This window comes from Mesocricetus auratus, unplaced genomic scaffold (assembly GCF_017639785.1).
Source record: "Mesocricetus auratus isolate SY011 unplaced genomic scaffold, BCM_Maur_2.0 Super-Scaffold_100011, whole genome shotgun sequence".
Taxonomy (NCBI): domain Eukaryota; kingdom Metazoa; phylum Chordata; class Mammalia; order Rodentia; family Cricetidae; genus Mesocricetus; species Mesocricetus auratus.
This window is the reverse complement of record NW_024429195.1, coordinates 48,289,595-48,513,140: the sequence shown is the minus strand read 5'-3', so window position 1 is coordinate 48,513,140 and position 223,546 is coordinate 48,289,595. Positions and strand designations below refer to the sequence as shown.

At 39.8% G+C, this 223,546-nt stretch overlaps 2 protein-coding genes and 1 long non-coding RNA gene across 11 annotated transcripts; all 3 read right to left on the bottom strand.

The window, feature by feature from the left end:
• Positions 1-32,255: 32,255 nt before the first annotated feature.
• On the bottom strand, positions 32,256-100,500 carry Mon2 (MON2 homolog, regulator of endosome-to-Golgi trafficking). 5 transcript variants are annotated; one of them, XM_040754787.1, is made up of 36 exons: positions 100,013-100,500; positions 92,134-92,197; positions 84,944-85,071; positions 84,391-84,522; positions 80,391-80,520; positions 78,858-78,952; positions 77,996-78,121; positions 76,667-76,861; positions 73,465-73,589; positions 72,907-73,043; positions 71,593-71,746; positions 69,798-70,024; positions 67,802-67,883; positions 66,848-67,032; positions 65,652-65,764; positions 64,882-64,986; positions 64,482-64,562; positions 64,331-64,404; positions 64,157-64,247; positions 60,521-60,622; positions 59,610-59,612; positions 59,315-59,425; positions 56,586-56,761; positions 54,901-55,063; positions 53,282-53,575; positions 52,267-52,465; positions 51,179-51,804; positions 48,919-49,062; positions 48,306-48,323; positions 47,896-48,024; positions 46,928-47,118; positions 45,760-45,820; positions 44,761-44,884; positions 41,393-41,600; positions 40,355-40,437; positions 32,256-36,595 (listed from the first exon to the last, which is right to left on the bottom strand). In XM_040754787.1, exons 1-36 carry the CDS (start codon positions 100,121-100,123, stop codon positions 36,432-36,434), a joined length of 5,151 nt encoding a protein of 1,716 aa, XP_040610721.1. In that variant the 5' UTR covers positions 100,124-100,500; the 3' UTR covers positions 32,256-36,431. The 5 variants fall into 5 exon arrangements, with proteins under 5 accessions (XP_040610721.1, XP_040610723.1, XP_040610722.1 ...); XM_040754789.1 differs by lacking the exon at positions 48,306-48,323; XM_040754788.1 differs by lacking the exon at positions 59,610-59,612.
• A 3,926-nt stretch (positions 100,501-104,426) lies between these two features.
• LOC121143266 lies at positions 104,427-110,932 on the bottom strand. Its single transcript, XR_005880464.1, has 3 exons — positions 109,422-110,932; positions 108,620-108,772; positions 104,427-104,597 (listed from the first exon to the last, which is right to left on the bottom strand). It is a non-coding gene; the product is annotated as an uncharacterized LOC121143266 (long non-coding RNA).
• An 8,893-nt stretch (positions 110,933-119,825) lies between these two features.
• Usp15 (ubiquitin specific peptidase 15) lies at positions 119,826-203,973 on the bottom strand. 5 transcript variants are annotated; one of them, XM_040754782.1, is made up of 23 exons: positions 203,824-203,973; positions 185,499-185,626; positions 182,511-182,641; positions 177,754-177,880; positions 173,258-173,403; positions 168,543-168,604; positions 159,922-160,005; positions 153,119-153,263; positions 137,206-137,379; positions 136,110-136,268; positions 135,802-136,026; positions 134,194-134,277; positions 134,009-134,103; positions 133,555-133,746; positions 132,027-132,142; positions 131,585-131,857; positions 131,073-131,143; positions 130,646-130,761; positions 129,868-130,017; positions 129,045-129,148; positions 126,515-126,603; positions 122,504-122,692; positions 121,651-121,785 (listed from the first exon to the last, which is right to left on the bottom strand). In XM_040754782.1, the coding sequence occupies exons 1-22, from the start codon at positions 203,910-203,912 to the stop codon at positions 122,528-122,530; spliced, it is 2,925 nt and encodes a 974-aa protein (XP_040610716.1). In that variant the 5' UTR covers positions 203,913-203,973; the 3' UTR covers positions 121,651-121,785; positions 122,504-122,527. The 5 variants fall into 5 exon arrangements, with proteins under 5 accessions (XP_040610715.1, XP_040610717.1, XP_040610718.1 ...); XM_040754781.1 differs by lacking the exon at positions 122,504-122,692 and having other exon boundaries at positions 119,826-121,785; XM_040754783.1 differs by lacking the exons at positions 122,504-122,692; positions 159,922-160,005 and having other exon boundaries at positions 119,826-121,785.
• Positions 203,974-223,546: the final 19,573 nt, after the last annotated feature.

The window sequence follows — 223,546 nt, the reverse complement described above, 5'->3', positions numbered from 1 at the left end:
GGCAGAGGCAGGCAGATTTTTTTGAGTTTTCTGTTCTACAGAAAGAGTTCCAAGACAGCGAAAGCTCCATGGAGAAACCCCATCTTGAAAAACCAAAAAAGAAAAATTAACAGTATGGTTGGCTCCATGCTTACAAAAGAAATGAGTATTTTCATTGGTATTGCATATTAAAATACAATGGAGATTCACACACATTTATGGAAGAAACAACTATGCTGTTTCTCTGGGAAATCGTTTCACAGTGTGTCTTTTTCTGGAATACCATCTGCCAGACCCACCCAAGGATTACTTAGTTATTAGGCTATGGGCTAGCAAACTTCTTCCGTAATGGGCCTATTAATATTTTGGGATTTGGGGAAGCCATTTGGACTGTCACAAATAGATCAGCAATCACTACTCAAGGCTGTCATGAAGTTCTGAATGTCACCTGTGAGATAAACGAAGAAAGTCACTTATGAACATTGATGACCCTAATGCTGAGGAAGAGCCGAGCAGATCCATAATCGTTTATCTTGTTCTACTGAGTTATAAACAAGGCAACTTGTAAATGTTGCTAGCTTGTATTCTTAAGACTTCCACAGAGTTATGATTTTACAATATTTCTTCAGCACTAACACAACTTCAGTCATCTAATGTACCAGCACGTGTATAAATCTTTTTCTAACTTGGAGTGAATAAGGTTAACTCTTTGTTTGCCACATTTCGGCTATAGAGCAAAAAGTGTGTACGTATTTTACTATTAATTATGCCCTGTGCCTTACCCTTGATTTATGGGTTTTAAAAATTCTCTTCCTAGGTAAAAGTTAACTGCCTTCTACAAATGAATAAGTGTTCTCTTTTAGTCAGAACAGACTATATGATTTCAGCCATTTCAGTTGGGGGGATAGTATTCAATGACCTGCTGTATGATCTATCCTGAAGGTTTCCTGTGTTTTATAGGGATGGATATGTTCTATTGTGTAAAGTCTTCGATAGATTTATTAGGTTTGGCTTAGCCTATTGTTAAAGTTTTCTGTGTTAGTGAACCTTCTACCTGCTTGTTTTATCCATGATTGGAAGTGGGATGTTAAATTACTCTTCAATTGTCTTCTTACTTGGCTTTCCTGTAAGATTTTATGTGTTTTTGGGGTTTGAGCCCTGTCAACTATGCGTATGTTCATAATAGTTTTCCTTGTGAACTGATCTCTGAGTCCCTATAAACATGTCCTTTGGCCGTGCGGTGGTGGCGTGCACCTTTAATCCCAGCACTCGGGAGGCAGAGGCAGGCAGGCCTCTGAGTTCGAGACCAGCCTGGTCTACAAGAGCTAATTCCAGGACAGTCTCCAAAGCTACACAGAGAAACCCTGCCTCAAAAAAAACCTAAATAAATGAATCCTTTGTCCTCAGTAAAATGTTTTGTCTAACGGCTGTTTCAGCCTCTAGCTGTACACGGCACTGCTGCTTGTCCCTCCTTGTTCCTCTCCCAGCCCTCTGGCACTGTTATTTCCACTTCCAGCTTCGCTGTATTTCTTATCCTGAGTGTGCCTTGCAAGGGAACTCTAGTTTTATGGTGGTTTTTTGTTTTTTTAATTCATGGTACCAATCTCTGCCTTGGAAAAGTATTATGCATGTTTATGACTTCCCTGCAAGCATGTATGTGCACCACATGTGTCCGGTGCCCTCGGAGGTCAGGGGAGGGCATTACATCCCCTGGAACCAGAGTTATGGATGTTTGGGAACTTCCATGTGGGTGCTGGGAGCCGAAGAGCAACAAGTGCTCTGGAGTCCTGGACCAACTCTCCTAACCCAATCTCTGCCATTCTGTTGGAATGTTTAGTCTGGGGAAGTTTAATGTAATTACTGATGAGATAGGATTTTCTGGGGGCTTTGGATGTGAGTTGGTTCTAGAAGTACCTACTTAGTATGCATATCCTGGGATCACCTCTCATATAAATGAGTTTATGTCCTCCATTTGAATATTTGTTTTCTAAGTACTTCTTGTTCCTTTATTTTTCTATTACTGCCTTGTTTGTAAGATAATTTTACTACATCATTTAAATTCTTTGTTTCTTTCTTGCTTGAATTATCCTCTGTAGTTCCCTGGAAGAGGGAGTACCATTCACATCTTAAACACTATAACTTTAATTACTAGACACTTAATTTCATTAATGTGAAAATTTTTGCCCGAATAATGTACTTCCATTCTTCTCCTTCTTTGTGGTGTTGTTGTCATGCAAATTACATATCTCTATAATTATATCAAGATTTGAATAACTACTTATGCAATTACCATTTAAATTATGTAGGGGAATCCTTGTTTACTTCTTCATTGGGCTTTGCCCTAGTGTCCTTTAATAACTCTTGTAAGACAAATCACATGAGCAAGTCTAACATTACTGGGCGAAATCCTGGAGACTTAAATAAAAGACAAGACATCTGGTCATTTGTGCTGAGAGAATACGTGTGTGTGTGTGTGTGTGTGTGTGTGTGTGTGTGTGTCTGTCTGTCTGTCTGTCTGTCTGTCTGTGTGTTTATTGCAAGGAGGGAGCAGCCTTATATACAGACTTATAGCACAGTGGAGAAACCCCAGGTGTAAGAGTTTGTGTTTTCATAATTAGAGGTTGATGCCAGTGGGGCAAGGCTGGGGCTGTAGCCAGGATTAGAAAACAGGATGCACCTGTGGTTATTGACTGACAAGCAACTCACAGAGACTCCGTGAGACCTGGGGTCCAACAAAACAGATACACCAATTGTTTGAGAATGTCTTATTTTTCCTTCTTTGAAGGTAAGGGGTTTCACAAAGTAATCCAGGCTCGTCTTGAACTTGTGATCTTCCTGCCTCAACCTCCTCCATGTCCATCTTCTCCTTTGTTTTCAAGAGTTTTGCTAAATGTTGAATTATTGATGAGCAGATTTTTCCCTTTCATCATGTTTACTATTCATCTTTGTCTCCATGACTTCTGATGCATTTGTTGTTAGTCTTGTGTGGGTGTCTTGTGTGTGGTGCTTTTACAAGATTGAGTAGGTGTGGGTCCCTTTCCTGTACCCTGCAGAGAATTCACTGGACTTCGTGAGTGTGTGAAGTTTTCCATCACATTTGGGACATTTAATGCTGTGGTTAGCAACCTACAATTCTGGCTTAGCCTTCTCTCCCTGGTTATGTGGAGCCTGGAGATCAACCAGAGATGTTGTGCCAAGCTTGCCTTTGCTGGGAGCATACATTTGCCTGGTACACTCTTGAGAACATGTAAACCTCCAGTAACATGTCGATGCTTTTTCAAAGCCATGGATGAATAACTCATTCACAGAGTCAAACTTTCTCAGGGTTTTTATCAGACTTTTTATCCTCCTCTATGACTTTCTCGGGTAGCTGTGATAAACAGTCATTGAGGCTTATTTTTGAGAAATGCCCCACCATCAGAGCTGTGCACACAAAGGTCAAGTAAAACAAAACCCAAGAAACAGGACTATCTCCGAATGCCAGAGAGGCCGTTGGGTAAGGCATCTCTGGGATAGTTTTGCAGAGAGCTGCCGAGCTATTCTGCCTCTCCAGTGACCAGTCATCTGCTAATCCAAGCAGCAGTGGTCATGAGACTGCTGGTGTCCCAGGCTGACAGCAATCTGGAGAGGAGAGTAAGGAATCTGTCAAGCTCAAAATGCCATCAAGCCCCCTGATCCGCTGAGATTCGGTTATTCTTCTTAGACACACATCCCCAGCACGGTTGCAAGCCTTTGATTTTATTTCCAGATGCCGAGGTCCCTATTCTTTGCTGGAGTGAGTGAATGGTTTTTCAGAGGTCTGTGCTACCACCCTACAAGCACCACTCCAAATGAGAAAAATGGAAGACTGTGCCACTATAGTGTTGTGGGTAGCGTGCTTGCCTAACGAGTGTGAAGCCCAGGGTTAAATCCCAGAACCACATGAACAAGGTTGGACTAGAAAACCAGCTGAACACTCAGTAAAATGTAATGGGTCATCCTAGTGGGAGCCTGGAAGACAGGGGAGCTGAGAGGTAGGCAGACTATGGAGACCAGCTACACAGGTTGTTGGCAACTCGGCCACGAGCCCATTCTTGTGATGTTTTAGCAGAGTATGGCTGCTTTCTCTGACCTTGTCCTGAGGATTTTCCTGAGGCTAAATTTAAGAAGAAAATGGACTAATTTCTTTGGCAGAGGAGATCTCAAGTCAGTCTAAGGTTGTCTCTGTCACGTGTCTGTTAGCAGTCACATGTATCATGCAGGCCTACAATGAGAATAAAAGAGCAATTGGGGCAGAAAGAAATGTGAACTGTGCAGTTTGAAGGGGGAAAGAGCTCAATGTTGGAGCCCAGGCTTGTGATGAAAGAGATAATAACATTGATTAGGTAGATGGCTGACCCTCTCTAGAATGGAAGTTCATAACTTGTGCTTCTCAAAAGCAACAGCAAATCAAAGATGGTACAAATGTGATTCAGGGGCACCAGGATTCATCCCAAACTGGTGGCCCAACTTGGCAGTGTAGTCCTCATGGTGCTGGCATTAGCCCAAAGTCCTCTAAAGTTTAGAGTCATGCGGGATATAGGAGGAAATAGATTGTGGACTCTTCTCTGGTTATGAAGAGCCACTGAGGCTGGGAGTGTGGTAGGGAAGCCTCTGCCTGGAGGCCATGACCCCAAGATATTAGAGGTACCAGAGCCATGGAATATCTGCCATGGAGAGCTACTCAGAGTGGAACCAGCCCTAAAGAGAAGTATGTTGAAGGCAGAAAAGTCAGAAGGGAAGCCATCTAAGCCCTATGACATTGGGCATGACGAGACAGGATTTGCAGTTGGCCTTGCTGGGTTTCTGTCTTTGGTTCAGTTTTTCCTCAACCATGCCCCCTATTTCTCCATGTTGGAATGGCAATGTATATTCTGTTGGAATGGCAATTATATTCTGTGCCAGTGTACATTAGAAGTATGTAATTTGCTTTTCCATTTTACAGGAGGTTACAATTCAGAGACTGGCCAAGTCTCAGAAGAGACTTTGGACTTCTAAACCCTTGATTGAGACTTTGAAAGACAATGGGGACTTGGAAGCATTTTGCTAGGCTACAAGCCTATGGGATCCAGGGGGTGAAATGTGGTGGCTTGAATAAGAACAGCCCCTATAGGTCATAGTGGTTGAATGTTTGTTCCCAGTTGGTGTCCCTGTTTCAGGAGATGAATCTCCTTCTCTCTAGGGAGGCTTTTATATATGTTCATGGTGTATTGTTCAGGCTGGTCTCAACCTCCTGAGCTTAAGTGGTCCTTCTGCCTCACGAGCAGCAGGAACTGCACAGTGTCCTAGGTTTTCCTATAAAAGATTCTTGGTACTCAGCCAGACACCTATGCCAGCAACTCTGTCCCACATACCAGAAAGAGCTAGTGCCACGTTCAGTTAGGAGGCCTTGGCCTGAGCAGAAGTACTGGGGGCAAACCTCAGAGGTACTACCTGTAGTGCCTTTACCTTCTATGAATATCCCAGCAAAAACCGAGGAACTAGATAAGGTTTAGCTGACCAGTGGCTGAAAGGGGCAGATCTTGCATGTCTGGAAGACTGAATGAAATTATGTATAAATTCTCTTGAAGCATGTTTAAAACAGCTCCTACAGTCTTGAGCACTGGTCCGTGATAAAAGGAAATGTACAAGGTAAATCTTTCACCAGGGTGCCCAGCTGCTCTCGTTATCCGGAACCTGAAGTGTCAGAGCAGTCATCAGCACAGTGGTGTCGATATTATGGCTTTTGACATCTGTCTTTATGGGCTCCTTCGACCTGAAATAAGAAGGCCATTTCACACACTAACAGCTGTTTTTTGATGATCTACTTGACCTCTGCCTCTGGGCTCAGTAGAAGAGAGAGAAGCTGGTATTTCTCATAACAGAACAAAAGTTACAAGTATTTCAATGTAAAGGAATCTCAATCCAATGACTAATAGCCAACATTCAGTCATTAATAGTTAATCTTTGTCCCTGTTTCTAGCCCCTGGCTGAACATTAAAATCACCTGTGAGCTTAAAGATTGAGTTTGGGCTGGGGCTTGTAGTATCTCAGTTAGTTCAGTTGCACAAAACGTGGGTTCGATTCCCAGCACTTCATAAACTGGGTACGGTGGGGTGGTGCTGGCCTGTAATTGCAGACCTCAGAGCCAAGAGGATCAGAAACTCAAGATCATCCTGGGCTGCATTGTGAGTTTGAGGCCACTCTTGGCTGCATATGAGGATGTTTCAAAAGTACAAAAGGAAGTAAATAAGCAGACAGGTCCTTTGGCCAGATCATAGTAGGGAAGGGCCCACCCATCGGTACTTTGTGGTCACTTTCCAGATGCTGTAACGTAAGACTCACTGTGTATGGACAAGAAGGACAAGACTCTAAGTTTATCTGGCAGACAAAATACAAGAGAACCGATTCCTGTTGAATTTGAACTACAGATAAAGAATTTTTTTCAGTACATACTAAAACTAAGAATCTATCTGCTATCTAAAGGTGAAGTTTGATGGGTTTCCTTATCTTACTTGGAAACTATAAAAGACAAACCTGAAGATGAAATAAAGCTCTCTGAACCGATGTCTGTGTGGTGAGTTCTTGTCTCACAAAACAAGACCATGTAGAAAATAACAAAGAGACATTGTGCCAAGCCAGTGCCACTGGGGGGAGGGAGCAGGCACTTCTTAGCTATGGAAGATGAAGGAGAGCAATGCTCAGGAGTCTACATTAGTTCTCCGGGACACACCACCATATTACCACACCCTGATGTTTCAAATATCAGAAGTTAACTCTCCACACTTCTAGAGCTAAGGTCAACAGCGAGTGTGGCTCTGGCCTCCATCAGGCCTTTCTGTGTCCCAGAGTCTCTCTCTCTCTCTCTCTCTCTCTCTCTCTCTCTCTCTCTCTCTCTCTCTCTCTCTCTCTCTCTGTCTCTCTCTCTCTCCTGCCTACATGTGTTCACATGTATGCACAGGTATACACACATGTGCATGTGAAAGCCAGACAACAACCTTGGGTGATGATCTACAGACACCATTCTCCTTGATGTTTGAGATGGGGTCTCTCATAGGCATGGACCCTGCAAGGTTGGCAAGGATGCCTGCACCTCCCCAGTGCTGGAATTACAATGTGTATGCACATGCCCAGCTTTTCTTTTTCCTTCCTTCCTTCCTTCCTCTTTCTCTCTTTTTTTTCTTTTAATATTTGTTTTTTAAGACCAGGTTTCTCTGTAGTCCTGGCTGTACTGGAACTCACTCTGTGGACCAGGCTGGCCTTGAACTCAGAGATTCACCAGCCTCTGCCTCCTGAGTACTGGGATAAAAGGCGTGCACCACCACCTCCCAGTGTTTTTAATGTGAATTCTGGTATTGATCTTAGGTCCTCACACAGTGGGAAGGCGAGAGCCCTTCCGTGCTTCTGCTGCAGCGAGATTTCTGGTGTCCTTTGTCCCTATTAGGAAAACACAACTAAACGCCAGCGTGGTGAGACTGTGACCAGGAGCGCGAGTGGGGACAGCTCCATCTTTTTATCAGGGCGGGGCTGGGGGTGGGAGGTTGACAGACATGGACGAGCACAAGGAGACAGGCCCCAGATACCCTAGGCTGCAGGAGGCTTCCAGAACACGCAGGCCCACGCAGGGAAAGGGAAGCTGGCTCAGAGCTCTCCCTCCAGGGATGGTGTGCGCCCACTACATTACAGATCCCTAAACCTCTGGTGAAGGCTGCTGGGGAGGGGCCTGATCGCTTAGATTTAGGCTATCCAGAGCATAACACTTTGTCTTCTGAGCATTTACAGTGTGTCAGGCAAGGGGGTGGGGGGATGGGGGATGGAAAAAGCCACCAACTACCGCTGCTGAGCGCAGCCACCAACCACTGTCTTTTCCCGGAGAGGTGGCAACTGAGCTGTGCCCACTGCCTAGTGGGTGCCCAGATTTCCCTCGCCTTTGTCCAGGGTGCATCCCCGCGTCAGTGTCCCCTGAGTTCCCCCACCAACCCTCTGACCGATACCCCTCGCTGCCATTCCACTGTGGGCGAAAGGTTTCCTTAATAAGAGTGTAAATAAAAGCCAGGCTGAAAAATGAGTTTTCCATCTCGGCAATCACCGGCCTAACCTCGGCTGTAAATAAGCCTGGCGAAGGCTCGCAGATGGAGTCTCCGCACTTGAGGGATCTGGGCATCTCGGAGCAGCACGCACTGGGGGCGATGAAGACGAAAGCTGAGAGCCTGGGGACACTGCACAGAGTCCAGCCCAGCGTTCTGTAAGAGCAAATGCTAAGGGACCCTCTTCCCCCACTCTATGTGACACCCCGCCCCCCCTCCCCGAGAGCAGTTGCAGGAATCACCCTAGTGTGCGATGTCCTCCCGAGGGGTGTACCCGCCAGGCCTCCCTAATTTATGGTCATTGGTATCCTAGCTTTAACGTGATTTATCTGACTGCAGAGAAGATGGTAAAAACCTCCACAACTGGTTGGGCATCCAAGCGTTGTGCATTTCTGATTGGCCTTATTAATTTAGAATTCAGCCAGGAAGCAGCCTCTTGGCAGAGTCAAGGAAATCAACTTGGTAACAGCCTCATTGGTGAGTCCTCTGGGATTCGCAGGGGTCTAGCTTTTGTGAAATGGAAGAAATAATGGATTGCTGTAAGAGGACCCGGGAGTTGGACTGAATGGGCTAGCATGCTGATTGAATCGGATTGAGCTTGAGAAGGAGGCTGAAGATTTTTTGCTTTAACTGGGACTGATTCCCAGTTCGTATTTATACAGAGCAAAGACATCAGTTCCTGCCAGATAGGAGGGAGGATGGTGCTTTTCTTGTTTGTTTCGAACGTTTGCACCTGGGTGAGACATCCAACACACAACTTAGAAAGGAACAATTTTATGTGAGAAAAATACTTTATTTGTGTTTTTGTCAGACCTCATAGTTACGGAATCTACAAATCATTGGTTAAGCATACCAATACACCACACTTCACAAGGTGCAGTAATTGTCATTGAAATGTCACCATTGAGTGATGCAACTTAGTCTGGTGAATAAGGGGCTATGTAAAAATATTCAAAAGGGGAAGGATTATTGTGTTTATTGGAAAGTATTTTTATGTGCACAAGCTACAAATTTGGTAGAGATGGCTATATAATTTAAATACACCATATTCATGTATCGTCCTCATCTGTCTGTAGGATTCCAATGTAGACATATAGCACTAGGCAACCTCTAGATATAAGCATTAACATAGCCACAAAAGAAAGGGAGGGAGGGAGGGGGGATTTGATTGATTGGGAGAGGGGCAGGTTGGTGTCACACAGGCAGCGGCACAGGCACAGTCATTTCCTTTATTTATAGCTCTAACCAGAAAAACGGACTGGGAGCATCTGAGTTCCAATTTCTTTTGCTGCCGGAACCGATGAGTGGTTGCCTTAAACATCATTGAGCCAGAAGGTTGTGCATTCCATTCATTGCCAGGTTATGGAAGCTTTGAAGCAGGTCTGGAAGGCCATGGGTAATTGTCCTGCCACTCATCAAGGTGGGCAAGTGCAATCTTGCTGGTGGAATTGACTCAGTAGGGGAGACGGCTGCCTGTCAGTGCTGACCGGCATCATCAAATGCTGTCCGAGTGGAAATGAAGGTGACCCGTGTAGTCTTCTCGTGGAAAGCAAGGAGGAGCAGAAGGCGTTACCTCCCAGAGCAACAAAAATGGATATGGAGTTGGGGACAGAGACCTGTTTGGACCACCAGACACATTATATGCTCTGGGCACAGATGTCCTATGTCCAGTGTCCTAGGTGTGTGCCCCCTGAGGTAAGTAGACAACGCAGCACTTAGAAATGTGTATACGCCAGGAAGGTTTCCCCCGTGTGTTGGTCTCTGCACTGGTTTGTGAAGGATGAGGCGTTGACAAAGACAGAACAAGTCATGCTCCCAGGGATGGAACTTGAGCATGGAGAGGACTGGAAGGGAGACGAAGATACCGAGATAGACCAAGATGATGGTATCCCAGGTTACCCAACTTGGTGGGTCTCACCAGTCAACCACTTTCTGTAGAGATGCACCAGATGTCATCTTTATCTTTCTAAAGAAAGTTACAGAAACCCTTGTGTGTTTCCTTAGGCACATTTAATACTAATGACTGCTGGGCAAACTTAAGCCATAAACGACTTTGAAAATCCTAACACCACATTTAGCCATAAGTCATTCTCAGTCACCAGGACAATATGGCACAGAAACAAATCACATCACAGAGGACTGTGGTCTCTCCAGCACCGCAACTTGACCTCTTGCGCTGTCTCGCTCTAACTGTAGATAGTCTGATAGCTCCACAGCATCCAGCCCAACTGACCCTGCAGGAAACGCATCCGTCATCACAACAAAACTCACTTCAGCACATCTGCTTTCACCTGCTCTCTGGGTGGCTTCTTCCCAGGATGCTCTATGGATGGTTTTCTTTCTTCATCGCATCCTTAGCCTCCCCATCTCCTCCTCCTTCCTCTGGAGAAGCCTACACAACTGTTAAAGAGCAACCCCAATCGGCTCTTTTGTCTTCACGTAGTCTCTCTGTGGCAGCTCTAATTTGCTCTCTTGTGGAGAACACCCATCTCCTCGGGGGTGGACTCTAGCCCATTCTAGCTGCCATTTCCAAGACCATGGCTGTCTCACCCCAGGCCTTTATGTGATGTGCTCCCTTCCATTTGGGGCTGTCATAGTCAATGCCCCTCTGTCAGCTGTGCACTCGAGCCAGTGGGAAGCCCTAACTGCCTGTAACAGCAGTTCTGGGTGACCCTGACAGCCGCTGGGTTCTCTACTCAATTTGGAAATGCTACAGAAACTCTCTCCTCGATATTGCAGTGAAGGAAGGCGAAGTCTACTAAGGTTCGAGGAAAGTAGCACAGAGATGCTAACGGGAGTGGTGCAGTGATGGGAGTATGCAGAAGTGTGGTGATGGAGAGTGCCGTGGCGAACGGGAGAGAGCTTCTAAGCATCGGCAAGGATCAGGGGACACTCAGTCCTGCTGACGCCTGCACTGGGGTGTGAAGGATGAGAGGAACTTATGGCGTGGCTGATTCTGCTGGTCCCATGCGGGAAACAAAGCTTTTAAAAAGGTCAGCGATAGAGGGGAGGGGACAGGCAAGAAGGAATCTCTGAAGGCAACAGAAGGGAGAATGGACAAAGGGGAAGTTGGACATGAAAAGGGTAAAAAGAGGAAGGCACTCATTGTCTCTGTTACTGTAAGCTTCACCAGAGCCTCAGATAACCAGACTCTGAGAGGACAAGTGTCAGTGTCATAACAAGACCCCCGGATAACCAGACTCTGAGAGGCCAAGTGTCAGTCATACCAACAATGGACGCTCCAGGAAATGGGACTCCTGAAAATGTTCATGGTGAACAGCACTGACCAACAGCTCAGGAGGTACTGCATTGTGTCATGCGAATTAGATAATGGTGGCACAGCATTGGTAGAGACCCGGAGTGGCCCAGCCTGAATCCCCTCTTTCCTTAGCTAGCAAAAGGATTACGGAATGATTTACTGTGGTACACTGTTCTTGCTGGTTTCAATCCTCTTGAGCTGTTGTGATAGTTTGGATAGGAATGGCCCTTATAGACTGATGTGTTTGAGTGCTTGGCCCATAAAGAACGGCACTGTTAAGTGGTGTGGTCTTGTTGCAGTAGGTGTGGTCTTGTCGAAGAAAGGGTGTCACTGTAGGGGTGGGCTTTGAGGTCTCATATGCTCAAGCTACTCCTAATGTGACACACAGTCTCCTTCTGCTACTTGTGGAACAAGATGTAGAACTCTCAACTCCTTCTCCAGCACCATGTCTGCCTACACACTGCCATGTTCCACTATGATAATGGACTAAACCTCTGAAACTGTAAGCCAGCCCCAATTACTTTTTTCTTTATGAGTTTCCATGGAAACCCTAAGACAGCTATGTTCCTTATTTTTCTAGTATTCACTCTACAGTCCATTACTCAAAAAAGTCTGTCAACTCACTGTGACATGACAAAATCTTAGGGGTTTTCAATGTTAGATATATTACAGCAATGTCCATCTCCAGTGGCTTCTCCAGGGACACTTTGTTTAGGAGAGTCACTCACAGACCTTACTGCCTCCCATTGGTACACAGTGTCTTCCTTCTTTAAATGATAACCCCCTTTTTTCCACCACCAGAGTTACTATCTTCAGACTTGTTAAACTCCAACTCAGAAACATTCTGTTGATTCTCCAGAAAGGACATGGTAACTCATAGACAGCCTCTGCCCAGCAATGTAAAAGGGCCTAAGGTTTAATAGTGCCCTCACTGTTGTCCATTTGTTTCATATGTATATAATTTGCTTTCTTTAGCTCTTTCTTTGATTGGGCATAGGTATACCTTATAATTATGGCACATTCATGGTGGAGTCTGATCTAGACAATAATGAGAAACACTGTAGGCTCTTAAGCAGCAGAGTGGTATACTAGCTGGTTCGATGTCAACTAGACACAAGCTAGAATCATCAGAGAGGAGGGAGCCTCAACTGAGAAAATGCTTACATAAAATCAGGCTGTAGGCAAGCCTATAGGCATTTTCTTAGTGATTGATGGAGGAGGGCCCAGTGCATTGTGGGCAGTGCCTCTCCTGGCCTGGTGGCCCTGGGTTCTATAAGAAAACAGACTGAGCATGCCAGTAAGCATCACTCCTCCATAGCCTCTGCACCGACTCCTGCCTCCAGGTCTCTGCCCTGCTTGAGTTCCCATCCTGACTTCTTTGAGCTTCAGTGCAGAAGCATAAGCTGAATAAACCCTTTCCTCCCCGAGTTGCTTTGGTCATGGTGTTTCATCACAGCAATAGAAACCCTAAGACAAAAGGCTTTCACTCAAGCACACTCAGCATCAAGGCTACCAAGTCTACAGTCAAATAAACATAAGACAGCCACACAGGGGAGTCATGATGGGTCAGGGTTTACAGGTTGGGCACACACATAATTATACATCAGTACCAGGACTCTGAAAGGGGGGCAGGCTGTAGAGTGCTAGACACGTGTCTGCTTAAGCTACTTGTGGCCATGGAATAGTACTTGGCAAAAGCTACTACAGGAGGAAAGCTTATTTTGGTTCAGAGTTTGAGGATACACGTTGAGGGAAGGCTTGGTGGCAGTAGGGAGAGGTTGCTGCTGGGTGACATCCATGTGGAGGACACAGTGATGATAATGATACTTACCCTGCTTTCCATGTCTTATCTAGTACAGGTCCCCACCCCATAATGCCATCTACAACTAACCCCACCTGCAAAATTCCTCAAGGCCATGCCTAGAGTTTTATCTCCTTTAGTAATTCGAGGTCCTCTAATTTTACAGAATTAACTCTCAGGCATCTAACTCCGGTAAACAGGGAGAAAGAGGAGTGGCTGTCAGGGTTGCTTTCTAACAAGTTCACCAGCAAATACTGGAGGGAAAGTCAAGAAACCCAGCTTAACAGCTGTGGCGATCATATGTTTAGAATTAGATACTTTAATTCCTCCCAGCCATTTGTAATGAGGAAACATCCAGACCCAGTAGAAGGGATACCCAGAGCATGATAGACTGTTAGAGCACTAAGACATCCCATTTATTTTTTCTTCCTTTTTAAAATTAAAATTAGAAACAAGCTTGCTTCACATGTTAATCCCAGCTCCCTCTCCCTCCCCCTCCCCCACCCTCCCCACCAGGCTCCCAGTCCCCCACCCAATCTCCACTCTGATCCCCAGGGAGGGTGAGGCCCTCCATGGAGGATCTCCAGACATCCCTTTTAAAAGATTTAATTCATTCAGATACAAAGTCATCCAATTAAACTTGTAGGAACATTAGGTTGGAATGGCATCAAGTCCTGTTTTGCATACCTGGATCGTGTCAAGGACGAGGAAAAACTTGAAACTAGAGTGTTTCTTTTTCATGCTCTGGAAGTATCTATGTAACTCCAAGGAAGATATCATTATGCTCTCTGGAGAGTCATGGGTTAACCTCCAGGAGGAAGATTTTTTGTTCTTCGTGTCTTTGAGCTAGAGTTTTCAGGGCAGCACCTATAATACACTGCTTATGTGCTCTGCCAAGGGAATAGTAGCTGCTTATTACACCAGAGAGCATACTCACGCTGCCCCCATGCTTCCTGTCTGCATTTGCCCACTATGCAATAGAAGTTCTTCATTATCTGAATATATGAATATATACATATTCATCTGACTATCTTGAGGTGGGTATCAGTTTGGAAAGGCCATAGATACTGAGAGTGCTGACATACCCAGGATACTTTGCTCTGTTCTAGACTCTGCCAAGAAGTCTTAGTGTGTCAACTATTTACACAAACAGAGAATCTTCCATTGCACTCCCAAGAACAGGTACCAACGTGGAAACCGGCGGTAATAAAGTCAACCAGATGGGATGGGCACTTCCTGCCAGCTTTCTCGCCACGGTTTCTGTTCTTCCTGTCTCTGACCCCATCTCCCATTTCCCCCTTTTTGCTCATCAGCAGTCTCCATTCAAGATCCTCCCGAGAGACTGCAATGGTGTGCTCAGGAGAAAGCAGTCAGGAACTGCCGAGTTTTCTTTGGACTGACTCAGGCTAAAGCTTAGCCTCGCTCAGAGAGGAGGGGCAGAACTGGAAAGAAAGCAGAGTGAGGAAGTTGGGGATAATAAGGAAGCAGGATTTCCTGGTTTCATTCTGTTGCTGTGAAAAATCGTGGACTAAAAGCAAGTTAGGAAAGGAAAGAGTTTATTTGCCTTATGCTTTGAGGTCACAGTCCATCATCACTGAGGAAAGTCAAGGCAGGAACTTAAAGGAAGTCTTCTTGTTATCCCATGCAGCATGGCCTCTGACTAAGGAACTCAGTTGACAGCCAAAGTACAAGAACCACTTGCTGGTTATCGTGAAGGCTTACACTCGGCCATTTTATGTACTCCAGGATCTCCTGCCTAGGGAAAGGTGCTACCCACAGTAGGATGAACCCTCCTACACCAAACACCAATCAAGACAAATACCCCCACAAAATGCCCAGGGGCCAATCTGATCTAGGCTGTCAAGCTGACTGTTAAAGCTAATCAGAACAAAGGGAATCCTAGCAAGCCAACTATAAAGATGGAAGAGAAATGTAGGTGATACAGAGACCCAGAAAGAAACCCCTCCTGTTTAAGGAGTATCTCTGATGAAGACGGAGATCAGGATGAAGCGAACAGCACTGTAACATGCAGGTAGCCCTGAGCTCATCTTCTGCTTGGTTTTGCTTGGTAGCTTCAGTTAAAAATGCCTCTCTTGGAATGGAAAGAGGAGGTACAATTTAAGTTCACCAATTTTAGCTTTTCATCATTACACACTTTATTAGCTTTCTATTGCTGTTGCTACAAAATGGGTAAATGAGTAAATGCAACAAACTGTAACAACATAAGCTGTATTTTCTTATAGTTCTTGGGGGGGAGAGTTCAGAGGTTAAAAATAGAAAACCAAGGACTCTCTTGATGTCTGAAGATAGAATCTGCTTCCTTATCTTTTCTAATTCTAGAACTGCTTGCTAATTTCCTCTTCATACCCAGCAATGGAGGTGGAATCCTCAGACCTACCTGCTTTTGTTTCTGTATCAGATCTCCTCCATTGACTCTTCAACCCTAGCTTCTACCATATTGGACCACTGGATCATCTAGAATCCAAGTTTTTATCTATCATCTATCTCTCTATCAATATCTATCATCTACCTACCTACTGTATGTAACTATCATCTAGTTAATATGTGTGGGCATTTTGCATGCATGAAGATTTGTGCACATGCCTGTGGAGTCCAGAAGGAGGGCATCAGGTCCCCTGGAAATGGAGTCAAAGACCAGTATAAACTGCCATATGGGTCCTGGGAACCAAACCTGGGTCCTCTGGAAAGAGTGGCAGCCAGCGATTGCTGAGCTGTCACTACAGTTTCAGATAATTCTTAAGAAGGAAAATTTTAAAGTCAACCTTAATTCCACGTATGGTGTTTGTGTATGCGCATGTGTGTGAATTCATTGCTCTTATTTAATGTGAATATCTGTATGCGTGTGAGTCACAGACCATGTATGGAAGTTAGAGGACAATTTACAGTGGTTTGGGTTCTAGGAATCACACACTGATCCACCTTACAAGCTCCATATACAATGTTAATTTCCCTTTGCCATGCCGTCTAACTTTGTGGACTTTTAGGATTTGGATATCACTGGGCACTCATATTCTATGGACCACAAATACTGTGTTACCCATAGGAATCGCATGCTGCCCATCCTTTGCCTCGTGTGCTGGTTAGCTTTGGTTGTCTTGATGCAGGTGAAGGCCATCTGGAAAGAGAGCCTCAACCGAGAAAATGCCTCCATCAGACTGACTTGTAGGCCAGTCTCTGGGAGCATTTTCTTGACCGATTCCTGGAGGACAGACCCATTCCACTGTGGGTAGTGCCACCTTTGGGCCAGGTGGTCCTGGGCTGTGTAAGAAAGCAGGCTGAGCGAGCCCCGGGGAGCGAGCCAATATGCAGCGTTCCTCCGTGGTGTCTGCTTCCTTTCCTTGCTAAAAGTTCCTACCTCAGATTTCTGCTTGACTTCCCTCCATGATGGACTACAAGCTGAAGAAAACCCTCCCATCCCCAAGTTGCTTTTGGTTGTAGTGTTTCCCATGGCAACAGAAGACTAATCTGATGTTTAGTGTTCTTGAAAACCAAGATCTCTGAATGTCAGATGGTTTTCCTTTTAACGGGTGTGCTGGAAACAGAAGCAACAGTCCTAACCTGTCTTCCTGTTCAGATAAGTATGTGGGAACCCAAGAATGTTGGGGTTGTCTCTTCAACAGAGGAGATGTATACCAGTTTTCCACCCAGAAGGCTGGGAGTGGATGTAGTTCATAGCCTGGCAAGCTGTGCTGCCTATAGGGCCAGGCCATGCTTGAATTCTCCAGACTGTTATGTTTATCCCAGGCTATTCTTCCCTAGACCTCTACCTTGAGCATTATTTCTCAGTCAACAGAATCCTTTCTTAGAGGAGATGTCACACGCACTTCATAGCTTGGGACCTCTATGAAGACCTAGACCACACCAGATCTGCCCGTAGGCCCTTAAGCTATAGAACCCATGGAAAAGTTCATGTACTTTGCAAAAGAGTTTCCATATAGTTACACCTTAAGCTTTGAGATAATTGTCACCAGAAAATGTTTTTTCCAAAGTTGTACTGTACTTAAATGCGTCTAAAATAAACTGTCCAGGGTCAGACTCTAGAAGTTTGAACCAACAACAACTACTGAGTCAAACCAGATTTTCTCCTTGGCTTTCATGGATCATTTCTCTGTGTGTGTTTGAATTCATTGCTCTTATTTAGTGTTTGCAGAGACCCTCCCCACCCCCTACACACATACACCCTAAGCAAGTAAGAGATTCATTGTTTTTGACTAAAAAAATACCCTCGCACAATAAAAAATACCATACATTTCAGAAAAGACTAGAGTCCCAGCCAAAGGGGCCACTGCATACCATCAGCATGCCACCAGACCCTACCCTCTTCCCACCAGCCTACAGAATGACTCCATATCCTGGCCATGGAAGCTGTGGAACAGTTTATACACTACAGTCCCAGGGGCTCAACCATTTGTTCTGATCAGTTTAATGTTGACTGTAGAACATGCAAAATTATTCTTGGCCACTTTGACACTCAAAGTGTGCCACACAATTATTGCAGCCACTGCTACCAAGCAAGTGGAGACTCATGTCACCATACTGGCTAGACTTCAGTCAGCAAGAAATGACTTGGGTTGGCTGGCTTTTGTTTTGTCTTTTTACAAAGTTTGACATCAAAACTAAGCAAGATTGAATTAAAATTATGAAAGAGTAACTTTCAGACAAAATAATTTCTGGCCATTGTTTTTTGAGTTGTCTATGATTATTGCTTTAAACTGGAAACAAGAGTCACTCCCCTGACTACAGAAAACCCCACTCTTAAAATAAGAGTAGAAATGTGATTTCAGGAATCAGTATGGTAAACACTTTGTGCTCGCTTGGGGACAGAGAAGAAAACAAAGAGATTAAGAGAAATTTATGGGATGTATATGAAAAATGCTTTTAGATAACTTCAATGAGCAAGCATCTAGAAAACACATTCTCTGTGTAAGACCTTGGGTGGGGGCATCCACATATGTTATCTGTGGTTCCCAGAGTCATCATTCATTGCAAGTATTACAAACAAGACAATTAAGGATAAAGACAACTGATAGTACATAACTGTTAAAGGTCAGAGGGTCATGACCCCTACGCTACCCACGGCTATACAAAGTAACTCGCCAATCATCCCAATGCCTGTAAGGTAAGCAGCAGAATTTCCATTGTTGAAGACTTAAGGTCACCTACTTAGCCACCAACGCCCTCAACAGCATTGATGATGTCAACCTTACCATTGGTGAATTGACTGGAGTTCCCAGACTGACTCAGCAGGATGGAAGTCTGAGTTGACTTCTTGCTGCAGTGTCCTATCTCTTCCAAAAGGTAGCCCCAGGGCTGGCAAGATGATTCAGTGAGTAAAGGCGCTTGTCACCAAGCCTGCTCATCTGAATATGATCCTACAAGTTGTCCTCTGAGCATGCGTGCCTCCTCTGACCAAGTATGAATAAATACACGTACTTCAAAACAAAACAAAAGGTAGCCACAGATTATTTAGTAAGAAATGAGGAAATGAAGCAAAAACAAATGAAAACGAAACAAAGATGGAAGAACTGAAACTGAGAAAAGAAAAAGATACAAAGTGGTTAATGGGAAATCACTCAATCTTGTACAAAAGGTGTCCAACAAAAGACACACACACCCCCTCCACCAACACTGCTGCAAAGCTTGGGACCTCTGACTTCCACTGCTTACTTACTTAGCTCCTCTGGGTTACATTCTCAGGAGAGATATGCCTTTGAACTCAAATGAGCATTTGATCAAACCAATTGAAAACGCTAATTAAAAACAAACAAGTCAAAACCAACAATAGCCTAAATGTTCTCGGAATTTCCTTTTGTGAATTAGATTCACTTACTAATAAAATCATTCCTAAAGTTACAGTCTCTTTTCTAGTAGGCTTTGCAAGCTCTTAGTTTATGGGAAGATGTGTGCGATGGAATTTAGTTTTCCTGAGAACTTGGTGGAGTTCTTAAAGTCTAGGAGCATGTGTCACGGCAGCAAGACAATGGTCTAACCCTCATACACAACCTTTCCTGAGTTATGGCAGGTCAGTATTTTCCCAGACCTGCACAGGGCACAGTTAAGCTGCTGTTGGAACCAGTCCTTCCGAATAAGTGCTTTCTCAAATTTATCTTCCCTCTGTACGTATCTAATATATTTAGGGGTCGCACAGCAATACTTAACAACACTAGTGTGTGTGTGTGTGTGTGTGTGTGTGTGTGAGAGAGAGAGAGAGAGAGAGAGAGAGAGAGAGAGAGAGAGTGTGTTCACTCACTCACAGAATTCTGGTGCACATTCATTTTTGTAAGACAAAAGAACTCAGGTAAATGTGCTTGTCTGTTTGGGCTTCCTTTTCTTCAAAATGCTTCATTCAAGATATCTTTCAACATCGCTGTGGGTATTCATTCTACTTATTCAGGTTAGGAACAGATACAGATTATGGAGGTGACAAGACAAACTAGATTCTCAAGTTTCTCGGAGGTTCTCCACCACGGACAGGAGCCAGCAGCTAGCAGAGTCTCCCACTTTGCAATATAACCCTTAGACAGGGCTACTTAGTAGAAAAAGAACAGGATGTCATGGCTTGGGTACCAACTTCCAGGGGCCTTACTCATAGACTCAGGTACTTCAAATACCAACCGGAAAGTTTCTGTCCCTGCTCTAGCATTTTTCTGATTTGTGACCTAGTTCCTCAGGGAATGTTTGTGAAACAAACAAGGTAACATGATAGTAAGACACCAAGAAGTGTCTGGAGCATTTGGTTAGGCCAAGAGGTGTTGGAGAGCATAGGGCAGGGAGGGATGCTCGAAACCACAGATAAAGATAAGTGCCGCAGACAGATGAAAAGGAAGCTGATGTTTCAGTTGGGATGCATAATCACAAGATTTGGAGGAAGCAGCTAGTCTTTATGCACCGTGTGCCACTGTGTATATGTGGTGTGTGTGGATGTATATGTCTGTGTATAGTGTCACTGTGTGGTGAATGTGTGTGTAACTGTGTGTATATATGTACAGTGTAAGTATGCATATGTCACTGTGTATATGTGTGTATGTGTGTGTCAGTGCATGTGTGTTTGGGGCGAGTAGGCCGAGTGAAGGAGAGGAGACTGAGAGTCTACCAGAAAACCTGAACTCTAAAGTAGGTCTTAGCAAAGCATCCGGCAGACCGACTATGGGAGACGGCCTGCTTTTGAATGGCCTAAAAGCTAGGAACATTTTTGTTTTAAAATAGAAAAAGAGATGAAGAAGCAAGGAACTATGGAGGTGAAGACAGAAACAAAGTAGAAAACTTCATCCACAAAGCCCCAGGTCTTTGATGTCTAGCGCTGTTGAAGTTACTGACCTCTGCTCTAAATCTTTCAGATGTGTGTGTTTCATAGAACAGCAACCGGAATGTGTAACTCTGGCTGATCTCGAACTCAGAGATCCGTCTGCCTCTGCCTCCTGAGTGCTGGGATTAAAGGCGTGCACCACCACCGCCCAGCTGGATGTCTATTATTTCAAACACCATTCACAGAGCTTCCCCAGAAGTACAGCACCATGCTCATCTCATCTTGACCCAACCCTCCTAGCTTTTCTATTTCCACACCCCAAGTTTCAGAAGAGACCAGCCTACATTTCTTTCTGGGAATCTAGAAATCTTCACTTAGCCTACCTCAACTGTATTTCATCTTCAGGTCTCAACAGTGTCACCGTGCACAAACCATGTACACGAAGGCTACTGTTTCCCTCACACTGGGGGGAAGATACCTAAGACCTAACTGACATACCGTCATAGTCACCTTTATTTATCCAATAGACCATTACTTTGAGAGAAAGGGACTATGACTTTTATTACAGCCAACAAGCTAAATGTAAATAAAAACAACTATACTCATTGGGGGAAAAGTGTCTTATGGCAAAAATGATAGACCGTGAGCCCAAAAAAAAAAAAAAAAAAAGTCTAGGTCACTTAGGAACCTGCATACTAACTTTAAGAGTAACATGCTGTTCCAGGGTTCCATGATTTCCTGGGTGCAGCCAGGGGGTGGGGTGGTGGTGGTGGACCTTCTGATTTTTGGAACCCTGTCCAAGGCCTGAATCAAGTAGAACGCCTACAAGTGAGCAGAGCTGTTCAGATTCCCTGGAACACAGCGTCCACAAGGGAAGAGGTCATGTTTAGTCTAGGAAATGAGTCAGTTCCTCCACAGCGGACCCCACAGGTTCGCGCAGGCCCAATAGAGGATGTTGGCAAGTATGTTGCTTCGAATCAGAAATGTCTCCCACAGGTTCATGTTTGGGGAACTTGGACCTCGATTGGTGATGGTGTTTGGGGAGCATCAGGGACATGGGACGTAGCTTTTGAAAGCTCTCCCACCTCCTGTTCTGAAGTACCCGTTTCCTGCCTGCTGCATCGTGAACAGGCGGCTGCTCCACGCTCCTGCCACTATGAACGCAGCAGCAGCAGAGCCAGGCCTTCCTGCCACAAGGGAACAGGAACAGGCCATCTGAACTGTGAGCCTTTTCAGATAAGACACCTGGGGAAAGAAACTAATACTGTGGACGTTTGGAACTGGTTCATTGGAGGGCCTAGAGAGATGGGACAGTGGTTACAGGCACTGGCTGTTTTTGCAGAGGACTTGAGTTTGGTGCCAGTCACCCACACAGAAGCTTACAACCAGCTCTAAATCCAATCCCAAGGAATCCGATGCCCTTTCCTGGTCTCTGCAGGCACTACACATACACATAGAGCAGGCAAGACACCCACCAATCAGCATTTTACCCGAGTCCATCAATGAAGAGGCCTAGCTCTATTACTTCGTTAGCTGGTGTAGCTGTTAGTATCTGATAATTTCTGCATTGCTAAACTGGAACTATTCAATTCTCCTGCAGGGATTCAGCTACTCTGAGGTATAGTTTGTGGAAAGGCAGGGATAGATACGGCAATTGGACCTTTCACACTGCTTTCCAGCCTAGAAAAGGCTCATAAGCAACTCTCCACTGCCGGTACCATTGATACAATCCGACACTTCGGAAGCCTCAGTGCTTTCTTGAATCCCAACACTAGTCAGTGCGTCCTTGCCTCCTTGAGTGCTTAGCACTCAGAATGGTGTCTGGCTGTGTGGTCTTCGGATGTTCCATATGGGTAGAAATTCTCCATAAGACAGTCCAACAACGACCCAGCTACAACTCCAAGAAGCTCCTAAAGGGTTCTTGTGAACTTACAGATATCCCTGGCTGTGCCATCCACTTTGTAAGAATAAGCTTTTTGCTGTTTTGAAATAGATTATGTAATCCAAGAGGGACTATATAGCAGTGTTGAGACTATGGCCAACAAACTTTCAAAACAAAGATCCAATTGTTAACAAAATAAATGGATTTTATCTCAAATGCAATCTCAATACCAACATATTCTGAATGGAGGGCCCTTCAGAAGGCACCCGAATAGTACTTGGGCTTGAAAAAAAACACAAGTAGGCCAGAGATATAATTTATAGAAAAATGTGTTCTCATTAGCATAGAAATATTATAACAAAGACTTAAAAAATTCACCATCCTTCTCTACTGCCCAGAATAGACTAGGTACTGAGTGAACGCAATGAATCTACTGGGACTGTAATTATTCACTTGCTTAAAGTGAAATGGGTGCACTTCTCTAATCCAAGCACTCAGGAGGGCACTAGCAGGTGGATCTGTGAGTTCCAGGCCAGCCTGGTCTACTTGGTGAAATCCTGTCTCAAAAACAAAACAGAGAAATGCAATTAGGATTTTTATTTTGATAATTCACCCAGTCTTATTTAACAATATGTAAGTTTGTTTAAAAAAAGAAAAAGGAAAAGAAATTGCCAGGTGGTGCACACTTTAATCCCAGCACTCAGGAGGCAAAGACAGGAAGATATATGAGTTTGAGGCCAGTCTATTCTCCAAAGAGTTCCAGGACAGCCAAGCCAGGGCTACAGAGAAACCCTGTCTCAAAAAAAACCAAAGAAGTATGATAATCTTTTCTGCCATCTATCACCATATTATTATACCAGTATTATGTGTTATTACTGTGCCTATTACTTGTTCCAACAATCTTCTGAACTTTAAAATATACTATGCAGATCAAAACAGCACCCTCTGAATATCTAGGTTAACTTATTGGAATTATGTTCAAAGTGAACAAATTACTCAGGCCTTCTCATTACTTGGCCAGAGAGCCGTTAGTCATTTTCATCTATTACAGAAAACACTAGAGTAACTTTATCCAAGTGGTCCATGCTGCCTTGTGAACACTGGGCACACTGGCATCCTAAGTTACCCTGACTTCCATAGTACCATATCCTCAGTTACAGTTCAGCTAAGGACTTGACAACCAGCTCAGAGTGAGTGTCTATTTCCAGAAAATGTTTGAATAGAGCAGCAATTTTATAGACTAATGTGTATATTACACACACACACACACACACACACAATACAGGCTTGCTTAACCAGTCACCAGGCACTACAGCTATTCCTAGGATTTCAGAAGCTACAGTGACTAATCTAAATGATAACACCTCTCTGTAGCTTTTCCCATACTAGTGTCAGTCAAGATCACTATCTTTTACCTATCCATACCCTGATTCTTAATTATTACACTTGTCAAGTCTTCCCTTGGGGGCAGCAACCCGGGTACACAACCACTTTACTTCCCCATGACTCCTAAGTGAGGGGCCCCACAAAAAACATTGAAGGAATTTTTGTTAATCATACAACTTAACTTTTTTTTTGTGATTGCTGACACCAATGTCTTTTTTAGATTTGAGAGTCATAGAAGTCTCCTTTTGGATATCATTTACATGATATAATTCACTTTTGAAGACGGTCATCCACTGGCTGCGGAAATTGTAGCAGGGACCCATTGTCGGGTGAGAAAGTCTAGAACCTCCCATGCATGCAGTGGGTACAACAGTAGGAGGAAAGTGTCGTTATGAAATCACAGCTTCTGCATCTATGTTCTACTTCAGAGCTATTTTCTGTCCTTAGGTCTCTGGCAAGAATGCTTTGGGGGCTATTCTCTAACACAAAGCTGTCTTCCCTACCAGCCAAAAAGTATTTTAAAATGCCTGATACATGGCTTTGCCATATATAGAATTAATTATCAGGGACATGGGGCATGAAGGCAAACTCTAATAATCTTTTCTACATAGTACATCCAGAACATTCTAACATTCCTCTACTTGCAATTGAAGGTGGCATTTAGTCAAACCTCATTGCGACACCCTATCCTTCCCCTGGCTCAGTACTTGAGAAGGGCACTCACAACACTGTCTTATCCTTCCTGTCGATGGCTTTGGAAACTACACATTAAACACTTGACAGTAGACCTTTAATAGAAAAGTTAATTGCATTAGTAAATGCCATCAATAAAACTGCAAAGCTGTAGTTTTGTTAGGTAAATCCACCCTGTTGGAAAGCTGTCAACAGTGAAAACAGTCAGCTGGTAACTATCACTGGCACACAGACAACTCAAAAGCAAAAAGCTGATTGGCTTCCCGAACCAAAGGAGATGTAACTATGGGAGTCGTTTCCCTTACGGCAGCAAACAGAAACATATGGAAGCAGTTAGAGCCAACAATACAAGCATGTTCTCTGTGGGCAGGACAGTTTTAGACAAAACTTACTTTAAAAGCACAAGATGAGCTACAAAGAGGTCAATGAGTTCAAGTTCAGTGTTACCAACAGAACTTAATATTTTGGAGGTACAGATCAACATCTGTGGGTTCACCATAAAAATGTTAAGATAGTGGGGCTGGATGATTTGCTCATTTGCTCAAATGAAGTTTTGGGAAACAAAATTGTAGTACAATTAAAATTTTATTATTAAATTCCCCCATGAATCAAGATTTTCCATAGTATACTTTCAGGCTTTCATCACTGGGGGAAAAAAAAATAAAAGTCCTGAACTTACTTTGCTCTATCAAGAAAAGCAAGCTTTGAAGTCAGCATTATAGTCTTGCCTGAATGTTGAGATGCATGATTCTTTACTATCTTTCCTATGATGAGGCTGCTCCATCCTGACGAAATTATATTAAGCTCATCTCCAAGGCTTAAAACTAAGCTTTACCAAGGCATTACATCACGTTTTACAGAAGCACCAAACTCTCATGGAAAGGGACAAGAGATGGAGCTGCTTTCAATTTTTTTTCTTCCACGTCTCTCTCTCTCTCTTTTTGTAGCAGAGAATTGTTTTGTAAAAGCATCTAAGTGCTACAGAAAATTTACTATATTGTATTAAAACTATTATGCACAAGTCAGGCCAGTTTGAAAAGCAGAACTAAAACTTACCGTCATAACTCCTCCCCTCGGAGAAAATAAGATTTTGAATACAAGTATCTTCCACATAGACTGCAGTGTAGTTTTCATTTTAATTACCCCAAACTACACTTTCTCCACGAAACTTGTATTTTCCTAATAGAAGTCACGAATCGAACTCTGTGCCACTAGATATCAAACTCAAATCTCTCGGAAGCCATACTTGCAGCTCTGATCTGTGCTCCTCTAATAAAATGCAGATATAAAGAACCACATTAACATAAAAGTCTAAGGACATCCCTCCCCCACACCCCCAAACCCGTATGGCTGTTTGAGCTTCTAGAGTTAAACTAAAAGAAGAAGAAAAAAAACCAAACAACACAGCACACGGTAAAAAAAATAATTTATTGTTCTGCTTTATACATTTCTAAAAAGTGCATTTAACTAATAACGCCAGCCCTCTTTTAAGCAGTTAGAGACAATTACAAATGGAAACTCCGCGTTGCTTTTAGGGTTACATTTTAAACCAAACTCGTCAACTTAGCGGCCGTCATTAAAATAACCCAGATCAGAGCATGCTAATACACAAAAGTTTGGGATGCCGGCGTTTACCGTCGACCGCGACAGCAGCTGTGCACCGCACAAGGGCACGTCCACCGCGACCCACACTCAACAACGGAACAAAACGGTCACCAGCTGCAATGTGGCACTAGCGGAGATCAGCCGAGGCGGAAAGTTGCGCCCGCGGCTGGCACGCTCGCACTCCTCCTCCTGCGGGAGCCACCCCTGGGGCTTCCTTGTCCCCCGGGCGTGGACGGCGTGGCAGGCGGCCCACGCGTCGACCCCCGCAGGAACGCGGGCGGCTAACGGTCCCCGCGGCCCGGAACACAAAGGGGGGGGGATCCCCGGCCATTGTCCTCGGCGGCGGCGGCAGCGCTGAGCATCACCAGCACTAGCAAGGCAGTAGCTTGCGCAGTTATCTCCACAGCGGGCAATGTCACAACCCGACCAACAGCACAAACTACTACCTCAGCCAGGGCCATGGTGTGGGTGCCGGCGGCGCCTCGTCCCGTCCTCCTCCTCATTGCCGCAGCGGGCCGGCTGCTCGACCCGCACCCGCACCCGCACGCCCAGCGGCCAAGGGCGGCGGCTCCCGGGGCCGGCCGCGCCCGCACACCCGCCCGCCCGCCCGCCCGCTCGCGCCGAGGGACGCCGGGCTTCCGAGCGCTCCGCCGCGCCCTCCCCGCCCCTGCCCCGCCGCATCGCACCCCGGAAGTCCCCGCACGCCCCCCGTGCACCCTGCGGGGGGAGACCCCCGGGAACCGGAGTGCGCGGCGATCCGTCCCCGGCTCGCGCCTGGCCCCGCGCTCCTGCTCCACTGCGTCCGGGCGAACCATAGAGATCCCTTAAAGAGGCGGGCGCGCGGCTCCCACCACGTGACCGCCCGCCTCCCCCGCCGCCATCTTACATCCGGGGCCCCGCGCCGGCTCTCCGCCCCGCCCTCCTCCTCCCGCTGGGCCTCGCGGCTCCCGGTTCTCCGGTGGCGGTGGCGGCCGGGGACCCCGGGGACCGCGAGGCTCGCTCGGGCCAGTGTGCTCCGGGACCTCGGTCCAGCCTCCGTCCTCTCACCCGGCCCAGCGGGGCTCCCGAGTGCGGGGCTCGGCCGTAAAGATGGCGGCGGCCGCGCGGCCTGCACACGTCGCGCCGGGCCGGCGGGGAAAGTTTCCGGCGCCTCCTCCTCTCTTCCCTGCGGCCGCAGCCGGCACCGCCGCTGACACCGCCCGGCGCCGAAACTGGCGGGAAAGCCGCGCGCGGCTCAGTGCGCAGGCTCCCTCCTGGGGCTGGGGCGGCTGCCTTCTCCCCATGTTGAGCCCAAAATTGGAAGAGGGCCGAGTGCCACGGGGAGTCACCTCCGCGTGGCCGGGTGACTTCTGCCCTTGCTTCTCTTTTGCAGGTCTTTCCTTTTCTTCTTTGTGAGATCAAGTACAGATGTCTAGCTAAAGAAACTGGAATTCCACGTGAACGAATGCCCCCATGTTTTGCATATGTAGATTCTATCCTATACACGAAAAGGGAGTTGATGAATTTTACATATAAATTCACATTTATCTGGCTATCTGCTTTATGGTATTTGGCAATCCTGTTAGTCGTAAAGTTGCCGAAGATCCACACAGTATACACATTACAGAAATAAAGAATAGAGAAGTATGTTCAGTTGCAACGTAGGAACTTTCTCTAGACTGATACTTTTACAGCAGCATGGAGTGCTAATGTCTGGAGCAGAATTTGGCCACAACGCATATAAACACCTATATTTAATTCCTTTTTTGAGACCCACCCCCACGCAATCCAGCACAACAGGTCCCGAAGCCCATAATTATCACACATTAACTTCCACTACAAGGTAATCAGGACCCAGATTCCTTGAAGTACAAATGTACAAATTTAGCAACCCACCTACAAGTTTCGTAATAAATGTACATATTCAAATTAGACGCCTGGGTTTGCTACTGACAGATCTCGGTATTATACTAATCTTAGAATTTTAAAGTCACCGCAAATGGTAACGAGTTATTTCCAATTAATACTTTTATATTTGTGTGCATGTGTAACACACTTGTAATTGAATGCTAACTTATTGCCTGAACACTGATACCTATAGGAAACTCACACCATCTTTTCTTTGTAATGACCGGGTTTCTGTGGAACTACTCCACTGCTAATGCACTGCACAGCTAATTGTGTTATCTTGCATCATATGAGTTTGTTGGTCATTGCAGCGGATTTTAAAAAGCAAAACAAAAAGCCAAAACGGGCATCAAGTGTGCATTTGATTTCTAGTTAAATTCGGGTCCAGCTGCTGCACGACTTATCACTTATTTCTGACAATCTGACATCAATATAATGTACACATTGTGCTCTCACCACCAATATTCCCCATCATTAATATCCAAATATGTACAATCTACCTAACCCCCTTTTTGTTTTGAGACATTTTCTCACTATCTAGTCCTGGTTTGCTTGGAACTTGGCAACTGTTTGCGTCGGCCTCTGAAGTGCTAGGGTGACAGGTGTGCGCCACCATACTTGGCTGGAAGCATCCTTTCAAATATGAACGCACGCTTTGCCATCACCTCAGCAGGAAAACTAACACTTTTGGTTTCCCTGTGCTCTATCTCCTACATTCTACATATAACTATAGACTTATCTGCTTAGTTTTGGTTAGAAGGTAAAGCTGTGTCAATCCAAATATTTTTGGCTTTTAAGGAGTTTAATGACTAGGTTTCGGTTCCCTAGCCAACCCTTGTCCTGTCCCCCCCACCCATTGTTACTAATTCTACCAACACACACATACCTGTGCATAGTGCTGGCAGGAGGGTTCAACACTGAGAAATTGGCAGTAGGCATTGGCCTTGGGGAGGACCCAAATTTGGGCAGTTAATGCTGGCTGGCTGACAGTCACCTCTAACTCCAGCTCCAGGGCACCTGAAGCCTTCTGCTGTTCTCCTTAGCCACCTGCCCCATGTGCACACACACCATACCCCTCCCATATACACAAAAGTACAGTTTCTTACATCCTTCCCTATATCTTCCCCCACCACATCCTTTAGTTATTTTACACAGTCTTCCCAGCCATTAGGACTCACTTTAAAGCCTATACTCATGACCAAGCCTTTTCATTTCTTTTTGGACTTCTTTTTGACTATTAATAGCAATATCAACTAGAACCACAGGAGATGCAGTAATCTCATGTTGTACTGTATCTTTGCACACTTAGCTGTATTCCCTGCAAACGCTGAAGGGTAGAGATAAACTCAGGTGTTACAGTCAGCATTATTTGTGATATAAGGTTTTCTCATCTAGATATACCCCTTCCCCCCCCTTGTCACATGACAAGGACACACTTACAGGTTCATACCTGATGGCCATACAGTCAAGGACAAGAAAGACGCTACTCTTGTCCCTGCCCCTTTCTTGAACAATGTGTATCAAGTGTGTTTTATTTCTATCACAACTTAAAACTTGCCACAGGCAGGCATAGTGCTTTCGAACATTCCTTGTAAGATTATATCAAATAACTCTATACATTAATCATCACTATTAATCCCATTTCATAGACAAGAACACCAAACAGGCTGATTAGCTTGCTCAGGTCACATACTCGGCAAACAACAGGAACTGAATTTAGGAAGACCCTTTAACCACTGTGCTATTGCTGATATACACAGCCTCTCAACAATCCAGGTACTTCAAACAGATGGTTTTTTTCTTTTTCTAGGTACAATGTTTTAAACTTGGACCAGTATAAAAATCCCAGGCAGCTTATACAGAGAAAGTTCTTATACAATTTCTCCTCAATATTTGTAGTTCTTTATAATATTCATATATATATATATTCCAAATGCAGTCACAGAAACAGCAATTGCCTCAAAATATTTTCAGTTTATTTCAGTGATATTAATACAATGAAACTTTTTTTTTTTTTTTTACCAGCAACCCTACTGTAGCTAAAAGAACAGATCTTGAAGTAAGCCATGCTGGCTTAGGTTTGTCACTCTAGAAAGTGACCTCTGAACTTTGCTTTCCTTGAGTAAAGTGAGTATAACCCTAACTTCCTCTGAGGACTGAAGAAAGAGGAACCCTGGTTCCTCAGGTACTCTACAATGGCCGTTTTTGAACCAGGAACTATAAAAGTTATTGGACCTGAAAGCAGTACACATTAAATAAGATGGGAATTCCAAGCAGGAATTTCAATTTAGGTCTTTTCCCTCCCTGCCTTGAAACAGTATTTCAAGTGAGATTCCTGGGTTCCAGTGAGATTCCCGTTTCAGCCTCTGGAAGGATCAGAGGCCAGTAACATTTGTAAGTTGTTAAAGAAAATCTGAACAGAATTTCTTGGAGCTGTGGAGGGATGGTTGAGTGCTGATAAATATAGGCAGTGTCAAAACAGCTGCCCCAAATTAACAACAACACACTTCAAGTTTAAAAGGGCCTAAGCCAGACTGAGGAGTTGATTAATTTACTTAGCAGGTACAAAGCCTTAATTAGTTCAGTTCTGCTCCCCCAAATGCCCCTAAATCTAATCTACATGACAACTGTGCTTTTAAGTTGACCTAGAATTCTTACTCAAATTTTGAATCTACTTTATTTCAACTATGGACAGATACCTCATGTCTTTCCAACTGTACATTCATTTTTCCCATTTTATTTATCAATAGCTTTAACCAGTTCCTCAAAAACATTCTCCCTTTATTTCATCTTATAACTTTTTCCAAATTGATTATTTACATAATAGCATGCAAAATCACCAGTCTCAAATGACTGGGGGAATCAATGATGTTCTAAAGCTAACGGGGGAGGGAAAGAAGCACAAAGTGCACTAAGAGAGAAATGGATCAGCCATCAGATCTGAAACAAACTTATCAAGGAAGTTAGGATTGAGGTTAACTCATAGGACTGGGACGACATGTGTAAGATCATCTTAGTGGTTACAGGAAGCAAACTGAGGATCCTCGGATTCAGAGTTTTAACTATGTAGCTCTGAAGAAACACCTACCCTAGATCACAAAAATTTGGCTTTGAAGCTAGGAAACTTCCCTGGTATATTACATAACCCACACAGCTCAGCAACACAGAGATTGTAAGAAGAGGATACAACAAACAGTGGTGTGGTATTACGATTCAAGAATCGTGTTGGGAGCTAAGAAAGGAGTCTTGCAAAATTAGATAAAATATCCAGTCTGACATAAACACCATATGGTAACTGACTTGAGACAGGAATTGGATGCTATGTGTTAAAATTATGACATAGAGGGAGTAAATGCTGGAAAGAAAATACAATTTGCAGTAGGTCTAAATCTTAGTATTTTACTTTCTTAAATAACTACAGTAAGACTGTAATGGTAGCTCTTTCTTCCACTTACTAAAACTTCACAGTAAGTAATACTGCTATACAGGGGCTTTGCAAATAATGGCATGACTTAAGAGATCTTCCATGGCTACACAATTTACTGAATTTTAGTTTAAAATGAAGCTTAACGTAACAATATTTGTAGCAATTGCAAATGACCTAAAAAAATCCAGTAATCGCCCCCCCCCCCCCCCCTTTTGAGACAGGGCTTCTCTGTGTAGCTTTGGAGCTTCTCCTGGCACTCATGCGGTAGACCAGACTGGCCTTGAACTCGAAGATCACTTGCCTGTGCCTTACAAGTGCTTCCCGGCAATTTCCCCTTTTCTTACACAAGGTCTAATCATCCTCAACAGGGTAATAATGTTTCCAGGTGTCTCTTTGTCACCGTAAGCAACAACGGGCAAAAGAATACTCCAGGAGTACTCAGAAATAAGAAAATTTCCATCACATTGTTGTAGATACTTATTTAATTTTATGTGCTTGGGTATTTTTGCCTGCATTTGTATGACTGTTTACCACTGGAGTACATAGTGGTCGTGGAAACCTCAGGAGGGTGTCAGATCCCCTGGAATTGGAGTTAGAAGGTTGTGAGCCACCATTTGGGTGCTAGGAATTAAACCAGGGTCCTCAGACAGAGCAGCCAGTACTCTTAAGTGCTGAGCCATCTCTCCATCACCCAAATTACTGTTTTGTGATAGAAAAATGGAAACAGATGAAACAGAAGTAATATGCTGCCTGGAATATTTCCTGAAAGCAAGCTGTGTGAATATCAGTAAGTAGTACTGAGATGATATAAACCTATCAGCATTCAAAGTGTTTACCTCCCAAAACAAAGGCTCTTCCCTCCAAAGGCAGAACAACCCTCTCCCAAGAACACAACAAAAAGACCTACACGTTTTTAATACTCCTCTTTAAGAAAAGTGGCATCATTCTGCTCTTCACAGCACAGCAAAGACATAACTGTTCCAAGTTTAGCTACTGAATCCATTTATTATATCGATCCCATTCTGTCTTGGTGACAGAATCATAGAAATACAGTAGGCGATAGTCGTAAACTGCTTTACACTGTTCTGTCATTTTAAGATGGCAGGGAACTTCACCTCAGCAAAAAGGCAACAGGGGCCAGCGTGGAAGGCACTTCTATAATCACACTTCATGGGACGTGGTCACCAGTGTTTCTATTACTCTTACTTTCACACTGAAAGAGGAGGGAAGTGTGAATGGGCAGGTAATAGGAAGAGGAGTGAAGAGATAAAAACGAGGAGAAAGGAAGGTAAACATATAACTTAAATGGGAGGGAATGACAGCGATGCCCAAGAAAAGGGCAAGAACAGTAGTTACTCTTTGGATGTAACAGTGCATCATCGAACATGAATGAGTGCCAAGGATGTCCTCATGAAGCCATGTCCACACTCAGCCTGAGCACTTCTCTGAAGAGCCAGTGGCTTACGATCATGTTTTAGAGATACAAGCGGCCGCTTTGGGGAGCTGCTTAAAGGTAATTGGGAGGCAGACTCTCAGCTTGTCACTGCAAGCTCATGTAGAGAGTACTCATAGTCACAGCACTAACTCTGCTCACTTGCCTTGCTTTCTGAGCAAGGGCCTCCGTGTGTCATGCCAGCTGCCCCAGAAGTCTTGTGTGAACCCCCCTACCTCTGCCTTACTGGCCTCACAGGCATGAGCCCCTACACCCAGCTTATCCACACGGCTCCCCAAAACCAACACTGCTTATACAGTAAAAAAGACTGGATTTAATCCAACTCTTCTAAAATGGCTGGCATGTAAATTAATGACAACTTTCCCATTTACAAAAACATTAAAATGAAAGCACTGCTCTACTCTCCATACATACAAAATTTTAATTCAAATGACCATGAAGTAGCAAAACTATTTATCTACTATATGTAAGTCAGTCATACAATGCCCTGTAATACCCGTGCTTCTCACAAATAAAAACAAAACAAAACAAAACAAAACATAGTTCGGTTTAATAAAGACAGCCTTGTAGCCCTAAGCACTGCAAATTGTCATCTTTTGACAATTCAGGGTATCTCCAAAATGCCAAATCTAGTAAGTTGGGACATTTTAGGTTGCTAGTAGTGCTTCTGAAGAGACCATTCTTGTCTACTTTTGTGGCAGTTTTCTAGAGAAATCTATAACCCACAGTAGCCTGAACCCAGGCACAAATCTATTTTGGGTCTTGATTTCCAGTTAAGTTCATTGGAGATCACAGGCAGGTATTTCCTGAAAGTGTCCTCTTCTTTAGTGGCACTTAGCCAACTCTCAGAGATCGGGCTACACATGGATTATGTACATCTGAGGAGTGTACACAACAGTGCCTTCTCTTGACCCACTGTCATGAGCATTTTGTTAAATGGATGCATTTCTGATGTTTCCTAGCACCTTTTAAATGTTATTGGCTGCTACTTAAAGTGAATGTTATTCACTAGGATAACATACACTAAATTGTACACTGTTTTCTTCTGATGCTTTTTATAATTTAAAGAATGCAGCAGGTGTTCGCTCAACAACCATATGGGGGAAACAGGTGAGAACATAAATGTTAATAAAAAGATAAAAGCATTTCTTTTTTAGTCAGACTTAATTTTTTCCTTTTGGCACATAATAGGTTTTTAATAAATGTTATGTAAAATGCATATAGTAAAACTAACAAAATTTGAAGTTAATCATAAAGAAATAAGACTACAAAACTGCCCTTTCTTCCTTGGTAGTGGTTGCACTAGTAGAATCTAAAAGGTGATCTATGCAAGTAAACAATTACATGAAGACCTCTATGATCATCCAGTTGTTGGCACAGCCTGTGTTCAGCAATCTCTAACAGATGGTCAGTGGCAAAAACTCTGATATTTAAAACTCATGGCACTGGGGTTGGGGATTGGTTGGGGGGGGGCAATGATGGAGACTGAACCTAGTGCTTCATGGTTGGAATCTAGTAACTCCAAGAAGCCCAGTTCTTGTAGTGACTTACAGAACAAGGACAATGTCTTGACCATTGTCCAGGATCAGCACATATAAGAAAATGTAGCTGAGAAGAATGTGTGGTCCAGAGGCATTCATTACAGAAGTAACTCCTTGGGAGTTCAGAGAAATTTGGGGAAGAAGCCTGTCAATTAGTCCACTGAGGGAGTGGCTCACTTGCTTGACATTGGGACTGTCATTAATTAATGTACATTGACACTCAACACATTTTTATGTTTTGAACTATACAACATGACATTGGCATTGAAGCTAATAATGTATTAGCTCAAGTTCATATAACTGTATGCTGTAGACCCTGACTTACAGATAACCTTCACTGGAGATTAATCATTCAGATTGCAGTTGATCTGCTATTAGCACACTTTTACTTTATATAAACTCATGGCAATACTTTGAAAATGTTGTCACCCTTGTTATTAATGTTGCCACCCTTGTTATTTTGATACTTTATCCGTGATACCTCTATTTTTAAATCCACAAGTAGATATACCAAAATATAAAAAATACACGGCTTGAGTCATTTTTTTACACCTTTAAGAAAACACTGACAGCACAGTCTATGAAATGCCATGTTTTACCTTAACCTTAGATGAAATAATAAAATAGAAATTCATTGATTCATGTGAATAAAAATAATATTCTTCAAAATAGGCCTTACCATACGTATACACAATATAGTGCAAATTAAATCATTACATAATTAAAATAGCCTCAAAATTGTATAACATTGATCACACAACTTAAATGTCACTTTATAGTTATGATTATTCTGGAGAGCCCAAAATTTATAAACCTTGTTAAAGTCAAAAGCTTTCTAGTACATTAAAATAATATCAGCCCCATTATCATTTCTTATTATTAGCAACGTTGTCATCATTTTTCATGTTTTCAGAATCTGTGAAATGAAATTTTAGCGTGGGAGAAAAATATTACAGCAGCATAATTAAATAAAGAATGCATCCAGCGAGGTCACAGTCAGTTTTGTAAGAGACAGGTCATAGACTGTCACAGCGTGAGCGCTTCACTCTACCCCAGTAAGCTTGCTGCACTGGGAAACACTGGCTCCCTCTGGTTGCTTGCCTGCCTGTGACACGTGGTTTATACTGTGGGCTAGCCCAGTGTTGTTTTGTCTTGAGAGGAACTCAGAAAGGGAAACACAGAAATGAACAAGACCTCACAGGCAAAGTTTCATGAAACCTCAAGTCATCTTGCCTTGGTGATTCAAAGACAGTGACAAATGTCACAGGAAAAGTCAGTAGAAATATAAAATACGAAGTCTTTAAAACTCAGACAGCAAATATAAAAACAGACACATGAAAGCTGAGAGAGGCTTAAAGAAATGAGGTATGATTTTGGGGTCATCGTGCTACAATGGTATCTCAGTGTATTCTGTTACAACCTGTGCTTCCAAGGTGTGAAGTCAGCAGATCCTAACTCCCACTTCTTCCCATGATCCTCTGGACACCAACAATAGACATAAAAAGCATGACGCTAACTGTGTGGTTACATAATAAGCTTATCTGCCCCATAAGAAGGCAAATCAGAAGTAAAAATGTAAGCAAACAATTTTGTATTAATAATAAATACAGCTTCAAGCATTTAACATCAATATTTTTAAACTTTAAATAAATGCAACTATTTTATACAGAACTGTACCATTTATTATACACACAGTATATCAGTTCCCTTTGTGTTCACAAAGGCTGGCTGTAGATAATATGGAATGTTACAGTACCACCTTGCATAAAATTTTAGTACAATTCTGTACTTGAAAAAGGGTGCAAAACACCAGCCTTAAAAATCTGAATGGGAAATATTTTTTCTTGCTTTTAAAAAAGCACATCATTGACACGCACACCACACACTGTACATAAGCTCACTTGTAAAAATCACCAACTGAAGATACGGTAGCAGGTATGATGTCGAGCTCACTATCCCTCCCATCGATATCACCTTTATAAGGCTCCATGCAATTCCTCCAGGAGCCTTGGTTGATACGTATGCTTCTATATGAATTACTGAACACAGGTAATTACACTTTCATTTAAAGAAGGCAAACATGAGCTGCCAAGAATGACTTCGGTAGAGGGCGTCCTTCCATAGAGGACCTGGGATGCTGTCTTTCTCCATCTGCATGACTAGCTGGTCATGACTCTCCGTTTTGAACTTTGGATGCTGGTGGCTGCATGAAATCCTTAAAGGGAACCAGTGCCTCCTTAAGAGCACAACAGACTTCTGAGGATGAGCACGTGATACATTCTACCAAAGTCGGGTATAAGGCGATTACCTGTGCCCAGGTATTTCCATCAACTGGAATACAAAAGGAATAAACCTCTCAGCAGAGTGGATATAAACAGCAGTCACCCAATTCACAGAGACACAAAACACTGTAACACAAATGCTTCTGCAAGCATCTTTTAATTTTTAAATTTGTAAGATTTCCTGACATAAGAATATGGAAAAGAAGAGATGATACAGTATTGTGTACTTAGAAATTAGGTAAGAAAGAAGATAAGGGGCTAGAGAGATGGCTTCATGGTTAAGAGCACTGGCTGCTCTTGCAGAGGTCCAGGGTTTGGTTCCCAGCACCCACATGGCTGCTAATAGCCATTTCTAACTTCAGCACCAGGGGAATCCAATGCCCTCTTCTGACCTCCTCAGGCACCAGGCACAAAAGTTGTACATATATATACACACAGACAAAACACTCATATACATAAAACAAAAATAAGTGAAATCTTTAAAAAGAGAGAAAGAAATGATCAATGTATAGACTCATCAATACCAACAAATTGAAAAAAGCATATTTTAAATGATGCTTCAATTTGTGAAAACTCTGGGATTAATTTGATACACTGTTAACGTCCAATCATTATTTTCTGTCTAGTTAGTTGCCAGAAAATATAGTGTGCATGTCAAGAACAGTTAGAAAATGCTTTTCTTCCATTGCCTACTCAAATACCAATTCTAACTTCAAAGCACTGCACAGGCATCATCGTCTTCCCCAGTGCTTGCTGACCTCGAATGTGCATTAAGAGTCTGCTTTCCTCACCACATCTACCAAGTGGACACTTCTCAGCAGGAGGGCAAGAGTGACCCAGCTTATTCAACAACCTGCTTGCTTATACTGAGATCACATGTGACATTTACGCTTTGTTGTTTGCGGGATTTTCCCCGGTACTTGTGACTTGGACACATGAACAAGTGTTGTACCATTAATTTTTTTCACCTTTTAGTCTGAGACAGTGTCTCAGCAGGCTGGCCCCCCCATCTTATTCTCTGGCAAGTACTTAGAGTGTTCAGTCTCCACATAAAATCTGCTGACAGGTGTCGTTTTGTTGCATGGAGCAAGTCTCCAGTCTTGAAGAACACTATGAAACACTATGAAAATGTATAAGCACTCCCTTTATGGGGGGAGGAGGCTGGTCTTAAAACAGGGTTTCCCTGTGTAGTCCTGGTTGTCCTGGAACCAGCTCTGAAGACCAGGCTGGCCTCAAACTCAGAGATCCGCCTGCCTCTGCCTCCTGAGTGCTGGGATTAAAGGCGTGCACCACCACACCTAGCTCAACACACTTTTTATAATTATTCTGTCCTTTATTGGTGTCAACATTTTCCCCCTGAAATAAGGTAGTACTTGGTACCCTGGTCAAGTCAGTATCAATTCTTCATCTCAGTTCTCCTGATGTGAAGTAAGGAAATAAGCTTAACATTGTCTCTCTCAACTTCTAAAGCAAGTCCCTGGTTAAAATAAACTTGGCAGCCATCACATATCTATCTCCTCTTAAAGAGCAATAACTCATAAGAATTCACTAACGGCTTAGAGTAAAAGCATACTCAAATTTACAGAATCCAGGGTTTCCATTTGTGTACGTACTACTCACTGCTCACCTTACACATGAGTGTGATCCCCAGGACCCATGGTGGAAGAAGGGAACCAACTCCCAGCAGTTGTCACCTGACCTGCACAGGTAGGGATGGCACTGTACACCTCTCCTCTACACACGTGATAAACAAAATGTAATAAAAGAAGCATTCACACCATGTACTTGTTTAGCGTGGTGTGGGGATGACTTAAAAGAAGTCGGAGAATGAACTGAAAACGCTGAGCACCACTTCTCCAGTTGTCATCTGAGACACTTCTACCAAAGCAAGGAGGAGCAGACAAATGGAGACTAGCGACACTGACCAATAACAGCTACATCATGACACTGATTCTTGGCTAATAAGAGGAGATACATCCAAGATGACACCTGGCATAACAGTTGGGGAATCTACTCAGGTTCTCACAGTATGGCCTAAAGCCTGCCACAATCTGAGGGACTTTTAACAGGAAGCCAGGTGTACAGTACATATCAGTAACCAGGAGAAAAGATTAGTAATTCAAGGTTATCCTTGGCTACAAACGTACAGTTCAAGGACAGCCTCAGTTACATGAGATTGTTTCAAAACCCCCAAAGTATAAAAATATTAAAGATATGTATGTATTGACACAGAAGAATATATTTGTTAAATGAGAAAATAGAAAATTAAAAAAAAAAGCTGGGTGGTGGCAGTACACACCTTTAATCCCAGCACTTGGGAAATAGAGGCAGGCGGATTTCTGTATGTTCAAAGCCAGCCTGGTCTACAGAGCAAGTTCCAGGACAGCCAGGGCTACACAGACAAACCCTGTCTCAAAAACAAAACAAAAGGTGGTTATAAACAGGGAGTACTGTTATTTATTTGCATAGAAAACTCATGGTTATTGGGGTATGTATTTTTGTATTTACATGATAAACTAGAAAGAAGCACAAATTAATAAAAACCAAGTGTAGTAACAATACACATCCACATTTTAACATTCATTTAGTGTGTGCATCACAACTGGCACTTGGAGGTCAGAGGGCAGCTTGTGGAAGTTGATTTTTCTCCTATATGTGGTTTCTGTTACTGAACTCAAGTTCTCTCAGGGTTGGTGGCAAATGCCCTCACCCAGTTCAGCACCTCAGCACCTGCTGCTTTTATATTTGTAATTTATGTGTATTTATATTGCCTACTCAAAAATTTGCCATCAAGTAAAATAATAAAAACAAAATCCCTTCAGACAAAAACAAGTCTCCAAATGCTTCGTTTCCAGCAACAAAACTACAGGAAGACAATGATAAAAAGTTTAAACAGACATGAAGCCTGTTGGCTCTTCACCTGGTAGCCAGCCAAGCCTGAGAGAGACTGGCTATGTGCAGTCCAACACAGTTCTGCTAGGCCGGGCGGCATTCCTATTTTTCCTTTCTTAAAGAAGCTTATTATACTTTTCTAATACATCATTGTAATTTACGGTTACATCAAATTAAAAATCCACTTCAAAGTTCAGGGCATAATTCCAACTTTAAAATGTGCACGTGTGTGTGCAGGCACACATGGAGGCCAGAGAGCAGCGCTCAGATGTGTGCGGGCGCACATACATGTGTGGAGGCAGGCAGCGCTCAGGTGTGTGCAGGTGCACGTGTGCAGGCGGACAGCGCTCAGATGTGTGCAGGCGCACATACATGTGTGGAGGCGGACAGCGCTCAGATGTGTGCGGGCGCACATACATGTGTGGAGGCGGACAGCACTCAGATGTGTGCGGGCGCACATACATGTGTGGAGGCAGGCAGCGCTCAGGTGTGTGCAGGTGCACATACATGTGTGGAGGCAGACACAGATGTGTGTGGACGTGCAGGTATGTGTGCAGACAAACAGCGCTCAGATGTTCCTTGGCACCATTCACTTAAGATAGTCTGTAAAGTTTTGTTTGTCCGCTTTATCGCTGCGTCTGAGTTCTGGAGCTAAACTCAGGTTGTCAGGCTAGGCCATCTTGCTGGACTCCCACACTTTTTAAAAATAGGTCATTTAAATAAAGACCAAACACTGCAAATGAATTCTACTGAACTGACATTGTAATGGACTTGAGTTTTGTCATCACAAGACCTGGAGGACAGAAAGCAGGGTGGTGTTCTCATTTCAAAGTGCAGCTGACTTAACAACATAAAGTACACGAACCGGAAGGTGTCTGGGCATGTCTCATACGACAATCATGTTTTCAGCACTTACCATTCTCAGGCTGAGTTTTCTTAAGCGAATCAATGAGAGTACTGACTGCTTTTAAAACAAATATGATTTCTGTTACTTGTTGCCTAAAATAGATAAGACATGATTCCCCTTAGAATTTTAAAGGATATACTGTATATTTCTTCCTCACAAAGTTTGTACGAATAGATGTATTTTGGAAAAATATTGAATACAATAAAAGATAATGTTAAATTCTTATAAAAAAGAAAATCATCAAATATATATAAAGAACAAATACATGTAAATACCTGTATTCCCAGATACAAATCTCATTTGTAGTTACTCTTCCCAAAATTATCAATGAAAGGGGAGGAAGGAAGTTAACTCTTGAAAAAATCTACATTTATAAGACAGCCCTGCAACTATTTACAATTAAAATACTTTATAACACACACTTTAAAAATTTCTCTACAACAAGATTTGTTTTCTAGCTAACAGTAATAGGAACCTGCCAAAGATTAAATGAAAAAGATACTTTTAATAACTGATACATATTTTATAATGCTGCTAAAAGTACACTCAAAATTACAATGATACTCAAGTGTTTTTCACTTACTTATGAATATTTTTATAAGACAACATGAGACATGCCGGAAACTAGTTCTGAGATGGCCTGTCTAGTGATGTTTAACAATAAAGAATGAGCACATAATAAGAATAAAGGGTCCAAAATAACTCCGTGGGTTTTCCCGTTCCACAACAGGAACAACTGTTTGCTCTATGGACCCTCTACTACAGGTCAGATCTGTAATCCCACAGACAGCCAGTCCTTCCCAGTACTGGACTACTTCAAGCCTTTCTTTCCTTTTTAATTTGAGACAGGATTCCCCAGTCTGATGTTAAACCTGTAACTGAAGACCACCTTGAACTTCTGATCCTGCTGCCTCAGTTTCTTGACTGCTGAGATTAGAGGCCTCACTATTAAGACTCTGTTTACATAGTTCTGGGGACGGAACCTGGTCGAGTACTCAACCAACTAACTGAACTACCGGTGTGTTTCCTCCTCTATTAACCACGTACCTTGGCAGAGGGCACTTTCCACTTAGCCTTTCATCCTCTATGTAGCGATGCAGGACATCCTGAGACCTCTTTAAGAGCACAGACAGTGCCATTCGTGAAATGTAGCCTTCTTGGGGTGTGGTGACTTTGTTGCTGAAGGAAAACTGCAGCAACGTTTCAAAACACATTTTAGAAAATTCTTCTCTCAAACGGATGTCAATCTCTGCTTCTGTGAAATGAACAGTATGTGACTGTTAATAAAGTGTTCAAACAATACATACTAATAAGGAGTCTAGCAAGCTAGGGATAGAAATATGCCCTCAAAAAGATGAAAAGCATTGAACAACCTATAGTTAATAATAGTGAAAAACCAATGATTTTCCCTCCTGGAATGTGAAAACTAAGGCTGTCTATAATCCACAGTTTCTTCCCGTGTGTGTGTGTGTGTGTGTGTGTGTGTGTGTGTGTGTGTGTGTGTGTGTGTGTGTGTGTGTGTATACACACGCTATAGTGTGCACACACAAGTCAGAAGACAACCTGTATGCGTCAGTTCTCTCACCATGTGGGTTCTGGTGACTCAACTCTGGTTTTCAGGCTGGGAGGCAAACACCTGTTGGTCAACAGTTTTCTAACCTTTTTACTGTTTGGAAATACTGTAAAATGAGTCACAAGGGCAAGGAATGTTCCCAGGACCAGCAGGAGAATGAAGTTCAAGGTCATTCTAATTTAAGTAGAAGTTTGAAGCCAGACATTTGAAGCTATGTATTTTTTTGAGGCCACCCTGGGGTACCTGGAGCCACTTAAACAACAACAAAACCTCACCAAACTTCTCAAGAGTTTACTGTAAATCAAAAGTCACAACCAATTGCCTTTTCTTTTATAATCTTTTCTCCTTTCCTAGCATCTGATTTTCTGGAACATGACCTGTTCTGGTCTAGACTACTTCTCTAACCATGCTGTCTAGCCTTAACCTGAAAGCAGTCTTTAGTCACCACCATGTTCCTTCCTTCCATTTTCTTGGCTTACTCTTGTTTTCATGAAGATACTCTGCAGTGGTTTCCCAAGAAAGGACGAGGAAAGCGCATCTCTGTTGACCTCTGAAGGTGTCACTATTTGTTGTGGCACTCAGGTGTGGCCCCCAGCACTTGCAGCTGCTCCAGAGCAGTGGAGAAAAATGTGAAGTCTCTTCTCTCCCATCCCATCTGACGTAAAAACTCCTGGGAATACGACATCCTTTCTGCTCAAGTACAAGAATTACTATTCTGTATCAGGCTTGTCCAGCTGTGTAGTGGCATCTTGCTTTGTCAGTGAAAAGAAGCCGCTACACAGCTGTGCCGAGGGTTGCACCTCCATGGTGAGAACTCTTCATTTCTAGCACCCATAGCAAGTCTTTAGGAAGCGTGCAGTTCCTGCAGAGAACTTCTAGGCTATTTAAAAAGACTTTGCCTCTGAAGTTTTTTAGTATCTTCTTTTTATTAATAAGTATGCTGATATTTTCTGATACGCCTTACTCTAAAGGTCTTTTTACCTTTCACTGTTCTGGGTACTGAATGATCATTTCTAATGTGAAGATACGCCTTCAGAAATGTCCTTATCTGTATTTCTCTGCTCCCTCTTGGAAGACGCAGTATCACATGTTAGACACTCCCGCCTCGTTTCTCTTTTTGATCACAGCGCATATTTTTCTACTGGCATCTGCTCTTATCTTCTTGGCCACCACTGTGACATTAGAACACTTGGCCCCAGCTGGAAGCACTGTTTAGGGAGGCTGAGGAGACGGAGCCTTGATGAAGGAAGTGTGTCACTAGGGAGGACATCCCAGTATAACTCGCTCTCCCTCCCTCCTGTCTCTCACATGTGGCATGAGTCTTAATTTATCTCACCCCCCCACCCTACTCTACTCTACAGTTTCCTGTCTGTCTGGGCTTCTTAGCTTGCCACTCCAGCTGCCACGCCTGCTTGCTGTCACACTTCCCTATCATGATGGTGAGGGACTCTTTCCCCTCTTGAATCTTAAACACAGATAAACTCAGTTTCTTTTATTTACTCTTGGCTCTGGTCTTTCCTTTTGGGGTCTGTGAACTTTGGCTGTCAGGTCATGCATGGAATGTCCTTGTGTGTGCTACAGAAAAGCTCTGAGTAAGGTTGAGGGATGTGTTCTGCAGAGTCCCTGGAAGGGTGTGTAGGTGCCCTACAGTGTGGCACATCTTCACAGCAGTGAAGACCAGAGCACACCTGACACTCGGCGCTTCCTGAACTGGAAATATTTACACCTCATCTTAATTTACTTTATTAAAGTAGCTAGCATTTTAAATAGAAGTATGATATAAAAATTAAGTCCACATAATTTTTTCTCTGAAATTCCCATGCTGATTAACTTAAAGGCCTTTTTTTTTAATTGTTGGATAAGTGGGGGGAAAAGTTTAGTTTGTTTTGTAGGCAGTGTGAGAGCCATCTAGAGGCCAGACTTTACAAATGTCTTAAAATATCACAGATTATTCATGGGTGTGGTAAATGCTGGGATTAAGGATATGTACTGAAAATTTTTATAACTTCTAAACAATCTCACAGAAAAAAAATCACATAACAATGTCACAATTACATCTGAGATCTGAATACATCTTTTTTTTTTTTGGTTTTTACGAGACAGGGTTTCTCTGTATTGTTTTGGAGGCTGTCGGTCCAGCCCGGCCTCGAACTCACAGAGATCCGCCTGCCTCTGCCTCCCAAGTGCTGGGATTAAAGGTGTGCACCACCACCGCCCGGCCAGAATACATCTTTTAATAAAGAGAAATAATAACAAAGCACAATTTGGGTAGCAGCTTAAATTAAGGTGTGATAACATAATGAAGGGAACATGTTCTTATTTAGTCTCTAGTCTTAGGACTATGGGAGTTTTTTCAATCAGACTAAATACATCTTTCTTTAAAACTCTGGTAGCTATCCTCAGAAATGTTTTGAGGAATGCTATAACTTCCTATCATAATGTTTGTACACAAAAGGCATTCAATAAGTGTTTGTTCCTTTAAAAAAATGTTAAGGTATTCCCCCCCATAAAGAACCAACATATTAAGTGGCAGAATGTTCTTTGATAATATTCTTTGACATATTCTTTACAATAATCCACAACTGGACAAAACTAGTAACCTTTGTCAACTCATATAACTTCATTAGATTCCAGCAGTGCCACATAATTTATTTAATCAGATCTTACAAATACGAACACACCTACATTTTCTCTCATAAAGCTTAAGGCTCTACATCACACCCCTAGAAATGACCTCCCCATTCCTCAGCTTATACTTAAACGGGAGGTTAAACACGCCTTCTCAGCCTCTTCCAGTGCACTGTGTGCTTCTTACCACTGTGACAACTTTGAGACAACACACCTGTGAATGAGGAGGACTGGGAGTGTATGGAGCCCCTGTTGAGCATGGTCATCATCTGGCCCACAAAGGCTCTAGGGATAAGATTGGCGTATGGGAGTATCTCTGCACTGATAAGCTGGACCACCTAAAACACAAGGAAAGTCAGATACATCTGTCCTCGAAAGAGACCAGCTCAAGTACAATTTCTAGAGTTAAAGTTAAATTTTATATTTAAAAAAAGTAAAGAGTCTTCCCTGATGAACTAAGCTCTGTTACTATACATGACCACTGACACTCAGGTTTACTATACTACAATTTTATATGTTGATCTTCATCCCAACTGTGAGCATACAGAAAAACTGAAATTCACCCATGCTAAAGTTAGATATCCAAATTAAGGTTAAGCTTACTTCTTATATCAGAAATTATAAACTATGAGAAACTCAAGTTACACTCATTTTTGTCAAATACATTATCCTGACAGCTTATTTTATCCTTGAAAGGAAAAACTCATCCAAGGCTTAAAACAGCAATGACACAGATGTGACACTTAGATCTATGGCAAAGCCTACACTTCCATGAAATAATGTATTTGATTTACTTAAAAGTTAAGCCATCTCACTTAAAAGACAATAGATCCCAAATCGTCACCAATCCAAACTTCGAAGCTAAAAACTTCACGGAGGCAAGACGGCTCAATTGGTACAGAACCCACTAAGAGTGGAAGTCTCCTCAGAGTTGTCCTCTGACCACACAGCACAACAGGGAGACAGACGGAGGCATGCATGCATCACATATGTATGTTCCCTTCCCCACTAAAAAGGGAGACAGACGGAGGCATGCATGCATCACATATGTATGTTCCCTTCCCCACTAAAAAGGGAGACAGACGGAGGCATGCATGCATCACATATGTATGTTCCCTTCCCCACTAAAAAGAAAAAATTTAAAGTCTCTAAATTCCATTTATAATGCTCAAATATAGTAAAAGAGAGAGAGAATTTTTCTAAGTTTGCTTACTTCAACATCAATACTTTCATTTCTTTGAAATTCTTGAATAGAAAGATTATCTGGAGGTATGCTAAGAAAGAAAAAAAATATTTTTAAAGGTAAAACATTTCTTGAACAAACAAAACAGATAAACAGTATTTAAATGATAAAACATTAGGTCTTCCTCCTCAGGTTGAGACATTATGGTACACTTAAAAGAATACACTTTTAAATTCAAGTAGTTAGTGTAAATGATTTGTTAAAACCCTTGGACCAGTCTTGAACTGAACAGTTGCACAACTAAATTTCTCTTGGTACAATGTATAAAAAAGAAAGATTTACAGATAATACCATTGAGAGTACATCTGAATTGATTTACATTGACCATGACATGAAAGACCCTCAGCCAAGCCCATTGTTAACTTGTAATACAATGCACTCAATCCTTTACAGAAAATAGAAGGGACTACCCATAAGGAGGCCTGATTTAGATTTTCTAAAACCAAGTTATTACCAAAGAACAAAGGAGTTAATAGTTCCGAAAGAACCAAGGTGGAGTCTAGACTTTCTGATTTATGAGTAGCAAGAAGGTCTAAATTAACAGAACTCTGAAATATTAACCGTCTGAGAGCAACTGAAAACAGAATGACAGTCACAACAGCTAGACTCAGCCAGGGTCTCGCAGAGCTTCGTCTGCATTACTCCTGTGTGTCCTCACTGCAACCCCATGAAGCAAGCAACCCCAGTCACCAGAGGGGAACACCGAGGCCTAAAAACACATCTGCCACCACACCTCAAGTCAATGGCAAGGCTGCAATTTGAACTGCTTTAGCTGACATTTAAGCCTATATTACTTTCTTTTATATTGCACGCATAAAACAGGACCGATGCATTTAGATTTAGTGGTATCCTGTACAGTTTCACACTATAGCTAGACGGTTAGCAGGCCTTCCGACACCACACACTAAGCACCATGTCCTCGGCATCAGGCACAGGGTTTTCCACCACAGTGACCTGTAAACACCCTTCCTCCTCTAGCTGCTTCCTGTCAGTTACTAGGGAAGAGCAGTGAGAAAGTAGGAGACATATGAATGCCTGTCCAGCGTGCACAGTCGGTAACTGTCAACCCAGATCTCACAGCTATGACCAACAGTCTTCTGTCTTTTTAAAACTTTTCCTTTTACATCCATGAACTGACCTTTTAGTAAAGAGGAAGTCTTCAAGAGTGCTGGCTAATTCTGGCCACATGCTGTCAAATTTCCCAGATGAAGCATGCTGTCGGGCGACAGGCAGCCCGATGGAAAGGACTTTGAGGAGAGATGCTACTGCCAGTTTCCATGTGCTTTCAGAAGGGCAGGAATACTTCAAACTGAGAGGAACCCTTAGAGTCTGAGGAGAAAGACAGTTAAGATTGGTTAAGATACACATAGCTGCATTCAGAACAAAACTGAAGAAACAACATCGCAGCATCTTCACTGGCAAGAAAAATAAGATTGGTCGATTCTCAGACATAGTCCCCAAAGCCCACTTCCTAGAAAGATATAGCCCATTTTATGCTAAGAATGACCAGTACCACTGACTTAACTTCAGCTCTGGAAGCTACATGTGTTTTTCAAATGGGACACACAGTCTCACTAATGTAGCTCAGGTTGGACTCAACCTGTCTGTCCCTTGTCTCAGTTTGAGTGCTGGGTTACATATGTGCTGCAACCATGCTGTGTTAACACCATCTCCATCTATCCTGACCTGGTTCTCCCAGCAGAAAGGCATTTTGTTCATATGGCTCGCCCGTCCAAAAGAGTGTAGAACTGTGAATACTTCACCAGTGGTTAGGAGAGAGCTCCTGAAATACCATTACTTTCAAGTTTCATACCTAAGATTCCTTGAGTTTTATATTCTACTCAAATATTTTAATGTACCTTTTATAATACTGCAATAAAATATCCATGCAAGGATATGAAACTTGAAGAAGCCTAGGTTTAGATTTGTCCTTCAAATACAAGAAATATAATGAACAAGACTAATCTTGAAACGCTAAATACAATTCATGCATCTGAGGTCACTATAAGTAATGTGTTTTCATTTACTCCAATATATTGCCTAAAGAGAAATTTCAATATTTTTATAACAGCAAATAAAATTATAGAGATAAGAAAAGATAATTACCTTAATAATGTTCTGGAGGACTTTCTCATTCACCACTGCTTTATGACAGGCTGTTTTTTGGTACAAATCGACAACTACTTCCAAAGATCTTTCAGCAAATGGTACATAGTTCAGGGCTACCCATTCCGCCTAGAAAGTAATATTTTCACGTGGAGTTAAAAGTAATAGGACTGAAGGAAATGATATTGGTTTTGAAAAGATAGTTCCTTTTCCTTACAAGCTCAGGCCTTGGTTCTAGATCAGATCATATTACATGCAAAGTTTTAAAAACACATGTACTTCATAAAAAGTTTCAGCCAGGCAGAAGTTACAACTACTGGGGAAACACAGAGAGCACTCTGTCAAGACTGGGAACATGGGCTTTCACTTGGTGCCAGAAGGTTAGGACAGTTTTAGGAAATTTAACTCACCGGTGCAAATAGTTGGATCTATTGTGATTCCATTGTGATGCAAGACAAATAGAATGAGAAAAATGAATACATATTAAAACTCCTTCCGGACTAAATATATTATAATTTTTATATTGATGAAGAAAATCAACATGTACATGCATTCAAAAGTTTACTTTTGTTCTAAGTCAAAACCATGATATAAGCTGCCAACTAAGGCTATGAAAATTTATGTAAGAATCCAACTATAAATTTCACACCAGCAACGGACAACTTATTTAGTACACACAGATTTCTTCATCGTATACTGTAGATAACTATGTTAAGGTAGGATTAGGATCTGAAATTTACAGGCCATTTTGTAGAAGAATGGGGTAGCCAAGAGAAAGGTACAGGGAAACTTTCATGTTTGAAGAAAGCAGAGACGTGAAAGGGCAAACTTTCAGGAGAGGAGAGTCAGGAACAAGAAGGAAGGGTCACAGACAGTTTCTCGGATAATGAACATACCTACTCTGTAACAGACAATTGAGGAGAAATGGAAACTCCCTTTCTTAGGTAAGCAAAGTTTGCCTTAATTGGGGCTCATGTATAAGCCATAACTCATTACAGAATAAACACGATCTGTGTAAACTACCTGATTATATTTTGCATTTGCAATGTGCTTTGTTTCCAGCTGTCCATACTGTGGAGGTTTACATGAGAACTCGACAAATGCCAATAACTGGTCAAATATAGCTGGGTACATTATCTGCATGTTTTCTGGTCCCACGCAGATGGCCTGTAAAGCAATATGTGAGCATTAGGATGCAGAGTGTGGACTGTAGAACGTTTCTTCCTGTGTACTTATTTGCTCATACAAACATAGTATCTTAAGAGTAATATTATCTCAGGCAGTATGTCATCTTTTCACACTTGGAGTTCAAGCCATTTAAACAATTACTAAGTAAAAGTCAGCCTGGAGGTGTTTAGTCAGATTAAAATGACTTTAATAAAGTGTGATTTGTTCTTTACGGAGAAGGAAAAGGGCCAGCATGTTAGGACAAGCTCCAGGTATTGCTGGGGTGCAGTATCTGAGATGTGCCCCATGGCACCTATGAGATCAGCATCAGGTCAAGATGAAGCTGACTTCAGTGTAAGTGCTATTTATCGGTTCCTGAACACAACTGATTACTGCCCGCGCATGTCTATACATTCACAGGTGTTATGGTTGAAAAAAAAATTTTGTGTCACTTTTTAAAAGATTTATTTAAGTTTTGGAAAACATTCCTAATAACCACAATGAATAACTATATTTGTTCTTTTTCTGCTAAAGTGGAGTTACTAAAAAATAAAATTTCAAGTTTTACCTTGAAAAAGGAAGGAGGCTTAGCATGTTCTTTATTTTCTTCTATGTATGTGTAACAAACCTGAATATGGAGTTATGAGAGTTCAAGAATCTGGGAACTCTCCAAATGAGTCTTTTTTTATTTTGGTAAAAAAACTTTTTATTCAATTTAGGGAAATACACAAACAATGTATTTGTGTAATTTAATCAGAGAGGAAAGTGTGATGAACTATATTTTTTCTTTGAAAATTTTTAAAACTTAATTTTGATTTCAGTTGTGAGTTGTGGAGATTCATGCCCCTCAAACAATCTTTGAAAGTCAGATTGTCTTAAATTTTGAGTTTGTCCACCATTTGTCTCTTGTGCAGTACAACTAAGGTTACACAAATAAGGAACTATTCTTAGCTCTCGGGTACCATGGTCCTTAGCAGAAACAGCAGCTGCATTTTCATCATCCCAGCCAGGTACAAAGCCACCAGTTACCTAGAAACAGGCCTGACAAATGGCTCACAGATGAGCCAGACAGTGGCACGGGCTCCCTCTCGTCTCAGCCACTTTGCTGAGATGGCTGACCACTTCCTTGGCCCTTTCTGTCCGTGTTTGTTTCCTGAGGTAGAGTTCCATACTGTAGCTAAGGCTGGGCTTAAACACGTGGACTTCCCTGACTCAGACTTCCTCGTGCCAGAGTCACAGATGACTGTGTTCAGCTTTTCGTTTTTCCTTTAACACATTTACTTCATTACATGTGTAAGTGTGCACATATACCTGTACCATGGCACGTGTGTGGAGAGTGGAACAACTTTTGGGATGTGTGTCTTCTGCCAGGTGGGTACCAGGGACCACTGTCAGGCTTGGAGGCAAGCTCCTTCACCTGCTTAGCCGCCTGTTATCCTCATTTAGGATTCTGATAGTTATGAATTGTATCAACTTGCTTGATAATCTAAAAAACACTTGATATGGTCGTGCTTCTCAATCTGAATTTATTCAATGTTTTTATGTTTATGTTTTATTTTTATGTTTAAATCTGTGTTTTACTGTTGTAGAAAACAATACACAGCTAAAAATACACACTTTAAAATTGAAGTAAGAAAAATACTTTTACATGCTTACCCTTGTTTCTTAGTACAGGCTACCAATAATTTCACAATTAATGTTATACTGCATTTTTTAAAAATGAGCACTGATTGGTGTTTTGCCTGCATGTATGTCTGTGTCAGGTACCCAGAACTGGGGTCAGAGACAGTTGTAGACTGCCACATGGGTGCTGGGAGTTGAATCTGGGTCCTCTGGAAGGTTCTTAACCCCATGCCATCTCTCCAGCTGCAGAATTAACTCTACTTAAAGTGGAATCAGAGTCGCCTTCCTAACGACTGAAAACAGACCTGAATTACTGTTTTTTGAAAATATCAGAAAAAGTTTTAAAAATCCTGACAATCTTAAATTTATCCCAAAGTATACATACACAGCAATCTCAAAAATTCCGAATTTATCTCATAAAGCTTACTGCAAAATAAAAATATCCAGAAAACCATATTCATTATTATTTATGCAGCCATTAAGGTTACATTACCTTTTGGAGAACATCTAAAGCTGTGAGTACAGCTTCCTGTAAACTTGTTAGGACTGCTTCAGTATAAGATGGAAGGATGAAGGGGGACGCATCTGAACTTATTGGGACTGAAACAGCACTGTGCAATATGACTCCCAACTTGTGTAAATCATCCATGTTGAAGCCAGCTTTTATGTGCTGGTAGAGAGCTGGGAAAATCTGAATTAAAGCTGTGAGAAAAGGCTGGCTGGGAATAAAGGTTAGCTTATCAAAAGTAATTGGTGGCTTTGTGCTTTCAGAACCAATTCTATACCAGGCATTCCAGGCAGCCCACCAGAGGCTCAAATCTTCCAGCTCATCAGTCACTACGGGCGGCTCAGAACTGTATCTACCAAGCTTGTCTCCAATGGAATCTGTTCTTACAAATGGCCTGTTGAGGCCTGGGCCTGAAATGCTTCCTATAAGGACAGGCACAGGCATATTAACCACAGGCGGTGTCTCGGGCTTCTCTGTGTCTCTGATAGGAGACACAATCTGCAAGATTTCCTGGAAGCTCTTCAGAGCCGCCAAGGACACTTCATTGTTTTTGCTGAGTGCAGCTGACTGAATGTGGTCAAGAAGAACGTCCCAAGCTCTTGAAAAGTCTCCTGTGTCAAGAAAAGGGGAGGGGTAGCCAATTAACATAAAAATGACCATTCTCTTAGACTCTTTGGGGCATATTTGCTTTATTTTCTGCTTAGATTGACATCAAATTCAACAGAATGTAATTAGGTTCTAAGGTACTGAAACCATGAACTAGGGGCTGGCAAGATGGCTCAGAAAAAAAGGCATTTGCCACTCAAGCCTCACACTGACTTCCATCCCCAGAACCACAAAGCCTGCTGGGTAGCTCATCACTATACCCTTGAAGGCTTGTCCAAAAAATATAGACATTATTCTTCCCTCAATGAAATGAACATGAATCCACCACACATAAAGGCTATGATTAAGACTGATTATTCTTGGGAGGTAGTACTATATATCAAGTCCAAAAGAATTTTCTATGTGTGTTCCAAATCTGTTTTAACATAACTGACTTATGTAACCGGAACAAGAAAACATTTATATACCTAATGGCTGCAGCAAGTATCTCCTGGTATTGAAGATTCTCGCCACTCCAGCCAACGTCAAGACCCATGTCTCAGCCCACTGTTTTTCTGCTGTGTCTCTTGAGTGATGAATTAAAATATTTCCACCCCCAGATTCAATCTTCTCTTTGTCTGCAGTTGTAGAAGACTCTCGAACTCGGTCCAATAGATGAAAGAGTACCTAGATATTTATTGAAGGTCATAAAAAGGTCATTGGTGACATAGCTTAAGTAATGGCAAAGAAACTAGAAGTTATAAAAATATGTAGCGATTTTATGAATCTACATCAATTAGAGGAAACTAAAACAGGCAACCATGTATTCTTAAACCTATTCTGTAGGTCACAGAATACGAAAAAGTAAAACTAACTGGACACAACATCAGCAGAACATCTATGGATACTACTTGAGACAAGGATGCAGGTCCAAGCAAAAAATATTATGGAGTTGTCGAGATTGAGCTTAGGCTAATGATCAAAGTGTTGGAAAATCAACCAGCAAGCAAAAGTTAGTTGGCACTTAGTGAATGTCTGTGCTTAAAAGAACAAATGGGATGGGGGTAGGGGTGGGGCACCGAACAGAGGAGCAGAGCACGCCTGCTTTATGAAGCAGAAAACGTCAAAGGGAAGAAACAATGTTAGACACCAAGTCCTGGGTTCAATTCCCAGCACAGCAACAAGAAAGACAGGAAGGACAGAGGAGAAGACAGAAGTGGAAGGAGGATGAAAGCTGTTACATGCTGCTGTAAGGAACTGGTGATGTTGCTTCATCAGGGAGAACAGAGTGGAGGAGGGAATGGAGGCAGAAATCTCTAGTCTCGGTGTGTGCCTCAATGCCCAGGCACACACACACACACACACACACACACACACACACACACACACAGTAAAAGTGATGACAAAGGCATGGGAATGATTTAAAGGATTTAAAAAGCCAACACATATAATATAAAAGCACATGTCAACTAAAAGCCACCAGTCCAAAGCACCTCCCAGTACCTTCCAGATGACCGTGTGCCAGGTGGAATGCTGCAGTAAGGTCCCATGTGCACCAATTGTAGAAAACAGTGTCTGCCCTGCACTCTTCCTCACAGCGGGGCGAGGGTCCACACAAAGTTCACCCAGTTTTGCATAAAGACACAGCCACAAGCAATCGAACGGTGGTGCAGGGTGGAATGGCCGATTTAGAGACACTCCTTTCTCTTCCGCCTGCTTCTGCTGGGCTGCCTCTTCTTTATTTAACTCTTTTTCGATAGTTTCCCCTCTTTGGAAAAAATAATCTGAAATATTCCACTAAAAGAAAAGTATAAAATATATAACTTTATCCACAAATTTTGTTTAAAACTTCAGAATTGACTCAACTAATAGACTCATTAGTTTCTCTAATTACAAGAAAATGTGGCTAATTATTTTGTCTTAGCATTAACTTTTATTGTCCTGTACTTTCTAATATATAGGATAATGAATTTCAATGTGTTGATATAACATAGCACCTAGTCATTATAATTGTCAACTATAAAACAATATACTACCACCACAACAAAATAATTCCTTAGTGTCATTTAATGTTTTATAATTTCATACAAAAAGAACAGCTGCTATCTTAGCATATATATAAGACTTTATTCTCTGGGATAATGAAGTATGTGAATTAATGATAATGGCCAATGATGGAAACACAGCGGCTCCAACCCTGTGAACATCAATATGAAGTAAAGGAGGGGATAGATGTCTAGCGATAACTATGCCCTGAATTAACCAGCTTCTCTTTGGCAACAAGTTTGCATGTGACAGATCACACTGTCTTCCATGGTCACGGTTTTCACAGAAAAGCACTACTTACCTAATTTGGTAAGAACTGAAAGTTTAATTTTATGGCACTTCTGAGTTATACTAAACATTTAGGAGACTCTAAACAACTGCCTTCAAATAGTACTTAACTTATTTATGAGAGAAATTTAAGTTCAGCTTTATAAACTTTCTGAATCTTAACATACAGGTAAGAGAGTCCAAACAATATCCTTAGATAAATTACAAATATTGGGTGCAGTTCTCTTCATGTGTGCGACTTTGCAATACCTTAACATACTACCTCTATACTCATGAGATAGATATATATATGACTCAAATGTCAATAATTCAATAGCCAACAAGAGCTAGACACAACTAAAGCACACATACACCTGTCTTAAGAGCTTTCCATTATAATATGGTGTCTGTCTCCTTTGTCTAACAGTGGTGTTGACAGAATACAAGTCTATGTAAGTTGTAAACAAAGCAGGGTTACTAAATAGTCTCTCGACAATGTATGTTATTTAAGATGATGACATCTGCACACTAATGTCACATCTTGAGTCTCCTTTATAATGATTTACTATGTTATCTCCCTAAGTCTTCTCCTCATAAACTTTAAAGCTCACTATATCAAACTTGTTTCAAATGTCCTGCTACTGATGGTGCGCTTTCTAGATTATTTAATTGCCCATGGAGAATATGCCTGTTACTTAAAAGCCAGTATAAAATTTCAGAGTCCAGACCACACTTGCAAGCATTCACTACTCACTGCATAATAGTAATTTAAAAAATGGCATCATCATAAGAAAAGTGTTTATACTTACCAATAAGCCTATTGAGGTTAAACTAATATTAAGTTCTTGGTTATGAAGCCCAAAGCTCCCTGCAACATCTACAACTATCTGTAGGCAAGAACATGGCATTGTTGGTAGAAAATCTGTTACAACCAACTGAAGACACTGGAAGGCAGTTCTTATTAATGATTCTCTGAAAACGCAAAAGACACAGAAAATGCACATTTAAAAGAAAGGTGTAAGAAAACACACCTTCCAATAATTTCAACCAAGCAACTTTTATTTCAGAATTTGAACAAGGATGTCCTTCCTGGCTGCAATCCCAGTGCAGTGCTCCTCCATGGTTTCTACTCTAGATCCCACCTTGACTTCATAATGGACGGTGATTGACTGGGATGTGTAAGTCAAAGAAAGCCTTTACTCCTCAGGTTACTTTTGGTCACAGTGTTTATCACAGCAATAGAAAATAAACTAGAACAAATGGTAAATAATGTAAGGGAAATCTATTAACTACTACCTATCAAGCTTTTGATATGTTAGAGTTTCTAAGTATGAACTCATGTTAATTTCATCCTTACAGCCTATATCCTATGATATAAACTACATTGAGTTGAGAAAAATCAACTTCACCTTGATGCAATTTGGTCTTTTCTACTTTAATCATTCCAATATGTTATACTATTTAAGGAAATTTACCCTTACAAATAATTTAATTTTCTCAATAGTTTTATATAAAACTCAATGATAACCACACATGGCAGTGCACGCCTTTAATCACAGCAGTTGGGAGGCAGAGCCCAGTTTGTCTCCAGCATGAGTTCCAGGACAGCCAGGGCTACACGGAGAGACAAATCCTGTCTCCAAAACAAATCTCTTGTTAGTAAGAGAAGACTTGTGATACTGGAGAATTCAGACAAACAAATCTGGTACCTGCTAAATTGCTCCTCTGGTGTTCCATCCTAAATTAGGACCTTGCATCCCTTCAAACGAGCTCTTCCTTCTGTACTCATTTGTTTAATGGCATCATATTCACAAGTTTACCTAAATCAGAGACCTGAGGGCATTCTAGATTGCCATTTCTCCCTTTGCCCACAGAGCCAACCTGTTGAACACCTCAAATAACTCCTTAAGAAAGCGCTTGTCACTTATTCTACACTTGCTACCCTCTTCTTGTGCTCTTGTCACAGTGGTATCTGTCAAAGCATATTTGACTATATCACCCCCCTGTATAAAATCCTAAAGTGCCCCTCAAATACACTCAAGGTAAATGCAAATAGCTTTTAAAGGCACATGAAGTCATTTCTAATTCTGGCTCCACCCCCTACCATTGGAGCTTTGTTTTGTGGTAAAGTACTCTTGTATTCTAAGATAGTGGCATTTGTGTACTCAGAACTACTAACAAGTACAGTATTTGGGATACATTACACACAGAACAAATAGTCATTTTAAAGCAATTTCTTAAGACTTCTTAATATGTGAGGTCCTTTAACTCTATTATAAAAGGTTAGGTTATTTCTATTATAAGATCTTACATCTAATATAAATGTCAGAAAATAGCCAACCTTCTATCCTTTTAAAACTAAAACAATACTTGAGAGTGCCGAGAGCAAACTGGGAGTTGATTATGATAAATCCAGGACATGAGCAGAAAGGCATAAATTAAAATTTTTCACTATAGGACTTTCTCATGTTGGGGTTCCATTTCAAACACTTACCCTTGATCATTTCTGATTGCTCCCATGACTCCAAGAACTAATGGCCACCCAGGCCCAAGACTGTCCCCCTGGCTCTGCAGAATCTGCAACACACATTCTAATTGCTTGAGTCGAATATCTGGGTGGTTAATAGTGGACATCTCCTTTAGTGGGTTCAACAAGAGCAGCTGCAGCCTCTAAAAGAGAACAAGAGCTAACTAGGAAAAGCAGCCCAAAACAGGAGTGTTGTTACAGTTGCCCACCCCCTTTATCTCTTGGCAATGCCATCTCTATGCGCCTAATTGGTCTAGAAATCTTGGGCTCAAGTGACCTTGTGCCTCAGTGTCCTAAGTGCTGGGACTACAGAGTGTGCCAGGTTTCTTCTGTTCCTTGTGAGAGTTCTACTCACCTCCAATCACAATATTTTAGTAAACACAAAGTTTTCTATTAAAAGAACAGACTATGATTTCTCCAGCAGTAATCTTTTAGAAATTTGTCTCTTATCCCTACTTCTAAGTAAAGTAAAGGGGAAAAGCAAACCAAGCTTCAGTATGTAAAATTTCAGGGTAAAAGTGGAGTGACCTTACTTCCTAGACTCACTAGTGATGGACATCACTAAAAGAAATACATCTTAGCCAGGCGGTGGTGGCACACGCCTTTAATCCCAGCATTTGGGAGGCAGAGGCAGGAGGATTTCTGTGAGTTAGAGACCAGCCTGGTCTACAAGAGCTAGTTCCAGGACAGCCTACAAAGCCACAGAGAAACCCTGTCTGGAAAAACAAGCAAAAACAACAACAACAAAAAACAAACACACAAACAAAATACATCTTTAGCAGTATTTTAAGAAAAAAATTTCCAATATCTAGTATTATCTTTCATTTACTTTATTAATATATGGTACGTATTTAAATGTAAAATTCTCAAGTATGATATAATAAGTATAATAGTTTGAAATTATATGCTTTAATAAAAATTATTGGTAAGCCCAAATTTTGTTGGGAAAAAAAGCACTGTGTTTAATTCCTTTCAGCATCTGAAAAGCATTTTATTTTCCTGTTCTTCTCTCCAATTTTTATTTTATGTGGTTAATTTATCCAACAAATATTAAGTTTTCACTGTGTGAATCACAGTGAGCAAACACTGAGGATAATAAAGTGAATAGAAAAAGATCCTAAAATGATTTTATTACTGCTTATTTACTATGTATGAGTGTGTGCCACCTCACGTATGTGGAGGTCAGGACAACTGTGGGAGTCAGCTCACTCCTTGCACCGTGTAGGTCCTGGGGATTGAACTCAGAATTGATGTCAGTCACCTTCACCCCCTGAGCTGTTTTGTCAGACATGGATAGTTTATATATTTCTAAGTCTCAAATCAGAGCCAGGTTTGGTAGCATATGTCCGTAGTTTCACCACTCAGGAGGCAGATGCAGCAGGACTGACAGGTTGAGCCTAGCGGGACTCTATTATAGCAAGACCCTATCTTCAAGCATCACGAGGAGTGGATGCAGCTGAGTGTTGGAGCACTAACAGCCCAGCATGTACAAAGCTGTGGTCCTGTCCCTAGCAGCAAAAGAAGAAACAAAACAAACCCTTCAAGCTGTAACAGAGACAAAAGGACTCGCTGAACTGCCAGCTCCACAAGAGCAGAGGTCTTCCTGTGCTGCCAATCATCCTGTTCTAATGGCTACAGCCAATAATGGCATGCCCAATTCACTGTGGAATACACTCACAAGACATAAGAAGGGGAGCGCTAATGGCTGTTAGTCTTGAAACAATGAAACTTCAGTAGAAAAAGGACAAACTATGTACAAAAGAGAATTCTGAACATACTAAGTCACTAATGGTTTAAAAATAGAATGCTTTACTGGAACTGGGGATACACTTAGTGGGTAAAAGCCTTGCCAACCAGGCATGAGGACCTGAGTTCAGATCCCCAGAACCACATAAAAAGGCAGGCAGGCCCAGCAACCATCTGTATCTACCACTGATGGGGTGGATAGGGCAGGGCGGCTGCCATGGAAAGCTCCAGACTTACTGAACTGTCTCAAAATTGAACAGTGCTAGAGAAAGACATCCAGTGGCCACTACTGGCCTCTGCGACTGACACACAGGAGCACACACACACACACACACTCCCTCCCTCCCTCCCTCCCTCCCTCCCTCTCCCCTCCCCCCTCCCCCCCCTCTCTCTTACACCCAAAAGCCAGTGTGAGAGTAGTGAGAGAAACGGGTCATAGATGGCCAGGATTAGATAGCAGAGGAGGCCCTAGACAGAAACCTCAGTGCCGCCTGAAGAGGGCAGCCTGCAGACCAGAGGACAACGCCAGGGGATTTGTGCACTCCGTTCAGCACCACTGAAATGTTTCTATGAAGCCCATCCTAAAACTGTTAGCATTAATAAGCAGTCCACAGCCTACAAGTAAAATAGAATCTTGATTGCTAAGGGATTCTGTTTTAGATACTGGCTTGGTGGCATACTCCATAAGATCCCAGGACTTGGGAGGTGAGGACAGGAAGCCCAAGAAATCAAGGTCATCCTTGCTGTAAAGGAAGGCCAGCCTGGGTACGTAAGACCCTGTCTCACAAAAGATTTATACTATGGTATCATGAAACAACACTGACATGAAAAGATTTATACTAGAGCATCATGAGATGGCACTGATAGAAAAGAAGATCTATACTAGGGTACCATGAGATGATACTGACATGAAACTCCACCTGTGAGTGATGGCCAAGTGCTCTTTTTACCTGGTTCTGGGAGAGTGGCGGCTCGTGGTTAAATGTCAGCCCTGCTTTAATGAGGGATGTCAGGGCTTCTGCTCCCCATTCCCTCATTCGAGAGTTTGGATGCTGGCACACCTGAAGAAACACGTGTTCAGTAAAATTACTATATTTAATTGTAAACATAAGGTAAGAAACATGCATTAACCTGAGGACAGAGAAAACAATACTGTATTACAGCTTTTGGGTTTTTGTTTTTGTTTTTTACAACTTAAAAATATACATTTAGTAAAGAGTAAGAGAAAACTTTCTGGAAGCTTACCTTCTGAATAAAGGCAAGGGGGAGGCAATAGAGAAAAAGACAAAAGACAAAAGATGAAACTGGAACCAGTCACAAGAAAGGAAGGGTTCCATGATTGGAGGAATATATATGTCACCAGAGGAAACAGAAGCAAGCTTACCTTAAGGGGTTGTTGTTACTATAGCTGTTGCTGCCCCCCACCCCCCCCAGTCCCCCACCCCCCTGCCTGGAGCTAGGAAATGAACCCAGGGCTTCAACATTTGATACATCACAGTCCAGTTTATGGCACACTATCTTGAGCCCAATCTCATCTGACAAGACGGTTTAATCACAGAGAAAGCTGCACATATCCTTTATTAATAAATGTAATGCCAATAAAATGGGTAAAATTTTAGGAAGAACAGTTCTTTCTCAGGTTTCTAAAAATGACATTAAATGACTATGGTCCCCAAACTACACACAAACATACGGACCAACAGAAGCAGCTGGAGGTAAATACCAGCTACTTTATCAAGGGACCAAGCTGAAGAACAGATGTATCTAGATAAAATTCTCTCACTATCTATGATTCAGTGGCAGCAAAACAGATTCTTTTCTCTCACGATACCTCTACTGCTGCAAACTTGTGAACAACTCACTCTCATCCCAAACTGCTCAAAATTGAAAAATACCTGAAATTGAGGTGAATCAAGAGACTGATCAAAGGAAACAGTTCCTAGCAGATAGCTGATATCTTTGCTATTTCACAGATTAAAATTTTACCCATTTTTATTTGGTAAACCTTTCCTCAAGCTCATTACTATACAACTACAGTCCTTAAAATACAAGGGTCAAGAGGAGGGGAAAGTCATTTTGTCACTATATTGAATCATAAGCTCAATGTACATGCCTTTATCAGTAAAAATATATAGTATTTAAGAAAGACTGTTCACCTCAAGTAGATGGCCAGTTAGAGGTCTCCATAAAATTTCTATTCTGTGCATATTAACCAGACCAGTTTCTAATAGTTTGGCAACAGCAAAAAGAGATGGTTCCTAAGGAGGAAACATATTATATTTTGATATGCGAAAGAGAATTCTGAGATCTTACTGTGAATAAAATAGAATGTTATTATGGTTAAATTATGATTAGTCTATATATGTAAAGTTAGCAGTATATAATAGAACCTATTATCATAAGACAAGACTTTTGCCACCCTGAAACAGCTACTAAAGTTACTCCAAAATTATATTGGAACAAAGTGTGAATAAGTTACAGATCTTAAAGACCTACAAATCCAATTAAAAAAATTCTATACTAATATTTTATGGTACTGAAAACATTTGCAACATGAAAATGTTTCACAGTGTCTCCTCCTTCCCTAATAGAAGCTGTAAATTAAGTTACACTGGGATTTTAAGACAATTGTGTCATGAGCTAGCCTATAGGCACCCTAAGATATATGGTAGAAAATTTATGTTAATGGAGAAATACAGCAGAAGATTAAGACTGACATCGACAAAGTTTTAAATGCATCTTGATTAGGCCACTGAACAGCTACATAACTTATGCAGAGTACAGTATCTACTGAAGTTTTTAATGTGTGAAATGGAGATAATAGTATATAAACTAGATCTTGTCAGAAGGCACATGGTAAAAGTCAGTCTCCCCAAGGGACAACTCTCTAGGAGTAGTCTCCTTCCTCTTCATGAAACGGGGTACACACAATTAAAAGAACATTTAGATGTACTGGATTCACACCTGAAGGTTTCTTTCAAAAAGCTTTAATTAAAGTTCCACGAGTTTTATATTCTACTCAAATACTGCAATAAATTAATCATGTAAGAATATGAAACTTAAAAAAATTTAGGTTTAGATTTGTCCTTCAAATACAAGATGAAACATAAATCTCAAAAAAAAAGCAAAAACAGCCGGGCAGTGGTGGCACACGTCTTTAATCCCACCACTCAGGATGCAGAGGCACACGGATCTCTGTGGGTTTGAGACCAGCCTGGTCTACAAGAGCTAGTTCCAAGATAGCCTCCAAAGCCACAGAGAAACATGTCTCAAAAAAACAAAAAACAAAACAAAACAAAAAACAGCAACAAAACAAAAACAAAAACATGGTCATTTATATTATACATGAAACTGGCCTTTTATAAATCAGTCTGCCTTGCCACTTAAACTGATGCACTTCATTCTGAGTAGTAAGCATCCTTAAGATCTGAGGATTCTTGCCAGGCAGTGGTGGTGCACACCTTTAATCCCAGCACTCAGGAGGGAGAGGCAGATGGATCTCTGTGAGTTCAAGGCCAATCCGGTCTACAGAGTGAGTTCCAGGACAACAAGGGCTGTTATACAGAGAAACCCTGTCTCAAAAAACAAAACAAAGGATTTGCAGCTTCCAAGAACTCTACCAAACCCACTGGGAAGAAAGACTAGGGACATAGTCCAGCAGAAAAGGGAACAAAAACATCTTGTCCATGGAGAACATTCTAAAGTCTATCATATCATCATTTATATTTTATAATATTTATACTTGAACATTACTTTGTGCTGGGAACAGAACCCAGGACTCTGACTTAAAAATTTTATAAAACGTTTTCATTCCATAGTCACCAACTCACTTCTAAACTAGAAATCTCTTCTTTTTATCTCATAGTCAAATATCATACATGTAAATAAGCATGCTGTGTCTATCAAATGGATACAAGTAAACTGACAGTGCTTTGTAAATTGTATTTCATTTAGTAGTCTATTAAGATATTATAGTTTTGTATTGAGATTTAATCTCAAAATGTAACATTTTTTGAGATATCAATAAACTGATTAGTTTACTATTGCATTTAATGTTATTCTTGCCTGGATTTGAAACAAATAATAATACATATTTTCAAACACCTGAGTGTTCATATAATTAACTAGATATATGAAACATAAAACCATACTCCAGTAAGAATGTTTGTTTTCTTTATTTCTATTTTTGTATGTATATGGGTACTTTGCCTGCATATATATCTGTTCACCATGTGAATGCAATGCCCAAGGAAGGCTAGAAAAGTGAGTTTTGATCCCATATGGAGTTAAGGTGGCTGTGAGCGCCACATGGGTGCTAGGAAACAAATCTGGGCCCTCTGGAAGAGCAGCCAGTGCTCTTAACCTCTGAGTACCTCTCTAGTACCTAGTGAGAACAGTTGCTTGCTTGTTTTATGGTGTCTCGTGTAGTCCAGGCTGGCGTGGACTTCATAAAGAGTTAACTATGACCTTGAGCTTCTGATCTTGGGGCCTGCATTGCCCAAAGTACAGGATTATAGGTGTGCATTGCCAGTATCTGCTTTTATGTGATGCCAAAGATTGAGTCCGGGGTCTCATGTACACAAGGCCAGCACTCTACCAACTGAGCTACTATTCAGCTCCAGGAAGAGACCAGAAGAGTCACATAAACCATGATGACAAGCCACAGAGCACAGATAATTAACAACTTTGGAGACAACATACAGCTATTATTTAAAAGCTGAATTGTCTTCATATATATTTGGAAGTGATCTCTCTACATATCTTTAAATGCAGAAAAGTGGCTGGAGAGATGTCTGGCTGCTCCTGCAAAGGACTAGAGTTCAGGTCCTAGAACCCACACTGGTGGTTCACACCTGATAAACCAGGGGATCTAATGCCTTCTGACCTCCAAGGGCACCTGAACACACACACACACACACACACACACACACACACACACACACACACACACACACAATTTTTAAGGCGTATAAAGGACTCCATCCTGTTTTTACAGTGCTAGGACCACACACCCATTAGACAAGCACTGAGTCACACGCCCAATAGACAAGCACTGTGAGTCACTCTCTCAGGTAAAATTTCTTGTTTTCCAATTCACTTTTTCTGTATTTATTTTTGTGGTGATGGAAGCCAAGGCCTCCTACAGTGTAGGCAAGTACTTTATTACTAAATGCCAGTAGCCTCAAACACAGTTCATTTAAAATAATCATTTCTAAAATGTGATTATGTTCAAATTTCCCTGTGCTTGACAAATGTTAGAGAAAATATTTTGAGTATAGACAGGGATGTTCTTATCAGAAGTACTGTTCTACACTTACCTGATGAGGGAGACAGAGTCCTAGTCTACTTACTCAGTTAACAGACAGTGAAAAGGGTTAATTGCAAGTGAGGAGAATCACTGCAGTCAGAAGGACACAATGAGCCTCTAACTTTCCATCCAATGAAGGCAGCACAGCACAGTCACCCAAATCTGCCACACACTTTCCCTAACTATGATCTTGCATCATCCAAATCATAAATGTCAAATACAAATAAATACTATCAACATATTTTATGAAAGCTAGTTATAAGAACTGTTATATTATTTATAGAATGTTAAGAATATTCAGCACAAGAAAAAAAGGGACATAATTTTAAATTGCACCGCACACTTAGACAAATCCCGAGCTACATCACGCCCTCTTTATTCCTCCTCCTACAAATGGTAAACACTGACAATTCACTGTTGCCAGTCAAACACTAAGGCCACTTAGACACCTTGAATAACTAAAGAGAAATGTAAATTACCACACCTTGTTATTTCCATAGGCCATATCCATTGCTTCTAGAGATAAGGAACAAAGTGCATTTATTAAATGATGCAAAGATACGTCATCAAGATACCTAAAATGAAAATGAAAAAGACAATTTCATCTCAAATATACAGCTAAGAACAATGTGGCTGTCAATTTAAAACACAGACTTACTGTGAGCTTTCAAAGAGTCTTGAGAGTATGTTGGAAATCACTGGCAAATCTGTCATCACTGCTGTTGTCAGAACCTAAAGGAAGGATGAAGTCAACTGTAAAGTGTGACATTTTAAGAAGTGCCCACTGGACAGGAAGGACTGTCACTTACTGTACTGGGTCCTTCTACAGCTCTTCCCGGCTTCAAGGCACCACCACCACTCGGCTTTAGTCCCAGAATCCACACAAGATGCTGAGAATTAAAACAAAGTTATAAAACTACAAAAAAAAAAACCTAATAAAATCAGTGGTAATATCTAGCAATAAAAATTACAATCAGTCATTTCTTATAACTAAAATGAAAATAATTGGCACCATTCATATAAAATAATTATAGCATGCTGAAGTAGTAGAATTTAGGGTATTATAAGTAGTCCTAAAATAGAAGCCACTTGTTTTACTCCTTCTCATCATCTCTTTTTTCATACTATTTATTAGGCCTGCCTAAAGGACCAACAGGCATTGTTTCATTGCTAGCAGTCATAAATCTAGAATCTGATGCTACAACATACCTGCAGAGTTGCCAGCACGAGTTGCCACGATGTTCCGAGCACAGCACCGTGACAGTGAGCCAAGTTAAGTAGTGTCCTCATGCACTGGATGTTTTTGGAAGTTAGCTGCGGTGGAAAGAAACAGATTGGCAGCTGCTGTTGTAGAGTCTTACAAATCACAAGCTTACAAGTCAGCAAGAATGCACTCACACATCTTCTTAAGTAAGTTTGGATGGTTCTATAAAACACAAACTTGCTTAATTAAAAGTTGTGTTACTAGAGCTGGGCAGGTGGTTCATTGAGTAAGACGTATACCATGTAAGTGTGAGGGCTGGAGTTCAGATTCCCATAGCCCACATACATTTTAGGAGGACATGGTGACTTGTCTGTAACCCCAGCCATTGGGGGGGTGGAGACAGGGCAACCTAGACTAGCAGAAGAGTTCCTCATTCAAGAGTTAGAAACCCTGCATCAGTAGGCCATGTGGGGCAGCAGAGGAAGACAGCAGATGATGATCTCTGGATTCTACACACATGTACACACTCACTGGCCTACACAAAGTGCCGAGACACACACACACACAGTGAATGCACACCACATAAAAGAAGTTGTATTATTACACTGATTATGATAATGTCAACAAGTTTGTTCTGAAACATCCTCTAGGTAAAAGAAACTAAGTAAGTAATAACATTTGAGAAGTAAAAAAAAAAAAAAAAAAAAAGAGCACAACAAGTGTCACTAGTCATTCATTGGTAACCAAATTAATCCCAGCATCCTAGTTGCATTACCATTACTGTTCCTTGAGGCTGGACTGCCAGGGGCTGACCCACTGCCACAACTTGCTGGTGGGACTCACTGGACGGACTTATCATCATGACACTGTGGCCCTGGATAGAATATGCTAGAATACAAAGGAAAGCCTGTATGTAAGACACTGCTTCAGTTCTCTCAGGGTAATGTTGTATTGTAAAATAAAGTTCAATAGCAACAATTAAATGGCAGTACTATTCATCCAGATACATGCAAACAACTGAAAACCTATAAGGTGCAAACACCAAAAGAAGCAAATATGAAGTAATTTTCTATATAAATTGTTAAAATAACTCATTTATAAGCAAAACAGAATTAGGACATAAAAAGTATTTTAAACATATATCTATATATACTTTTCTAGTTAGAGGCAAATGCATTTTGAGTGTGAAATCTGAGTGTTACATTGAAATACACACACACACACTTTTTCTCTCCCTCTTTTTCTCTGTCTCTCTCTGTGTGTCTCTGTCTCTCTCTCTCTCTCTCTCTGTCTCTCTCTCACACTAAATGCAATAAAATGCAAAAAATAATAGTGTTTTCCAAGAAAATAAGTTTTTGAATGTAAATTTAAGGTCTACTAGGCCAAATAGAAAAACAGCAATCATCATTTCAACAAGGTATTATAGTTTGTAAAGGAACGCCAGAATTATAATACTTTATCTGCATAATTATTACTTAAAATCACTATCACTAGATTCTTCCTCTCTCCACCTTTTTCAGGGAAGAGCAGAAAAGAGATGTCCGCTATGTGGCTATACTAGGAAGAGAAACAAGGAGGTCCAATGATGGTAAGTCCCATCTTCTCTCTTCACTTTTAAAGAGATGAAAGAACTGTTTGAGCCTGATGGTGGTGGCACACACCTGTTGTCCCAGCACTCAGGAGGCAGAGGCAGAGGCAGAGGCAGGAGGATCTCTGAGGTCGAGGCCAGCCTGGTCTACAGAGAGTTCCAGGACAGCCAGCCAGCACTGTCACACAGAGAAGCCCTTCAAGGAGGCGGGGTAGGAAGAACTGTTTTAAAGAGGTGGATAGAACGGAAAGGCAGGAGAGTATCTGCCTGGAGGTAACACAAGCAGTGCATAGACAGCAGAGGCCTGGACTCAGAGTGCCTGTCATCCTTTCTCCGTGCTATCATCCACTAGGCAGAGAGAAAGCTGTGCCCTTTAACCTCACATTTATTGCAAAGTGTAGCTGCGGTGGTGGCGTTGAGCACGGTCAGAGCATAATGCGGAGGCAAGGACCCTTTGCAGATTGCGGTGATGAAAGCATCCCTTGATGTCACGAGGCCCAGTCTTCCACACAGAGCAGCCATAGTCAGTTCAGCTTTCAAAATATTCTCAGTGGCAGCCTCATCTGTGCTGAAAAGATAAGGCATTTTGTTTATCTGATTAATTTATTTTAAGTTACACTTTAAAACAAGATGTGGGCGTACATATTCCATGAGGTTTCAAGAAAAGCTAAAACCGATCTATTTAGGATGGAACTTTAACCAATTAATCTAATATCTAAAAAAAAAACCAAAACTATATACTGGAATGCACATACATAGTTGGAAAAAACACCAGGAACTTAAAGATTAAACTGCAAATATCAAGCATTTGTTTTTAGACAGGGTGTGTAGTCCAAGTTGGTCTCAAACTCACTGCAATTCACCTTCCTCAGCCTTCTGAGTACAGAGATTACAGGCATGAACCACCACCACACTTGGTATCAAACACCTTAAAATCAGTTAATGCTGAGGAGAAACATCCAGAAAATTATCACCACTGCAGAAGCAGTGGTGAGGTGTGACAGGATACAAGTGTTCCTTAATTTGAAATGCATTTTTGATTAAAGCATTGTGACAATTTCAGCGGGAGTTCAAGCACACATGGGCTCCAGGAGGGAGTGACAAAGAGCAACGTTCTTAAAGAAATGCTAAGGTGATGTCAATGTTAATCACTCTAATTACATCATGACAGTGTGCACATGAATTATAATACTGGATGTGAAATTAAAAATGAGCAACAAAGTTCTAAACATACAGAAAACTACAGGTAGGACATAAGTTCTTCGAACAAATGGAAACAAATTTAGTGTTGGTTTTAAGTGCAATGACATAATATAAAACTTACAAAGACTTAATACCTGGCATCTAGAAGGAGTGAGAGGGCAGCAAGAAGACCACACCAGCAAGCGCTCACCATCTCTTCCCAAACGGCTCTACTAACTTCAAAGGAAACACAACACTTAATCATGTTACACCTGCTACAATGAACTGTAATCTATAAAATTCAAATATTCTAGTAACAACTCAATTATTAGACATCAAACACTAATATTTAAAATACCCAAATAATGAACATGTAGTAAAAGTTGTGATAGCTTCATAATAAAAAGTCTTAAAGTTAAGTTGTTTTAAAACATGTATTATATCTCAGTTAACTAGAACCTTTTTTAAAGCTTTATTTATTAAGTTTAGTGTTCTGCCTGCATGTATCACTGCAGGCCAGAAGAGGGCACCAGATCTCATTACAGATGGTTGTGAGCCACTATGTGGTTACTGAGAATTGAACTCTGTAAGAGCAGTCAGTGCTCTTAACTCCTGAGTCATCTCTCCAACCCAACTAATACCGTTATAAAAATACACAATGCCACTTCTGCTCCTTAACCCTTCAAAAGGCCACATTGTCCGCCTGTGTGATTAACTGGAAACTAGTGCAGACTACCATCTAAAACATTTGCTCAGCTAGAATACTGTTGTATCTTCTGAGAATCAACAAGTAGATAAACACATGAACCAAATGGCACTGGGCACTGCTGTGGGATAGGCCTTCTGTACTGTGAATATGTATCCTCTCATTGGTTGATAATAAAGCTGAATTGGTCTATAGCCAAGAAGAAGGTAGGCAGGAAAGACAATGGAGATACAGAAAGGGGGGGAAGAGAAGGAGAGGGGGGGAAGAGAGATGCAATCAGCGGCTGGGGAAGTAAGATGGTAGAGGACAGTTAAAGCCATAAACTACATGGTAATACACAGATGAATAAAAATGGGTTAATTTAACTGTAGGAGCTAGTTAGTAATGAGCCTGATGATAGGCCAAATATTTTGTTAATTAATATAAGCTTTTGTGTGTTTATTTGGGACTGGGACAAAAGGAAAGCGCTGCCTCTGTTTACAGGGTACCTCACTGTTGGAGATGGGATATACAAATATGTAAAGTTAAAATTGACCTCGTGAAATGAATGAGGACTAGAGAAGCTGGGGTGATGTTTTTAGTATAAGGAGCAAATATTTTCAAATCCAGACTTGAAGTATGTGTGCCCCTTCGCCAAGTGGCAAGAAGCACGCCTAGTAACCGTGTCAGTCTTAATATTATCTGCCAGGGCTCCTTGAAAAGCTGACTGACACCTGGGTTGGACAAACCACATGTCGGGTTAAACTGTAAGGGTACCAAGAGAGAATGGGAAATGTCAGAACACGGCCCAGCTTCAAAGTCTCACACCAAACATGATGGCCATGGGTGACAATTCCTTGGAGTCAATAGAAATCCAGTTTTATTCAAAAGTGAGCATCTCCAAAAATGACACAAACTGATATTTTTGCTTCCTCACATATTAATAAATCAAATCAGCAGCTAAATTAAACATAGTAATTGCCCTGAGCTAATCTTAGAAATAAATAAACCAATTTGGGATATAGCCTTCTAAAAATGTCAAGGTCATATAAAACAAAACCTGAAGAACTGTGTCCTACATTGCAGGAAAACATCCATATACAGCAATAAGTTCAACAAACAAGGGACTACAAGGAAAACCACTGGGACAACTGGAAAAATCTGAAAAAGATCTGGGCTTAGATGAAATATTGGATTGACCCTAATTTCTGCTGGTAACTACGTCACAACAGGGAAGGCTATAGTCAGTTTTAGAAATACACATCTAACCATTAAAGGGTAGTGGGACATCCTCTCTAGAAAAATCTCAAATAGTTCAGAAAAAAAAGATAGTGATACATATTCAAGTAAGGAGAAAGGTAAGATCAACATGATACAGTGTTAATAACTGGGAAACAAGGGTAAATGCTAACACAAGAGCATTTCAGACTATTGAAAGGCATCAGTGACAGAGAATCATGGCATACCTGTCTCCTTCTCCACCTGATCTGACACTGACTGCTCGTCGTGCTGTTCTGATGACTGTGAGTTTGATCCTTCAGTGACTGTAGGACACTCGGTTTCAACCTCTCCTAACTCTCCTTCTATCATGGTGGTGATTCCACGGACAAGATCCAATAGACAGTGGAACGCTACAGACATGGCATAGCCCTCTGGTATAGTTGGGGGTTCAACCTTGTCCAGCATCTCTAGGCTGAAATCATGAAAAATTAAGGCACTAATGAGAAGATAAAGGAAAGAAAACATAGGAAGCTATTTCCATAATTTGTAGACAGGAGCTTGTCTCATTCAAAGAAGGGTCCCTCTGAAGTATCTTAAACTGATTAGAAGGGCTGGAGAGAGGACACAGTGGATAAAAGACGCTTGCTGCCACGCCTGAGATTCTGAGTTTGATCCCTGGACCCCTGTGATGGAGGAGGAAACTGACTCCTGAAAGCTGCCCTCCAATCTCCACATGTGTGACATGGTACACACACGTTTTAATGTAAAAAACTGATTACAAAAATGAAGACCTGGCTGCTACCACAGCTTCACCTTGAGATGTATCTATATCTTCACTATTTTTTGATATGAGAAATATAAAAACTAACATAAAATATATTAAGACAGATTACAATGCTTCTCAAACTCTTTACTTAAAATAAAGTGCATAAAAGATAAAATAATAAAATGAGCTACAAAGAGAAAGATGATTTTACATCAGAGAAAACAAAAGTGAGCTACCCAGATGTCATGTGACCTCAGAGACAGTCAGCCAACAGTACAAGTAACACTGAGGGACATCTGCGTTGAATTCAGAGCTATTAGACAGGAGAAAGTGTTCAGAGGGCAAGACAATAAATCTTATGTTCTAAATGGGACAAACGAAGAATTATGGTTCTGAATCCCTCCAAATGGCTATTTCTCAAGCTAACAATACAAAGAATAATTCAACTGAAAAGAATTAATGGTATTGGGATAATTATATTTTCATCTAAAGAGAGATGTTAGACCCCATCTCTTGTATATAAAACTAGTTCAAAATAAATCAATGACCTAAATAGAAAAGAAATTACAAAGCTTGTAGAGGCAGACATACATCTTCATGATAGACAATGCAACAGTTTGTTAGATACAATGCAACAGTTTGTTAGATACAATATCAAAAACACAATTTAAAAGTAAGTGAAATGACTCCGGCAACCTTTAAAACCACTGTGCTCCACAATCAGTAGCAAGAACAGCAGCAGCTTCTGCAAACCTGTGTATGAGAGAGACCTAAAACGCATGCCCTTCTAGTATGTTCTTGCTGCTGTAATAAAACACGATAACTGGAAATAACGTGAGGAGAAAAAGACCTCACTGGTTTCCTAAATATTAAAAATAATTTTTCTTACATGTAGAGTCCTGAAACTTAGCTATATGACTTCCACCTCATAGATTGGAGAAATTAGTTTAAACAAAGATGAATTTGCCAAAGGAAATTCAATTCTAGAAGAACTATGTCCAAAAGGTCTAAAAACCAAGCCATTTACTTAACTAAGAAGCTACTTGGACAATTGAGTCAATTCTTAGGTAAATAAATCATAGTTTTGCTTTAAAATGCTACTAAGAGCCTGCAAATACAAGAAAACAAAATTTATTACTCACTAAAATTCTTAGAATGTGACAAAAAAAGTAAGCTCCAAACTATATTAACATTAAATATAATCCAGACAGAAGTATTTTAAATGTCATCTTCAGTGGTATTATTTATTATAGAACAATGTTGCTACTACTCACTAGGTGGCTTTCGCACTGCCTTGAACTGTAATAGTCAGGATAGGTATCCAAGTTCCTCTGTATTCAAATGCTGGTAGTAGAGTAACACCTCCACCAATCCCCACCATTCCTGAGCTGGCTGGTGCTGAGACTGGGCCACCAACATTATTGTTTCCTATCAGATAAGGAGGAATAGTAAAGACAACAATGTATTAGTTATTATCAATACAAGTCAATACATTCCAACTCAGACTTGAAGACCCTGTGCTATCAAAACAAGTGTGACACCTATAAATGACTTTTCTAATTCTCGTTTACTCAGAGCACCTATTCCTTTAAAATATTACTTCATTTTTTAAATATAAAAATCACTAGAGAGCCTAGGCAGATAGCTCTATTGGCAAAGCATTTGTCACACAAGCATGGGGACCCAAGTTTGTCCCCAGTACCACATAAGATTTATACAAATCTCAAACAGTGGAAATTAGTTTATACTGAACCTCACAGTAAATGAACAAAACCCAGCAACTCAAAGGAGAAGCTCCAATAGGAATAAACTGATGGATATGCCTGAGTTCGCTCCCCAATACACACACAAAAAAAACCTGGACTTGGTGATACACATCTGCAGTCCCAGCAGTAGGAGGCAGAAATAGGCAGATCCCAGTGGCCCACCAGCCCCGTCTACTCAAAGAGCCTCAGGTCCCAGTGAGAGGGCTGTCTCAAAATACAAGGTGGACAGTTCTGGAAAATGACAACCAAGGTTGACCTCTGGCCTACACACACACACACACACACACACACCAGCCTATGCCTGCACATATATGAACACATACAGAGTTATAAGAACAGACAAAGCCACAAATTTTTAAAACTTTATTTTCACCTTCCATAAGAGGTCTTATATAAAGAGTTAAAAGGCTATTCATCAGGTATATCAAAGTCATAGTCAAAGACGATAAACGAAACAAGAAGCTATATACTGATTTCCAAAAAATTGAAATCATGTGAGTCAGTTTCTATTAAGATATTAAGACCTCCCAAAGAGTAAATGTCTACACTCTTTTAAAGAATTCAACAAAGACTTTTTCTAAAATGAAGACTAAAAACATTCGCCCTTGTATAATCAGAGGAAATAAAAGTATATCAGACAGAAAAATCTATTAGAAAAAATAGTTTGTCGTGGTAGGGTCAAATTATTCTTTAATATTGAAAAAATCTTTACTCTCAATATACTCAGGTGTTCTAAGTTTATGTAGGCACAAGATTTCTCTCCTAACAGTGAGTACTGTAAACCGACGGGAAAAACGAAGACAAATCTGAATACAACATTACCAGCTTGGTTGGCTATGGCAGGGTTTCCAGTAGGAGGGACGAGAAACAAAGACTGGATAAAGGAGCCCAGTGCATTCACAATGTCTCGGAAAACCTTGGTGGAATGCTGCTTCATGTCATACGACTGACAAAATGACCTGCAAAGTAATTTTAAACATTTATGGGAAAAGAACTTTAATGTATTATATTATTCACAATTTAAAAGCAAATAATACTGCTTAGCAGTTACAGTTCCATATTTAGTGTCATTTATCACACCTGAGTGGTTTCTCTAACTTGGGTTAGAGACAAAGGTTTGAATTCAAGTCAAGTCAAAACAAAACAACAACAAAAAGAAAAGTCTTATTGGCTGTATTTGCCTAGTAAATCATGTCAGCATTTGTCACCCAGGTGTCTGACCTCTCCCAGTTCTTTCCCCAGCGTCTACCTGGTGCTGTCACACACAAACACCATTTTCTTGGATAAGCATCACTAATACTTATGAATAGATCCTCAGCTCTTCCCAACTCAGCACAGTTATTGAGCTTGCCAGCTAACAGAACATTGTTGTGGCCTTACCTTAATAACTGAGGCTGCACACAGAGCCTGTGTATCGATTCCACTGCAACAGCTCGCAGCCACTGTGGTTTATCTGCATCCAGAAACTTCACCAGAAGAGACAGAAATATTTCACACTCAGTTACCTAAAAAAAGAACAGGATTTTTAAACACTTGGTTGAGTCAAAAAGAAATGATAATAATGTTGTCAAATCATGTTATGAGTAACTGGGATAAAATGGAGAAGGAGAGGAGTTCGCTGAAAACAACACAGCTTCTCTAACTGAGGACCTGCTAGACAGATGTGCTGTCTCTAACCCTTACTTTTGGAAAACATGGCACACCATGCTCTTGCCTCTCTAGTCCTATGAACTGTTCACAGATGTGCGGTCTGCCCTGCGGTAATACTCTACATGTTTATACAACTGGATGTCTAAAAAACAAAGGGACAATTTGTTGTGATAATGCAAGTCTATAATCCCAGCACTCAGGAAGGAGGAGTAGGAGCTAGCCTGGGCTACAACAGCAAGGTCTGTCTCAAAAAACAAAAGAGAACAGAAACACAATGAGAAATGTGCAGCAGCTGAGGGACACACAGACACAGGCAGGTGAAGCACTTAGCACAGGGCCTGGTGCTACTACACTGAGCATAGGTTCTCACTGCTGCTAGTAACACACTTTTTCTTTTCTAATTTTATATATGCAAGTGTGTTACTTGCATGTATATCTGTGCACCACATGCATGCATGCATGCTGTCTGTGGTAGTCAGAAGTGTGCATCGGATCCACTGGAATTAGAGTTATAGAAAATTGTGAGCTCCCACGTAGAAGCTGCAAACTGAGTCATCTCTCCAGCCCCAATGTAGACTTTATCCTTAACAACTTCTTTATATAGTAATATGGCGAAAGCACACCATGCATTGATGGGGGAAATTCTTCCATGTATGTGTTTGTCTTATTGGTTGATAAAGCACTGTTGGCCAACAGGGAAACAAGATAGGTGGGACTTGGAGTTGAGGAGGATTCTGGGAAATGTAGTAAAGAGTAGAAAGTCATCATGTGATCCCGGGAAGAGAAGACACATGAGGCTGGCGTCCTAAGTAAGATAAGACCTTATAGAAATATATATATATATATAAGTGGTTATGGGTTAATACTTAAGACAGAAATAGCCAATGAGAAGCCCCGGACATTGGCTGACAGCTTTGTAATTAATAGAGTCTCTGTGTGTTATTTGGGGTTGATGAGGCTCTGGGGTTGACCAGGCTGGCGGGAAGAATGCTCGTTACAATGCATTGTTTCCTACATGCATGACAACTGAATGACAGACAAAAATGAACCAGTATAAAGGTAAATGGATTACTCCTGTTACTTATTAGTCAGGTAAACAGCAGGAACTATGGAAGGTGAAAATGAAACTGACCTTGAGATTACTAAATCAAAATGGATTCTTGCTGCATGCAGCTAGTAACTAGATGCTTCAGTTGTGAATGCCCAAAAATGAGGCAAGAAACTGAGGAATAAAGTAGCCTTCAATATTTTAATCACAGCAATCAGGAGGGAGAGACAGTTGAATGAATCTCTGCGAGTTCAAGGCCAGCCTGGTCTAGAGTGAGGTTTATGACAGCCTCCAAAGCTACAGAGAAACCCTGTCTTCAAAAAAAAAACAAAGAGAAAGGGAGCTGGGCAATGGTGGTACATGCCTTTAACCCCTGCATTTGGGAGGCAGAGGCAAGTGGATTTCTATGAGTTCAAAGCCAGCCTGGTCTACAAAGCAAGTTCCAGGATGGCCAGGGTTGTTAAACGAAATCCTACCTCAAAAAATAAAAAACAAAAACAGGTGAAATATTAAACTGAATAAACAGTTAAGAACCCATTCCTAAGCCAGACATTGGTGGCACAAACCTTTAATCCCAGCCACTCAGGAGTCAGAGGCAGGAGGATCTCTGTGAGTTCGAGACCAGCCTGGTCTACAAGAGTGAGTTCCAGGACAGCCTCCAAAGCCACAGAGAAACCCTGTCTCGAAAAACAAAAACAAACAAAAAAGAACCCATTCATAAAGAAAATCAAGGTCAGACTAGAGATATGGTAGTTACTTTGGGTTAAAGTTAATTGATTTTTATAAACTCCTTAAGGGCACTTTCAAGAAAAAAGGAACTGGGCCAACACTATTAGTGATCCCAAAGGCAAAGACGTTCCCAGGTCAGAAGATTAAAAGAAGCCAAGTGCAGCTATATTTTATCTACAGGTAGTTTCCTCTATTTACTCTAGTATGGAAAGAGAACTAACTGACAATCACCTCTGAGCTACCCAGAAAGATCTGCTACTTACTAGTGGGACAAAGTGGTTGTTAAACACGTTGGAGTTCCCTGAGACCAAGTGTGTGAGTGTGTGAGGTCAGACATATTTTCATAATACTATTATGATTTGTAACTTTCAATGTAGTTAACACTTGATCTGATAGTACGAAAGCAATGGCATTAAAACAGTGAATGTCTTGGCATGAATCATGGACGCAAAATCAAATTATACTAGTGTCACTGTATCTTCACTGCCATACACAATTAAAAGAGGCATACATATATAGTATTTTAACACACACACACATGTTTTTTCTAAAAACACTCTAATGCTTAGTTTCCACTGTCAACTTGATTGACTTAACAGACACGTAAGGCATTCATGGGGTACATATTTGGGTACATGTGTGAGGGTCCCATAGAGAACTGACTAAGAAGGAGAGTTCAACTTGCATGTGGGTGACACATGCAACAAAAGCTGGGAGCCCAGACGAAATAAAAGGGAGATGGAGGAGGCCTGACGTCACAGGCCTGATCACAGCCTCCTGGGAGGCCTGACGTCACAGGCCTGATCACAGCCTCCTGGGAGGCCTGACGTCACAGGCCTGATCACAGCCTCCTGGGAGGCCTGACGTCACAGGCCTGATCACAGCCTCCTGGGAGGCCTGACGTCACAGGCCTGATCACAGCCTCCTGGGAGGCCTGACGTCACAGGCCTGATCACAGCCTCCTGGCTACTGTGAGGTAAGCAGCCTTTTGTGACACGCCCACAACCATGGCATTTCTGCCTAATTAGGATCAAGACCTTGGAAACCCTGAGGTAAAAAGGGAGTCTTCCCTCCTTTAAGTTGTCAGAGAGACAAGACACTAACACACAGCACATGCAATTATATGTGCAAACATGTTTGGAAATTAACGCTTACCAAAAGACTGTAAAACTGCTTGATCAGAACAGACACCACTCTCAGCAAACGCATGCAGATGGGAAAGTACGGTTTTTCCACTGGTGCAGGAGAAGATGATGTGCTGGAACCTTGTCTGAATTTTATGTTTGGAGAAAAGAGCTTGATCACAAGAGGGCACACCCTTTCTTTGAGGAGGAAACTGAATTCCTGATGCTATTTGCAAAGGAAAAGAAGAATTCATTTAGCTTGTGGTAATACTTCTGAAGCACAGTCACACTAATGAGATGATCGTAAGTAATCTAATTATCACTGCACATTTTGGTGGTAAGTTTTGTTCTAACAACTTTAGAACGTATATAATGCACTCTGCTTACTCTCCCCCCCCTTCTCTTATTACCCCCCACCTTTGCCACGCTCCCCCCTTCCTTTTCCTTACAAACCCCTTTCCCATATTCATTGCCTTTTCTTTGTTTTCTTGTTTCCCAAAGAGTTTTTAAACTAGTACCATTGTGTGATCTGGGTTTGAAAATATCAATTAAGGATTGGGCACTCACTATTGGGTATACAACTGGACAGGACTACTGCCCCCCTCCCAGAATCTGAGCATTGCCAATAATCAGTCAGCAGTAAGGTCTCATGTGGCCCTTGTCATACTTTATACACGGGTTTGAAATGTGCACTGTTCTTGAATGGACTAAACACAAAATGGAAATATTTCAAGAAGGTGCTGTTAAGAAATGTCTTATTTTGGGAGCTGGAGAGATAATTTCACAGTTAAGTGCACTGGTTCTGATTCTGATTTTTGGTTTTGAGCCCAGGTTTGTTTCCCAGCACCCACATACTGACTAACAACCATCTGTAACTGACGCCCTCTTCTGGCCTCCATGGACACTGCATGCACAGGGTACACAAACGCACACAGGGATAAATACCCAAGCACATTAAAAAGGGAAAGAAAGGCAAAAGAAACGGCTTACTTTCACATTTCTTTCCTAAGTTCAAGGCCTGGGGAAGTCTACACAAATAAGTTTCTAAATTTATTCTAATTATAAAATTTTAAATTGTTGGGGGCAAGAAAGACAGGAAGACAGACAGAAAAACAGTAAATCAAAACCATGACTATGACCCTTGTGCTCAGGAGACTGAGGCGGTTGCATGTATAAAACTCTTGCCAAAAAAGAACAAAAACACCACCAAGAAAAACATATCTTAAACTCTCAAAGATAAAACAAACACCAAATCTCACAAAATAGTTTGGTCTGAAGCCTAAGGCTATGTCTTTGCATCTTCCAACAGGGAAGAAAAGTACATGTTGACTTCGGGACAAGACAGCGTCAATTGGCTTACTTGTAGAAAGACTTGAGGAAAGTCATTGAGGACGGACTCCAGCAGCTCAAGGCCGAAAGTCCGAGTCATTTCCGTCATGCCAACTAGCCAGTAGGGGGCGTCAGCGTTCACCAACTGACAGAGGTCCTGGGAAGCAATTAGTGTCATAGGTCACAATAAAATATGGCTTCTACAACTTACAGTTTATAAAACTACAGCAAAGCAAACCTATTTTTTTTTTAAGATTAAGCATCAGAAATTCAAATTTTGATAAATTATACTTTCAAAAGATTCTGGTAAACCTCTGTAGAAGCACGTAACTATAGCCAATAAGCAGATAACTACAGATAAGCATTATTCTAAGATTAGAATAGACTTCTAATCTTACTGTACTTAAAATGACTTAAAAGTCAGGCCAACTCGCCGGGCAGTGGTGGTGCACGCCTTTAATCCCAGCACTCGGGAGGCAGAGGCAGGCGGATCTCTGTGAGTTCGAGGCCAGGCTGGACCAACAACCTCCAAAACAATACAGAGAAACCCTGTCTCGTAAAACCAACAACAACAACAAAAAAAAGTCAGGCCAACTCATGTAACTTATTTGTGTATCAGTTTACATCAAGTAGACAGCAAATTTATTACTGAAACCTTTCTCAGTAAAGGAATGTTTTTGTAGATTAGTCACCCCTATATACCTATTTTTCTACCTTAAAGTGAGACAGCATTTCACCATGTTAGTGAGGTGTACCGCAGATGAAGAAGTCTTTCTTCAGTTTTTAAGAACTACTTTAATACTAATTTTGACATACTCAATATTAAAATAAAATTAAAAACCCTACACAAAACTACATGCTACAATAAACATTACATTTGTCAACTGAGATACCTGGAAAAGCATATATGCATCTTTAGCGCAAGGCTTCAGGGTGCTCACAGACCTTCGGTTACTGTTTCCTTGGACCAGCACTGGTGGCTCTATGTCTGCAATCAAAACAGGCCAGGCATGGGAGGAAGCACATACTAACCCCTCAGCAAATCATATACTCTCCTTAAAATGTGTCCGTCTTAATCCAGTAATTTCAGAACTATGTCTCCAAAGTGAAAAATGTATATTTTTACACAAAATACCATAAGAATTACTCTTCATTTTCTTCCATACACTTTAATAAACTTGATCTGCCATGATAACTATGAGTCATGGTTGCACCAGCTAAGAATCAGCTACAAAGTTTTCTCTTCCTGCTCACAGCATTTGTTTTAAACACTAATAATTTGGGCACAATTCATTGGGCTGACGTCATAGTCTGTGGGCGAAGGTGATTGATGCCAAACCCGAAGACCTGCATTTGATGGCCAGGATCCACACAGTGGAAAACAAGAGCTAATTCTCACAAGTCATTCTCTGACCTCCATATGTGTGCTAAGGTATGTACTTGTGGACATGTGTATACACACACACACACACACACACACACACACACACAAAAGCATGCATGTGAGTTTATGAATTTGGGGTGATATTTGGTTTGGGGGTGCTTTTTTTTTGTTTATTTATTTTGGTTTTTCAAGACAGAGTTTCTTTGTGTAGCCCTGGCTATCCTGGATCTCACTCTGTAGACCAGGTTGGTCTTGAACTCATAGAGGACAGTCTATCTCTGCCTTGGAGTGCTGGAATTAAAGGCATTTGCTACCACTGCTGGACTATATTTTTTCCAAAATAGCATTTTTATTGATGAGATTTACTTATTTATGCACTTTATGTATATGGCTGTTTTGTCTTTATATACATTTGCACATCAGAACAGGGCATCGGATCCCATGGGACTACAGTTACAGACAGTTGTCAGCCACCATGTGGGTGCCTCTGGGAATTGAACTCAGGACCTCTAGAAGATCAGCCAGGGCTTTAACCACTGAATCATCTTTCCAGCCCCAATATTTTTTTAAAGATACTATTCTTTGTAAATTATGGCAGCCTTTAAAATAAGTGTTGATTGATAAATAAATGAAAGGGCTTCTTGGTATTTTTCTATATTATTAAACTAGAAGGTGCTAAATGGTATTTCAGCCTTTAGAGAAACATGGCTAAAAATACTGCTCCAGGAATTACACCAAGGTTATGAATATTAGACATTTTTGTTTGTTTGTCAGGAAATTTGTCAAGTTCACAAAAAAGTAAAGGAACTCATCACCCATCTAAACGTACATGCATACCTATGTATCTATAACTATGTGTGTATATGTGTGTGTAAGTTTTCAGGTGTTTTTGGAGTGTTTCTCTGAAACCCTATCTTGCTGGGCTCACCCTTGGGATCCTGTTGAGACCAGGGTTACAGATGTGCACATCTGTCTCCAAAGGAATAGAATGGCTGTGCTGTTCAGCTTCTGGGTGATACTAGTTCACAAGGAACCACTTTACCTTTGTGTCGCTCATCTTCGGCCACCATCCTCTCAAAGACCACAGTGACGACCTGCCGTACTGTGGCAGCGGCTGTATTATTTGTAATATTGTCCTTTGTGAAGTGGAGTCGAAAACAAAGAACAATTGCCTAGGGGGAAATGAAGAGCATGCACATTAGCCTATCAGATGAACCACAAGTAAAACCATTTGTTTCAGTTAGAAACTAAGTCCCACCTTTTCATAAAATAAACCTAAAAAACCTTCACACTTCAAAATAACTCAGTCTCAATAGATACATAGCTATGTAAGATTTGCTAAAATAGTTTAAAATATGTCTTTCCAAATGTGGTTCATTTAATGTGTGTAATAGTGTGTCATGCTTTATTTTCCCAGAATGACTTGCTTTAGAAATAGCAAGTATTCATGGCTGTTATATCACTAAGTCTTTAGAGAGGCACTCTGTAAACTACTAAACACATAAATAAAAGCACACTATTATTAAAAGGGTGCCACACTGCTCTCTTTAAACAGCAACTTGAATATTCCGAATGTCTGTAGACAGCTTGCATTCCGTACAGGTATAGGATTTCACGAGATACCTGATCCACATGGATTGTGCCCATCTTTATCACCCTCACATTCCCTTGTGCATCTCGACAGCCCCGCTCTTCCTCTCCCTGAGCCACAGATAACTGGTTTTTACTCACACTGACCACTCAGCATGTTCTACAGATTTATATCAAAGATTCGTGTGTTACGCCTTGCTTCTGGCTTCTTTTACTTAGAGCCCTATTCATGAAGTGTGTGTGCTATTGTCCTGTGTGTCAGTATGAGTTCCCTTTTTATTTCTGAGGAGGTTCCACTGTATGGCTGCGCTTAACCGTCTATTTGTGGATGGACATTTGGATAGTTTTCATTCTGGTGCTATTCACATTCAAATGTAGGTTTCTGTGAAGACAAACATTTTCATTTGCACTGAATAAATACCTAGGAAGGACATGGCTCGGTCACAGGGTAACACAGGTTTATTTATTTATTTTTTAAGAAACTGCTATTTTCTAAAGCAGATTTACATTTTGTTATTGTGTGTGTGATTTCAGAACTATCCTATCCTCAGCACTATTTGGATTGGTGCCCTTTATAGAGCGCAACTGTCCTAATGGCTACAACAACACTGTATGATTTTAGCTCAGTGCACTAGCAGACAGGAAGGTGAGAAGCCTCGCCATGCATCTGCTCGTCACCTTATCGTGAAGTGTTTAGAACATGCCAACTTTTCATTCAGTTACTGGAGAAGAACATGTGTGTCCTTTGTTAGATACCTGTCATTATTTTCCTCTCTCTACCCTGGGACTTATTTTATGGTTCATGGACCATAAAATCCAAACTCTGAGAAATGGTTACATATATACACCAGTAACACAAAGATCTTCTAAAAGTTTAATAGTATGAAAACATACCACTCTTGGAAAACTATGAAATGCTGTGCCTTATCAACTTATATCAAAAGTTTTAAAAAATGTAATTTTATGTGTCTGAGTGCTTTGCTTGCATGTAAACACATGGCCTGCATGCCTGGGGCCTGAGGAGGCCAGAGAGGGTGCTGGAGACCAAACCCAGTGCACAGCTAGTGTTCGTCCTCTCTCTCTCTCTCTCTCTCTCTCTCTCTCTCTCTCTCTCTCTCTCTCTCTCTCTCTCTCTCTCTCTCTCTCTCTCTCTCTCTAAGACAGGGTTTCTCAGTGTGTCCCTGGCTGTCCAAGAACCCATAGAGCTTTGCCTGCCTCTGCTTCCCTAGTGCCAGTATTAAAGGTATGCACCACCACCACCCAGCACAGCTTCTACTCTTAACCACTGGGCAATCTCTCCAATGCTCTTATATTCAAACTTTAAATGACATGGCTTTAAACAGCAAATCACTCTGTATTTCAACTTAAAAGTACATTATGTTGCTACACAGAAGCTTTCATGTTGATCAGTTTTATATTATACCTTTGTATTTGAATTTAAGTAGCAAATACTTCATTTTCAATAAGGTGGCATACTAAAATAAAACCTAAAATTACTTCTTTCTCTCTCTCTCTCTCTCTGTGTATGTGTGTATATGTGTGAGTGTGCATGTGTGTGTATGCACATGTGTATGAGTGTCTGGGCTCAGGAGCACGCAGTGTGCATGACTGTGTGAAAGCCAGTACCAAGCATCTTGTTTTTGAGATGGGGTCTCTCACTGGAACTTGCCTACTAGTCAAGACTGGCTTACCAATGATCCTCAGGGTGCTGGTTGGTGTTTTTCCATTTAACACAAGCTAGAGTAACCTAGCAAAAGGGAGCCTCAATTGAGGAATTGCCTCCATTAGATTGGTCAATGGGCATGTCTGTGAGCCATTTTCTTGATTAATGGTGGATGCATAGGGCCCACCCCCTGTGGATGTGTTCTATAAGAAAGCAGGCTGAGTAAGTCGTGGGGAGCAAGCCAGTAAACAGCATTCCTCCATGACCTGTTTCAGTTCCTGCCTTAAGCTTTCTTTGATGATGGACTATATAACCTGTCAGCTGAAAGAAATCCCTTCCTCCCCAAGCTGCTTTTGGTCACGGTGTTGATCACAGCAAAAGAAACCTAATTAGGACACCAAGGGATCCTCCTGTCTGTTTCCACACTGATTCATGAGGCACCGCACCCAGCTTTTCACATGGGAGGAAGAGATGCAACTCAGGTCCTCACGCTCATATGGCAAACCCTTTACTAACTGAACCGTCTCCCACACCCCAGCGCTCTTTCTTTAGAATGTTAATGGGTAACATTTTGTAAAGTTTAAATATATTTATTAGAATAATTTGATAGAAACCAAATGGAAGCCGGGTGTTGGTGGCACACGCCTTTAATCCCAGCACCCGGGAGGTAGAGGCAGGCGGATCTCTGTGAGTTCGAGGCTAGGCTGGACCGACAGCCTCCAAAACAGAGAAACTCTGTCTCGTAAAACCAAAAAAAAAAAAAAAAAAAAAAAAAAACCAAAAGAAACCAAATGGAACTATATACAAAAAAAAAGTATATAAAAAACTCTACTTAGCAGACAGGCACCTAGAAAAACAAAATGGTCATTATGCTCTAAGAACACCAAATTAATATCTAGAAAAGGTGAACATGCAAATCCACTTGAGCTATTATGCATAAGACTGTAGACTTCTCTCTTTTATAAACTATCCATCTTCAAAAGCACAAAAACTATGACAGAACTACTGAAAGTCCAAAACAAAGTTTTGCGTGGTAGTGCATGCCTTTAATCCTAGTACTTGGGAGGCAGAGGTAGGCGGATCTCTAGGAGTTTGATGACAGCCTCTGTCTAAGGTCCAGACCAACCAAGGTCTTTATCTCTCTCTCCTTTCTTTTTTCTTTTTTCTGTCTCAACAAACAAGTTCAAAGTACTCCTCAGAGAATAAAACCATTAGCTGATAACTGTGCATTTGTTACTTTCTGATTTACAGAAATAGTTCATGATTTTAAGAACTTCTTGAAGAGCTAACTATATAAGAGAACAAATGTTAATATTCCAAAGAGGGTGTAAAGGAAAGAAATAAAATCCAGCTATGAAACCTCATCCAGAATAAATGCTCAAAGGTTTTTGGCCACTTAAAGGGACAGACTTGAACTGTTAATTTACATAATACACACATGCAAATTAGCTTCAACACAGGAGCAATTACAGAGAGAGAACTACCTAAGTCAATTCGATTCAAGGCGTTTCCTTCCCCTTACTTCCCTTCTCCACCCCTGCCCTACATTTTCTCCTCTTCTTCCACCTATATTCATAGCTAAGCAGTGGCCAAAGGTTGGACAAGCAACCAAGCTTGAGTGATCCTCTAATGAGGAGGCCCCAAGGCTGCTAACACACTTTGTTGATATCACAATAACTGCAGAGATGTTAGCTGCTTTTCATCCCAAGGCTCCAGGCTTTTCTCATTAATTGGCCTATTCAAACACTATCTCCGAGCATCACAGATACCCATTAAGTATGTGTCTTACCTTAGAAAGTGCCTCATCATGAACTACTGTGTTGGTTGTTAAGAGAACAAGTACTGTTTGTAGTAGCTTAAGTTCTTCTAGGCTGTTCTCCATTAGCTGCCAAAGCATGTTAATTATGTTTCCAGCAGCAGTCTGTCAATCAGAAGGTGGAACACAGAGTCAACTCAGATCTGAGAGATGATAGAGAACATAGTCATGGTAATATTTTTTTCTTACTTTCCATCACCAAGTCAGGTATAAACAAACTACATTTATGAGCAACACATTATCAATTCAGATAATCTACACTTTAAAACATGAATTATATGAAATAACTATTCTGTGACACTGAAATTGGCTTGATTCTAAAACCAGCTCCTGTGTTACAGAACTATACCTTCTTAGATGACAAGTCACACAAGAAATGCATTTAATCCTTAATGCTAACTTTATTTTGAAATTATCATATTTCATAAAAGTGCTTCACAGTCGATATCAGCTGTGCTTCAGTCTTCCCCATGGAAGCTGCTGATACGACTCTGAATAGGCAGCTCAGATCAAATCTGAGACCTACCTCAGACACCACCTCATGTGACATCAGTCTCTGAATGGCGGCCAGACACAGCTGAGTGATCTTGGGCTCCTTGGTCCCACACCCCATGAGGAAAGGCTGCACAACTTCTGAGCTGTTCTCCTTCAGAGCTGTATTCAGAAAACATGTAAGGTATTGGAGCTATTCATAATCAGAATATCTGTCTACATATTTACTGTCTATGATGATTGTTCTGATGTAAAATAACATCCAAATGGAAACAAACAGTAAGAACTTAAGAACTCCATATAGTACAGTCTTTACCTCACCCACAGGCTTCCCAGGCTTTCTCTATAAACATCTGCTATAAACTCTTGAGAACATGGATTCTCATGAGTTTAGAAATCATCATTTCTTAATGTGGTACGGGAGGGAAATGACAAGAATTTGTATTATAGAGCAGCAAGAATTATTAAAATCATATGTACATCATGTCCTCCACAGTTCATTAGCACTCTAGATCATTTGTATATGCTGTGAATGTAGCTCTAATTTTTTCATGAAACACACTTTTTAACAACAATAGCATTATCCTTACTACGGAAAGAGTACTTTAAATTAACTACTGGAATACAGAAACTTTTATTCCAAATCTTAATTTAACTTCTACCAACTCTAGAAGTTTTAAAGTAGCAACAAAAACATAGATTACAATACATACAATTGAATTCAATCAACCAATTAAACTTATAACATGAAATTTAAAACTTGCTTAAGGGCAAAAAAAGACAAAACAAGTTTGTCACATTCAGAGAAACTGAATAAATAACATGGAATTCTAAGAAAGGGAACATTAAACATAGGAGTCTGATAGCTGTTTTCAAGGAAACAAAACTCATAGGCATTTTTTTCAAAAGAACTTGAAAAAAAGCCATTTATCATCACTATTGAAAGGGAAAACCCACTTCAGCCATTGTTTCTTTCTTGGTGTTTGCAGTACCAGGTATGAATTTGCTGTTATGGAGCAGGCCTCAAATTCAATAAAAAAAGAGTTGATTTCACCCTTAATGGCTGTGCCACTGTTGCAGTTAGGCCTGTCCTGCCTGGAAGACCAGCACTGTAGACTGCAGGAGTCACAGCTGGGAGGAGACTTTTCTTCCCCAGCAGTCTATACAGCACAGACAGACAGCCAGAAGAGAAGCTCCCAGCTCAGGTCCAGCTTGATTTCTTTATACATCACAACCAAGCTGTGTGCATTTTCACCATCCAGTCCTATCAACTAGCTCTGGTGGGCAACCAAAAACAGTGACAAGAGCTTGTACTGTTTCGGGGCCTCTGGGGGCTCCCTGACAAACAACTCCTAAGGAGATTCTCACACCTGGCACTGGGTTTTGTTTAACAACCGTGGGCTTTTAGAAGCAATATTACTTAGACATTCAGGGATCAATCTCCCTTCTCACTCCCTCACCGATATTTAAATTGCCTTACAAACAGTAAGTTTCCATAAGGGTTTTTCATGCATCCTTAGTTTTGGTCGACCCTGAGCTCTTTCTTCCCCATGTCCTATTCCTGCTTTGCACACCACTCCCCCAATTCCTCATCTGTTTTCATATCATCTGTGTTCAGCTACCCTCCCTCCCTATGGCAACCTCCACTCAAACGGACCCTTTTTAGTTTGTTGTATCAGATTCTCAACCAATGGGTCAAATGACCCTTTTACGGGAGTTGCCTAAAACCACTAAAAAACACAGATTACAATTCATAACAATAGCAAAATTACAGTTATGAAGTAGCAACGAAATGTTATAGTCGGGGTCAGCACACTAGGAGGCACTGTATTAAAAGGATGGCAGGATTAGGAAGGTTGAGAACTACTGCCTTAGGTTAAACACACAACTCTAAAGATTTCTAGGTAGGATCCATGAGAGACAGAACATGTGGCATTTCTCTTTCTGAGCCTGGGTTACCTCATGCAATACAATTTTTTTTCTACTTTCCATCCATTTACCTGCAAATTTTGAGTAGTTTTTTATTCCTGTTTTACTTAGTATTTTTGACATTTATCCATTATATAACAGTTTGTATCTTTTAAAGAATACTTATATATCCTGTCAAATGAATTTTAGTGTCTATCATTTTAAATTGTCTTTGAGAATTTCACACATGTATTTAGTGTTTTGTTTTGGTTTTGATAATATGAACCTTTTACTCTCTACAATTCCTCCCGAATTTCTCTTTTTCCAGTTCCCCTCCCAACTTCACACCCCTTTACACGGACCATGGGTCAAATCAGTGCTGTCTTTATGTCCAGGGGTTAGGACCATCCACCAGAGCATGGGCAACCTAATGGAGATGACTTCCCTCAAGAAAAGTGACTTTGCACAGCAGCTTTCAACTGAGTTCTTATAATATTTATGTCTGAGAGCAGTGGGGACAGGGTGTGATACATATGTGTCATTTAGGGAGGGGCATGTCACAGGTATTCATTCTCTGTACTCTGACTGTCTGTGGCCCTCTGTATTAATTGACCTGTAATTTCGTTTTTTCTTTACAGCTGAACATACCAGCTACTTAGTTGTTCTGAACAGAACTACTATTTTGCCTCCCACTGATCCTCACTTTGTTGGCCATGATGACTGCAAAGACGCCCCAGCACTTAAGCACAGATGAAATGTGCATGAGGCATCTTCATTTTCTTTGCCAGGCAGTCTGGCATTGGGATGGGAGAGGACTGCGAGGCCACCAGGGCTGCTCTGCGGGGCAGTCTTGTAGTTCTTGGAGGAAATGCTGTGAGGGGTCTTAGAGCAGTAGCATCTGCTGCAATCAGACTTTCAGCTCCTTATCACTACACAGTAGCATCTGCTGCAATCAGACTTTCAGCTCCTTATCACTGCACAGCACACACTTTGCTTTCTTGTTGCTCTTACAACCAGTGTTAGGCATCAGGATCTAGACCCCAAACCTTCTCCATACCTAACTGCCAACAGTTGCGCATTTCACAGTTACACTTAATTGTGACACACCAGTTTGACTAGTGCCACGTGAACCCTTTTTGATAATGCTGGACTTCACAAGGAGTATGATGGCAACCATGATTGCCAGGAGACAATGGGCCAGAGAAAGTCCCTGTAGTCTCTATGATCAGACAACACTGCATGTGTACCCCCACATAACACCAGGCTGGTTTATGCCTAATGTGTTTGTTAAGCCATCCACCTCTTCCCTTGTCTGGCTAAAACCCCGTTAGGCTTTAAGACCTAGCTTTAGATGTCCAAACATGCTTAGGTGCTTTCCCCCTAAGCCTCTGTTAACCACTTTTGTGTACTTTCATTTTGGCACGTAGTGTAAGTACTACAATACCAGACTGTAATAGATTAATGCATAGCAAGATACTAGGTCCAAAAAAGAAAGAAAAAACCTGTACACCTTTAACCCCAGCACTTGGGAGGCAGAGGCAGGCATGTCTCTGAGTTTGAGGTCAGCCTGGTCTATAGGACAGTGAGGACTACACAGAGAAATCCTGTCTTGAAAAACCAAAACCAAACAAAAACAACAAAAAAACACCACCACAGAGTCAATTTTAAGAGATTCACATTATGTGACACAATTTGAGGCTTATATCAAGGAAGGTCTTAGTATTCCCATGTAATATGATAATAGCAATCTAAGAAAGGACAAGATGATGGCTCTAATTTTAGAAAGTGTGTCATAGGGTGTGTACATGGTACACATACATACATGCGGGTAAAACAATCATACACATAAAATAAAAAACCTTTTAAGATATCACAAATATACATATTGATAAAACTATACTAAAACAAACAGGTAAATTACTTTTTTGGAGGGAGGGGGTTCGAGACAAGGTTTCTCTGTGGCTTTGGAGGCCCTCCTGGAACTAGCTCTTGCAGACCAGGCTGGTCTCGAACTCACAGAAATCCTGCTTCTGCCTCCTGAGTGCTGGGATTAAAGGTGTGCGCTACTATCACCAGGTGGTAAATTACTTTTTATGTCAGAAAAAAAATCTGAAGAATATTTACTGGTTGCTACTTAGAGACTATTTAGTTACTAAGACTATGTAGACAGGAAAAGATAAGGGAAAACTATGAGGAAGAACACAAATTACAGATAATGATTAAGTTTTACATGTATACTGACAATAGTTGAAAGCAGCCATGATAGATGTAACCATTAGGGTTTGCGTTAAGAATTAGATATATAACTTTTAAAGATACTATCACTTCATAGATTTCCCTGCTAAAAATACACACTAAAAACAGAATATATGACTTTTAGGTTACACATGCCTTCTTGATTTCTAATAGCTTGCAATCGAGGATAATAAATAATTTGTAACACACAGTAGTCAAGCGTAAGATTAAGGCAGTTGGCTTTATAACAGAAGAACTTAACATTGTTATCTCTTATTCTCAGTGTTCTAAGACAGGAGAAGATAAAGACCTGCATATCTGGTCAGTGCTGGCGTTACCTGGCATAGCATTTCCACTCATGTCAGCATTCATGACAGCAGTGAAAACAAAGAGAAGTAAACATTAAAAGAGGATGCTTAGAAAGGAGCAGAGATGTGAGGAAGCCTGACCCTGAAAAGCAAGCCATCTTCCCCTGAAGCTAAGAACTAAGCTGACGAGAGACAGCGCTACACATCACTAAGCAGGCTTGATGATCTGAATTCTAGCATCACCACAACTTTTCAGGTTCTAAACATAGACATACAGAGAAGAAGTCAACAGTCTGGCTCAGCGGCCTGTCCTCAACTGTTTGTGATGTTTGGCATTTGTTGCAGGACAAAATTAGTGTCCCATAATCTTAAGTTTATAAAGAAATAAAAACTTCCCAGGTAATTAAAATCTTAAAAATTTTCTCAGTATTAACTATATTCCGAACTAGGTAATTTAGAAACTATATACTTATCAGCTATAAGAGCCTTTGGTTTCAAAATGACAAGATATCAATGAAGTCTATATCTGTAGGTATCAGCTACTATAAACACATGGTTTAAAATCCTAAAATGGCCAGGCATTGGTGGCACACACCTATCCCAGCACTTGGGAGGCAAAGGCCAGTGATCTCCAAGTTTGAGGCCAGCCTGGTCTACAGAGAGAGTTCCAGGCCAACCTCCAAAGCTACCAAGAAACCCTGGCTCAGAAAAAAGAAAAAAACCAACCTAAGGCAAAGTTTAAATACTAATATACCTCCTTAAATAGATGGCTCTAGAGAATATGAGATCAAAGATATGTGATGTGAAATATGGCTACATGTGTCACAATGAAATCAATAATCCAGCTACATATTAAATTTTCTTATTCTTTAAAAGTTGAACTGTATTTATTTATTTATAATTGTGTATGTGTGTAGGGGTGTGCCCATGCCACAGCACACATATGGAAGTAAGAAACTAACCTGCATTAATAACTTTTTCCTTTCACCATGAATCAAAGAATCAAACAGAATTCCTCAGGCTTGGGCAAGCACCTTAACCCCCTTAGGCATCTCAACAACTCTAAATTTTTTTTATTCTTCCTTAAGCTTAATTACTTAGATATATATCACTCTGCACAGAATACTAGAATATAGTGATTCTCTGAAGTTCTCCTATCAGCTATAAGACCAATGAAAACTACTGCTGAGAATCAAGGATTTGTTATTGTAATATAAGCAAAGGTAAATATTTTACAATGAAAACTTTGATTCAACTGCAGTAAGTCTCCAGGTCATAAATTACCTTTAAACATGCAGTTCCTCACAGAGGCTAAAGTCAGTCCACGCAACAGATACATCCCAAAACCTATGTGCATACTCTTCCGGTCCCAAACACGTTTACCTTCCACATTGCTCCCCTCCTACACACACACACACACACACACACACACACACACACACACACACACACACACACACACACACAGCATTATTCAAGGAAGAAACTGTGGGCAAAAGATGCAACTAGGAAAACTAACCTTCATGGTAAGTTTCCAGTCACACTGAGAAGCCTAAGGGAGATCTACTCTTGTCAAAGGTCTTTATTTTATTTTGTAATCGGATGACATTTCTAAATTAGGAATTCTTAATGTTTTAAAACTTTCAAGTTTATGTTTAAACCGTGTAACCACGACTGCCTTTCTCCTCTGCTGGCTGAAATGAGAGGCACCCCTGGAGCTGGAAGGCGGAGGGAGGGCCGCAGGAAGTGCATGCACTGAGGAGCCAGTGTGGAAACCCTGAAGCAGCAGGGTGGCACTCAGCCAACACCCTGGGTTCAGCAGGCACCGTCACCTGCATCCCAGTCTGCTGAGCCACCAAGTGAGACAGTGACACTGTCTCATGAGACTCTCAGTCCCACCTCATCCGTGCTCAGTACTGTGGCACAGACAGAAGGGACCACAGAGGAGAACAGAACAGATGGGAGACAGGAAGCCATGTCACAGAGAAGCTCGAAACTCCTCCTGAAAACCAAGTCCAATAAAGACCAGAAGACAAAACAGACCAACCCTCTGTCAATCAACACAGTGCAAATTAGCAAGTGATTACTTTGTATGGGCAATGTGTGTCACCTGAGTAGTAGAGGTGGGGAGAAAGCAAAGAGTAAGAAAATTCTTCACGGGGGCTGGAGAGATGGCTCAGTGCACTGGCTGCTCTTCCAGAGGACCTGAGTTCAATTTTGAAATACCCACATGGTAGCTCACAACCATCTATAATGGGACCTGAAGACCTCTTCTAGCGTGCACGCAAGCATGCAGGCAGAACACTATGCAAAATAAGTAAATAAATCTTTTTAACAACAAACAAACCCAACAACAACAAAAGAAAATTCTTCACTCTAAGGAACTGGTAGCTTTTAGGCTTCTCATTTCAAGGAATTTTTATGTTGGTTTTTTTTTAACTTTAAAAAAATTTTAGGTTTTTTTTGAATAGGGTTTCTCTGTGTAACCTTGATTGTCCTGGAACTCTCTCTCTGCAGACCAGGCTGGCCTCGAAGTCACAGACATTCACCTACTTCTGCCTCACAGTGCTGAATTAAAGGCATGCACCACAGTGTTCACCTCTGGGAACTACAACCGGTTCACAATAGGCACAGTCACATTTCCTGTATCAGGAATAACACATTAGAGCACAGGAAAATGATGCCACAAAAAACTGATGGCTTTCTTTAAGGGTCTACTTTAACTATTAGTAAAATTTTCACTAATTACTGAGTTTATAAGCAAAAGAATTACCTGCCAAAATTTCAGTGTTTCTTGCAGCTATTGTTTTAACTTTTATTATTCCGGATTCAGCAGCCTGTAGGAACAAAAATAATTATAAAATAAAGCTTAGTATAAACATGAATTATGGTAGGAAAGCAAACACAAAATCAAAAGCACAAATAGTCACTCTCATCTTTATTCTTAAAACAGTGGAAGTTCAGTATTGGCACATGCATAAAACAACAAAATTCAATCACCTGGATTACTGATATACACACTGCACTTTACCTGACGCCCTCCTCTGCCTTACGGCCAGGAACACCTGAGCACTGTACAGATTTCTATTCCAGACAATGAAACAAACAAAAGCCAATGAGAAGAACAAGATTCTCCTTCTCCTCTTTGCATGCACCTCCCCTCTCTCCACCTCAAACTGCAAAACTGTCTTGAACTAATAGGAATCAATCCTATTTTTCCCTTTCTATATTTTAAAGATTGATTTCATTTTATTTATATGTATGTGTTTCTGGGGAATCATAGAGACCAGAAGGAAACACTTGGAGCTGGAGTTACAAGTGCTTGTGAGACACCTAACTAAGGTGTATGCTATAATCTAAACTCAGGTCATAATCAGATATGAACATCTAACACACACACACACACACACACACACGAAAATGGGCAAAGAAAAAAAATCATCCCTAAATGCAAGGAATCACCAAAAAAGACTATTTGCTGTTTTAGATGTTTATATTAGACCTACTTCATCATTCTCCATTTTTATAACTAAACTATGTATTATCCAACAAAGTACTTGGGATTATTATTATCCTCATTGATAACATGTGTTGCTAGAAATTTTTACTAAAAATGTTTATTTGTAAAACACATATATCAAGGTGCCCCGACGCCAACTACTGTAGTCTTACTTCACGCCACACTAACCCTAGCATAGCCTACCTACTCTAGAGATTCCTGTAGAAAATGAGGTCTTCAGAGGCGTCTCCATCTATCTCCTCACACAGGCTTAGAGGTGTGAGGAGAGTGTCTCCCACTGGATGTGGTGGCTAACCCTACCCTCACTAAGCTGGAAGACTGAGGGAGGACAAAAGCCAGTTCTAAGCCAGGGAGTCAGGTTAGGCTGTGAGATACTAGTTTGAAACAAAACAAAACAAAAACAAACAAAAAGACTGGAGAACTGGGTGAGCAGTTAACAGTGTGGTGGTTATTCAACAGAATCATCCGTAACTTCAATTCCAGGGGATACAACTAGGAATGCTTGACAGGTTCATGTTACTATATCTGTTTCTTTAGTCTAGTATAAGCCCTTATATTACTAATGCTTACCACACCTCCTTTAAAGTAAATAGCTACATAATAATGGTTTCTAAATGAAAAGTTAACATAGTATAAAAATTCAAACTCACTTAAAAGGTAGGAAAGAAACGGGTATTTACTACCTCACTAAAAGAAAATTTCCAAGAACTCTGACCCTAGATTCACTACTAGATATAGTTTATTTCTCTGTCACTCTTGTCTTGGTTCTGGTCTGTGACATGATACATTCATCCTCAAGCTGTCTCCAATCTTAGCAACAAAAATAACTGCAGCTATTCAACACCTAAGAAGTCCTGACACTATCTAGAGAGAGAGAGCAGAGTTCTAGAAGTAGGCATTAGCGTTATGTGAGTTGTGAAGCAGTGGGGAGGGATGGGATTTATTTTTAAACGTGCGTGACTGTTTTGCCTGCATGTACATATGTGCACCATGTGAATCCTTAGTCCCTACAGAAGAGTGTGTTGGAAGCCCTGGAACTAGAATTACGGATGGTAGTGAGAACCACCATGTGGGTGCTGGGAAGCAAACCAGAGTTCTCTGCAAGACCAACAAGTGCTCTAAACCACTGAGCCATTTCTCCAGCTCCAAAGGGAAGATTATTCAAACTAAATTAAGCAAACCAAAGCACTCAGTAGCGTGACCAATCAGTTCATCTAGATCCAGGAGGTTCTGTGTGAAGAATGTAGACTACCAATGAAAGGCGGCAAACAATGCACACTACAGAAGGAATGAGCACACCAGTGACTAGAACTACTACAGATTCATCTTCTTAAGGTTTATAAATCAGGCATGGTGGTATGAGTCTATAATCCCAACAGAAGGGGGAAGGAAGCAGGAGGATCAGGAGCTCATGGCCAGTCTGGGATACTTGAGACTGAAAGGGGCTGTAAATGTTGCTTCCTATCATAAAAGTTCATGCTTCTGCTTTTAACAAATATATATCTTTTGCAACTCATGAGAAAAATAATCTAAAATTAGAACAAAATTTCAAGATTCCTAATTAATTATTCCTAGAACACAGCCCTGAAATGAAAGAAAAAAATGTGACGTTTACCTTACTGTCAACGTAGATGATAAAATGTATTCACAAGACACACAGGAAGTATGGGGATGCCCTGAAGACTTTCCCTATGAAGTCAGGTAAATGCTAACACCCAAAGTCAAACACACATTTGGGAGTACTGAAAAGATATAGAATATCCCTTAAAGGAATGTGCTCATAAAAGAATCACTACATTGAAACCAATAAAATACCCTTCCAATGCATCCAACTATTTATTCTACAACTATAGTTTCAAAAGACCATGTTGACATTTTATTCTAAGCCCATGGTTTCTAAGAAATAAACTTTAATATGTAAAATGGAAGACTGGAATGCAGGGTGCATGTAGATGGCTAAAAATATTCATGTGGATTCCTGTCTCTTTCCTATCCTAAAACTTTAAACTTCAATAAAGGATCTACTCAGCACATTCTCCTTGCTCTACAGTTCTAAGCCACACTGGCTAGAAAGACAGATTGGATGAAATGGAGATGCTTCAGGATTTATTTATAAAAGAGCGGGAGAAAACTCACAACTACAACAACATAACATGTAAGAGTTATAGGACGTAACTTAGGCAATAAGCTAAGTTTTAAAAAAAGAAGCAGAGGGAAAGCACACTAGACAAATAAGCCTGCGAGCGAGCCTGGGCAGGAGCTCTTCCCAACAGCCGGCTCCCATTCGGCACACAGTTAAGTGTTTAAAAATTATCCTCGTGAATGAATGAATAAATGAGGAATGAAATCAGAAAATTATCTGTGGATTTAGTTCACTTACACGATAAACGGGTTGGGAAGTATTTGGGGTGGGACTAACACAAGACAGAATTCTACCTGGGGGTGGGGGAAGGAGGAGTCAACTCCACAACAGTAACAGTAACCTCAGCACTGTCAGCATGAAAGGTAGAGGCAAGAGCACCTCTGCAGAGGTCATTTAGGCAGCATAATCACTGCCTAATTAAAGTGGGTAAGGATGAGGAAGCCAGAGAGGAAAGTTAGGGTCTGAAACGCTATCCTAAGAAACTTAATAATCACATGGTAGCAACCCGGAGTTTCTGAGTGAGTGCTGAGTGTGCTGCTTTAATTTACTTACATCATTGATGTGCATCAAAAGTCAGATGTGAAGTTAAAACTTGGCGTAGGGTGGTACATGAGAAACTCCAGAAAGCAGCAACAGAGAAACGACAGCCAGGCAGGAGTAGGATAAGCAACAGTGATATGCTACCTACCAATAACAAGTCAAAGGGACAGGGAGCGAGGGCTGTTTTTAGCAAAGCATAGTTCAATGACACAGGTTCTGTCTCAATTATGTGGGTGATAATCTGGTAAAGGTGTTGCACGGGCTGACAGGAAACTCACAACCAAACCGGAGTGCATGACACAGATAAAGCCACTGGCATCGTGCTAAGGCCAAAAGCAAGGGAAGTGGGCGGTACACAGGGAGGAGTGTGAAGAAAGGCTGGGAGACTAACCGCTACACTCACATAAAGACCAGCACTGCTGAGGGAGGAGACAAGAACAGTGTGCCACAGAAGTTAAAAGGAGAAAGCTTCTGGGGGGGGGGGGTCAGAGCAGTGAGTAAGGATGTGGACAGGTAATGGGAACTGCGGCATTTGTAGGATGCTGTATGTAGAGATGGGTACACTGGGAGCCACATCCGGTTCTTCCACACCCCGGCTTACTACCTTATTGAGCCCCTCTAAACCTCCTCGTGTAAAATAAGTGATTTAGTTTATTCTCTTCTCTTCTCTTTGAGACAGTGTCCTGATATGTAGCCCAGGCCGGCCTGAAACTATGTAGATCAGGCTGGCCTCAAACTCAGAACTGCTTGCCTGTGCCTCGAAAGAGCTGTGGTCACACTACCCCTGGCTACTCTCTCTTCTGAGATGGAATGTTGTTATGTAGAAAGGCTAGATTCTAGGTGGGCCTAACCATAAAATATTTAAAGCAGTATGTTAAGATGCAAAGGGTCCTGCACTGTTGTAAAGGTTATATTTTATTTAACCAAGTTCACTTCATGAAAATAAAGGAAGTGTCTCTTTTGTTTGTGTTTGCACCCAAGAGAGTAATAAATTGATCTACACTTTAATTACACAATCTACTCTGCACTTGGTTAAAAATAAGCCACATCACAGAAGACAGAAAAAGGACTCAGTGATTTTAAGTCATAGACAGCGTCTTATTTCTGTGTCACCAAAGCAATGCCATGAAGTAATCAATGCAATGCAAGTTCTTAAGTACTTGTCTCTATTCTTATGCGTTTCGACATACACAACATGAATTTATTCTTTTATACTTATGAGAGAAAGAACACACACCAAGGGGGAGATAACAGTACACTAAGAGTACTAACCCCAAACAGCTCACAAGCAAGCATGGCTAGATTACCCAGTGTCCATTCTTCACCATGAAATGGTCCCGAAAATGAAGTGTAAATGCACCCAGAGAGCCAAGAACCTTAGCCTCAGAGCCCGAATACAGGAACAAACAGAAAAGCCTCCTGTGGCAATAGAAAGCACTCTGTCACCAGTACTTTAGCAACCACCAGCTGACACAGAACAAAAACTCTGCACTGGAAAACTCCGCCACAGGGAACCTCTGATTTAGACAAAAACCTCCACCAAGGTGCCGATGAATAACAGAGAGCTTGCAAGTACACAGCCTGGAAATATGACTCGTAATGTATGCTATACCAATTCTGTGCTAGTGAAAAGAGAGAAGTCTGAAAGATGGCTTGTTGGAAAGGGACTCATCACCAGGTCTGACAATCCAAGTCTGCCTGTATGGGCATCTCGTGTGCCTGGTGCCAGGGAAGGCCGAAGATGGCATCCCATCGATCCCCCTGAATTGGAGTTACAGAGAGTTGAGAGTCATCATGGGGTGCAGACAATCAAACCTAGTCCTCTGGAAGAGCAGCAGTGCTCTTAACCACTGAGCCATCTGTCCAGCCCCAATTAAGACTCATTCATTCAGCAAATCCTACGGAACATGAACCATACACAAGGTCATCTATCAGACACAATCACAAGATTCTTGCCAGTCACCGCAAAGGCTAGCAACAATTCCTGGGGAGCTACCTGGCCAGTGATTATGTAAAAATGTATGCACTTCAACGAATGTGCCAGGATGGGGAATGGAGTGAGTTCTAGAACTTTGTAAGCTACCTGTTAGAACATTGAGTGTTTTTTGTTTTTTTTCCAATAAAAATACCACAGTAGGTAGCAATTAAGTTCTCAGGTTAACCCAGAGGCCTACAGCACAGAGGAATCACAGTTCTCTCTGTCTCTCTCTCTGTCTCTCTCTCCCCCTCCCCTCCCCCTCCCCCCCCCCTCTCTCTCTGAGACAGGGTTTCTCTGTGTGGCCCTGGGTGTCCTGGAACTCACTCTGTAGACCAGGCTGGCCTTGAACTCAAGAGATCCGCCTGCCTCTGCCTCCTGAGCACTGAGGTTAAAGGCGTGTGCCACCACTGATGTGCACTTTACAATTCTTAATATTGCTGAAATTATAGTTGGATTTGATATTTTCAAAACAAGAAAAGTTTTTACAATAAAAGAACCCCCCATGCCGGGCGGTGGTGGTGCACGCCTTTAATCCCAGCACTCGGGAGGCAGAGGCAGGCGGATCTCTGTGAGTTCAAGGCCAGGCTGGACCGACAGCCTCCATAACAATACAGAGAAACCCTGTCTCGTAAAAACCAAAAAAAAAAAAAAAAAAAAAAAAAGAACCCCCCCATTTGTGTGTGTGTGTATGTGTGTGTGTGAGTGATGTCTCAACAGGATCTCACTCTGTAGCCCTCAGGCTGGCCTCAAACTCATGCCCATCCTCCTGCCTCACCCTCCTGGATGCTAAAACAACCTAATTCTTTAAAATTACTTGCTATAACTTTCAACAGACAGATGATATAGAACAACAAGAAAATAAACACCAAAGCAAATTAGTGGTTATCTGAACTAAAACACGGTATCTCAAAGTGATCCATCTGATTTCTACTCTGGGTAGTAGCTCATTAAAGAAATTAGAATTTGTTGAAGACAGGTTCTGCAAGGCACTCACAGGGATCTTAAAAGATCCCTTAAAAGTCAAAATTATAGCACTCGGGAGGCAGAGGCAGGCGGATCTCTGTGAGTTCGAGGCTGGGCTGGACCGATAGCCTCCAAAACAATACAGAGAAACCCCGTCTCGAAAAAACCAAAAAAAAAAAAAAAAAAGTAAAAATTATAAACTTTACCAGTCAAGGTCTGAACATAGAACTTTTTACAATAAGGATATAGTTTTACGTGGAAAAACACAAACTCGGTATAATACAAAATAGAATGTTAAATTGCAGGTGTACTAAGCTACACTCATTAGAAATGAAAATTAAATAACTACTTTTACAGTAACATGGAACTAAATTATTTCTTATTTTTACATTTTTTAGACTTATTCATTTTTGGTTTATGTATATGAGTGATTTGTCTATATAGTTGTTTGTGTACCAGGTGTGTGCGCATGGTGTCTTCAGAGCTCAGAAGAGGGGACTGGATCCCTTGAAACTGGAATTACATGTGAGCCACCATGTCAGTGCTGGGAATTGAACCTGGGACCTCTGGAAGAGCAACCAGTGCACTAAACCTCTGGGCCAGCTCAGCCACCTGAACTCCCATGATTTCAAAAATATGGAAGGACAGTTTTTTTAAAAATAATTCAACAAAAATGAAATCTTAAGAGAAAAATGGTCAGGAATGACTTAATTAAATAATGATTGAATTAAAATTCTCAGTTCAGTATTTGGAAATTTTTATTAGCATATATATTATAATTGAGCTTCTTAATGACACTGTTTTCCTTTGAGGATTATCATCACTATCATTACCTTTTTGGTTTTTTGAGACAAGATCTCTTTATGTAGCCCTGGTTGTCCAGGTGCTCTCTCTCTAACTCACAGAGATACACTTGCCTCTGAGCGCAGAGAATAAAAGTTTGGCCACCACACCTGGCCTCATGTAATCTTATAAAACCACATTTTAACCCTATTCAACAGCTGAAAAAAGAAAACAACAAAATCCAAGGACCCACGAAGCTATATTCAGTCGCATTCGTTTGTAATCCAAAACAAAGCTTCCCACGAGGATACTGCTTTAAGGGAGTTACTGTAGGCCTTGACCATTTGCGGTAAATTAGGCGCTCTAGTTAACAATCAAGAAGGATATGTTTCCCAGTGAGTGATATACATACATTATGGACATGTACGTGTGGAGTACAGATTCCGCTACAGCGGTGGTTTCTAATATTTAGGAGCACCTGACTCAATTCATCAAACTCAATTCACTCCAGGAACTTCATTCCGAAATAAACATGACAGGAGAAAGGAAGACATCGCTTCTCCTTACAACTCTCAAAGGAAACTATCAACATTTGTGTAACAGTCACCGGCTTAAACCTGGCTGGCGGAACGAAAAATGAAACGTGGGACCCGGGGGATGGAGAAACGGGTCTGATAGGACCAGGGAGTGCTCTCTGCGTTTGCCGGACGCCGTCTGAAGCATACCTCCTTGACAGGTGGAAATTTCTTCTTGCATTCTAGTGACAAGGCCCGCAAGTCGCTCTGCATATTCTCCAGTAGCTTCTTCACAGCCTCGGGGCTGTTGGTGCCGGACATGGTCTACCCCTGGGTCCTAGCCGATCGGGGAACGGCACCGCCAAGCTGGCACTGTCAGCCTCCAGCAGCCCGAGCCCAGCGCTCCGCGGGCGCACTCCTGCCGGGCCTGGGCGAGCCCCCGAGGCGTGCCCGAGAGACCCCCCTCCGCCGCCCCGCACCGCCGACGGCTGCTCGCCGAGCTCTGCCCGCAGCCGTGCCGGCCCCGCGAGGCTCCACCGGCGCCCGCTCGGGAGCCCACCAGGCGGGCAGGTCCCTCCCGCTACCGCGGGGCCCGGCCACGGCGGGCGTCACCGGCCGAGCTAGCCAGAAGCTTCAGCGATGCCCGCCCCGGGCGCCCAGACTCGCCGACGCCATTAGCCGAGTCGCCCACAATTCCGAGCGCGGCCCCGACACGTCAGCCGCACTTCCGGGCTCCGGGCCCCACCCCCTCCCGGGCCAATCGAGAGGCGAGACGCTAGAGGGGCGGGGCCGAGCAAGGAGCCTGGACCAGCTCCAGCTGGACAGTGTGGGCCCCGCCCCCGGCGTCCACGCAGGTGCCTCGCACAGCTGCGCAGGCGCATCCCGCTTCCTTTTTCTTGGCTGGTAACCTGGAGAGAGCTGGGGGATGCTCCTCCGGGGGTCTCTCTGAGTATGTTTGTGTTCCGTTCTCTTCTGCTATAGATGTTTGCTTCGTTTTCAGTGAATTTGTCTTGCCCCTCACTTCTGCCTCCTTGGAACTCCCAAATTTATAACACAAATCAACATCTTACCTTTCCCTGAGGACCTAAGTGGCAGTCACTCTGCAGAGTTGTACAAAGCGCCTTTGGAGTAGTCCCTTATTCTCCTTATGTTACGAGACGAGCGCCCCCCCCCACCCCACACACACACCGTTGTTTTTCCTTGACAGTTTCAAGCAAGCTGAACTTCCCTTTTATGTGGTCTGTTTTGCTTTGTTTCTGTTGTTTTCACCCCTAATCACTTGGTGCGTCTCCACAGCCTGCAATGATTCTGGTACATGCTAGGTAATTGAGGCGCAAATAAAGAACCAATCCATTAGATCGAAGTGCCAAATAAATGTGACGCAAAAGCAAAACTGTGTGCTTTTTCAGAGCTCCAGGTTTGTCTTTTTTACCCAAGACATGTCTCTGTTGCAAAATAAGCAGGAAGCAAAAATAACTTCGGGTTGTTCTGATGTGCAATGTCAGCTTGTGTGGATTAGAGTTAGAAAAGAAGGAAACTGTGTCTGTATTAAGGGCTCTCTAACACTAACGGGCTGGAACTTCTTGTTTGTAAGGAATTAGAGTGTTGCTGGTTCGGAACCAAATTATCTTGGTTATCTTCTGCCCTTGTTATAGCCATTTGTTCTCATCTGTGTTTGACCTAATATCCTTGTGACTATCAAGTAAAAAATTTTTGGAATGTGTCACCAGGTTCCTAGCTTCCAGCAACCCAAAGGTGATCACTATCAGACAGTATCTGAAACCCATAACAGAATCTTTTCTGTTTCCACTAATCCAGAAGTTCTCAACATCTGGATTTCGACCCTTTTGGGCAGAGTGGGGGAAGGGAATGACCCTGTTATAGGGGTCACCTGAGACCATCAGAAAACACAGATATTTAATTACAATTCATAATAGCAAAATTACAGTTATGAAGTAGCAAGGAAAATAATTTTATGGTAGGGGGTCATCACAACATGAAAAGCATTAAAGGGTCACAGCATTAGGACATTAGGAAGGTCGAGAACCACTGTAGTAATATATTTTTGTACTAATATATTTTTTAAAAATACTTTGATTTATGACTTGCTTTGCTTTGTTACTATAAAAACTATGAAAATGCTACTATGTTGGATCATGGTATTTGGGGCAATGAAATAATTTTATGGTTGGGGGTCACCATAACATGAAGAACTGTGTTATAGGGTTGCAGCATTAGAAAGCTTGAGAACTGCTGTATTAGATTATAGAACCTACTAACTATAGTGGATGTCCTAAATATTTTCCCTTTTGTGAGATATTTAAGCTTTTTTTGAAGATACTTATTGTCCTGAAACCTTCAAAAACAAAACTTGAATAGTTCTTTTTATCAGAATCTATGTTTTTGAGACTTCAAATAAGATTACCTACATACCAAAATAAACTCCCATTATTTGGAGTTAGGGACCTTAATTCTTTGGCTAATACATTTCCAAATAGGTGAGGAATTTCATTGAATTTTCTGGCTACACTTACCAAGTATATTGAGGTTTTGTTTTGTTTTTTTTCATAGTGTCATGATCAGTATTCTCAATGGCAAACAGATACTGTGAGGTAAGACATGGAGTACCCAAAGAAAGCAACTTTTTAAGTTAAGGAGATTTTTCTCTGAAGCTGCTGCTGGTGACGCACGCCTTTAATCCCAGCACTTGTGAGGCAGAGGCAGGTGGATCTCTCTGAGGCCATAGCAGTCTACAGAGCGAGTTCCAGCACAGATTCCAAAGCTAAAGAGGGAAACCCTGTCTTGAAAAATCAAGAAAAAAATACTCTGAAACCTATGTTACAAATGTATAGGGATTTGGAACTACTGAGCAGAGAGGAATCACTGTTGAATTTTCCACAGAGTCCTGGAAACAGCAAGTCTTGAAATTCTTTGCAATTTGAGGTTTTGATATAGTGCATGAGTATCTGAACATAAAAACCCACATGGTCTGCCTTTTGTTTTGCAAAAAAACAAGAACAACTGCAGAATTGTATTATAATAATTTAAAATCCATTCAGGACCATTTTTGTTCATCTTCTAGTCTCTGTTGGTGCCAAGTTACATTTCAAGAAAAATTACCTTTCTCTATTTTTTTTTCAAGACAGGGTTTCTCTGTAGCTTTGGAGCCTGTCCCGGAACTCTCTCTATAGACCAGGCTGGCCTCAAACTTACATAGATCCACCAGCCTCTGCCTCCCAAGTGCTGGGATTAAAGGCGAACTTCACTATATATAAAGATTGACTTCTTGTATTTTATCTGTATGAGTGTTTTCCATGCCTGTATGTGTGTGTTCCGTGTCTGAAGAGAGAGCATCAGATCCCCTGGATCTGGAACTGGATATGCTTTGTGCCACCAGGTGGGTGCTGGCAAGTGAACCCAGATTATCCGCAAGAGCAACAAGTGCTCCTAAGACTGAGCCATCTCTCTTGTCAGCTTTCTTGTCCTAATACTGCCTACTTTAAAGTGACCCCGGTTAGGTAAAACGCAACCTAAAAGTAAGTTCTCAGGAATAAGTGTCTGATTGCCCACAGTTCTACATTGCCCTGTTGCCAGTTTTCTTTCTAAAAGAGTAATTAAAAGAAAGGAAGATTATTAAACTGGGTAGGCTGGCAGCCTGGAAGCAGAGAGAGGCAGATGTCTGTGAGTTTGAGGGCAGCCTGGTCTCCACAGTGAACTTTGGGATGACCAAGGTTACATAAGGAGATCGTGTCTCAAAAACAAAACATAAAGGAGAAAGAAACACAAACTTTAGGACACTATATATGCTTTGGAAAAGAAACAATGTTTTTGTGTGGGGGAGTCCTGTGGGTGGTGTATGCACATAAGTACACATGTGTGAATAAATATGTGGCCCTGTGAGCATGTGGGTGGAGATCATAGGAGGATGTTTGGTGTCCTGCTGTCTTTCTTCACATTATTCCCTTGAGTCAGGGCCTCTCGATGAGCTTGAAGCTTGCTATTCTGGCTAGGCTGTCTAGCCAACTGGCTTCTGAGATCTTCTTGTCTTCCTCTCCCTGAAACTCCGGGTTACAGACACTGCATCCATGCCTGGCTTTTTAAAAGTAAATGCTTGGATTCAAACTCAGGTCTTCATGCTTGCTCAGGAAGCACTTTTGCCGACTGAGGCATCTCTCCACACCTCTCTATGTAATCTTGAGTTCCCCATTCTGAACTAGACTTCAGTATCCTGTCATTCACACACACACACACACAGTGCCCCACAATGCTGACTTCCTTATTCCTGGCCAAGACACTCCCTGCCTACCTGACCTCATCCTGGTGTTGGGTGATCCTTTTACTCAGGTGGACAGGTTCCTCCAGGTCCCATATCCCTGAGCACACAGCCTGTGCTGCACTTCTTAACAGTGGCTTCTAAAAGCACAGTGACATATAAACCACAACTGGGTTTTAGCCTCTCCTGAAATGGGAATCCATGGAAACTGAACTAGGCTACTTCCATGTTAGCTGTTATTGGGTTTAAGGTGGAAGCCAAGAGCACCACCTCTGCAGGAAATTTCTCAGTGGGTACTGTGAATTTCTTGTTATTGTCATAACTACAGAGGACAAATATTATTCTGAGGAGTTATTTGGCCCCATGACCAAAAAGGAGGAACTCTCCTTTTATTATTTTTATTTCAGGAACATGTACACACAGAAACATATGCCTTAAAGGGGAAGTGGGGGTACTGTTGATCCAAGAGAGAGTGCAGTAGTTTTGTCTGTGAATGGAGGTCTGTCTCACATTAGAGTGTATCTGTAAGAAATAGCAAAGCAACAAATGAAAATTTCAGAGGCCTCCTCCTCCAAACACTATTTAATTACAAAATTCAAAAATAGTGGCAAAAGTCAGAATTTAAGCAAGGGTAAAGTTCGAGGTGGTCACTTTGCAAAAATAGTTTCTAGAAAAGGTGTGGCTAGCTTCTTTATAAGTGAGACTGGGTGATTCACAAAAGGCAGACAATCATTAAAAGGAATAAGGGACCCAACAGGAAAGTTTTAGTATCCATAGAAAGAAGACAGGAGTATTTATTTGCCAGACAGATAGTTGATCTTATCAGTATATTGCCTTAGAGTCTTTCACATCAACAGAGTTATCTTGCAAGTAAGAGAGTCACTTAGGACGAGAGTTGATCAGTGCCTATAATGATGTCTTCTTAGATAAGCCATGTGTATTTAACCTGACCCAGAAACAGGGTAGGGCACTGTCCTAGTTAGGTTTCTATTGCAGTGATAAGACACCATGACTAAAGGTAACTTGGGGAGGAAATAGACTACAGTCGCTGTCTATTATGAAGGGAAGTCAGGGTAGGATCTCAAGGCAGGAACCTGGAGGCGGGAGCTGATGCAGAGGCCATGGAGGGTGCTACTCACTGGCTTGCTCGCTATGGCTTGCTCAGCCTGCCTTTTTTATAAGGCTTAAGACCGCCGGCCTAGGGGTGGCCCCATTCACAGTGAGCTCAACCCTCCCACGTTAAGCATTAATGAAGAAAATGCCCCATAGCCTTGCCTCCGAATAATCTGATGGAGGCGTTTTCTCAACTGTTGTCACTCATCCCAGATAACTAAAAGCAATGAGCACACGATACATCTGAAAAGTTCAGGCATCATATGTTGTTCTTTTGTAAAAGTTTAAAAATTAGAAAAAGAAAAAGGTGAAAAGATGGAAGCAGGGCTGGCGCGATGGAGCACAAGCCATGGAGAGTAAAGTCATTGAGAGCACATTAATCATAGTTTATTATAGCGGTGGGAGAGCGAGAGGGGGAGAAAGAGACACGAGAGAGACGAAGGGGGTAAGAGCAGAGCAGGAGGAGAGAGAGAGAGAGAGAGAGGGAGGGAGGGAGGGAGGGAGGGAGGGAAGGAGGGAAGGAGGGAAGGAGGGAAGGAGAGAAGAGTGAGAGAGTAAATGGGCAGGAGTCTGTCCTTTTAAGGGGTCCTTTAAACCTTCGTGAGACTAGCTCTCATGGAACTCTGGGCTGGCCAGAGTACTGCCTGAGTACATTTTCATCACCAACACCACTGCGCATATAATCACTTGGTGGTTCTCTTGGACAGAAAACAAAGGACAAAGAACCAAACCAGAACAAAGAGGCAACAATGAAGGCCGCACAGAGGTGGAATGTTTAAGGATGAGGGGTGGCAGTCCAGCAGCACTTCAGTGTGTTTGTAGGATCACTGCCGCTCACTGTTGACAATTGTACAGCCTAGGAGTTCCTTTCCGAGATCTCTCCGCTCAGGTAAAGATGGCCCAGTAGATCAACCAGGCCTCAAACTCAGAGACCTGCTGCCACCACACCCAGATTTCGTCATGTATTTTCAAACCACAATTAAAAATTAGAATAAGCGTTAAATCTCCAGTCAGGAATATCTTTCAATTCAGCAATCATCAGTCGTAGAAATTTATAGGAAGTTAACCTATAGACATGCTAGCAAGAGTCCAAAGGCATATGTGTACATTTATATAAATATGCATTTATAATAAATAGAGCATACATGTGCATTTAAACGTGTGTGTGTGTGTGTGTGTGTGTGTGTGTGTAGGACAACAGACACGCTGAACTATATGACACTTTAATGAAGGTGAATTTACCACTGAAATAGGGATCAGATGGTCATGGGTTGTGGTTTCTGGGAACTGAACCTTGGTCCCCTGGAGGAGCAACCAGTGCTCTGAACCACTGAACCATCTCCCAAGCTCATGATGCTCACTTTTAATGGTGAACAGACAACACACAAGGTGAACAAATTAAGTACACAGTTCGGTCTGTCAGCTAGCCATAGATGCTAAGAGAATATCAGAAGGATAGGAGCTGGGAAGTTGCCTCTGAAAGACCCTCCCTGTCTATGCATTTAACAAAATAAAGTATCCTATGGGGGGAAATAGACTGGACTGGGCATAGCAGAACATTATACCCCACTAAGGGTCATGCTCTCACATTTATGTGGGCACATACAACAATGTTAAGTGAAAAATCTATGCAGTATGATATTTTCTATTTTATACATAAGAAAACAAACAAAAACCAAACGAAGCAAACAAAGGCTGTTTGAAGTAACCATAACCCTTCCCCCAAGCAGCATGGAATAAGGTGTCATCCAGCCCTGTTCCAGTTATCAGAAACACAAAGTCCTCCTGGGTTATTGTTCTGTCGTCATCACGTTTCCCGGTCTGCTTAGCAGGAAACAGGAAATAAGAAGGAAGGGAATACACCTTTTTTTTTTAAATTTAAATTTAAATTAGAAACAAGGTTGCTTCACATGTCAATTCCAAGTCCCTCTCCGTTTCCCTCCCCTCCTCCCGTGCCCTCCCCCCCCCCATATCCCTTCATTTCCCCAGGGAGGGTGAGGCCCTCCATGGGGGTGTCCATAGACTGTCATTTCATCCAGGGCAGGGCCTAGACCCTCCCCCAAGAGTTCAGGGTGAGAGTGCATCTCACATTGTTGGATGGGAGTCCAAAGTCCATGTGTATACCCGGGATAAATACTGATCTACTGCCCAAAGCTCAATGGATTACCTAGGCCTCCTCACAGACACCCACATTCAGGGGGGTAATACCCCTTCTTAAAAGGAGTTTTCTGTTCTTGCGGGCCAGAGCTCGAGGCGCGTGCTGGGAGAAGACTGTAACTTCAGACAGGGGAACCAAATCTCACCTTGAACTCTTGGGGAAGGGTCTAGGCCCTGCCCTATATGAAATGACAGACTATGGACACCCCCATGGAGGGCCTCACCCTCCCTGGGGGAATGAGGGGATAATGGGGGGGTTGGAGGGAGGGCACGGGAGGAGGGGAGGGAATGGGAGAGGGACCTGGAACTGACTTGTGAAGCAACCTCGTTTCTTATCTAAATTTAAACTGGAAAAAAAAAACTGGGCGAAGGGAAGAACAGCTGTGGAGAAGGTTGTTTTCTCTGCCATACACTGCCGTCACCATGCCCGACCAGAACCGTAAGTAGGAAAACGACGACACTGGCTGTTGGATGAAAAAAGAAAAAAAAGAAGAAAAAAGAAGAAGAAATATGGAATAAGGATAGGCGCGATGGATGGAGCACAAGCCATGGAAAGCGTATTAACCATAGTTTATTATAGCGAGACCAAAAGCGGGGGGAGACAGACGTGAGAGAGACAGAAGATGAGAGAGGATGAGATAGAGAGAAAGACGACAGTAAAGGAGGATGAGATGATGAGAGTAAGAGAAGAGTAAAAGAGTAAAGAGAGAGCATAAGCGGGTAGGGGTCAGTCCTTTAAAGGGGTCCTTTGCACCTGCTTGTAGACTGGTTCTCACAGAACTCTGGGCTGGCCAGAGAACTGCCTGAATGCATCCTGCCAGGTAACAGGGCAGGCCAGCATAATGCCTGGACCTTTCATTCCCACCTTTATGATTAAAAAGAGGTGGGGGCATTACACGTGGCAGGTTAGGGAATAAGGACATTGAGTTCTTAAGACTGCTTCCTGCTGACCTTGGGGCTGCAACCATCTTTGGGGAATCTTGAGAAAGTTGGGGTGTTGTGTGCCTGAACCTTTCACATACAACACACAAGTTGTTTTAAAATAGGGTGGTCTGGAACTTGCCATGCAGGCCAAGCTAGCCTTGGACCCTGCTGTCTCCAGAGTACTGGCACACTGGACAAGACAAACAGCTTCTATACAAAGATCTGAGCTGGGCTTTGTTTGGGCAAAGCACAGCCTTGCTGGCCAGTGGTGAATGGAGAAAGCCAGAGCTCAGAGAACGGGACGATGCTCTTGGATTAGTCTTTCACTGTCACACTGGACACTTCCTCACCTTGTCCACAGTCCCGAAAAGGAGTCGTTTCCTGGCAAGTCTAGTTCACCATTAGCCTACTTTCTGCAAACTTCAGGTTGTCCAACTGGTTGGTGTACACTACCGTCCTTGAGAGAGTGTTTTACTCTTCCCCTGCTCCCCAGTTGAGAATAGCTGATGAACACAAAACAACAACAAAAGTTTTTAGCTTCTTTCTTAGTTTCTCACCTGAGACAAGGCGGAGGGTCTTCATGGATGACACCAGCATCGATAGAAACTGATTGCAGTTCCTAGTTCTAACTGGCAATGCTAAGTCTTTGTTTTTCTTCTATGCACCAGTGGCACAGTTTAAAAATTTGAAGATCCCACAGTAATCATATCAGAAATCCTTTCCTCTGTCTACTATAATTTTATTTTTTTACATAATTATTAACTCTTTGGAAATTTCATACCATGCACCCCAATACTGATCACCTCCAAGTCCCTCCATATGTGCCTCCAAAATTAATTAATAGCAAACAAAAACAAAGAAAAGTCCTACCTCATTCCTCCATTGTCTCTGCACTCTCTCAAGGAGCCCTGTGATTGTAAAGGTTTCTATAGCTGGACATTACTGCCCCTACTGGTTAGATCTGATGACAACCAGATAATCATTTTATAGCTACAGTCAAGCTTTCTCAATAATAATAATAATAATAATAATAATAATAATAATAATAATAATAGCTATATCCTCTGGTAGCCCCATTAGTCAATTTCTTACTGCATTTTCTTCAGGAAACACTTGAGGGAAGGAGGGAAAGAGAACAGACGAACAGAATACCTTGTATTTCTGCCTTCCCTTCTCTTCAGCCTGTCCTTTGCAGTAGCGTCTTGCTGAAGTATTGAGTCATTTCATTATATGGAAAGAATAGAAGGACAAGACTTTTAAATTTCAAATAGAATCAGCCTAAAATAGTGTTCTGTACACAGGAGGCATCCAGGAAATGTTTCTTAAGCAACTGGAAGGCAGGCAGACAGAGAGTTATGAAGGAAGCAGAAAAGAGAAGCTAAACTTCCCAGCTCTAACTGGGGAGATGAGGTGCCAGGCAGAGTAAATAACATCCTAGTACATACAAACTGACATTGTCTTAAGGACTTTACAGATTGTACTGGCTGGTTTTGTGTGTCAACTTGACACAAGCTAGAGTCATCAGAGAGAAAGGAGCCTCAGCTGTGGAAATGCCTCCATGAGATCCAGCTGTAAGGCATTTTCTCATTTATTTAATTAGTGATCAATGAGGGAGGGCCCTGTCCAGGGTGAGTAGTTCCATCCCTAGGCTATTGGTCCTGAGTTCTATAAGCAGACTAAACAAGCCAGGAGAAGCAAGCCAGTAAGCAGTACCCTTCCATGGCCTCTGCAGTAGCTCCTGCCTCCAGGATCCTGCCTTGTTTGAGTTCCTGAACTGACTCCCTTCAATAATGAACAGCAATGTTGAAGTGTAAGCCACATAAACCCTTTCCTTGCAAGTCAGGTATTCAGGCTTGACAGATGTCTCCTGAGAGTTTGAGTCCATCCTGGGCTGCACAGAAAGTCCAAGAGCCATGCCAGCTAATAGGTATTCCTCATTGTTAAAAGCAAATCAAAGGATGGGGGTGTAGCTCAGTGGTTTCATCTCCAAAGCCATAAAAACAAAATCACTGTTGTTTGGTTTTCAATATGTGTGTGTATGTGTGTGTGTGTCTACATGCAGAGACCACAGGTTGATGCTGGGTGTCTTCCTTAATTGCCGTCCACTTTACTTTTGAGACAGGGTCTCAACCTGGAGAATACCGGGTCGATCAGATGGCCAGCAAGTCTTGGCTTCCCCATTACATTCAGGTCCTCATCCTTGTGTGGCAAACATATTAACATATGAGCCATTTCCCCACTCCTGTGGATATTTGATTTGTTTTTGTTTTTTTCATGTCAGGGTTTCTCTGTATTGCTTTGGAGGTTGTCCTGGAACTTATTCTGTAGACCAGGCTGGCCTCGAACTCACAGAGATCCACCTGCCTCTGCCTCTTGAATGCTGGGATTAAAGGTGTTTGCCATTAAAGCATGGCTGGATATTTGATTTTTAAAATAACTCATTTTCTTACTATTGATCCCACCAATACATTTCTTTTGACTCCAGCTATTATATTCGTTATTTTGGTTCATATCCTTCCTGAATTGTTTTATTCATTATCTTTCCCTTTAGATTACTTCAATGTATTTTTAAAATTTGAAAGTCTTTGTTAGATGTTAGCATGTTTTCCTACTGACCATACATGGTTTCTAGTCTATCTTTCTACTAGTTGTTCTTTTTATAATTTTTTTTTGTTAAAATAGAACTATATCACTTTCCCTCCTCTCTTTCTCCTAAGCCCCTCCCAACTACCTTCCCCTGCATCTTTCTCATGTGCCCCTCAAATTGATAGATTTGATTGTTACAAAATTATATTTATGTATATTTACATATATTTATATTGGTGCTGAGTCCACTTTTGTTGGAAAAGCATGGCTGATCACTACTCTGCACTGGACAACTAATAAGGGGCTCATCTCTGGGAGAGGCTAATTTTCTTAATCCCAGCAGTCATTAGTTTTTTGGGACCCCACAAAATTCTCACCTTCCCAATTAACATGTCCATTGATATTGACATTGTTTCAGTCTGTTTATGCAGCCATTTCTAGGAGAAACTGTTTCATAGCAGAATTCCTAGAATTCTGGCTTTTATACTGTCTCCTCTTCAAAGATTTTCTCTGAACCAGAGATGCAGGAGCTGTGATGTAGATGTATCCATTGGTGCTGGGCTTCCCATGAGCTATGATGTTTGCACTGTGTCCAGCTGTGGTTTTCTGTGATGCTCTTCATTAGTTATGGAGAGGCTTCTCTGATGAGTGTAGGTGGCTCCACTTACCCAGGAAAGGTGGCTCACAAACATGTTAATGTTTTTATGTGTGGGGACATTTTGCTTGCATGTATGACTGTCTGCACCACTTACTTGTGTGCCTGATGTGTGGGGAGGTTCTAATAGGGCATTGGATCCTAGCTGGGGTTATAGACCATTGTGAGCCACATGAGGGACCTCTGGAATAGCAGGTGCTTTTTTGTTGTTGTTGTTTTGTAATTGTAGTTGAATTACATTTCTCCTTTCCTTTTCCTGCCCCCAAACCTTACCACATACCCTTCTCCACTCTCCTTCAAATTCATGGCTTCTTTTCTGCTGCTATTGTATGCTTGCATGTATACATTCCTAAAGGTAACCTGTTTAGTCCAAATGATGTTACTTGTATGTTTTCAGGACCAACCATTGGCACTGGACAACCAATTGGTATGTTCTTCCCTGGAGAAGACCACCTCTACTTCTTCCAGCTTCCTTCAGTTGCCTGTAGTTCTTTGTGTAGGGTTGATGCCTCATGGGCTTCTCTCCATCCATTTTGGCATGTTCATTGGTGTCACCATCAGGAAGCTTGCTATGAGCTTGTCTCCTAGTAATAACAGAGGCAAGTGTTCTCTTAACACTCAGCTCTCTTCAAACCTTTGTTCTTTCTCTTAACAGCATTAATATTTTTTTTAAGTAGGCAGGTTAGTTACTAACTAGCTCCTTGATCTTTATTAAGGCATTTTCCTTCTTAAGGAACAGGCATACACCCAGGTTGTGGTTTCTGCTCCTAATGCCCAGTCTAAGTTTCAGTGGAAAAGCCGGAGCTGTTGCTACGGTCCTGTTTGTGTCAGACTTGAACTCCACACTTTCTCCTTTGGGTTGAACTGCTTCTGAAATACCTGAAGATTAACAATTATTTTCCCTGTAGTTCCTGCTCTGTGTATTGTTTAGGAGTAAATCAAGAACTTAGAGTTTGAACGTAGACTTTGTGGCTACATACAATGGCACTATCATTTTAAAATTTCCTCCCTTGGTTATTGGTTACTTGGGCTTCCCTAGACTATGACAGACTCATCATGAACCAGTACCTTCCACCTAAACCCTCTGAACATAGAGCTCACTATGATTGCAACTAAATGTCTGAGTGCCTTCAGTTATTTCTATATCTAGACACTTTGTTACAGTGATTTTGATAGCAGGTTTTAAAGGCAGTTTTTCTTCTTAATCTTAGTTTTACTTTTTTTTGAGGCATGATTTCATGCAGCTGTGGTTGGTCTGGAACTCATTCTACAGCCAAGAAGGATCATGACCTCCTGATCTTCCTGGCTCCACCCCAAAATGCTGGGATTATAGGCTTGGCAAATTATTTACTTACAAAGTAAATTTGACTTTTTTAAAGACAGGGTTCACTATATTGTTTCAGCTGGTCTGAAACGTCACTCTGTAGACCAGGCTGACATTAAATTCACAGATATCTGCTTGCATCTGCCTCCCAAGTGCCTGGATTAAAAGGTAAGGCTAGCATCACCATACCCCATACTTTTGCTCTTTTAAATTCGCAAATAAAAATCAAGGGATTCCCACATCATTACTATGTTACATGTATGGTACACATCTTCCCTCAAAAGTCAGCTGGGGATGACAACTGAAAAAGTATAAGGGATGATGCATCACATGGGAAAATGGCAAGAAAATTAACTGTACAGATAGATTAAATTGACCAAAACATGTTTATTACATTTCTTGGTATTACAAATGGCATCATACATTGTAAATGCAGTATCTGTATATACACTATACATTCATCTATACTGTGGACCATGTTGCTGAAATGATAGTGCCAGCGGCTAAGGGTGTGGCTGAGAGGGTGACTGCCTGCCTGCCATGTGTGAGGCCCTGGGTGAGAGCCATAGCACCTGAAAACAAAGAAAAGGTCCCCAAACCATGAATTTCATGAACAAGAGCTATGTTAGTTAAAAATTCCATTTTTTTTTTTTTGTTGCTTTTCAAGTTCAAATTTCCTGAGACAAAAGCTTGCGGTTTTAGGGATGAAAGGGCATATCCTTGGCTCCAAGGACTGTAATCTTTGACACCGGTCACAGAGAGTATGAGTACCATCAAGGCAAGCGTGACAAACCTCTCCATTCTTATCCCAGGGTCAAGATGACACTTTGTAATGCTGGGGGAAAAAAGTGGACAGAACTTTCTTTTTTTAAAGAAGGACCCTCCATTTCCTAAAAACAAAGGTTTTTTTTTTTCCCTTAAAGTACGCCAGCTGACTGTCCTTCTGGATGCTCATTCCAGGATCAGGTCACAAGTCTAACCCTATGTGAGACAATGGCATGAACAGAATGACTTTTGAAAACCCCAGAATTTGCAAAGAGAAGTATGGGAATGTCTGAACTTGCAACTTGTAAAGGACTTTCAATACAACTTGGCAGAAGTTGTTTCTCTCCATTCACCATGTGGGCCCTAGGGATGGAATTCAGGTCATCGGGCTTACAGGCCATTCCTTACTCACTAGCCATCTTACCAGTCCTAGGTGACAATTTTCTTCTGTCATCTAAAAGTTTTCTAAGGTCATACCTAGATGGTTGAGGCAAACAAGCTATAGAAAGACCCCAAAACTAAAACCAGCAAACAGAAACAAGTCAGTCCCTCTCTACTCTTTAGGTAACTATACTAGGCAGAGAAATGTTTTCTAGGGAAAGAGGGCTTCTACGCAAATGGAGATTCTGGTTGCTCTCAGATAGGAGCAAAATATAGCAGCAATGTTTTCCTTATTGGAACAGAGAATTCCTTAAGGTAAAAGTTCCTAGACAATCCACATGAAATAACCATTTACTAAGAAGCACTTACTACATGCTCTATTTTACTTGGAGACCGACATGTCCCTTTCTGAAAAACACAAAAGCTTACACAGATGGCATTTAATAAGAAAAAATAAGGAGTAACAATTCCTTAAATTCATAAGGATACAAACAAAAGTATAAATGTTACTATGTGAAAAGATTACAAAGAGACAGAGAGGGCTTGCGATGTTAAAGAATTCAAGAGAAAATCAACATACATTTTCATAAGTGTACTCAATTTAAGATGTTACTACATCTAGCATTCAACCCCCCCCCAATACTGGGGACACAGGGCATTCCTAGCCCTATACTATTGTTAATGCACACTTTTATAACTTCAAGCATGTGCTCAGTAGTGCCAGAAACAAAAAAATCACAACGGTGCTTGAGAAATGTCTTGTGCCCTGGGGACTTCAGGAAATACTCTACCACTGAGCTACAGCCCCAGCCTGCATGTTCAAGACAGGTTCTTACCGAAGTGCTTAGTCTGGCCTTGAACTGGGTCTGTAGTTCAGAACACCCTTAGTTATGATCCTGCTGCCCCTGCCTCAGCCTCCTAAGATGGGAATATGGGCCCGCCTTGAGAAAATGTCTCCTTCTAACAGTCATGTACAGATTTATAGCTAGATTGGCAACAGATCTAACAGAGGTAGGGGCCTATGTGTTTTGAGAAAGAAGTTCGAAAGTTCACCTGGTGGTAGATAAAAGACCATGCAGAGAGAATACATGGGGAAGCTCTAGATGGTAAGACTGTAGAATGCATTCGAGGGAAGGGAAGAAATTAGATGAGGGGCAATCCTTACCTTTTTCCTCAAGCGCCATTATAGCAGATGACAAGGCTCAAGCAATGTTATGCTGTCTTCACTGCTTCCTTAGTAATAACACCCTTTGCACTCTCATGAAGAGCTTAAGACATCTAAATCTCATGATCACTCTTAGGGGACTTCATGCTGGGATCGATGACATGGGGAATGCCAATTTCACACTAGTCCTCAACAACATGGAACTGTTACACCCAATGAAAAACTCTTGGTTGGCTAAGCAAACAGTTTTTCTAGCATTACTGTCTCCTAATTACCTTCTCAGTCTAAGTATTCTTTGATGGAAATTCCAGACTTGCCCAACTTTATAAATCAAGGAAGTGAGAGGGATGAGAAGTCCACAAAAGTGATAGGCCCGGAACTCTGGTGTCTAAGCCTATGTCTAAACCACACTTAATGTGGAGGGGTTTGATTAAGTTTGTATATTCTAGACTGGGTTACAGAGCACCTCATTATTTTGGTAAAGACTATGTTGGCTGCTTCTCAGTATGTTCTTGGAAGAGATAAAACATTAAAATAGGTACAGTGAGTAGTTGTCTTCCCTCCACCCCCCCAGTGTTGTCTAACCCTAACTGAAGGCCAGAATGGGATAGATGTTAATGCTTCCTGCCTGAAATACTCCTCCTGCTGGATTGCCCTGAACTGGCTCCCTGGACTTGCCTTGCCTCTGGATTCAAGCAGAAATTGACTCTTCTTTATTTGAAGCTTGCTGGCTAATTAATATAGGCTGGAATGGATGTCACTGGTTTTCCTGGTTGTCAGGCCTTAGGATAGTGACTGGAACTACCACCATTCTTGGGTCTAGCTTGATGATTACAGACCTTAGAGAGTCTCAGCCTCCTTCACACAAGCCAATTCCTATTACATTCTACATGTACATACTACTGGTTTTGCTTCCCCGAGACTCCTGATACAAGGGTGAAGAGAGACTGTTAACAGAGATTACACTGAAGCAGAGATTGGGCTGAGCTCTACAATCCCAGAGAGAAAACCTCTCCAAAAAACGGAGCTTATCTATATTTTTTAAAGGCTGCCATTCAGTAACAGTTATGCTACAATGGCTAGGGTTACGACAAAGTCTTGACAAAGCCTTAATGACAAGGCTAGGACATTATAAAAAGAGGCACCAGACAGTCTGTTCCCTACTCTCTTGGCATATTTCCAATGAATAAAGAGGAACTTGCCATCACCAATGAAGTGTTAGGATATATGCTGTTTAGAAAAGATTGTTGAGCTTCTCCCAGATTTACTCTTTATTTTAATGTATGTAGACCTAGCTGTAGCTAGCCACAAACCTGAATGAAGGCCATAGCAGATGAAACTTATACTGTTTTCCACCAAATTATATAGATGAAATTATAAATTCCTGATATATGTGTGTGTGTGTGGGGAGGACGGGGAGAGTTCAGCAGAATAAACACCAAACAGAGTAGTCAACTGGGAAAACAATGTAAACATTTAGAACATTTGATTTTGTGCCTACTAAAAATGCAGTCTTGGGGCTAAGAGATGGCTCAGCAGCTAACAGAGCACTCCCTGCTCTTCCTAAAGACCAGCTCATCAGTTCCCAGCACTCATGTCAGGCAGATCCACAAGCACTAGTAACTGCAGCTCCAGGGGACCACACGCTCTCTTCCGGCCTCCATGGGCATCCTATTATACTATTTAAAATAATTTTCAAAGAGACAGTTGTATTTTTAACACATTTGCAGAATTATACTAACTTTAATTTTGGCAAGGGGACCAAACCTTAACAATAAACCAATAGTAAAACTCATCTGACTTTTCTCTCTACTTTTGAAACTCTCATCCAAAATAGTATAACTCAGGTTTTGGAGCAGTTTATCTACTTTTTAATTCTCATAATATTAGGCCTTTCCCTACAACTACTGTGGCTAGTTGCAGGTGCCCTAAAGCAGGACTGCAGAATAATTAGATCATGGCATGATACAGGTATGTTTTTCAATGCTTATAATTGCCAAAAAAAATAGCTTTGGACTGCATTTATTAGCCATTTCTTTAAGAGACAAACAGAAGAATATATCCAGCTGTATATGGACATGTTATCTAAACTATTTAGCAATTTCTTCTGTAATTTATAGTAAATATGATTAAACATACAAAGCATGCACATACTGAATAAAAATGTTCCAAATCTAGAATGCATAAGAAAATTATTTTTCTCATTAGAAATATTTGGCCATGAAACAATATATAACAATCATCTGCAACTGCAACACCAAGGGTATAAATAAACTGATTTATTGTCCATCTCCTGGTCAAGTAGCACTTAAAAGAACTATCTGAAAGCATCAGCGTATTTCTGAGAAGCTATTTCAAACTTCAGACAAGTCAAATTAATCAGTAACAACAACAACAAAATCAATTTTGTTACAAAGTAAAAAGGATGAAGACTGCTCTGTTCTTTGGCTTCAGAACTAAATTTTGTTTGATCACATTTCTGACTTTTCGGAGGCCCCGACTCCTGAATGGTACACAAGATCTCCATACAGCACTACCTTAGCTGAAATGGCAAGGAGACGCCCATCTGGCCTGCAACTGTGCTTCAGAACAAAAAGGCAGGCAGTCATGAAGCAGCAGCCCATGGAGTCCTGAAGCTGACAAAAACCCAACCGTGTACCCGTACACCTGTACTGAACACCATTAGTGACAATAAATTCCTCCCCAGGCGGAAACTCCCGTCTGTCTCCTTTGGTATGCCACTGAAGGACAGTCCCTCACTATCTCCTATAATGTCCTGCCTGGCTTCCTTCTTGTAAGACAGCCTCGCCTCACCTTCGCTCACAAAGAAAAGTGCTGCCCTTGTGCAACACCTGTCTTGGCACTAGCTGATTTTCTTTAAGCCTCGATCATTGTTGTGTGTGTTTTTTAATACCTGGTTGTCTGCAAGGCAAGGATAAACACAGAACTATTAAAAATGGATTACAAGCAAAAGCAAGGACAACTTAAAGCACCAGGTTGCAGCTCTCTCATAGAGATCACTTAAATATAAATACAGGGACCAGTGAGATGGCTCCGTGGGTGAAGGGGCTCTCTGTGAAACCCTGATGACACGAGATGGACCTCTGGGAGGAGAGAAAGGATTGCTACCCTCTGGTCACCCTGTGCCTGCCATGGTACACAGCGCAGATCCTGCAACTACGAAAACAAACTCAGGTGGGGTGGCTCAGCAGGTAAAGGCACTTCCAGGGGTCACAGGGAGCCACGTGGTGGGAGGAGAGAACACAGCCCTGCTCAAGCTGTCCTTAGATCTCCACACATATGCCATGACATGCACATGCATCTCCTTCTTCCCCAAAAACAATTAGACGTAATAAAAGAATTACAGGCGAAGTCAAGAAAAAAGAGGAAGACTTGACATTCAGGGTTGAAATTGGGGAAATGGTTTAAGTTATATATCACATAATATTTAACACCTAATCAGAATAATGAATAATGTAAATGAGTCGATAAGGTTCCTTTTGGAATGAAAATATACCAGATGATATTCTTCTAACTAGAGATGGAGAAGGTATTTTCAGAAGCAAAATTATCTAACACCACTTCCCATGCAGACAGAAGAGATCAGAGTACCACCACATTGTTCACGCAACTCTTCCTGATGGAAGACGAGAAGATCTCATTTGAGTTCTCTGGTGAGAAAGGCACTGTAACACAGTGAGGCGGCATGCATCTGAGGGCTGGATGCTGGCTTTACCACACAGTAACTGTGGGGTCTTAGTTTACAACATACCTATGGGAGGTGAGGATGAGGACTGTTCCTATCACAGCCTCTGTGGGGTGAAATGGGACAATGCACATATGCACTTTAATACAGTGACTGGTTTAGAGGAAGCCCCTCAATATACACAGGCTATTATTGTCATCATTACTTTATAGGTGTGAAGACACAGACTAGAAAGATTTAAGTTCAGAGTCATACAATTACTAACAGGCAAAGCTAGAAGTAGAATGCTAAATATATTCCTACTACCCTGTATTACCATATGGATATCTCCTTTTAATTCTTTTTATGCTACAAAGTTTATTTTTTGTGGATGAAGCTATCATTTGACAGATTCAACGGCATTGACAGCACTCTTGATGTAAAACTTTCTCTTCAGTAGGAAAGAAATCAATGGCAGATATGAAAAGGATGTGGTCTGAGGGCTTGGTGGTGTTCACCTGTGACCCCAGAGTTTGAGAGGCCTAGACAGGAAGATCAAAGACTTGGAGCCTGGCCTGAGCTACAAGTGAGAGGAAGGCTAGTCTGAGACCCACTCAAAAAATAAACAAATGAATTACCAAGTAAACAAAGCAAACAATCTAAAGGAACCGTCTCTTTGGAGAATCAGGGTGGCATCTATAATCTAGCTAGGTCTACAACAAGTTAACACTGACTTTCAAAATGTACAAAAAGGAAGGAATGAAGGATGGATCAAGGGCAGAATGAATGCATGCTCAAAAGGCAGGCAGAAGGTTGTGTAGTCTGCTTAGGGAACATACATTAAAACACAGACAAAAGGACCCCAAGTCTAAAACATTCTCCACAGGACATGATTCACTCTGTACCTGTACTAACCATAATGTACTGTAAAGGCATCTACGCAGAAAATAGGGGATTGACTTTAACGGTTCCAGAGTAAGAAATAAAAGACTAAATAAGGCCTTCAATAGCTTTATTGAAATCTGTATAAATAAACATGCACATTTCAAATGTAAACTCAAGTGAACCCAAGTGCTGACAAAATATTAACCTCTGTCATGCAGGAGGTTAGTTTACATAAAAAAAGGAAAAAAGAAAAGAAAAAAGGAAAAAGAAAACAAAAACAAAACAAAACAAAAAAAAACACCCAAAGCAGCTTTTTAAAAGACCAGGATAAAAAAACAGCTTTAATATCAAGATATAAAGCAAAGCCATGATCAACATACCTTACTTGTCCTGGTCAAATCCATTTTTTTCCTTTTTCTTTTAAAATGCTAACATAAATAAATAATTTACCAAAATGTGCACTCACAGAGTGAACTTCTATTTACAATACACAATTTAGAATCTATTGTATTTGATTAGTTCAAGTGAAGAACATTTTCAGTTTTGCTTTAATAGCAGTGGGACACGGAGCGATTTCTCTGGTAGTCCTATGTGAAGTGTGCCCCAGCATTTAGTCTCCTATAACAGGCAGTATTGTATGCCAGTCAATGGTACATTCTTTCAACTGGATCATAGGAAAAGAAAGCAGCAAACGAAAATGTCTCAAATGTTCACACACATATTTGGCATCCTGGATCCTTGAATGTGAGAAACTAAAATGAAAGCCCAGGTTTGTCCGCCTCCTATGCTGCACAGGCCTGATGCTGGGAGCATGCAAATGCCGCCTCTCTTATACAAGTCACCTTCTGAGAAAGCTGTAAGGCTGTGGTGATTCCATCAGGAACACACGGAGAAAGCTAACAGACCTACCTCTATAGCCACGCTATCAATGAGCTAACGGCTAGTACATGAACAAAAATTCTCTCACCTAAGTGTGATGCAATTATTACTACAGATATAGAATACTACTCAGCCTGTCCTTACATTACAGAAACTGGGAGAGCTAAAAAGTTACCAAATTATCAAAAATGGGGTAGAGAACAATAGACAGCAAAAAAAATTTGGATCAACAGTGGACTAAAGATAAGCATTTTAAACCAAAACAAATTCGAAATTTTAAAGAACAGATTCCAATCTTGGTGAAAAATACTTACACGTAGCTGGAAAATGATTTTTGATGAAGTGTGAAATCTAGAACCTATTCCCACAATGAGTGAGGTAAATGTAGTGTTTCGCATTTGAATGATACAACAAAAGGAAACTTTGCCAAGATTTCTCATGTTTGATCTTTTTTTTTTTTTAAACAGACCCACACTGACTACCCAGGACAGATTTGAAAATCCGGCGTTCCAAGGACACACTGCAGTATTTGTGCCACACCGATATTACTGTGGAGTACCGGAGCAGTACAGACAGCAGCCTAACACACTTGAACTAGATTACCCAAGAACTAAGTTCAGCCATAGTTTTCTTGCAGTATTATCAGAGCAAAATTAATGACCAACATCCACAAATTTAACATTTGTCATCAATTAAGTCACATCCAAAAAAAATTAAAGAAAACATAATTCATCAAAACAGCAGCAAACTTAAAAGGGATTTATTTGTGATTTCCTATATATATTTAGCTTGTAAATACAAGACTGTAAATGTATTAAGAGACAATTTCTGTTAAAGTTTTCATTGTGTTTCACTTCAAGTACTGCACAAGTTAAAATCTGATAAAGGATTTACATTCGGTTATCTGAAACTCCTCATCTCAGACTTGTGTTTTAATGTGGTGGACCACTTCATTTCCATAGACACCACCAGCAGGAAAGTCTCTCTTTATGGCTTCTTGGACTTTCATTAATTAGTGTGCATACAGTTTTCATTTTCTATGTCATTGTCATTGTCATTGCTGTCTTCATCACTTTCCAGGGGGACGCCTGTGGCAGCTGAAGCACCTTTAGTGTCTCGGTCAAGAGGGAAGAAGCCAGTCCCACTGAAAGTGTCCTGTCTCTGGTAGAAGAGTACGTATGCTGCTTTGGACTGTCAATTAAACAAGCACAGGATGTCAACACACAAGAATCATACTTGATACAGTATGGATCTATAGCTAATAACCAATTTTAGTGACAAAAAAATAAATCAAGTAGAAAAACTACACATGACCAAATGGAAGCTTATAAAATTGGCTAAATATAATTATTTCTATATTTGAAAATAAGTATTTTCATTCTATAAGATTTGGTTTAAGAAATACATACAGCCAAAACACAAATGAACTTACTATAATGTAAAACTCAATTAGGGTTTTCTTTCTTTAAAGAACTTTCAGCTCATGCTTGGCCTCCGTGCAATGTCTCCTACTGCATTAACAACATTTCCCCCAGGGTTCATGCTGCTTTTTTAAAGACATGAAAACAAGAGGATGATTGAGGACAAGAGAACATAGTGACCCTGACTGAAGCTCACCACTTACACATGTGAAAATGTCAAAAAGAAACCTACTCTTGGTACAATTAACACATGAACCCCCCTTTTTGAAGACAATTTTTCCTTGTGTAGCCCTGGCTGTCCTGGAACTCTCTGTAGACCAGGCTGGCCCTGAACTCAAAGATGCACTTGACTCTGCTATCTGAGTGGTGGGACTAAAGGCATATGCTACCACTTCCAGCTTGAAAAACATTATTTAAAAGAATATCCATCAATCATAAGTATAGCTTTTAAAATTTATTTAAAAAATTTTATTTGCATTAGTGCTTACTCTGAATGTATGTCTGAGTATCACTTAGAAGTCCAATGCCTGGATCCCCAGGAGACCGTTGTGAGCAGCTCTGTGTGTGTGGGGGGTGGGGGTGGGGGGTGGGTGGAAATGCCTAGATCCCCAGGAGACCGTTGGGAGCAGCTCTGTGTGTGTGGTGGGAATTGAACCCAGTGAGTCATCTTTGGGGCTCTGTTGGTTAAACATAATGAACATGTGAGTCTATAGGAAATTAAAACATTTCTACAGAGCAAAGGAAATTGACAGCCTACAGAAGGAAAGAATCTTTGCTAGCTATGTCTCAGTCAGGGTTGAAATCTAGATAAATATATAAAGAAGTACAAAAATTAAACACTCCCAAATCAGAAATGCCAATCAATAAATGGGCCAATCAAATAAACAGTTCTTAGACTCAAAAAGACAGAAATCCTGTTTTCTCATAAGCAGATTAAATAGTCAATAGTTTAAAAATTCTTAACCATGCTTAGCCACAAGAAAACACAAATTTAGAGTGTCCATTTCATCGCAGTCAGCATGGCTAAGACCAAGAAAGGAATGGCAAGTGCTATTGAGGATGTAGGGAAAGCAGACCTTCATCAAATCCCTGTGGTAGTGTAAGCCAGCACAGCCCTTTATGGAAATCAGTATGGAGGTGTCTCAAAACATTAAAACAAGATCTGCCCTGAGAGCCAGCTAGCTATAGCACTGTTGGGAATTTTGGCAAGGGATCATACATCTACAGCAAGATTGAGCCAGAACCAGATGCTTCTATGACTGGACAGTGAAAATGAGGTGTACATATACAACGGGATTTTATTCAGCAGTCAAGAAAAATGCAATAATACATTTTCAGGAAAATAAATGAACTAGAAAGTACTACATTAAGTGGGATGATAGACTCAAAAAGACAGATCATGTTTTCTCATAAGCAGATCCAAACTTTTTAATGTTTATGTATGTATGCATGCATGTATTTGTATGTGTGTACTGTGTGTGTGTGTGTGTGTGTGTGTATGTATGTGGGTGTGAGAGTGGGAACAGGTAATGAAATAATATAGCAAACCATGAGAAAGGAACAAGAGGTTTTGAGGAAAAGGGATGGGTGAAAGAACACGTATGATGTAAATGGTAAGGAGGCTACGGGGGTTGAGGGGTACAAGGAACAAAGGAATGGGGAGGAAAAGAAATCAACAAAAAATGTTTGAAAACGTCATAATGAAACCTACTATTCTGCAAGCTAACAACAACAACAACAGATAGTCCAAGCTGACTGACCCAGAACTTGCAGTAGCACAGGATGCTCAGGAACTTGTGGGCTCTCTGAAATGCTGAGATCATAGATAGGTGCCACCATACCCAGCCAATCACTGTGACTCACTGTGTACTAAATACACCAGATATCTCTTTTTTGTCTGCATCAAAAACCACTACCAAGGGAACTTCCACTCTCCATTCCACACACCCCTCTCTTCCTCTCCACTGGGCTGACAGAGTGTGACAACCATCTCACCATCTGCTAATGGAATAGCTTTCCAGGGGCTGATGGTGTCTCAGTCTACTGGCAGCCTTTTGAAGTAATACTGTTCCATTTTTCAGGAGCATTGACATCTCACAGCATCTTCTCCCCAGTAACCTTTGTTTTGGGTGACACCGTTTCTCCTTAGGTCTACTCTTCCGGTTCCCTCACTAAATCTTTTAAAACCATGTTCTGCCCTCTGAACCCATCTTTCTAATCCTGACACTCAGGAGAGGTTGACGCAGGAGGACTGTCATGAGGCTGAAGCTAGCCTAGATTCCCCGGTGAGAGCCTGTCTTAGGGAAATAATCTACTTCTCACCCCAAACATAAGTATTAGTGCCAATCAAAATGAAAATTTCCACAACTAGGTATCATACACTTCAAGTGTCACTGGCAAACTTTGTTGGGAGACGTCATTCTGTAAATATGTGTCTGGTTGGTTTGAATAAAGCACTGTTGGCCAATAGGGAAACAAGATAGATGGCACTAGGAGTCTAGGAGGACTCTGGGAATTGTAGTGAGGAGAGCTCTCGCCATGTGATCTCCCAGGAGCAATGGGCGCTCAGGAGTGCGTCCTCAAAAAGATAAATTCTTTTAAAAATATGTATTAGTAATTATGGGTTAATAATCAAATCAGAGCTAGGCGATAAGAAAGCAAGCAAACGGCCAACAGCTTCATAATTATTATAGGGTCCTGTGTGTTATTTGGGGGCTGAAAGCAGCAACAGGAACTAGGCGGCAGGCAGGAAGACTAAACATTACAAAACTTAGTTCTAATTTTGGTTATGAGAAACTCGAGTCAGGTTTTACGAATTGTATCCAGTAAATATTTCTCAAGTCACTTTCTTCTTGTCCAGAATTTCTGAGCTTCTGAAATGACCTTGTCAGGTGCCACACAGTCTTTCTGCTCTTTTACTCAATGCCTTCAAATCTCCCTTACTCTGTTGTTCTCAGAGAAACGTGAAGACACACATAACATTATTACACAACTTATGAGTCAATTACCTAGCTACCCAGAGTTTAACATCCAGAACAATTATGACATCAATCTTCTCACCTGAGCACTAATTTTATTATTATTATTATTATTATTTTTGAGACAAGGTTTCTCTGTGTAGCTTTGGAGCCAGTGCTGGAACTCTCTGTAGACCAGGCTGGCCTTGAACTAACAGAGATCCGACTGCCTCTGCCTCCTGAGTGCTGGGATTAAAGGCGTGCGCCACCGCTGCCCAACCTAAGCACTAATCTGACTTTGTCTAATTTCTTCCCCCAAATCCTATACAAACTTTCCCTTTTAGTCATGTCAAATGATTTTGTTCCCTTGAATTGCCACACTTTGTCATCCTCCCTTGTTTAGAACATTGGTGATGTGTCTGTAATTTATGCTTTACAACAGGTTTTCTACGCTCTTGTTTACCCTTTCTGTTTATCAGAAACATATTTAATGGTAACTGCAATGTTATGATTGTTAACCTGTCTGTATCCTTGGTGGTAAGGGAAACAGACAGTGAAATACACAGCTGTTTAGAATGGAGTTCTCTCTGCTCTGTGCCATCCCTGACACACACACAGGAGCTCAAATACTAGCTGACTAAAGGAGACCTACACAGGAAATACCGTAAGAAAATATTGCTACTTCTCTTTTTAGCAAAAAACAACAACAACAACAACAAAAAACCAAACAAACAAAAAAACAAAACAAAAACACCAAACCAAACAAAAATCCTTTAAAAATGGTATGTGTGTGCCAGGTGGTGGTGGTGCACTCAGGAGGCAGAGGCAGGCGGATCTCTGTGAGTTCAAGACCAGCCTGGTCTACAAGAGCTAGTTCCAGGACAGTTTCCAAAACCACAGAGAAAGCCTGTCTTAAAAAACCCGAAAAAAAAAGAAAAGAAAAAGTTATGCATTGTCTGCATGTATGTCTGTGTAGCATGACCAGGTCTGATGCTGTGGCGGTCAAGAGGACAGCACATCTCCCGGAACTAGGGTTACAGATGGTTGTGGGCTGCTGCTGAGGAAAGGAACCTGAATCCTCAGGAAGAGCAGCCAGAGTTCTCAACTTCTGAGCTAACTCTTCAGCCCTGTTAAATTTCTTACTACCTATGATACTGTAACTAATAAGTAAAATTTAGAGAAAAAACAAGTCTCTATGGAATGACTTAGTTTTCTTTTTAAAAACACACTAGTTTCCTTCTATCAATCAATACTTGCAAATAAAAATGTATTTTGTTGTGAAACAAAACAAACACCAGTGGAGCGTGCAGTCATGTTCCAAAGGCCCCTTTTCTTTTCTGATTCGGAGACAGGCTTCTCCGTGTAGCTCTGGCTGTCCTGGAACTCGCCCTGTAGATCAGGCTGGTCTCAAAGGCACGCAACCACGCCTGGCCCTCCAAAGGCCCTGCTACAGCAGCACACATCCTGAACCAGTCTTCCCTTCTGCTAATATGACTCTGTAAGAAGGTGACTCACGACCTCAGAACCTGAAGATATACTCACCACAATTTGGTCTTCAGATGCAGTGGAGACACTACTGTCGTCAAAATAGTACCATTTTCCATCATCTTTATTTTTTGCAAAAGCAGTATCTAAAGAAAAAAATATAACTACTTATATGACTGAAGTATCTAGGGTTTTGGGGGGGATCCTCTAAACTCTATAAAGAAATATCTCAAAAAATAAAAAAGTGGGTGGTGGTGGCACAAACCTTTAATCCCAGCCACTCAGGAGTCAGAGGCAGGAGGATCTCTGTGAGTTCGAGACCAGCCTGGTCTACAAGAGCGAGTTCCAGGACAGCCTCCAAAGTCACAAAGAAACCCTGTCTCGAAAAACCAAAAAAAAAAAAAGAAAAAAAAAAGAAAAAAGAAAAGAAAAATTTACTAAATGACATGATAATCATCTATATCTGTATCAGTTCTAGTATACATTCACTTGACAAAGGCTTTTAGAATAATTGCTAACAATTTAAATGCCTAAGGAATACTTTTTTTTTACCTAAGCTGAAACTTGAATTTTTTTCAGAGGGGGAAAATTACACTATTATTACTATTATTATTTTAATTCACAAAAAACCACTAATGACAATAATAATTACCATTTACGTACTGCTGTGTCTAGGTACAGTGCTATGTACTGTACCCACATTAAATTCTTCTCACTAACTATATAGATAGAAACTGAAGGCTTGCAGAAGAATCATTTGTTAAGGCAGTGTAGCTGCAATGCAAGAGAGCTAGGACTTGAATCCAGGGCAGTTTCTGACTTCTACATCTAGAATTTGCACTATTTATTTAAATTTCCTATGATGTCTTCTTTTGTGACAATTCTACCTAATCTGTAGTTTTACACACTATAGTTTTTTTGTCTTTAAGTATAGAACAACAGAAAGACAAAAAACAGCTGCTTTAGTATTCCATGCCCTGTACAAACTACTCACTCAATGTTCATGTGTGCTAATGGGATACTTCCCAACAGTGGTTATTCACATACACTGGCTAACCACGAGTTTTATGGGGAGCTGAGAAACAGAGTGGATTTAACAGCTTCCTCTGAGCATCTCCTCAGACGCTTTTCTTCACTCCTTCCAACACTGGGATCCACTGTTAAACGGCTGTATGTGCCTTTTGTTCTGTATGCTTTCTTACATCTTCATGAACTCAGTGGTGAAGCCTGCTGCATGTGGTAGGTTTGCTATCTGAACTCAAGAGAATTGCAGTGTAGACAATGTACTTACAGAAGAAACGTTCTCAGTCCTAAAGAAAATATGTAACCTGTGTCACTGAGTAAATTAAAAATTAATGAAAGTCTGAAAACATTGGAAAGAATTAAAAAAACAAAACAAAAAGACAGCTTAAGAGTAACAACAAATACTCTTTTTTTTTTTTTTTTTTTTTTTTGGTTTTTACGAGACAGGGTTTCTCTGTATTGTTTTGGAGGCTATCAGTCCAGCCCAGCCTCGAACTCACAGAGATCCGCCTGCCTCTGCCTCCTGAGTGCTGGGATTAAAGGCGTGCGCCACCACCGCCTGGCACTACAAATACTCTTAAATAAATGGGATTTTGGGTGAAATGGAAGTAAATTTAGAGATGCATAAAAATATCCAAATATACACGTAAGACAAAGAAAACAGGTAAGTCTAATAATGACACAAATAGGAAATCTTCTAGGGTAAAGTCCATAGCTTGACAGATGAACTGTAGTATACCTGTCAGATAATCACTCCCCATACTCTTCTGATTATTTTAGGAAATATAGAGAAAAAAAATCAACCTAGCTTATTTTAGGACCATAAATTTGATTACAAAATGAAATAAAATAATACTAAAAGACTCAGTTATGAATGAAATTACTAACAACCCAAATTAGTTAATGAAATCAGCTCTGTATCAAAAAGGACAAAGAGACATATCACAGGAATAAAAATCTGCCCGGTGGAGCATGCAAACTGCTACAGTCAACCTGAACTGACTGGTACACTCAGTTTTGTCAAGAACGTCACTTTTGGGTCACTCAGAGGAATCCTCAGGTAATAGACAATAAACAATGACATTTTTCAGTCTCAGAGTAGCAGAAAGTAAAGTATAATTTTAAGTGGAAAGATACAAGGTAATCAGTATAAATCACCAGTTGTAAAAGCAATGTGAACTAACGTTGTCGACTCTAAAGTCTCAGGAGAAAGTCACTGAGATCACTAGTTAGTCCCATTGCTTATGTTAACAGATGTGCTTATTTTAAAAGAACACAGCACCAGACATGTTAGAAACAACTAGAATGAAGAATGGAGTGGGAAAGCACCTGGACAGACAATCTGCTTCTCCCTGGACCTTCAGCTGAGGAGGAGAATTAACTAATTCCTTTAGAACTGGATTTTCATATTAAAGTTATACAGATGATTCATTCATTTATAAACACTAAATAATGATAATATGCAATATACATCTGACATCTTATTTACTTTAAAATGGATTAATTATTTTACAAAAAAAGTCTACAGATTGGAAAAATTTAAAAGGTAAAACTGTCAACTTACAATGTCCACCTCCCATCCCTCCATAGTGGTTTGAAACAGCAATCAAATTATAGCGGCAAGGGCCTGCATTTGGATTAATTAGGAATTCTGACATATCCAAGTCACTGTTAAAAAGAAAATCAGGTAAGTTTTGCTTTCTTTAAAAATGATGAAATCTTTTTCTTTTAAAGTTATAAATTCTAGTGTCTTCTGCTAGTACTGACTCTCATATATGTATGCATATACACAATCATTACAGTAACACACATACCCCTACCTCATACAAGAGGTTACCTAAATATAACTTACCAAGTTATGCATGTACCCCTGAGATTTGAGTGTCTGGGAAATTTTTGTGTAGGAGCTGATAATTCGACACAGAACGCTATTCTGATTAATGTTTTCATGCTATCACATTTAACTTAACAGTGTGCCAGGGAAAAAATTAAATGAAAACTGAACAACAACTTCCTTATAAACATTCGAAGATTAAAAAATTGGAGAACCTATTGCACTCAGCCTTTTCCTAAACAAGTGCAGCCTCTAACTGCACCCTACACTCACATAGGTGTGGCTCCCACCCTCATCAAAGAATCATTTCCCGCTGCAGAGGAAGACCATTTCCAGTTACAACTGGTCAAAATGGACTAAGGGGGTACCTGTTTCAAACTAATACAGTTACAACAAAATTGTGAAAAATTAATCCTAATGAATTATGAGAACTATTCAAAACTTCAAGGTTTAAACTGATCCAATTATACCTGATGTTTACTGAGGCAAAATAAAAAAATTATCAATTTGAAAAGAGAAGATCCAATGCTTACTAAATACAGTTTCCACTTACTTGATGGGAAAATCAACTAAGGTATCTAGCTTGTCTCTCATGTATCGACTGTAAGAAAATCGCTTGAGGTGCACCACAAGGACTGGAGGCAGGGACCACAAATCTAATTTCTTTGTGGCTTGCTGATGCTCTTTACAATTTGGACAGTACCTGCGAAGAAGAAGACTACCATAAAGCTTGGCAGAGGCTCGAACAGATGATCTGCATTAATAAACACTACAAATCGAAAACCAGTTAAGTTAAAAATTAGTAAGTTCTAACTACATGCTATCAATGAATAATCACTGTACACTTAATATGTGTGAACATGAAAGATATTCCTCATTATCCTTATACCCTTTTCAGATAAACTTTTTTTTTTTTCGAGACCGGGTTTCTCTGTATTGCTTCGGAGGCTGTCCTGTAACTCGATCTGGAGACCAGGGTGGCCTTGAACTCACAGAGATCCATCTGCCTCTGCCTCTGGAGTGCTGGGATTAAAGGTGTGTGCCACCAACGCCCAGCTACATTTGTTAGATAAACTTATTCATTACAAACATACAAATAAATATCCAAAGAAATTATGAAACTGGCTATTAGAGAAAAGATAGTCATGAGAGTAAAGGTTAACCACTGTAATACTTTAAAAAAGATGCTAGCAGCCCTCTTTAGACTAGAACTTACCCTATAATGATCTCACTAAAATATCAAGGGAGCTTAGTTAGTATTTTGCCAACATGACCAAAATAAACCTTTAAAGAAAAGGTACTAGATGCAACAATTTAATGTCTTTTCTTACCAGGGGTCTTCAGCACCGAGTTTTTCTTTTGTTGTAAAAAGCTCAATGCAGTCTTTCAATTTCACAAAGGGTTTTTTTGGAGGTTTATATTCCACACTTTCATGTTTTTCAAAATCCTAAAGAGAGCAAATGAAACAAAGCTCATCTTGGTGACACACCTTACTGAACACTCAGTCTTCAAAGCCTCAGCTGGGATGTGTCTCGCTGCCTGTGCATGAACCTCTGAGACTAAACAAACACACAGAAAGTGTGCTCAAAACCAACTGTCTACCTCACAAAGTAAAAAAATCACAACCGTTTTGTTTTGTTTTTTCCTGCTAAAAATCAACATATTTGTAGAAGCCAGGGGAGAGGAGAGAAGAGTATGATTAACTCTCGAGGCCGAATTGAGAAAGTAAAGAAGGGAGAAGCAGCCGTGGGTGCTCACCTCAGCAGCATTTTCATCAAAGTATCTCTTTTTCAAATCAGGGTCCCAGTCCAAAGCAAGAAAAGACCTTTCTAAGGTGGAAAAAAGTAATTTTTATTAAAAACGTCATAAGCTTTGGTGTGCATGAACTAAATATATTTTAATGCCAACATATATATGTATATATACATATATGTTATAGATATATATCAGAGTAAACAAACAGCAATTTCCTTAAAACACTATTTCTATTTGTCCTAGGTGATCAGGGCAAACACTAACAGCCATTTCCAAGTCACTGAACTAATTTAAGAGTTAAAAAATAACACAAAGATTAAGCATACACAAACTAACCTCATTTTAGTAAAAATTATCACTTGCTACATGAAGACATGAGGCTTTTATTTCCTACAGGTATGCAACTGTATTTTTTTTTTTTCATGACAGGTCTACATTTCATGGCCTTCACCTAAAAAAAAAAATAATTTGTTCTGCTCAAGTTCAGTGTTCAACTTACTCTCACAGATACTCACCATCTAGCCGAAGCTGCCTATCATCAAATCTTATATGCCTGGTGTCATCTTTGATGTAGTTGATATCGGTGTTGCCTAAATTGATGAACTGGAATGTAAAGAGTCTCTTTCTGTGTCCCGTGAGTTGACCTTTACAAGTCTCTTCAGTACACAATCCATTTTCAGAATCATTATCTCCTCCAACGGAATCCTCAGACTGGCTGTTCTCATTCTCTGAAGGGAGTTCTTGATCCTGGCTGGATTCATCATCTGGTTCATCTGTTTCCATTTCACCTTAGTATTTAATAGAGATTTAAAAATTAGCCCTATATTACATTTAAAAATTATAAGGATTGCTTTCCATATCTACTCAAGTGTTTTAGTTTATTAATGCACATCTAACCTTTTTTTGGGGGGGGGCAATACTGTCTAGGTCAGGAGAAGTATGGTAAGAAAGTCTTACTTGGTGAGCCTTCTTCATGGAGGCCATTGGGGCCATTCCCATTGATGTTCTGGTCCTCACAGCAACGCAGGGGCCCGTCAGTTTCCTCGGTTTCAGTAGACATCTTGACATACCGGCTGCAGTAAAATCAGGTCACCAACAAGCTTGTCAAATTCACTTTCCATTTTACTTAATAAAACAAACAAGTTTAATTCAACCTCAGGACCTAACACTCATATTGTAAAGCTGGCTAATAATTTACATATGGGTTGCTTTTTAATGTAAAAAAGCGATTATTTACTTATAGGGTTTTGCTGTTCATTGTTTTTGAGACAGGGTCTCACTATATATACAATTGGCAGAGTTGGCTTGGAACTCTCTATGTAGACCAGGTTGGCACTGAACTGGCTCTCCTGCCTCTGCCTCCTCAATTCTGGAATTAAAGGTTTGTGTCACCACACCCAGCTGTATGTTCCTTTTAATTTAATTACACTTTATGTATGTGTATGAGCATCATGTGTGTGAAAACAGAGGTCAGAGGACACACTTGTATCCATGGGGTTCTCTCCTTCCACCTCATGGGTATCAGGGATTGAATTCCAGTGGCAGATCATGGTGGCAAGCATTTTTACCTCTGAATCACCTTATCAGCTCTGGGTTTTATATGTTAAAAGTACAGCGCAGTAGATCATTTCTCAGCTTAAAAGAATTTTATAAATGGTCCTCATTTACATGATGTCTATTTGTTGCTAGGACACTTATATTTGTGTAGTGTGATCTTTATACATGGATCATGAAATTATAATGATTTGGTATATAGAAAACATAAAGTATGTCAGCTGTAAAGGATAAAAGAGTCTCTAATGCTATTTGCCATTACCTTATCTACTTCAAGGCTTATTTAAAAAAAAGCAAAGAGTATGTGGGGCACTGCAACAAAAGCTTATCCTTTTAAAGGAAATGAGTTCTTGATCTAGCCACATGTATTAAAAAAAGGCCATTTGACATTTTCTGTGATTTCTAGTTTGTACTTAACATTACAGTTATTTGCCAATTAAAACTTCTAATGGTAAACTTTTAGTGTAAAACAGCTAAGAATTCATGTTTCTGGATTTGAAATAATCACAGTTGTGAATTATATGTGATCAAGTCATGGATGAAATTGTATTCTTATTTTTACTTCATTATTTATTCAGTGGGTTTTGAGACACTCTTTTATGTAGCCCAGATGGACTCAAATTTGCTATGTAAAAGAAGCAGGATTAGAATTCCTGATTGTCTGACCTCCACATAAAGTGCTAGGCTTACAAGCACACTCCAAGCCCAGTCCATGCAGTGGGGTCCCAGCCTGGACTTTGATCCCAGGTGTGTGTCACTGCCATGATGCCCGGCTGTCATCAGTTCTATCTGTCTACGTTGCTGTCGGTGAGTCACAGAGTCGTGTGTCAGACTCTGGTAGTATCTTGCACAATGTCTTTCACTAGCTACTTTATATTTTATCCTCATGTTTATTTGGCACAGTTATTTGGCACTTACCACAGGCACTTACCACATTCTCAAGAGTAGGAGATTATACAGTTTATCTTCAGTATTGTTTCGTGGTACAGCCATAAGAAAAGGCTGACCAAATAGTGAAGAGCCAGTATGGTGGGTATAACTTGAGTGTCTGAATTTTTCTCTTAAGCAAACAGGAATAACCACATGTTCTGTGTCTTCTGTCCTGTTGATGTTAATTTCAAACCTACAAGGGAGGGAATGACCGTAAGTTTTATGTTAGTTTTTTTTTTAGTATTTTTACCTTTTTTTGTTTTTGTTTTTATGAGACAGGGTTTCTCTGTATTGTTTTGGAGGCTGTCGGTCCAGCCTGGCCTCAAACTCATAGAGATCCGCCTGCCTCTGCCTACCGAGTGCTGGGATTAAAGGCGTGCGCCATCCCCCCCCCCCGCCCCCGGCATATTTTTACCTCTTAAACAACAGATTGTAAATGGGCATTCTATACTTACACATAAATGTCATCCCGCTCCATAATACTACTGAGGTTTTCATCCATGGCAAATATCCTGTGAAATCTATGATTGTATATGTCAGTGACTATCATCTAGAAGAAAACAAATTTCTATTAAGCTGGCTTTACAATACTGAGAAACTAAACAACAATTTATGTACTTCAATCTCAGAAACATCTCACCTTATCTGCAGGCACTCCTGACAAAGCAGACAATGCTGCACAAAGATCTAGTATATTTCCAATTTTGGGCACAATAACTTTGTACTAAAAAACAAACAAAAATTTGTAATGAATTTATGACTTTGGGAAAACATTGACTAGTTGAGCCTGGGCCTGTGATTGCTCCCACACATTCAAGTATCTCAGAGCGAAAACTTCCCTAATCTTGTAAGCTCCTGGGTGATAATATCCATCATGGTGATCTTCTAGCTGTACTGTACCTTGGTTCCCTGATTCAAAGACCTACCTGTAGCCCACTGCCTGAACCTGTCATCACATAGAGCTGTTTCACTTCTGGTGCCTTACACTCTAACAGGTTACTTCTCGCCTCTTCTTGGTTTGTGTATAGATTTTTAGTCTTTAGGATGGTTTTCTCTCTACTATCATGATGTCCGTTCACCTAGACCTTACTTTATTTCTTCTGTTACCCTGCTACAAAAACCTTTTGTGTCTGCCTCTCAGTTGTCTTTTTGCTGAACTGTGGTGGTTTGAATTAAGAATGATCTTCATAGACTCACACATCTGAATGCTTAGTCATCAGAGAGTGGCATTATTTGAAAGGATTAGGAGTTATGGCCTTGTTGGAGAAGTGTGTCACTGGGGCTGAGCTTTAAGGTTTCAAAAGCCCACGTCAGTCCCAGGGTCTCTCTCTTCCTGCTGCCTTCAGATACAGATGTAGGACTCTCAGCTACTTCTCCAGCACCACATCTGCCTGCCTATCGCCATGCTTCCCACCATGATGACAATGGACTAAACCTAAGTCAGCCTCAACGGCATGTTTTCTTTTAAAGAGTAGCCGTGGTCAGCGCCTCTTCCCAGCACTAGAAAGATGTAACTTTCTCATGGCTGACTGTATATGCTGAGAAAATGTCTCAATTCCAGTGCTGTTGTGTCACAAGTCCAGGTCAACACTCTTCCCCATTGCCAGGAACAAGTCTGTGTGTCACTAACTTGTGCAGTCTACAGTAATTATTTGAAATCTTCACCATTCTTTAGTGTTCTATTTTGTTTCTCTTCTCAGTACCTGAAGAACGCTTCACCTAGAAAACTGAAGCTACTTTGAGCAGGAGAGACAGGTTGTTTTGTCCCTGTCTCTGAGATCTTTTTTCCCTAGCACCTACGCTCTGAATGCTATTTTCTGCCTGTTTTTTTTTTTGACACTAATCATCCCCTTTACCTTAACTTTGTGTAAGTATTGAAATATATATACAAGCCTTAAAAAATTACCAAAAAGACAAAGAACTAAATCCTTAAATCAAAACAGTCCTTTACGGCTTTCTGTAACAATCTCCCATCTCCTAGAGCTCACTACTCACTTTAAAACTAAAGTAGTTTAAATTATAAAACAAGCATCTTGGTTGTCATTGATGAAAGAAATTTATTTCTCTATGACATCCTTCAACTTTTCATAACTCTAAAAGGTGCAATTTCCAGAGTATTTAACTTATGAAATCTATTACACAATAAATTTTATTACTGAAGTGTGCTAGAGAAACCAACAAGTTTTATACTAGCCCTTTCACTAATTAAGTAAAAATAACAAGTACAAAGAAAAAGGTTATAACTTACTTGCATAGGTTTAACAAGTGGATCCATTCTAACTAAATAAACTTCCAAGCTACGTTCTTTTTTCATGGGCAACGGAAGTGTCAAGTAACAAAAAGGGTCAAAGGTTACTGAGATCTTAGCACACTCAGGACACACTAACGTAGATTTGAAAAGGCCATGAAATATGTCTACTATGATAGAATCATTTCTTTTCAAATGGTTTTCCCAGGCTTCTTCAGCAACCACCTACGAGGAAAATGAACAGAAGTCACTAGGCAGTGTGAGAAAAGTGTAACAAAGATGACAACAGCAGCATGAAGTTCACTTACTTTATCTGGCCTGCCATCCGCATCTTTTAACTGTATATATGGTTTTTTCCTAATTCTATTCAAGTCCTCATGTAATCCATCCAATAGGAAAGCTAAGAGTTCTTGGCAGTCTTGCTGCTGATATCCAGAGAACTGGGGTGCAAAGCGTCCTACCTGTGTCTATAAGATAGAAAAACCACAAAATGAGATAGATAGGATGACTCAAAAAACACACTTGTTCTCAACATTCATGAGTCTACACAGGAGAAATAGGTAGCAAGTCATATTTGTGACATAAGTTAAATCATCTGAAGACATGTTCCAGTAAAAAACCTGTTACCTGATTTACACATTCCTCACTGGGAGAAGAAAGCTACACTGCCTTCTAGTTTCAGCATCATTTTGTAATTTTGGTTTTACTTTTTAGTTTTATAGTTAACATTTTCTTCTTTATACTTTTATGCTTTCCTGGTAGGCTATTTAATGTATAAAACATTTCCTAAAGAGAGTACTAAGATGTTGGCCAGAGTTCATAAACACAGGCAGTGTTAGTATATTTTATGGGGAAAACACAATTAGATAAATTTTATTAAGCAATAAGTTATATACTGTTGGTTGTGAAATCAGCATTAATGTGTCAAACATATAAAATACGGACTTTTCAAACACACACACATATAAAACAAAGAATACATTGATTAGTTAATGAAAATGTGACCAAAGGCTTGGTTGAATGAAACCCTGAATTCTCCCTAGGAGTATGGCTCTGTATTTGTTCATTTAATTTGTGCTAACATTATGGAAAATAACTTTTGTGAAGAGTTAAAACTACTTATACAGAATAGGAATAAACACAAATATATGCACAGTTTGTTTATTTTGCATTTCCAGTAAAGATACGATAAATCTTTATCTGGGACAAAACAGACAATACATGGACTCTCTAAAAATAGAGCTGGGCCTGTGGACTCAGGAAGCTAATACAGGGAATGCTGGAGTCCAGAAATCTGGGACTAGCCTAGTAATATAGCAAGAATCCATTGCAAAATGAAATGAAGAAAAATATATATATCTGCAGAGGACAAGAGCACACTTGCTCAAAGTTTACCATGCTCACCTTAAATGCTCTAGGAGTGACGTAGCTGAATTTTCCAGACCACATCTGCTTGATCAGTTCAGCATATGATTTAGCTATTTCACCTCTCATTCCTAAGGGATTGTCAAAATTCAGCTCTTCTTGGTACTTATCATTGAGGAAATATTCAGTAAGCGGAGGTGTGTTGCTCAAACACTGCAAGGAACAAAATACATCTTAAAGTAAAAGTAACAACATAAATACGTAAATGTTAAAATGAAGAATAAAACAAATCAATTTACTATAACATATACAGAAACTTAAGAATGGTCTCTTGTACTAATTAGCTGTCACTCAAATGGGGCACTCATTCATTTCACAAACTTTCAGTTACTCATAATAAAAGTACTAATGTGTGTTGCTACAAAATCTGCATTAATTCTAACCACAGCAAACTACCTGTTAACTGGGAGAGAAGCTCAGAGTTCTCTTTCCTTCTTACTTGATTGGTAGGAATTATGGATTGTCTAATCATCCCAGGCACCTGCAAACTAGCCTGAGCAGGTAAAAACTGAGATAGCATGCAAGGAAAAAAAAATTGACTTAAAAGAGTTACAGATGGTTCATGATATCCATGGGCTCAATTCAATCACAGATAGGAAAATATTTGGAAAAAAATTACATTCATACCTAACAAAAGTTTTTTGGTCCAATATTCTTTAGCTGGTAAAATATAAGGGTATTATAAGCAATCTAGAGATGATTTAAAATGTATAGGAGGAGATACCTAGGTAATGTGGTAATTGTAAGTAATTTAATATGAAACACTTGTGTATCTGGATACCATGACAATGACTGTACTTACTGCTTCTGCAGCCAATGCCTTATCATAAAGGAGTCTTTAATCCTGTCATCTGGCTGGCAGTGTTTATAAAGGACAGTATTGACCAGTAAAGCCTAGGAAGACAACTTTAGGCAAAGTTTTTTTTTGACAGTTCTTAATATAATAACAATCCAATTTTCTTTTATGAAAAAATTAAAAACTGCAACAAAGTTCTCCAATTCTTTTTTATTTGAATTAATGCCTGGTAAAAACATTTAAGAGATGGTAGAAACACGTTTTGCCACAATATTTTACCTTATGATGGAATAATTTGACCTCAGTAGGAGCCATGTTAATGGATGTTTCAAATATGCAATGTATTACATACACATATAACCATCTAAGTCATATAAATAGCCATATATACCTTTTAATGTAAGATTTGTCTTGGAATAAAGTGACAAAGTGCTAGATAAGAAATCAGTGCTCATTTGTAACATTAAAAACATTTTATTCAGAGTCTCAATTAATATGGGAATCAAAGATTTGGAGAGCTGGTGTGCAACCAGGTTGCATTAAGTTAAATAGGCTTTGTAGCTATGAAAGGTTTAATATGCTGAGTTCATGCAGATAGTTTCAATTATGACCATATTATGTAGTCTGGTCAAAATACCAACGTAAGCATATTCACTTAATTCTTTCAAGAAAATTATGATACTCTTTTTTCCTTTGGTCTCGACTGTATTCACTTATGTTTACTAAGTCATCATAGTTATCTATAAGATCTGAATGTAGTCTAAATTGGTAGTCTAGCCCCAACCCTCAAGAGGAACTTGGAAACTTATTAGCATTCTGGAATTTATTGCTATGCTTCTCCCCTCCTTCCTGAGGTCATCTAAGGTGCTTGAGAGTAAGTACACATGCTATGGCTGAGCTCCACCCTTGCTCTCACAGGATTTCTGATTCTGAGACAAGATCTTAAGTTGCCTAGGTCGGCCTTGAACTCATTCTGTACCACAAACAGGCCTCAAACTCATTATTTCTTGCCTTGTATCTAGAGCATTAACAAACTTTCAAGTTATATTCCTCTAACAATTTGTAAAAGCACATGAATACAGAGAACCCCTAGCTAGTCAACCATTTTACTAATATACAAATCATAACTGCTTAAATTCTAAGTGATGTCAGTTTTTTTCCTAATCTTGAAAACATTGGTGCATTAGCAGTTATGTTCTTTAAATCATGTAACTTTTGGTACAAATTTCTGGACATAGATTAGAATGAAGGTCAAGCATCCAAGTGTCTCCATGTCGAAGGTGCTGTTCTATCTATGTTCAACACCATCATTTGGGGTGAAAAGAAGAAGCCAGTTTCTTAAATTTGGTTATATTGTTATTTGATGTGAAATTAATGTCTCATTTAGTGTTTTCATATGAGCCTGTCTTAAAATGAGAAAAGTTTTCAATGACTGAAACTGGATGCTTAGACTGGCTGCCATCAAACATAATGTTTGAAAGAACAACTCCTTTTTTTAAAAAAGGTAATTCATTTATTTTATTTTATGTGCATTGGTGTTTTGCTTTCATGTATGTCTAGGTGAGGGTGTTGGGTTCCTAGAACTGGAGTTCCTAGACTGTGAACTGCCATGTGGGGCTGGGAATTGAACCCAGGTTGTCTAGAAGAACAGCCAGTACTCTTAACCACCGAGATATCTCTCTAGCCCCAAATGATTCCTTTTTAAAAAATGTACATACATCCATGTTCCTCCATATTTAAAGTAGTAAATTACTCTTTTAGACTCAAAGATAGTTTGAATGACACTGAAAGTCTAATGTATCATGTGTAGCAAAAATGCTTGACTGTAAAATTAAGCAAAACAATTCTAACTTCTTAATATAAATGGTTATCAGCAAAACCAAAACATGCATGAGCACATTATAAGAAAAACCAAATGCACCAACAGCATAAACATGGCCATTTCTGACATGATACTGGTCTTTGTTAATTTACTGACATCCAGCCACCTGACACTGTCAAACACCAAAATCAAGAAAACTAGATCTTCTAATTATCTATAATAATATGGGTCCCAAACATGAGGAAATGTATGTATATTAAGACACACATGTATATAAGCTTTTGAGATATGGTTCTATTATATGAATATGGAATCCTGATCTTCCTCCCTTAGTTTTCCCAGTACTGGGAAAAACAGAAAGATGTTAAGTTATGCTATATTTTACTTAGAATTGGGCTTAAGAGTTTGTTCCTCAAATGGGGGAGAAATCTTTTGAAGATCATATTAAAGATAAAGGAATACCATACTTGATAATGTCATGATGAAATTACTATCATGTACAAACCATCTATACTAATTAAAAATAAAGCAATAAACAGATAAAAGAGATTCTTAATAGCATCTTCAACTCTTAACACAAAAGAGGAAAAAGTAAGCAACTTATGTTAATGAACAGATAAGGTACTTAGCAACTAGGCTAAATATTTCTATACTTAAATATTTAAAAACTGATCCCATGCAAGCTAATGTGTATAAAATTGGGAAGGACAATAGAAACTTAAGGATGAGTAACCACATTTCACATTTGATGTATATATGGTAATCTTTTTGCATTTACTAATTTAGCTTTCATGACACAATAATGAGAGACAAGGTTGAATAAACAAGCTACTATATAAAGTTACTGATTGAGGAGAAATGGTAAGAAAGGTGATATACCATAGTTATGACAGCATGCACAAGACTCAGGCAAGCAAAAGCCATACCAAACCCCAGCATGAAGGAGGAGGGCATTAAGTTCCGCCCCTAGCAAAGGAGCTAGTGATAACTGATAAATACTGAGAAAGGGAGACACAGTTTTCTCACTAAGAGTGTAGTCCCTGATAAATTAACCATACTCCAGTGGTAGGTACATATCCAGAAATGTAAGGGCAACACAAATTTGGAGTTTAAAAACAACAACAACAACAACAACAACAAAACCAATGACACAAAGTTAGGTGGATCTGGGAAAAGAGTTGGAGGAGTGAAGTGAACATGATCAAAATATATTGTACAAAATTCCCAAAGAAATAATTAGAAATAAATATATGATATGTTTATAAACAAACAAATGACTTAGTGAGAAATGACTGCTCACTATGTTTCTCAATGGGGAGGCATGTGCTTGCATATTTTATATTGGAAACTGCAACGATTATTATTACTGAATTAGTTTAATGTACTATATGAACCATTCCATGTACTCTGTGGAAGTTCTTTCTCTGACATGCATTGTTCCACCTTGCTTAGTCTATTGGGGGAATTAATATTCCTTCCTCTGGGCTAACTTTGTACTTCCAATTCAGTTAGAGAGTCAATGTGTTAGTCACATTGTACCTCAGGACCTAGACAATGCTGGCTAAACAGCCCAAAGAGGTGTTAACTGAACGACAGCCTATCAGGTAGAGACCAGAAATAGTCCTGAGAGGAAGGGACTCAGAAGACACTTAACTTGCACCTGGCTATAATACTTATCCAAAGGTTAGATGTGTTCAAAAGTCTTCTTCTTCTTCTTCTTTTTTTTTTTTTTGAGACAGGGTTCCTGTGTGTAGCCCTGTCTGTCCAACTCAGGATCCGCCTATCTTTGCCTCCCAAGTGCTGGGATTAAAGGCGTGCACCACCACATGGATCATGAAGTCCTCTTAATTCCAGAAGAGGCATTATGTAAGCTTCCTAATGAAGGAGCCTCAGTATCTACCAAACTACATCTATAGACGCTAAAACTGCTTTTATAAATTTTTATCCAGGAACCAAGCAAGAATTCTACAGGAATTCTAAATACTCAAATGTCCCACCCATTGGGCATTCTGCTATATGGTTCAATGTAAATAGACCTTTATCCATTGCAACCCTCAAGAACAGAAAATTTCAAGTTTTCAAAAATAACCTAATTTTGCTGGGGGTTGGTGGTACACACCTTTAATCCCAGCACTCGGGAGGCAGAGGCAGGCAGATCTCGGTGAATTTGAGGCCAGCCTAGTCTATAGAGAGTGTTTCAGGACAGCCTTCAAAACAATACAGAGAACAGAGAAACCCTGTCTCGGGAAAACAAAACAAAACAAAACAACCCAACCCTAGTTTTAAGCATCCTTAGTCCAACATCCTAAAAACTCGAACACTATGGGAAATATTTTGTTAATGGTGGAATGCATTGCACCCATTTTTTTCTTTGCATACACATATCTTTTCGTAATTTACATTAGTCTTTGAAAGTAAAAGACTGAATCTTTCACTAAGTATGTTCTGGCCAGTGAGACTGATATCTCCTGAATTCTCTGATCAAACTCTTAGGCAATGTATGTTTGAGTCTTAATTACAAACTTCTAGTTATTTTTATTTTATTTATTTATTTTTGGTTAAACTGAAGAACTCAAAGTTTTACTATACAACCAAAACTGAGTCTGAAATCAACATATGAATAGTTAATAGCCATCCCATAACTTGTAATGAATCTGGAATTTCCCCAGTACCTGGAAAATAGTCAAAGTAATCCCCTTCAAAAAGAGAAAGTTGTCTTTTGTAAGGCTGAGTGTGAACACTCCCTCTCTGATCTGCTCGGGTGCTCCAGTAGCCCAATTCTCAAGTGCTCATGTATGCTCACTACTTTAGTAAACCGGTAACTAGAACAGGAAAGAAAACACACTTAAGTTTTCATCACCTAAAGCTTCTGAGACTTGTAACTCATTCCGAACTGATCAAAATGAACGTCACTCACACTTTTAAAACAACAGCTACTCCTTCAAACTGAAAATAAAAACCAATCCAATAAGGGACTTGCTCTTATTTTCTTATGATTTTAAAAATAAAACCCCAAGTAACCTATGTTTACAATTCCTTAAAGCAGTCTCAAGTAACTTCTCCTGAATTTTAAGTTAGGTGAATGAAGACTCTTGATTTTTATGTCAACTGTTGTCCTATTTCATGACAACAGTATGAGCATTTTGAATGGCATTGTGTAACAGAAGCTGTGTATTCCTAGCAAGATAACCAGCTCTAGCTCTTCATCTCAACAGCGGGTACTGGGAAGCAAGGCAAGCATTCATGCTACACATAGGGTTTTGTCAAGGTGATTTTAAAAAATGACATTTTAATCATAGACATTTTTTTTTAGAATTTCTTCTAGGAAAGTAAAATCTCAACACCCTTGAGATGAATTCTAAGGATCTCTATAAACTCTGTGATGCAAATACAATTATGGCTCTTTTAGTGTTGTGTTTCTATTTCCCAAGCTTTTTAAAAAAGAACAAACTGAGGCAAATAAAAGTAAATATACTTTTCTTCATTTATCTCTTGCTATAATTCCCCCTTTCAAGTAGTCAGTAAGGTGAAAACTACCTTTACTGAGAACCAGTAAAACTCCTTCCTCTGCCTTCTGCCCCACCCCCACTGATCTTTCTCATCTTTTTGTCATGATTCAGGCTAGCCTGGACTTCACAGTCTCTCTACCTCAGTCTCCCAAATGAGGCTTAGCCACCACATCTAGCTAAGCAAATACATATTCAAAGGGAGGGATTTTGTGTTAGACAAGGATGTTGTTTCATGTTATCATTGTTAGTGCAACGCCTACGCTTATGACATGGATAAAATTAAACATCACTGAATGTCTTACTGTTATTTCATCTTCATGGTGTTTCTTTATGTTGTATCAAATCCAATAAAGAATTATTACCAAAGTTCTGAAAGTATGACAACTGATGAGATACACTTTGTTGGGTAGCAAGAAATATTAATCCCTTTCCCCCTCTTTCATCTATAAGATTGACAAAGGATAATCATAAATTTGTCAAAAAGATTTCAGTAAGTATACCCTTTCCTTACTATAAAGTATGTAATTACATTACAGATTATTATATTAAGTACATCCTTGAACTATGGATGTCACTATTTTAAAAAGCTCTATTGTGATTCTCATATTGAACAACACAAGAAACTGAACAGAGGGTTCCTGTTGAAATAGTCTGTGATAAATTACACTACCAACAAGGCCATAAGACTACTACAAAAAAAAAAAAACAAAAAACAAAAAACCAACACTATTACAGACATTAGGTATGGAATATTTTAATGAGGTTTTAACATCACTAGACTTCCATAGCAATTAGCTAATTAAAAACATTTTTAGCAACAGATTATTAATGAGTGATTTGTGTTTCCATATTTTATGAAAACAAGAAAAAACCACATGGTTCAGATAATTTTAACAAAGTTTAAGTTCTACTTATGTTCAAAGCTGCCTAATTCAATTTTAATGTAAAATGACCTCTTAACCCATTAATTAGAACTGAAACACAATAGATGTCAATATTATTATTATTATTATTTTGGTAAACAAGATAGAAAAAGGATTTAAGAAAATGATGGTTTAATCTTAATTTTTAGTATTTATTCCTTTGTCCATAATGTTCAGTATAGAAACATTTTTAGATCAGTGAATACTAAGCATTGTGTGATTTGTTAACTGTTTAGCTTTCTGTCAAAGGCATGGAATGGGAACAGTGTAAGTTTAATTTACTATACTCTTTAGGAGTCACACACTTCTCTGTGTCAACTCACTACAATAGACCCACAGGCCCATGCTGACAACAAACAGAAGCGGAAGCACGAGTTTTGAAGCATCGGATTGTTTTTGTAAGAAAAAATTTAAGCAATCATTTCACAGGTATTTATTATGAAAAACCCGTATTTCAAGAGAAGTTCAATGATAGGACTAATATTCTGAAAGAGTTACATTCATACAATTCACTGTAAAACCATGAGGGAGATTCATCACAATGCAGTGCTGGTCTAGCCTATCATGTGACCACCAAAGCAGTCCAATCCATTTGCTATCACACTGGTTACAATTGTGGGTCACAAACTATAATGTTTATATTTCTTGTTTATCTCTCTCACTTTTCAATAGTAAGAAGTTAACTATTGTATGTTGCAGTTCTATTTAAATTACTATGCTCTTTTGCAGGTCTAGAAATACTGCAAATCAGGTACAGATTGAGTACATGTCTGGTAAATAATTTTTTTCTAACGCAGTATTTCTCAAATCAATTATGTAAAGGTATCAAATGAAAAAAAAAACCTCACAAATCACTAAAGATTTTAGCACATTTGTCAGACAAAATGAAAAAAAAATTAAAAGCACCATACAAAAGCCAGCCTGAATATTACGGAAGTATAAAAATTACTCTATCAAATGGACACAGAAAACTTTGATCAGTTACAATTTCTAAACCCTTGTCATCATGAGCAGCCTAGTGACATCACAGACAAATCATAACTGTGAAAAACACTGTGCTAGAATTATTATTATCTGGTATCATACTAAAGTTGAAGCTATATAAATATTGAAGAAAATTAAGGACACTGTAGATCACTCGGTAGAAAGGGACAGAAGGAAGGCGGAAGTGCTAACAGTATAAACACAGAAATCTGACACCATAATTCTAAAAACTGAAAGTCTTTTAGACTGATCTGCCTAAGGAGATAAGCTGGTTACAATTTAAATTTTATCCTTAGGTTTCTAAGAAATTAAGCATGTGATAATCCTATTTACTTCTTCAAACAATGGATTTGGAAGCAGTATACTGAATGGTCTGGAAGATGATGAATGATGCAAGAGAGATGACTTGCAGATATATTTTGGTGGCTCACACCATAAAAGCAGCTGAGTATTGAAAATAATGTACACAAGGAGGAAATGACCAATGTAAGCGCTATGTAAGATGTAGTCAACAGGACTTGGGATGGCAAGTCTCAGGTTTTGACTTGGGTTAGTGGGTGAATATAAGAAAGTCCAATATGGTTGTGTATACCGACAACCCCAGCACCCAGAAGACAGGCAGGAAAACTGCTGTGAGCCTAGGGTTATTTGGTCTAAACAGAAAGTTCTAGGACAGTCAGAAAAGCAGTCAACCACCCAATCAAGGTCAGGGTCAGATTTAACAGACATGAGTCATTTGTAAGCCACATTGGCACAAATATTCACTGTTAAAGCTGAAACTCAAGAGGGAGAATATACTTGGGACAGACTTGGAATTTGTCAGTATATAAATAGATATCAGAATTTTAAAGGTAAAGGGGCTATAAATAATCTAGCAAAGAGGAAGAGTGATCTTATAAAAGGCAACTTCCGCGAAGTAGTATACTGAAAGCATTAGTTGACACAGGCTATTCATGTGTCAAGTTTGTCTTAAGCTCTCTATCTCAGGTTACAGACAAAGAAACCATGAAGTTTCTTCATTCAAGGTGATACAATTAAAAAGTGGCAGTCACACTCTGAATCCAGGCAGTATGGTTTGAAAACCATGTGTTTACACAGGCGACAGTCAGAGTGCAATGAGGACGACTGAACAGCGATGACAAAGTAGGAAGGAGCAGACTATTCTTTGCAACACTGAGATCTTCTCATCCCTAGTCTCCATTTAAAACATTTAAAAGATCTGCATATAAGCTGAAAAGAACAGTGAAGAAAGGAAGGCAAAGTACTGGACACTGGAAACAGTCTGGGAAAGTATGCAAACTACAGGAAGATGGCGGTATAATTACAATGTGTATGTTTTTAGTATGGCATTCAGACATAGAACCTTAAGTACAAAAGGAATCTGGAATTAACTTTCTTTTTATTTCAAGCTTTTCCTATGAATGCTTTCTTTGAAAAACAGACACTGAAATAATTCTCCTGCTAAAATATGTAATATTTAGAAAAATTCTTAGCAATTACTCATAACCTTCTATTCTAATAATGTCAACATAACTGAGGCATTCAATTCCAGTATACACAAAACTGTGTATATAACTATTGTATATTACACTAAATGTTTTATGCAATTCCCTTTCCCCCTTTAAAAGAGCATTTCAACATGTGAAAAAGTATCAGTAGCATGGAGGGGATTCTAATATGCACTTATAGAGTGTATGAATGGTGTAATGTTTGTAACTCTGGTAATTTCATGCTATGGTATCACAGGATGGACAACCTGAAACAAGATGAATAGTGATGTTCTCTACAAAATAAAACTAAAAGGCAACATCTGCTGGAGTGTGGTAGAGCACTTGTGTAGCATGTGCATGGCACTGAATTTGGTCCCCAGCACTCAAGGCAGAGAAAAAAATAATAAAATATGCACTTCTTAGTAAAGCCCCCCTTATTTTCTGATGGCTTTCTTGGAAATTTGTTTGAGCAGATAAACTAATTAGTAAAACAATTCGTTTATTTTTCTTAGTTGCTTTGTACCCTTCTCATTTGAGCTTTGCTCATTTTTCACTAGATGAATTTGGTCAATTTGTTTCATACACCATAAGTAAACACTGCTTGGAAAAAGCCTCAAGTGAACAAATTAATGTTATTCTAAATCCATGCTGCCTGATCCCGAGTGAACTCCCAATCACATTCCTCTGAGAATGATGTAATGCTGTTTTTCAGAGATAAAAGAATTCATTACAATTTGAGAAAACATTTGTATTCACAATTTTTTTTTTCTCCTACAAACCTAAGTGTCCTTCCTATATAAAAATACCGTAGTGCTTCTGGAGATGCACTCCACAGATATTAAATACCATCTGCACCATTCCTCCATTTTAGGCTTCTGACCTATACTCTCAAACAAGAATATCTGGCTTATGGTTATTTACTTGTATGTTTCATAAAGCATCATCAAACAGTCATACCTAAAATAATCTTTTCCCCACCCAAATGTACCCTACACTTATCTCTTGTTCACTACTATGATCCTGTCAATGTTAATACTCATTGCTACAATGCATGAGACAGAAACTAGAGACACTAGGACTCCTTTTATCCTTCCTTAATTTTAGTGTTTTCTATATGTGAGATGATATTCCAATGTATAGGGATATAGTGGTAACTAGAAGTGCCACTATATACATACACACATACATACATACATGTGTGTATGCATGCATATATGTATCTGTATGTGTTATTTGTAGATGTGTATGGGCGTGTGAGCTAGGAACAGGAGGAGAGAGCTAAACAAAAACCCTCAAATAGTAATAGCACACCAGCTGGTCAAGAGTCATACTCAGAATGTGAGGAAAGCCATTACTATTTTCTACAGGGTGCTTGGGAAGGGCCTCCTTTCTGTCTGTTAAGAGACTTGGCAAAGTCAGAGGGCAAAGATGCAGATACTTAAGATTACTACAGACACAGCAGCAGAAATTTTTTGGTACAGTGAGTCATTACAGATAAGTAAACTTCATTAGAAAGTGGTGGATATAATGCACCAGGCCTAGATTATATAGGACTTAGTATAGTTTTAAGGATGAACTATGTGGTATGAAGGTGTGTGTACGTGCACACAGGACCACACACACAGCCATAGAGGCCCGAGGTCAACACTGGATGTCTCTCTCAGTTGCTTTCAACCGTATCTTTTAAAACAGAGACTCTCACTGCACTTGGAGCTCACTGATTTGGTCAGAAAGCATCTCTTGGGATCCTCTTTTCTCTGCTTACCAGCACTGGCGTTTTAACTTGGCTGCCGGGGAATCTGAACTCAAGTCCTCAATAACGTATGGAAAGCACTTTATCCAAGGAACCACCCTCCTGTGTCCAGGGCTTAGCAAAATGAGAAGACAGTGTTAAAGGTCAGAGTAATGGGAAAGCGTTTCCTTAGGTTAAAAAGGAACTCTGTATACTTCAAGGCATGATTGAGGGCAGAAACAAAGAAAGTAGCTAAGAAAGGAGACTTGGGAGCCCGGAACTTTTAGAATCTTTGTAACATGTTCACAGGTAAATTCTCCTTGATTTGGTTTTGACTTTTTAAAAAAACACATCTTGTCCATGCCACATACTTCTCTTATTATTCCACAGTACTCCTTTGGTTCTTCCAACATGGTGTACCTTAGGGGCTTTATACATGGTTTTATTACACCTAACTCCATTCACATCTGTGTTACACCTGCACTGAGTATCCGAGAGGCATGCCACTCAGGATAAACGAAGCGCTATCTGGACTCTTGTTACAGTAACATTCCACTTTTCCTCCTTGTGATGCTTATTAAAATTTACTCTAGACTGTAATAATGATCTCCTCTACTAAGACTATAAACCTAACAGAACAAAACTGTTTAGTTATAGTATAATTAGTGCCTAGAAGAGTGAAAAATATTCAACAGGACTTAAATAAATTAATAAATGACATCACAGATGCAGCTTATCTGAAATAATTACTGAGTTTGGTAACATAGTTTTCAGAAGATAATGGTCAGAATAACTTTTGGTTTTTGAAAAACTATACCAAAATTAATTGCTTTTAATTATATATTTAACAAACATATAGTCATATTTGCAGACTAATTTAAGAACCTAATGAGATATATGATTTCTTTCATAATGCAATTATGTGAATTTGAAATAGCAATTTTTGTCATTATGGAATAAAAATATCAATAATATGAGAAGAATTAAATTCCAAGGGACCATGTTAAAGTATTTGGACCATGCTTATGATCAGATGATTATGTGTAGATATAACTTTCAAGGAAACTGCTCTGATAACTTAAAACAAGAGTGCTGTATTATGTAATTATTGTGAGTTTCACAGACCTTTCATGTGTCATGGACATGTTTGTAATGGTTATACAATCATGTGAATATCCATAATGCCACTGAACTTTATACTTCATTGTGAATACGGTCAATTCTGTTACATATAATTTGCCATAACAAAATGAAAGGTGCTAACAAAATTTCCTGTTAACTGATTAGCATAATTAAAAACTTACTTTTTACTTCATGTGCATGAGTATTTTGCCTGCATGTATACATGTGCACTCTGTGGGCCTTGTGCCCATGGAGGAGAGAAATGGGTGCCAGGTTTCTGGAACTAGAGTCAAGTGTGACTGTGAGCCTCCATGTGGGAATCAGACGTGGCTCCTCTCTGCAGGAGCAGCAAGTGCACCTAACTGCTTACATATTTCTCCAGCTTCTGGTTATAGCACAATTTTGCAAAAACCAAAACAGGTTATCTCAGAAAGTTCTGAATAACAGCTTAGTTCAACTCATTTAATTTACCTCAGTCATGTAAACTACCCTTATCTCTATTTCCTTAGTAGCCAAAAGAGATATTTAGGCCTAACTTCTATGTAGGGGAAGCTAAGAAAATGAAAATTGTATGAAAACTAACTCGGAGAACACAGACAATATTTGTTACTATTATTTGATGACCTAATTCAACCCCAGACTATTAATTTCTTACTCTGGGTTTATCTGAGAGCTAGTAATTTTATTTGTAGACATTATTCAGCGAGGAGTGGCTCTAGTAATCAATTCATTAACCTTTTTCCTGCTCGAAACTTAGATTCCTACATAAACTCGATATAAATAATACTGAACTCAGCTGATTACAATCACAAAAAGAAAGAGGGTCTTTGAAACAAAGGGAGGAAGAGAGAAGGGGAAAAGGAAAAAGAGAAACAGGGGATTAAAGAAAAAACATCGCCAACAAACATAGCCTGAATTAGAATGTAAATGCAACTTGTTAAAAGAAATCGGCAAAAAACCAAGTATGAAGGGCTGAGTATGGTTTTCATTCTTTGGAGAATTTACCAATCCAAATCTACTACAGTTTAGAGTGATTATCTGATAAACCAACATGCAATTTAGAATATAGGTCTGGTTATGTGAGAGGGTGCAGAAACACTCTTGAGAACAGAGGACCTTGGAATCTGCTGAGATTGTGTCCCCAGAAACGACAGGGAGGCTTTTTGTTCACGACACCTCAACAACAGGGCTGCCTAAATATGACCTGAACAATGGCCAACAGACATGCTAGCATAGCAGGGAGAAATCTTATGGGACCCTACCCCTAGATAAAGCGCTCCAAGCAACTAAGGACTGCTTAGAGTGGGAAAATACTTGTGTTTCTGATAACAGTTGTTTTCCAGGTTTTTGTAGAAGGACCCAAGTAACTGAACTTAGTAATGTGGAACAGATTTTTTTTTTAGGTCATTGGTGATAAATATGTCATTGCTAATCATAACCCATTCTCATAACAAGGTATAATTTTCACACACTTCTGTAGGATATTAATAGTTACACCATTTTATATAATAACCACTCACTTTTTTAAGGTTACTAGAATATGTACATTAAAATTCATCATCAATAGAAATGTTAGAATATGTTGGAGCTTATGAGTGGGTTTTAATTTTACAGTTACAAAGGAAAAACAACTGAGGAAAGTCTGAAAAGAATAAACTAAAGCCCTTCCTTTGAGATTCTACATTTGTATTACATATACAAGGCAATGATTTGGAGGCTGGAGACAAGACTCAGGAAGAGTAAGCACTGACTGCTCCTCCAGTGCCTTCTAGTGGCACCAGGCAGACACATGATGCACAGATATATAAGCTGATCAAACACCACTACTAATGAGAAGAAAGAAAATAACACGATTTTTCCCTTTTTCTAGCTTATTTGGAAAGCCTTGTTCTGGGTAAAGCACAGTTTTCAACTAAAGTAGGACACAGGTATGAAATAACACCCACTATTTCACACGGTCGCTGCTGAAATTTTCAGTGACAGTCTTTATGGTCACTACTGAAATGGTACAAACCATCACCCTCACAGTCAGACTCAACTATGGTCAAAATGCAGGATCAGGGTTACCAATTAATTGCAATGAGATGAACACCAAAAACACTAAACAAACCCCAATTCTAGCTGAACAAGGCAGTCACACTCAGATTTCATCTGCAGGTACAATGGTCAGGCCAGCACTCATGCACAGGACTCAGGAAGTTACTAAGCCAGTCAGCCTCTGCTTAACAGATGGACTATTTCTCGAATGACTCCACTAAGTTGGAAACTGATTATGTTCCTTGCACCCTCTAAAAATATTGCCAACTCTTGGTCTAGATAGTGCAACCAAACTTTAACTGGCCAAGAAGCTATAAAGAGAAGAGTTCACTTAGGATTCAGCTGGCTCAATGACAATGTACTTTATAGACACTTAAAATACTGAATGGCAAAGTGTAGTCATTTCCTCAGTCTAAGAGATTTGTGGGTATTTTCACCAATCCTTACTCTGTACTTTATCATTGGAGGTTACCTCCTATGTAGAGGAAACTGAATTTTAAAATACCAATAAAAATAATCAGATTTAAAATTAATAATTCAGAATTCACAGAAAGGACCAAAATGTCATCAAGTTAAAATATCAAGAATAGTCTTCCCAAATTTGGTTTTTGTAAAACACAGAAATTTTATTTATAAAAAAAGGATTAGCACCAGGCAGTGGTGACGTACACCTTTAATCCTAGCACTAGGGGAGGCAAATGAACCTCTATGAGCTCAAGGCTAGTCTGGTCTACATAGTGAGTTCCAGGATACCCATAGCTACACAGTGAAACCCTGTCTCAAGACAAAAAAAAAAAAAAAAAATCAAAACCAAACCAAACCAAACCAACCAACCAAACAAACAAACAAACAAAAAAAAAACAAAAGGAATGAAGCAACCTGCTCTAATTTATATATACACAAGTTACTTCAATATATATATATATATTTCTTTTATTGTTTCAGATTAAATAGACATAAATATCTAACAAATATGATGAACAAAATAGAATGTAAGAGAAAGGAAAAGTCCATGGAAAGAAATGGACAAGGAGGTAGTAACTGTCTCTTTCTCGTACACCCAAACCAGAAGTCCTGGTGAAAAAGTTGTTAAAATGTGTGTGGGAATGGAAGGATGAGTTTCTCTATTTTTAAATGTCAAGGCCTCATCAAAATTTTAAGAATCTTCTAAAGCAACAGACCTCTACTGAATAAAGGAGAGATACCACTGTCTGCTTCTAGCTTGGGAATTTAAATTTTCTGCTTGGAATAATGTTTCACATGAAGAAACACTTAGTCTGAATACAGCAATAAACCATGGAAACAGGGTAACCTCCTCCTACCAGCAGCATGAGCCATGAGCCATATGTGCCTGCCTAACATCCCATGAATTACATATTGTCAAAAGATGTAATACTCTTGTACACAAACAACTCTACTCTTTTTATAGCAATGAATTCCATGAAGCATGAGTTTCAGTCTGTTTGGAAAGACCTACCTGAATAGCTGAGTTCATGAAGCACGTATTTCCCAAGTTACTTAAGCCACAGAGACCTGGCTGCTCATTGTTTCTTCCAGGTTCTGAATAATCATAATTCTTATAAGCAGTATATGACGGGAGACAATAATTTGAGTTTTTCACACTGGAAGAAAAAAATCATAAAAGTGTAGCCAATTGCATTACAATATAGTTACAATAAACAGTACTTTAAGTATATGCATGAAATATGTGGTTAATCATTAAGTATATTTTACTGAACACTCAAATGGTATTCTGGGATACCACTTTTAAAGTAACCTCCTTAATTAAGGCATTCTTTATCCAAGCAACAAAGCACTTTATCAGAAGTCACATCACTCAATAAAAGCCACTATTATATCATTCTACCCTGGATTAATGGGAGCAGCATCATGGCTTGCTCCAGTCTGCATTGCTCCATCAAAATTAAAACATTCAGATTTTAAACACCACCCGCAGCAATAAATCATCGCATTAATGTCCCTTTTGAGTTAGTCTGCTATTGTAAGAGTGAGAACTGCAGGAGTGGGAAGGCTCTAGTTACAGATGAGCACCGAGAGGCCCAAGGCCACTGTGACATCACTGTTGAGATGCACTGAAGATTCTATTTACAGCTTCTAAGATAGATTAGCAAACTGTAGTCCTGAAATGCAGAGAATGGCCTCTGATCAGGAATGCAGAATGGATCGTGTGCAAGTAGATCCAAGCATTACCTCTCGCCTTTTCTTCTAGTTGATGCAATAGTGCATTTAACTTTACAAACTAAAAAAAAATCTAGCAGTATGCTAAGTGTTAAAAAAAAACCGCTATAATCTAAAATTAGGAAATCGGAATAATTTTAGAATTAAGTCAATAATTATTTTTACATAATTTTATGAAAAAGATGAATTCTTAATTTTTTATAAGGTAGCTATTTTGTAAGAATATTTGTAAGAGATACCTTGGAAACAGTTAAAAATCATATTTTCAGTCCATTTTATTCACTAGGATGAACCTGGATGCAACCCAAGGTCATGGATGAAGTAAATGATGGTATAAAATAAAATGCAGTTTTACAAAAACACAATAAAATCCGTAACTCCCATAATCCTGTTATTCCTGATACTTAATTTTCTCTTAGTTTCAAATATTTCATTGTTATTCTATATAACTTACTTTCACTAGATTGTAATGGTTTACATGAACTGCATATTCTAAAAAAGGTTTAGTAAACATATGCACACCACACCAAACAGACAACAGACAGCACAGAACAGCCAACCTGTGATTAGACACAACTCTTACGTAGCTTGCAGGCCCATAGGCCACCAAGGACAGACCCGTTAGCTCATGGCCAGTCTTAGAGCACTTCCATGGTAACATAGTAATTTTAAGACAGGATAATATCCCAGTTCCTGTCCTGAGGATTAGAAACATCACTCAGCTTGGAGGAAGCACATTATATAAAGCTTCTTCCTCCTTGTAATGCATGGCTATTTTTATGTTTTTATTTAAAAACTATTTCTTTTCTTATTTTGAAATCTACCTTTTTAGTGAATTTGGGCAGCAGGATGTGAGTTTTATCTCTGGCACTGAGAGGAGACACAATATTCTAAATCTTCCTAAGGCAGTGGTTCTCAACCCGTGGGTCACGACCCCCCTATCTCCAAAAAAAGTTTATATTTATATTACAGTAGCAAAATTGCAGGTATGAAGTAGCAATGAAAATAATTTTATGGTTGGAGATCAGCACAACACAAGGAAATTCCTTATAGGGTATTATATAAAGGAAGGATGAGAGCCACTGTCTAAAGATTACAGGCTTACAAAAACACATTGCTGGCCCCTCCTTTAGAGTTAATTAAGGTGAACCTATCACTTGAAGAGGACTACCATGCCTCAGGAAAGCTCCTATATGTGAAGCTGTACCGAACCGATCTCTCATCAGATGGCCTACAGACTCCAGAAGCCCTGCTTTAATGCAGTGCTCCTGGATGGTCACTGTTGAGCCTGTCCTCTTTCCTGAGCTGTCATCCTCCTCCTCTCTCTCTCCCCTCAATACTATCTATCCTAACTCCTGAGCACATCTGCGCGAGCAGACAGGGCCGCCTCATTCTTTCTGGGGGACTCCATACTTCTTGCAGCTTGTTAGCAGACTTACCTCTAACTCAGAAAAGCATGGCTTCTTTCTTCCCTCACCCAGTCCCACCTGCCCTGAAGCTGAGACTTGCAGACAGCTTACCCTTATGTTTTTCTCTTCCACTTTAATACATTCCATAAACTCTCCTTCAGATTTCTCCTGTTTTTGATAAACACCATTCCTTTCTCAACAACAACAAAAATACCAACTCCCTGACTTTCCAAAAGGAATCCACCCTAAAATTAAGTGAAAATATCAAGGCCCAGAGAAATGCATGGCTATTTTTATGTTTTTATTTAAAAACTATTTCTTTTCTTATTTTGAAATCTACCTTGATGAAATAAAACTCATGATCGTTGGACTTACAGATTTTTTTGTTTTCAACCTAATTATAAAGCAGACAAATAGAACTCAAGTTTCTTTTATAAATTACTATTTTATTACATATTTTATAGTCCTAGTAAGTAAAAACTTGCCAAGTACCTCCTGGGAATTTAATGTATTATCACTCAGATTGTAATTCAAATCAAGATCCCTATACAGTTTTTAAAAAGGCCTGTATTTCTTTTTAGACATTTCTACATGAGAGGAAAAAACAACCAGACACGGCTTGACTGTGAAATTTAAGCAGATAGAGCAAAAGAGCAAAGCACCCTTACTACACACCTGTGAGTGTTCATGTGCATGCCTGTACACACGCACACGCATGCACTTAAGGCACCAATTAAAGCACATTTTCATGCTTATCCCAGAAGCACATATTCAGCTGCCTTTCCTTACAAATAGATGCTGGAACGCTTTTGAATTCATGAGGATGAACATGAATGAGAATCAAGGTCTCATGCTAAAAGTAAAACGGATTGTTTTTAAGTGCTAGACTTTTTACTGACCCTGAAATGGGAAAACCTTATGTGCAAAGCAGTTTTTTTTAAAATCTGAACCTTTTAAGAGGTGTCTATGCTTTGGTTTAAATGATGGGATCGGTATAATGCTTACCCAAAGATTCAGACAGCCCATATGCACAATGATGGTAATGAATCAATGAATAATAAAAGCAAAACTATTCAACTCTCTCTACTGGTTATTACATCCCATACTATGCACTTGACATTGCACATGAAGGCTTGTCATGGCAAGTACAGAATCTAGCAGCTGTCTGTACACTCGACAGAACACATGGGAACCTGAAAAGTTTTCCTAGGCCCCCGGAAGCTTCTGCTTCTCTTTTTGCAGCCATCATCTTTAAATACTACTCTGAAAGATTAAATTCACAAAAGGATTAGTAGGAATTTTAATACTGTACTGTGTTTGTACTGTACTGTAAATCCTCTTTAATAGTGGTATGTGAAATGAAACGTTTTATACATCTGAATTTATTTTAAAAAGAAAATCCTGTGATTCTTTCTTTTTAAGATTTACTTACTTATTATGCATACAACATTCTGCCTCCATGCATGCCTGCACTCCAGAAGAGGGCACCAGATCTCATTACAGATAGTTGGGAGTCACCATGTGGTTGCTGGGAATTGAACTCAGAACCTATGAAAGAGCTGTCACTGTTCTTAACCTCTGAGCCATCTCTCCAGCACCAACATCTGAATTTTTTATTTAACTTTCCAATGACTTTTCAGTTAGTATTGATGCCTGGCATCATGAATACATAATTAACCATGCTCACTTTGCAGTTAATGACCACCTGCTCACCTAGGTTATTTAGTGAAAAGAGATGGCAAGTTCAAGAGGACAACATATCTACAGTTGCTGCTATGACTTAATCTCATACGGGGCATCATTTTAATTTCCAAACAGACTGAGACAAATTAAAACCGAGACAACAGATCACTAAAATATCTCTTTTTTTTTGGTGGGGGAGGGAGGGTTTCTGAGACAGGGTTTCCTCTGTGACTTTGGAGGCTCTAAAATATCTTTAATAGCAATGTTAGTAAGTAATATCAACAAATACAATAAGGCAGAAAAATAAAAGTAATGAAACCACTAACAGTTAAAGAATTGTCATATTTAAAAATGTTTATAAATTGTAATTGAGGCCAAAATATTTCATGAGCTAAGAAGTAACATTACTATACAGGGTAAATAACTATATTCCAAAAACAGACTTTTCACAATTTTTAAATAAAAACACTCTGTTAAATATAAATAATTGTAAGTATACTTTATCACACTTGCAATAGTACTGTTATTTCTGGAAATGAAATTAAATCACTTAGTAATGTATCAGTACATAATAATTTTAATCTTGGACTTGTAAATATGTCTCACATAATCCTGTGGATCTACTGTTTTTACTATATAATTAAATCTGCAGTATACTTACAGATTTTAATATACAATTTAATACTGTAGACTACTTCCACATACACAAAGTTTAAAACTACATTATGTAGAGAGATGCAACTATTTCCATTTCAAGTCTTGGTTACTACTTATTTCCACAAGTCAAATGAAATTGAAGAAATAAACCTTATGTAAAAGTTACTTAAATCCAAATTCAGGCTTAAAATTAAAACAAAACAAAAATCCCTAAATTCTGTTCATTACTCAGAAAGGTAAGTCATACGTATGACTTACTTTCAAGCTTTTAAAGAACAACCATAGTGGAGTTCCTCGGGGGGTAGTTCCTATTACAGCCCCTAAAATAACCTCCAGTTCCCTTTATGAGTTTCTTTTTTTCAGACTGTTCAGAGACTAGAGTGCACTAGGACATTTTTATTACATGAAGGGAGAAAATAAGACAAAAATAGAAGAACAAGAAACCACATATACCAACATAATGACTCTAGTCAAAATACTGTCTACAGTCAATCCCACTTAGACATAATTCACTTATTTTATAGTAGATGTGGGAGCCATCTGCAACTGGTACAAACATAAAACTTATCCCCTCCAAAAAGTAATTTTGATGAATTAAAATACATGTAAAACACAAACTGGGTTAGAAAATATTTCTTTCTCTAGAGACTCTTCCTGCTGGTATGCGTTTTCATGTCGAAGAGAAAGAAATATAACACCTGGATATTCACACCTTCCACGCTTAACTATTACATCTACAGCATAGTATTATTATACTGTGTATATAATTTTTATGAATCATGAAATGAAGATGTTTTAACCTTGCTTGATGTGAACTGGGAAACTTATTGCTAAAAAGTGTGTCACTATTACAGCTACTCAGAAGAAAGCCTGACAATAGATATCATAATTTAATTTTTTATGGTTGTAACTTACAAAACTAATTAGTGAGAAGCTTGACATGTAAAATATTTAAACTCAATTTCTTTTATTACCAAGTTATATTATTTAGTTTTCTGTTTCAGGAAATCTCTAACCTTTTTGAACCTGATAGATATCTTTTTTTTAGTGCTTTTTCTTTTTTTTTTTTCAATTCATTACCTTCTTTTAAATGCTTGATAATATAATCTTGGATTGAAAGTTCTAAAGAAAAACCATCCAGAAAGCTATGCAATCTTTTAGATGGTATTTCTTTGATAACTTAAACATTTTTCATTGCTTAGAATGCTTTGTGAGGACATCAAATTCTTTTACATATAGAGACGTTCTGGGTTGTCTAATAAAAATATGCTATTTACATTTTGTATTATTACTGTAGTATGTTATACAACTACCTTTGCCATTATTTTTCCCTTTAAAATTAGCTATTATCATCTAATTAAAATCCAAGTTCCTACAAAACACAGGGATTTTAACAGGAAAATTAAACCCATAAATGTAATTACAGCTCGATTTATGATTTTTCACAAACTATTTTAGTGTTTTCAAATTTATAAATCAGATGCCATTTGTGAGGTGAAGTAACATGCACTGTGAAGGTTATCACATAATCACAGGGTTCATATCATACCCACTAATAAATGCAGATAATGTACGATTCGGGTAAAGTTCTCATACACTGGTTGTACAATGACAACTGAAACGGTTTTCTTTTTTTGTTGTTGTTCACTAAGATAAAAATGGCATACTTGGTCAGTGAGATGGCTCAAGCAGGTCAAATGCTTGGCATATAAGCCTGGTAAACTGACTTCAATCCCTGAAACCCCACTTAAGGAGGAAGGAATGAATTGACTCCACAAAAAAAATGCAGTCTTCAAGGCAGTGTGCCCATAGTCAGATGTTATAGGATAATCTTTTTAAAAACAGCAACTAAGCACATATTTTCACAAACTACATAATTCTAAATATCATATTATGAGGAACAGGAAATATTTAGAAAAGTTGATTTTTCTGTATACCCGCTCTCCAGCTAAGAATGACTGACACAATGTTTTATTATGGGTGATTATCAGACCAAGATGACAATGAGATTTATATTCGCCCTCTAAGCTTGAGTTGTGACAAAGTCCTAGAAAAATGTCAATAATTGGAGTCAAAATCGAGGCTATAAAATTCTGAAAGTTCTTTTTATTGTTCAGCCAACTATTATATACTATCCTGTGGTATAAATCAAGTAGTCTTTAAAATGTGTCTTATTTCTTGTGAAATGACTTTTGAAAGAGCTGACCAGTGATTTAAGAGAAAGCAAATTTCGACTCATGAAGACTTCTGTCCTAAATTTTAGATAAAAGATTTTTTTGAAACCGTCACAGGGCCAACCAATTAAAGAAAGTTTTTAAGATCCAGTGCTTACTTTCTGCTGTTGATGTTGTTATAATTGTTTGATAGAGATGGAGAGATCTTTGGTAAAGCTGAAAAATTGGATGCACCTGGGGACCTTTAAAAATATGAAAATGTCAAATTAGATAAAAAATGAAGAATTACAAAATTATGAAATAAAGAAATGAAACAGGTGACAATGTTTGTAGTAAAGGAATGCTGGAAAACAGACTTTATGGCCAAAATAATTATATATCATTTAGTTTTCAATTTTCAATATATTTTTCCTTTGAAGTACAGTGTTACAAAAGGGATCTGTTTCCAATAAAATTTTTGAAATTATAAAACTTATTCTTATAAATCTACTAGTTCCATTCTTCAGGGTGACAATTACTGACATTTTACAATCAATTTCTATACGTTTAATGGAACGAGGCTACTTTACTTCCTAGAAGGCACCAGAGCATTTTACACACAGTACTGACATAGGGCTCAGAGAATGTTAGCCATTTGTAGGTCTTGAAGTCAGCAGGGGAAAGAACAATGAAAGAAAATCTAAACATAATCCCAAGAAACAGTATTTGGCCAAAAGTATCTCTGGAAAACCTGAAGAACATATAGATTATATGATACACATTTCATTAACTCAGACTCTTTGTGGCATGGGAATCTCTGACATGACTGGGTTTTAGTAAATGTATATAAAGGCAGACAGAAAAATCAATCTATTACAAGAAACCCTTATAGTCCATAAAGGTGTCTGAAAGAGTGGATTTTCTTGAGTTCTGTAAATGTTGCATTTCCTGTGGAATATCTGGTGGGGGCTGTGAAAGCTGCACTGTTCTGACTCAGTCACAGAAAATTCTAAACAAGACCCTAAGTGAGGGATGGATGGGTTTTTAACACAGATGTTATGTGAAATAAGTACTGGACAATAAAATTTCTTAAATACAAGAAAAACTTGACTTTCAAAGTTCAAACATAAATACTAGTAAAAAGTGCCTTTTTTTTTTGTGAACAAGGTTCTTTTTCTCCCTGACCACTGCATATTGATGGGTTCACTGACTCTAGTGTTTCCAACAGGCGCCCTCCACAGGCAGCATCTTACTGCACCAAGCTAAAGTAGAAAATATAGTCAGTGAAGTTTTAAGAGCACACAGAGCCGAGGACACACTTAAAAGCCCAAATGCTGTTGGTCTCTACCTAGTACTTTTCAGACACTAGTAGAAAAACTCTTTGCCTTTTGACAACTAAGGTTTTTGTTTCTTTTTGAGATAGGCTGCCTCAATATGGAGCCTCCACCTGTCTCTGGTTCCCGAGTTCTAGGCTGAAGGTGCACACCACTATGTCAGCCACTGTAAGAATTAAATAGGGGGATTTGAGTTGTAGCAATGGATTGAATATATTATTTTTTCAAAACTTGATTCAGCACAATTTTTCAGAAATCCCTTCTATTTTAATTTCAGTCAAAAGTGTGGAGATAAAGGGATACTTCATTTAATTAAGCAGAGACATATACTTACACATACACTTCCTGCCTGTCGAGAGCTTTTACTATTGAGGAGTAACTGAACTTACGGTTATATTAAAAAGGAATAAAATATCATGGCGTTTATGTGTATTTTGACACTAATTTCTATGAAGTTCAAGTGTTCAACATTCATCAAATGATTGCTATATACTTGGGTTTTAGTAAGTCTGAGAGTATAAGAAGATACAGTTCTAACGTCAAGCTGGTTTGCAATCCAGTGGGGATTTAGATGCAGTGAGAAGCTTTAATAGAGACGTTTTATTAACAAGGCTTGCGTTAAGGGGAAGCTGGTATTAATACAGCGTCTGTGAACTGTCTCCTGACTTTGGGTGCCTACTATGTACGAAAGAAGATGTTTCTACCCTGGGTTATCAGTGTATTTAAGGCATAAGCACAGCTGCTGCATGAACTCAAGTGAGGCCAGAGGCTCTCATACACTACATGTGAATTATTCTCCCCAGAGAAATAAGGTGGCGATTAACTTGTGAATGGTACTAAGGACTGAAAAAGCGCAATGTCTAGAGAGCAGGCAGGGGGTGATGGCAATGGAAACAAGAAAGCAAGAAAGAAAATATTCAAAGAGGCCTTGAGGAAATCGATGTTTTGGTTTTTAATGTGGTAGATTTTCTTAGGTTCATGAGATGACATTAGAAAGGAAACAGAAATAAATTAGTTCCTAATATATGCACAGGAAAGAGGAATTAATAAAAGAAACAGCAATGAAAATCTAGGATGCATTGATACAAAACCTTAGGTAAATGTTTTCCTTAAATGCCAAGGGAATTAGAGCAAGAGTGATGGATGTACACTATACATAAAGAATTACTGGTAAATGAATATAGCACATGTATTCTGATTTAGACTTCTGAACTATATTTCAGCTCATTTTAGCTAAAATTTAGAGTTACTGCCACATTATTTGTAAGACAACTAGTTCCCTGAAGGTGACCAGTGATACTTAGTTCTCACTTACAAACTAATTTGAAAATTACACTCTTCATTTTCTACAGAAAAGGGAAATATTTGAAATACTATACATTGCTTGACTAGAGATCAAGCCATTTACCTAGCAGTAAACTAATTTTGGTTAGTATAGGATAGGAACAAGGCAGTATAGTCTTCTCTTTTAAAAAAAAAATCAGAAAGGTAAGATGTCAATTTAGCTTAAGTGGTTTGAATAAACTCATTCAACATTCCAATGTTTGTAGTGTCTTCATTTTATGTCCAATATGTTTCAATTAAATGTATGCAACTCAGTACAAAGTTGACCTTCTTCCTTCAAAAGGAAAATAGAACTTGTCACCTTATTTCATTAAATTAACTATTTAACATTAAAATCTAACACCACATACTGAGCCACTAAAATGTAGCTAAGTTTAACAAAGTGAAACGATCCTAACTTTATGACATCAAATGACAAAAGTTAGCAAAACAAAAACTAAGAACAATCATAAACTCTAAATTTCTACCAATTATTCTAAAACAAGTTCTTAAACGAAAACATGAATCTCTTCAAATATTAAATACTTTTACTTTGTGACTGCTTCTATTCAGAAACATTTTTGTTGTGTGTCTCCTATTATCCCAGAAGGGCAGTAGGCACACAAAAGAGTTTAAGATAATTTGTTATCCATCTCCACAGTTCTTATCATGCTTAAACTCTGGCTTCTTTTATGAAATTATATCCACTACATTTCTGGTTTGGTTGTTCCCTCATCTTACACATTAGAAGTCTAAGCAAAAGCCATTCCACAGTTGTTTCTTTATGCAAACTATATGAAGAATAAGGAAAATGCAAAGTACAATTCAATGCAATAAAATAAAACAGTATGTTGTGTGATAAGTTTCCTAATAGGTCCTTACTTTTAACCCAGTTAAGTCTATGCACTAGTTATCTACCCTTCTGGCTAAAAAAAAAAATGGTGCTTATTCTATAAAAGAGTTCTAAAGAAGTGCTTGATACAGTTGTAGGAAAACAGAAACAAAAAAATGACAGGCAATTGTATGACTCGGGAAGCTTCTTTCCCTGCAGAATTCTGTAAGGAGTTCTGGGTTCAGTTATGCTTTAAAGTTTTAGCTGTTGATTTAGAGTTGTTAGTCATAGAACCACAAAGAGCAGGAAACAATGCAAGAGAAAGAATTATTGGCACGGAATGCCAGCTCAGCAGTTAGAGCACTTGTTAGTCTTGCAGGGCCCAGGCTCAGTTCCTAACACCTACACGAGGGTTCACAATCATGCATAACTTGTGTAGCAAGGGAATCCAATGACCTCTTCTAACCTCTGCAGGTACCAGCACATGTGATCCATACATGAACATGCAGGCAAATCAGTCACAACATAGAACTATTGGCATGGTTTATTTTTCAGTCACACATGCTTTAACCGGCTAACAATATATTCCTCTGATATTTACATGTTCACAGAATCACAAGTATCTTCTCACACGCCCTTTTACCAGCATTATTTAGTAATAATGAAAATGAATGAATTAAATTCTAATGTTATCTTCACAAAAGGGCATTTATACTATTCTAGAAAATCAATTTAGTTTTCTTGTTATATAATTGTAATTATTTCAAAATGCTTTAAGTTATTATACCCAAATGAAACAACAGCAAAAAAAAATACAGCAGTGCAATATAGTCAGTCACACCCAGAGCTTAAGATGTGAGGAATAAGGAAACGGAAGCATTAACTTCCATTTTCTTTCTGTCTTTGTTAAGAGTTAACTTATTGATGTAGTTTTCTCTTCTTTTTGGGAACTCCCAAGGCTTCCTCAATTATTTTACCTGAAAATTTCTTATTTGAAAGTTAACATAGCCTTGGCTATTCATGCATTTCTAATCACTTAGGATCAATTTGGACAAGTCCCTAATAGTTGTATCTTTGCAAAGCAGACAAAAGTAATGCAAAATTTAGACGAAAACCTTTTAAAGGTAAAACTGGAAAAGACTGTTTGTGAAGTGTAAGAAAATGGATACCCAAAACTGGATCATACATTTGAGTTCTAAAGCAATAAGCACAGAACATTATATATACATACATATATATATATACACACACACACGTACATATATAATGTGTATGAGTTAAAACATCAAATTGTTGATATTTAGCATGAAAATTTAATTAAATAGCTTTTGAGTGGCTGTTAGATTCTGAGATTTCTAACAGATTTTAGGTTACTTTCCATGTTAGTTAAAAAATATTTAAATGTTTTAAGTAAAATTAACTTTACTCCTTAATATTTGTAACTTTTTTTTAAAGACAGGGTTTCTCTGTATTGTTTGGAGGTTGTCCTGGAACTCACTCTGTAGACCAGGCCGGCCTCGAACTCACAGAAACCGCCTGCCTCTGCCTCCCGAGTGCTGCGGTTAAAGGCGGGCGCCACCAATGCCCGGCTTTTAATATTTATAATATTTAACATTTCTTTAAGTGGCCCTGATATGATCCAAATGGGCCTGGTAAAACTTGCCTACAGGCAAATAGGTATTGCATTCATGACTGATGTGGGCAGGCCCTGTTTACTGAGGGCGGGGCATCCCTTAGCAGGTGGTCCCAGACAACACAAGTGTGAAGGCTGAACAAGCCTTGTGGGACTTGTGTGAATAGTATCTCTCCATTGCTTCTTCTTCCATTCCTACCTCTTCCTTTGAGTTCCTCCTCAAGTTGCTTTTGTTCATGATGTTTATCAGACCAATAGAAATCCTAAGGCACTACTAAAAAAAAAAAACCCAAACAAAAACTACAAAACCAAACCAAACCCAACTGCTCATTTACATTATAAACTAAATTTGCACAGCATCATATGAGTTTGTTGAAACCAATCTTTGGGAGTAGGGAGACCCCTTGTCAGGCTGGCCCTCTGCCTCTGTAACAGTGACAAAGGAGAAAGGCAAACAGCTAAGGGTAGTGAAAACATTGCACTTCTGAGAATAACTGAAAGGTAAAGCATTTCCAATAGAGGTTACGATTGTGACCTCTGGCATAAAGATGCATGTGGTGGGAATAAAAACCTGGAAAACGCATCCACAGACATGCTTTGCCCCCCGTCTGAAAGCCTCTCTCTCTAAAGCCAACTCCAATAGGCTGTTTCAGAACAGTTAGTTTCCCTACTCATTTCTGCTGGATGCCATTATGTACAATTTGATGATGTTACTTACCTGCTGTTTGTTCTTTTACTCTTGCCTGCTACAGGTCTAATAAATGCATTCACTCTAAATCCAAAGTATTGTACTGCAGATTATTCTCCATAGAGAACAATATCCAGATGTTTGAACAACCTAACTGCCAGGTGGCAGCACACTATCATACGTCACATCCTGAGTTAGATATGTCTTTCTGAGCTCACTCATTTGTCACAAGCCATTGACTTTTTTTTTCTTGCTAGTGTGACATTAGAGGTCTTTTACTTAGCATTGTACTAATTTCTCAGTTATCTACCAAATACATCTATGCGTTCTTATTTAGGTTTTTGTTGTTTTATTTTCTATACAGTTTAGTACTAGTATCTACCAGAGCTCACAGACATATGGCTCATAAAACAAATGTATCCTTTTTGCTTTTTTATAACTAAAACTTTACTGCAATACAATTATACCTCTGTGCTAACAATGCCAAGGCTGCTTGCATGCCCTATCAGCAAAGCTGCAGATCACGCGATCGACAAAACTGAAGGTCTCTATCAGTTATCCTACTAAAAAAGGGTCACTGACCCTTGGTACAGAAAAGGCCTACTGCCAATTTGCTCAATTTTCACAGCTTCCAACAGTTTGCTGATGTAGATTTTTTGAGATATCATGTAATTACGTTTCTCCCTTCTCTTTCCTTCCTTCAAACCCTCTCATATACCACCTTCTGATTTCCTTTAAATTCATGGCCTTATCTTTCATTAATTGCTATTACATATATGTGTATACATATATTCCATGACACCTGTATGTATGTTTTCAGGGCAGATCATTTGTAGATGAACAACCATTTGGGGGTGATCTTCTTATCTAGATTTTTTTTAAAACATGTCTTTTTTTTTTTAAAGATTTATTCATTTATTATGTATACAACGTTCTGCCTGTATGCCCAGAAGAGGACACTAGATCTCATTACAGATGGTTATAAGCCATCATGTGGTTGCTGGGAATAGAACTCAGAACTTCTGGAAGAACAATCAGTGCTCTTAACTGCTGAGCGATCTCTCCAGCCCTGTTCTCATCTAGATTTTTATGTATATTATTTGATCACTAGTGTTACAAGGCCCTTCCATATTATGTGTCAATAGTGAATTTATCTTCTGTCTTAACTGAAGTGTGTTTAAATTGCACAATGAAATACATTGTTTACTGCTACTGATTTTAGCTATATAAGCTTTCTTAAATTAGGAGAATTTTCTTTATCATTAGCTTTCTAGGAATCTTCTCATACACAAGTGAGAATATCAAATGTTTTATATTCTGGAAAACTGCCACTTGACAATACAAGACACATTATGGTGTAGTAAAACACTGACTAGTCCTTAAACTACTTTTGCTAGCGTCCTTACTACACTGGTAGATACTCTGGCAGTACTTCCATGCTCCTCCAGTATCACACCTTCATTCATCAATATTTACTACATGGGTGTGGTGTATTAGGCATTGAGAAATTGGTTTTTACTCTGACATAATACAAATACTTTAGCTATTTTAACAAATCAAAATGATTATGGGGAAAATTGACTAGGACTGAATGTGGTATATAGCATGGGATCCCAACCAATTGGGAAACTGAGGATGACCTGAGCTCAGGAGTTCAAGGTCAGTTTAGGCAATACCTTGTTTTTTAAAAACAGAAGGAATGGGAAGAGGAAACAGCCAGGTAAAGTCAGCAATTTTATACAGAAAAGGCTTCTCAAAGTTTAAACTCGTGATATGTGAATGTACAACTCAGCCCATTTTATTACTTCAAAAACTGCTTCAAAATTCAGTAAATATACAGCAATCTAAACATAAGTGAGAAAAACGAACACAGTGGTCTTGATTAAACACTAAAGTGAAAATTCACCAAAAGTCTGTAATTTCCAAATCTCTACCTGTTATGATTCAAGTCACATGCTTTAATATCTTCCTATTAAAACTGTACTTCACCCTAAAGTCTACTCTTGTCTTATGTCCAACTAAGAAGGACATTGAGCAATACACACTTCTAAGTAATTAATACATTTAGGCATGAACTCACAAGAAATTAGAATAACAGCAATAAAAACCTTCACGTAAGATCAAACATGCACCTTCTAACTGAAGGTGCACTGCCTTTGGAAAAATTCACAGTCAAGCAGCAAAGTGGTTTGCTTTCACAAATTTGCCATGTCCGCACCTAATACATTCATAATTTAATTACATATTATTATTTTGAAATTTTTCAAAATTCAGAACTACAATCTCTCATCAGAGAATGTGAATTCAGAGCTATAGAAAATTAAATTTCCCTCCAACATATTTGGCATCAACCAAATTTGAGTAGATATGAAGCTATCTGTAGTTCTTATTTATCACTTAGCACAAGTATTTGCAGAAGGAACCTTGGTGTTATATAAAGGGTCTCTACATTACAATTACAGACATGTATTATGCCTCAGAGTTTGAAGTTCATGTATTGTAATATAAATAGGTTTAAGTGTTTTAATAATGCAGTGTAGATCTTATCATTTTGAAAAGATTTTCAACTCTTCATTTACCATCAAAAGCAATTCTAATACACAGACCCTGTGTCTGCTGACTCACTCACATTCTAAGACATTTGTATAATAGAGATACTACTCTCACACCAGACTGTCTTTCATAAAAGCAGCATTTCATTAACAGGTGTACTTCAGAAACATCACAAAAATACTTCAAGAAAATGCAACAAAATGCTTAAGGATGTGACTATATTAAACAACACAACAATTATTTACAATATCACTTATTCTAAAAGTGATTCCACCTTGAAGGTTTTAAATTTGTACCTTATTAACCTAAGTATAAACTTAGAAAACTTCCCCAAGAATAAAGTATAAAACTAAAGGATATATGTACTCTAATTTCAGACTTCAGTATCTAGATCCACGTCTCGACATCATGCAAGAAACCACAAGAGGAGCACTTACTTAGGAGCAGAAGGACCCCTTGGCCACGTTCCATCTTCATTTTTTTGTTCTATCACTAACACCTGCAAACACGACACAATAAAGGGTGTTTGTCCACAGCTATGAAGTCAGACAGCTTTAGGAGATAAGCTGATAAGGAACTAAAGTACCTGATTATTTAAGGATACAAAAGACAAAATGATCTGACATAAAACCCAGGATTGATAGTGAAGAAAAAAAATGGAAAAAAAAATCAGTTTCTATAACTTTAAGAAAGTTGTAAGTTGTTTCAGTTTAAAGTGTATGCTTTAAAATTGTATTTACACTTGTAACATAGGATTGTGCAGTTAACAGATATTCTATCGGTGGCTCTATCATGCTTTAACTATTATGCAAATATTATTGAGAAACAGTGGCAAAAATTCCAAACTATAGATTACTTATAATTTGTTTAGGGCTTTGAAGTTAGTATTCATTTACATTATTTTTGTGAATTCTGCAATCTTTTTTAGAAATAGTTTTTTATTACATTTATGTATTTATCTGTACTGTGTACATGATATATGGACATGCATATGCCTTGATGCACACATGGAGATGAGAGGATAATTTGTGGGAATCATTTCTCTCCCTCCACAGTGTGCATGGACCTCATTCAGACTCGGTAGCAAGTGCCTTTATCCACTGAGTCATGTCGCCAGCCTTAAATTATGAAATCTTTCAGTACATAACTGATAGTCACACTTACAAGAATCCCATAGTCAAATTACAATAACTCTAGTTCTCTGCTGTAGCAATGTTTCAGATATACAAAAATCATCTAGGTCAATAAAAAGTCCATGCCAAGACAAAGCTATGCTTTTTTTAACACATCCCCAACTCCTTCCTTTCATGTTCCAGATCAATGAAGAGGCCTTTCTTCTATTTTCTGCTAAGGATGAGTCATGTAAGGAAAAAAAAATTTAAAAATACTCATTAAAGAAATTTGTGATATTACTAAGAAGAAATTAAAAATCTAAATTTTCACGGTGAAACTGCAATGCAAGACAACACGAACTGAACACAGCACACCACAAATGAACACATACTATATATTTAGTTCATTAACTTCTCTATAGTTGCAGTTCTGCATGCTACTCTATACCCTCACGGTAATACTCCTTGGAGGAATGTAATTGATATTGAAATACTCATTCAAAAAAATTCATGGAGCTTATTGAAAGAACATTCATGTTTGACACTAAAGCTACCTTTGACTAATGTATTTCACACTCAGAAAAGCTACCTGATGTGTCTGTCGATTTCAGGGAGCTAACTGCACCAAGCACCCACCAGTTCATATATCATCTCAATATGAAAGTATATATTTTCAAAGAATTATTAAGTAGAATCTATTGAGTGATTCATAGCTTAAAAGATTTTCTTTACTACAACTTGCAACTACATAATGTATATAAACTACATCTGCATATACATAAATATTATGGTCTTTTGGAGGAGTTAAATTAGTTTGAAACAAGGAATTTCAACTATAAAAACCCTCAAAGTTAAGCACTACCATTTAGCAGTAACATTTCAGTATTTAATAGCATTTTTACTTAAAGTTCCATGTTTTACAGCCACAGATAGTATTAATAAGCCACAAGAAATAATAAAATTCACTCCGTTAAATAATTTTTTTTTTACTCAGATCATTTTCTGAGCAATGTTTTGCTTTTAAAATTTAGGAAAAACTCAAAATTTAAATTATACACATCAAAGGGAGGCAGGGAAAATTCACCAATATGGAGAGGTAAACACTTTTGTACTGCATTTCTCTTACTAAAAAAAAAATTGTTTATTTTTAAGTCATGTACAGTTTTGTGTCTATATACTGGTACGTGCTCAAGCATCTAGAACCTGCAGTCTGAATCCTCTGGAACTGGAGTTACAGGTGGTTGTGAGCCACCCACGTGGGTGCTGAGAACCAACTCAGGTCCTCTGCAAGAGCAGCAGGTGCTCTTAAGCACTGAGCCACCTCTCCAGTTCTGTTCGGGCACTTCAGCCTACAGTAAGGGTGGGGCTGGCAGGAGACGGCTCAGTGACTAAGAGTGCTCGCTGTCCTCCGTATGCACACCGGAAGGTGGGCCATGGCTACATATGCTACATGTACCTCTGACCCCAGCACTGGGGGTGGGGTATTGGGCTGAGAAAAGTGAATGTTGGGAAACTCAGTGAGCTTTGGGTGCAGTGAGAAGCACTATCAAGGGAATAGGGTATATGCAGAGAAGCTGACACTGGTCTTCTCCTCTGGTCTCTGTACACATATAACACACAATTTTTTATTTGAAAATTTTATAATGTATATTCTTTGAAACACACCTCCTTCCAAACAAACAAATCCTCACAAATACTTAATCTTAATAAACTAGCTTAATTCTCTCAATCAAGTCTAATCTTCAATTTGACAAATGAATATCACCAAAAACATCAAATTCTTTAACTTTCAAAGACAACATTTTCCATATGTCTGAGGAAAGTAACATCCATTTCTTACAAGGCCACTAAAATATTGAATGAATTAACTCTACATAATTTCAAATTATGCTCCTACTGCAAGTACCATAGATGGCAATCAGGGCAGAGGTCTGTGTGTAGTGGAAAATGAAGGGGGCTGATTAGTTGTGAAGGAAATTAATTATGTATCATTTGATCTCAAACGGGCAACTTTTCTACTGTGTATAGTGATTTTGTAGTTTCACTTAAGAATGGCTAAAACAAGTTTGAACATCACTTCTTTCTTTCTTTAAAAGATTTTAATTAGAGCCAGGCAGTGGTGGCTCACGCCTTTAATCCCAGCACTTCAGAGGTAGAGGCAGGCAGATCTCTGTGAGTTCTAGGCCAGCCTGGTCTACAAAGTGAGTTCCAGGACAGCCAGAGCTGTAACACAGAGAAACCCTGTCTCGAAAAACAAAAAACAAACAAAAGCAAAAAAAAAAAAAAAAAAGATTCGACTTGTATGAGCACAGATGAGCTTGTGTTGTGCATCCACGTGTAGCCAGTAACCAACCTCAGGGGTCATTCTTTCAGTAGTGAGTCACCTTAATCTTTGAGATAGGAGTCACACTGGAACATAGGCTTCCAATTGCGCGAGGCTGGCTCAACTAGAAGCTCAGGATTTGCCAGTCTCCATCGCTCCAGTGCTAGAGTTACAAGTATGCTGTTGATCAAACTCAGGTCCTCAAGCATAGCAAGACTCAGAATACTGGACTAGTTCCAGATCACCAAGCTGTCTTTGATAGCCTAGAATAATACCTAATATATAGCAAAAATTTACTAACAATTTATCTCAGTTCCTGAGTTTTTTTAAAATAACTATATTATTGATGTTAGTAATTTTCAAATAAACTGGCATAGCAAAGTCATCTGCATACTGAACCACCAGTCATAACTCTACCCATGAGCCTTAGTATCAGTATATTTTTCAGATACTAATAAATCAATACAGAAATTAAGGGAGACATTCTTCTTTAAGATCGATCAGTGGATATTGAGAAAAAACGAGTACAGATGTGAAGAGATGCTATGGTTTTGGGCTGAAATTTGAAGGGCAAATTAATGTGATGAGATGGCTAATATGAAACTTTGAATGGATAAAATAATTCTTTTTATTGGATAAATGCAGGGAAATGGGAAGAATGGTCCATCAGGCATTAAAAAGGATACTGTAGGAGTACTATGGCAACCAAAAGACAAAGATAGTCTAAGAGAGACAACTAGACAAAGGGCTAAACCATGACCGCATGTTGGTTAGGGGTCTGGATTTCATAACCCTTATGGAGTCAGGAAAGGTTTATGAGAGGCAAAGACTCAGATTTACATTTTAGTATGAACATTCTAGTAAAGTAAGACTATGTAAGAAACTGGAGGCAGCAGGACGTGCTGATGATGAAAGACAAGGGCTGGGAAAGGAACAGTAATTCATTGAAGAGATGGCTACAAAATAGATGCAGTTGCTAACTGTAATTAAACACTCTTATTTCTCACTATATTTAATGTTTTTAGACTATACCAAAAGGGAAGATCGAATGGGGACTGACAGGTCCAACAGGGATGGGCAAACCAAGGTTCCCTTAGCCTACAGCTCTGCTAAAATCAGTTTTATTGTAATGCAGATGTACCTACTTCTTTGTGTATGACCTATGGCTGCTTTTATACTGTTACAATGGGAGACACAGTCTACAACAGGCAGTGGAGACAAAACTACTATTTGATCCTTTATAGGAAGTCTGCTGATCTATTATCTTACATCAGCTGTTTTCACTGAAAACATCCCTAAGAGACAGAGTGTTTCCAAGCTCAACAAGTAACCTAGAAATTACAGTTATTGACCAGTGAGGATAGAGAAGAGTTAGAAAGAGGCAGTCAGAGACAGACCCACCATGTACTATGCAATATTCAGTAAGTTTTTTAATACAAAAAGCTGCATTTAAAATAAACATTCTTGTTGGGCTGGAGAGATGGCTCAGCAGTAAGAACATTTGTTCTTGCAGAGGACCTATGTTCAGTTCCCAGCACCCAAATTAGGCGGTTTAAATCACCTGTAACTCCAGTTCCACTTCCTAGTGATCCAACTCTCTTTTTCTGATCTCCACCAGCACCAGGCATGTACATGGCACAGACATACTTGAAGGTACTCATACATACACATAAAATAAAATTGAATAAATCTTAAAAGAAATTATTGCTAAAAATACCTGTCCTTGATATAAGCCAGCATCCTGAATGGTGCTATCTGGTTTATTCAGCGGCTCAAATGTATTACTCATATACTTGTTCCACAATCTAGTCTCCTTTTCATCTGGAATATTGAAGATTTTTCTTATTTCCTTTTCAATTGTATCTAAGATTTAAGAAAGGAAGATATGTAAATATAATACATTAAAAAATAGGTATATTAGTTAAAGAACTAAATGTTTACCAGACTAAACATTACAAATTCATAAAAATAAGGGTAAAATAAACAAATACATACAAAGTGAGTTCCAGGAGAGCCAGAGCTGTAACACAGAGAAACCCTGTCTCGAAAAACAGTATCACTCTGACCCTATTACTTCATGAAGTAAACAAGCATTTTTTAAAATGCACATAACAGAAAATTGGGAAAAACTTGATTGAAACTGATTTTTTTAAAAGCTCTATTAAATTGTCTACCCAGAATTAGGAAATTAAATCCCCATCTTTGTGTTTTGCTAGATTAATGAAACACTCTGTTTTCAGCGCACACTACCCACATGGTAGTAAAATGTTAACAGTAGACAGGTTGCAATAGTGTTGAGTATTAGGGCTGAGGTATTTGCCCTTGACTGTGACTCTAAACTGCTGTAATTGGGCACTGAGTGTGCTCTAGTAAGAGATAAAATTCAACTTCATATTTTGAGGATAACCATTAACAATATATTTGTTCTAAGCCTTCTAAAAACTGTTTTCTTAAAATTAATAAACTTGGTTGACAGTCTTAACTAAATATTCCTACCAGAAATGTATTTCAACGCTGACAGATGATTATTTGAGGAGCTAAAGACTGCAAAAGAAAGGAGTTAGAAACTAAAAGATAAAAAGGCATCAATCACAATGCAATAAGTTTAAGAGTATCTTACATTGAAGAATGAGAACACATTCCCAAGATATGCTATGGGATTATGTGTAGGATAGCAAAAGCAAACCCAAACACTCTGTTGTTTTTATTTCAGGTTTCTTTTTAAATAAAGACAATTGTTACACTATCCAGTGTGTGTTTATCTGTGTGTGAGGAGGCATACACATGCCTGGGCATAGGCATCAGAGGACAGCTTGAATGAGCTGGTTCTTGTTCTCCACTATGTGTGCTCCAGGGATGGAACTCGGATTGTCAGGCATGGTTGCAAGTAGAACTTTACCTGCTGAGCCATCTCACTGGCCTAACACGATCACAGTTTTTACTTGAACAACTGTTAAGAGGAGGCATTAACGACCGAGATAGGAAGACCGTGAAGGAGAAGGCTTTGTGGGCAAGGAAGGAGAGTTTAACTTTCTGTATAATTAGACACAAATGAAGATATAAGGTGGCTGAAACTGGAATTAAGAGTGTTCAGATGAACAGTAATAAAATATTTTAAGCCAGGAAAACTGAAGAAATAAAAAAAGAAGAAGAAGAAAAAAAAAAGGAGGCCCAAGGGCTAAGCATGGAGATACCGGTATTTCAGATCAAGGATATTGTGGGTGTTTCTAGACAAGGTGTATTATGTTTAGAAAATGGAAGACTTTTAAATCATCACTCAACTTGGCAATGAGGAACTCACCAGAGACTGAGAAGGGGTGGGGTGGGGGAGGGGGGGTTCAGCACTGGTGCAATGTGCCCAATGAGCCAGGAGAATGAACAAAGTAGAGGCCAGAAAACAATGTGTGTTAACTGACATGGCAAGAACAGTTAAAGACGATGGCAGTCATTCCTCTCAATGCTCCTTAGCCTGCTGTCCTGCCTATTTGCAGTAACCTATTCTAAAAACAAACAAATAAAAAACCAACAAGGTAATGAAGGTAAAAGACAATTATAGGAACCAGTGGCTGGAACTGTGTATATGACAAAAATCAATGGCAATGAACTTCAAGGGACCAAGCATTTATTTTTCCACATATCACTCTGACCCTATTACTTCATGAAGTAAACAAGCATTTTTTAAAATGCACATAACAGAAAATTGGGAAAAACATTTCTGGTAGGAATATTTAGTTAAGACTGTCAACCAAGTTTATTAATTTTAAGAAAACAGTTTTTAGAAGGCTTAGAACAAATATATTGTTAATGGTTATCCTCAAAATATGAAGTTGAATTTTATTTCTTACTAGAGCACACTCAGTGCCCAATTACAGCAGTTTAGAGTCACAGTCAAGGGCAAATACCTCAGCCCTAATACTCTACACTATTGCAACCTGTCTACTGTTAACATTTTACTACCATGTGGGTAGTGTGCGCTGAAAACAGAGTGTTTCATTAATCTAGCAAAACACAAAGATGGGGATTTAATTTCCTAATTCTGGGTAGACAATTTAATAGAGCTTTTAAAAAAATCAGTTTCAATCAAGTTTTTTTAAAGATCAAAGGGATAATACACTATATTATGAATAATAAAAAACCAAGAGACAGATATTAGGGTTCAAGCTAAAGATCAGAGAAGCAAAGCAGCCAGCCAGTAGCTCTTACCTCTAGCTCAGACCAAAATGGGTAATCCTGTCTCCATGAATCCTCAGAGCACAATGTAGACTGCACTGCTTTCCACCAACCCTCAGACTGCAATCCCAGAGTTCCTTCTCCTCCCACCTTATATTCCTCTCTCTGCCCGGCCATATCACTCCCGTCTCCACCTCCTTAGTGCTGGGATTAAAGGCATGTGATCCCAAGTGCTGAGATCACTTTTGTGTGAGCTGTTTCACTTTAGACTGGATCAATTATGTGTAGCTCAGTGTTGCCTTTAATTAACAGAGATCTGCCTGCCTGTTTCCAGAGTCCTGGGATTAAAGGTGTGCGCCACCACTGTCTGGCCTCTATGGCTGTGGCTAGCTTTGCATTTTGATCTCCAGTGGCTTTATTAGATCATAAACAATGTATCACCACAAAACACACACACACACGCACGCACGCACACACACACCCATCTTTCGCTTATTATCCTAATTCCAAGCAGTCTGAAAACATCCATTAACAATAAGAAATTTCCAGTTACCAAAAATTCAGTTCGCTAACAATATTAAGACATATATTCAATGTCTGTACCCTTAAAAAATACTAGGATACTTAAAGTATATATATGGGTTAAAATCTATGTCAGATCAAAGTTTCTGAAGTAGATATTCTGTATAAATTACATTTATCCTCTATAAATTTTTATTTAGTGCTTAATGTAAGAACTTCCTAATGGTTGTTTTCTAAGTAAAATGAATATCTATAAAAAAGTTTCTGATGGACTCATATTTTCTATAATATTTCTGTTAAAATGAAAATTTAAAACTTAACAGAAATTTTATGATTACTAATTATATTAAGATATAGTTATTTATAGTCCAATTAGCTATTGCTCTCTAGTGGTGATAAGCAGGTTGCTGGGAGAGACGTTTCCAACAGCCTTACCCAGCCATGATATGCCCTTGAATGTAATAGCATAAGAACATCTTGAGCTGTGGGTAACTAACACCTATCTTATTTAAGACCTGATTTTTAAAGGAAATTCATGCTTGGTACTATAAACCTGGCCAAGAAAGAACCTGTGGTAGGAGAGGTCACAGACCCTACATGATGAGTTATTATTACTAATTTGCTAAACTGGTCTGGCTGCCTTCTAGATACTTATCCTTGTAACTATGGTTACAGTGCAGCTGTCACCCCTTCATTGACTTTCAATCAGTGCTCTTAGTGACCAGCTCAAGTCAGGAGCTCTTTACACAGTGCAGAACCTCACAATTTGCTAATCTCTTCAGCATGGTAACTTCTGCACGTCAGATTTCTCTACTATTTGTTTGTATTTTCCATTAAGATCACTGTTACTACTACCTTTTAAATAAATACTTTATTTGAAGATAAATGTGTTCATATCTGTTAACACTATTCAATGAAGGTATCAGGAGAAGACAGGCTAATAGAGCTGAATATGTCATTGTATGAACATTTCACAATTAAACCTATTAGCATTTATAATTAATATGTACTAATTAAAATTTTAATGTTCTCAAATCATTGTCAAGATTTATACAAAACTAACTATAGAGAATTAGCAGAGACTATGTTTTTCAAGCTTACTCATGAGCAAACGCCCTCAATATGCAATAGAAATACGAGGCCTGCTGCCTTAGCTACTTACCTAGATGAAGGAAATACTAATTGACTTTTTCCCCTCCATACTTGACCAAGTTTCATTTAAACATGCTTCACTTAGAGCTCTACTTAAATTTATACTTTGTTGTTATAAACATGGCATGCAAATTTTCAAATACTAAAAATTGATTTTCTTAAAAGCGGCACAAGTATTAAACTCATTTAATAAACATGGTAAGAAACAAGCCACCGGTCAACTGGAAGCTATGACACATGCATGGAAGCTGGGATTCTCCAACGTCTACAAATATAGCTCTAAACAGGTTAGCACCACAGCAGATGACAGCCAAGAATCACAACTAAGTATGGAAAAACAGGACAGGACTTGACAGGGTCTTGCATTACCTATTGTGTCAGCTTTGCTAAATCTTCGAGTTACAACATTGTTCATGTTTCCATTTTCACAGAGCTTCAATTCTGTGAGATATACTTCTACTTTGCAGTGCTTTACAAACATACCCTGTTCTACCACCTTAAAAAAACAAAAACAAAAACAAGTTAGTATGAATTCTATCAATGTAGTTCTTGCTCATAGTAATACATAACTTTAACAAAGCTTCAGAAAAACCAGATACCCAATAAAATATAATGAGCTATTATAAACAACTTAAAGCATTAATAGTTTAAAAAGGCATTCTAATTTGTTAATATTCTGGTATGCCATAAACAATAAATTTATCTGAGTTTAATTAAAATTACTGTACACTGATTTTCTCTGTACAATTTTCACGTACAGCTTTGAATAAACATACAGACAGATGCCTACCTTTTTAACAGGGCTCTGACACAGAAAACTTAGAAAGCTTTGTGTAATTCTATCTACAAGGTCTGTTACTACTATTTATGTTAAACTGTGTCTTTTAAAATGGCCGCTCTGTTCCTCTAACAGATATATTCGTTTCGCTCTAAAATGACTTTGTCTGACCTTTAAGTGGGTACTTAGTAAGTCTATGCAGCACACAAGCAAAATAAACAAAAGCAGTCAAGCATGTAAAAGCAATAAAGTATAAGACATAAAATATTTATATATTAGGTTCACCTTTTAAATGAGTATATTTCCTTTTGCTCTTCTAAAGGTTAACTGTAGGATGTCAGTCATGAACACTGTTTCTGAAAATAGGCACTGGCCTGATATGTGATACATTAGACAGATATGGCAAAAGGGAGGCTCCAAGGACTTACACGAACGAGCAGGTTCATATCAAACGCAGTACAGGAATCACAAACTCCTCTTTCACTTTTAGGAAAAACTGTTTCAACCAAGGGCTTTTAAATATTTTATCTTGAGTTCTTTGTATAATCCAAATGACTTTACTTTCCCAGAGGTGTTCTCTGAATCATGATTGTTGCAAATCTTTCTAACAGTTTTACAGATTGTATATCTCACATTTTAATAACTTGACTCACAGTGCAAAACTTTTAAGTTCTAAGATGCCTTAACACCCTTTTGTTTTGTTTTGTTTTGTTTTGTTTTGTTTTTTGGAGACAGGGCTTCTCTGTATTGTTTTGGAGCCTGTACTGGAACTTGCTCGGTAGACCAGGCTGGTCTCGAACTCACAGAGATCCACATGCATCTGCCTCCCGAGTGCTGGGATTAAAGGCGTGCACCACCAACGCCCAGCGCCTTACCACTCTTAACACAGAGTTATACTGTTTAAGAATGTAATAATATACTGAATTTCTATAAGATTTTCTTGTAGCTATTTGATAGTAAATAAAAAGGCTGGGAATCAAATATTCTTACCAACAGTAACTTTGGGACTGGGATTCACATTTGAATAAAATAAAATACAATAAAATATTTCTCCCAATATTTACATTTAGTTGTAAAGGTCCTCCTAAGAATGACTTGACCTATTCCCTTTTCTTTTGTTTGCAGAAATGCAAACAGTTTCACTACATAATCTAAGGTAGCCCATCTCCATCTCCCAAATACTGAATATTGAGATCATAGGCATATGTCAGCAGGAACCATGTCTGGCTTAAACATTAGTTTAAAGTTTGATTTTTATCTCTTCTCTGGTTTTGAATATTTAAAATTGTACTGCTATAAATAATTGGGGATCAAGTGTCTCTTGGTTATTAATTTCTAGCTTAACCCCAGGAGAGATAACTCCCCCCATCTGACATTTTGTGAGTTTGTCTGATGATCTAGGATTTGATCGATTTATCAGGAAAAATCATGAAGAAAATGGCATCCTTAACTCCTAACAGGTCTTGTAAAATATTTCTGTGAGACATACAGCAGCCCGACCTTTGGCTCTAACATTACTGAGATCATGTTTTAAACTCTGCTGTATTTAAGCACTCCACCCTTAGCTTATCATCTTTATACACAGACTATAGGCACTACAAGTGGATGTTAGGCACCATTTTGGGAAATCACTGAATTCATGATACATTTTTAAATCTTTGTTTATAGTAGAGACATTTGCAACAAAGATCACATTCCTATAGTTCCCAAGACGTTCCTACTTTTCCTTTAAGTCTTCATTGGTACCCTCCTCAACCTCCAAATTCTCCTCAGTCTGCTCATGGCCTTTGAGGCTTTTACTGATACTCATGTTTTACACCTTCTGATCACTGTACAGTTGAAGCCACCATAGCTCCTGTTTGCTAGCACTACAGGTATCTAAACTAGTATGTACAACCTACCGATACATAATGAATTACATTAAGACTTCACTAACTACAAACACATCACAACATTTCTGAGGATCAAAAATCTGTGAGCAGTTTAGCTATGATGACCTAGGTTGAGATTTCTCATGAAGTTTCTGTCAAGCTTTGGGCTAAGTTTCAGTTATTTCAAGACTCACTTAGAACTGATAGTCCACTTCACTGACCAGGTGAACCCCATTCCTGGAGTACACACCTGTACAGTTCAGTTCCCCATGACAGAGATACCTGAGATATACACTGCAGGATCTCCCATAACCTAATCTTAAAATATGTCAACACCAGGTGTAGGCAAACACACCAGTATTCTCAAACTAGGGTATTAGCATTAGGAAAAGACAGGAGGATAAGCAATTTAGGTCTTTCTATTTTCTTCTTCTTTTTGAAGGATCCTTCCCTCAGTCATAATCCTGGATTGGCAGTTATTTTCTTGTAGTGTACTGAAAATACTATACTGCTTCCTGGCTTCCCGTGTTTCTGCTGGGAAACCATTTCTTTGACTTACTCTTTTTGAGGACAATGTATCTTTTTGTCTTGTTCACTTCTGACTATGTGTTTATAGTATTTGTGAGAATCAGTGTTTCCTGACTATAATTGGGTACCTTCACAGCTTGGGAACAACTTCAGCTATCCCTCTTCAGGCATCGGCTCTACCTGCCCACTCCCGTCTCTCCTAAGCGTCTAATGATAGGCACTTATGCTAAATGTAGTCACTATACCAAGCGCAACTTCACTTTTTAAAGACAATCTGTTCTTCAGTATAAATTCTACATTGCCCATTTTCTACTAACATCAATTGGCTTAAAATTCACTTTTCAGTTCTTTTTCCCATTATAATCAAATGTAATGTATATTACTATTAGTTTCAGAGCATTGGGATCTTGTTTAATAGTTTTACACCTCTTTCCAAATATTATTATTTTTTTTGAGCCTACTAAGTCTACATTATTAACTATTCCTTAGGAGTCTATCTCTATTGGATAAGTCCAGTTTGGCTAACTACATCTCTTGCTTATTTCCATTGTTTTCTGGTTAGCTTGTTTTTAAAGCAGAGTGCCTGACACTAAAATTGAGGAAATTTAAAAACTGAGTTACTTTTGTCTTTGTATCACAGATTCTTCAATGTAGTCAGAGAATGATACAATCCAAAGCTAGTTACCAGACTCTGTAATAGTTGTTACTATGTTTACTTCTTGAAGCAATGTTGTATCAGTAACTTAGGGTAGAGTAAAATGCAGTTTCTTAGACCTACTCATTTAATGTGGAGGGAAGATGCATCTCTAAGAGGGATTCCAGGCAATTTTATGTATATTAACACTTGAAAATTACTTTACATGCTGAAAAATTTGCACTTACCTTATTAAGTACAAATGTATGACCTTCTAACAGACTTCTCAAACCTTTTCTTATAAGTATTTGAACTTTCCATGATTCTTACTTTAATGTCCTTAGATTTGAAAAACCAAATTTCAGTAAGTCCTTTTTAATGGACTAAGAATTTTAAAAAAGCAATGAATTTGTTGGTAGACCTTGTTCCATACTGAAACTTGTAGCATACAATGTGCTCCAGGTATAAGGAAGAAAACACAATACACACATACACTTTCCTTTAAGAAGTGTTTTGGCACTCTGGAGGCAGAGGCAGGAGGATCTCTGTGAGTTCAAGACCAGTCTGTTCTACAAGAGCTAGTTCTTGTAGCCAAAGAGAAACCCTGTCTCGAACCCCCCAAAAGGAAGTGAGTTTGGGGGGGGGAATAAAAGGGTAACAGGGTGACTACATTCGTAGTACATTGCCTATCCATTCATATGAAACTATCAAAAAATTTAAAGGAAGAAATATTTTTAACACACCAAGGCACTCAATTTTCCAAGAACTGCAAAACAAATAGACCTATACTCATTACACAAATCAAAATAAATTATTCAATAGATATATATAGTCAGCTTATTTATCTTGAAGTTTGGTATTCTCCTAGATTAATGCCAATTTTAGATCCAAAATGTTTTAGTATTTCTAGACTATAATTGTAAAACTTTTAGAAAGATAGAAAAAAATTTATGTTTTCATTTTAGAGTATTTTATGTTGCAAAAAACATTTCTTTACCTTTTAGTTTATTTTTTTTAATTCTCTTAGAAAAAAAAGCAGTGTATATACAAAACTGGCCACCTCTTTTTTTCCTTACATCCTCAACTGTAAAATAAAGATATTAATTGTGTTAACCAGTTAATCATGAGTATTGCTCTTAGAACAGTGAGAATGTAGGTAGTTTCTATGTACGATAGTAGCCATTAGTATCCAGTGTACAGGAATGTTTTTCTGGCTCTTCTCCTAGGATGAGTTAAGAAGGCTTCAGAATACATTGAGTTACAAACGTGAGCTACTTAACAAAGCACATTTATATTCAGTTACTCCCAAATATACCTTTCTTGCTATTGGCTCCTGTCCTTCCATTAGTGTGTACCAGCTGACAAGTTTATTCCAGCCCTCAGTCGGCAGCAGTATGTAATCCAACTCATCAATAAGGTGCTCCTTAAGTGACTGGGCATCACCATCTACAATGGGGAAAACAAGCTCAGTATGGAACGGGAAACAGTACCGTCTTTCAATACACTGTTGCACACACTATAGACTACTGAAATTCAGGATAAAGACTTTAAAGTTACTTTGTAAAGCATCTGCTTTAATCCAGTAGCCCACAATCAGGATTCGCTCCCAAACCTAAAACCACGGTGTGTATAGTACTTCTCATTCTGAAATGCTTTAACATATCTAAGGTAAACTCAGAATTTTTGTGTAGTTCACGGCAGAGACCTAGGAACAATTTGTTTAGTCACATCAATGTCACTGCTCCATTCTGAGACTCTATTAATTGGTCCTTAAGTTTCCAAAGCACTCTGAAAGACAGCTATCTCATTGACTTCTAACTAGCCTGGAGGGGTTTTCTCGATCTGAGCTGACTTTATCCATCAGAGGAGGAGCACTGCTCTCCGTGGCATTTCTATGATGGGAATATACTATTCCTGCAGGAAAAATGCTCAAAACGGTAATAACAGAGCTATTGTCCTTTTAGGATTCACCTGTAGATTTCTGACCTTTGAGAAAGCTATGTTTTATATAGAAACAAAAATTGGAAAGTTGAATTTTACATGATCTTCAATAGAAATAAAATGGGTACTAGCTACAAATGATTACATTTATTGTGCATGCATGGTACATTCACATGTGTCATGGTACACCTATGTCATGGTACACCTAGAGAGAGAGGCAACGTGTGGCAGTGGGCTCTCTCCTTCCATCACCTCCTCAGTCCTGGTGTCTAGTACCTTTACCAAATGAGTCATCTTACCAGCCCTGAGGATTAACTTTAAACACAGGCTTTTAAACTGTGGTTTTAAAGTGTAAATTGTAAGCAAATACAATTTGGAATATGTTTTCAGAAACTCCAAAGATGAAGAAAAGTTATGTATGCTAAGTAAGCAAAATGTACTTTGAGACATCACACAGCTGATAGCTGTGTCAGACACACTACTGTGAATTCTGTAAACAACCTTACAAGATAAGAATATATCCAGAGGGGCCGGAGAGATGACTTAGCAATTTAGAGCAGTGGCTGCTCTTCCAGAGGTCCTGAGTTCAATTCCCAACCGTTTATAGTGGGATCTGGTGCCCTCTCCTGGCATAAAGGTGTACACGCAGTTGAATGCTTCTAACTTTATTGAGACAGGTTTTACTACCTAGAATATGGTCCATTTAGGTAAATACTGTTCATATACACCCATCAGCCTGGCTAGAGATTCTGAGAGTCTTTCAAACTTTTTCTATGGGTGTGTCTTTTCTGTGTTTCACATGGAGATTATCAATTGCAAGGATTCATTTGTTTACTGTTTAATTCTGTGTAGGACCCCATAATCTCTTCCTCTATTTTACAACTTTATACACACCACAGGGCAGAATACTGGAGACACACTTTACTCCTTTTGTTCCTTCTGTGGATAGTGTCATGGTCTGAACCTTACGTGTACATGCAGCAAGCCGCAGCCTTTTTTATTTTAAATTCCCTTTCTAAGTTGGTCCCAGTAGCACCCCAAGTGAGATACAGCAGAAACCAGCCCTTCACACAGGCACACAGCTATGGACTTACTCTGCTCCTCTACTGTGGGAAGCAACCATCCTAACACTGCAGGGCCATGGCAACCAAAGCAATCTCCTTACTCATTTCCCTCCGTTCTTCACTTCTAGGCACCTAAAGCACACCAGTTCAGACACACAAGGAACCAAGACAAAACCCAGTCCCTCAGCTATTACCAATAAGCCAGGATACTGGAAGGTGCCTCATTCCTCACTAGCTTTCCTGGTAGAAAAGCCTCAGATTTGCACTTCTCTTAATCTCACAAAGCATTTGGAGCACAGCAGTCAACCATGTATTTCCCTGTTAACAGCTCTCAGACATCAGAACTAGCCTGGTCCACTCAGTGTTCCATGTGAGGTAAAACATTGGTAACTTGGCCATGTGTGGTGCTTACAAACTAACCACACTGAAATCAGGGAAGTTAAATATATATTCTGTATTGTCTGTCTCTTAAATGGAGACATTTTACTGTTATATAACCTTTTCCCCAAAAATTCAAAATACATTATTGTGGTTGCCACTGTGTATGCACACAGTGTGGGTACTTGTCCCAGTGTGGATCATGTACACAGTTTAGAGACTAACACTGTACAATCAGTTATCTCTCTCTACTTTTATGTGGGTTCCTGGGATCAAACTAGAAACCATGTACTGAATCCTTTTCGTATTTGTCAGGGTTCCAGTTATTTCAGGTCTGTGGATCTAGTCCCTCTGACTCCAATTTGACCATAAGTGGGAGAGCTGGTGTTTTCTTTAAATATAATAAGGCGTAGATAAGCACTAGCAAGCAGTGAGGGTTGTGGGACAGTGCAAGAAGTTAAGAATGTAAACAGAGACTGGTGATGACTAACTTTGAAAATATGACACAAGTTCATTAGGAAAACAATGTGTGTTATATCATTTCCCCAAAACAGTAAAATAAGTGCTTTATAATTTACATTCTTCAGTTTAATCTTTGAATCCTAAATCACAATCATATCATAAATACAAAAGAGAAATGCATCAAATACATAACAAATAATTACAGGACGTTTTGCAAATAATTATCTTTTCCTTTCCCTTTCTGAAAGCATCTCCTTATGTCTCCAAGGCTAACTTAAAGTAGTGATTCTTCTACTTTGGCCTCTTGTCCAGGGTACAGGTGTATGCTGCTTACCATGCCACGCCTGCAATGAATTTCTAACTACCAGTTTATTTACATTAACATTCCCCACATTACACCCACGGACACTCACTCATTAAATTTAATACATTTACAACTTGACTGGAGAAAAAAATACCTTTGAGAAGTCCAGAGTTGTCGATGGGTCCGGGATAGACATTTTGATCTCCCATTTGGTATTTATCCCAACTGTCAAAGCCAACATATTTTTTCCACTGTTTGAACCAGCGACTATCTACTAGATACCTATAAAGAAAAAGAAACTGGTTAAATAAAACACCTGGAAATACAAGAATAACAACAGATCAATCTCCTTTTGCTATTTCATTTTGTATTAGAAAATATATATGTGTCTCCTTCAAAGTCACAGAACAGAAATAGTCTGTAATTACTACAGCCACACTGCTACTATTACTTGGAAGGAAAGACTTCATTTGTATAAAAGATTTTCATTGTTAAATAAGTAGTTACTACTTGAAATCAAGTACTGACATAAAAATGGAAAAACAATCTCTATAGCACTTAACAAAAGCACTCAAATGATAAAAATTCAAGAAAAGCCTTGTCAATTGAACTACATATATATGTATACACACACACACACCAATCAAAAATGTAAGGTACAATGTGGTAAGACAGGAGTATAAAAATGGCTCTACTAGAAACCTACAAATACAACATGTATATCTTATATGCTTTGATGTTTCTGAAAGAAAGGAAAGCTTATTATTAAGGGCTTTAAGCTGACTGTATATAATCAAACGTAAAAACAGTTTATCACCACCATTTTCAACACTACACTTGGTACTGACTTCACACCCAGTCTCATAAAGTCCCAGGGACATTATTCTAGCATTAACCCGCTTCACCTGCAAGAAAATCAGCAGTAGAGAGGCTAATGAGAGGCTTACAGCTCTGCGTGTAACGCACATTTTCAGGGATCACCATTCTAACATTTTTGGACTTACCACACAGATCACTAGAGAAATAAAAACCTACAGTTATGTCTGAAAATAGCTAAAGCAAAGGCACCAACCTAACAAACCTTCTAATTCTTACAGAATATTCATGAGCACTTTCCTGTTCTAAAGTGGATATAAAGAATCCTGCAGTGCCCCTTCCCACTGTCAGTTATGCAACTCAGAGCACTCACACTGGAGAGCTTAGAGAGGTGGGAATTATTAAATAAAACCATCTTCCAAAATTTAACTTAATTTAAAACCATACAGGACAATATACTAATCATTTTTCCACTGAAAATATGAGCACCTCATATCCTCACCACCTACATTCGTCTTTTAAAAACCAATACATAAAATCATTTAGCAAATTTGACTTTTCCTCCTTTGCAATTTAAAATACTAAAGCATGTGACTAGCTTCCTCTAAAGATAAATGTCACACCAAGACATTTTCCCTATTTCATTCATCTATGCATTTATCATTGTCCCAAGTCTACAGTGTTTTAATTACCCTAATCCTAAGACTGATTCAGTTTAGTGTTCTAACTGCCTCAGATACATGTGGCCATTTGTGTTTTCAAAAGAATTTTAAATAAACTTATCAGGTAACCCTCTCCCATACACAGAAAAAGGAGATTCTGATTAGAGTTGCACTGAACTTAATAGAATAACTTGGGGGGAACTGTGGCTTTAGTCTTCTGATCCACGGGGATAGAGTTTTTCCTCAATTACGCAGGTACTGTTTAATGTCTTTAATAAATGCTAACAAAATATTTCCATTATCAAATAAGTAGTTACTACCTGAAGTTAAGTACTGACATAAAAAATGGGAAAATAACCCCTGTAGCACTTTACAAAAAATTTCAAATGATAAAAATTCAAGAAAACCCTTGGCAATCAAGCAAAGAGTGAAAAAAATTATAAAGGATGTCAGTGTCTCTATGAGCATCTTACTTTCCCGGCAGGAATGGTAGCTAATGTTTGTACTCCTGGCACCCAAGAGACTCAAGCAGGAAGACTCTAAGTATGAGGCAAGCCTGTATTTCCAAGCCAAGCCAGAGAGACACACAATGCTGTCTCAAAACCAAGCCAAACAAAGATCAGTTTCCAAGCAGTTATGGTGTATAGTTTTTAGTAGTTAGTGAATAGAAATGATCAGTTTTATTACTTTAATTGACATAAAACCTCTGTATGTTTATGGGTACCATGTGATGTGCCATACATTTACACAGTGAAATGTTTAAATCAGCAAAACATGCTTCCCTAGAGCACTAATCAACTCCTTACAGTAAGATTTGAAGTGTTTTTTTTTTTTCCTAGCTTCTGGAAATACACGGTACATGATCATTTCTACAGCACTGTAGTGCACACCAGCACTTAGTTCACACAACTCAGGGTCCAAATGATCACTTTCCCTAGCCTCTGTTAGCATCCTACTCTCACTGCTACAATTCTTTTAGATTCCACATTTGAGTAATTCATGTTCTTGAACCTGTCGTATTTTACTTAGATCATGTCTGCTACTGCAGATTCCAGGATTTTATCCTTCTGTAAAGGGAAGAACAGCATTCCCCTGTATTCCTACATCACAATTTCTTTAGCCGGTTACTGGGTGTAATGATTTTAAAAAAGCAAACAATCTCATGTTCACCAGCTGTCTGAATCCTTAGTAGTTTTATTTTGTTGGAAATGTCCTTGAACTTTTCCTTTTCTCTCAGATATACAGCCCAGTCTCACCTGGATCTCATGGATCCTCCTGCATCAGCCTCATGAATGCTGGGGTTACTGGCATATGCCACCACACGCTGGGCTTCTCTTTATTTTTTCAGTATAGGAAAGTTAATGTTGCTGTAGACAGTTTTCTAATCCAGTTTTCACTTCTATTATCCAATCCCTGACCAGGACTGCTAAACTAGGGTAGAAGACGAAAGAAACCTTCTTTGTTGAGACAAACCACTGGACAGCCCTGGTATACTTTGCCTAGGTATGAAGACCAGGCTGGCTTAGAACTTCTGAGATCTGCTTGCCTCTACCTCTCCTGTACTACCACAGACAGCTAAAAATAAAACTCTTGTTTTTAAGAAGACTATCTAAACTTTTACCATCTGATAAGATAATTTGCTATAGTTTTTGATAAATGTTATTATGCTAGAGAAACTACCTTCTATTTAACATGTTTTTATGTTGTTATGATTAAATATTGAATGTGAGTTTTTTGTATTTACTATGTTTTTTCCTTTATTAAACAAAATTACGGTAACTTTTCATTCCTTTATTTTTAAAAGGTTAGTTTTGTGAGGATGATGATTTGGAAGTACTTACACTGAAGTTTGTTAGGGAGTCAACATTTGCTTTGATCTCCAGTTAACTTTCTTAAATACTTTTATAATGGAGATAGATACCCTAACCAATTGCCTTAAATACCTAATAGCATTAAGAGCAGAAATGTGAACTTGAAATGCCATTAATACTATAATTTAAAATGCTCTACACTGAAAATGTAGAATTTATGGAACAGTATTGACTTCCTATATACTGACACTGTAAGAGACTTTCCCTTTGGTAACTAGTTCTAGCACTAGGTTCTCTTGAAAATGTTTATGTTTCTATTATAGACTCTGATGATTTATTTACAGAACTGTGTAGAAATGTCTTGGAAATCTGAACATGCCAAGATGCAACTGTAATGCCAGGTGAATCCTAAGGACAGCGAGAACATCATCTCCTATCTATTAGGATGGCTGTTATTCAAAGAGTTGGAAAGGATGCGGAGAAAGTGCAATCCCAAAATGGTGCACTGTTGTGGCAAACAGAAAGGAGGATCCTCAAAATAGTTAAAAAAAAAAAAAAAGAATATATATGATCCAGCAATCCACTTCCTGAGATACATCATAGGCACCTCCATGTCCGCTGCAGCATTAAGAAGACCCAGAAACCTAAATGTCCACAGACTGATAAGCTGGTACAGAAAATGTGGAACACACCTACAAAGCACTATTCAACTTGCAACAGGAAGGAAATCCTGCTATATGCACTAACCCGATGAACCAGAAGGGCTTGTACTAAATGCAACAAACCAGTTTCTACACACAGGAGGTATGTAAAACATTTACAATCAAGGGACATGAGAGGAGAAATAACATGCTGCTTGGCACCTACACAGGCTCAGTTAAGCATGAGAAATGAGCTCAGATGACCTATATGTTACAGTTAATGGTACTGTACTGAAGGGCTGATCTCATGTCAAGAGTTCTTATTACATGGCCATGAGATAGTTAAGTGGGAAGACATACGCTACCACATCTGGCAAACTGAGTTCCACCCTGATATATACATACTGCGAGAAGACAACTAATCCTTCAGCTTGTCCTCCTCTGAGTTCCACATGAGTGCTGTGGGTTGCCCACATACTACTCCAAGTCAACAAGTAATAAATGCTTCTTAAAAAGTTCTTATCAAGCCAGGAGGTAGTGGCACACGCCTTTAATCCCACAGCACTCGGGAGGCAGAAGCAGGCGGATCTCTGTGAGTTCAAGGCTAGCCTGGTCTACATAGTGAGTTCCAGGACAGGCTCCAAAACTACAGAGAGAAAACCTGTCTTGTTAAACAACACAAACAAAAAAGTTCTTATCACCATACAAAAGTAATAGGCCAGGGTCCAATCTGAATACAATGGAAACTGCATTGTACACTTAAGCAATATTTTATGTAGAAACAGGCAGAACTAGGGCGAAGCAAGTAACATACCTCTGAACCTGGAAAATGAATGGTTCTTAAATCTGGTGTTCTAGAAGGATGGGTAAACACAGAAAACAACTTGCCTGTACTTAGCCTACAGAAATGTACAAGTACCCACAACCCAAACATCAGTCTTAATTTACTATGTGTTATAAACTAAATACTGTGCAGCTGCTATTAAGATATCCCAATGCATGCTGCAAAATCCACCTAGCACCAATTTACAGTAACCCACAAGCTGTAATAGTTCTCAATTCCACCTATAAGCAAATCTCATCTGTCACAATAAAATTTCATATTTATTTTGGTATTTATATATTTCTTAACCACTTAACTATTTTGAGAGTTGTGCCCTAATTTCAATTCCATACTCATAATTTAAATTTTTTATTACTTAATGTGTATGGGTATTTTGCCTTCATCTATGTCTGTTTAGCATATGCACGCAGTGCCTAAAGAGGATGCAAGACCCACTGGGACTGGAGTTGCAGATGTGTGTGAGCTGCCATGTGCCCCCCCCTCCAAGTCCTCTGGAAGAGCAGCCAGTGCTCTCGCCTTCTGCATCGTTTCTCCAGCTCCATCCCTGGTCAATGTTACCCGTGATCCTTTGCATGGCAGGGTGGTTTATAGAAGCACAAGCTGTTACAGCAAAGCTGTTGTAAAATTATAGATGGGTGAACACAGCTAAGTGTTAGATTCCCTGTCTGATACTTCCCTGGGTTTACCTGGACAGGACTAAGTGTTAGAGCCCCTGCCAGATACACCCTGGGTTCACCTGCACATGCACAAGCACATACATGCATGAGCATGCTTGTAGCCACACACACACACACACACACACACACACACACACACACACACACGAGAGGGGGGCAGAAAGAGAGAGAGACACACACACACACACACACACACACACACACACACACACACACACACACAACCAATGGACACATGGAGGCCAGAGAACAACTTTCAGAAGCTGATTCTCCCCTTTCCTGTGGGATCCAGGGATGGAACTCAGGACACCAAGCTTGGGAAGCAAGTACTTTTATATGCTAAGCCATCTTGCAGACCCTGGAACCTTCTGTTTAGCAAAAGCTACCACCAAATAAAGGGATCAGTCATAGACTGGAGAAAATATTTATACTGCATTTAGCTAACAAAAGATCAGGTTTTATTTAAAAACTTTAAGTGAAAAAGGAAAAGAAAAATAGGTAATATCTAGAACAGGAAATTAGAATAATTTCCATACTGGATGATAGATACTCAACATGGTAAAGGGGGAGATACAAATTAACACCACAAAGAAACACTTTAATATTTCAAATATACCAGCTGCCAATATTAAACATGAAAGCCATGCATAGTAAATTAAGAATTTCTATGCTGTCAAAGAAGCTTGCCACCTAAGCAAAAACCCTAACTGCAGAAAATAACTAGACAATATCTATTAAAGATGAAGATGTATCCTATAGTCTTATACAGGGAGACTGTTAAATTCTACCCTACAAAGACTCTCGCTCATATTTACAAGAATAAACTGGAAAGAATATTAATAGCAATATAACATGATGAAAGTTGGGGAAAATTCTGACATGCACCATTCATATGGAAATTCACATAAAAATTTAAATAAAAACTAGAAGTACATGTAATAATATGAATAAATCTCAAAATTACAATGTTGTATGAAAAAGGCCACAAAAGGATAATTCCCATTACAACATATATTAAGGGAATGTACATACATGCACACACAGTACAAGCACAGAAAAATTGAAGACATGCTATAGATACTGTTACATAGCTCTGTGGTTATGTAGTAAAAGTATGAAGACACTTAAAAAGCTTGACTCCAGAATGGTGGCTGTTTCAGCAAGAGCAGGGAGTAGGATTTGGGAAACAGGTGAAATTCACCTATATCTGTGGGAGGTAAACACTGGGCTGTTTATTTTCTTCAGACAATTCTGCCTTACTCATTAGGTGAGGAGATAGCTTCACTAGAAACTTTGTAAAAAACCTGGAAGGGCTGATGCCCTTCCCAATATCATGCTTCCTTCTATAGAAGGACAATGTAACTCTTTAAACTTTACGGCCTAACTAACAACCCTGTCTCCTTGGAGACTTTTCCAACACACAGCTTTCTTCTCCCCCTGAGTTTTTTTTCAAGCAGCATATAAACACAGGTTTCTCTTTTTCTTCTATCACTCCCAACTCACCTACTCATTCCCTCCTGGCTCTCACTTTTCTGACAGCTTTTATAATCAATCTTCACTTTCTTTTTCCTCTGTTTTCACTTCCTCTCCAACCTAGTATGGTAGGTCTGTTTTTCTAGGCCAACACCAGTGGCACACACACACTAAAAATGAAAAACCCAACCAGCTCACAATTTACAAACCTACCAACCCTGTAAAACTTTAACTTGTCAGTCTATTGTGTGTGTGAGCATGAGTGTGCGCATGTGCAAATGCTGATTTTTAGTCTGTCCCCATCAGAGTGCTAGTGTCACCAAGACCTACTCTGTGCATCTCTCACTGTGTGTCCTCTTGGGATACTGTAACTCACACCAGAGATCCCAACACCTGCAGAGCAGGGATAGCTCATTTCTTGTTATTTCCAATTAACAAGCCATGTCAACTAAAATCTCCCATAGACACCTCAACCCCAAGTTATCAACCTTCACATCCACATTCACTAATTTTTACTATCATTTAAATGAACTATTCACTAGTGATTTAAGCTAGAAGTCTAGCTCCATAATATGCAAGCAGTAACCAGGTGCCTTCAGAACATTTCTAGCCATTTGTAGCTCTCCTCTTCATTACCATAAAATATCATATTTGTGTGCCTCACCACCTCCATCATTTTTAGTGATACAAATTACTGAAACAGCTGTTTGATTTCTCTCTGATCCACATTTTCCTCACTTAAATTTGTTCTCCATTCTGCCACTTGCCTTTAAATGTTTTTTGTTGTATTGAGGGTGGGGTATGGTAGGAACTACTGAGCAGATATGGAAGCCAGAAAACACTTGTGGGGATTGGTTCTCTCATTCTATCATGTGGGTCAGGGATAAAACTCAGGTTGTCACATGTGGTATAAAGCACCCTTACTTGCTGGGCGATCTTACTGGCCCTGTTGCAAGACTTTTTTAAAAAGCAAAATTATGTTCCTTTATATATATTTTTTACTTTTCTTGGAAGACGTTCTCATGTATCCCAGCTTGACTTAAACTTTCTGTGTATCCAAGGATGCCTTTCAACCTCTAGTCCTCATGCCTCCACTTCCTGAGTGGTAGAATTAAAGGGTGCCATCACCATACCCGGTTTATGCAGTGCTGAGGAATCAGAATCAAGGCCTTATGAATGCTAGGCAAGTGTTCTACCAACTGGATTACAGTCCTAGACCATTCTTTTAACAGTCCTAATAGCTACATTACAGAATATATATGCTGCACACTTACAAAAATACATGTACAGTATCTTCACATTTGTTTACTGTTTTTTCTTTCTTTTATATAACTTAAGGGGAAATTAAACATTTTCCTAAGGCTAACTATGCTTCATTGGATTGAACTAAGATTTTTGTTTATTATTATTTTGTAATAATTTTATCATTATATACTTGTTACAGAATGTCTGTATGTGAAGAGAAATGGGATTTTAATAATAAGATTATACTTATAACTGATTAAGAATCTATCTGGAAATTGTCAGCATAAAGATATTCAAATTAAAATACTAAACACACATCGACTACTGCTCTAGTTCTCTAAATCCTCCCCCTGGGGCCTCCCCATACTTCTGCTGACCTCTGTTATACCTGGGACTACTGCTAAATAACTTATTGGCTCCTGTAAAGCTTCTTAAAACTTTCTGAATATGTATAGAAATACTAAGCAACAAACGAAAACAGTTGAAGTCTTACCTCCCCATACTCCCACAAAAAACAAATCTGAGGGTTTTGATGTTATTACTGTTGTTACTATAGCATTACTATATTTGAAGTCTATCTTAAAATTAACTACATTCCAGAACCACTGAAAATTACTGTCCAGACCGCAATACTATACTGTGTTTCTTGGGGCTTGCAAAATTTTCAGCACCACAGAACTTTTGTATATGGTGGTCATATGACCACTGGCAGGAGCTGGATGCCCGTTCCACCCTAATGGGAGCCCAAGAGACAAACTCAGGTCATTAATGCTCTTAATAGCAGAACTTTTTTACCCAAGGGAGCACTTCAGGTGCATCTGATATTCCCAACAAGCTCTGTGGGTGTGTGAACAAGTGTGCATGCAGGGTATTTAGTGCTTTAGTATAAATCAAGTCTTAGTTTCTCGAACCAGACTCCAGTGTTTTAGTAAAACCAAAGACAACTAGGAAGTAGTTTTCAAGAAAACCAGTGGCCTGGTTTACTGCCTCTTTCTATCTTTCAGATTTCAGGCATTTCTAACCTATTTTCTGCTATGCATCTTAACTCCATCAGTGAGAAAGAACTAATTTTTGTGACCCATTTTTAAACCTAAGCTAAGACAAATAAGGAATTCAAGAAGGAGGCCAAGTACAACTGTTCTGTTTGCCCAGAAGGTAAGTATGCACTCACTGATGCCTCAAATATGGAGGTCACCACAACTCACATCAGAGTTTGGATAAGCATGAGAAACAAGAAAGGAGCAGTAATTACTAATGCCTGATCTTTAACATATAAATTCTCTCATCTAGTTTTGTATAACCTTTTTACTGTTGGAAGAAAAACTAAGGGCAGAGGGAAGTATGGAAGAAAGGGAAGGAATAAAGAGAAGAACACTAAGACATATCCAGATAGCCCTAAACAAAAAATCCTGACAACCAGCCTCTCTTAAAAAAAAGTACATCATATGCAGGCACACATAGTCTTGAGGGTCTTTGCATACTCTTGCCCTGAATTTACTGTTGCATAAATATTTATTTTAAACATAATAGTATTCCCAAAGCAAATCCACATTCTATTGGATGTTTGCAAACTTTAAGTGTGAATAACTGCTTTTTTCACTAGAGGAAGCAGTGTGGGGTAAGCACCCTTTCAGGATGTCACTCAGTTTCCAGTTTGCTGAGGGTACTGCAGTGGTTTTTTGACCTTATTAGACAGAAACAATGGAGATGTTTTTGTGATAGTCAGCACATCTATCTATCTATCTATCTATCTATCTGTCTGTCTGTCTGTCTGTCTGTCTGTCTGTCTGTCTGTCTATCTATCTATGCATTCTTCACCGTTTCATATGATGGATGCCACAATGTGTGCGTGTGGTGGTAGGTGCTAGTATTCAGCCATCTGTACTGGCTTACCCTTGGGACACTGGCAAGATTTGCCCTCAGCTGCAGCCACTAAAAGCAACACCTGTGCACATTCACTATGCTCCCTTTTAAAAGGGTCCTGTCTGCCTCCCATTCCTCACTCCCTTCTCTCTCTCCCCCTCTCCTTCCTCTCTGCCACTGCTCCTGTCCCTGGTGGCCAGTTTCCCCTCCCTTTCCCTTAATAAAAAACCCTTCTGCTTGAACCCCGTCACCACAGAGTCAGTCAGTCAGTCAGTCTCTCTCTCTCTCTCTCTCTCTCTCTCTCTCTCTCTCTCTCTCTCTCTCTCTCTCTCTCTCTCTCTCTCTCTCCCCACCATTTTAAAAATCACCACAGTAAAGTAGGAGGACAACTTGCAAGAGCTGGTTCTCTTTCCACCATGTAGGTCCTGATACTCAAACTTATATCACTAGGGTTGGCTGCAAGCCCCTTTTTCTGCTCAACCATCTTCCTAGCTCTTGCATAGGTTCTTACATATAGGTTACTTACACAGTAAATAGTGTTTGTACCTTTAGTCCATATAAGGTAAAGATTTAGGAGAGAGAGATCTCTGGGTAAAAAGACATACAACATTCACTGTGTGAATACTGTCGACTTGTCCCTAAGAAGTGTGTGTGTGTGTGTTAATCCTAGAACAAGATTATTAGTGACAATAAGGTGTAAAGAAATACATATACATATACTTAAAATATCACATCATTTCAATATATCACACTAAAGTAGGAAGGACAAAACAACTAAAACAAAGTTGCTGAAGGAGTTTGGGCAGAAGTGGAAGGTGACTGCTAATTATATGGTTTCTTTTGGGATGATGAAGCTATTCTAAAATTGATTATGATGCACATAACCAGAGAATTGCTCACTCTTAATGGGAATATTGTGTAGTAAATAAATTACTTCAAAACAAAATTGCTATATTTGTTTTTATAAATCCAAGTGTGGATTATACCTCTATACTAAGAAATGCCTTTACAGGGATCAATTTTGAGTTCTTGAAATGAGTATCAATAATCAAGGAAAGCGGCAAGATGGCCCAACAGTTACAGGTGCCAAACCCGATGACCTGAGTTTGATCCCCGGGACTCCCATAAACAGACTCCAGTGAGTTGTCCTCTGATCTATACTCTCCACATTTGCAACCTCACACATATAACCACACAAACTTACACAATAAATATGCATGATGACAAATTTTAGAAAAGAATCAGGAAGATGTATTTGAAATAAGCAAAGTGCAACCTAAAGTCCAATAATACAGGAAACAGAAAACCCACCTGCATCAAGTGAGAAGGTGTAAGAGAAAATTCTGCAGGTTCCCCACATGGACCACAGTTGAACACGGTGTTTACCTAGCATGACAACGTTGGCACCTCTCGATTCTAATACTGTTCAGTATCTACTTTTAGAGAGGTCATGACTAGGGCTCAGTCACTCGAAGGAAGGTATTGTTAGAGTCTTATGGGGGCTAGACTGCCTAAGTTACATCCCCCTCCCACTTATCCAGTACACGAGTGTGTAGATTTTATTCCAATTTCTCTGTAAAAATAATGCTACTTATTTCATACATGTAAGAAAGCTCTTAATAAGTGAGCAACATTTCTGTAAACCACAGCCACAGATTTATATATCCTCTTAGAATCAGAAAGTTCAACACTAGATTTATTCAGTATGAATGAGTTTTCTATCTTTATCAAAGGTAAACTTCTTGACTAATCTGTTACTTTGCAAAGCTGTAAAAACAGCTTGACAGTAACAGAAAAAAAAAGCCAAATTATCAGATAAATTATCTTTTGCCAAAATAAAGGACCCCATTGCTCTTTTTCATGCAAGCAATGAATTCCGTCTTGAATATGCCCAGGCTTTGATTGAGCCATCCTTATAACTTAGAATAGTCTGGTCTCAAAGGCACTCTTGAGTGTCTGAGAGCCTCTGGGGACTTTCCCCCACAAAAGGAGACTTTTTGTGGGTACTTCTGCTATACAATTTTCTGTAACAATGGAGAATTACCCCCAGAGGCTGAGTTCACCAAACTCAGAGGGTGGAAGGGGTCCTTGGTATTTTCAGCTCTTCCATTGGAAAGAAAGCAGCCAGCACACTCCTTCTGTTTGGAAAGTGATAAGGAACTGTGTAGGAGGCTGGGGGACAAGTCACGTGGTGTAGAAAGTCCTCATGTGGGCATGAGGAGCTGCCCTAAGTTCCTGGAACCCTACTGGAGATAGCAGGCTGGCATACAGAGATGAACAACACATATTTAAAGGTGAGGACCAACAGTCAAGATTGTTCTCTGAACTCACATGCACTCATGACATGCACACACCTGCACTCACTTTCTTGAATAAAAAATAAACAAGCAAATCCATGTAGAATCTTAGCGAAGGAAGCCATTACAAACAGTAATCAAATACAAATTGCTCCTAAAAATGGTTTCTATCTTATCTCACAATTTGAATTCATTAAAGAGGAATTCTTGATGCCTTCCGTACATATTATAATGTGTATTAAAAACTGAAGTCAATTACTATTTTTACTAGAAACCTATTTGAGGTTTCTTTAGCAGTAATTTTTTTGTTTGGTTTGAACTAGATAAAAATTTACAGAAATTCAAAGATGAATCATCTCCCTATCTAAAGACTAGAGAGAAATAACTTCAGGAGAATAAATAAACAAAGACTGTGAATTAAATGGTAACCCAGGGAATGAAAAAAGGGGGACAATCCCAGCACTTAGGAGGCAGAGGCAGGTGGATCTCTGTGAGTTCGAGGCCAGGCTGGACCGACAGCATCCAAAACAATACAGAAAAACCCTGTCTCGTAAAACCAAAAAGAAAAGAAAAAGAAAAAAGGGGGACAAGCTGAAATGATACTACTCAAGGGAAAATAAAAACAAAAAGCCCTAGCAATTTGAAAATTTTTATATGAAAACTAAGAAAGTCTAAATTACATTCAAGTAGTAACAGCATCGAATTATTAATTATTTTAGAATATATGATTTTAGAATTATAAGCAGGTATTTAAACAAGCTCAGCAATCCAATGGAGATAAAGGCATGCACTTTAAGAGCACATATGCATAAGGCATTTAGAATAGTGGCTGGCACAGACGAAGCAAGTCAATAAATGCTCAATTGCAGTGGCATTATCATGCGAACCACTGGCAAATCAATTAATTCCTCACCTACAGGAAAGAAATACAAATATATTTTCTGATACTTCTTTTAAGGGTCATAAGATGTTTACACTCAGCCTTTCTCAGTTGTTTTTAGGAAGCCCTCTTAACTTCTCTGATCATGTAACCTACAGTTTTGTCTTACCTTCCAATAATATGACTGATAGGGCTAGTGATAAAGTGATTCTCCAGGTGAGAAAAGAATCATTTTAAATTCATAATGAAACAGACATATGCAATGACAGATAGCACAACTGACTGTTGAGCAGCAATGGCTCCATGAGGTTTATCCGATTTTTAGAACACATGCGGTGTCAACATAGTTATACCTACACTTTCCATTCTCTTAAAAATGACCTTTTGACTTTATAAATTCATAAACACAGTATCTAAATTTTTTTCAGTTGGCAAACATGGATCATAAACTGTATGCTTTTAAAATGCTAGGCTGTTCATATGAACTTCATGTGTCTGTGGCAATAAAGCAATGCTTTTAAAATCTGGATAGAATACTATCCTAAAATGCCCTACATTACAAGACCTTAGTACAGGTTTGTTGTGGTATTTCTGTAAAACAATGAGAATGGGTCTATCACTTCTAATAGACATTTAAGATTACTGATAATTACAACTCAAAAGCCTGTATCAGTAATGATCACAGATAATCTCGTCTCAAGAGTTTCCAATAAAAATAACAATTGCTCTATATATCTGGTTATTTGTCTATTGGTCTTTAACCATGATTTAATTTCCAGAAGCAAGATGCTAAGATTTCCTACATACTCCATCACATATAAACGAACAGTCACAAGAGACAAGTGTGGGATAAAATGAAAGAATTGTGTTGCTAAATATAAAATGGGCTCTCTCTAAAGAGGAAAAGAGTCTTTTTTTCTCTCTAAAGTAGAACTATTTTAAATGAATCTTTAAAAGAGGCAGTTTAGCACAGTGATTTAAGGGCATGAACCTAAGGTCCTAGCTACCTTTGGCCAAATTCCATCTGTTGTGTGAAGGTCTCTGAGTTTAGGGTTCCTATTCTGTCAAGTGTTCCTTGAATTTCAGCAATGAATGGTTAAGTCAGCACATACTTGGAACAGCACCTGGACACTTCGATTTTTGAAATGTAAAACTGTGGGCCATGGTTCTACAAGCTGACTTTTTCTTGTTATACTTACACAAGCAAGAATAATAACTGTCACAAAAACACTTTGTAAAAAGAAAATCATATTTTAAGTATACTGATGGGGAAATTGCATAATTTGGAGGAAAACAAAAAGCCTGAATGTCGTGAAATAAATTAAATTAGTGAGTATCTCTAGATTTTGGCCAAAAAGGACTCATTTAATCCTAGACTCACTAATGAAGGGTTAAACTAAGTGAATTTGCTTTTTTACTATTTTAAACATCTAAAGTAAGAATAAGCTTTAATGGAACTTTCTATTTTATTTTTACTAAGATGCCAATATGTCAAAAGTTTTGCTTTCTGTTTTCATTTCCTGTAAGTGATAAAATATATGCCCAACTTGGTGGCAAACACCAAACTTCTTTGGTTAGCATGTACTTTGGAATTTATGTCAATGGTGTCTTTTTGGTAACTGAGAACATTTCTTTTAATGTCTGTCAGATTATCTTGTTAGCTTCAAAGTTCCACAAGCCTAAACAATCAAAGAAAGTCTCAAAGGTTCCTAGGTAAGACTGAGGGGAAGGAAGAAAGCTCCAAGCATGGAAACCACTGTCTCCTGTCCAAACCTCACTGATCAGATTTTTTGAAAATGTATTGACACAAAAATATGGATGTGCTAAATGACTAAACACAAAGTAAGGTTATTCTCCAAAGTTACCTTAAATCTTCTAGACTTACTAGGGGTTATGCAGACATAAACAAGCCAACAACAGCTAATTTGGTTAACTACACATTGCTACTAATAAACACAACACAGGAATTACTGAAACTGGCAGATACAGTTTAGTAAAACTTTACACATCTATTTATATCAGGTTCATTTTGAGAAAAATCTCAAAATGGAACATTTTACAATCCAAAACTTTGCTTGTATTTCAACTACCATACCTTAGGCTCCTAAAGACCTTACAGGTAATTAAACATGAGAATTAAGCACTTTTCTTTTAATCTTACCAGAAAACCAACCACCACATGTATCTTAAAGGTGTCTTTAATTCATCCTAAGCTTAACTTTAGTTTTTCAATTCGTTTGCTGTAATCCCTAAATTATAATTTAACTTTGTTTATGGGTTTCTGAAATGTCTTGTCAGAACTGAAACAGAGATTAACAAATATTATGAAATGATTGTTTTATTCCTTATGACTTATTTTGCTATCTTACTTTTTATAGGTATAACTCTTATCAATGTCAATGAACTTCTTATTACAAACCAATTTTAAAGAATGTTTCTCTTCATCTCAGATTTGCATACTCCATTTGCAGTAAAAAAATCACTCACTTTACAAATAAACAGAAACTGGTATTCAGGCAGAATCAAAGAATCAAATCATTTTATTTGCCTAGGTATCTGAGTTGGTTATGGCTATAAGAAACTCCCATTTGCAAAGTGGTCAAGAGCTAATTGGTGAAATTTGACACACCTGACTACAATTTCAAAAATCTGTACTAAGTTCAAGACTATGGTAAAGCTATCTTTTTTTTCCCCTTAGCAGCCCAATCAGCAATCAGTTTTTCAGAGATAATCATATGCACACGCCAAAACAATGTTCCATTTGTCTATGGCCAGCTATAAAATGACAGGATTTGACTAAATAACCCATAAGAGGTAATCGAAAATCTGAAGTGTTTTTTTAAAGAAAATTATTAAGTTTCACAAGTTCAACAACTAAATTATCATTAAACATTCCTATCAATTTAGAACTTGCAAGTTCATTATCAAATTGTACTTTGCAAATTACTCTCCTTAAGACTCTGAACCACACCTTTGCCCCACACTTTTTTTTTGGGTGGGAGTTCATCTCCCAATTTACACATAAACTGATTCATGCCATCAAAATGATTTCTGCAAATTCCTAATGTGTACCTGCATTTCTCCCTTCTTTTACACCAATAGTTCTCAACCTGAGGGTCGGGACCCCCCAGGGTAGTTTCACTGAGTCAGTCACCTAAGACTATTGAGGAAAATACACTACAATTCTTACCAGTAGTAAATTAGTTATAAAATAGCAGCAAAAAATGATTTTATGGCTGGGGTCAGCACAGCATGAGAACTGTATTAAAGGGTGGAAGTGTTAGAAAGGTTGAGAAGGACTGATTTACACAAGACAGAAAATTAACAGGAAGGTTAAAAAAAAAAAACTTCCACATTCAGTTGCTGCCCAAAAACTGGCCTTCAGTTTCCTTTTCGAAACGAAAGCCCTGTAATAACTCAATATGAACTTCTACATTCTAACATAGAACTATGTTTTAACAGTACTTAGTTCTGTTAACATAAAACTACCTTTTAACAGTAAACATGTCAAGAAGTAAAAATACAAAGGCTTAAAAAGTACCCAACTTTATAAAATGTTTAATGTCCACAATACACTTATTTACTAAATCATACTGTAGCGTCAACACCAATTATACAAGATACTACTCAGAACACAAAAAAACATTAAAGAGAAAAATATCCAGACTTTAAATATGGAGATTTCTATTTTATCGATAGCCACGTTTGTATTTGTATGAAGCAATAAATTCGATTTTTAAAAAAATATTCTTCAAAATACGAGAGAACCCAGTTTCGACTGAGTAATAAGCATGGTAGAAACATTAGAATATAAGCGGTAATGACTTAAGCCACTGAAAGATCACACCGTTTGCTGTAAAGCAACAAGTGTTTTAAGTCATTAGGGGTCTTAATTATAGAAAGTCTATGCAGCCTTACAAACTAGTATCAAAGTACTTAAATTCGGGTTTCCAAGCTGTCACCTATTAGTTTACTTGAAAATGCTTTCAATCCCACAGCATTTGTTAGAAATTAAGGGCAGGGGGAAAAAGATTACTAAAACGCAGTATTTCGTGAGTATCATTTCCGAACATTTAACTGTATCAATATTGAGCAAATACAGTAACATTGTTACTGTCCACTTCACAGATGAGTACTGAGGTGCAATGGCTTAAATGAAGTCACACTGTGAGGTTAAAAGGTGGAAACTGAAACAAACCAGTTCTAAGACTCTGCACTAAGTCACACTGGAGTATCTGAACCAGTACTTGGGGAAGCTATAAAACCACTGGCATGGCGACAGAGGGAAGGGAAAGTAACTAAAAAACAAACAAACAAACACACTTGCCCTTCCCCTAATTTCCCTTCATATGACACATCTACGTATTTATTCTGCAACAGCTTGGGCTAAGTATTAACATTTCTACGTGCTTCCTCTTGCGTATAAGCACAGTACGTCTTTTTTTTTTTTGGTATTTTTATTACAAGTCTGAATATTAGCAAGCTATTTAAGCTTCAAGCGGACTTATCTACTTTCTGCAGGCCTACGCTACCCCCCCCCCCAACCGGAGGGGAAGGGCTGTGCACTTCTCAAACAGCAACGCTGCCGGCTTCTATCAAGCCAGGGGCAAAGCACAGGACCACGTGGTGTCCTCTCCTTCTCCCTCTCTCTCAGAATCCCAAGGTCCCCACAAGGCTCCCTCCTTGTGTGACAAGGAAGTGGGAACTAGGGGTTTCCTCTTTAAGTGGACCCCTGACACGGACCACCTGTGTGGCACCCGCCGCAAACATCCTGAAAGCCCGAGTCCCGGAAGACAACCACAAGAAATCAGAATAATGGGGAACTTGGGGGTGCCGGCAAAGGGATGCCCGGAGGAGCGCGGCCAGAGAGAGAGATGGCAGCGGCGGGACCGGGATCTGTCACATAAGAACTGTTAAATAAATAAGATAAAAGCTCACAGTGGCGGACCCATGCCGAGCCGACTGCACCCTCTCTCCGGGCAGGCCCGATGTGGGAGCGGCTCCGCCGGAGGAGGGAGGACCGGGAGCCGCACGAGCCTCAGCCGCGGCTCAGCTCAGCTCCGGGCTCGCACCGCCCACCGCGAGCCCCGGCCCTTCCCTCCGCGCCGGCCCAACCTTTGCCCCCCACATCTGCTGCCCCGGGCGGCCGCCGCCGCCGCCGGGACCCGTCCGCACCTGTCACCGAGCTGGAGACACCAGCCCGCGCGGCTCCCGCCCAGCTCCGCCACCGCCTCGGGCCAGCCGCGGGCCCCGCGACCCCGTTGCCTTACCAGGTGTCCCCTTTGCGGAGCGAGGTTTTGAGCAGCGTCGCGATGTCAGAACGCTGGGTGTCTAGGTCCGCCGCTCCGCCTTCCGCCATCTTCTTCCACTAGCGGCAGCGGAGGCGGCAGCGACGGCGGCGGCACGCCCCGGAGCATTGTGGGAATGGCGTCCGCGGCCCCGCCCCGCCGCCAGGTCCGTACCAAATGGGACGCGAGGGCGGGGGAGCGGGGGGCGTGGCTCGGCGCCCCGGCGCGGGGAGCGCAGTCTGGGCGCGCCTGCGCCTGCGCACTGCTGGCCGCTTCGGTTTCCCGGGCTCGCCCTACGCTCCCCCGGCGTGGCAACCGCTGCCGCTGCCGCCGCCCCGGAGCTGTGCGTTTGCACGGTTCTCGCTGGGCGCGGCGCTCTCTCCTCTCCCTGGCCTTGCCATGGCCGGGCTCTCCTCGCCCGACTCGCCCCTCTGCGACCGCAGCCGTCTCCCCAGACTCATTTTTGCGGGTTCACTGCCGCTGGAGGAGGGCGGGGCCGGCTGAGAAATGGCAGAAAGCGCGCAGTTCCGTGACTTGGGGCTTTGGCTTTCCAGCCGCAGAGCCCAAGCCCACTGAATGTTGGCACAAAGACCGCTCTAAAACCGAAGGTTTGGACGTAGTGCCCCTTCCTAGGTTCCTTCCAGTTCTCGCATTTTTGCTGCTGGTAGGGACCTCACATACCTTCTCATACCTTGCAAGGGCTCTTTGTGATGCCTCCTGTGTGTGGCGCGCGCAAACACACACACACACACACACACAAGTAGCTGCAGTGCAAAATACGTCCCAGTTTCTAGGTGAACAGACAGTGAAAGATGTATTGAATATGACCAGGTATTGAAGGAAATTTAAAAACAAAACATGGGGGAAAACCTCATTAGTGTCAAATTAGCATTTCTTTTGTTTAATTTTCTTGGTGTCTATTCCCCAAGTTAGACTAGATAATATAAACTGTATCTGAAGCCCAACAACTACAAGCGGGGAAATTGAGCCTCTTAAAAAGCAAATGCCAAGGTCACACGGCATCTGTGAATGCAAGGTTATCGCCCAGGTTCCAAATCCGAAGTACTCATTACCTACATGAAAGTCCCTAAAGCCCCCTCCCTAAGCCTAACTCCCTAAGCCTAAACATTTCTTTTTAGAGTGTGTGCGCACTCGCGCGTTTTAATTTCTATATTTGTGTCTACTGTTATGCTACATCAAATGTAAGCAAATGTTTCAAAGTTAATTGTGGCAGTTTTCCAAGAATGAAGATAGTCACCCCAGTATAGTGGTATGTGATAAATTAAAAAAATGGCCAATGATCTCTCCATTTTTAATGCCTCTTAGTTGTTGGGAATTCTGTAGAGATATGCGTGGGTGCGTTAGCAGGGAGCTGTGAACCCTTCCACATGAAAGCAGCATTGTGCTGTTGAGTTGTCAGCTTGATACAAACCAAAGTCACTTAGGAAAAGTGAGTTTAAGGGATTGCCTCCTTCTGAGCAGCGTGTGGGCCAGTCAGTGGGGGGCATTTTCTAGTTTTATGATTGTTGTGGAAAGTTGTATACGAGAACAAACTGAAGCTGTGGCGGTGGCACTCCAGGCTTTAATCCCAGCACATAGGAGGCAGAGACAGGTGGATCTCTGTGATTTTGAGGCCTGCCAGGTCTACAAGAGGGAGTTCCAGGACAGGCTCCAAAGCTACACAGATAAACCCTCTCTCGAAAAACACACAAAACCACGCTGAACAAAGCCATAGAAGCACGTCAGTAAGCAGTGATAGCTCATGGTCTCTGCTCAGTTTCTGTCTCTAGCTTCCTGTCTTGAGTTCCCATTTTGACTAATCCCAGTGTGGGCCACCACCCAAACCTTTTCCTCCCCAAGTAGCTTTTGGTCAGGAAGTTTCATCAGAGCAACAGAAGCAACCTAGGACAAGTGTATATTGGTGTCCTGCTTTGGGTGTGTCTCTATTATGACTGCTTGCTTCTGTACAGTTCTTTTTTGTGTTACTTCAAACTCAGAGTCTAAAAGGAATTTCCATTTACTGCCATTTCTTGTGTTATTTGAGCACTCCTGATTACAAAACGGAGTTTTTCTAAGTGCGGACATTCTCAAGGACATCCCTCCCCCCCCTCCCCTTTCTACCACTCTGTGAAGTAGAACAAAGGAAGTTTCCAAAGAGAGGCAGTGTGATATGCAAAGAGTATGCTGTATCCACACACACACACACACACACACACACACACACGACTTCAGACCTCTAGGTGCCAATACTTAATCTGTAGTTCATTCACAAATTTAAAACATATAACTTATCTTAACGGATCTTTAAAAATTGTACTACATTTATTTTCTGTACGTGAGTTGAGTGTGTGTGTGCAACAGCCTGTTGTGGAGATCACAGGTCAACTTGCAGGGGTCTGTTCTCGCCACAGTATGGGTCCCCAGGGATCAAAGTCAGGTAGTCATGATTATACCTGCTGAGCCAAATTGCCAGCCTAGATTTTTGTTGATGTTTTTTCAAGACGGGGTTTCTCTGTATTGCTTTGGAGCCTGTCCTGAAACTCACTCTGTAGACCAGGCTGGCCTCGAACTCACAGAGATCTGCCTGCCTCTGGCCTCCTGAGTGCTGGGAATAAAGGTGTGCACCACCAACACCCAGCTATAGATAAAAAAAAAAATCAAAACAAAGGGGATGTCATGTATTCCAGGTTGACAGTGTAACAGAGGAGGACTTTGAACTTCTCAGATCTTTCTGCTTCTACTTCCCCAGTTCAAGTCCAGCGCATCCTGCTTGCTTCATAAGCACCCTACCAGCTGAGTTCCATCTCTGGCCCCCATTAAGGATTTTTTTTAATGACGGTTAAATGAAACAAAGTGTGTTTGTTGCCTGGGACTTAGTAGCCAATCGATAAATGTTAGTAGGAAAAGTTGGATAAATTATATAGCATGTGTATCATATCTCAATAAAGCTATCCTTAACAAAGCATTCAGGATTTTAAAGGTAACACTGTGTTGTCTGCTATTTTATAAGCAAAACAAAACCAAGATATGATGCATTAGTCACACCCTCTACTAGTTTCCCTTTAAATAGAAATGAGGCCTATAGCCATGTAGCCAACAAGAAGAAACCCCCCAAACCAACCAAACAAACAAACAAAAAACCCTTTGGGTGTGGTTTCAGGTGCAGCTTTGACCCATTATAAGGGAGAGGAAGGATGGGCTTGTGTTCTCCTGGGTTGTGGACACCTTGGGCAGGGCGGAGACTGCATGCATCTACTGTAGTAGGAAGACTTCAGCGGTTATTCACTCTTATCTGTGTAAGTGCTTCCCTAATAAGCACCTATTTATCATTTATCTTGGGTCTGGTGGACTCATTTAAACCCTGCCTTCACATCACAGTCAATAAAGTAGTTACACTGTTTTATTTAATAAACAATATCATCATTGCTCCCTGCCTTATTCCTCCAAGATGGGTGTTTCTCTGAATCTAGATTTTGCCATATTTCAACTGGATTAGGAGCCAGCAAGTGCCAGGAATCCTTTTTAAAAAATTAAAATGGTTTCCATTAACATCCCTCTTGAATAGTAGATAAATGGAACAACACAACCGCTAAGTCACAGAAATGTTGACTATAAACAAGGGATTGCTATTGCTTCTATAGAATTACTGTCTTCATTGTTGCTTCCTTGATTGACTTTTTCCAATTGTAATCTTTGGTTGGTGATTGTTATTTTTTATGTATTTATCGTGTGTGTGTGTGTGTGTGTGTGTGTGTGTGTGTGTGTGTGTGCGCGCGCGCGCGCGTGCGCAACAGAGAACAGAAGAGGGTGTCAGTGTCTTCTGTCTCACTCTCCACCCATTTATTTGAGGCAGGGTCTCTCCCTGAATCTGAGACTGGAATTTTCTTGAGTAGGTTGGAATCTCAGTAATCGTTCTGTCCTGTCCCTCTTGGAGCAGGCATGCAGGGATTATAGGCATGTGCTGGTTGTTCCAACTTTGGTATTCATCACTGAACAGTGAGTCTCAGACTAGCTGTTCTTGATCATTAAGAAACCTAAGGGAAAGGAGTAATGTTGGACACCAGAAGTAAAACTTATTATGGGTAAAGTGGATTGTACCTAAAATGTGCCAGTTTTGAAATTTGAGCTATTCTAGGGAGGATTTTTTTGTTTTTTATTTTGTTTTGGTTTGGTTTGGTTTTTTTTTTTTTTTTTTTTTGAGACAGGGTTTCCCTCTGTTGCTTTGGAGCCTGTTCTGGAACTTGCCCTGTAGACCAGACTGGCCTCAAACTCACAGAGATCTGCCTGCCTCTGCCTCCTGAGTGCTGGGACTAAAGGCATGTGCCACCAGCGCCCGGCCCTAGGGAGGATTTTTTGATCTCCCAATTTCTCTTTCTTCCAGTGATGTCAGAACATTCCCTTGTTCAACCTTGAGAAATTCCTGTACGGAACAATTAAGAGATAAGGCTTCATGTGGTAATACTCCTGAAGAGACAAAGACTTAAAAGCAAGGTGTCAGTTTAGCAAAACAACAGTGGTAGGTTCTCCTCCAGGGCCCATGGTCATCTATCTCCACCACTGGTTCTTGGCCAGGTTTATGGTAGTAAGAATGAGTTCTGTGGAGCAGGCATAAATCTAGTCAGAAAATGTGTGGTTATTGCCATAATTAGCACACTGCTGTTGCACCAGTGGGTATAACTTGGCTGCTAGGTAATTATTTTGGCCTCCAGGGTCTATAGCTGGAAAGGAACACTGAAGACTGCCCTCATCCCCCAGATGCTTGTATTGCCTCCCACCACTCCATGATAGCTGGCTTGAAGGTGCTGAGAAACTCCCAACACAGATCCAGTATGATTTCTCAGGGTCCTGCAACCCAAGTATGTGTTGTCTTCAAACAATACAATCTTGTAAACCAAGGGCCCTGGCATTACCCTGTAATGTGACAGTGGCCTCTGGGATTCGCTGACCAAGACTTACAAGGAGATATCCTATACCTGGTTCTGAAATTTTCATTTCATAATCTTTGGCTGCTGGTAGAAGTGTTACCCAGTTGTTCAGGTTTTGGTACCACTACGGAATTGTCAAAGTTTAAAAAAGAGAAAAGAAAGGGAAACCCCAAGTCCTGTGGTGTCTGATGAGCTTTTTCAGTCTGGGGTGAACAAAGAAATATATATATATATACATATATATACATACACATATATATATCACTATGTTTATTAATAAAATTGAGTGGAAGTAACCAGTTCTGAGATCAGCTTTGCAACTTTACAGTGTTGTAGCATTGGCTTGATGAACCCCAGGGAGAATCTATGTGACGTCCCACGTTTCCCTTCTCCTCAGATCTTCTATGACTTGTTCCCTCTTGTAACCCCAGCACCCACTCATTCTTATTCATCTTTCAGTTTTTTCCGTTATGTAATCTTGTTATTTCCCATCTCCCCACCAGCTCTCTGAACAACTAGAAGGCAGTGAAAGGTGGAGGAGTAGAGCAAACACCAAAATAGCATGTAGTAAAGTGTTTAATCTGTTAATGATATTTTGAAACTTGGAGTGCAAATAAAAATTTTAAGTGCCACGATGCAGCTTTTAAAGCTTAAGAAATACACCAGCTCCTCAGAAAAATGTTGGGTTCTGATAAAAAGAATGAAAAAGTCATGAAATGAATACATTTCATCTTAACAGAAAAGCCAGACTACTTGGATTTTCAGTCTGGCTTGGTGCCACTCACTAACCAAATACTTTTGCCAAGTTATTTAATCTCTGTGAGCATTTGCCTTCTCCTTGTATCATAAGGTGATTAAACAGTATTGGCTAAAACAAATGGGCTTGCAGAGTTCAGATATGCCTAATGTAAGTGGGCGAAGCAAATCTGCATTGGGCTAATAAGGAATTTGGGGGACTCCATTGAGCTATACACCCCAGCTAAAGGTATTAAAATGAGAGGAACCAGAGCAAATGACATTTTATCTCCTTCTCTGTAAGATCAGGAAAGTTTAATTTCAACATGAGAGTGAGGGCTGCATAGTAATATTGGCTGCTGTTTGTACTGTCCTTTTGAGAAGCTCACACAGAAAGCTTTGAAAAGCTATACTATAGCAAAAGTAGGCAGCAGACTTCCCTATCCATCTCACTATATGATGAGACAACTAGGCTGATGTTGTTTTCTTTTTTAATTGTTTTGCCTTTTAAGCTACGGCTATCCTATTCAGCAACGGCCACTTCGAGCTACAAGCAGTGGTCAGGCCACAAGAACTGAAGCATGAGGGAAATCTGTTCTCTCAGGCATTGACTCTTTCAAAGCTACCAAGGAAACTTATTTAAATCTCTGTCCCACCAAAGAACTCAGGAGTCAAAGGTTGAGGCAGAATCCTTCCCAGAGAGACTGAATAGCAAGCAGCTCATCTCTTCATCTCCCAAGAAGTCCTTGTGCTTTTCCTTGCCCCTCTTTATAAACCCTTCTCCACTTGGCTCCTCTCTATAACTTTCTGTCAGCTAGTTGTTGACTCAACTTCCTAACCGAAGGTGAATTTTATTTAATCAAACACATCTTTGCATCATTAAACAAATATTCCAGAGCATAAACAAAAGTAGCACACCTTAAAATAATATTCTACAACAGGTTGATTTTAATCACATCTCAGAGCTAGTCTAGAGTCAATCACAAAAAAAAAAACTTTGATAGAGAGTATAGTCTCTGGGGTCTTCATATTAAGTGAAATATTTGTCAATGGCAGGAAACTTTTCCAAAAAAGAAATAACTTAGACTATCCAACCAAGAACGATATAAACCAAACCAAAGCTAGTATTAGCAAAAATCTTTTTTACGTTTTTTAAAAATATTTATTTTCATTTATGTGTGAGCGTTTTGTCTGCATGTAGGTATGTGTGCACGATACGCATGCCTGGTGCCTGTGAGGGTCAGATGAGGGTGTTGTGTTGTTTGGAACTGGAGTTACAGATGGGTGTGAGTGCCAGGAACTGAACTTGGGTCCTCTGTAAGTGCAGGGAGGCCCTGAACCTTCCCACTAATCTCTATTGTAATATTTTTATTTGTTATTTACCTTTACGGACAGACTTTATGGATGTTAAAAAACTATTTAATAAAAAAATAAAAATGTTTAAGTAGCAGCCCTGGGTCCTTTCTCTTTCCCAAGCCTCATAGTGGACAGGGCATAGAGAGCTAAGATAAGCAATTTAGGAGATGCTGGTCCTGAACACAATAGTGATCCTAACATGTACCTCACCATTTTCCCTTTTTCTCATTTCATTCAAAACTCTGAAAACATTTTATGTTGGGGGAACTGAGAAACCTATTGTTGTGTCAAATTCTGAACCCACAAAGCGGCCCATTTCGATGCAAAAGCAAAGAGTCTTTTATTGAAGTTATTTAATGAGCTAAACCCATTAACTTGAGCCCTTCATCCGTCCACCATGGCTGATGGCTGGAGAAAGACCCCGAGCAACCTCAAGGCAGAGATCTTAAAGGGCAGCATAAGGGGAGTGTCTAGGGCGATGAATGTGTCAGGATTGGTGTGCATCCAGGTTTGGATGAACTGCCCTGTGTTGATTGGTTAACTGGTTGTTATGGCCCATAGGCCCTCCCAGGGCAGTTGCTATGCTCTGCACATCACTGTTATGCACTTATCCATAAAGCATACCCAGAGCCGTAAAGCACAGCCCCGCCAGATTGGTTTCTTGCCACAAGGAGGGCATCTGACCTCCTAGTGACCAGGACAGGAGCCGAAAGGTCATGCAAGCACATGGCAGCCTGCCATGGCTGCTAAAACGGGGAGACTGGTCACTACACTATAATGCCAAGGTGAAGTAGAGAAAGTGATGAAGAACAGACTCTGCAAATGACCCAATTCCAGAGAGATTAACACTGGGCTCTCCAGAGAGAAGACTGAATTATTCAGCTTTTCTCTGTGGACGGTGCTTCTTTTCAGTTGGCTGGGGGAGCAAAAAGATCTAAACTGCTTACAAAGAGTTTTAGAAGAATATAATAGGGAGGCAGGACAAAGCAGCCAGCATCATCGGCCGCCATCCCGGTCTTGCCACTCCCCCCTCCAGTAGAGAGATGAGTCCCAGAGGCTCTTCTAGCCCACCTTCCCATCTTCGAGTCCCCTGACCTTCTGCCGTCAGACCCTTCCTGCCAACAAATCCTCCAGAAGGACCTGGAGGCAGTACAAAGCAGCCCCTCTACTCTCCAGGGGAGAGGGGGGAGGGATGGAGGGGGAGAGAGAGACAGAGGGAGAGGAGAGGATAGACCCTTGAACCCATACTCACCAGGAAGAGGGAGAGACCCCACCTATACACACTGGACAAGACAAGAACATATCCAATAGCAAGATATGAACATCCCAACGCAGATGAAACAGAAGAGAATGACCTTAAAAACAACTTCATGAAAATGATAAAGGCTCTCAAAGAGGATATGAGACAATCCCTTAAAGAAATGGAAGAAAAAACAAACCAAAAAATGCAAGAAATCAACAAATCTCTTAAAGAAAGCAAGGAAATCCAAGAAAAAATCAAACAGATGAAGGAAACAATTCAAAAAGTTCAATATCTGAAAACTGAAATAGGAACAATAAAGATAATGCAAACTGAGGGAATTCTGGAAATAGAAAAGCTACGTAAATGATCAGGAACTACAGATGCAAGCATAACCAATAGAATACAAGAGATAGAAGACAGAATCTCAGGCACTGAAGATAAACTAGAGGAAATAGATTCATCAACCAAAGAAAATCTTAAATCCAACAAATCCTTAATACAAAATATCCAGGAAGTGTGGGACACCATAAAAAGACCAAACCTAAGAAAAATGGGCATAGAAGAAGGTGAAGAAACGCAGCTCAAAAGTACAGAAAACATAGCCAACAAAATCATAGAAGAAAAGTTTCCCAACTTGAAGAAGGACTATGAAAGTATAAGAAGTTTACTGAACACCAAATAGAATGGACAAAAAAAAAAAAGATCCCTTTGCCACCTAATAATCAAAACACTAAATACACAGAATAAAGAAAGAGTATTAAAAGCAGTGAAGGAAAAAGTTCAAGTAACATATAAAGGCAGACATATCAGAATTACACCTGACTTCTGTAACCCAAAAGGTCCTATATTGATGTTCTACAAACACTAAGAGAACACAGATTCCAGGCCAGACTACTATACCGAGAGAAAATCACTATAGATGGAGAAAATAAGATATTCCATGACAAAACCAGATTTACACAATACATATCCTACAAATCCAGCCCTACAGAAAGTTCTGGAAGGAAAACTCCAACCCAAGGAAGTTAACAACACTCTCAAAAACATAGGCAATAGATAATCTCACTTTACCAAAAGTCAGAAATAGGGGAAAAACTTACACACAATACCACCACTAAAATGAATAAAAAAATAAACAATCAATGGTCATTAATATCCCTCAGTATCAATGATCTTAACTCACCTATAAAAAGACACAGGCTAGCAGAATGGATATGAAGACAGAATCCATCCTTCTGCTGCATACAGGAAACATACCTCACCTTCAAAGACAGACATTATCTCAGAGTTAAGGTTGGAAAAAGATTTTCCAATTAAATGGCCCTAAGAAGCAAGTGGATGTAGCTATCCTAATAACTAACAAATTAGATTTCAAACTAAAATTAATCAAAAGAGATGAAGAAGGTAATTTCATATTCATCACAGGAAAAATCCATCAAGATGAAGTCTCAGTTCTGAACATCTATGCATCAAATACAAAAGCACCCACATTCGTAAAAGAAACATTACTAAAACTCAAATCACATATTAAACCTCACACACTTATAATGAGAGACTTCAACACCCCATTCCCACCACGAGACAGGACTACCACACAGAAACTTAACTAAGAAGCAAGGAACTAACAGAAGTTATGACCCAATTGGGTTTAACAGACATCTATAAAACATTCCATCCAAACACAAAAGAATATACCTTCTTCTCGGCACCATATGAAACCTTCTCTAAAATTGACCACATACCCGGCAATAAAGCAAACCTCAACAGATACAAAAAAAAATGGAATAGCTCCCTGTATCTCATCTGACCACCATGGCTTAAAATTAGAATTCAACAACACAAATTGCATAAACCCCACAAACTCATGGAAATTGAACAGTGTTCAACTGTGTCACTCCTGGGTAAAGGAAGAAATAATGAAAAAAATAAAAGACTTCTTAGAATTCAAAGAAAATGAAGGCACAATATACCCAAACTTATGGAACATTTTGAAAGCAGTGCTAAAAGGAAAGTTCATAGCACTAAGTGTCTACACGAAGGAACTGGAAAATAGCCACACTAGAAAATTAGCAGAACACTGGAAAGCTCAAGAACAAAAAGAAGCAAACTCACCCAGGAGGAATAGACACCAGGAAATAATCAAATTGAGATCTGAAATCAATAAAGTAGAAACAAAGAAAACATTACAAAGAATCAATATAATGAAGAATTTGTTCTTTGTGAAAATCAACAAGACAGACAAACCTTTATCCAACCTAACCAAAGGGCAGAGAGAGAGAGAGAGAGAATGCAAATTAACAAAAATCAGAAATGAAAAGGGGGACATAACAACAGACACTGGGGAAATCCAGAGAATGGTCAGGCCATACTTTGAAAACCTGTATTCCACAAAATTGGAAAATTTAAAGGAAATAGACAATTTTCTGGGTAGATATTACTCACCAAAATTAAATCAACATATAAACAATTTAAATAGACCTATATCCTCTAACAGAATAAAAGAAGTCCTCAAAAGTCTTTCAAACAAAAAAGTCCAGGACCAGATGGTTTCAGCTCAGAATTCTACCAGAAATTCATAGAAGAGCTAATACCACTACTCTTCAATTGTTCCACACAATAGTAGCAGATGGATCATTGCTAAACTCTTTTTATGAGGCTACAATTACCTTGGTACCCAAACCACACAAAGATGCAACTAAGATAAAGAACTACAGACCAATCTCCCTCATGAACACGATGCAAAAATACTCAATAAAATACTGGCAAATTGAATCCAAGAACATATCAGAAAAATCATACACATTGATCAAGTAGGCTTCATCCCAGGGATGCAGGGATGGTTCAACATATAAGAACACATCAATGTAATCCACCATATAAAAAGTCTGAAAAAGAAAAACCAAATGATCATCTCACTAGATTCTGAAAAAGCCTTTCACAAAATCCAACACCCCTTCATGATAAAGGTCTTGGAGAGATCAGAGATAACAGGAACATAGTTAAACATAATAAAGGCAATATACAGCAAACCGACAGCCAACATCAAACTTAATGGAGAGTAACTCAAGGCGCGATTCCTTTAAAATCAGGAACAAGACAAGTTTGTCCAGTCTCTCCATATCCGTTCAATATTGTACTTGAAGTTCTTGCTATAGCAATAAGACAACAAAAGGAGATCAATGGGATTCAAATTGGAAAGGAAGATGTAAACTTTTCAGTCTTTGAAGATGATATGATAGTCTACATAAGAGACCCAATGAATTTTACCAGGGAAGTTCTACTGCTGATAAACACCTTCAGCAAAGTGGCAGGATACAAGATTAACTAAAAAAATCAGTAACCCTACTATATATAGACAATAAAGGGGCTGAAAAAGAATTCAGAGAAAGATTACCCTTTGCAATAGCCACAAACAACATAAAATACCTTGGGGGTAATGCTAACCAAACAGGCAAAAGACTTGTATGACAAGAACTTTGAGTAATTAAAAGAAAGAAATTAAAGAATATATCAGAAAATGGAAAGATCTCCCATGTTCTTGGATAGGTAGGATCAATTTAGTAAAAATGGCAATCTTACCAAAAGCAATCTACAGATTCAATGCAATCCCTATCGAAATCCCAGCACAATTCTTCATAGATCTTGAAAGGACATAGATCTCAACTTTATATGGAAAAACAAAAGACCCAGGATAGCCTAAACAACCCTGTACAATAAAGGAATTTCAGGAGGCATCACTGTCCCTGATTTCAAGCTCTACTATAGAATTATGATAATGAAAACAGCTTGGTGTTGGCACAAAAATAGACAGGTAGACCAATGGAATAGAAATGAAGACCCTGATACCAATCCACACACCTATGAACACCTGATCTTTGACAAAGAAGCTAAAACTATACAATGGAAAAAAGAAAGCATCTTCAACAAATGGTGCTGGCATAACTGGATGCAGACATGTAAAAGGCTACAGATAGATCCATACCTATCGTCATGCACAAAACTTAAGTCCAAATGGATCAAAGACCTCAACATAAATCCAGCCACACTGAACCTCTTAGAAGAGAAAGTGGGAGGTACTCTTGAACAAATTGCACAGGAGACCCCTTCCTGAACATAATGACAGTAGTACAGACACTGAGATTGACAATAAATGGGACCTCCTGAAACTGAGAAGCTTCTGTAAGGCAAAAGACACAGTCAACAAGACAAAAAGGCAGCCCACAAAATGGAAAAAGATCTTTCCCAACCCCACATCAGACAGAGGGCTGATTTCCAAAATATATGAAGAGCAGAAGAAGTTAATCACCAAAACACCAAATAATTCAACTAAAAAGTGGGGTGCAGAACTAAACAGAGAATTCTCAATAGAGGAACCCTAATATCAACTTTTACTAAATGCCCATGCACAATGAACACCTAGAGCTTATATACTGTGCTGATTATATTTCAGCCATGCCACATAAGTGACAAGTGGCGGTTGACAACTAAACAGTTTCTAGACAAGTTTCTGTAGAGCAGTCATTGATCCACAATGCAGAATAAACTCTATAAAGACTTCCAGTAAAATCTCTGAAGCAGCTTAAGGAAGTTAGGAAAGTCACCCAATGAATCTAGCCCAGTAAAAAGAACCAATAGGTTATGGATATGGACATAAAGAAAGATGTTTCTTATGAAAGACTGGGGACTAAGATACCCCTATTCTTCTGTATCGAAATGGAAAAATGTGGTATAGTTCTATTCAAACTTGCAGCCCTGAGAACTGGAAAACTAATAATAGTTTTAAGTCCCAGTTTAAATCTGAAGTCTTAAAAACTTGGAGACAAGTGTTTAATCTTTGAAGACACCAGAAGATGGACAGCCTGTCTCAGACAGAGAGACTTAGCACCTCCTCCACCTTTTAAAGTTTTGGATGGTGTCTACCCTCATTGGTGAGTGTAACTTTTACTCAGTCTATAGAGTGAAATACTAATCTATTCTGGTAGCATCTTCATAGACACAACAGACACAGAAACAATATTCTACTAGCCACATGGGCATCCACAGCTCAGTCAATTAGCACTTAAATTGACTATCATAGTCATGTATTACAGGCAGAGAAAATGGAGTCAGGTGACTCATGAGAGGTAGGTCCATAAATACATGCAGACCAGGATATCACACCACTCTTAGAAAAAGGAGGTTAGAAACCAAAGCACATATTTCAGTCTCTTTTTCTCCTTCCTTCCTTCCTTCCTTCCTTCCTTCCTTCCTTCCTTCCTTCCTCTCCTCTCTGTTCCTCCCTGCCTTCCTTTAATCCTTTCTATTACTAAAGGCATTTGATACTATTTTATATGAACAGTGGTTCCATAAGTACTTACGGAGTGAATGATTTTTCAGAGAAGTTAAAAACAAACGTGAACTATAAGTTTACTGACTGTCCAATGTTAGTGGAAGGCCAAAGTGGGTCAAAGTGTTGTCTGACCCTACTACAGACACATGAACACATACCGCCTCTAAATAGGACACTGACGGCAAGCCAAAGTTACAGTACCACCAAAGACCAACTTTGTGGACACATGACTTGCTGAGTTACTTACAGGAGAAGAGGTGATGGGTTACTTACAGGAATATGGATGACTCAAAGGCAGCTGCATCAGCAAAGGCACAGCCCCGCATGGGTGACAGACATTCATGAAAGCCAGAACCCTAGAGCTCTCTATCCATCTTGCAGCCAGCTCTATAAGTTGGTGAGTGCAGTCTCTTCAACAGCCCTTACTGTTTATAAAACTTAAATTCAGTTTTCAGACTTCTTGAGACTTTTAGTATGTTTACTTCCTGAATTTTTAAAAATTTCTATTTATTTATTTTTTATTTAAATTATCAACAAGCTTGTTTCACGTGTCAATCCCAGCTCCCTCCCCCTCCCCTCCTCCCCACCTCCCTAGCCCCCCAATATTCACCCTATTCCCCCTCCTTTCCCCATGGAGGTCTGTGAAATCATCTGGGGCAGGGTCTAGGTCCTTCTCCACGTGTCCAGGCTGAAAGAGCATCTCTCCATGTGGAATGGGTTCTCCAAGTCCATTCGTACTCCAGGGATAAATACTGATCTACTACCTGAGGCCCCATAGATTGCTGAGGCCTCCTCACTAACACCCACATTCAGGAGGTCTGGATCAGTCCTGTGCTGGCCTCTCAGCCATCAGTCTGGGGTCCATGAACTCCCCCTTGTTCAGGTCAGCTGTTTCTGTGGGTTTCACCAGCCTGGTCTTGACCCCTTTGCTCATCATTCCTCCCTCTCTGCAACTGGGTTCCAGGAGTTCACTTCAGTGTTTAGTTGTGGGTGTCTGCCTCTGCTTCCATAAGCCACTGGATGAAGGTTCTAGGATGGCATATAAGGTAGTCATCAATCTCATTATCGGGGAAGGGCATTAAGGTAGCCTCTCCACTATTGCTTAGATTGCCAGTTGGTGTCATCCCTGTAGATCTCTGGAAATCTCACTAGTACCAGATCTCTCCTCAAACCTATAATGACTCCCTCTATTATGGTATCTCTCATCCTGCTCTCCTCTGTTCTTCCCCTGACTCAACCTTCCTGCTTCCTCAGTCCTCCTCTCCCCTCTTCTTCTCCCCCTCTCTATCTCCCTGCTCCCTCTCCCCTCCCCCCATGCTCACAATCTGCTCAGGAGATCCTGTCCCATTCCCCTTCTCTGGGATACCATGCATGTCTCTCTTAGGGTCCTCCCTGTTTCCCAGGTTATCTGGCATTGGGATTGTAGGCTGGCAATCCCCTGGTTTCTCTTCAGATCGTATAAATCTTTCCCCTTTTACTTCCTTAAAGAACTTCTTGGGTAGTAATGAGCCTCCTCCAGGATACAGTGTTTCAGTTTGGTGGAAGTTGCTACACCATGTAAGAAAAAAAGGGCAGCATGGAAATCCCTGTGCTTTTACCAGAGCAAAGATTGAGTAGCAGCCTTTAGACCAGTGGTTCTCAACCCGTGGAGTTCAGACTATTGGAAAACACAGATGTTTACATTACAATTCATAACAGAACCGACAGTACAGTTATGAAGTGGCAATGAAGATAATTTTATGGTTGGGGGTCTCCATGACATGAAGAACTGTATTAAAGGGTGGCTGTGTCAGGAAGGTTGAGAACCGCTGTTCTAGACTATAGCTCTCTCCCTCCTTTTGACTGTCTCACCTAAATGATGCTGTACAACAACTCTCTCTAAATCCCGGCAGAGAAAAATAAATGCCAAGCTTTTTCATGAGGAGAGGGTCTAGCCGCAAAATTAAGACAGTTAGGAACTGCCAGGCTCTCAGAAAAAATAGACACCTCCTCCAACACTCCACTGTTAACATGCTTTGCATTTGAAAACACTAACTTCACGTTGCATAAACCAATTCTGAGAAGAAACAGGAATTGTACTTGGTGGCTTGTCTTCCTAACACTGGGGAGGCAGAGCTGGAGGACAGTCCCAAGTGAGAAGCCAGCTGTCTTCACGGTGAATTCCAGGCCAGCATGCAAGGTTAAACAGTGAGAGTCTATTTTGAAATGTCCATGCTTCCATCTAGAGGGTTCCTCTCGCTCTCCCTTCAGAGACAGAAACACAGTTGGGCTGACAGTGCTTCAAGAAAATCAAAGTTCAAATGGAAAAGCAGACACTCCGAGACCCTCTGTGGTAGTACGATAACAGCCAAGAGAATTTGTGAGCATTGTAGCTCTGTGCTCTCGGCAGGCTTTGGAGTGCCAGGGAAGAGGTCACTAGCAGGTGTTACAGTTTGAAGGCTCTCCAGGGCCTTGGGTGCCAACTGAGAGCCATTTCCTGAAGAGGTAGTTTGCAGAAGACAGGCTTCTGAAAAAAGTACAGACTTCTGGGAGGTCTCTGGAGCTGCAAGTCTTGGAAACTGGATGCAGTTACAAAACAATCCTGTTTGTAACAAAGTGTGGGGGCTTGGAGGCTGCAGTGTGAAGGATTTCCCCCTGCCTGCAGCCTTGAAGATTTCTTGGAGGCCAGAGCAGTGGGAATCTGTGAGAGTTCTCTGAAGGGTCTATCTGTGGTGTCTTCCGTTTCAGAAGAGTGTGGAGTGGGGCTCCTATGGACAGGGTGCCATCACAGACACAAGGCAAACAAATACAAATACAGTTTCTTTCAGGTTTGAACGAAGTTTAACACTCTTTGTTTTGTTTTCCTTTTATTAAAAATAGATTTTTTCACATAATATGTCCTAATTATGGTTTCACTTTCCTCTCCTCCAGATCCTCCTCACCTAACCTCCTATCCAGATTCACTCCCTTTCTATCTCCCATTAAAAACATTGTATTACAATAAAAACTAACCCACTGGAATTGGGCATGACAAACAAAAAGAAGGAAAAGAGCCCAAGAGAAGGCACAAGAAACAGACCCACTCATTCTCACACTAAGGAATCCCACAAAAATACTAAACTGGAAGCCACAATAGTTACACAAAAGGACCTGGTGCAGACATGTATGGGCGCTGAGCATGCTGCCTCAGTCTCTGTGAGCTCATATCAGCTTTGCTCTTGTTGACTTAGAAGTCCTTGTTTTCTTGGTGTCCTCTATCCCCTCAGGCTCTTACATTCTTTCCACATCCTTCCCCATGGCCGGAGGGATTTGATGAGACACTGGTTTCTGGCTGAGTGTTCCAGGGCCTCATTCTCTGCATAGCATCTGGCTGTGGGTCTCTGTGTGTGTACCCATCTGCTGCAGGAGGAAGCTTCTCCGATGAGCTAAGTACTGCTCTATAAGTATGCAGAATGCCAGTAAGAGTCATTTTTTTTTCATTTTTTATTTTAATTTTAAATAGCTTGTTTTACATGTCAATCCCAGTTCCCTCTCCCTCCCCTCTTCCCGCACTCCCCTTCCCCCCCTCCCTCCCACCCTATTGCCAAATCCTTCCACGTAGGGGATATCTAGAGTCTGTCATTTTACTCTTGGTAGGGTCAAGGCACTCCCCTAAGAGTCCAGGCTGAGAGAGCATCTCTCTTTGTGCTATAGGCACATGAAGACAGTTTGTATACCAGGGATAGACACTGATCCACAGCTCAGGGCCCCATAGGTTGCCCAGGCCTTCTCGCTGACACTCACATTTGGGGGGTCCAGATCAGTCCCATGCTGGCCTCCCCACTGTTGGTCTGGGGTTCAAGGGCACTCCCCTGTTCAGATCAGCTGTCTCTGCTGGTTTTGCCAGCCCATTCTTTGCCAATTTGCTCATCACTCCTCTCTGTCACTGGGTTCCTTGGGTTCAGTTCAGTGATTAGTTGTGTGTTTGCCTCTGCTTCCATCAGTCACAGGATGAAGGCTCCCGGATGGTTATAGACATCAAGTTCATTATCAGGAATGGGCATTCGAGGTGGTCCCTCCACTATTGCTTAGCTTGCCAATTGATGTTATACCTTTAGATCACTCGAGGTCACTCTGGTGCCTGATCTGTCTTCGATCCTATGATTCCCATCTTCCCCTATTCTACCCCCACCCCCTCAACTTCCTGTTCCCCCATGACCAACTCCCTTCCTCTTTACCCCCTCTATTCTTCCCAGGTCCCACTCCCCCCTCCCCTCGCCGTGTTCCCCATCCATTCAGAGGATCTTGTCTCCATCCTCTTCTCTTGGGTACTATGCATATATGCATATCTTTTAGGTTCTTTCCTGTTTCCCAGACTCTCTATCTGTGGAAGTGCAGACTGGCACTATCCTGATCCATGTCTAAAATCCATATATAAGTGAGTACATACCATGTTTGTCTTTTTGCGACTGGGTTACCTCACTCAGGATGGTTTCTTCCAGTGCTATCCATTTCCCTGCAAATTTCAAGATTCCATTGTTTTTTTCTGCCGAGTAATACTCCATTGTGTAAATGTACCACATTTTCTCTATCCACTCTTCAGTTGAGGGGCATCTAGGTTGCTTCCAGGTTCTGGCTATTACAAACAATGCTGCTATGAACATAGTGGAGCAGATGCCCTTGTTGTATGAACCTGCCTCATTTGGATAAATGCCTAAGAGTGGAATTGCTGGGTCTAGTGGTAGATTAATTCCCATTTTCCTGAGGAATCTCCATACTGATTTCCAAAGAGGCTGTATGAGTCGGCATTCCCACCAGCAGTGGAGGAGTGTTCCTCTCTCTCCACATCCTCTCCAGCATAAATTGTCTTCGGTGTTTTTGATTCTAGCCATTCTGACAGGAGTAAGATGGTATCTCAGAGTTGTTTTGATTTGCATTTCCCTGATGGCTAAGGATGTTGAGCACTTTCTTAAGTGTCTCTTGGCCATTTTAGCCTCCTCTACTGAGAATTCTCTATTTAGCTCTGTACCCCACCTTTCAAGTGGATCCTTTGGTGTTTTGGAGACTTGTTTCTTGAGTTCTTTGTAAATTTTGGAGATTAGCCCTCTGTCAGATGTAGGGTTAGTGAATATCTTTTCCCATTCTGTGGCCTGCCTTTTTGTCTTTTTGACTGTGTCCTTTGCCTTACAGAAGCTTTTTAGTTTCAAAAGGTCCCATTTGTTAATTGTCGATCTCAGTGCCTGTGCCACTGGTGTTATGTTTAGGAAGTGGTCTCCTGTACCAACTCGTTGAAGAGTATCTCCCACTTTCTCTTCTAAAAGTTTCAGTGTGGCTGGATGTATGTTGAGATCTTTGATCCATTTGGACTTAAGTTTTGTACAAGGCGATAAACATGGATCTATCTGCAGTCTTCTGCATACCAGTACCCAGTTATGCCAGCACCATTTGTTGAAGATGCTTTCTTTTTTCCACTGTACAGTTTTAGCTTCTTTGTCAAAAATCAGGTGTTCATAGGTGTGTGGGTTAAAATTAGGGCTTTCGATTCGGTTCCATTGGTCTACCTGCCTATTTTTGTGCCAATACCAAGCTGTTTTCAGGACTATAGCTCTATAATAGAGCTTGAAGTCAGGTATGGTGATGCCTCCTGAAGTTCCTCTATTGTATAGGGATGTTTTGGCTATCCTGGGCCTTTTGTTTTTCCATATAAAGTTGATTAATGTTCTTTCCAGGTCCTTGAAGAATTGTGATGGAATTTTGATAGGGATTGCATTGAATCTGTAGACTGCTTTTGGCAAGATTGCCATTTTTATTATGTTGATCCTACCAATCCAAGAGCATGGGAGATCTTTCCATTTTCTGGTATCTTCTTTGATTTCTTTCTTCAAAGACACAAAGTTCTTGATATACAGGTCCTTCACTTCCTTGGTTAACATTATCCCCAGATATTTGATGCTGTTTTTGGCTATTGTAAAAGGTGATGTTTCTCTGATTTCTTTCTCAGTCACTTCATCTTCTGTATATAATAGGGCCACTGATTTTTTTGAGTTTACCTTGTATCCTGCCACATTGCTGAAGGTGTTTATCAGCTCTAGGAGTAACCTTGCGGAGTTTTTTGGGTCACTTATGTAAACTATCATATCATCTGCAAATAGTGAAAGT

Excerpts from the sequence above, each read along its gene's own strand:
- Mon2 (XM_040754787.1), bottom strand. The coding sequence starts at position 100,123 with ATGTCCGGCACCAACAGCCCCGAGGCTGTGAAGAAGCTACTGGAGAAT. Across the intron at positions 73,044-73,464 it reads GTGCAGCCTCAGTTATTAAG|GTCATTTTGTCAGTCGTATG; the intron begins GTAAGGCCACAA and ends ATTACTTTGCAG. Across the intron at positions 44,885-45,759 it reads ATGAAAGTATTGATGTTGAA|GTGGTCCAGCTTATCAGTGC; the intron begins GTAAGCAAACTT and ends CTTGTGTTTTAG.
- Usp15 (XM_040754781.1), bottom strand. The coding sequence starts at position 203,912 with ATGGCGGAAGGCGGAGCGGCGGACCTAGACACCCAGCGTTCTGACATC. Across the intron at positions 177,881-182,510 it reads AGGAGCCAATAGCAAGAAAG|GTGGTAGAACAGGGTATGTT; the intron begins GTATATTTGGGA and ends TGTTTTTTTAAG. Across the intron at positions 129,149-129,867 it reads TTAGTTGATTTTCCCATCAA|TGACTTGGATATGTCAGAAT; the intron begins GTAAGTGGAAAC and ends TCTTTTTAACAG.